This window comes from Clarias gariepinus, chromosome 6 (assembly GCF_024256425.1).
Source record: "Clarias gariepinus isolate MV-2021 ecotype Netherlands chromosome 6, CGAR_prim_01v2, whole genome shotgun sequence".
NCBI classification, from domain to species: Eukaryota; Metazoa; Chordata; class Actinopteri; order Siluriformes; family Clariidae; genus Clarias; species Clarias gariepinus.
In genome coordinates this window covers 20,303,204-20,535,609 of record NC_071105.1, presented here as the reverse complement: position 1 = coordinate 20,535,609, position 232,406 = coordinate 20,303,204, and the positions used below count along the sequence as shown (strand labels likewise).

Genomic DNA, 232,406 nt, shown 5'->3' with positions numbered 1-232,406 from the left:
GCGTGTACCATTTCTGAAAGAAAACATGGGTAAGAAGGAAAAACTAATATGACTCAAGTTCATATAGGCTATAACAGAATAGCACAATCATAAAAAAAATAAAGAAAATGATGAAAAAAATCCCTGTTCTAAATTCTTCTCTCTAGTCTTGCCTCTAGTTTTTGTAAATGCTATGGTTGTCTTGCATGACATGCAGATTTGAGATGTCCCCAAAGTGGCTAAAAGATATTGAGGTCAGGAGAATATTTCCATCACCCTTTTCTGCTGTAGCCATTGAAGAGTTAATGCTTTGGATCATTTGGATCAAGCAGATCCTTTATGGTCTACCTGACCGTTGCTTAGTATCAACAGAACTATTTATCAAACTTATCAGAGTTTAAGTACTGAGTGGCATTTTCAAGTGTTGAGATATCTTTTTATATCCTTTTCCAGCTTTATTAAGCCTTAGAACGCAGGTCCATTGGCAGTTCTTTTGTCTCCCCCATGGCGCTGGACCCAGCTAAGTCATGGCATCACCTCGTGAGCTGTGAAACTCGCTCAGTATTTTTGCAGAGACATTAAATACAATTATAATGAGTTACAGGTGTGGAAACTTCCCTGTAATAGCTTTTTAAATCAGTGTGTTTATAATGTGGGCAAACATTTAAGGATATGTAAACCTTTGATCAGGGTTGTTTCAGTTATCAGGAGGTTTTAGGAAGAAGGCAACCAGTTATGTGATAATTAATGACTTGACGTGACCACTATCCGTAAATAGGAAAAACTATTTTGCGTTTTTAGTCATGTTTCCGAATAAATGAGAATGTTTAACAATTTCTTTCAGGGTTTTTTTGAGAATAGTCTATGCTGGAGCTTTATCAGATTATGAATGGTTTTATTGTAATAATACCTTAGATAATCGATAACTATTCCCTATCATAAGTAAGCAAGTGAGCATCCTTAAATCAAACCCACAACTGATTTTAGATAAATAAATCTCTCCAGAGCAATACCTTGTGGTCTACTCTGGTACTGCTACATTTCCATACCAAACCTCCTAATCCTTCAATTTGCAGTGACTTAATGAGGCACTTCACTGGCACCCACACAAACCTCTGCTGATTTCATTTGGCACTCTGGAAATTAGCTTAATCTTCTGCTTAATTAAAGACATGTAAAGGCAAGCTGAATTAAGACCTTCACAGCACATCCCCTCTACTCTCAAAGCCAAATGCTTAAATTTGTCTTCGCTCTCACTCGAACAGCCACCTGGAGTCATGTAAAGAGGTGCATTTCATATCTTACAAAAAAAAAAAAAAAGATTAAAATAGAAATGGCTGAATGCTGGAGAGTAAGGAAAAAGCACAGCTTTCATCACAACTGTATGACAAATGATTTGGGAGAATTAAATTGATAAATGTGACGTTTGGAGATTTCAGGATGCTTAAAATGTGTAATTGCTCTGCACTTCCTGTGTCCCTTGAAGTTTCATGAAGGGCAGAGTTAGTATGCATAAATCTCCTCCTTGGTTCTACATGAAGGGTGAAGTATTTTGCTGGTTGATGAGGGTAATACAACCAAGCGAACTCAGTGTATGCATGCATTATTGATGACACAGCAGCGCGGTTTAGCGGCAGACTGAGGTAGGGGCTTTGATTCCATCACCAGAATATCCTGCACAGCATGTCACCATACGCCTGAAAAGAAAACCGTCAGGTGAAGTGTTTACTTTTTGTTCCGCTGTTTTAACCTGATTCAGTAGACATGCTGCTAACTTTTTTTAACTTACTGCTAAAGTTTTACTTTCCTAAATGAGCAGCTGGAATTTTGTTGACTGAATAAAAGTAGTGTCATTAACACTTTGCAGTATCACAATTTAGGAGAAGGTACGTGAAGGTTTAACATACATTTGCTACGGCAGATTAAGACTTTGTTGTTTAATATGCAACATTAAAACAAAAGTTCTTTATACATGCTTTACAGAATGTACAGGAACAATATTGGAAAGAAAAAAATATATTAAAGCAGCATTGAAAACATGTCAAAGCATTAATGCTGAACTTTGGTTTAAAAATTCAGAAAGACAGATTGGCAAGATGTGTGATTGCAACTTTTTCACTTACATTTATGCCTTTTCACGCAAACTTTCAGACCTCTCCTAACAAAAAGAAAAGTTTTTAATTGCCCAGTAAAACCGTACCATTAGACATCTTCTGTACAAGACAGTAAATTGCCTTTGTTTTAAGTTTCTGACAGAAGAGAGAGAAAAAAAAAAAAAAGAAGTGTGCGAGTAATTGCAGTAATATTCTCTACGGCAATTGAGCCTGATCTTAACAGCTTTTAATACCTCGAAACTTCACCATAAACCTCTGGCAGCACACACACGCTGCTACTGTTCACAGAACTGGATAACAGCTAAAGGATTTGCAGACTGGAATAAAGGATCATGTGCAAATCCTAAAACAGCTGGACATCAAGAGGCAAAAACAAAAGTAATACATTACGTACGTTCATGAAATTTGGACTTTATCCAAAAATGTTTGTAACCCTTTCAACTCACAAACAATTATCAAAAGAAAAAAAAAAAACTGAGCAACAGAATAATTACTTCAAATAAATATAACACATAACTGATACATAGTGTATCTGGTTGTAGTGAGGCAATGCTGCAGTGCATTTTACAATACACACGTTTTACAATTACACGTTAAAGTACCTCAGTTTCATCTCAGTCTCTCTTTCTTTTACTACTTCAGATTCAGTAACACACACACTCTCTTTGGAGTAAATGATCCTCCTATGGGATGTGCAGCATTTATAACATTGTACCAAGCGTGGGTGAAATCGGATAATCACAGGCAAAAAGAAAGATTGTGACATTTTCTGTAATGAACTTAAGTCTACGTACTATAGACAGAAAGTGCTAACGATCAGAACAAAATCTACTATTGTAGACAGGAATCGTTGCGTTTAGGTCCATACATACAGCCTAATGAGCCTCATGGTGGAATGACTCTCTAAGCATCCCCCACTACTTCAGAGATCATTTATAGATTTTGGACAGCAAAATCATAAACAATGTAGGGAATAAGAAGCCAAAAAAAAAAAAAAAAACTGAACGAGTTTAGTTAACTCAGCTTGAGTGAGAACTCACAAGCACCAGCGTTTTAGTCAAAAACACACAACCAGGAGATCTTCAGTATCTGTTGTGATCATGGCAAGAACGATAATACTGACGGCGTCACTGAGACAGATGTACCTGATGCGGTCACTAACTGACACGTTAGTGATGCTACAAAGTGGCCATTTTAAACAGTTTCACACTGTTAAAAACCCAAGACTATGTTACAGATATACGCAATCTAGCAACCGCTCAAGGCCAGTTGTACAAATGAAAGTTAGAAGGAGCACTAAACTGTGTCTGATACACACATTTAGTGGCCTAGAGGCATTAAAATGCAGGGGAGGACGGTCTAAATTCTCTGTACTGCATATACAGTACTCATACATATATTTAACAGCAGAGTGGCTCTTATTTGTGAGTCTTAGTGAAGGGAAATGACTGCAGGGGAGAACCATAGCAACAGTTAGAGGACTGCATAAGAATACAAGAAGAAGGGGAGAAAAGCAAAAACACAGGAATGCACTGAATTTGTATAAAAATAAAAGTAGCTTTACAATCCATGCACATGAAGGAAGCTGTGAGACTGCTGCGGCTCGATTGTCAACCTTGCAAATGATCTACATCTTCTGTCAGACAGATATAGTGCATTTAAGAAAATAAAAAAATTAAAGAGGGAATGTCTAGCTTTTGGAAAAGCATTAAAATGATCTAACAAAGACTAACTTCATTTTATACTATTAGACAGGAAGCAGGACAACCACATTCCACTCTAATAATAAAAAGAAAATTTTCCCCACATGCCACCATCACCTGCTCAACTTCACATACAGGAAGGAGAACTGAAGAATGGATATCTGTCTCCATGACAGCGTTCGACTGCCTGAGTGATGTCCTCCTTCTTATGCTCAACAATACAGGGATTGATTCGTACAAGGATTTATACAAAGACAAGGATCACCAATATTTCTGAGCCAGGGCAGCATAAAGGAGGGCTGGCTCAATGCTTTGGTATACACCAGGGAGTTTGTGTTCCCAACAGTGGGGGGGGCATTAAGACAAAAGGCAGCGTGAGCAAGACTCTTTACAAGAAACATTACATTCAGAGTCTCACCCTAAACCAGAGGATTCTTTTGTGTGGAGTCAGTGGGAAGATCATCAGCGCCATGTCCTAGAAAAAGCTGTACACAAGAAACAAAAACGTCCACACACAAGCAGGATCCAATGAGGGGAGCGTACAGAATGTAAACACAGAAAAGAGTTTGGGTTTGTGTGTTGTTTTTTTAGTTTTTGTATGTTTATGACAAAATGCGAGTTTTCTTGGAAGAGGTAGTGGGATTTCAGGGCACGCTGCGCGGGGCGTAAACGCCAGGTGGTGTCTGAGCTTTATGTATTCGGAGGGTCGTGATCCTGAGGGTTAGTCCTGTACGAAGCTTCCTTTAGCCCCCCTGTTCTTTCCTCCTGATCGATCCCGTATAAGGAACACGTTGGAGGTTTGTGTACAGTCACTGAGCCTGGGGGCAACTTGGAGGAATGAGGCTCTACTCCATTCCAAAACGATCTGCTTGGGACATCTGCAGAGACAGAGACAGACTATGAGACAGCAGAATGAGCAACACACGGCACTTGTGGACGTGCAAAACTGCAACGGGAGCAAGTAAAGGATTTAAAACTCAGGCTTCCTGTTGTTTATGCTGTCACAGGGTAGTGTAAAACACAGAGAAAATCTGCCCTCTTCTATATAGATGAGCTGACAAACACCTATGATTAGTTAGTGTTGCCGTGATTGACAGGTGAGTGAATATGCCATCCTTCCTAAACCTGACAGAATGGCACATTTTGATTCCCTGTTCTCAAGCCATGGATAGACAACACATTTTTTAGACATGATTTAACAATCAGGACCAACTCACAGAATGAAGACCTGATTAAGTCCTGTCACCTGTATCGGTGTTGGTGGAATAATTATCTGTCTTTACAGCAGACAGCACACTCAATGTTTTAACTCCATTTTTATTTCAACCAAAGTGAAAATACATGTTGAAACTGGCATAGTATCACTATTTAATAAATACCTCTACTACTTAAATAATGATGTTAAAGAATGTTTGACTAATATCAATAAAAAAAGAATGTAAACAACAACAAAAAAATGGACTTGTTTTAAATGAAAATTTAATACATCATCCTAAGCATTCAAATACTGATTTGTTTTTGCCCTGGGGTGACAATTGAAAAAAAAAAAAAAAAAAAATTCTAAACCACATCATGGAAACATAAATTGAACTGTTTATCCCCAGTTAGCACTCTACATACACTCATCTCTACAACAGTGTGCGTCTGCTCTGACCTTTGCTAGTATAGTGGTTTAAGGCATGGTGTTGGGCCTCCTGAGTGTCCCTAGTGATCAGGTCATGTAGCACTGCATCCTCATGGTGCCCCTCTCTGCATGCGTCTCTGGGCAGCTGGGCATCCAGAGCTTCTTCTTCACTTAGGTACGAGTAGTGGCAATAGTCCCGTGTCCGCGAGTAGATATTGGCGTTGTCGTAACAGTCCGAGCAGATGACCAATGGGGCACTGCCACCTGATAGATCCAGACAAGACATCAGTGTGTTAACATCAGTTCCATGCAATATTAAAAAGAACTGACTAGAGAACTGAACTGATTAAATGTGCAATTCAAACTTTAACAAAAAGTACAATGTGAAAAATCTAAAGAATTGCCATAGTGCGATATCTAGGAACCATGTTTAAAATATATCAAAGCGTATTACAGTACTAGATAAATGTTAGTAGATATAGTCGGACAGCTTAAATCCTTCTACTATGTATTTTTATATACCATGTATATTCTACTTTACTTATATTTCTTTTTTATCACTGACTCACTGTAAATTTACAATACACTCAAACTGTTGGTATGTGTATGGCAAATAAAATCTCTTAAATCGTGCATCAAGTGCTGCTTTTTCTGACCCAAAAGCTAAAAGGAAAAAAAAAAAAAAAATTGGACAAGTTTTGTTTAATGAACTAGATGTAAAAGTCAATCTAATCAGTAAACATGTTAACATATTTGTATAAATGCACATGGACACAGACCATTGGACATATGGGACAGACTTTCTCTTGGCTCGCCTGGATGGAAGCTGCTGCGTCCAGCAAACAGTGACCCAACACGATTACCAAGCATCCCGCTAGTCTCTGGGTCCAAGTCTCCTGCCACGTCACCATAACACACACCTATGGAAAAACAATTTAACTGAATGAAAATTTTCAGTATATGGTAAACCAAGACAGTGTGATCTTGTGTTTAATACGCCATTATGCTATAGTACTACGATGGCCAGATGTACCTAATTTGTGTCCGATTTATGTGCGCGCTTGTGGTGAACAAATTCTTTGTTAAAAAACAGAAAGTTGGTTGTATAGTGAAGTAATTTTTTTATTTACATCCGCATTCATGTTTAGTGAGTGAAGACATTTAGAGCTTTATCTGTTCAGCCTCATGGACAAGAGATAAGTTCTGTTGGTCAGAAAGAAGATATTAAGCCAAGTATAGAACGGCAAAATACTTTAAAGGGAAAAATGCCTATAAAAAAAAAAAAAAAATTATTCATCAACCTTAAAGCTGCAAGCACCATGATTTTATATAACAGTCATATAAAATCATCCAACTTGATGCCCACTGCAATGGATGGACTCTATCAGTGATTCCTGATACTATTATTAATTGCTGTACGAGTTAAAAAGCCCACCAAAGTGTCAAAATCATGATCTACAAATGTTACCTTCTTGTAAAAAATGCTTCCAACTTGTAAATCCAAAAGTTTTAAATTCTAAAGGTGTTTTGATTTATTGATCGATTTGAAAGGAAATTCACGCAAAAAATGTTTTTCTAAACAGTTCACAGGCTGGCAGCTAGCGCAGCTGTGTGTTTGAGAGGAGTGAATTATTTGGTAGGTTTGTAAAAAACTAAATAATAAGACCGCAAAATTGGGATATTTATAAAATCGTAATACTTTCAAATATAATAATCTCTAGAGTTTACTGGTAAAGTCACAAAGATTACATTTATCCGCATATTCTAATGTTTTATGTGAACATTAACTTATGCCCCTGACTTTTTATGTGCTTTTGCACTACACCACTGTCACATGATTGACAGATTAGACAAATGTGCAGGTGTACCTAATAAAGTGGACATTAACCTATACTGCATTCCTGTTTTAATATTTTATAGCGCAGGGAGTAAAGCAACTTCCCAACATGCTTTGTGTCAAAGTTCTGCCCTGTAAAGCTTACATGAACAATGTCACATTCGCTAATACGTCGGGACACAAAAAATCAAACAACCCATGTAGTTTTCTGCAAGCCTTACACCTCACCGTCAGTTCCTTTATGAGCATAGCCATTAGTCATGGAGGGCATGAGCTGCTGATGACTGCCTGCCTCAGAGTTGCTGTAGCCCTCCTGAGGCTCTGACAGCGTGCCCTGGGACGACAGGTAACTGGGGATGTCTGCTGGCAGGTTCATCTCATCTGAAACACATCAATTAACCAGTTATGTTCATGCCTGTGCACATTGAGAGAGACATATTTAGACAGCTGTCACAATGTGAAAGGGCAATCAAGCAGCAGATAAGACACCTAATGATCTCACTTTAGTTTGTTGGTGGTAAGTTATTTTGGATTTTGTGTCTTTGTGCACTCTGTAATAAGGAGTTCTTAAAAAAAAAAAAAAAAAAATCACCAAAGCATTTAAATTAAAATAATTGGACAAGGATTTCACGTACTTCAGTTGTTCAACGGATATTACGAAAAAATCTAACTTTATACCTTGGAAACCTTGGATTGGGAGAATAATTTGTTCCGAAGTGAATTTTCCTAAAAGAAATAATGGGAACTCGGATAATTCGTTCCACAACCCAAAAATATTCGTATAAAAAGAATTTATACAAAATATAAAGTAAAAATAAATAAAGTAATAATTCTTATATTTTTGTCTGTACGGTATACGTACACACACTGGAGACCTATCAGAATGTCTAAACATTTTTCAAAAGTGAAGTTTGTATAACAGGTCCCCTTCAAATTAGGCTACTACTTTTTTTTATGCCACTTGATACAAAAGCACAGGTTCAACTGCTCCTGGAGAAAGTATTTTTTAATACCCTTGACATTACTAACTAATATGCAACACTTTTTTCATTCTGTCAACTTTCCACTCGACATTCTCTGTAATTAAAATTTATATTTACAGGCCACCTGGATGCAATTTGGAATTCCTTCTGGAATTAGCACGCTTCCTCTTAAACTTAGTCATTCAAGTAGAAAAAGCATTGATCACCAGGAGACTGTAATATTTAACTTTATGTCTGTATTAGACTTTGTTTGGAGAGCTATGAATCACAGGGAAAGTCAATTTTCAATTCAGCTTAATAGCACAAATTCTCTCGCAGAGAGATTTCTCAAGCAGTTGTATTTGTTATAGGTTTTGTTGTCTTACAAAATTTTAATAAGCACTAAAATGTTCCACAACTTTGGCATCAATTTAATGTACATTTCCCTGTTAATCTTCTGTTTTACACTCCAGTAGGTTTACAGTATTGCACCAGCCAATACTATTATAATTTTATTCTTAGCAATTACTACTATAATTTTATTTATACTAATATAAACAGAAGAACAAGAAGGAAAAATGGGAGTATTTCATAAGTAGTTTGCAGAAGATTTTTTAAAGATGTTTTTAAGCCATTTGTCAATTGTAAATTGACAAATTTAAAAGTTTACATAACTAAAAGGATTTAATCACACATCTCTTTTAGATTGTGTTCATTAAAACCTGACAAAATGTGCTCACTATAGTGAGTTGTGATATTAGGTAACATCAAATAAACAGAGACTGAAAAGATATCTGAGCGCTACCACATTTCGTTTAAACTAATTTCATAAGAATACTCTAATGACTGATTTGGACCAAGACTCAACTTTCTGTATAACTCAGGAAATTCTCATTTCAACTTCATAAACCTGCAGCTCCTTCTGGCTGCTGTGTTTAGAATGAACTATGCTACACTCACAGCTCAGGATGCCTATACACATGAATTTTTCTGTATGCCTTGCACACATGCAGCGGTGTAATTCATAATATTCTCATTAATGAATATCTTCCCAAACGTGCTTGGGTTCCCTTTAAAACAGCATGATGGTGTAATATTCAGAGGCTCATATGAGAAAAAACATTATCAAGTTAAAGTATTTGAGTTGATTTTAACTTTGCCACTAAATTAACTTCAGGGATTATTATACGCTGATGTTTTCTGTAATCACTTTGAGGTTTTTAATAACTTTCCGAGCTTTGAAGGCTGGTCTTTTGCCTGAGATAATCTTCCCATTTTGAGTTTGCTCTAAAACCCAATCCAACATTATTACTACTCTGTGAATTACCACAGACCAGCTGCTACATCCGGAAAGGATTCATGGCCTTATCCTTTAACACTTACTGCTTAGGCTTTATGCATAGTTTCAATTATGGCTGTCACAGTTTTAATTCATTTAAATTAGAGTAAATTCGAGAATTAACTTTTCTAAAGGGCATAAAAAAAATTAAAAAAAAATTTTAACAGTGTTGTTTGAGGTAACTGTCTGTATGGCTGGAAATTAAACTTGGCTTTGTCTTTAAGTGTGCTGCTGCAATAAAACCTTATATTACCAAATTAAGTTTTCCAATTTTACAGCCACGGTGGCAGCAAAAGTATCAGAAAAGGAAAAAACTGCTGATCTGCTGTTCAAAACACCACCACACCTGGGCACAAAAAGCCACCAACCTGTATTAGTGATGCTGTAGTCCTCGCTCTTGCGCCTCATGTGGTAGATGACTATCACCCACACCAGTGACGTGCCCACCACACAACACACAACCACCATCACCACAATGCCCACTGTGGTCCAGCCGTCCGGGTCGTAAACACCGCCACCCGGCTCGCAGTTAGAAGAGGATGAGACACTGAGGTAGATGTGTCCTCGCTCCGTGCCCAGCGTATTGGACATAATGCAGGTGTACTTTCCTGCATCAGCAGACCGGGCATCCACGATAATAAGCAGCTGATTGGCTGCTGCGAAAAAGTGCCGCTCTGTCAGCAGCAATGGGCCGTCGTCTTTGGTCCAGTTCAGACGGGGAGTGGGGCTACCACGTGCTATGCACTGAAGAACGGCGGTCTCGCCACGTGCTACTGTACGATCCTCTAGAGGGCGCTGAAAGGATGGGGTTTCTGTTTGGTGGAGGAAAGGAAACAGATAAACACATTTGTTAAAAAGCACAATGCAAAAACACTCCAGTTCAGCCTGCTGTTATGTCATTAATCACGCTGGTCAAGAGAGCAGAGCTTACCCAGCACAGTGAGTGTGGCATTAGCTGACAGACTGCCCGCCTCGTTTTTAGCAGTGCAGCTGTACACGCCCATGTCCTCCGCCTTCACATTGGCAATGAAAAATGTGTCGTCTTCGGGCATGACATGCATTCTCCTTTCACGGGCAGCAGGGAAGTTGATGCCCCCGTCTTTCTGCCAGGCAATCTGTGGGGGAGGGTGTCCCTCCGCCGCACACTCCAACCGTGCAACGGTGCCAGTCCGGATTGTCAGATCCATGGGTGTCTTCAGGAAGGAGGGCAGTTCTGGTAATATTTCGAAATTAAAGTCAGGGATTTTGTCATATGCAAAAACGTAAGGAGAAATTTGAGCTACTAATTAAAATCAGGTCACTGACTAATGCAGACTACTATCCACAAGATTAAATATTTGAATCTGACTACTTCATGACACACAACTTCAGATTCCTATTCATACGTATGGCCTTTTTTGTCCCTCATTTTTTCAGTGGGATGATCTTATTTGGGTCCGAAACTTTTATTTATGAGTGCTATTTGTGCATAAAGGCCCTTCGCAATTCTGAATTATGGAATGACAGAATAATCACATCACCCAGACTGGCTTCCCAGAGGGCTACATAATCTTTGCTCTGCTAAAATTGGAAATTAAATTAGAAGAGTCCAGAAAAACAACTAAAGAGATAAAAGATCTCAAGAATCGAGGCAGAAAGAAAACTTATTTCAGACAAATTACACACTTACACACACACTTACACACACACACTTACACACACACACTTACACACACACACTTACACACACACACAAAAAGTCTGCCAGTATCAAACCAACACCAAAGCCCAGAGGAAATGCAGCAAAATATTCCACAACAATTGACACAGGGAGAAAATAAAACCTTGTACACGCTATTCATAGAAATTCTTGATGTGTAAATATCACTGCATGTCATTTATGACACAAGAGCTTTCCCAAATCTTGACATTAACTAAGGCATAAAGCCATCACTGCAGTTAACTACACAATTTATTTGTAAAAGCTCTGCGAATCTGATGTAGCACAACATGAGCGAACATACCGTTAACAGTCACTTTGGCCTCAGTGGAGTAGTTGGCACTGAAGTTGCTGGAGATTACACATTGATAGAGCCCTTCATCAGTGAAGTTAACATTAAGAAGATGTAGCACGCTGGTGTAAATTAGCTGCTGGTCCTGGTAGCGGGCATAGTTTTGCACCTGTACATCAGACAGGACCTCTTTGTCTTTTCTCCATGTGGCGTTCATGGGAGAGTCGTTAGTGCTGAAGGCAGAGCAGTTGAGTGTGACGTTGGTGCTGCGCAGGGCCACAACCGTCTTGGGATTCCCGCTAATCTGTGGCCGAGGAAAGCCATCTGAATAAAAGAGAAGTTAGATGGGATTGAAACACTAAATTGATTTTTTTTTTTACCCCCACAAGATTAAGTTAAAAACGTACTTGCTGATTCTAATATTCTTTAGTCTCTTGTAGATATTATAACCTCTAGTTTCTTTTGAAATAGAAATCTGGTCTCAATAAAAAAAATAAATGAGCAGGTCACTCAAAATGTGATTTTTTCTATTCTTAATTACTAGATGGAAAAACTCTGAATGGAGCAGCTTGAAAGTATTTCAGCAGATCAAACTGAGTACAAAGTGACATTCAAGGTAAACTGAAAGACTCTCATGAATGAAGAAATAAAACTAAAACATTTAAAGAAGACTCCATCTGCAGTAAAATGTTTGAATAATTTAATTGTTTGAAAGAAGGCTGTGCATCTGTGAATGACTATCCAGGCTGAGATGGTTCAGAGCCCACCACAGGTGCTCTGGTGAACATTTAGCAAGTAGAACACCTGATCCTTGAGAAATGGACAGATAACATTTGTTTGTGGCAAGTCTACACACAATGATTCATAAACACCACTTGTTTATTACAGGAACTTGGCCAGGAGTTATTGCCAAATCCCCTGTACGGTCCTGACCTTACTCCAAACTTTTTTAACATGTTCCGACCATTAAAGTTGTTCCTGGGAAAACAGTGTCAGAGAAAATAAGCAGGCAGTCCAATCATGAATCTGGCATACTGAGAAAATGTTATAACTTGATAGTATTCAAGCACTAGAGAAATGTTAAGATCAGTGCAAAAAAAAAAGGTAGATTCTACTCTCATAATGGTGCTCTGTTATACAGCACAATGAAAAGTCCCAGTTTGACTTAAACACAGCTTATAAAAAGATAAAAGTATATAAAAGTAGGGGAAAAAAACTGGCTGTATTTCAGTAATAAGTTTTTTTTTAGAAATTAGCATAATTTAACAAATCAGCATCTGACAAGACTAGATCCTATAGCAGTTTGTTACTTCTGATCACAAGAATGCATTTAATATTTATCCGATCTGAACACAGCATGTCTGTTTAAGTTTTTAAAAAACACAGTGAAAGCAGAATGGATAACAGTGACGGGAAAAAAATGCTTTTATTCCTTGCTTCTTAGAATTTGATGTAGCTGGACCTCCACGAATGTAACAGAACTCCCCTGCTGCACTAGACCATGAAAGCCACTAGCAGTATTAGAGTTACAGCAGTAATCATCTCACTCACCACACACAAAGTCTTCCAGAGAGACACTAAAGACACTCCTGCTTGTCAAGGGTGCAGGATATGCGCACACAGCAGTGCATGACTGCTGTAAGAGGCTCTCGGCGAGCCACTGGCTGAGCCACTTCAGATTGCAGTCGCAGATGAGACCGGTGGTGTGCAAATCACTAAGGGATAAAAGACAGTACAAGCGTATTAAGGGCATCATTTCTTGTAGTGTGCCTTCTGCATCAGCGCTATTCCATTTTAGTGCTGTTCATTTCACTGAACATAAAAATTAAACAGGCAGTAACAACAAAAAAACAGACCTACTGGTATAGGCTTAAGAATGCAATGTCACACCAAGGATATAAACAGCTAGAAGGTATTAAATAGGAATATAAAAAAGCCAGTTTTATCAAAAGGCTAACGAGCCACAAACAATCTATCTAATATTTTGGATTATCAATTATATTATATAAAAGATAATAGAAAAACACAGCCTTGCCAAAAAAGGCACACACTTTGAATCCAGAACAGAATGTGGTGCAATTCATATGTGAATGATAATTCATGCTCCCAAAACTCTTTCACAGTTTAAGTCCTTGGAATATCCCTGTGCATATATCAGCTGACTTCATTTTATCGCAACATAACATTGCTGCCCTAGACCTGAGCATCTGAAGCAACCTCAGATCATAATACTGCCTCCAGAGGCTTATACAGTGAAGACAAAGCATGATGGGTTCATCACTTATGTGCTTCCTTCCTTAAGCACTGGACTAGGGTCAATCTGAATTCATAAGTCCAGGATCTTTCTCCACTTTTCCAAAGTCCAATCTGAATTCTCACTTGCGAATTTGAAACTTTATCTGATTAGTCTCATTATTAAATAATTTTTTATGGCCAGACAACTGTTTAGTCCCAATCCTGTGAGTTCTCATCACACACGCATGATGTGTATATGAAAATGCTCCTTCACTATTAAACATAACTATGCTTTAAACTGTTGATATTTTACCATGCAACTTCGAGTTTTTAAGTCTCTAGTCTGCAGTCATACATTTTCCCCTGAACACCTTGATTCACAAGTTGAAGGTTCAGCACTGGTCCTTTAAAACATATAATAATGTACTGAAGGCTTCTTAATCCAGTGCCTGTAATTTAAAACCTTAGTTGTTGCCTTTACTTGATGCAAACCAATAATTTGCCCTTTTTTGAAATAGGGGGGCAAGAACTGTATTATTTATGGCTCAAGATATAAAAAGTGGGAAACACTGAGTTCCTTGAGAAGAAACTAAGAAATTAAATGAGTTTCAGCAACAAAAACTTTACTTTCTGAGTGTGTGGGGCGGGGCTGATACCAAATGACAAATAGCATTAGATAAATCAAGTCTGTGCTCCTTTCTCACATGCTCTTAACCTATAAAATAAGATAGTGCTTATAAATAAACAGTCCACTTATGAACTTACTGATCTAGTTCCCTATTGTGATATCATTTGTTTAGATCACTTAGATGTTATAAAGTTATGCTTTTGACCACTACCCAACTATTCAAGTACTATGTCCGTATATCACACACAGCCTAGTCAGAAAAAAGTTGTTGCAGTTTCAGAAGGTCCCGCATGAAGCACAAGTAAAGAAAGCATCTAATGAGATTACTGAATTACTTAAACAGGAAGAATAGTGCTTACCATTAACTTCACCAAAAAAAAAGAGGAGGGAATCAGATACAAATCATGAATGAGCGATCATAGATCACTTAAACACTTGACGCTGTGTTTATTATTGAAAGTATGAGCATTTCCAAAAACACATATGACAAAAAATTTAAAAAAAAAAAATCACAGGATGCCACATGACCATAGGGTTATGGATAATCAGAAAAAGCATTTGAAGACAAAGCATGATGGGTGCATCGCTTATGTGCTTCCTTCCTTAAGCACTGGACTAGGGTCAATCTGAACTCATTAGACCAGGACCTTTCTCCACTCTTCCAAAGTCCAATCTGAATTCTCACTTGCAAATTTAAAACTTTATCTGATTAGTCTCATTATTAAATAATTTTCTTATGGGCTATATTTTTGTTCTGATTTACCCTATAACTACCACTCAACCCATCACAATCAACAGGTGATTAGTACTGTATGTGGAAACTGGAAAAAGCCTACTAATTTACTGAATAACCTCCCATGGTGATATGTGTGTGTTGCTAATGCAGTTTAGTGCAGAGCAATAGCCACATCAAATGCAAGAAAAAAAGAATAAAATGTCCAAACTTACAGAGATTTAAGTTTCAAATGAGAGAAGGCCTCAGGGTGAATAGAGATGATCTGGTTCTTACTCAAATCTCTGCATAAGAGAAAATAAAAATATCATCTCACTGCTAAAGACATTGATTAAAATGTTTAATACACTAAACAAAGGGTAAACATTTAAGGTAAATAGAAAGTAACATACAGATGTTCTAGTTCCTTCAGACTTTCAAATGCCTTCCCTGTGATGGTTCTGATGTTGTTCTTCTGAAGTACCCTGAGAAGTAACACACGCACACAGGTTTCTACTTTTGAATCTGTGAAAGCAAAGGTTTGTCCATGGGTTTTTTTAACTTCGTATCTTAAAAGAGCCTAGCTCAATATGTTACATTTCCATTTCTGAGTTATTTACAAGCACAACATACCCAGTATGAATAGAGAGAACAACAAATCAAATGTTACTTATTTCCAGGATGTAAATGCTATTAGGTGTAAAAGTTCCAGATTTTTTTCTCTTCCCAATAACTTAAAGACATGACAAAGACAGATCAAAGACAAGCATGTCTTGCACATACAGGCACTGAAACACACTTTTTAACAATCCTAATATATTAGGTAGCTTTCATGAAATGAAACACTATATGTTGTGTTCGATTCGACATAAAAATGTTCTTAGATTTTAGTAGAATTTTTAATATTTAAAAAGCTTAATGATTAATTAAATGTAGCCCATTCCTTATAACAACAATCGTCCCACTTAAAAAAAAACAAGCGCAGCATTGAAACAATACAAACTAATATCAAGAATAAGAATTAAACATTTAACTGAGCAGCACGTTTTTCTGTCATTCACCATAATTATTATTACTAAACAAACTGGGTGAATAATTCACTCCTACTACACGGCAACATTTTACCGTCTCAAATACCTCAAATGTCTCAAAACTCAACTTGACAGTGAGCGCGCGGATGGAGCATCTGCAAACTAGGCGCACGCAATTTTTCGACTGTTTTTTTTACATTTACACATGCGCTACTTGTGTAATGAGTGCATGTGTAATGAGTGGGTTTGTGACTAATTCACTCATGGAGTTTGGAGTAAAAGGCTTTTAACAAGAGCGTTTTTCGATGATGTAACACCATAGAAAATGCGCTTTATTGTCACTTCTGCACTTGATACAGAAGTTCATATCTGAGGCCGATCGGCCAATCACCAGTCATGAACAATCAAACTGAAAACCAACCAATCTGGTCACTGGACAACTGACCAGTTCATTCATATATATATATATATATATATATATATATATATATTTATTTATTTATTTATTTATTATTATTATTTTTTTTAAGTCAGTTTTGGAGTAAGTGTGGCGATACGTGAATAGATAGGTGTCCAAACTTTTGACTGGGAATACCTAATTTCACGGTCTTTTCTGATTTTTACATCTTTTTACATTGTAAAACAATGATGAGGGCATTTAAAATATGCTCTAATCTGAGGTGCTGTAAATTGGTAATTTCTAGGGATAGTAACTTTATGAACGTCTAAATGAATGTCTCAGAAACTTACTTCTGCAGCAGAAGTAAGTTTTTGGTGTCCTGGTGTCCAAACTTTCGACAAGTTTGTGTATGCATGTATGTATGTATGTATGAATGTATGTATGCATGCATGCATGCATTTCAACTTACAATGTATTGAGCTTTTTCATGCCTGCAAACAAACTGACTGTGTCCTCAATAACAAGAGATATGTCATTGTTGCGGATATCTCTAAAGGAAAAAAAAAAAAAAAAAAAGAACAGTATTAAAACACAACTTCCAGTGTACATTTAATTTAAACCTTAACTGAGAACAGTGAGTAATCTGCTTTGCATCTAGTGAGGATGGTTTGGGATGATGAAGAGTGTTGTGATGCTATATTTAGGTACTCTTAATGTAACGCAAATTCAGACACACAAGCAATATGAAAAAAAATAGATGGCATGATTATCCTGGCACTTTGTTTCCTTGGTGTGTAATAAAATGCCCCTCTCTGTGTGAGAATGCTGCAGCAACACTAAACCAAAAAAAAAAAAAAAAAATCAAGATAAAAGAGAGCCGAAACCCCAGGACGGCAATACAGACAAGTGAAATCTTTTGAGTTTAGTCAGTGACCCATGATCAAGTATGATTACTAGTTATACATTGTCCTTGTCTGTCTATTTGAGTGGTTCAGATTTGGAGGTTATATCCTCTCTATTAGTTAAAAAGAGTATTACTTAGGATTAGTATTACTAGGGAAATATTATCACCCAGAGACCAACAGTTTCGCCCAACTCTGTAAGTCTCTATATGAGCATGTGGAAATAAACATGAAGTTTGCTAGATTCAAAGCCTATTTCACGAGCACTTGCTTTAAATACTGTGCATGTGTGTGTGATGAGTTCTCTCACAGCGTGCGGACATTTCCCAGGCTGTTGAAAACTCCCTCGCCCAGGTGCGTGATGCGATTCTCGCCGAGATTTAGACTCTGCAACAGCCCGAGGGTAGAGAAAGCCCAATCCTCCAGACGACTCAAGTGATTATAGGACAGATCTCTAAGACACAAAGAGACAGATCCACACACACAAAAAATGATTAACAGGCATCATTAAGTTTTTTACAGAAGTAATCCTGAACATAATTAATCTCATCTCATTATAGCACAGCTGAACCATCTCTTTGATCCGAAGAACAGTAACTCCAACTCGTTTCCCTGTAGAGAACCCCAAACCATTCATGCAAAACGTTCTAGCACTATAACAATATGTGGACACAAAGATTCTGGACAGAACAAGTAAAGCAAAACTCCACGTCTGCCTCACACTTTACTTTTACACTACGACAAGTGTACCTTCACTACTTATTTGACTACTTTAAATGTTTATTGGTGTCGATAACTAGTGCCGAACAATAATCAGGCTAATGCTACAAGTGCAAAAGATTTTTTAAGTTTTATATATAGATTACTTATCATCACAGTATAAGCTTTGACAACTCCAGTACTGTGCATCCACTCTGTTGCATAATTTAATGCTTTAAGATGCTTGATTAAAATCATTAGATCTGTAGCTGCTATACATGTCTGACTCACAGCTCTTCCAGGCGGCGGCAGAACTCCCAGGCATCGGCTCGGACGAGGCCGATGTTGTTGTGGCTGAGTCGGAGTACACGGAGCATGTGCAGCCCGTACAGCCACCCCTTGTTTAACTCAGTTAGGTTATTGTGTTCCAGCTCCCTGTAGAGAGAAACATCAAAACAAAACATCAAAACACACGCTCAACAAAGCTAGTCCTTGAGCGCTGAAAAAGAGCACAATTTGGTGGGTTTTTTGTGTGTGTCCTATTCACAAAACCTGATTCACGTCTCTTTGATTCAACTTATTACCAATGTTAGCAGACTAAAAAAAAAGTAATTAAAGTCAGCAGACTACTGAAAGAAATGGAATTGATGAGCTGAAATCTGACTTGTTTCGTGTAGAATCCACTCACAATTCTTCCATATCAGCAAGTCCAAAAAGAGCTCCGTCCATCAGCTTTGTGATTCCGTTCCTCTGCATCTTCAGGGACTTCAGAGCCTTCAGTTCTTTAAAGATCAAACTGTCTACCACTCTGATCTTATTGCGTTTCAACTCCCTAATGCAAACGAGAGAGATTTCATACCATCGTCAGTGTATATTTATATGCCAGCGCTCTAAAATTGACCAACAGCAGTACTAATAATTAAGCCGAGCATCATTAAAAAACCTGGTGTGAGGTGCGACTTGATGATTTTGAGGCAAAATGTTTAAGCGAGTAGCCACTGTATATTATTTACTGCTAAAACAGCAATAAAACTCATTCTACTTACAGAATCTGAAGCTGAGCCAGAGTGAAGACTTTAGCAGGCAGTAGTGATAGTCGGTTCCGATTCATCTTCAGCACCAGCAGAGAGCTGATGTTATTAAAGCAATCCGCTTCTAGAGAGCTGATTTTGTTGTTGCTTAGATTCCTGAATGCACAGAACAGAAAAAATTTTGATAATATGACCTAGATGTAATTTTTCTTCAATAATACAATACTGATCACTAAAATGTTTTCATAAAATCAAGTAAAATTTCATCATCATAAAACATACTATAATATACACTTGAGCTGTTGAAAGAATTATATTTTAATATTATAATAACAGCTTTAATGTGATCCAGGCAATTAAATAATTTTGGGGAAATCAATAATTTTCATGAATTTTTTTTTTATCACAATGGCCCTAACTGATGTCTTTTTAAGGCATCGCAAAAGGCAAATGTAGTACGCAGGAATATAATCACTATGTGGTCGATCATGGCTAGTATCGTAAGGTCTGGTAAAAAAAAAAAAAAATCTGGTAATTTTTAGAGACTGGTTATTAAATTAATAACATGTGAGAAAAGGACGTACAGGTATTTGAGCTGCATAGGAGGAAATGATCCAGCTTTCAGCTCGGAGATGGAGTTGGAACTCAGATCCAGGCTTTCCAGGACTGAATAAGGCAAAAGCTGTTCAGCCACCACCTCAGAGATCCGGTTAGAAACCCTAAACACACACACACACACACACACAAAACATTAAAACAAATCTGGGACATTACACACAAGTCTGTGATCATGTAAGCATTGAATCTGGTCTATCTGACAAAGCCATCAGAACAGATTAGGCCTGATCACTGAGGAAAACAAATGATTAATTCAGTAAAATGCCTCTGCCCCACAGATAATGGGATGTTGCTGTTTTGTTTTAACCCCTATTTGAACCCAATAGCAAGCACTCCCCTTTTACACAACGGCTACCACGAAGGGAGACTGAGAGCTATCAAAAACCTTCTAGTTGGTCAGAGCATCATTTCAAACTGCTTCTTGTGCTACACCACAAGGCAGTGCAACACACTCAAAGCAAACTGCTATCTGCCCTCTTCTGCACCAAAAAAGCATAATTGCATCCATCCCACACAGACACTAAAGCCATTTTGTTTTTCTCCTAGACATCAGATCTATGAATAGCAACAGTATCACTGGGATTCAACCCTATAATATTTGAACAAGAGGGTAAAATAAATAATGATGCTTAAAAAAAGCATAATTTGCATTTTAAAGCATATTGTACCAATCTGTTGAAAGGACTTACAGAGACAAAACAGTGATGTTTGCGGAAGCATCTCCAAGAAAAGGCACACCTGATAGCTCATTATGATTCAGAGACCTAAAGGAAAAAAAGAAGAAGAAAACAAACAACAACAAAGAACAGGTTTAATTTATGAGTAAAAGTAAAATAAATATGGACTGAAAAAACATTATGTCACTGATAAACATGTTCAGCCTCAAAACTCAACTTGACAGTGAGCATGCGGGTTGAAAGGCTGCGAGCAACTAACATAGCTTACGGGGCTTCTAATGCATGCGGTTTTTGATTAATTTGCATTCGTGATTTTTTTGAGACTTGTGTAAGCATGTGTAATGAGTGGCTTTGAGATTTATTTGTACACAGAGTTTGGAGAAAAAGGCAGATAAGCATCTGACGGATAAGCAGCCAATTCTGGTCATTTGCCGATAGACCCGAATCAATTCTCTGACAATCACACACTCTCTGAAATTGCATGATTTGATGTAAATTTAAAGTCTGTTTTCTACTTAACCAGGGACCATATGTCCAAGTTGTTTTTCATCTGATTCAAAACGCTGATCCCTACATTATAATAACAGATAAATCAACTTCAGTCAGGTTGGACTCTGCAATCCTTAATCTGTATAATTAAACCATACAACACACTCCGAGTTATTATGTCCTCGTTTACATGAATGTAACGGCAGTAAAATAGTTAAAACTAAGGACTGAAATAAAAAAAAAAGAAGAAGAATGTACTGTACACGTTCCTTTTTTTTTTTTTACCAGATATCGAAATGTAACGTTTCTGTTTCACGGTATACCGTCATACCGGTTTATCGCCACACGCTTACACTGCAATCAGAAGTGGATACACACCAGTGTTAGACTTTTTGTGTCATTAGTCAGATTTTTTTTTTTTTTTTTGCACGCTTTGACGTTAGTTTATGCTGGCGACTGCAGCGTCACTATAAACACCATAAAGAAAGTCATTATCTTTTTGAGGTAAATGAACCCTGGCTTGTACTTTAGAGAGTTAGCGTTAGCACCGAGTAACTCCCCATCAGACCATGTAAACAAGCAGCGCCTTCAGCTCGGCCCGGGACTTACACATGAGAGACCCATGCTGGGATTTCCACAGGAGGGTCAGACAGTGCTTTCCGACTGCAGTCCAGAAGTTTAGTCCCGTCCGGAGTTTCTGGACAGACACAGGCGGACGGACACGGGTCCAGGCCCACAGCAGCACTCAGTAAGATCATGACCAGGGCCTGGGGGATGGGCCACGCCGCCGCCATTTTGTCTCTCTCACTCACTAAACAGTTTTTATTTACGGCATTAATAGGAAAAGTGGGATTAAAACAACTTCTATAACGCCTCCAAATTTGCATACGGCTTCCAATTGAATCGACTGCGAAAACAAATCCGCTCTGAAATCCTTGTGGAGCATCTCAGGTCCATGGCTGCGCTTCTTCCCCCCGTCCTTTCCTCCGGAATTCCCTTCTCCTCCTTCCGCCTTCAGTCTGCAGCAGCAGCAGCAGCTCCTCTAACTGTCTCCTCAGCGACGCGTCAAGCGGTCCACAAAGTGTTCAAGTCCCTGGCAAGTAGCGTGAAATAAATCCGTCATCTATACACTTGTCTGAGAGCAGCATATTACTGTGCAGGAAAGACCCCTGATTTAAAACAAGCTTCCGCGACTTTTCTGCAAAGGAAAACAAAAGCGGTTTTCCCAAGACGACATGCGAGCTCCTGTGCGCTATAGCGCCCTCTCTTTCGCGCATGCGCACTGCAGACTAGAGCCACGCACCAGTTTGTCTGCAGATGGCGATGGAGCAACAAATTCAAATTTTATTTGTCACACACACAGTATGATATGTAGTGAAATGCTTATACGACTGCTGATAAGCAAAAAATTCAAAAAGAAAAGTTTCAGTATGAAATAAGAGAATTTCACAAATTAGAAGTATAGAGAAATATGAAAATAAACTTTAGCTGTAAAAAGACTTTTTAATTTACATGATGTACAAATAAAAAAATAATGGGAATACAATAGTAGAATAAAAATAGAAATATAGAAATATAGGAACGTAGAATCATGTCCAGTTATGGGGAATATAATGTGCAGGATAGTGTGCAAGGTCGCAGTTCAAAGGTCACAGTTTTGTGGTGAGCAAAATGTATAAGTGTGCTATATGAGCAATGTGGTGGGTAGTGAGATTATTTTAAACGTCTACATCTGGTGTTCCATTTCTATGACAGCACCATTAAACCGACATAAAAAAATAATTCTAGACATGCTGAAGTCTTGGTTTAGAGGTTAAGCACTGTCGTCTTGCACCTCTAGGGTCGAGGGTTTGATTTTCGTCACATGTCTGTGTGTGTGTATGTGGAATTTGCATGTTCTCCTTGTACCGCCCTGTACTCTGGTTTCCTCCCACAGTCGCAAGACACACTAACTGGTCTTCCCAAATCGCCTGTAGTGTGTGTGTGTGTGTGTGTGTGTGTGTACGTGTGGGTGTGTGTATATATGTGTGTGCCCTGCGATAGATTAGCACACCATCCAGGATGTGGGGCATTTTCTTTTCTACAGAGAAAATTTTGGGATTCTTGTAATGAAGTCTTAAGGGGTGTTAAACACTAGTTGTAAATATTAATAAACTGATTTTTTTAAAAATAGATCCATTCTTTAACGTGGGGGAACTAGTGTGAACATAAATGTTAATGAATAATGAAATATGCAGCCTGAGAAAAACTCATGCACCTCATACAACCATAATGATTACATTTTATAGGCCTACTAGTTTTCATTCTGGACTCTAATTTAAAGTGACAGTGGTATACTAATTCATATGCTGATTTATCAAACCCTGTACCAATAACTTTAAAAAACAACACTATTTTCCTCATTGTTCACGGTTTTCCATTGCTCAAGGTTCTGTAAGTATCTTTGTCTGAGCAGTAGTGCAACCAGACTTATGAACAGTAGATGGAAGTAAAACACCAACACACATTAACGCTCCGTGCCTAAGCACAAACAGTTGTGCTTAAAAAATGATGTTGATAATCCTGAATTACAAAAAATACTTCAATAAGCCACTAATGAAAAAAAAAAATTAGTTCAAGGACACAAATCTGTAACGAGTGTAATCAATAAAGAAAGCATGCAGAGCATTCTATGCAATAAGCAGTAATTTCTTTATCGATTACTAGTCCAGTTTTTCGTAAATTATTTGAGTAAGTCAGAGAACTGAGTGCAGAACTAAGTTGTGGCTTTCACGACAAATCAATGGGACAAGTAACCAAGCCAAAATGTTAAGTGAAGAATTCTTCAAAAGCATTCCTCAAGTACACAAAAAGACAACACATAACGACTTAAGTTTTGTTAATGAGTTATACTGTAAAATGTTTAAATGAAGAACTAAATGTTGCTCTCCAGGTGCATCAGTTAACAGCATTTAATATTTTTACTAATATTTAAATAAAGAAATGTGACATGAATGTGACAATTTTAAGCACTCTTGCCTCACACCTCCAGGGTTAAGGGGTCGAATCTCACTTCTGGTCTTGCATAATTATGTGTGCATATTCTCTCCATGCTTTGTGGGTTTCCTACAGGTAGTCCAGTTTCTCCCCACAGTCCAAAAAGGCATCCTGTAAAGTGACTGGTGTTTCCAAATTGCCTGTAGTGCAATTGGGTGTGTGAGTGTGTGTTTGTTCCCTGGAATAAACACTGGGCCCCTGTAACCCTACTCTGCCAGTTCTATAATCAGGAAGCTAAGGTATTCTTCCTCTTGTTTCTCCATTACCTTTAGAGACCTTACCTTTAGGGTAATTCTGACTATGGCACTAGCACAACAAAGCCAGACAGGCCCCAGACCTGTCCCCCAGTGGGGAGGGTTATGTCAAGAATGGCATTTGATGAAAAAAAAAAGTCTGTCCCTAATTAAATATTCAGATTAAATAATCCACTGGTGTGACCCCAAGAGAAGCAGCTAAAAGAAAACTTAATAATGGAAATATCTCCTGTTTACATATTGAAATACATTTCATACATTTGAAAATAATTTTTAATCATATTAAATAATTTACTGTCTGAAGCTTTTACATTTTAGTTTTAGTTTGTACTAATGGTTTTAATACAAAATTGAAATTCAAACAATGGATCAAAAAATAAAAAGTCAATAAATAAACAGGAACTCTGGAATTAGAATGTAGGACACTGGTGTTTGGTGTAAAAGCACATAAATAGTACATACATATAAAAATATGTTAACACCATACAAAGAAACATAAGATAAAATTGACAGAGCTCATAAGAAGAGACAAGAAAAAGTTAAGACTATGGCAAGGTCTGCTAGACTGTGTGTCCACTACAGGACCAGGAGGGATGGCAGTATTCACCGGCAACATGTCCAGAGCTGCAACAGACTTTGGAATCTGCATGCCTGTGAGTCTGCAAAGGTAACTGGTGGGTCAAGAAGTTCTTAGACCAGAAGATTCAAAGAGTAGCCACAGACTATTCTGCAAAAGGCTTTAAAATAGAAAGAGAGATATTCTTATGCAGAAGCACAAGAGCAGTGGTATCCTAAATCAAAGGAGAGGCTTTTTCTCCTGTCCTCCAAGAACAAATGTCTTTAACTGAAATGTATTAAAAGATTCAATTTGTTTTTTTTTTCCATCATTAAATTAAGTTGTACCTATGTTTGTACTGGTAGGTCCACAGTGGATCTGAACTTCTTATTGAAACACAGAGCATGAGCTGTGAATTTAGCCTGGGTGGAATCTCAGTCCATTACAGGCCAGTATGCATAATGCACTATACACATTTTCATACACTCATTCTCAACTTTGGAAAATTTATCTTGGCTAACCCAAGTTATGCTTTTGAAAAGTGAGTGAAGACTGGTGAAACTGGAGGAAACCTGTACTGTACATACATTCTGGACACCCACGGAGTAATTAATTTTCTAGCATCAAACTGTTTGAGAAGACATCATATTATTACCAGAGGACAATGTACAAAATTATGATGTTGCGATGATGATGTGGTTGCAACAGTGACAGAAAGACGAAATGGCACTTGCACAGGAGCATAAAGTGTTTCTCAGTAAACAACAACTAATATCACATTGTCAAATCATTTTTTATTGTTAATTTTTACAAAGTGGGCTGTTGCCTTACACCAGCCTCATGGTGTAGAAAAAAAGAAGAAATAAATAACATTTATTAAATACCAGAAAGTAGAACTTTTGGAGGTTTTTTTTTTGGCCAGAGAGTACCTCCCACAGGCTGCATACACCGTCTGAATAGCAGGGCTTGTTTTTACTTGGATTGACTTGATTTGAACAATGTCTATGCCTTAGGCAAAAAAATTAATGAGGTTTAAGTGCCTTGCCACACTAGGTTATTTCTTTTAATATACCTTTCATCTGGTTTTACAAGGACGTACATGAGACAGTTTTAGGGCTTCAGAGGACAACATAGTCAAATGAAGGTGGCAGAGAATTGTGCTGCAATTATAAACCGCTAACTGACACCGATGTGAATGGTAGTTTTAATCATGGATTATGTGTAGATTCTAGAATGTCAGTCAGACCAAAAAAATCAACAGGTACTGTACAGTATAGGAGGAAGGCATTTCCATGCGCAACTAATGTTTTTCTTTTTGCTAGCTTATTATTTCATATTATAACACTTAAGGGTGTCGAGTGACTCGAGGGCATCAAATGTTCCAACATGTTAATTATGTACGTTTCCAGAACTACTTAGAATTGCATGATCCTTCTGCAGTAATACAGAAATTTATTCTCACAGCGATTTTTTCCCATGACCATAAATGCAAAATGTTCGAAAATGCAATGGTCTAAGGAAGGGTACTGAAAATGCCTTCCCATAATGACAGTAGAGCAGTAGAGTTCCAGAAATTACAACTTGGATGTCAACTTTTTATTTGATTCAGAGAGGATGAAACCCTGACCTACTGCATGTCATTAAGATCGGAAAAAAATAGGACATTAACCTAAAATGTCATGTTATTAATAGCATATTCCACTTTTAACTGAAATGTACCCTGCCAGTCAAAAATTAGACACAACTTCTAATTCCATAGTCTTTCCTGATTCTTATTTGTTTCTACCTTGTAAGTCAACCCAAGTGAAAAAAGTATGCTAAGTATATTAAATCCTTGCATGTCAAAGCATACTTACTGTAAGTGTACTTGCAGCCAGTCTAATGACTAGTATACTGTACTTAGAGTTTACTATTTTAAAACAACTAATTTTGTATTAAGTTGTAATTAAATTGTACAAAAGCACAATTTTAAGTGTATTAAATATACTTTTTGGAACTTTCCTGGGTCTTCATGAGGGTCAGTTTCATCATGGTGCTTGATGGGTTTTGCAAATGCACTTGACAATTCTGTTCTCGCAAGAACTATTTAGAGGAGCTTATCTTCGTTTCTTAATATAACAGTGTTGTTACTTAATGACCTAATTCCATATGTGTTCTTTCACAGTTTTTTTTTTTAAAAAAACAACAACAACTCAGTATTGTTCAAGAATGTAAGAAATAAATCCAAACTTGCGTCAAAACTTTTGACTTGTACAGTGTATGTAAATTCCAACTCAGCTCAGAGGTTAAACATTATACTGAGCATGCTCTGGAGGGGCAGGTGAACACACGCCCAAGCTTTTATAGTCACTCTACACAGACTCAGGTTACACACAACAGCAGGATACCTGAGAGTGAAGAAGAGCGCACAGGTACGTGGCACCATGGATCAGCAGAAAAAAAACCCTACAACTGTGTTTCTGCCAAAGAGAGACCTTCCTAACATTGCGACTAATATGTCCCAGAGAAGCTATCGCCTACAACTCAACAGCATATTAAGGGTTGTTTATGTTGTTGGGACCAAGCTAAAGATTAACCTGGACAGGTATTTTTTTTTTTTATTCATTTATTCATTCATTAATTTGTGTGTGGGTGTGTGTGTGTTGTGTATATGTGTGATCTCGGGGGGAATAGGATAGGATTTTCTGAGAGAAAAAAAAAACAGGTTCAAGTCTTTTTGGTTGCTGAGGTTAGGTTAAGGGTTAAGGTTGAATATAGCATAACAGTTTCGATTAAGTCCATGTAATGTCACCACAAGGTTATCATAAAGACAGTAAGATGTGTGTGTGTTACAAGTTAACTATTTTGCTTTCTGTGTGTTTGCAGCTAGAAGCAACATGACTCAAAAGACATTTAAGTCTTTATTGTCAGCTCAAAAGTTAACATTTAGTGATCTTAAATCTAAAATAAAAAAGTAATTTGGTCAAGGGTATATAAAGAGTTAAACAGGTCTGGTAAGAAACAAAACCATCTAGTCAACATGCTGTGTCTCAAACATAATAGAATCAATGGATTTGTCCCAAACATATGTGTACTACTGTTTAGGTTCACACACACCCATGCACACAAAAAAGAACACAATACACTGTACCACTGTGTGGTGTTTAGGCCTGCATCTTGTGTACCTTTTGTACCTTTAAAATGTTTCCTGGAACATAAATTGACTATATTTATATTTTGGGATTAAGGGAAACACCCATAATCCCAAAATATAAATATGGTCAATTTATGTTCCAGGAAACATTTTAAAGCTAAACTAATAACACACTTCCAGGTAAAATGCACATACAGTTGAAGGTGCCTTTTTTTTGTGAAAAAAATTTTTTAGCTGTAGTAAATGTCAATTTAAACATACAATGTCTTGCCAAAGTATTCATACTCCTTAAACTTTTTTTTCAAGTTTGGTCAAGTTACAACCACAAATGTAAATATGTTTTATTAGGATTTTATGTGATAGACCAACATCACAATTATGAAGTGGAAGGAAAATTATAAGGTTTTCTCTTATATAATATAAAAAAATAAAAAAAATAAAAAATCTGAAAAGTGTGGCTTACTTTGTCAATACTTTGTAGAATCAGGCAACGAACATCTTATGGCTTTTTTTCAACAATGGCTTTCTTCTTGCCACTCCTCCATAAAAGCCAGATTTGTGGCGTAAACGACTAATAGTTGTCCTGTGGACAGATTCTCCCACCTGAGCTGTGGCCTGTCAGTTTAGGTAAATGGCCATGTCTTGGTAGGTTTGAAGTTGTGCCATACTCTTTCTATTTTCGAATGATGGATTGAACAGTGCTCTGCGAGATATTCAAAGCTTGAAATATTTTTTATAACCTAACCCTGCTTGAAACTTCTCCACAACTTTATCCCTGACCTGTCTGGTGTGTTCCTTGGGCTTTGTTCACCACTGTTCTTCAACAAAGCTCTGAGGGCGTCAAAGGACATTTGTATTTATACCGAGATTAAATTACACAAAGCGGGACACTATTTACTAATTAGGTAACTTCTGAAAGCAATTGGTTCCACTGGATTTTAATTAGGGGTAATAGAATAAAGGAGGCTAGATACAAATGCATGCCACACTTTTCAGATTTTTATGTGTAACAAAAAAAATGTAAAACCATTTAGCATTTGCCTTTCACTTCACATTTATGTGCCACTGCGTGTTGGTCCATCACATAAAATCTCAACAAAATACATTTACTTTTTTGGTTGTAACATGACAAAATATGGAAAAGTTCAAGGGGTATGAATACTTTTGCATGACACTGCTGTCGTAAGTCTCTCGCTTGAGAGGTCGCCTTAGCTGACCATCTGCACAACAACTGTAGTATGTTTAAATATAATATGATAATTGAAAGTTCAGGAATAAACCTCTTTATGGCTCCAATAAACATCCAGAATATTATTGTACATATTGAATAATCAACAGTTGAAGGGTCTCTGGCTGCAACAGGTTTGAGGACTGATGGTAGTAAAGTTATTCTACAAAAATGATGGAAGTGCTGTCACTTAGTTTTTAATGATGCCAAAATCATTTAAATTAAAATAACACATTACTTGTATATGTTACACTACAGTACACAATACTACAATACACTACAGTATAACTGTCAAAAGTTAGACATAAAATTATGATTTTTCTCTAAATTGGCATGGGTGTCACCAGGAAGAGAAGTAACACCAGTTATTAAATGTATTAAAAAAATTATATAAAAACAATTAATTAAGCTCTACTTTTTGTGGATTCATAAAGTTTTTAAAGTAAGTTATTGCCTTTTCAAGTTCTAGGTGTGAAAGGAGAAATACATTTCAGGAGATTTGAGTAACACCTTTTTTGTAGCCTGTAGCCTGAGGTGAAATAAACAGCTTTAAGGAAAAACAGACGTTTGAAAACAAGGTTTGCCGTTTAACTACACGGCCAATTAAAATGGAGAATGTATTGGATAAATTATTTTTAATAATATTGTATTTATTGTTTGCTTTATTACTTGTAATAGTATTTAGTTTGTTATATGCCGATATGTATTAACCTAGGCGTGGAAGCTAATCGTGTTTTGTGTGACAATTTTTCCAGAAGGCTGTGTGTGATTAAGTGAGTGCTGTGACAGACTTGAACACAAGTCTAGTGCCCTTTCTGACTTAAAGCTGCTGGAAGTACAGGACCACTTTACTTTAGGAGGAGGTTGAATTGAGACACAGCCTTTGTTTCCGCGGAACCGTAACACATCGAGGCAGCAGCTGTGTGGGAAGTTACCTCGAGCCGGGCAGAGACACGCCGTGTTTGTTAGTGTGTGTGTGTGTGAGAGAGAGAGCTACAGAGAGTGAGAAGTGTAGCGAGGGCTAAACCCTGCACCATGAACTCACCCCGAACTCTGCGCCTCGAGATTGGCAGGAGTGTGAGGACGCTGTATGTTTTGGGAAGAAAACTGAACGTGAATTTAACAAGGTAAAGCGCGTGTAATGCTGTCCTATGGATATTCTCCCAGGACTCACTCAGATCGGTTTCATTTTCAGTCTGCTTTCTTCCTCGGGGTTTTTTCCCCCCACTGTCCGACTTGTGGTTTGCTCATTAAGGATCTAAACAGCTGCATGGTAGAACAGTCTCGGTCTGCTATAAACTGTATGCAGATTTGCACCGCATCCTCCCTTCTGTCTCCCGCGTGCACCGAGATCACCGCGCGCTCAACTCGTTAAGCGTTTATTTTAGCTCAAAGTATCGCACTGAATGTTTAATCATTTTAATGGCTGCATATTTAAAATCATTGTATTCAGGTAAAACAACTTGAAAGAGCATGACTAATACCCCCCATCCTGGAAGTGTTTTTAATATCCAAGGATTTTCCACGAACCTTTCCGAAAGGCGTAATTAATTAGTCACGTGATTAGGGGTCGTTGTATTGCCATGTTACTGTACTTATTCTGCAAGTAATTTGTTATGCCAAACTGTGTTTTTTTATTATCAAAGTAAAGTAGATATAGGACAGCTGTATGAAATATACAGTCACAAAACAAAAATGATATGACATTGCATGCTATACAAAAAAAATCACCTCAATAAGATGACATTAAATGGATAGTTTGGATTTTTTTGTTCAATTCTAACTTAAATTGAGGTGTATATTAGTACATCTATAGGACTAAGGTCATAGGTTGTAAATATTTCTGCTCTGCACACTGGACATAAAGTTTGCTACCCGGAAGTCTACAGCTCTTTTTCTGTGCAAAAATGCATTCCAAAGTCCATAGCCATATGCCTCGTCCCGGTTAGCCATAGGGCTGTTCCTGATGGCAACTTGATTTAGCTCAGTGGAACTGCAGAAGCTTGATATGAGTCTCAGCTGAACTTTTTTGCCTGGAATGAAGGTTTTGGACTTGATTACTGATTCTTACTGTTTACTTCTATTATACGCATGTTCACGGTCAGTGTGCAGAGCAGGAAAATGTAATGATCAAGACCCTAAGAGCAAAAAGGAACTTTCTAAAAAAAAAAAAACTTAACTCTCCATTTACTATATAAACAGTATATATACCAGCGCTTTATGTTTACTCCCTTGAACTAAATTGGTTTAATCCAAACTTCAATATTAAAAAAAAGCCTAATAAAACTATAGTATGTTTAAATATAATATAATGATGAAAAAAATAAACCCTTTAATGGCTCTAATAAATATTCAGAATATAATTGTACATATCGAATATTTAACAGTTGAAGGTCCTTGGCTCCAGCAGGTTTGAGAACTAAATTAATAACTAAATAACTTATTCTACAACATTGGTTGAAGTGCTATCACTTAGTTGTGGTGATGCCAAAATCATTTAAATTAGCATAACAGTAACATTACTTGTGTATGATCAGAAAATATAGTATGTACTTTCAAGCATAAAATACTTTTTTTTTTATTGATTTCTCCCTATATTTCCAATTTTATGGACATAAAATTATGATTTTTTTTTGAAATTGTCATTGGTGCTATCAGGACAAGAAGTAACAGCAATTAAAAAATTATCAAAAAAATTATCAAAATTCAGTAAACTCTATTTTTTGTGGATTCATAAAGTTTAAAAGTAGGTTATTGCTCTTAAAGAAGTTCAATAGGTAAAATAGGTAGCTTTAAGAAAAAACAGACTAGTTTAATGTTTAACTACACAGCCAATGTTTTAATAATATTATATTTATTGTGCTTAATATTGTTTTTATGTTTACTCCCTTAAATTAAATTTGTTTAATACAAACTTTATATAATTAAAAAAAAAGCCTAATTCGTAATTGGACATACAGTAACATTTTCTATATGGCTTTAATAAATACAAAAAAAATTACTGTACAAAATTAAATAATGTTCATGAAATAAAACTTTGGAGGAAGAGCTTTATTTCCTTCAAAGGAAATTGTTTTATTGGGGTTGTATTGTTGGGGTTTGTGGAATTCAGTTTACCACTGGTTTAAAAAAAAAGAAATTTATATCTAGTCTTAAAATGTAATTCTCTTCAGTATTGACTAAATCATAGACCTATCTCAATACCATAATTTTAAGGTGTTTAACAATTCATTATTTCGATCAACAATAGTGTCTATTTTATACTTTCGTAAGCATGAGAATCTTTGAATTGTGAATAAGCCTTTTGTTTCTTGCTTTAGCGCAGAAAGCCTCCATCTCTCTTGCAGACTGAAAGCGTTGTTTGTATTCAGACAGCATTCTAGTCAGTAGTGGGGTGATGCAGCTGTCTGGGCAACAGGAGTTTGTTGAAACATTGCTTTATTGGTGCTGTAGGTCACATTTCTAAAAGTCATTCACTTTTCAAGTTAAAGATATTACAAAATATTGCTTACTAATAAAGCAGTTATGTAGAGGATCCAAAGTGGTTTATTCTTTATTAGTGTCAAACACTTTATTTTCCCATATAAAATATGAATAAAATTTTATTGTCTGTGACAGTCTTGAATTTGACTTTGATGTGGTTTCAGTACACGTAATAAAGTCTAGCTTGGCCCTGTGTGACCCTTAGGTGCCCAGACACTTCTAACTTATATATTGCTATTTGAGCCAGACATGCTCTGTTTGAAATAGGAGAAGTGCATTGCATGACATTTTCCTGCTCATGCGGAGTCAGCTTTTTACAATAACAACAAAATAATCTTGCAAAGAAATGTATTTTGAAATCTGTTAATCTTGTTGGGGCCATTCTCAAGGATTTGTGTTTCTAGTGAGACATGGGTCTGATCCAGGGTCTGTGATCAACTTGACCGGATCAAGTAGTCATTTCATGTGATGTTTGTGTTTTCTGTCGCCAGACTGCTGAGTTTATTTTTAAGTCAGTTCCACAAACAATATGAGTGCAATTTCCTGAAAGCTTTAATTATACATTCACAGTGAAAGAGATGGGTATTTCGTTAGCTTTACTTGATGTGAACCGAGGTAAACCACCATCACAATATAATACAAGATCTTACACTTGATTCTTACTTTAAAAAGTGATGCAAGGTATAGAGTATCATGACCTAACGCATGCGGGTGTGTGTTTTTTTTTGTTTGTTTGTTTCATTTACAGTTGTGCACCGTTGGAGAGCAAGTTATACTCAGTAAAATGCACCCCCAACGTGCAGTGCAAGGTTTTGTCTCAGGTCCAGGCTGGAACCTCACTCTTCTCTCCACAGCCACTTGGCAGAAACACTGTGCTTCTCGGAAGAGGCCAGCTTGCAGCCCAATGACAGCAAGGTAACCCTGTCTTGTAACCACTCATTCCTTAGGCTCCATTAAGCCATGGAGGCATTGGGGTGGAGATTTCCAGTGTATCAGCTGCAAGCAACTGTTTAACACATGGCTGACAGGAGCAGCTTGTGCTTACTGTTGTTACTGGCAAAATATGACTGTATTTATTATAGCTAAATCATATATTCCAGTATAGTATTCAGTCATTCGTCTTGAGGCTTATCAATCTATTATAATTTTTCAGCAAAAACTGTAAAACTTTATCAGCTACAAGGAAGAATATAACACCTTTCTGACATAACCAACTTATGTTCTGTAAGTCATAAGGTCCAGGTCCAGTTTTATTTTGAGGCATATCGATCATTAATATCTATTATGAGTTACTTAGTAAAGACTAATAGGATACTTAACTTTTTGTCAATGAAGGATTTAAATCTGGTACTGCTGACAGATGTTCAGCTTAACTAGATACTAGGCAAGGGACGCCACGGTGCCATGTGGGTATCTTAGTTTGTGACTAATAATCACATTTCATGACTGTATGTTTTTAATTTTTTCGAATGCATTTTCACATTACATTATTTAAAAGGAAAATTGAGGCATGACTTACAAATACTTTTAATGATGAAATGTATTCTTCCTAACATAAAATATGTATGTTTTTAGCTATCCGTAAGGTTCTATGGAGAAAAGTCAGACCTTCTTGGAAATGCTGTGCTTCATCTCACAGCTGTCGGTATGCCCAGATTCATCTTGTATACAATGCACACAGACACGACATCGGCTTAAATAGGGAATCAAAGAGGGTTAGAAGTCAGAACTTTCTAATCTGTACCCAGAGCTTTAATCATTATTTATATAAGTTATCAGTAGCTATTCATGGGACTTCCTACAAAGTTCTTTTCGTGAGAAAAACAAACTTTCAAATATTTGAAGTCTTCCATTTTATAATAAATGACATTCAGGTAATGAATAAAATACAGAATGCTAAATTGATATGTCTGTTATTTATAGAAGACTAGTGATATACTGTAAGGAACTACAGCCTACAAGTCTCGAGCCATCCTCATTTTTTCATATTTTACTTCCGTAAAGCTAGACTTCTTTGTATATTCAATGCAGTCTTGAGAAATAGTCCTCCAGACTTCCTGAATGACTTTTTGGCTCTCATTTTTGGCAGGTTTTTGGTTCTTTTTTTTATTCCAGTTTCAGAGGAATGTATTGTCTGTTCATGCAGTGTCCTATGAATCATTTGAGATATATAAAAAAAAAACAAAAAAACCATCTAACTTGCAACATAAACCAGTGAGAAACAGGTGTAGATGATTACAGATGATCAGGCCGGTGATTAGTATACTGGTGATGATGACTGCTGGGTGGTTGGAACAAATAAGAGGGGAAATGAGTTTGCTGCTTAGGTTGTTACATACATAAACAACCATTATTTAAATTTTATCTTTAGGCACTTTGCGGCATGTTGCAGAAATGAGGGTAGATATAAGGTCAGTACTATATATACAGTCACTGTTAGGCCTTGTTCACATGGGCGTTAAAATCGAGCGTTTTTTCCCCGTTCGTAGCGTCCGGTGAGCGCGGATCAAGCGCAGAGTGTTTTCTACACATAGAAGTCAATGAGAGTGTTCACACGGGCTTTGGTGACGTGCGTTTGTCCGGCTGCGCGTTTATACGGCATTAAAAAAACGTTGCATGCAGCTTTTTCTTGCCGTTCAAAACCCAACAAACACAAGGAAACCTCTTCTAGTTTGTTTTCTGCGCGTTCATTTTACGCTTCGGAGGACCGGATATATCTCATGATCCTACATGCTATACATGCGGAAAAGGGCAAAATAAAATAAAATAATTGTTAAAAAACTTACGCGGAAATTTTTGCATGTTTTTTAAACCACAAAAAACCTTCCTTTAATCCGACGTTGTGCAGTCAGACAGTGAACCCGGTAGCGGCGGGCTTTTATATCCAGTTCCCGACACACTGCCCCCACAGGTTAACACACAAACAGTTTGGGCTGCAGGCTGACGTTAGACAGAGACAAACGAACGCCGGTGTAGAAGTCAATCAAGCGCCACTACAAAACGCAACGTAAACGTCTAGGACGTTCAGAGCACGTTCGTTTATCCAAAAACTTAACGCCCGTGTGAACAAGGCCTTAAAGAGAGCACAAGTATTCATTACCTTGACTTCTTTTTCCCTTACAGAGATCTCCTTAGATGTGGATGCAGACCGAGATGGTGTGGTGGAGAAGAACAATCCAAACAAGGTGTATACTGTATTTCATTTTTTGGCTGTGGTGCTTCAGCCTTCTTAACCAAAAACCTGACCAGAATAACATTATGCTCTTAAAATATCTGTCTTTAAAATGTCAGAACCGGCATACATAATTGCATATTTCAGAGGTACTGCAAGTTTGTTTACTGTATGGTTGGGCTTCTTCTTTATAAACATTTACATTTTTCTTTTTTTCACTTTTTAAGGCTTCATGGAAGTGGGGTCCTAAAGGACACGGTGCCATTCTCCTGGTCAACTGTGACACTGAGTCTTTAATTTACAAGAAAGTGGACCATGAGAATGAGGAGTTAACCAAGGTCTCAGGTAAGCGAACTTACTGTAGGTCATCCAAGCCATGATCGGATTGCCTGCTTCACATCTAAAACACTGGCCTCCCAGGGACACCTTTAATAGCGAGGTTTGGACTGTATAGGGAATGTCGTAATAACTTTCAGCTAAGTTCCTGAAATGTGCAAATGGTGTTCGTGAATGATCGCGTGTGCAGTTTCGACAGTCGAATGCGTCTCTTTCACAAATTGATGTCAAGTTATCCTTCAATGAAAGGCTCAGGTGTTCCAAATGCACAAAATGTTTGCAAACTTTTAAATCTTTTACCGCGTCTGGGTCTCATCATGGCACTGTGCTTGAAGTTTTTTCTAAATGCCAATGGTTTTTATGCCACTCATGAGAAATTTAATTACCAGCCCGGAAAATGTTCCTCGTATGAAAACAATAAAGCATATATAGTAAAAGAATAATATTCTTATTCATTTCTATTCTCACTACAGATTTTTCTTACAAATTCCAGATTTAAAGGACATGTCCAAGATGATCTTGCGCACCAGTGGCCCACCTGTGCTTCCAGATGGCTATAAGCTGTGCTTGCACATTTCTCAGACTGATGCTGAGAGTGTGAGGATCTTCAGGGCCACGTCCTCCAAGCAGGCAGAGTCCTCTCTGAGTGAGTTTCAACAGAAACACATTCTTGTTTTAGTCTTACATAGCGAACGTGAGTATTTTAATGTCATGTGATCATGGAGTCAATAATCTTATCTATATGCATCCAGTTATACACATAAGAACTTACTCACTCATTCATCGTCTATACCACTTTATCCTGCAGTCAGGGTCGCGGGGACCTGGAGGTTTAGGGGACGAGGCAGGGTACACCCTGAACAGGGTACAAATCCATCGCAGGGCACACACTAAGGGCAGTTAGGGATAGCCTAACCTGCATATCTTTGGACTGCGGGAGGAAACCGGAGTACCCGGAGGAAATCCACCAAGCACGGGGAGAACATGCAAACTCCATGCACACAGAGATGGGAATCGAGCCTGGCTGGGAATCGAACCCGGACCCTGAAGGTGCAAGGCGACAGTGCTAACCACTACACCACCATGCCGCCTTACAAAAAAAACTAAGTAAGGAGCCCAAACCTGACAAATCGAGCTCCATGAAGACATTCTTTGCCATGGTTAAACTGGAAGCATTGAGTGGCCTGAATTAAGCTCTGACTTCAACCCCTCTGAACACCTTTGAGATGAACTGGAATGATGATGTTGCCCCAGGCCTGCTCAACTAATAACAGTGCCTGATCTCACTAATGCTCTTGAGGCTAAACGAGCAAGTTCCAACAGCAACATTCCAAATATTTTACGAAAAGCCTTCCCAGTATAGTGCAAATTATTATAACAGAAAATGGGAGTAAGGTTAAAATAGAATGTTCAGTAAGCATGTATGGGGTAGTGGTCAGGTGTTCACAAACATTTAGCTCTATAATGCAAATACATCCTCACTCTGTATGCAAGTACAGGGCAAACTAGATATGACTATTTGCCACTGCTGGTTCATGCAGTTATAAAATCGTCCCATCCAAGTGGCAGTAGTGCAATCCACAACATTTTCTGCATGCATTAAAGTGATTTGGTTTACAGCATGTGTTCAAAAGAGATCTCCCTGACTTTGACTGTGGATTGGTTGTTGGTACCAGATCAGAGTTAAAAAAAGAATTGACAGAGAATGGACAGAATGGTTCAAACTGACAGGAAGTCTACAGTAACACTAGTGAAGTCAATTCAGTTTTTATTGTCTGTCATCTATTATATAACTTATATACTTTGGAAGGGAATGTAAAATGTTTTTTTTCTCCAGGTCCATGGTGCAACGCAGAACAGTGTTAAGACTGCATAAAGTAACACAACAGCAAATATGAATGCAGGACAATAAATACTCAGGACACTAAATACACAGACCTGTGGGCTATAAACTATCGAGTAGTCTAGCAGCAAAAAGAGTTTTAATGAATAAAGTATGTGATGCAGGTTTGTAATGTGTCCAGTGCTATTGAGTCATACTTTTGAGTTAGGATTTGAATAGTTCACGTGAGTAATGGCAGGAAAACTTTAGTACCTTTTGCCAGATTATTAATGTGTAAGGCAATGATGGTTTGTAGTGATACCCTGGTTATCTACTTAACTGTTGTTTAAATCCAGTTGTGGTCAGAAACTGTGCGGTTCCTGTACTACAAGGTGAGGCAGCTAGTCAGGATGCTCTAAGTTCTACCTCTGTAGTAAATGGTGAGGATTGGTGTGGTTATGTTGACTTGCTTCAGCCTCTACAGAAAGTGGTGTGCAAAAAAACATTTCAGAAAACGGCACATCAAACCTTTAAAGTGGATTAGCTTCAACAGCGGAAGACCACACTGGGTTTCACTCTCACCACCTAGAGTACAAACAGGAATATTAGGTTTCAAAATGTTGGTTTTGAATGTTACTAAAGTCACATTTTTTATTCTGCTGGTGCTTTTTGTAAACATTAATTGAAGGTCTAGACCTCTTCCTACAGTATATGATTTCACGGACTGTAGCGCTATCCTGTGAACGGTTGCTTTGCATCAATGAACAGTTCCTATTAAAATGGCCAGCTGGAGTATAAGCAGGAGCAACGTGAAAAAAAACCCTGCAGCAATTAAAATCAATTAATATAATTTTTTTTTGCTTTATTCCAGAACATATATTCCTTGGCTTGTTCCAGAAGCAATATCCTTTAGTGCTGAACAAACGCCAACTGGCGAATGAAGTTCCCTACCCAGGTGGCAAGTCTGAGCTGATGTTCTATGTAGAGGGCATCCGCTTTCCGGATAAAGATTTCGATGGGCTACTTACCATCAACATTAGTCTTTTGGAGCCTGTTGCTGAGGTCAGTGCAAGTACTTAAAAGAAATCTGTGTCTTTTCTTTAAGATACAAAGGGATGCTGCACACCTAGTTTGGGTGTACCTACAGTATCTGTTAGAATGGATGTCGCCTTGCACCTCCAGGGTTTGATTCCTGTCCAGACTCGATTCCCGTCTCTGTGTGCATGGAGTTTGCATGTTCTCCCTGTGCTTGGTGGGTTTCCTCCGGGTACTTCGGTTTCCTCCCACAGTCCAAAGATATGCAGGTTAGGCTAATTGGGGAATTCCCAAATTGCCTATAGTGTTTGTGTGAGTGTGTGTATGTGAGTGTGCCCTGCGATGGATTGGCACCCTGTCCAGGGTGTACACTGCATTGTGCCCTAAGCCCCCTGGGATAGGCTCCAGGTTCCCGCGACCCTGAATACAGAATAAAGCGATATAGAAGATGATGGAGAGTGAGTGATAAGACAGGCCCTGTTTTTGGTTTCCTAGGGGTTTCCAGAGACTCCAGTTTTCACTGACAAGGTCATGTTCCGTGTTGCTCCTTGGATTATGACACCCAACACCCTCAAGCCTTTGGAAGTCTACGCCTGCAGGTAAGCAAACCAAGTCAAGAATAAACATTAATCATTAAACATTATTTAAACTATACACACTGTTCATTACTTGTTATCTTTAGATAAGCTACTGTAGATGTACATGTCGAGACTCACATGGGACCTAACAAAGCTGCATGAACAAATGTTTTTTTTTTCTTTTATTCAAGGGTAGCACTCAGAAGTAAAGTTATGAGACAGAAAAAAGGCTACATGTATTTACATTAGAGATTGCTGGGTTTTAGAGCAGCTCCTTTGGATGGATTTACAGTACACATTCATTCATTCTTATTAAATGCCTCATCTTCATTCATATTTTGGGAAACGAGTCCAGCCAAGTTCTATAGTAAATATTGCTACAAACTAAATCAAAATGCAGGAGTGCGTGTGGTTGGTCAGAAGTGATTGACAGTGTGCAAAATTGTCTTAATTAACAGTTACTGCTGGAGTGCATTGGATTAGTCAAAGAAATCAGTGGGATTGGTGGAGATTATTTGTGGGAGTGTGTGGGGTCAGCTGGCTGAATCCTTTCTTTTTAATGTACCAACAGCACAAAGGATAACCACGAGTTTCTGAAGGGCATGAATCAAGTGGTGCAGAAGAGTGGACTGAAACTGAAAATATGCTACGAGTACATGAACCGAGGAGATCGCTGGATGCAGGTTTGCGCTAATCAGCTGTTCTTGTCAATGATCTCTTCACATTTAAAACTTTTAAGTGTAAATTCTTGTTTAAAAGGTTAAGATATTGACTTTGCTATACTTGTTAGTATACTTGTATGCAGATTGAATAATCCCCAGTGCTTTTACTCTGCAGGATGAGCTCGAGTTCGGCTATATTGATTCTCCTCACCAAAGTTTTCCTGTGGTCCTGGACTCTCCACGAAATGGAGACCTTAGGGATTTCCCCTATAATGTCTTATTGGTATGACTGACAACATTTTGTGCAGTTTTACTGATGTTCATTAAGTCAGCTGTTAGAAAGACTTTTTTGTTTACAATACATCAGGTTAATTGTCTACAGTATTTGGCTCAGTAATGTCACTGACTGTTGCTGTTTGTATAGCATTGTTTAGACCAAATTACAGTACCTTAAGATTTCAGCCTTTAGAAATTCTGGTTTAAATATTGAAGAGTTTCCTGCACTCCAAATGAAAGATGATTTTTTTTACATGACAAGAATGTTGAACATACTGAAACTTCTTTCTCAGGGTCCAGACTTTGGCTATGTGACCCGCCTCGCATCAAGAGAAGAGGTGAACAGCTTGGACTCATTCGGTAACCTGGAGGTAAGCCCCCCTGTCACCGTGAACGGGAAGAACTACCCACTGGGCCGGATCATCATTGGCGTGGCCTTTCCTACGTGAGTAACTCAAAAGCTTTATATATTGCTGAATAGATGTTAGACCTCATTTATCAAGCTGGCTACAAACAGATTTATCTGAAACTGAAAAAATCACATAAATGGCATGATGTCCTGTGGCCTTTCTTTACAGATTATACTGTAGTTTTTAACTTAAAAACTTTTGAAACATTTTGTTTTCATTTTAAAATGTTAAATTATGTTCCATAATTGCATATTTATGGCTTGAAATAACACACACATACTTTTGTGCATACTCATGTGCCAACCTAACCAGGATAATCATTTACACACATCTATGCTACATCTTTGTTCATGCAAGTGTTCATATTAAAGTTCATTATTCAAGGGCACTGGTGGCTCAATGGTAGATGTTTCACCTGCCATGCGGAAGGCCCAGGTTCGATTTGCAGCCAATGCCCAAAACCCCAGCCACTGGATGCAGTGCTGGTTCCAAGCCCGGATAAAATGTGAGGGTTGCATCAGCAAGGGCATCCGGCGTAAAACCTGTGCCAAGCTTTAGTTTCAAGGATACAGGATGTGCGAACCGGATGATCCGCTGTGGTCTTGCCAGGAGCAGCCGAAAGACCAACATTAAAGTTAATTATTTAAGCGTTTTCTTTATATAGTTTGCAGAGTACTGATTCAGACATGTGAAATCAATAACATTTTAAATATTTATTTTTAGATAAAGAGATTACAAGGAAAGCTATCTGCATTAGTTCACTGATACTAAGCTTGGTCATGCTCTGAGTCTTTGCTTGTATGTTTGAGTCCTAACATCACATCCGTAACACTGGAATCTGCCACTTAATGATTGAGAAACAAGGCTCAGCATTTGTGCAATTATACCAGTTAAGTATAGACAAAGATATCTACCAGCTTTTATCCCATACTGTCTCAACAGCACCGAGTATGGTCGCAATATGACCAAAGTGGTACAGGACTTCCTGTGGGCTCAGAAGGTTCAGGAGCCCATTGCTCTCTACTCGGATTGGCTCGTGGTGGGTCATGTGGATGAGTTCATGACTTTTGTTCCAGCTCCTGACAGAAAGGTACATATTAAAACCCATTATTTGTTTAGTTAGACATCAGATCCGGTTGTTCTGTGTGTTGAGTTTCATTATGCATCATTAAGTGCTTGTTCACCCTGCTCCTTCTCCTAACTCTAATTTAAATACTTTCATTATTGTTTAGGGATTCAGGTTGCTGCTGGCCAGCCCTGACGCAGCTTATAAAGTCTTCAGGAAATTGCAGAAAAAGGGTCATGGAAATGCTAAGATGTTTCCAGGTGAATGGTTGGAAGTGCTCTTTTGGATATTCCATATGTCAGTCGTCTCTATCAACATTATCGGTCAACAATCTGTCTTTTTTTTCAACAGGGACACAAGATGAGGTCAGTGTTGATAAGATCTTGAAAGACGTGGGGCTCCAAGCGCAAAACAATTATGTTCAGGTCAGTGATCTAATTTAAATCAACCTCTAAATATAAAAGCTCACAGGTGGTACAGTAAAGTTTTGTATTTGAATATATACATGTGATTCCAGACTAAATTAAAGTCATGAAAACTTAAATCCCCTGTCTGCCTTTCTAAATTTCTCTTTTTTCCCTCTCAGGGCTGTATTGACTGGAACAGAGATGTTCTAAAGAAAGAGCTTGCACTAGATGATGAAGACATCATCGATGTCCCAGTCCTTTTTACAGTAATGCATAAAGAGAAGAGAGCTGTGGCCTTTTACCCTGACATGGTATAGTTTGATCCTTTAGTAAACTGGTAATGTAGCATGTGTGTGGTGACCTGGGAAATTCATTTACATGGTCTTCATAAAAAACCTACAGCACACTTTCCTAGAATATGTTTATCTTGACTTTGCTTGTATTTCAAAAACAATTAAACTGTTTAGCACTGTCGCCTTGCACCTCCAGGGTCTGTGTGCATAGAGTTTGCATGTTTACCCCGTGCTTGGTGGGTTTTCTCCGTATACACCGGTTTCCTCCAACAGTCCGAAGACTAGATTAGGTTAATTGGTGCTCCCAAATTGCTGTAGTGTGTGTATGTGGGTACGTACTATATATAAATATATATATATGTCTGATCTGCGATGGATTGGATTAGAAGGTAGCTGGGGTGAAATATATATTTTCTTAAATTTCAATTATTACATTTCATATTTTCTTAAAAGTAAAATATTTTTGGCCTTTTTTTCCCCCAGAACTGTCTCCTCATATTCTGACAGCTTTTCTCAGATCACCACACTTTCTTTAAATACCCTTTTGTCTTTGATTTAAACAAAGAAACTTATAACCATTTAATATTCTATTTCTAGTTTCTATTTCTAATACTAATCTTTTTCAGTTCTGATATTTACATTTAGTGACTTTTTTTCTCCTTTACTAATATTTAACATGGTTTTACCATACTTATTTAAATGTATTTAATCCTGACATATTTTAAAGAGTCTGATCTTTTATCATTACTGCCTGCTAATGTAAACATTGCCTATCGTTCTTGCAGGTGAACATGATAGTACTCGGGAAAAACCTTGGCATTCCAAAACCTTTTGGGCCGAAGGTGGATGGTAAATGTGCCCTAGAGACTGAGATGTGCTCTCTCCTCGAGCCGCTCGGCCTGAACTGCAGCTTCATTGATGACTTTGCATCCTACCACAAGCTTCTGGGTGAAGTTCATTGCGGCTCCAATGTGCGCAGAGAACCTTTCGCCTTTAAATGGTGGAACCTCGAGCTGTGAGAAAATACAGCACAACAGTAGGGTTGCTAACGTGAGTAGAGTACCAAGAACTTTTTATTTCATGAATACAATGTATTTCCTAAACAAAGTAACATTATTCCTCATTATGTTCATTATTATTCATTGATGGCTTAGAGCACTAAACTGAATCAATATCAGTCGTTTGTCACTATGAGATCAGAGCATGGGTTACTATGGGTTACCTGTTACTATTTGAATGAAATAACCTTTTCGTCAAGGAAACCGTGTAAAATTTAAATAATTGTATGATTTCTTCTATGATTTTAGTGTGTTAATAAGGACTAATTTAAAAAATGTATAATTTGGTTTGATAAATAGGAGAAATAAACAGTTCTTGGAGGGAAACCTGAATGTTTTGACATTACTGTATACATATTGCCTAAAGAAACCTTATGCCATTTCCAGAACAATCTAATGTAGCAGTTTAACAGGTCCTTCACTCTACTTTAAATTGTGCAATGCAATTGAAACTAAATTTACCAACTGTACACGAAGTAACACTTTGTTCCTGGGAAATTGTTGTTTTGTACTTATTTCCTTAGTACTACCATTAGTGCCTTATTAACGAGACAATTTTTCTGAAACCTTTGTGTTGTTTTACTTAATGTAAACTACAGTGTAACCCAGGACCTTTTTACACTGTACAAAATAAAACCATTTTAAACATTGTCATGATTTATTTTACTTACAAAAAAAAGGGTTGTGTGATTCACAGTAAAATATCACACTAAGCTTTTGCAATCCAAAGAAACACATACAATGATTTTTATTATGTATCAATCTGTCGGAAACAAATTTCTGCTAAAGAGTAACTTGTGATATGTGCAAGTGTACACGATAAACAAGAGCTTGAAAGGCAGTTTAACGACGGTGATGTACTAACATGGCTTTAGCACTGGAGGGCACACTTTTCACTTGAAAAAACTTTGCAAAATGCAGAGGAAATTTCAACTGTTTTTCCTCACCGAACTAACACAAGCGGTTTCACTTCAAAACACAGTAAGTGCTTTTAGTAGTAGACACAAATCTGAAACTAAAGCTTACACAAACCTTGAATTTCACCAGGTAGTACTGATAATGAGGGTCTATAATTATAATGTACAATAACCATAGCTTTTTCCCTGTATGGGGGGAAAAAATACCATAGGAAAAAAATGTATAATGTACAATTAGTACATTTTTTTTTTGTGCATTTAAAAAGATGATTTTCTTGTAGTTTTTATTTTATATAATGTACATGTATGTTTAAATGGTTACTGACTGAATTTCAGGTAAACATGTTTAATGTTCTTTCCTCAGTACAGCAGAATGCATTTGATTGTAGATAGAGATTGGGTTGAAACATTGAAACTATGATTGTTTTTAGTATTTTTGCTTTAATCAAATATCGTACAATTGCCCAACCCCACCGTTATTTACATTTTAAAGCAGTCTGACGCCCTCTAGACGCCCACAGTAGGGTTTCACACAGAGCAGATAAAGCTATAGAAGGCAACTTGAAAACGTCTCACAGTGGACAGCACAGTGAATAATTTCAACCTCATATGCTCTGCGGAATGAAAAATTAACGCGTTGCATGTGTGTGTGTAACTGCACAATAATTTCATCAAAATCGAAAAAAAAAATTTTTTCGAACTTGTTCCTGATGCAAATACTGCGGAAACTAAAGTTGTGAAAAGTGTAATGTGCATAAAAACACCCATAAATCCTTGTTTAAAATAAAATAAATAGTTTAAGTTATTATAAATACAATTACCTGTCTGACAAGATAGTAAGTGGTTTGTATAATTCAGAACAAGTTCATTTAACAACAAATAACATTTAGTGATATTTACAGAATCACAAAACCAATGAAAAATAATACAAAATGTACTGCTGTTAAAAATAAGACAGAAGCTTAAACATAATTCTGTTGCACTGCTGTAAGTGTTCACTCATTGCTGTTTTGCAGCAAAAAAATTATATCCTGTTCTGTGTTGTACTTATTTAAGATTTTAAATTATTCTTTTCAGAATGTCTTTTTTTCCCAGGCTGCTTTGTAGCTGTGAGTGATAAGATGACATCTGTCTGTTGTTATGATTATGAATAAACAAACACACAAACAGAAGTAGAAAAGAGATAGAAAAGAACTAGAGTCACCAGTAATATCTATTGTGCTTGAAGGCATGTGGAAGTGAAAGTTAAACAAGAAGTGACAGATGGATAAAAAGAGAAAAGAATAGAGATGGGCAAAGTGTGAAATTTCTGTTTAAAGCATAAAATCCTTTGCTGGTATTGCAGACAGATAAAGAAAAGAAATGCACTCCCTAATAAGCCCGAGGCATTAGGACCTGTGTAACAGACAGCTTTCATAACCTGCTAAAGCCAAAACATGCTGGGAAGCACATACATTTACATGATGCAAAGAAAGAAAGAAAGAAACAAAAAAAAAAACAGTTCAAGTCTTTAAAACGAGGATGGGATTCTTGGCCACAGGCCCTGTGACTGACAGCTCTCCTTCTGCACTGGGTCTCCAGAGGAGCTGGCTTTAGTCTCTTTAGGAGCACTGTAAATGAAACAGAACAAAACAGAGCTGTTTGTTATCCCTTAATGTGTGTTTTTTTTTTAAAAGAACAGTATGACTAGGGAATAAAAGTAGATGCGTCTAAGACATAATTGCCAATACTGTAAAGTCCTTTCTTTAAACCAAAATTAGTCAAACCTGCTGATGGACATTCATAGAGTTGTCTGGGAGAAAGCTTAGCAGTTCTGCACAGTACACACAAACACAAACAAATTAATATCCAATCCAATATCACAAGCAACAAACAGTTTAACGAATTAGTGACTGTTAAACGTCTCACCGAAGAAGATTGTTGTCTTTCTGTCCTGGGCCGAATGGGGTCAGACAGCTGTCGAGAGACGACTGTGAAATCAAACAAGAAGGCATTTTAGCAGAAGGCTTTTTCATGACAACAATTTTTTTAACAGTCACCCTCACAGACTGATACCATCTTGATATTTGGGAGAAGCAGTTAGTGGGTTGGAACTGAAAATAACAAAATTGGAAGCAAAAATACTACCTCAAACCTTATTAATACGATACCAGACCTTCCCAGGTTTTTCATGGTAGAAATTAATAACAGATAGATTGAAAGATTACTGACCTGGTCGGCTGCTTTGGCTAGCACTGCTTATATTTTCATCAAACCAGCTACTGCTGTATATGAGCGAATCCCGCTTGTGAGGGGTACCGGCAGAAGACAGGCTTTCCTGAAGCACATGCGTAAATAAAAACAACAAAGTTTTAGTTTGCTTGTCGTTTACTTTCAAAGCTTTCACAATATATTTTTACACTGTACTCCACTGATGGAGAGCCACTGATAACGCACATAAAAACATATATTACGCTGATTTCTATCACAGTTTAATGTTCATGTAAGAATTGAAACTCTTCTTATGAGTATTACTTAAGTGCGCATACTGGCTGCATCATGCTGTTATGTGGTAGACTGATAAGGAAGTAGTTACCAGTCCTGTGTCATAGTCTTCAGTAGCTTCGTGTTCCTGGTCATTCTCTTCCACCACGCTTGTGAAACTGCTAGCATTGGACGAGGACCGAGACAGATCGTGAGACTCCGGAATGGAGGGGGCTCTGCAGCATAGGGCCATGCTATGGAAAAAAAAAAAACACAACCACACACTTAATGATAATTAATGCCCGTGATACATGTGATTTAATCTACATGTACAGTCAGGTCCACTAATATTTGGCTTTTTTTGCTGCTGTACACCACCACAGTTGATTTGGAATCAAGATGTAAACAAAGTGTTAAAATTTCAGCTTCAATTCAAAGGATTCAACAAAACTTAAGGAGATATAAGATCTAAATTTTCTTGGTAAAGAAAAACCTATTCACAATATCTAGCCAAGAACAGTCTGGAGGAGGCTGCTGTATCTTTATCAATGTCTACAATCAAGACATACCTTCATGACTCTATATACAAATGGTTTATTTACCTCAAGATGCAAACCACTGATAATACTGAAAGGCCAGATTAGACAATGACTGCAAACATGAAACAGATAAAACCAAGATTAACTTGTACAGGAATGATCGGAAAAGGATAGTATGGAGAAGGATCCGAAGTACATCGAATTATCTTTCAAACATGTGGAGGCACTGTTAAGGCATGTGCAGGAATGGCTGCCAGTGGAACTGAGTCACTGGTGTCTATTGATGATGGGACTATTGATACAAGTAGCATGATGAAAGCGTGTGGAGGTATTATTTCTGTTCAGATTCAGTCAAATACTACAAAACTAATAAAAAGCTCTTCATAGTACAGATGGATAAAGGCACAAACCCCCAAAACAATACAAGAGATTAAGGCAAAAAAAATAAATAAATTAAGGACTCTGGCCTGAAATGATCATGCTTTCAACTTAGTAAAGACAAAACTAAAGACAGAAACGCCCACAAACACAGCAGTAAAGGTCTGATAAAGAAGCTTAAGAGAAGAAAGTCAGCATTTTGTAATGCATTTTTGTAAACGACTTTGGGTCGTCATTTTACTGAATTTTTTTTTTCGTTCCAAGTATTTTGTTAATTTGTCCTGTTATTTTTGAGCCGGTAAACATGGAGCGAATTAGTGAAAAAAGTCTATAGGGTTAATGCATTATTTTTTTGTTAAACCTGGTGAATTAAAGCTGAAAATCTCTGCTTCTCATTCACATCCTGAATGTTTAATTTTATCCCCAATTGCCCCCCCTCACCCCCATTCTGTGTGGTACGGAGGCAAAAATACATTACAGTTGTGTCCTTGTACAAATAATTTTAGACGTAACTATATTTCTAAGCATTGTTGGCATACTGGATCTCCGAAATGAATAATAATACATATTGTCAATATGCAATACCAACAGCAACAGTGGGTGCAGAAAATAATGCTGCAGCAGCACTCTGTGGCAGCCACCGTAAACATAACAAGACATTATGAAACTAACAGCTTGTTAACAATTACCCACATTGCATGACATCGTCTTACCACAGTGACAAAGATACTTGCAAGAATAGCTTGTTTGAAATAATGAATGTTTCAACATGAATGTCGTGACTACAGCCTGCTCCCTAGTGGACAGAGAATGTAATCTTCCAGAATCACAAAGGCACACAAATACAATTGACAGTGCGTACACATAGGTGTGGTCATCCACACAGCGAAGTATAATGTTTCTGTAAGACAAACCAATATTTAACAATGAATTTCTAGAATTAGACAATATATTTATTTAGATTTATATTTATTTTATAATATATAATTGTGCCTTGATCCTAGGGTGACTTACCCAGTCCTGGTGGTAGGCATCTCAGGCGAACTGTGATTGGAAGAGTTGTCAGTATTGAGCTCATGCAAGGCATGGCCACTATCAGGTATCTTTTGTGTGCTTGGAGACACCTCCCTACTGCTGCAATATAAATAACGAACATTTCTGCACTGTTAACATACACAAAATAACGGCTTTGGTTTCTCTGCTGTTCTTACCTTTTCTCCTGGACTTCCTGAATATTCTCAATGCCGATCGCACTGCTTCTCCTGGAACTAAATGGACCCGATTTCTTTCGCGTCGGGCTTTTTCCCGGGATGATCAGAGACTACGGATGTGAAAATCAAGAACCTGTCACATATAACTAGTTTTGGCAATTAGACACATCACATACTGAAATACTACTTTTTTTTGCATAGAAAGTTTTTATGTCTCTGTTATATAAGCATATTAAGAGTGCAAATATTGCAGCTAATATTCTTTTCAAAGGACTGTAGCTGGAAATTCAAATACTTAAATAGCTTTTGCCAGCTTGATGAAAGTTATCTATTTTGTTGCCAAGGTGTTTACTGCAGTGCATTGATGTGTAAAGCTCCATCTGTTACACTGTCCAACATCCTGCATGAGGATGCATGAATGCTGTGGAATTCTGGTATTACATTGAGCTTAATATTCCACTGATTAGAGGTGGGACTCTCTAGGTAAATTTCTATTTTACTCACTTGATGGTACCTGAACAGTTTTTTTGCTGATGATTGTAAATGAAGAATTTATGCATAATCATATTGTATGTAAGAATAGAAAAATTTTCCCTCTATGACTAAAACTGCTCAGTTCAGAGTCAAGGTCACAGCCAAACCTGCAGGTCACAGAGGGTAAAGAGCCTGGCACTTATTCTAACTCGCATTACACTAGGAAATCAACACCATTATCTTTCAAGACTTTTCCAGAGCAGCTACTCACACTGCATGCCAGTTTTTTTTTAAATAATGTAACAATGAATACTCACAATGCCAGGTGTTTTGGTAATATCTGGGGGATTATGGGTAAAGCTGCCACTGTGACTGGTGGAGAAAGTGTGGGGCTTTTTGTTGCTCAGCCCCATAGCATCCATAGACTGACTCCTACTGCGAATTACTCTCTACACACAAACATATCATAAGACAATTCATTATAAAAGTCTGCACTTACTGTAGGATGCACTGTGTGAAATTGGTGAACGAGAGAGCAAGAGAGACGAAGAGTGAGAGTAAGAGTGGGGAGGAGCAAGGTGTGTAGAAAATGATTGGTAAAAACACTTCCTGGGTCATTTCCTTTTGTCACAATAAAATGCTTTAAAATTTAAACACTGTTATACACATACCTTAAAGGACTCAAAGAAACCACCACCTCCACCTCCTCCTCCATTCTCCAGTTTCTCATCTTCTCCTCCCAGTCCCATCATGCACTGGCTGTTCACATGCAACTCCTCATACAACGTCTCCAGAAGTGCTGAGCGTGTTCTCTCCTGCACATAAACACACACAGTATAGTAGGATACTTGCATAAATATAATTAACTTATTTCACTCACAGAGCTGGGTTAAAGACATAGACTTTCTGAATGTGGTGGAAGATATCTGCTTAAGTATTATGTCTGAAGCTTTTTCTATTCTAGTCCAGCAGAGGGAGCTTTTTTAGGGCAAAATAAATTCTCTCTCTCTTTTCCCTGTAACACACACAATTGTTCACTCACCTCCAGCTTAGCAAACTTCTCAGCCTTATAGCAGGAATATTCAGCGTTGATAAGTTTTGTAAGGAGAAACTCATGGAACTCTGGACTCTAATGAGGAAACAGAATGTAAAGCACAATATTGTGTACACTGGATTTTACTAGTAACAAGAATATTCTTATTTAAATACTAATGCAAACCCGAGTGGGTCGATGTCTCTTACTTTTTTGAAAATTGCTGGGTCTGGGAGAGCAGGCCCAAAAAAAGGCACATCATCTCTTGAAGTCACTGATACCTGTAACCAGAGGCAAATACCAGATAAAAAAAATAGATTACAAAATAATCTGGATAAGTTGTTACAAGAATTTAATATCAAAAATAATGTTGTTTCTTGTACTAATTTTTAAATACATTTATTAACAAGCAGACAAATGTGACACCTTGTAAAGGACATTGTCCGTGCAGGCATTTTCCACTTGCACCACCACATAAGCATGCAGAAAATTGGACGCAATCATATCTGGTACAAACGGTGTGTTTTCCTCTTGAAACACGATCGCCACAATGTCATTTCCTATATGCCGCTTCCTCTGCAGCTGGAAGGAGAATACAAGACATTTATCTATTTATTTACTTGTGGTGCAGAACTGAAAAATTAATTGCCGCATTACACTGTGAACCATAAAATGAAGTAATTTCTCTGATTCATTATTTGACCACCTGAATACTAGTATGAGAAACTTCAACAGACACAGACAATTAATCAGCGCTCTAGTCTGCACTCTAGTGTCACACGTATACCAGTTCATTGAACCTTATAAACACGTCTACTAAACCCTGTAAATTTTTTTAAAGTATTTCAAGTTATGTTATATGTTAAATATCTGCTCAGAAAGTCTGTTTGCTGAATGTCTACATTGGCTCAATATTACCTGTGTCAAAATACTAGGTGATGTTTACTCTGTGATTAATCAGACAGAAGGCACAGAGACAGATGGCTTGCAATGGCCTGTTGTTCAGCACTGTGTGATGAGGTGTCCTAATTAAGCAAGCATATGGGGATATGTGACCATAGAACAACGCCTACAGCTCCACAGGCAAGTTAAAGTAATACTGAGATTGCCATCAGGGAGCAATGTGAAGTAGTTTTGATCTTATTAAACAAATTTATCTTGTTTAATACATGACATTAAAGTGCTGACAATAGTATTTTATCTAATGCTGTAAGACAGAGAATTTTCTATGAAACAATGTAAAGCAGATGGTCCGGTAACACATTCCTTACCTGCTGTGAGTCTCCTTCAGTGTAGGGTAGTTTGGTGGACACATGAAACATGATCTCCTTGTTGTGGAAATTGTGGTACACTGACTCAGTTCCAGTCTGGCCATGTGCGACATCAAGACCCCCACGAAACCTGGTATAAAGACATACTAAGGATTGGTATACATACTAAGGAGTGACGTCAATATTTGCGGAGGGAGGGTTTCACATTTTTAGAGTTGTTTTTCTTCATATACTTGAAACATACAATACAACAACTACACTAGTTGATTTTCTCAGCTCCATTCAGATTGTTCAAAAATCATATGATTATTATTTCTTTTGTAAGAAAATAAAAAGGTTATAGTAGTAGTAGCATAATGCTAAAGTATATAGTACACTACTACTGCATGACCAGCCTTAATAATAATAATTATTATACAGGAGTCAAAAATGATCTGCACTCTGCCTGTAGAATTTATTTAAATTAACTTTTAGAAAGGGCAAATACAGTATATCAAATTTTCACGTAATCTCCTTGCTTTTCAGTACACTTTGTCCATCTCTTAACAAGCTTTCATATTCCCTCATTTAAAAAAAAGGTTTAGGCTGTTTAGGTTTTTGCATGGTGTCCACAGTGTGGGTAGAAGTGTACGGCTGTGCATTGTCATGCAAGATCACAATGTCCTAGGATAGTGGACCTCTGCATTTAATCCAAAGTTTAGGCTTCAGGTCTTCACTGAGCATCTCACTGTAACGAACACTGTTAAGTGTTGATCCTTTTTTCCTGATAATGTTCCAATACTGACCCTTGAGAATCCCAGAAAACTTTAAGTATCAATTTTTCCAGCTGATGGAGCTTTTTGGTCGGCAATTGATGATTTTTCCATTCCATACTCTGCTGTTTACTCTCAGGCTCATAGTAATGAATCCATGTCTTGTCTTGTCTAATTCTCTTTAGGAAACTTTAACCTTCCTTAGAGTATTGGTCCAAATTTTGTTTGTAGACATTTAAATGTCTCTTCTGCGAGTTGTTTTGGCTTTTATTTTGTGCAAATCTCAAGAGAGGTATCCATTTTTGCTCGCACTGCAGTTACAAATAAATGATATAACACATTCACACCTGCACAGCAGTGACTAAGACAGTACACCTGACAGACAGTAGCCTTTAACAGAAAACACTGATAAGAGATAAGTTTTAATATACCTGGAGTGTGGATAATTTTTGAAATCCTCATATTTCTCACTGCAAATTCTGTTGTTATGGCTATACTGTATATTAATTTATTTTTTATAAAATAATAATTGCTTTAAACAAGATAGACAATTAAGCTACATGTACCTTCTGACACTTGTATTAAAAGACAGTTACCCTTTAAAATCATGTAGCTCAATCTTCTCTCCTAAAAACTCCAGGAACTCAATAAAGGCTGGACTCTCCACGTTGTTCCCAAAGAGCTCCTCTTCTGATGTCTGTAGAAGACACCAGCTGATCAGACATTGTTTAAACAAAGCGACTTTATATTCACATAAACCCAGGAAAGAAACAGCTCGTGTTTGTTACCTGGCCAAACTTTTGGTAGATGACTCCGAACTTGAAGTTGTTGTTTATGACATGTTCATCAAAGGTTACGATGAGTCTGGAAGCCTGTGGGAGCAAACAGCATAGCTGAAAATCAGAAACGTGTCTCATACACAAGCAGCGATGTGAAATGTGAAAGTAGTAGACTGACCTTTGGGTAGAGTACTGGATAAAATCTGTCCACATTTACTTCTTCACACACAAGCTAAAAGGGAAGATTAATGTAAAAATTCGGATTTCATTTCATCAAATACATTTTAATAAACATTTCAGATGGTGCCAATTGTGTTTCTTCTACCTTTGCCATTTGCACCACGTTGGGGAACTCGGTCAGGCAAGAAATAGGGATCACATCATGGTAAGTTTTGAACTTCGACCTAGAAAAGATGAAACAATTCTGTTATTCATATTTCTTTCTTTAATGCATTGTTGAGGTATTACATTTGAGCCATAATTACAAATTCTTATTGAACTACCCTAACCCTGCTGAAAAAACACTTCTATGGATGATTTTATGGATGAATGACAAACAAAAAAAATCAATGATTAAAGTTGGGTGAGAGAAAGAGAAAGACTAAGATAAATGGCTGGAGAAATACCCAAAGTGATATTTCCAAATAAATAACTGCACTATGAATGCAGACAAAGAACTCTTTTACAATGTAAAATGTCCTCTTCTGTTTGTTGCATTCCCTCTTAATGTTCCCTTAGTCAGCCTACATTCATCACTGGACATTTGTATGTGTTTAATAATGCAATTTCTTAATTTATTTAATTATACTAAAAACAAGCATGTAAGACAAATGAATTAGAGAAGCTGTTAGTACGGTGCATGAGTCACAGAGGAACTGAGAGACAAACAGCTCTCTGTAGCACAGATACAGTGAGAATTAAAGAATAATGAGTGAATACAGTTGTGCTGGCAAGAGAGGAGTTTATATGTGTGTGTGTGTGTGTGTGTGTTTATGTGCGAACATTACCTAAGCTGTAAGCGAAGGTGCTCTTGGTCCCCGATCACATCATACTTCACTGAGAAGACAAGGTGGCCCAGCGCCGTGTCCACAGAGTAATAATTAAAGTGCTCCTGTAGGGAGTTGTAGGTGAACACTTATAGCAACATCATCATTATAATAAAGTCTATATTCTGCTATACTGCTATTGTTTGCTGTTTTCTCCACTTTCTGCACAGTAGCAGGTCGTTTCAGATATATCACTAGATGTCAATCTGTTTTCATGACACAATATTTTACCAAGTTATTTATTATACCAACAACAAAAAAACCTTAAAGTCCATAAATAACAAATGTGTATTTTTCCTTTTATTTTTCTGCACACTAATCAAACACAAACGTTTCTATCTGTCACCTTGCCCAGGAAATGTTTCCTGTAGATTTTGGCCGAGCTGTTACTCTCCAGTTTAATCTGGGAGGCTGGACATGAGGAAGACAGAGCAGGGAAGGTACTGAGATCGTGATTGGTCCCCTCGATCCAGTAACCACCAAACTGCGGCAGCAGAATCAGTGGAAACGGGGCTTTACGTCCCAGCACCTGTCAACCAAAATGGAATAAAGTATATTGATTAACTCTAAATTATGCAGTGTAAGTATCACACAATTTTGAATGCTATTTACCTCATGAACACTTGGATAAGGAATATAATCTTCTTCAGTCTGTTAAATAAATAAGAGAAACAAATACATTTATTTACCCAATGTTTCAAAAATAAGATATAATATACATACATATACAGTATATATGTATTATTAGTATTAAACATCTGAAAATCATTAATGGGCCTTAATACTGAGTTGTTCCCCCTTTGCTGTTATAATAGAGATGTGGCTGTGGGCTTTTCCCTTTTTAGCCACTGGAGCTTAATGTCAGGCACTGATGTCAGGAGAGGAGGCGCCAGACACCAACATCATTACAGTCATCCCAAAGGTGTTGAGATTAGGGATCTGTGCGAGCCATACAAGTTCTTCCACTCCAAGCTTTACCTCACCATGAGGTTGCTTTGTGCACAGGGGCACGGTCATGGTCAAACATTTTTGGTTTAGTGAAGAAAATTTATGATGCTACAATGTACAAGCATCAATTTATTGAATATTACAATTCCAGTATTGCTGGATTAGTACCGTCGCCCTGCACCTCCAGAGTTGGGAGTTGGAATCTTGCCTCTGCTTTCTGTGTGTAGAGTTCTCCCAGGGTCTGGTGGGTTTCCTCTGGGTACTCCGGTTTTCCTCCCACTGTCCAAAGACATGCCTTGTAGGCAGATTTGTGTTTCTAAATTATGTGTAGTGTCTGATTAGATGTGATTATGTGTGAACTTTGTTCCCTAAGTTCCCAGGGAAAGGCTCCAGGACCCCTGCAACCCTACACAGGATAAGTGGTATAGATAATGGATGAATATTGCAGGAGTCATTTATAAAGGTTTTGCACGATGCTTGGAATGGGCTCATGCACAAGCTTGTGCTTGCTCTTCTTATTTACTGCTCCTGCAGGTCTGTTTTTTTCACTACATTCGCAATAACATTATTGTTTCTTCAAGAGCTCCCAAGGGAAAACATCAGTGACCTTCATTCGATATGTAAGATAATCTACACTGTCTGTTCCAGCAAGCTGAAGAAAGACTTTAAACTATATACTTTATCATACATACACAAAAGTACTGTATGTATAACTCACAAACAAAGTTTGAGTTTAGCTGTTTTCCTGTCTACCTTTAAGAGCACAAAACGTATTTTAAAATAGGACTGGAGGTAATGGTTCAAAATATTAAGAAACATGAAATGTGATGTTTACCAAGCACATATAGGTGTCATGGTTAGGTGTCCACAAACTTTTAGGTATCTGTACACAAACACACTCACTTTAAGAGGCGGTGGAAGTGTGCTTTTCTGCTCCTCCATTATTCTGTTCTTTAGAGCAAAAAAATAGCTGCAGTTATAATGAGTCAGAACACTTTTTATACACTTAACAAAACTGAGCCATCAGATATAAAGTCACTATTTCATCTTCTTTTCGTAGAATATATGAATAATATATGTATAATACAGGCAAAAGCATTAGCAAAGAGAGTGCACAGTGAGCAGACTGAAAAGTAATACATTTTGAAATTGGGAAAGGTGTAAGAGGAGGGACAGAATGTGTCTGAAGAAGGAAGAGTGTCAGCAGCAAGGCCCCAGCAACAAAATCAGGTGTGAGGAGAGAGAAAATAACATGTTCACTCTCTTCCTCTGGGGATTTGGAGCAATCTCTGGTTACCTTTATCCGCTCGAGCATTGCAAATAAATCAGAATTCTAGAGACCGAGGGGGAGAGAGAGAGAAAGAGAGATGGTAAGAAATGTTTTCATTTCCAGAAATCTAAACTATAAGAAAATCTGTTTGAAAAATTCCTCTTGTAGAAAAGTATTATACCTATGGGGTGAGTCGTATAAAATAACAGCATGGATATATCTTTTCCCAAAGTTTAATAAAACAAAAGCTATGTTCGACATTTTCTATGATGTTTGTCTCAAGAATTTTTAAATCATGGATTGCCTGTATTTTCACTGAAGGTGAAAAAAATTACACTAGCTAAAATCAATAAGCATAATAATGATAAGAGCTACTAATTGAATCGTGATAGGCTTTAATCAGTAATTACTGTAATTATACTGTAAGGGCAACTTTTAATTTTACTGTTTACGCTGAAAAGCATTAATAGGATGAGGGAGCAGACCTGCCCACTTACTGTATTTACAGCTCACTGAAACAATGTTAATAGGTTTAAATCCTTAATACCTGATACAGGTTCAAAGTCATAATTAACATCTAAAATCATTGCCTTATGCTAGCGCAGTCTTCAGAACGAATACCAACATGTTAAATATGGAATTGTGACAGACTACCAGTATTTATTGATTTGTATGATGGCTGCTTTTAATAAACTGAAAGGCAGGAAGATCTGTTAGTTTACAGTTTGGCAGTGCATTATGTCAACAAAATATATAAGATATTTAGTCAACAAAATATATAACCATTAATCTTATGAATTTATTAGCAAAAATCTAAAGATTTAAATCCCATAGTATGTAAGATGTATTATAGTACTGTATGTAAGATGGATTGCAGGTAAAATGTGCTTTTAAATCTTTGGTTCTCATGAGAACCTTACATCATCAAAGTCTGTTAGAGGTGTGTATGCATGTTAACATGGAGGGCAGGAAGATTTCAGTATAACATTTGTTCTTATTCTGTTTCCTCTTGCCTCACTGACACAGACTTACGGAATCAGGTTTGCTTATTTAGGTTTCTAAACATGGAATTTTCTTTGCACTGAACATTAAGTTATGACTGAAGTTATTTTGGAGAGTTGAGCACAATGTTCCTTGTTAGTGAAAGCATGAACTATCTAACAATAAATTAATTAAATGAATGTAGAATTAATAATAATAATAATAATATTAATAAAAATGTCTTCACTTGCATAAAAAAATAAACTTGAACATAAAATACTCTTTAGTATTTTAACATACACAAAGTTTCAGTAATGAATGAGTGGAAATGATCTTAACAGGGCACATCTGTCATGTATAAAAATGTGCGCAGTATGCATATACATAAGTGAATATATATTTATTTATTAAATACTTAGTAATGTAAAATAACTAACAGCGAACAATCTCAGCTCCGTGAGAAAAAAACTGTAAAACTGTTAATTCATCAAGCTTCTCCTTGTAATCTGCTGATTCGGCTAAAACCGTGATATCCACACGGCCATTGTAAACTTGTGTACTAATTCACAGCATTTGCAAAAGAGTTTTTTTAAGAATCATTTATGAGGTTTCACAACATAGAGGACACAAATTGCTTAACTTTACTATATCTCCACAGTCTTGTTGCACAATGTACTCACAAGTGTGAGTAAATCATACTTGTAGTTCTAAATGCTGTTAATATGCTAGCGCATGGAACTGTTAAAGTTTGTTGAAAGTAGTTGAAGCTCAATCACTGAAAGTGAAATCACTGAAATTGTTTCTTAACAATCAGTTAAAACCTATTTAAGCTTCTGATTACAGCTTTAAGAAAGGTATTCATGTGCATACAAACATTATACATTATACTAAATTAACAAAAGTGTACTCACATCACTGTGTCGCCTACGCTGTTGTGCTGCCTTAATAGCTGGATTGATGTACATGAAGGATCTTCTGGCCATGATGAAGACAGCCTAAGGAATGCTATAGCATGTGTGCTCTCTTGCTCGGTTGCCTTTAGTGTGTTGTACTATAAAAACCAATAGCTACAGAGTGACAGCAATTACTTCCTGAAACAGCACATACTTCCTTAAAACTCACAAAACCTACACTGGTCAGAAATACAAACCAAACCTAAAACTCACGGTATTAAAATAATGTGTATCAGTGTATCTGATCGATTCAGGTGTACAAGAGTTGCAAAACCAAGGAGTTTATTACATATTTATTCAATTAACTGTGATTTGATTGTTTTTCCTTAACCCTCTAATTCACAGGCTTCAACAGTTTAATACATTGCATTCTAACGTAAGAGTGTGTCATTTATCTGTGGCGTTCTGGAAGATTCTCAACATAAAAATATACTTTAAGTTTCTTTAGTTTAACAAAAAAAAAAAAAAACAACAACAACAAAAAGAGAGCTTCACTCGCAGTTTTGGTGGGTAAAGTGAGGTTTCTGAAAAATGAAAAAACAACCTTTCTTGGGAAAAAATACAAAGTAAATAACAAGCAGGAGATCTCCAGACTTACAAGAATTTGATGTTTTCCCTAGAAAGTCACACATTTCTTGTGTTCTCTATACTTCTTTATTATTTGATTAAAAATTTAAAGAATGGTTGTACATGGATCTTGTGAATTTATAAGAAATAATTAGCATATATATGAATAATAAAAAATGTAGGATATATAAAAAGGATAAATAAGGGATATAAAATGTAATGAACAGTTAAATAGAACTATGAAGGTCTTAAGATTATGTCACACGCTGTAAAACTGCTGGCGAGTACTTCCAAAACAAACAGACTGTTCTGTGACCACTTTAATAAATTGAAACTGTGAATTTAAAAAAAAAAAAGAAATTGCAATCTTTATTTTCCTAAAGAGTGCTACAGAATACTAAGCTTTTCCTTAGTTCATGAAAAAACTAAGTAAAAACAGCTTCACCAAAAACTCATCTCTTTAATTTGAAGTAGCACAAAGACTTACAAGAGCTCTTTGACAGCCCTAAATGTGTCCTTGCATTTCCCCAGTGTCCCCAGCAGGGGACTCTGAGCCATTGTAGATGCCTCTACAATATGGGGAGTCGATGGTGGGGGGGGGGGGTGGGGTAAAGGAGCTAAAGTGAGTTAATGGAGAGATGACTGGCTCTTAGTAGAGTGTGGGAACAAAGGAACTATCAGAAGCTGAAATCTCAAATCTTATTCAACATCACATTAATAGGCTTAAAAAAATAAAAAGGCCTTTTTTTAAAAGATTAATAAGAACAAAAGGTTACATAATACTTGATAAATATCCATCCATCCTCTGCACTACTTATCCTGTGTAAGGACCTGGAGCTTATCCCAGAAAACTCAGGCCAACCTGAACACGGTGCCAACACACTGCAGGGCACAACACACACCCAGCCACACGCTAAAGGCAATTTGGACATGCCAGTCAAACCAATCAAGGACAGAGAGAACATGCAAACTCCATACACATTCTGTGAAAATTTTACTCCATAACCCTGGAGGTGTGATGTGACAATGCTCAAATGCTCAGCACTGAGCTACTGTGCTGCCTGGAGAAAATGTAATGAACGGTTAGATAGACACGCTGTAAAACTGCTGGCGAGTACTTCCAAAACAGACTGTTCTGTGACAACGTTAATAAATTGAAACTGTGCATTTTAAAAACAAGATTTTGGTTAACTAATCAACCTATCAACTAATCAACTAGTCAACACATGCCTATAAAGTGACACTCTTCTTTCAGCAGAAAAATAGAGGAAATGAAGAAATTAAATAATTTTTAAAGCACATAAAAATTATAAGGTAAGAATTAAACAGACTAAACTACTGACTGACATAAAAAATGGAAAATCATTGGTCAGTGTGATGGCACAGTCAGAGTACAAACCATGTGAACTACACCCGTAGTGCTGAGGTAAAAAGAGACGTGAGTGAAAGCAGGAATGAAACAATGGTTTTTACCTTTAGAAGTGCAGAATGAGGGGAGAGGTATAATGAGTGGGTCCAGTGAATAGACTCTAATGCGTTAGATGTTTGTGAGATTCTGCCATCATTTTTCCTGTGGAGAGAAAAACACATCTCACATCACATCTCTCGATTTACAGTAACACTGGTTACATGAACTGCATTCCCCCTAATGTCATGTATGTCTTTGAGGTGGCTTCGTATGATCACTGTGACTGTTACAAATCTTAATTTTATCGTTCATGATTTAACTATATGTGATAACTAGATGTGCCCGCAACTTCATTCGTGTGGAATTTAATCGCACACTCGTAAGTGGTTTTTTTTATGTACAGCGCCATCTGTTGAATTTTGGAATAAACTAAAATTTTTACGTGTTACGGAAAAGTGAGCGAAATGAAGGTGTGACAAAGAGTTTATTAAGCAGATTTTAATTGCACACAAAAAATGTACTGTGCCATCTGTTGAATTTTTAGATGAACTGATGATTTTTTTCAAGGTTGATTTTTAATGATAAGCGCGTTTTCCATTGAAATTTCAAATTAGCATATCTTCTCTTCCTGTGAGCCGATTGCAATGAAAATTACAAAAAACATCTTAATGTGTTCTATTAATCATCTGACACGCTTTTTTCTTAAATATCTTCAATGTACAGACATGCCAACTACAGGTTTGCACTGACACCTTGCTCCTCGAGGGTCCCGCGTTTGATTCCCGGCCAGGCTTTATTCCTGTCTCTGTGTGCATCAAATTTGCATGTTTTCCCCGTGCTTGGTGGGTTTCATCCGGGTACTCTGGTTTCCTCCCACAGTCCAGTAAAATAAGTATTTGGTCACCTACAAACAAGCAAGATTTCTGGCTCTCAAAGACCTGTAACAACTTCTTTAAGATGCTCCTCTGTCCTCCACTCGTTACCTGTATTAATGGCATCTGTTTGAACTCGTATCAGTATAAAAGACACCTGTCCACAACCTCAGTCACACTCCAAACTCCATTATGGCCAAGAACAAAGAGCTGTCAAAGGACACCAGAAACAGAACTGTAGACCTGCACCAGGCTGGGAAGACACTGAATCTGTAATAGATAAGCAGCTTGGTGTGAAGAAATCAACTGTGGGAGCAATTATTAGAAAATGTAAGACATACAAGACCACTGATAATCTCCCTCGATCTGGGGCTCCACGCAAGATCTCACCCTTGGGGTCAAAATGATGACAAGAACTGTGAGCAAAAATCCCAGAACCACACGGGGGGACCTAGTAAATGACCTGCAGAGAGCTGGAACCAAAGTAACAAAGGCTACCATCAGTAACACACTGCGCCACCAGGGACTCAAATCCTGCAGTGCCAGACGTGTCCCCTTGTTTAAGCCAGTACATGTCCAGGCCCGTCTTAAGTTTGCTAAAGAGCATTTGAAAGATCCAGAAGAGGATTGGGAGAATGTCATATGGTCTGATGAAACCAGAATAGAACTTTGTGTTTGGAGGAGAAAAAATGCTGAGTTGCATCCAAAGAACACCATACCTACTGTGGAAACATCATACTTTGGGTCTGTTTTCTGCAAAGGGACCAGGACGACTGATCCGTGTAAAGAAAAGAATGAATAGGGCCATATATTGTGAGATTTTGAGTGAATACCTCCTTCCATCAGCGAGGGCATTGAAGATGAAACGTGGCTGGGTCTTTCAGCGTGACAATGATCCCAAACACACCGCCCGGACAACAAGGGAGTGGCTTCGTAAGAAGCATTTCAAGGTCCTGGAGTGGCCTAGCCAGTCTCCCGATCTCAACCCCATAGAAAATCTTTGGAGGGAGTTGAAAGTCCGTGTTGCCGAGTGATAGCCCCAAAACATCACTGCTCTAAAGGAGATCCGCATGGAGGAATGGACCAAAATACTAGCAAGAGTGTGTGAAAACCTTGTGAAGACTTAAAGGAAACGAGTGACCTTTGTCATTGCCAACAAAGGTTATAGAACAAAGTATTGAGATGAAACTTTGTTATTGACCAAATACTTATTTTCCAAATAATTTGCAAATAAATTCTTTAAAAATCCTACAATGTGATTTTCTGGATTTTTTTTCTTATTCTGTCTCTCATAGTTAAGGTATACCTATGATGAAAATTACAGGCCTCTCTTATCTTTTTAAGTGAGAGAACTTGAACAATTGGTGGCTGACTAAATAAACTTTTTCCCCACTGTATATTGCCAAAAGTACTTGCTCGCCTGCCTTCACATGCATATGAACTTGAGTAACATCCAATTACTAATCCTTAAGGTTTAATACGATGTTGGCTTTGCCCCCTTTGCAGCTATGATAATAGTTTTATCTTTTCTGGGAAGGCTTTGCACAAGGTTAAGAAGTGTGTTTATGGGAATTTTTTACCATTCTTCCAGAAGCGCATTTGTGAGGTCAGATACTGATGTTGAGAAGGTAAGAAGGTTTGGATCACAGTTTTATCCCAAAAGTGCTTTACTGGGTTGAGGGTTGAGGAAAAAACAAACTCGTTTATCCATGTCTTTAGGGACTTTACTTTGTGTACTGGTGCGAAGTCATGTTGGAACTGGAAGCGGACATCCCCAAACTGTTCCCACAAAGTTGGAAGCGTCAAATTTTGCAAAATGTTTTTGTAGGCTGAAGCATTAAAGGGCTCAACTCCTGACAAACAACCCCTGAATTAAATGATTTGGATGGGTGGGTAAATACTTTTGAGAACCCTGTGTAAATATATATATATATGTTCTGATGATAGTTCACCACTATCCTTTCTGGTTTTAATAATGCGTTGTACAGGTATTTACCCAACTTAGCAGTTTCAGCAATCTACCTAATTGTCATAACTCGAAGGTTTCATACCTTCACCAATCGCACAACTGAATGAAACATAAGTCATTAAATGTAGCCCATTCCTTATTTTTTTCACACTTATAAACCAAGGGCAGCGTGCAGCTTCTAACATGACCATGCGCTTCTAACGCGTGTATTTCAAGACTAATTAGCGCTTGGTGTTTTGATACTGGTAAGAGTGTGTAATGCGTGGGATTGAGACTAATTCTCTTGAAGAGTTTAAACAAAAAGGCAGTTCGGAGGTTTTTATGGCGTAATGCAATAAAAATGCATTTTGTGACAGAATCGGTTATGTCCAACATGATTGATCAAGCTAAGAAACAGCCAATTTCCGGTTACTGACCAGTGTATCGGTGTTATAAACGTAATACAGTAAACCATTACAAATCCAAAAGGATTGCGATTTAAAACTGAATCGATTTTTCACTAAATAAATTTGCATGTGACTAATCTTTTTGAAGTAAGACAGTAGGCGGGATGGTGGTGTAGTGGTTAGCACTGTTGCCTTGCACCTCTGTGGTTTAGGTTCAATTCCTGACCAGTTTCGATTCCCGTTTCTGTGTGCATTGAGTTCTCCCCGTGCTTGCTGGGTTTCATCCCACAGTCCAAAGACATGCAGATTAGGCTAATTGGCGTTTCCAAACTGCCTGTAGTGTGTGAATGAGTGTTTAATTAAAATAAAATTTTATTATTTTAGATATTATATCCTTCTTGCCATCTTGAATCAGTCTCTCTAAATAATCTCTCAGATTAACACAGTGTTTCAGCCTGGAGACACTTTGTACAGGGGATGTTTTTTTTTTTATGTTTTGCAGGGGACGGTGTAAATTATAGAAACTGCTGTGTGTGAAAATCCCAGGATATCATCAGTTTATAAAAAACTGATGATACCTTTTATATATTATATATTAGTCATATATTATAGACCCGTGTTCAAGTCAGAGAAAACTTGTCAAGTCCACTTGGTGTCGTTTCCCCAAAAATAAAAAAAAATAACAGTTTGAATGACAGCATAGGCGGAGTATATGGGCGTACAAGTGTGTGTGTGTGTGTTGCAACTGTATTCTAGCCAAAATTCCATCATGTCTTTTGGTGCTTTGCATTCCAATTTAGTTCAGAGACATATTAATCAAACATACTGCAACCAGCACATTCATGTCCATGTCGATTCTTAGTTTGTTCAACCTGGACAGTGTTTTATTGTCAGTCCAGCCAACATATAAAGTGGAAAAATGATTTGCAAATACACAGAGTATTCGAGTACATTAGAAAATGCAAAGCAGTGCTTCTCTAAGGACTTCTGTTAGCAGAACCTGCTCAGAGAAATAATTGTAACTGTGCTTGAATAAATTAGCAATGAGATGTGCATGACATCAGTGTGTGTACCTGAGCAGTGTGTGAGCATGTGTCATGTAAAATCACTGCACCATTTGCTACAATACTCTCCAGAGAGAGAGAGAGAGAGAGATAGAGAGAGAGAGAGAGAAGCATAGAGATCATGTTTGTGTTTCTGATCTGCACACATCTCTATTAATCGTTTAAACTCCACGGGTGGGTACAAACTAACTGTCATACCTACATACTGTACCTTTTCAAGTCTCACTGTACTTGTTACAGAATAATGTGAATATTAATAACTACACATACACAGAGTAACAAATAAGTAACAAATGTAATGCTATTGAAAAGACATAACAGTGTAACATCTCACTAAGGAGAGAAAGAGAGAGAGTGAATACTTGCACTGTAGCTGAGAGAACAAAAATGATTATACGGAGTAATCAGATCAGCATACAACTAAAGTACAGATAAGAGGTAGAATTCTCTCTCTTCTCTTCATAAACTGCCTCACCACTCTGACTACTTCTCAGTCCTCTAATGTATCCTCTAATCTATTTTAACTGTAGACTGTAGAGCGTAGACGTTTCCCACATGCTTCAAACCACCTCAGGAAGTCCAGGATCCTAGAACGAACGTCCCAGACAAACACCCTAAAACACTCAGGTTTCTCATCTCCTATTAGTCACATACTTTAAAATTTGACATGGCACGACTTGAGTTCAAAAGAAATCTCAACATATTTTCCATTTGTCATGTAACTGCCTTTCTCTGATAGACAATTTCACCATTTTTGCTTTTGCTGCTTTTACCCCGATACCGATAGAGAGCTCTAACTAAAAGTTGGTTTTAATGCATGAACGAAATCACAATTTCATCAACCACACATGAACAGCTATATAAAAATATCTGTCACTGTACGCAATGTGAAACTCCACTGCATCTTCACTGGAAGAGTCTTACACACATTGTCAGTCCTCAGTCTGTATACTGCAAATGCTCCATCTGTCTGGTCTTACCTCAGGCTGTTTCTGTTGAATAGGGTCACTTGTGGCAGGCCAAACCTCTTGGTAATCATGCTTCTTCTCCTGGATCCCAACATTGTCCAGATTTGACACAGAAAACCAGGATACACTTCTTTACATAAACACACCTTTAAATGAGATTTCTCTGTCTGCATTTCAGTTCGAGAAATTCCAGGGACTGATCGCTGAGTTTATTGTGTGTCAGCTTGTTCGCTCAGATGAAAGCGAGAGAGAGGCCAAACCTGTTTCTGAGTATAGTTGCTTACTGGTCATAACGTTACTTGAGGCAGGTGGGTCTGGAGGTGGTGTCAGGTGGACAAACACTACCCTACCCTGAGGGCTAAAGTAAGTGACAAAGGAGACAGGAGAGAAAAAGACAATGCTGCCAACATGGCTTACAAGATAATCCTACTAGGCAGAGAAAAAGAAGAATGATCACAAACACCTTGAATACTGGTAAACTTACGAGTCATAATAATATTTACTGTAACTGCAAACTAAAGAAACATTTACAAAAAATTAAGCAGATACGTGTAGAATTTCATTGTAGCTCATTCAATATCATATATTACACTCTACATCTGTCTACTACTGAATATTGAACAAACCAATATTTTTTTTCTATTTAAATTAAAAAAACTGAGATTAATTAAATATGAAAAATTATTAATGAAAGAATAACAGGTCAAACCCAGCAGCCTTGCAAGTCCATGCAATACGTCCAAGTTCAGTAGTTTACATTAAAAAAAAAACGGATCTCATACGTCTTGTACACAAAGTTTGCGCGTCTTTACAATGATGCAGAATCTTTGATTATATATTCTTTTGAAAAAAATTCTTGGCTTTAACATACATTTATAATTAAGTTATTTCACTCACTGCTGCTGCTGCTTTGCACAATTAAGCAAAATGCAGTCTGTTTGTTTGTTTATGTCATACCCGCATTCCACTCAGCCAAATTTGCTACCAAATCAACAACGGAGATGGAGAACTCGCTAGAGGTTAGTAACAGCTCCTTACAGCCTCTTTTGGGCTCGCTGTGAATTCTGTTGTGTTCGTTAGCGTCGTTAGTGTCGGACGAAAAATTGGAGGATGTTCAAAGATTTAGGCTGCCACCTAATGACTACATTGGTATTGATCTTGAATAGCTGTTATCGAGTCATTATCAATTCTTAAGCATGGGTACTCCTAAGCTGTTCGACAGCATTAAGCAGCCAAACATTCTCGTATTAAATGAAGATGGAAGTAATGACAAAATTGACAAAGTAATATTTTAAGGAAAATAATGATGAAACACGACTGAAAGATATATTGTGTTAAAGTCTGATGAACAGTAGAGAAGTTTTAATCTAAAATGTTATTTTTCATAATAAAATCTAATGACAAATTTACCTAATAATTTTTTTTTCTAAAATATGTGGTTTGATCATTTTATTTCATTCATAACTTTGGAAAACATGAATAAAATTTCTTTCATACATTTTAATATCCTTATTATACTTATACATCAATGTATTCATAAAATTCTATTTACAATAAAAGCACATTGTACAAGGTCGTTATAAAGGTCGTTATAATATTATTAACACCTCTATGATAGTTCGTAATAGTCTGTATCATCGCTGTAATTTTGCTTTATGTTGGTAGAAATGGTGTGGTTTCATTATCAATTTTTTCGCACCCAGTATAACATTGTTAAATTCCTTGCTAAACTGCTCGCTATTGAAACGTTATCATGTGGCTAACACTTTGTTGTTGCCTTGTCCCCAATTCACTGTAGAATCGTTTTCATGTCCTTACAAATTATTTTAAATTGTAAGCGGCTCCATGTAGGGCCACTATGCTTTAAAAATGAACCAAAATTTATACCAACCGCAATGACTTCAGAGTCAATTTCAAATCAGGAGACATCGGTAGCCAATTAAGTGGAGTGGGGGTATAAGGGTCGTATCCTGCAGCAAATACTATTTTATCAAGATAAGAATCAAGATTTTTTTTTTCTGGTTCAAAGCAGTTACTGTCTTTTATCTTATTAATGCATAGAACACTTTCGTATATGAATCATTTAGTGTTCTGTAATATAGTTAAAGTACACAAACCCGGGCCTTATTTCCCATAGACGGTTTATTTTTTAACTATATTTTAACATTAAGTTTAATGCCAAGTTGTAGTGTGGACTGGGTATTCCGCTGTGGCTGCCGGGAGCAGCCGAAAGACCAACAACAACAATTTTAACATAAAGTCTAATAAGCCAGAAACAGCACTCATGCCAGTAATAAGACACAGGTAATAAAACACTCTCATTGAACTTAGCTTTCATGTATTACACTGTATGTGTTAGCTACACCATGAGAACAGACATGTGGAGTGGATATAATGATTCGGTCATAGGTCCCACTAATGAAGAGCAGTCTGGTTTCTTTCTTTCTTTTTTTTTTCTACCATTAAGATCTCTCTCTCTCTCTCTGTCTGTCTCTCCTCCAGCGTCTGCCTCTTTCCAATCTTTTAGCAGCAATTGAACAAGTTAATGATGCATTAACTCCACTTGAGCACAGTGAAGGAGGCACTGCCCTAAATGCTTCATTACTTTTAAAATTAGGACTGTTTATTTATTCTTGTGTGTTTAACATTGTTTGGGTTTGTTGTCTTTATGAAACTGTACACTCATTTTACCAAGGTGTTTAAAAACTGTAAGGTGCTTATTTGAGTGATCTTATTTAAATATAAAATGCTCAATCTTTTAAAAACTCAACTCCAGTAAACATTTTATGTTTGTATTTTACAATATTTACTATCATTTACCCACCCAGAATTGGTGGAAAGATTATAATTAAATCCGTTTTTATTGCTGTTAGAATAAAGGGTGTGCTTCTTTGAAGTGGCCTCTGCGCACTAAAAATGTGCCAGTCTGTTTGTAACTGAAGTTAAAAGGAAAATCACAGGAAAACCACTAACTGCAATATAATAAGTAAGAAAATTGTATTTATTATAATTTTATTACATCATTATTATGTAAGTGCTCAAATACAAAAAAGTGCACTGTTCAAATGACTGTGTGAAATCCTAAAACCTGTGAATTATTGATTTATTTATTTTGGGCTGTACAAGTTTACAGTACATCCTGTACTATACAAAGGAGCATTACATTAGACAATAATTCCACAAACAAGCTACAGTGTACTTGTATCATTTGTGTGCATGTACTTGTACTTGTATTAATTATAAAAAAAAAATTGTACTAGTCAAATTGAGACCTGGGACTTTCTTATAAATGAAGGCGTAAAATTGGTCTTGACCTTGGTCCAAATCATTTCCACATGTTTGGGCCATTAAAGGAGTTCCTGGGAGGCCAGCATATTAGATGTAAACGAGGTAGTCCAATCATGGCTGAGAAAATATTCTACCATAATGACCTCCAAGCACTAGTGAAATGCTGGGGTAAGTGCTTTAGTGTAGCAGGAGATTACATAGAGGAAAAAAGGAGGTTTTTACCCTCACTACTGTGTTCTGTTATGCGGCACAATCAAAAGTCCAAGTTTGACTTCTCTTGTAATCGTCCAATACATATGTCTGTTACGCAAAAAAAAAAAAAAAATGTTTTCTTATTTATTTGTTTGTAATTTATGAATGCTTTCAACACTTTATAATCTTGGTTAATGTTGTAAAGCATTTATGAGACAGTAGTCATATACAGTTTATACAGTAGTTTCTGTTATTACTTACATTATAGCAATAATGTTTGTCTTGCAGTTTATGTTTCTGAGAAACATTAAAGAAGCAAAGTCATCTCTCCTGCAGACTGTCTGTGATGGAACCTTATTGACTGTTACGGAGTGCTGTTACCTGACACTCCGTCTGTAAATGTTAAATGTCATCTTATAGAAAGTCATGTTAAAAAAAAAAACTACCAGTAATTTAAAAATCTGTTTACTTTTAGCCTTTGACTTTGTGGAGCATCTGCCTTACAAGAAGCTGTGAATCCCTATGAGTGAGCTGTTAGTACAGATAACACTGCACTTAGATGGGATGTTCACCCAGGTTTTTAACTTTGATACAGAATTGACACAAATCATTTCTTGGTCAATAGTTGAAAATTTTGGCTTCATGAAAGCAACATACGTCAAACAAACTAAATGTAATTATTTCAATTAATTGGTTAAATTCAATTAAAGTGAGTTGTCACAATGGAAAGGATTATAAAACTCCATCAAAAAGGAAATCCATCACAGACTGTGGTGAAGACAGATCTTTAGTAACTGTATTTAATGTGTGGCGTAGATTTAAACAAAATGGGGGGTTTATAGAAGGAAAAATTCTGGAAGACCATAGACATCAGGGTGGAAAACTCAAAGCAGTACGCCTTTAAAATGAAACAAAACAAATGAAAAACGTATGAGGAGACGCAGGACTCAAGGTCCGTGAAAGAACTGTAAGAAATTGGCAAAATGACATGGGATTTACATTTACTGTAGACAGGCCAATGTCCATGATAAAGCTCCATGACAAAAGTTCATCCTGCAGAGCTGATCTGTCAACTGCTGTCCGAAAAAGTTGGAACCAGCTTGATGGAGAATATTGCTTTTCATTACTTAAGTCGATGCTTCAAAAAGAAATAAACTAGTACCTTTGATTTTTTTTTTGTTGTCGATTACATATTATTTCCTTCTACTTACCTTCTAAAGCTATTTATTAAAATTGGGATCACTTGCAAATTTCTTTGTTTTTGTTTAGTGATTTATTTTCTATATCACTTGCAAAATTCTTTGTTTTTGTTTGGTGATTTATTTTCTACATTCTACAACAATACTGGAGATTTTAAAACTACAAAATAACACATATGGAATTAGGTAATTACGTAACAACAACAAAAACATCAGTTAGTTGTTATTTTAAGACTGTTTGTAATAGTTCTTGCAAGAACAGTATTGTCAAGTGCATTTGCAAAATCCGTCAAGCACCATAATGAAACTGGCTCTCATGAAGGCCATCCCAGGAGGTCGAGACCAAAACCTACCTCTGCTGCAGACGAGAAGTTCATTTAGAGTTATCAGCCTAAAAAATGACCAATTAACAGCACCTCAGATTAGAGGCGTTATGAAGTCTAAAGAGGCGTTAAAGAGCATCAGTAGCAGACGCATCTCACCATTAACTGTTCAAAGGAGATTAATGCATTTTTTGGACGCCTTCAGCATTCCTTTACAATGTAAAAAGAGATAAAAATCTGGAACGATCATGGAGTTAGATTGTGACCACAAACTTTTGAACAGTTGTGTACAGTATGTGCATGTTTTGCCCAAGCTTGGTGGGTTTCCTTCACGTACTCTGGTTTCCTTACATAGTCCTCTCCTGTAGTGTGATCATGTGTGTGAGGTTTATCACTCCATCCAGAGTTTACACTGACTTGTGCCCTAAGTTCTCTGGGATAGGCTGCATGACTCTACACACAATAAGCAGTCATTTGTTAATTCTTCATGTATTGAACGAAAATAATTTATTTTGTCATTTTACAACCACAAATGTAAATGTATTTTATTGGGATTTTATGTGATAGACCAACACAAGTGGCACATAATTTAAAAAAAAGGAAAATGATGAATTAATTATTAACTAAATGATAATTATAATTACTAACTATAAATTATACAAAATAATATCACTTCCTTAGGTCACTTCCTTTATTCTGATACTCCTAACTTAAATCTAGGGAAACCAATTGCCTTTAGAAGTGACCTAATTATTTAATAGTGTCCAGCTGTGTAAAATTTAATCTCAGTCTAAATACAGCGGTTTTGTGACACGCTCAGAAGTTTGTTAGAGAACATTTGTAAACAAGCAGCATTCTGAAGCCCAAGAAACACACCAGACAGATCCGTCGATAAAGTAGTGGAGAAGTTTAAAGCAGGGTTAACATCTCATGGAGCACTGTTCACTGCATCATTTGAAGATGGTAAGAATATGGCACAACTGCAAACCCAACAAAGACATCTAAACTGACAGGATCATGACAAGAGGTACATATTAACTCTAGAGGAGCTGCATAAATCCACAGCTCAGGTGAGAAAATAAGTCCACAGGACAGCTATTAGTGGTGCACTCCACAAATCTGGCCTTTCTAGAAGAATGGCAAGAAAAAAGCCATTGTTGAGGGCAACCATAGGATCTCCCATTTGTAGTTTGCAACAGGCCATGTGGGGGATACAGCAAACATGTGAAAGAAAAGGTCTGAGACCAAAACTTTACTTTCTCCTTTTCTTAAGCAGGGACAGGGAAGCTGGTCAGAGTTGATGGGGAGATGGATGGAGCCAAATACTGGGCAACCTTAGAAGACTCAGATTTACTTTCCAGCAGGACAACAACACTAAACATACAGCCAGTACTATGTTATGTGTAATGTATTAGACACAGTTATGTGTTAGAATTGCCCAGTCAAGTCCAGACCAAAATCCAATTGAGAATCAGGAACGATTCTCTTTAAAAAAAATCATTTTTTTCTCCTAAAAATTAAAAATTGCTGTTCACAGAAGATCTCCATCCAATCTGACAACTCACTTGACAACTCACTTCATTCATGTGAAACCGATGCAAACATTTAAGCTAGTGAATTCAGTGAACTTTCTTGTAGTGTAGAGACGTGAGATGTGATTTTAAGAGGTACTTCCTGCAGAGATCTCTAAATAGACAAATACAATATTAATCCAGCTGCCAGCTGCCCCGAACACACACACACACACACACAGGTATAGAGATGACGGTTTGATGAATAATGGGAAGTGGAGAATATAATGAACATGAAAACCCACAGATGTTGTTGCAAGGTCTGTCATAATCAGCATGAATATGGTAATCATTTAACTACGCCACGAATGTCCAATTCCAGTGGCCAGTTCACAAACCATAATCAAACCTCAGTGTCATTTGAATAATTACAGATGAGGTGAACAATTGTTCATTGTCAATTCTTCAAACACACTCAACCACTCATGCCACTAAATAAAAAAAAAATATATATTTTTTTTTATTAAAAAAAAAAATCTAGTTAAATTGCACTCTAGTGCATTTTTTTGTAGTGAAATCCTCCTATTTTGGATTATAGACAGTCATATAATCATTTCATTTCATATCATACTGTCTATAGTTGTGTGTGTCAAATAAAATGTGACAAATTCAAATGTAATTCTGAATTAATACTGTCTTACATTTGCACACACTGTATGTATAACATAACATAATAACCTAATGAAAGAAAGATTCAATGACATTCACATTATTAAAAATAAAATCCTGGCCTAAAGTTCCTTCACAAAACCCGTTAACAAGGTCAGGTCATATTTGCAGTTTTCATATCTGGAACAGTAACATTTGGCATGTGTGTAGTATCCATTCCAGGCACAGATTAGGTGGATTTGGTGTAAAATCACATGAGAGTTATAAAACACATCCTTGAGATCGTATGAGGTCACTGTATCATTGTCCTATTTTGCCCTTTAATGGCGCATCTGTCGAATTTTAAGATGAACTACTGTAGGTTGATTTTTATTTTTTTTGTATTTCCCCTTTTTTTTCCCAAATTTAAGTGCGTCAGTTCCTCCCTTAGAGCCGTAATTAATGTGGGAGCACTAAGTGCCTCCCATCCCATTACAGTTTTATTATATGTATAGATTAATTGCACACTGTTAATATTTACTCAGATACACAACTCTGCTTAGACAATTTTTTAATGCGCAGTTATGCATTTGACAATGATGAATAATCGACCTAATGTTAACTAATGTTTGTGGGTTTGTGTCTTCTAAAACAATACTAATCATAACACTTTAACTTGTTTGTTTTTATTGATGGAAAGTTTAAAAAACGTAATTTTTTAATATTATGATGCCTGTCAGTTTGTTGATGTGAAACTTTGAGGGAAAAAAATTAGTTAGTTTTCCTCCACACAGTTTCAGATTTCATAGTAACACATTTTATGACATTAGGACTGGAAACTGATGTCTTAACAAATCGTTGATTTTGGGAAAACTTTAATGACTGACTGACAAATGACTCAAGATCACTTTTATCTGAATACGTAAGTAACATAAAATTCCACCAAGCCGGAGAGGGCAGTTAATAGATTAAATAAAACACACAGAAATACATCACCATAACGACTCTGTGAGTACCTTTCACTGACAATTATAATGCAGATAATAAATAATACTTTGTCTAAACCTACCCCCAACCTTAACCTCAGTAACAAAAAAAAATGGTTGGTTTGTGGCTATTTTAATGGCGCCGTTCATGCGAATATTGAATCAACCACTCATGTGGAATCAGCTTGATGCATAAAATCACGCAGATGCAGGTCAAGAGCTTCATTTAATGTTCACAACATCAGAGTGGGGAAAAATTTTAATAATTTTTGTTTTTTGTTTTAGCCTTGTTTGAAAATTAGAGAAACTAAATAATAGCTTCTATATTTGCCACAAAAGGGTGCAAATAAATGAAAACCATACACTGAGCAGTAGATCTGCAACTGGAAGCTCCTTATTAATGAGAGAAAGAGAGAGACCGAGAGAGAGAGAAAGAGAGAGAGAGGAGAATGACCAGTGTGGTTTGAGCTGACAGAAACTCTATGAAAACTCAAACCCTCTTTTTAAATTATGCGGAGTGAAAAAAAAGCATCCCAGGATCTCACACATAAAACCTTGAGGTAGATGGACTATGACAGCACAAGACCACATTTCACTTCTGTTAGCCAAGATCAGGAATCTGGGGCTACAGCAGGGACAGGTTACCTGCAGCTGGGCAACTGAAGGCTAAAAAAAAACCTTGCCTGATCACCAGGTGCCAACGAGTCATGGTCAAACTCAGGGAGATTAAATTTTTCACTGGTCTGTTTGATATAAACTTAGAATAAAAAGTTTAATGAGCCTGGGATAGTCAGTCACACAGAGGAAAACACAAACAGGTTTAAAAAAAACAAGGAACTGTCATTACTGTATATTTTAAACTAATGCTAATTTTAGCACATAGTTAAGAAACACTTTCTGTGTCAACCAGTGAGAATTGGGAGGAGGGGGTGCATGCACACAAGTGGCGATTTCTTTAAGACTGCAAGGGAAGCTCAGCTTCCCCTATAATGTCACAAAATTAATGGTTAAATTATGTACTATTGTATTAACATTTTATTGACTTAAAATGCGTTAGAAAACGTTCATCTCAAAGACGAGTTCGTTCAGAATTAGTTAGATATAGCAGGTCGGCTGACTTGATTTTCTTCTCATACATTCCCTAGCGTCACAGTGTATTTCCCATTAATGCCCCGCGTCCATTGACTTCAATGCAGCTGCTTTAAACGTTTTTTTTTTCAGTGCTTTGAAACTAGACGGTCATTGGATAAACGCTGCGATTATGTCCCGCCCACGAACGCTCAGCGTCTCTGGGGGTGAATAAGGAGCAAATGAGGAGTGGGCTGGCCTGGACTCCGAGCTTCTGCGTGATGATTAGAGGGTCTGTCGAAAGATTGCATCTTCTTTTGACTGACAGCGATTTTGTAATATAAGGAATCGCTGAAGCTATTTGCGCTCAGTCCCATCGCGGATTTCTCAAGTTCAGTCAAAATAAAAACTGCTGCAACCTATTTCTTTATATTTGCTTGGTGAAATTGCTTGATTTTCATCATACATTTCACACAATTATACACCACATTCCTTGTTTTACTTTTACAGAGTTTAATATTTTTTTTTTAGATCGTTCATTCATTCATTCATATAGTAGGCTAGGCTTGCGTCGTGGGTGAAACTGCACACGATGGCAGACAGTGCTAATATCGTCGACCTGATTTTGGCGAAGCCATTTGAAAGTGTTCCTTACGAGGAAAAACTTCGAATTAAACAGCAGGGCAGATCAACACCTAAGATTGATTTAGTGCAAAAGATAGGGAAAAATAACAGGTCTTTTCAGCTCTTCTGGTATGACAAAGTTAGCTGGCTGACTGGAAGTGCTGTGACAAATAAAATGTACTGCTGGCCATGCCTCTTGATGAAACCATCTCACGGATGTGTTGTTTGGTCAAAGGTGGGGTTTGGAGATCTGTCTAACTTTGACAGGGCATATAAAAGACATGAAAAGAGCAATGAACATGTGAGTGCATGTGCAAGATTAAGTTGCATGGGAAGGGTCAGTTTTGAGTATGCAATAAATGAAGGTGCTCGCATTCAAGTGGCTTAACATAATGAAACAGTCAAACAAAACTTTAAAAGCCTTATTGATGTGACATTCTTGCTAGGCCGGCAGGAGCTGTCATTTAGGGGACATGATGAATGTAGTGAATCATCCAACAAGGGGAATTACAGAGAGTTCACAGAAACATTAGCTAAATATGACTCTGTCCTGTCCACACAATTCGAGTCCTCAACTGTGTTTTCTGGTATGTCCCATACTATTCAAAATTACTTGATCTCTGCTCTTGCAGCCACCATTTCTGATCAGATCAGAGATGAAATTCAGGATGTTCCCTTTTTTGGATGGCAGGTGGATGAAACAACTGATATATCCTGCCGTGCCCAACTCTCTGTCATTGTTCGCTATGTGGATAGTGCAGGTAAAATTCAGGAGCGCTTTATTGGATTTGTGATCATATGTTTCTGGGGGACGAGATGCCAAGTCCGTTTTTGAAATATCAAATAAGAACATGCAGGGCTACAATTTTAAGGATAAGCTTGTGGCACAGACCTATGATGGGGCTGCTGTCATGGCTTCAGATCTCAATGGGACTGCAGGCCTAAGTGAAAGCAATAGCCCCCAGTGCAATGTTTGTGCATTGCTATGCACACAGACTGAATCTGGTGCTGTCACAGGGGGCTAAATGCTTGCCTGAGTGCAGAATCTTTTTTGCATCACTCTCTGGATTTGCCACATTTTTTTCAAAATCCACAAAGAGGACATCTTTTCTGGAGTCTGCAGGCTGTTCAAGGTTGCCCAGAAACGCTCCTACTCGATGGAATTTCACATCACGGATAGTGAGCACTGTGGCAAACAATTATGATGGCCTCCTGCAGACATTTGAGAACATCATTGCAGATACAACAATGGATGATGATACACTGGATTGTGCCAAAGGCTTTGTGAGGAAACTGGAGGATTTTGAGTTTGTGTTCATGTTGTACACATATGAACAGATCTTCTCTGAGAGTGATGTGGTCTTTGATATTGCCAGGGGTAGCTCAGTGGTTAAGGCATTGGACTACGGTTCGGAAGATCCCAGGTTCAAACCCCACAACCACCAAGTTGCCACTGTTGGGCCCTTGAGCAAGGCCCTTAACCCTCAACTGCTCAGATGTATAATGAGATAAAAAAAAAAAAAAGTAAGTCGCTCTGGATAAGAGCATCTGCCAAATACCTAAATGTAAATGTAAATATTGTCCAGCAGAGGGCGATGGATGTTTTTTACTGCAAGAAAAGAATTGAATCTCTTCTTGCATTTGTTAAAGAGAAGAGGTCAGATGGGGCTTTTATGCCGTTTATGCCAAAACAGCAGATCTCACATCAGACCTACGAGATGAGCCCATGAGAAAGCGCCGTCTGACCCAATTACAGGATCCCCAAGAGCGATACAGAAATCTGTACATGGCCATCCTTGATAACATCTTGGAGCAGATTCCTCGACGTTTTTCAAATTTGGAAAGCATGCTCTTCTTAGAATTAGCCAATCCAGAGAAATTTGATGACATGAGACAAGTATTTCCAGAGGAGGCCTTCCAAAGTGTCCTGAAAAGTTATGGCCATCACTTTGACTCAGGGAAACTGAGGTCAGAACTTCAAGTCCTGTATTCAGATCAGGACTTGCAGGGTAACCGGGGAAAGCTGTGTGATTACTTGGTGTTTCTTAAAGACATGGAGTTGGACAATACAAAGCCTCAGCTTTACAAACTGTTCTCATTAGTGGCAACAATTGGAGCTACATCTGCAGGTGTAGAAAGAAGCTTCTCCTGTTTAAAGCGGCTCAAGTCCTACACCCGAAACACAATGGGCCAAAGTCGTTTAAGCAACCTAGCTCTGCTGGCCATTGAGAGGACACCTGATCAAGTCACTGGAAAAGACGCCTAGTTGGTACGACAGGGTCACAGACCATTTTCTTGAAAAGGAACGTAAAGCAGAATTTACTTTTAAATAAATAGACAATTTTATGATGTAGGCCGAAAATGAGCTTCCCCTATTTGACAGACCAGTAGCCGCCACTGCTGCACACTAAACCTAGTCCAATAAAGTGCCTCTGCAAAATATTACTTTTTGGCATTCTGAAGGCAAATCTATATATAAGCTTTCATCCTAATATAAAAGTAGAAAATCCTAAAAGATAAAACCAGGCATCCCAGAGAGAACAGCTAGATTATCCGAATATAGTGGATTCACATGTACATAAGTGTAAATGATGGCAGATGTTTCTACACAAACCTAATAAAGATTTTTTACATAACTATATGTAGTAAAAAAAAAGTTTTTTAAATAAAAAAATATAGTTTTTAAATTTAAAAACATTGTGTAGAAGCTGTCTTACCATAGACCTCTAGCCTTGGAGAAAGTCTTGTCCACTCTGCAAGGAAAATAAATAAACTGCTTTACTTACAATGATAGGCATATATTTTACAGAACACAAATGATTATCAATAAAACTTTCTGCAACAGTTTAGTCTTTAATCTAACACCAACAGAGTCGCTCCCCCAGGCATCCAATAGTTAAACCTGTGATGAAGGAAAACTCCTAAAGTCAACTCAGTGTTATAACAAGAACCATAGAAGGTTGTCCTTTATATATATATATATATATATATATATATAAAGAATTAAGTAAAAATTTTCATTTTATTTACCTTAATAAATATGTATTTATTTCCAGGCACAAAGTCATGCTTAAAAAGGTTAATATTTATTCCTGTTAATGGCCTCACTACAGCACTTTGTTCTACTCAAATGTACCATGAAATGCTAAGCAGTTAATCCAGGGTTAAAGATCACTAATGGGAATGAACAAATTATAAGTAAAACTATAAGAAAAGTGTTGCTGCAAAGCAAGATATCGCTTCTTGTTTTTAAAGAAGCAACAGATACAGTATCAAAATGTGACAATGTTTTGTGCATGTTTTTTGTCCAAAGAGTCTTAAAAGTGCAAATGGCAAAATATTAATGTAAAAAAATATTTTGTATGATTTTGCAAAAAAACTATAATTCCACCTTCCACACTTTTGTCCCAATGGATACATTAGCCTGCAGTTTGTTTGTCTCAATTTAAGTATGCAATGAAGTATCAATAATTCTTTGGTTTATTGAAATAAAGTTCATTTTACAGACTCCGCTTCTATTAGTTTCCTTTCAGGAGTTGAGAAGATTACCAAGCATCATAGGAGTTCATGAATTGATGCTTGGGAAACTACAAAAGTCGTGGCCAAAAGTTTTGAGAATTACATAAATATTGGAAATTGGAAAAGTTGCTGCTTAAGTTTTTATAATAGCAATTTGCATATACGCCAGAATATTATGAAGAGTGAACAGATGAATTGCATAGTCCTTCTTTGCCATGAAAATTAACTTAATCCCCAAAAAACATTTCCACTGCTGAGATCATTTCAGTAATCGTCTTGTTAACTCAGGTGAGAACGTTGACGAGCACAAGGCTGGAGATCATTATGTCAGGCTGATTGGGTTAGAATGGCAGACTTGACATGTTAAAAGGAGGGTGATGCTTAAAATCATTGTTCTTCCATTGTTAACAATGGTGACCTGCAAAGAAACGCGTGCAGCCATCATTGCGTTGCATAAAAATGGCTTCACAGGCAAGGATATTGTGGCTACTAAGATTGCACCTAAGCAAGCGCCAGGATCGTCTACTAAAGAGTGTGAGGCAGGTGTGAGCGCATTTGCACAGTGAGGCGAAGACTTTTGGAAGATGGCCTGGTGTCAAGAAGGGCAGCAAACAAGCCACTTCTCTCCAAAAAAAAAAACATCAGGGACAGATTGATCTTCTGCAGAAAGTATGGTGAATGGACTGCTGAGGACTGGGGCAATGTTATATTCTCAGATGAAGTCTCTTTCCGATTGTTTGGGGCATCTGGAAAAAGGCTTGTCCGGAGAAGAAAAGGTGAGCGCTACCATCAGTCCTGTGTCATGCCAACAGTAAAGCATCCTGGGACCATTCATGTGTGGGGTTGCTTCTCATCCAAGGGAGTGGGCTCACTCACAATTTTGCCCAAAAACACAGCCATGAATAAAGAATGGTACCAAAACACCCTCCAACGGCAACTTCTTCCAACAATCCAACAACAGTTTGGTGAAGCACAATGCATTTTCCAGCACGATGGAGCACCGTGCCATAAGGCAAAAGTGATAACTAAGTGGCTCGGGAACCAAAACATTAAAATTTTGGGTCCATGGCCTGAAAAGGCGGGTGGACAAACAAAAGCCCACTAATTCTGACAAACTCCAAAAAGTGATTATGAAAGAATAGGTTGCTATCAGTCAGGATTTGGCCCAGAAGTTGATTGAGAGCATGCCCAGTCGAATTGCAGAGGTCCTGAAAAAGAAGGGCCAACACTGCAAATACTGACTCTTTGCATAAATGTCACGTAATTGTCGATAAAAACCTTTAAAACGTTTGAAGTGCTTGTAATTATATTTCAGTACATCACAGAAACAACTGAAACAATGATCTAAAAGCAGTTTAGCAGCAAACTTAAAAAACTAACATTTGTGTCATTCTCAAAACCTTTGGCCACGACTGTAGTCGTAAAGTGTAATTGTCCTTATTCTAGGCATCAACATTCTCCAAAAATCCATGGAATGCATTTATTTCAATCACAGCAGCTGCTATTTTACTCAGCACTTAGTTTTGCTGGGTAGCTGCTGGCAGATTTTTTGGAAGCAACTGGTCACAGAGAGAACATGTGTAACATCTGCCCAAATAGTTAACAGAGAGACTAGGATCCCTGGACTGGGATCACTCGAGCACTGAGCAATACCCCACTACTGCACCCCACTGTGTGTTATTAACACATAACAGTACGGTGAAACCCTTAAGTGTTCTGCAAAACGAGCAAAGATTTGTAATAAATTTTTACTTGGAAAACTAACAAGTCTTGGTTTACAAGTATCGAGCTTCTCGTTTTGATGCCGAGCGTCACGTGATCACAACTGAGCCAATGTTTTTTTTTCTCTTTTGCGTTGCGGAATTGTGGGTAATCGTCTTCCCTGCTGGGTCTTACTGGTATAGTCAACATCCGTGCACACAAGTACTGTTGACTATAACACTGTGACCATGTGTGTGCATAAAACATCTTTTATTTTATGTTTGTAAGTACGTGTACAGCGCACGTGTACTGTTTTTCATAACACGTGTGTGCGCGTGTAAAGCTAAAGGAAGTCTCATTAGAGAGGTTAAAGATCCATTTTCTCCCTCTTTGTTTCAGCCTGTCGTTATGTGAGTGTGCGCGTAATTTAACACCGTGCTCCTTCACACACATTCTCACCTTTACACCCCCCACCCCAGGTTTCACTGTACCATTGCGCACACTTTGTAACTTTTTATTTAAAAGTCTCTGACACTTATTGCTATTTATTATAAGACATTAGAGACAAGATAAAATAGAGTGAATTAAAATAAAGTGGTTAAATAAAAAAAAATCTACTTTTTCTTCATTTATAAATGGATTGTTTAAAAATATTTAATAATTATCGATAGCGAATGATATGAAACATTATATACTTGATTTTCCTTCATTGAATCTAAGGGGCCTAAGCCCTGACATAATAATTTTACAAGGGTGGTCCATGAAGATAGGATTTCTCAAAGTTGAAATACTCTTCAATAGGAACCTTTTATAAATGCACACCTTTGGGACAAACTGGATGACTACCCCCAGCTCAGACCACCTCACCCAACACCAGTACCTGACCTCACTAATGATCTTGTGACTAAGCAAATCCCCAATGCCACAAATTAAAATCTTCTGAAAAGCCTCCACAGAAGAGTGAAGGTCATTTAAACAGTATTAAATCAGCTATGGGATGTTCAACAAGCCATAACTGGTTGGTGCAACTGAAACCTCCTGCTCCATGGGCAAACTAAACAGATGCTGTACTGTACACTGTAGCTTTTTAATTCCTACTACACACTTGCTCTGTGGTCGGGAGTGATACCGGAGCCTAAAGAGGTGGTCTCGTGAACAATGCAGTATACTCCGGCAAAAATCTAATCTGATATGGAAGCAATCATACATGGGAATGGAAGTAGATGCTGTTAAAATGCTGATAAATTCGCTACTGTATATCAACTTGATATGAGCCATTTATACCTGAGCTTAACTCATTGACCACAGATCAGTTGACAGGCAATGTTTCTTATCCTGCTAACCCTCAGTGTGTGTAGTCCAAATGAGAAGTATCAATCAAAACACTGAGTGTTCACATAGTTCACATTGCTGACATGGCAGAAAAGAGCCACTGTTGTGTCAACAGTGTAGATAAAACAACTCACCTCTCCACAGACACACAGGTTTAAAAGATTGTTGCTTAATTTTTCAAAACTAGTTTTGAAAATTTCAAATATTACAGACATAAAGATATAACAGCAAGATACAGTCGTGAGAGGGTGGTGAGAGGGTGGCTCTTAAAAAAAGATTAAACACTCATGTATGTCGAGTCACTTTAAATGTCACCCTGCTGCAATGACAAAACAGCCAAGCCCTCATTTACTATATGTAAACAATAAGGACACATGACCTGTGAAGATGGTCCGTAGTGTATAGACTGAGTCAATGTGTTTAGCATGACTATCACATGATTTCATAATTTCAGAATGAAAAGCAATTCACAACTAAGTGATCAAGTACAAGAAAAACAGGTTGATGCATGAGAACAAATAAAATACTAAAACAGAGCCATTACATCATAAGTATTTATACTTTTTAATTAGTCACTGGAGCAATGTGCAGTCAAATAGACAAAAATACAGCTTTTATAAACACCTATTAAAGAGACAGCTTATTGGTTTCTGCCAGTTTTCTTTTTCCATTGGTCTTTACTGAAAGTCAAGCTAAGTAGAAAATAGTTAAAAACTACTGTACGTACAACTGAATAAGTGAGTGAGAGTGAAAAAAAAATCTGCAAGTACAAAGTAAAGTCCCCAGTGTTAATTTAACACTTTAAAAGTTAATGTGAGTCCGGTGTAATTCGACACTCTGGGCACTGAAAAAGACCAATTATGAACCTGATTATTATAGCTGAGGAGGAAGAGTCAGAATTCACAGTCAATTCATCTCCAGCTCCAGCATTTCTACATCTGAGTGTTTCTTTTTCAAGGTTACTTAGGGGTTGGGTTTAAACATACAAACTCCATGCACACACACCTGATGTGGGAATCGAACCTGGAGGTGTGAGGATACAGTGCATTTTTCAGTATTGACTTAATGCCCAGAGTGTCGAATTACACCGGACTCACATTAACTTTTAAAGTGTTAAATTAACACTGGGGACTTTACTTTGTACTTGCAGATTTTTTTTTTTTACTCTCACTTATTCAGTTGTACGTACAGTAGTTTGTAACTATTTTCTACTTAGCTTGACTTCAGCCACCATGCTGCTAATATATGAATTAGGCTACACATACTACGTGATTAAGATATGATAAATGAATTACTTTACTATGCATTGTTTTAAATACCTTCCTAAACAGCATAAAGTTTAAATATAATTACAAAAAATTGTGGAGAGTAAAACCTATAGAGTATGTCTGAAAAAGTAAACAAATAGTGCCCAGTGTAGTGTATGTGAGATTCTCAGATGTGACTTTTAGTTTGTAACTAATGGCCTGTATCGACCCTGCTGCTGACTGGCTGTGTTTGTAATCTGATGGTGAAGCATGTGACAAAATCCTAACCTGCGGGTGAGGTGTATATGGGCGAGTCACTGTACAGGTTACAGAGTTCAAAAACGTGAATAATGCAGCAAACGACTGAGTTCTAAAAACTAAACTTGAAGTTAACTTGTAGAACTTTTCCTAGGGGTGATGATCTGATTTTTTGAAACGGCTGTCACAGTGTTCTGCTCATCGGCTACAGCACAATTTTATGTTCTCCTCATTGAGCACATATTAGTGCTCGGTTGAGGAGGGCCTGGTCTGTAGACATTGAGAGGACGTGCTGTCTTGTTTGACCTCAGTAACAGACTGTGGCATCGGTAATTTAGTTTAAAATGGTTTTGAATTGAAAAAGAGGCACAGCTTTAGTGCAGCGTACTGACAATATTTGTAAGTCTTACTGAAAACATGCTATTACATAATGCTCCAAAAAAACAAACACATTTCTCACTCTTACCCTCCGTACGCCCCAAAGGTGAAGCTCCTCTTCCTATAAGACATAGTCTGAAACAGACAAGGATCTTCACACCAGCACAGCTACGAGCACTTCGGTTATTTCCCTTTCTCCTCCACTTTTTCTTTCTCTCTGAACGACTGTCCGTGTCCTGGACATGTCTCTGTGTCCGTCCTTTATTGCCCTCCCTCCCTCCCTCCCTCCCTTTCTCCCTCCAGGTCTTTCCCCTCACCAGAGGGCTGAGAGAGAGGGGTGTGTTTAGTTATACTGGTGTCCGTGGTTACAAGCAGGTGCATGAAGGACAGCTTGATACCTTCCATGCAGGAAGAAGTGGATTTCCTGAGTCGTTCCTTTGAATTTCGTTCTCAGCCATGCGGAAAATGGAGCACTGCATCCAAATAATGGAAATTCAAACTTGCGGCACCACGCATGACAAGAATACTGAACATGAAACCAGAGATGGAAAGAACCTCAAAGGAAGATATTGCTGCAACAATTTTCTAAAGTGGTGGACCTCGACATTCTAACAGAACCAATTTCAACACGGGTCCAATAGCCAGCACCATGAGGGCATAGGGGTTTTAGCAGAATGTAGCTGAGCAGTTACATGAACAACATCTCAACAGAAAAGTCTAACCATTCCCCTCTCTAGTTCCAGTGTCTTCACTGTACACCAGGTAACAACATGTCCAAAAAGATGTTGATTCCATCAGAGCTGAATCTTGCTTACTCAGATTGTCACAAATCAGATCACTCTGACCTCCATACCTTGAAGGTCACCGCACATACAGTATTCTCTGTCTTTTTCGACCATAAAGTCGATAAACAACCAACAGTGCCTGCATCCCACTCTAATCGGTCTGAAAGCCTAAAGGCTATTTAGAGGGAAATGTAGCAGAAAAAAAATACACTATGTGCACTAATATAAATTAAACTCCTAGACACACATTTATAATGCTAAATTTGCAAATATTAAAACATGAATTGTCAGAAATATTTTTTTATAGAGATGCTAAAAGAAAATATAACAGAAGAAGGAAAAAGACAGGAGTTAGACTCGGCCCCTTACTGCCAGCCTACCCGACAGATGCCACGACCTCAACCTGACAGAATAAGAATTAGTGTGGAGACTGTGAGCCAGGCCTTCAACATCAGTGTCTGACCTCGCAAATGCACTTCTGGAAGAATGACAAAAAATTCCCATAAACACACTCCTAAATCTTTAGGAAGCCTTTAAGAAGGAAGCAGGACCAACATCATATTAAAGCTTATGATTTAAAAATTGGAATTTCCTTAGGTTCATATGCATGTGAAGGCAGGAGAACAAATACTTTTGGCAAATCAGTTTATATGTATTTGAACGCTGTCTTATGTCTAATGGAGCATGTTGCCAAGGTTGTGCTTTCCCACCAGGTCACACACTGACACACGTCACGGCTACATCTGAACAATGTTATGATATTTATTACTGCATGAACAGTTGTGATCATCTGCATATACAGTATATGCAATCATGCAGTGGTGTGTGGGACAATATGACATTCCTAAACGCGCTTAGTTAATATTCAGCTGAACATTCAGAGTTAAATTATAACCAGAGTATAGCGACTCTCTAGGACACATGAAGTCAGCTGCATAGCACATGAATTCCCAAAGTGCAAAATTAACTCTTTCCATCTGTGATATCCGTCGTTTCATTATCAGTGTCCAGGCTATGGCGTTCTCATTTAAATGTCACCGCATTAGTAGATGAATTTTATCACACAGAGGTACACCACCTCCATCGTGACGATCACAATTACAGATGGGAATCACATGGGACCCCCCCAGTACGATATTATCGTGATACCTAGGTGCTGATTAGATCTATATTATCTGTATTATAAGTATGACATTTTTTAAAATATTCTGATTCAATATTTTTTTGAGGATTTGTTACAGCAAAATAAAAATTAACCGCAAATAATTTGATCCACACAGGAGCCCACACTACCACTGTGCTGTCTGTCAATGTGTAAATAATTTAGAGCGCCACCTGTATCATTATAGAGGAATGGCAACAATCAATACATAATTTAAGAAATTCGATTTTGGAGTTAGTGTGGCGATACATAAACTGCCAACAAAAGAATCATGATACATACCTGAATCAGATTTTATCTCTAATTATAATACATATTTAGCTCATGTAAATGGTCATTTATGCACTGTGCAAATCAAATTTTGCTTTAGTATACCTCATTGCTCTTCCCAGTCACTTAAACTGTAGAACACCTTCAGGACACGGTAGAACAGGAGATTCACAACATGACACATGCACCAAAATCTCAACTTACTGGATAAAGGCTTTTATTGCTCTTTTGTTGATCAACTCAATTAATCGAAATGACCGTCGGTTTTTGATTCAGAATTGTTTTACACATAAAATCATTCAGGTAAATTTGAACTGATGTCAGAATTCTATACCACACCTTTTACAGAAATCAAACAACCAGTGCATTTCCACAAAGTACTTTCTAGAATATACTCATTTTGCAGTATTTCTGTAGTTGACGTGAAGCAGAAGATTGGCAGTTAATTAAAGACGTTTGCTTTGTATGAGACATAACACTTAAACAAATCAACAACACAAGTTACAAGGTAATGTTTATTAAATACATTTAACAGTTTATAATCTCACAAAATGTTTTCAGAAATATAGCTGCTAGAGCTGCACATCGGTGCTACATAATCGAATTAAAATAATTCCATCGCTTAATATTCAAATTAAATTAAAAGTGATCATATACATGTGAGCCACAGCTCTGCTATAATGAATACATTGAATGTGGTGGTTTGCTGGTGGAAGCCATTGGCAAACTGTGTTTGAATTGTCCACAGTGAATAATGATGCAACAGCACAGACCTGCCAAAAACAACCAGCTACTTGTGCAGTAGCCATCTTATAAGCTGACTACAGTTTCTGCAGATTTCACCCAATATAACTGCTCAATTACTACTTAAGAATAATTCTGTTTTAATTAGTGTTGACATTTTGTCACCAGCTCCACATACTATATATACAGTATAGGTGAATCCCAATTCTACCCCTTACCCCTACACTTAGCCCTACCCCTCCGTTTGGCGCGTTCACGTGAAGGGGTAGGGGTGTCTCATTTCTCTTTTGGTTGGAGGGGTAGGGGTAAGGGGAAGGGGTAGAAAATAGAATTGGGATTGGGCTTATATATACTCAGCAAAAAAAAACGTCCTCTGACTTTCAACTGTTTTTACTTTCAGTAAACTTAATGTGTAAATATTTGTATGAACACTAAAAGAGTCAACACCATAAGACATAAACTAAAAATGTTTCACAATGTGTCCCTGAATGAAGGGAGACTCAAAATCAAAAGTACCAGTCAGTATCTGGTGTGGCCACCAGCTGCTTGAAGTACTGCAGTGCATCTCCTCCTCATGGACTGCCTATTGCGGACAGTCTGAGCGCTGATGGAGGGATTGTGTGTTCCTGGTGTGACTCGGGCAGTTGTTGTGGCCATCCTGTACCTGTCACGCAGGTGTGATATTCGGATGTACCGATTCTGTGCAGGTGTTGTTCCACGTGGTCTTCCACTGCGAGGATGATCAGCTGTCCTTTCTGTCTTAGGCGTCTCACAGTGCGGACATGGCAATGCCATGCCTCCCTGCATCATGCCTAATGCACGTTCACGCAGATAAGCAGGGACCCTGGGCATCTTTCTTTGGGTGTTTTTCACAGTCGGTAGACAAGTCTCTTTAGTGTCCTGTGTTTTTAGAACTGTGACCTTAAATGCCTACTTTCTGTAAGCTGTTAAGGTCTTAACGACCATTCCACAGGTGCATGTTAATTAATTGATTATGGTTATTTGAACATGCATGGAAAACATTGTTTAAACAATTTAAACAATGTTTGATTTTTACAACATTATTGGTGAAATCCACAGTCCTGAAAAAGGGACGTTTCTTTTTTTGTCTGAGTATATATATACATATATTTGAACAGTGAATGGAACCAGAGTAGTAATGATGTGCTTCTCAAACTTGAGACTGGAAATGAGGGAAAGCTTAAAGGCAAAAAGAAAGGGAAAAAAAAGTGCAAGAATTTAGAGACTGAAAGTGATTTAAACTGGACAGGGGCAGTTACCCAGCAACACATCAACACATTACCCAGCATTGTCAGTCACACTGCTCTCTACTGGACACACACAAACAGTACACAGCGTGACTGGTGTGTCGGTGACCTTCAGCACCCTGGACAGTGTAAAAAGAGCAGATCTCTCATCCACACCCCCTCACTGTGTCTGTGAAGCATGAGTCGACCACAAGGTCCACGGGCCAAATCCGGCCTGCGGGTCTGTTTTGAAAAAATAATCCTGAATCAGTTCATAGTACACTACCACTAAACATGATCACATTATCCAGAGTCTAAGGGTTATAAGCCATGTAGTGTAAATACTCGTACTCAGGTTTCTTGATTGTGGTCTAAAATGCAGATCAAAATCAAGTCCTACAGTATGTGTGCCATGCTTCATTTAAATTTCACTCACTCAAATGTGAAGCGATTCAGGGGAACATGGTTTGGTTTACTGAGTTCGGTGTGACCTGAAACAGTGGGATGAGGAAACATGCAAAACAAAATCATGATTTTTACCTCACACAATTTAAGTGCAGCAGTAAACGTTCCATTAAACAGTTCATAGTCAGGTTCAAATAAAAAAAATTACCTTTTGTAAATACAAATTTAAATATAAATGTGGCCATGTCACTGCATTGAACTTCTAAGAAAAACAATAGTAGATATTTATAAATGATCATTAATTTTCCAGGAGTACGTGCAGTGCCCTAATGAGATGAGTGCTGAAGTCACCGAGCTTCTCCTGATTTTACATGTAAATGTGTTAAAGAGGTGCTGAGCCTTTGTGTCATTTGTGTGTAAGCTCTGTGGTATCTCTGCAGTCCACACACTCTGCTTTATTTTGCCTCTCCAATGCCTGTTTAAAGCCTGTTGCATGCTCGGCTGTTCAAGCTGACCAATTTCTCCTCCTGCTGTGTGTGAGTGTGTGCCCACGCATGTGTGTGTCACACAGCCTGCCCAGTCCCTCCTCCTACTGTGTTTGACCTCAAAATGAGAGAACTCAGTTGGTAGTCCACAGCTACTAGACATTAGAGCAGATCTGTGTGTGTGTGTGTGTGTGTGTGTGTGTGTGTGTGTGTGTGTGAAAGAGAGAGAGAGAGAGAGAGAGAGAGAGAGAGAGAGAGAGAGAGAGAGAGAGAGAGAGAATAGGATGTGGAGATAAGGAAGTAAGTACATGCTTTCCTTTCTGTGTGATCTGTTCCTATTTGGGGAGTTGCAGGAGGAAAGTCACGGTAAAAGGTGAGGGAAAAACTGTTTAAAGGTAAACCATGGGGGTAAAACTGGGTAAGAGAGCAATTACTTGTGTTTTTTTTTTTTATAAACTAAAACAGATGCTTTCAATTTGCATTTGAAGTGACATAACAGTTTTTCCCAGTTATGATCACAGAGCACATACAGTATGAAAGACAGGACATGGATGCTGGCACACAAACAATATTAAATCTGTGAAAAGAGCAAGAAGAGCTACCAATAAACCGTATTTAACTCCTACAACACTTCATTTATTTTAATTAAATAAACAATTACTTTATCTCACAATGAAATCTTAAAACTATACATTCACTGACCACTCTATGTATTTATTTTACACCATGATAAGGGTTATAGGTTGTTCATCTGATTTATTTGCCTAATACTAAGACCCGCTATGATCAGATTATTTTTGTTATGTTTTGCAAGGCCTAAAATCATGTAGGTCGTGTAGCAGCTTCAGGACGTGTTCACATCAACTCAGTGATTCTTAGTGATTTTGATATTGGCATGATTGTTGCTTCCAGTCAGGCGAGTTTGAGTATTTGTGTAAGTGTTGACGGTCCGAGAAGTTTAATCACAATGGTACAATCAAGGAAAAACTGGTTCGATCCGACAGAAATTCTATACTAACTCCACTCTAAACAACTGAGGTGAGTAGAAAAACATTAAGTAGAAGACCACGTCAGTGTCTTCAGATTGAGGCTGAAGTGAGCACAGGATCACCCAAACTAGACAGTTAAAACCGGAAAAAATAGGCCTGGTCTGATGAGTTCTGCTGAGGAGCAGAGACAGTGGACTAGTAGAGGTGGTGTAATGGTTTTCTTTTGGATCAGTGGATACCAATCAGCCACTGCTTGAACACTGCAATCTATTTAAGTATTTTTACTGGCCATGTGCATCCCTGCATTAAGACAGTTTACCCACTTTCCATTGGGCTACGTCCAGCAGGATGATGCACCATGTCAAGAAGCGGTGGGTTCAGTATACTTCATTGCTCTTCCCAGTCACTTGATCTGTAGAACACCTTCGGGACATGGTAAAACAGGAGATTCACAACATGACAGTGCTGGACCACACATGGACCAGAATCTCAAACAATGCTTCCAACATCTGGTCGAGTCCATGCCATGAATAGCTAATGATGTTTTGAGAACAAATGGAGGATCTATAAAGTATTCCTGTAGTGTTCCTAATAAAGTCTAATGTTTTTATCTTTTTATTCAACACAGCAGAGCATATTAATACCAGTTGCTACCTCCACCATCTTTGGGTCATTACCATGGCAACGTAGTGATGCTGTAACTTTACCTATAAAGGTTATCCACACTTCGACTTGATATGCTCTTTTAATGGAACAACACTGTGCTGAGATGTTGGAAATGGATTTAGAAATGTGATGCAGATTGCTGGACATCTGTCTCCATTAGGCTGTAAGAGATTCCCACAAAAAAGCAGCCAAAAAGAGCATTTTTTTTAAATAAATGAGCTAAAAACCTATTTACAAGTTGCAGCACTGAATAAGTTATGCCATAAAGCACTGCCTTGGCACAACAGATATTTGGAATCTGTGAAACAGTGCTTAATGTAGATGATGCAAATGGTGTTTCAGGTTTTAGAGATCTATAAGCCACAGAGAAGTTTGACAAGTGAAAAACGATCAGGAAAAAAAAAATTACAATCATGGCCGTAATTTTATATAAAACACAGCAACATCTGAACTACACCTGTGCGTCAGTTATCAGTGTGGAACTGCGTTAGTATTTACTGTATGAACACAAAACAAGCCTTTTTGTTGGTCTTTATTGCGTTGCTGAAAGTTATCATTTTACAAGATGATCTGGAGCATCGTAAAAAAAGGTCTGGTTGTCATAGGAACAAAGCAATATAAAGAAATAAAAGACTGTAAAGAAAGTGAATGGTATTTAATTTGCAAACGCATGGTACATAAACATAAGCATTTGAAATAATTATTGGCTGACTGAGAGTTTACAAGGCATCTGCTACTCTGGAAGACTGTGTGTGCGCATATGTGTGTGTGTGTGTGTGTGTGTGTGTGTGTGTGTGTGTGTGTGTTACAACAAACCAATAAAACACCAGCATAAAAAAAATCAGGCATCCACATCCACTCCCCCCCCGACAGCTCTTCTGTCTAATAAAACCTTTCCCTTTAATGACAAACACAGAGATATTGGAAAAAGTCTTTTACATTGCGTGCGGTGGACCTGTAAGTTCAGGCCATTAGGCAACAGGGGCACACCCAAATGACGATCAAGATATTTTTCTTTCCGTAGCGTATGAGTCATAATTAAGGAATATGAGATGAGTGGGAGCGCTATTGTACTGAATGACGCGGCCCTAGGAGACACTCCTCGCGGCACTCGCGGCCCTAGGTGTCACAGCAGCATGACCTCGAATGTGAAGTTGCAAAAACACTATTTATTATCAAAAGATTATTATTTATTTCTTTGTTTAAACAGTTCCTTTGCTCCACCATAACACTGTCTTGTGATAGGAAGAGAAGCCTGATAAGAGGACACTGGCCATGATGTGAAAAAAAAAAAACATTTCAGCATAAAACCTTTTATTTATTTATTTATTTATTTTTTACACACTTTTATTTAGTTATAACTTGCAATGTGTTCATAAGGTGGATGGAAACTATTAATAGGAAAGTGTCAAATGTCCACACAAACATCTGGTGTTCACAAAAATTGTGTTTCACAGCTTTTTATCAAAATATTTCCTTCTGGTTACTGAGGTTAAGGCTCCAATTTCCTGTTTCTATTCACATGCTGGATAGTTAGTTATCACCTAGAATGCAGCTGGAACATCAGGAACGTATGATTAATGCCTCAGGTTAACAAAGCCGGGTCCAGAGGCAGCAGTGCGTAGAGGTTGTACAGCTGTACAGTCTTTTTTACCCTGATCACAACCATTGACATGATAAATGAGACTAAACAGAATAACTGCTTTCTCCCTGATCAGTAAGATGAAAACTGTTTTCATCTGAACTGAAATCGGTCATCTGAGCTTCATCAAATTCAAATGATTGCAAATAAAAACTGTAAAAGTGAACGTGACACTGGCATTGTTACTCTGGAAGTCTCTGTGCACACATACAGAATACTAATGCGTTAAAACTGACAGTCCTTGAATTGTCAAGGACGACTCTGACTCGTGCTGCAAGTGTGCCGTAGCAAACGATCATCATGAGGTAGTGAAGAAAAAAAAATAAAGGATGAACATTTTGATTATGATGGAAAATGAGGGCACTGTTAATGCTATAAGCGTTAAATCTCATAATTTACCAATCAAATGAATTTAATTAAATTATGATTTTTTAACTAGAAAATAATTTAAAGCCATAACCATAATATGTATGATCAGTTACAATTATTAATTGTATAAGTGAATATACACTAATTAACTAAATAGATGGATATTTCAATATTATCTCGGGTTAAATTATTTCAATGAATCCCTAGAAAAGTTTGAACCCTCGAGGGCACTACAGCAGAATGCCTCACTTTCAGAAAGAGCTCCAAGTAAACTTTAAAATGTTTTTTAAACAAAAGTAAAACGTTTTCAGGCATCATAATGCAGTCAACCGCATTGTCCCACATACTGTACAGTAATGTCCAGACTGACATCTCGTTTTATGTAGAGAAGATTTATGTAACTGTAACTGCTGTACATTTCTACCAAAGTGATAATATATTATTAGCTTAAATGCCAATGTGCCATTTTCATTAATGCTTATTGTGTGTCCTCTAAATTATTCCTACTAAAATGTTATATGGACTTCTTAAAGGACAAATTTTGAAAATAATTTAAGTTCTTTACAGAATGTTTTTCAGAAATGGTTCAGTGATGGGTTAGAATGGACTTATGCTGGATGCACTTCCTGGTGCCCCCACCCCATGTATTCGAGCTTGAAACCAGCACTAAGAGTGCACAGGCTTGCGTCACCTGCAGTAGCTGAGATTACTGTAGTTTTCTGATCAGGAATCGAACCTGAGCTACACTGGTGCTTGCCTCTAATCCACCAGGGGACCTAGTGCTGCCTCTCCCAATACAAAAAATTTAATTAGGATAAACGTTTGCTAGTTACTTTGTCTCCACAATCTTCACTTTATTCATCTCAGAATATTTCATTAAACAAATCTCTTCTGGACCACTGTCAACAAAACAGGGATTGTAAACAACACAGCTTGAAAGGAATACAGTACATTGGAAAGAAAGAACTCACTTGGACATAGAAACGGCTGCAGGCTGCCAATTAATCTAAACACATCGGTGGGCAGATCTCATGAGAAACCAATGGAGAATAAAAAGAATCTATAATCAGAGCAAAGATTATTAAATTACTATCAACGACAAGAAGAGCTCTTGTGAAACTTGTGGATATTTTAAAAAAAGAATTAAAAACAACTGAAGGGTTTCTTTTTCTTCTTAAAAATGCAGTCTCCTAAAAACAAAATAAACATTTAACAGAATGCGAATGTATCTACAGTTCTATGAAACTATGTCACAGTTCTGTACGGCATTAATACATCCTACTGCGGGTCTACAGAGTTCTACTGAACTAAGTAAAAAAAATTTTGGATTAAACTTCTCAAAGCGCATGTGCTGGAAAGTTCTATTGAAATTCTAAAAAGTTCTACAAAAATTCTAGACATTTTTGCAAAGATTATTTGATAAATAGCAAACATAATATTTAGGTTCTTCATTTTATTCTCAAGGATGAGACAAAAGTAATTTCTGTAGTCGATCCGCACACTTTTCTAGTTAAGACTTTGTTTCTAAAGTTTAACCTGTTTATCTGCTAGATGCTGTTTGTATACTGTATCACTAACCTTTTTAATGACTCAAATCACAGACTAGCAAAATAAATAAATATATCAAACTAATATCAGGACAACAATTAAACAGGCATGAGTTTATCTTTAAGTGAAGTGAAACAGCTCAGAGTTTTGACATGAAAAACAATATCAGCAGCATTGTTTTCAACTTTTTATTATGTAACTAAATCATTTAAACTGTTTGTACATCTCTGTCCATTGAAGTCAAAATAGCAAACAATTAACAGCGGAGTACTAAAGAGTATTATGTAGATTGTTAAGTAGATTTGTAGATTAATATGAGGATTGAGCGACATTAGCTCACACTGCACTTTTGTTAGACGGGAATATTACAGCACAATATAGAGGAGAACTGCACAAAAAAACACAATCTCAATTCATTTTTCTATCTTTTCATTTCTGAATGACGGTGATTCACTAGCATGTATTTCCCTGCATTCAGATCATTTGCATTCAACGCATTTGTGTGTTTAATTATTTACTTGACAACAATCCCAGATGCTCTATTAGTCACATTCGTTGCTCACACTCACATGGTGCAACACAAAACACCATTAATTCACAAATCAGGCCAGAGATTAGCAAACGGTTCAGTCACACAAAACACTTCTCTCATCTCTCTTCCTCATTTACACCGTTCCACTGTCACATGTCACAAGACAGCAGACCTTAATAAGCTAATTAGTTTACATGGTGGAGTTGAGCATATGGAGCGTTACTTTCCTGGCAAAAATCTGAATGTAAACCTTTGTGTTTTGTGTCTGCTTTTAATATTGCTCACTCAAACACTTACTTGTCACATATTTTTACTTTCTTTCCTGTGCTTGCTTAATTCCAAGCAATTAAAGGCTGTGGGGTGGTGGAGGTGGGGGTGGGGTAACGTCTAACTGACCTGTATCTGATTGGCTCATTATCATGCTCTCTGTGTCCCTCAGTGTGAATCTGCAAACCGTAACATTTTCTTCTTCTGTTGTGTTTAGCAGCTAGTAAATAGTTTATCAACACCTTAGTTAATCTTTAGTTTATCATTAATCATTATTTTTATCAGGATAAAGCAAATGTCTCTCTATCTCTCTCTCCCATATACACACACATATACTGTACATACACACACACACACACACACACACACACACACACACACACACACACACACACACACACACACACGCACAAACACTAAAATCAAAAGTACATTCTGTTGCCAAACATGTTGTGTGACATTTACCTTATGCTGATGTGGTAGTGATAATAATAATAATAATGATAAACACATGCAATGAAGTACTGAGTGTCCAAAAAGCACAGGTGCCATTTATTAATACATTAATACAATTAATTTATTATGGTTAACATCTTATGTTAAACAATGAATTATGTTAAACTTATGTTAAACAATTAATTTACTTTAACGGTTCTAAAATAGGAAAAAGTGACTTTCTAATACAAGAAAAATGAACGTGCTGTGTAGTCAGATAAATTTTTTATTATTTATTTATTTATTTTTAATTGAGTGCAATAAAAAACAGCTTCTCCTTGTAAGCTAAAGAGTGCCCAGAAAACAGCTAAAGAACAGAAACTTGTGATAAAAGCTTAATAATAAGACGCATCTGTGCAATAGGTAGCATATCAGCCTCATGTTACACCAGACACAGCTGTTAGCCAGAGACAGTTCTGAACAGCTCGTTATCATGCTGTGGACGTGTTGGCTCTTCCCTCGAGCGCCTGGGAATTAAATGGGTTTACTCAAAACAGACTCGTCTCTTTATTTGTTAGTACTAAAAAAGTAAAAGGCCACAGCAGACAAATGAAATGGTGCTGATAAGTGTGATTTGACAGTTTTGACAGATAAGTGTGATTTTTTTCCCTTATCTTTAAGTCACAAATAATCATACTCTAATTAAAACATTCTACAATAAGTATGCCAAGTAAATAAAAAAAGAAAGACTTTTCACACTTTTCGGATGTTGTAGAACGAGAAATTCATAGCATTAAAATACACCTAAAAAATCTACAGGACTTGTGTGATGCAATCACATATACATGGAGCAGAATCTCCACAGTGACCGTCCTAGTCACTAAATCTGGATCCATTAGGACACCTTCGGGACATACTAAAAACAGGAGACTCACAGCTGACAAATCTGCCAGAATCTTAAACCAATGTTTTTTTTTATTTATTTATTTTTACATTTTCTGAGATCCATAGAATGAGAATATGAGGGTTTTTTAATAGTAAAAGTATATACACTACCAGTCAAACGTTTGGACAATCCATAATCCTGATTTTTATTTATATTTACACTGTAAAATAATGCTGAAGGCATCCAAAATACGTAATAATCTTCTTTGGACAGTTGATTTTTGAGATGTTTCTGCTGCTACTTATGCTCTGTAAAGCTTTTATATTGTCTCTAATCTGAGGTGCTGTTGTTAATTGGTTATTTCTGAGGCTGGTGACTCTAAATAAACTTCTCCCCTGTTGGCAAGTTTTGGTGTTGCTTTCCTGCGATGGTCTTCATGAGAGTCAGTTTCATCATGGTGCTTGATGGGTTTTGTAAATGCACTTGACAGAACTGTTACAGAACAGCTGACCTTCATGTCTTAAAGTAGCAACCGACTGTTGTTGGTAGGTTATCATCTAATGCCATGTGTGTTATTTATAGTTTATTTAAAAAATCCAGTATTGTACTAAAATGTAGAACATAAATCCAATTTTGTGTCCAAACTTTTAACTGGTACTGTATCTGTCTTTCTGTCTGTATACTCAAACACAGACACCCACACGCATTTGTGAGAACATTATTATTAATAACTAATTAATGTTATGCACCAACATCTCAGTAATGGATTTTTATTGTTTTTGGGCAATTTAAGTAAGGTTTTCTTTCTGATTGTGACTAGTTCAATTAAGTCCCCGCAAGGTAACCACACACACATACATGAGATAGTAAAGGCCAGGCTTGGTCTGTCCCAAAGGGATTAATTAGAATCATGTCAGGGCTTGTGTGAGGTGCTGAGCAGCTCTGTAGTCTGGCAAGAAGGCAATAATATCTCCTGGTAATGTAGCTGTATGCTGTACAAACAGACCTCATTAATGTCAATTATGTATTAAGGGTAAATAAGGATAATTAAAAGCCACTAGAATATGGCACAAGAATATATAATACAACTACATTACTGATTGGAAAATGCATATGAACTCAACAAAATCCTACTGTTTATATACAATAGGTGTGTGTGTGTGTGTGTGGTGTTCCCCTGCCCCCAGTATGTTTGTATACAGGATCCTAATGTATGAATTCCCCAGGTTGTTTTCTTTATCCATCCCGTCTGTAATAGACATGTGGCATTTACAGTGAAGGATGAAGTTAATAGAAAATGTACTAGGATTGTTTTTGTGTACGTGTGCGTGTTTAAAAATGATGTGGAAAAAGAAAAAATGAAAGAAAGAAAGAAAGAAAGAACATGAGACATATCCCAAAATCATGCTTTCACATGATGATATTGCCATTATTTTTTTTTTATACATTTCTACTGTAAGGACAAGCTGAAGCACTGCTATACTAATACAATTTATTAAAGTAAAGTAGATCAGGATTTATAATAATGAATAATAAACCATAAATATCAACATGATGCTTTAATCTATTTCTATTCTATAAAATGATTTCATGACAACGATATTGATACGGAGATAATGTTCAATGGAAGACTGTACCTTAAATGACTAAATAACAAATTTCACAAAAGAAAACACACCCTCAGAGTCACTACATTGCACATTTCCTGTTTTTGTTTACACTCATTTGTTTTGGCTCACTTGTGTGTTCAAACTCTCACTCTCTCTCTCTCTCGTGCGCGTGCGCTCAACATCATCACAATGCTACACTTACTCCGATTGCGGCAACTTTATACTGTAATCTCAGCCAACCAGAGACAGGTCAATAGAGTCGGGTCAATACCAGCCAATAAAAACTGGAGACGGGCACATTCTCACACCCTGTTTCTGGTTGGCTTCTCAGTCCTGGTTTGTAGCGGCTGGAAGCTGCATCAAAGCGTGCGTTAGTTCATATAGTATAAGTAAATTTCATGTTTTTTGTTAGGTAGTTTGAAATTAGGTTCATAGTTTAAACTATAGAATGTATTGACTAATGTGTTGCTAAATCTTATGTACTTCACTTCTGGTATAATGTTCCGTAGCGTTCGGCCTGTTTTCAGAGTCTCTGTGTAACAGCCAGAATCAACACCCCAGGTTTGAATTAATATAGTATAGTCCAATAATAATGTACGTCTCTATTCAGTATGTTGTTTTGTATGTGTTGGTGAGACAACCTAAAGTTTTCTTGAAGACAAATAAATTATAGTAGTTTTTTTTACGTATGCAACCTATGGAAATTAAATCTGTTGAACTGCTTCATCATTACTGAAGTGTTTCAAAACATGTTATAGTATAGTAAATGCATTTAGCATTTGTAAAATTTCCTTTAAAACCCTTAAGTGTGTTGGTAACACATTTGAGTTTACTGTGTGTACTACATGATATAACCAAGTACATTTTTATTACGCAGAGACAAAGGGAGGTTGTAACTTTGGGCAATTGAGGATTCGGGTTTGAGCCCTGACACCGGTGGTGGCCACGCCCAACACTACCCAGCCACTGCCTGCAGGAACATCCAGAGGAAAGAGGCCATAGATATATCAAGGAATAAATACAGCAGTGTAGCTGATTAGATAATTACTCTTTATCAGTCCACAGACTCCATGGAATGGACAACAGTTTTACTTTATCTCCTTGACATTTCACTTAATTTGCAAAGCTAATTGTGTGTGTGTGTGTGTGTGTGTGTGTGTGTGTGTGTGTGTGTGTGTGTTGATGGCTAAATCTGAAAACTGATTACACTAGTAAGTGTAAGTAAGTAGGCTGGCACAGTGCCCCAAAGGTTTCCATACACAGGGGAAATTATCACTTTTTTGGCAAAACTTTTTTTACAAAACATCTTCTATATAAATGCCATTTGCGATTGTCTCTCTCCCACTCATGATGAACCTGTGAACTATTATGCAAAATTCACTTGTAAGTCATTTTTGACATTTAGCTTGGTCTCTAGAGTGTGTAACAAAAAAATATATAATTTCCTGCTTTTTTTTGTCCTTTTTTCCATTTTTAAACTGGCTGGGTTTTAAAGTAGCCAATCAGACCTGCCCAATGTGGCATCATATAAGATATGACCGAGCGGATGTTTGTTATATTAATAGCCTCTGCTGTGTTTGTAAGACCTGGCGCAAACGGTGATCACACGCTCCAAAGTGAGTGTGAGGGGAAAAAAAAGGAAAAAAAAAAAACCCAACTTATTATAGCATGCACAAACAATACACAAACAATACACAAACAAACAAGACCACTTTAAAGTGATTGGGACAATATGGGGGCAGAGTAGGGGGGTGCTTATATATATATATATATATAATATATATATATATATATAAAAAATTTTTTATAAATATTTATATTAAATGTTTATTTTGTGCACAAAATGATGGCCAAACAAACTGATACAGCTTTAATTTTTTATCATAAGGGGTGCTAACTTCTCACAGGTGTTTTTCAGCTAAAGCATTAACAGACACACTTTGGGAGACCTTTGAGATCTCTAAGAAATGGTAAAATATGAGACCTTCGAGACATCTGTTGTTATGTATGCCACTGCATTTTAAATGTGTTCCTTTAAAACATGTTTGCTCTAACCTAAAAGTGACATGATGCAACAAGTACTCAACAATTCACTCGTCTGAATAAATGAAGGGAAATACATGTGTGGGTGCTGAAGACTTGAGCATTACACAGAAACCAAAACCAGTGAAATGCGAGGTGACGTTCAGGAAAAATTATATTGTTTGTGGAACTTATATTGTTTGTGTGCTGTCATTGTTAAATAAAAAAAAAAAAAACGCTTTTATTCGGAAAAACATATTTATTTAGAATTTTATGTAGAGTTCGGTAACCAAACTAAATTTTAATAAACGCATAGCTGTCATGGTAGTGTCAATGATTTCCACTGTGCTCTAGTGCACGACATAAGAACTAAAAAGTATGGGATTACTTTAACTCACACTGAATTTTACCCTTACTTTAAATAGTATAATGCCTTGAGACAGACAACAGATAGAAAGTACAGTATTACTATAATATTAACTTCTCCATCTACTAAAAAAATACAATATAAAATGTAATAATTGTGTGTGTGTGTGTACTGTATGTGTGTTTGTGTGTGTCAGGGTGAACAAATAAAATATTAAACATAAAGTTGAGCACAAAGCCTTATTATAAGCCTCCTCTTGCTATATGTAACTTAGGCAGACACAGATACTGTACAAGACCTGTTCCTAAGTCTGGTCTTTTGGCCAAATTTGCAGGTAAGACAGAACAGGTGCATATGCATAGCGCCAGTTAACTATGAAAACAAATCAGTCTCATAAATAATTCACACAAAAGACAAGATGCATACATGCGTATCCCAATTCACATGCGTAAAACACAATTCATGTGCACGGAAAAAAAAATATTTACAAAAAAAACCCTCACGTGCACAAAAAATATATATATTCAAAATATTCATTTCAGAAATGCAAAACACATTTCACAGATGTACAACTGTGTAAAATATTTTTTAAATGTTTCAAATTTACGAGTGCATCATGGACTGTACATGTGAAAATCGACTTACGTGTGTGAATATACAGTGGTGTGAAAAACTATTTGCCCCCTTCCTGATTTCTTATTCTTTTGCATGTTTGTCACACAAAATGTTTCTGATCAAACACATTTAACTATTAGTCAAAGATAACTCAAGTAAACACAAAATGCAGTTTTTAAATGATGGTTTTTATTATTTAGGGAGAAAAAAAAAATCCAAACCTACATGGCCCTGTGTGAAAAAGTAATTGCCCCCTGAACCTAATAACTGGTTGGGCCACCCTTAGCAGCAATAACTGCAATCAAGCGTTTGCAATAACTTGCAACAAGTCTTTTACAGCGCTCTGGAGGAATTTTGGCCCACTCATCTTTGCAGAATTGTTGTAATTCAGTTTTATTTGAGGGTTTTCTAGCATGAACCGCCTTTTTAAGGTCATGCCACAACATCTCAATAGGATTCAGGTCAGGACTTTGACTAGGCCACTCCAAAGTCTTCATTTCGTTTTTCTTCAGCCATTCAGAGGTGGATTTGCTGGTGTGTTTTGGGTCATTGTCCTGGTGTAGCACCCAAGATCGCATCAGCTTGAGTTGACGAACAGATGGCCGGACATTCTCCTTCGGGATTTTTTGGTAGACAGTAGAATTCATGGTTCACATCTATCACTTTCAGGTCCTGAAGCAGCAAAACAACCCCAGACCATCACACTACCACCACCATATTTTACTGTTGGTATGATGTTCTTTTTCTGAAATGCTGTTACATTTACGCCAGATGTAAAGGGACACGCACCTTCCAAAAAGTTCAACTTTTGTCTCGTCGGTCCACAAGGTATTTTCCCAAAAGTCTTGGCAATCATTGAGATGTTTTTTAGCAAAATTGAGACAAGCCTTAATGTTCTTTTTGCTTAAAAGTGGTTTGCACCTTGGAAAGGCCATTTTTGCCCAGTCTCTTTCTTATTGTGGAGTCATGAACACTGACCTTAAGTGAGGCCTGTAGTTCTTTAGATGTTGTCTCTGCGCTCTTGGGGTAATTTTGGTCGGCCGGCCACTCCTGGGAAGGTTCACCACTGTTCCACGTTTTTGCCATTTGTGGATAATGGCTCTCACTGTGGTTCGCTGGAGTCCCAAAGCTTTAGAAATGGCTTTATAACCTTTACCAGACTGATAGATCTCAATGACTTTTGTTCTCATTTGTTCCTGAATTTCTTTGGATCTTGGCATGATGTCTAGCTTTTGAGGTGCTTTTGGTCTACTTCTCTGTGTCAGGTAACTCCTATTTAAGTGATTTCTTGATTGAAACAGGTGTGGCAGTAATCAGGCCTGGGGGTGACTACAGAAATTAAACTTAGGTGTGATAAACCACAGTTAAGTTATTTTTTAACAAGGGGGGCAATCACTTTTTCACACAGGGCCATGTTGATTTGGAGTTTTTTTTCTCACTTAATAACATAAACCTTTATTTAAAAACTGCATTTTGTGTTCAATTATGTTATCTTTGACTAATAGTTAACGGTTTTTGATGAGCAGAAACATTTAAGTGTGACAAACATGCAAAAGAATAAGAAATCAGGAAGGGGGCAAATAGTTTTTCACACCACTGTACCTGGATTTGTGTGTGGGTATTTTTGAGACTTGCTTGCACCAAAATACGTCATTTGTGCTCTTTAGCCAATCAGATGTGACCTCACCATTCAACCAATCACAGCCCTCCCTCCAGGAGCGTTCAAGTAGCTCAGCTTGTCACACCTTCTGCGCAATCTGCGCTTTGCCAGCTGCTATGTAATGCTGGTGTTATTTTTATTTTATCAATTATCTTCTGTCACCTGTTAGAACAGTCTTTTATAATTATTGATAATTCACTCTAAGCTGCATGAATGGATAAGTTGGAAGACCATGATTTTCCATTCTTTACAATAAACATAATTCTCCCATAAGACTCAAGGCTTTACTTATTGCATTACTGAATAAATCAACATTTTCATCTAATCTCTTGAATGAATGAATGAATGAATGAATGAAGTACATTTTTAGCAGCCAATTTTCACCACCTCCTGATATTATTGATACAACCTTTATTTGAAGCTAAAGTTTTTTTTTTAATGTTTTAAATAAAAAAAAAATCTATTTTGGTTTGTACATTAGTGTTTATATCAGAAATACAAACTTTTATCCCAGTACCTCTAATAAGTTTAATTATTGTCAGGAAATCATATCGTAAGAAATAATAGTGACTGAAGAGACTGTTTGTAAAGCTGTTTAATAATACCTATAAATGACAACCGCTCTCTGGCACTGGCTCAGTGACGGCACCAAAGCAAATTTGAAATCGTGCAGCTTTAATCCATTTTGTTATATATTATGTATACATTATTTGAGCTGTTAATGAAATAAAAGCAAATCTGGTGGCATTCAGATATATCAGAATACCCTGTGACCCATAGAAACATATATTCTCCAAATTAAAAACTATGACTGTCTTGATTGACAAACATGTAATGAGGGTGAAGTGTTTATAAAGATTATAAAGTGTTTAGCTGTGTTATTTTCGGCGAAGTTCATTAATGAAACATTACGAAAAAAGTAATAACTTAGACGTGCATCCTGTTCTTGGTTTGAGTAGGTAAAACTTTATTTTTGTTGTAATTAACGCAAATTATGCAAAAGGTGTGACGAGCTGAGCTACTTGAACGCTCCTGGAGGGAGGGCTGTGATTTGTTGAATGCTGAGGTCGCATCTGATTGACTAAAGGGCACGAATAATATATTTTGGTGCAAGCAAGTCTCAAAAATACACACGCACACAAAACCAGGTATAACACACGTAAGTCAATTTTCACATGTACAGTCCATGGTGCACTCGTAAAATTTTGAACATTTAAAAAAACTTTACACAGTTGTAAAGTTGTGGCCAAAGGTTTTGAGAATGACACAAATATTAGTTTTTACAAAGTTTGCTGCTAAACTGCTTTTAGATCATTGTTTCAGTTGTTTCTGTGATGTACTGAAATATAATTATAAGCACTTCATACGTTTTAAAGGCTTTTATTGACAATTACATGACATTTATGCAAAGAGTCAGTATTTGCAGTGTTGGCCCTTCTTTTTCAGGACCTCTGCAATTCGACTGGGCATGCTCTCAATCAACTTCTGGGCCAAATCCTGACTGATAGCAACCCATTCTTTCATAATCACTTCTTGGAGTTTGTCAGAATTAGTGGGCTTTTGTTTGTCCACCCGCCTTTCCAGGCCATGGACCCAAACTTTTAACGTTTTGGTCCTCGAGCCACTTAGTTATCACTTTTGCCTTATGGCACGGTGCTCCATCGTGCTGGAAAATGCATTGTTCTTCACCAAACTGTTGTTGGATTGTTGGAAGAAGTTGCCGTTGGAGGGTGTTTTGGTACCATTCTTTATTCATGGCTGTGTTTTTGGGCAAGATGTGAGTGTGCCCACTCCCTTGGATGAGAAGCAACCCCACACATGAATGGTCCCAGGATGCTTTACTGTTGGCATGACACAGGACTGATGGTAGCGCTCACTCTTTCTTCTCCGGACAAGCCATTTCCAGATGCCCCAAACAATCGGAAAGAGGCTTCATCTGAGAATATAACATTGCCCCAGTCCTCAGCAGTACATTCACCATACTTTCTGCAGAAGATCAATCTGTCCCTGATGTTTTTGACACCAGGCCATCTTCCAAAAGTCTTTGCCTCACTGTGCTTGCAGATGCGCTCACACCTGCCTGCTGCCATTCCTGAGCAAGCTCTGCACTAATGGCACTCCGATCCCGCAGCTGAATCCTCTTTAGGAGACGATCCTGGCGCTTGCTGGACTTTCTTGGACACCCTGGAGCCTTCTTAATAAAAATTTAACCTCTTTCCTTAAAGTTCTTGATGATCCTATAAATGGTTGATTTAGGTGCAATCTTAGTAGCCACAATATCCTTGCCTGTGAAGCCATTTTCATGCAATGCAATGATGGCTACACGCGTTTCTTTGCAGGTCACCATGGTTAACAATGGAAGAACAATGATTTTAAGCATCACCCTCCTTTTAACATGTCAAGTCTGCCATTCTAACCCAATCAGCCTGACTGATGAATGATCTCCAGCCCTGTGATCGTTAACTTTCTTACCTGAGTTAACAAGACGATTACTGAATTGATCTCAGCAGGTCCTTTAATTACAGCAATAAAATGCAGTTCAAAAGGTTTTTTTGGGATTAAGTTAATTTTCATGGCAAAGAAGGACTATGCAATTCATCGGATCACTCTTCATAACATTCTGAAGTATATGCAAATTGCTATTATAAAAACTTAAGCAGCAACTTTTATTGTACAATATTTATGTAATTCACAAAACTTTTGGCCACGACTATACATCTGTCAATTGTTTTGCATTTGTGAAATCATCTGTGTTTTGCATTTGTGAAATGTATATTATGAATACCGCTCAAAAGTTTGGGATCACTTGCAAATTTCTTTGTTTTTGTTTAGTGATTTATTTTACTAGTATTATATTTACTAGTAGCATTGGACTACGGTTCGGAAGATCCCAGGTTCAAACCCCACAACCACCAAGTTGCCACTGTTGGGCCCTCGAGCAAGGCCCTTAACCCTCAACTGCTCAGATGTGTAATGAGATAAAAATGTAAGTCGCTCTGGATAAGAGCGTCTGCCAAATGCCTAAATGTAAATGTAAATTTTCTATGTTCTACAACAATATTGGGGATTTCAAAACTATAAAATAACACATATGGAATTAAGTAATTACATTACAACAACAAAAACAACAGTTTGCTGTTATTTTAAGACACAGAGGTCAGTATTGTCAAGTGCATTTGCAAAATCCGTTAAGCACCATAATGAAACTGGCTCTGATGAAAACCATCCCAGGAGGGCGAGACCAAAACCTACCTCTGCCGCAGGCGAGAAGTTCATTTAGAGTTATCAGCCTGAAAAATGACCAATTAACAGCTCCTTAGATTAGAGGTGTTATGAAGTCTTTACAGAGCATAAGTAGCAGACACATCTCACCATTAACTGTTCAAAGGAGATTAATGCATATTTTTGGACTTTAGCATTCCTTTACAATATAGAAAGAAATAAAAATCAGGAACAATCATGGAATTAGAAAGTGATCCCAAACTTTTGAATGTTTTTTTCGTGCACGTGAGTTGTTGTTTTTTTGTGAATATATATTTTTCGTGCACGTGAATTGGATTTTACACAAATGAATCGTGTTTTTGTGTGAATTATTTATGAGACTGATTTGCTTCCATAGTTAACCAAACGTTTGTCCTAGTATACGGTACTTATTTAATGTTTTTATCCATCCATGCAAAGCACTTAAAAACCAACATTAAAATATCATAAATATAATGATACTGTACATTATAATAATAATAACAATAATAATAATAATAATAATAATAACAACAACCTACCCGATAAACCATGGTGTTTCATCTGATTCCAATTACTTATTTATTTTCACTTTATTTTCAATCGTTTTTCATTTGCTGCATCAGATGCACTCCAGCACTTTAGCATAAGACTGATGCTTTGACGCCATGGTCACAAAGGTAATGAAAATATGTAAGCCAAACACAAGGCAGGTTAAACACTGAAGACATTGTTAAGGACACCATCCGTGTGTTTGTCATTATGAACAAGTGTATTTTTTCTCAAAATGTTAATATAATAGGCTTTATGGCAGGCTGTTCATACACAGAAATTCTTAACCAGGGAACGGCCTGTAACGTTTTTACATGAGAACACCAAAGTCTCACAACAGAAACGTTCGGCAATGACTTAACGGAGGGTCTAAACCTAAAATGTTCCACAATCATATACATTTTATAGGGTGGCAGCCTAGAGCTTTTATTAGAACTATCTCTAGGTCCACCTCGAAGGTATGTCTCCCTTCATGTATTGAAGTTATTGAATTTGTCTGTCTAACAGCCCTTAAAGTAAAGTGAAATAGTTTGCATCTCATAGACATCCAAAGTGATTTTACGTTCCCTCATAGCAAGTGGAAAGACAATCCAATTTCTTTACTCACTTGCCTCTCTCATTCTTCTCAATCATTCTGTAAGAAAACTGTTAACAGCTTTAATTCACACTTACAAGAAAAGACTCAGGGCCTGGGCGGAAATGAAAAGTGAAATAAACCCAGTTGGAATCCCAGTCTCCTCCACTCTCTCTCTCCCTACATTATTCTTTATATCATGGTTCATTAAAGAATAAGGCTAAAATAAGAAGAGATCTGTTTAAATACAAAAATATAAAATACAGCACAACACAACTGTATTTTTTCAGTTCTGTGGTGATGTGTAAATTAGGAACTACAACTGTAGTATAGCAGACATGGTGCGAGTGATGCCCGAGTTAGTGATGGACGTGTTAAGGTGAAGATGAAAGTCTTTCAAAAACATGTATCATGAACCCTAAGGCATGTGTGCAAGTGTGTCATCTGAATTTATGTGCTTTGCCCTTGTGAATCACCTCAGCATACACAGAGAGAGAGAAGGAGAGAGAGAGAGAGAGAGAGACGCTCTTGTCTGATTTATGTAACAGTCACATTTAGATCTGAATCATACTTCAAGAGACACAAAATTAGACTGTTTGGCCTGTAGCGTTCCTTCTCCATCAGACTGAGTAGCACTGCTGACAAAAGAAGTTCTGTGAATATGGATGGATCTGGGGCTGAAAATAAACACTAAGAGAACCGTTTACCTCAATGTGTAGGAGCTCGTCCTTCAACACTGCAAGCCTATATTAAAATATTTAAAAATATCACTGTGTAACAGCAAATGTTGGATCAGTATTAATGTCAGATATCTAAGACACATGCATTGGTCTGATTCTGTCCACTTTAGGCTGCTTGTTAACAAATACATCTACGATAATCTTCTTATTGTTCTGATTCAACTGATTCACCAAACAGCCCTAAGAACATGTGTGATGTTAATGACACGACAGTTTGGTCATTGTGTAAAAAGAGAACCATCACATACATTGAATTTTATCGGTCTAAATTGACACCTGTTATATTTTCCCATTTGGTTAAGTTTGTTTAAATCGGTGAGATTCATAAGAATCAAATTTGGGCGCAGAGCAAAAACGGACAGAGATGGTCTATGACGTTTCCAAGAGAAACCTTTCTTTGGGAATGCAAAAGATAATTCAAATGCAAAAAATAATCCAGCTATAAAATGTGACTCATACATGTTGTGTAATATGGGGAGAGATGAAGACTACAAAATTGATGTGCAAAACTGGAACAAAGCTGAAGCGCTGCAAGGAAAGTAATCAATTAATAAATAGATTTTTTAATTATTAATAGATTTATAAATTATTAATAATTGATAATATTACAGGAGTGTAAATAGTGTAAGTAGGAGGTGTAGTGGTTAGCATTGTTGCCTTGCACCTCTAGGGTCCGGGTTCGATTCCCGCCTCTATGTGCATGGAGTTTGCATGTTCTCCCTGTGCTTGGTACAGTAGGTTTTCTCCGGGTACTCCAGTTTCCTCCCACAGTCCAAAGACCTGCAGATTAGGTGAATTGGTGTTCCCCAAAGTGCCCATAGTGAGTGAATGTTTGCCTGTGTGTGTGTGTGTGTGTGTGTGTGTGTGTTTGCACTGCGATGGATTGGCCTGTACTCTGCTTCGTGCCCTAAGTCACCTGAAATAGGTTTCAGGCCCCCGCGACACTGAATACAGATTAAAGCGGTATCGACCTTAAGATTAAGGTGTTATTGAGACTCTGAGTTTTCTATTAAATTCAGGTGCAGACTCAGCAAACAAAAAAAGGTCTTTAAAACCCACCGTGTCATCATGCCAGTTATATGACAAGTCAGAAATTTCAAGCATGCAGAGCTGTCTCAGTTACTAAGATGTCAGAGCCAGATCAGTATTGACCAGCACTCATAGACTTAATGTCAAAAATGCAGTAAATCCTTCTCTTTTTGGAACCACAGGGGAGAATAAACATCTGCCTGGCCACCAGAGCCACAATGATTATGTCTTCCACAGGAAGCTGCTACTTATCCATAGTTTCATGGGTGATAAGTAGGTTCAATATGCAGGTAAACAGTAGGTTTTCACTCTGTTCTCCAACCAGAAAGAGCTGCGTTTTTTTTTTTTTCGTTTGCATGTAACATACTGTAGTTATAGAAATATTTTAAAGCTTTCAAATGTTAATTGAGAATGCATACTGGTCATCAGTAGTAGGAAACATTGATACTAGAGCTGGGAATTATAGGTAGACTGTAATTTCGATTTAATTTTTGGGTAGTGCAATTTTCAATTCCATTCGATTAAACAGCACTGATGTTTATTGTCTAATAAAATAAATTTTTCACAAGTACTAAAAAAAAAAGTCATTGTAGTTAAGTAACACTTAAATGTTGATTATTATGCATCATGCCTTATCCATAGCCATCTGGTCCACACTCCAATCCAGTAGATGGCAGTATTGCCGTAGTTATTCTCTCACAAAATTAGAGTATTTTCCTGGTAATTACTTGCTCAGCTCTAATTTATTCAGTCCCTGTGTAAATGTACAGTTATACATGTAACTATAGACTAATTGCCAACAGGTGCAGTAAGTCAAGCGCATGTAATGTGCACAGACAAATGTTCCCAGTAGAAGGGTCATACTGACGAGCTCATTGACTGTAACACTGCAGTCATAGGATGTCACCTCATGACCTTTCTGCACTGTTAGATCTGCCCCAGTCAACTTTAAAGTGCTATTATTATAAAATGGAAGTGTCTAAGGGCAACAAGAGTTCAGACAAGAAGTGGCAGTCCATGCCAACTCTCAGATATTCCAAACAAGGCCAGGGGACTCTACTTACCAATACACACACTGCCAAGCATAAAGGTTAATGAGTATAGGGTTGTTTATTCTGCGTTTGGGCCTTCACTTCCAGTAAAGGGCAACGTTAATGCTACAGTATACAAAGACATCTGAGACTAGGTTTTATAATTCTATTTGTGGCAGCAGTTCGAGTTGCTGTTGCAGCCTGCGACTGTGCGACTGCACAAAGAAACGTCCAGAGTTTGATGAATTTGATGTGGAGGAACTCCAGTGCCACGCACAGACCCCTGACCTCAAACCAAATCAGCACATCTGCTCACATGATTGGTCCCATCACTTCACTCATCAGCCCCAGCAAGTCAGATTTCTGTTTCTGATCACACTCACCTGTGTCTCGTCTCACCCTGACTAGCACCGTTATTTATGTTTTTCATTTTTAGCTCCTGCTGTGTATGCCATTACACTCAAGTTACTCTGTGCAGCCCACAGACTTTATGTTCCCTGCCTTGTAACAATGACCGATGTTGTTGATTGCTTGTTTTTATGGTGTTTGTCAGTACTTACAGTGAGGTCAATAAGTATTTGATCACTCTGTGATTTTGCGAATTCTCTTACTTAGAAATCATGGAGGGTCTACAATTTTCAGCATATGTGCATTTCCACTGTAAGAGACAGAATCTTAAAAGAAAAATCAGGAAATCACATTGTATGATTTTTTACAACTTATTTGTGAATTACTGTGTCAAATAAGTATTTGATCACACTTGGCTATAAGCCAGATTTCTGACCCTCAAAGACCTGTTATTTTGCTTTTAAATAGTCCAACTACACTCTGCTCATGATTCTAAATTAGTAGCACCTGTTTGAGGTCGTTAGCTGTCATAAAGACACCCGTGCACCCCACAATCAGCCAAAGTCTAAGTAGATACATGGGCAAAACCAAAGAGTTGTCAAAAGACACAAGAGACAAAATTGTAGACCTTGACAAAGCTGTAAATGGCTACGGGGCAATTGCCAAGCAGCTTGGTGAAAAAAGAACAACTGTTGGAGCAATTGTCAGAAAATGGAAGAGGCTATTGATGACTGTCAATGTCCCTCAGACATTGGAAGATCCCTCAGGCCCAACGGAAGATCTTTCCTCGTGGGGTATCAATGATGCTAAGAATGGTAAAGAATCAGCCCAGAACTACACGGGAGGAGCTGGTCAATGCCGTGATGAGAGCTGAGACCATCGTTCCAAGGCTACTATCAGTAATACACTAAGATCATGGTTTAAAATTTTGCATCGCACGGAAGGTTCCCCTGCTTAAGTCAGCCTATGTCCAGGCCTGTCTGAAGTTTGACAGGGACCATTTGGATGATCCGAAAGAGTTCTTTGGTCAGATAAGACCATCTGATGTGCTTAGATGAGAACACCAAGTGTGTGTGTGTGTGTGTGTGAAGCCCCTCCTTTCCCTACAGACAAATAACGCGTGTGCACACACATAAGAGATGCTGAGGGAGAAAATGGATTTTTAACCTTCTAATGAAACTTTTTTACACAGTAAACTTTTCTCCTCTCTTATTTGAATTTTACGTTAACGGAAAGACTGTTTTGTCGGAAAAAATTAGCAAGGAACATCGCTAATGATACTCGTGTGAGCGCATACTAACGGAATCACTGCTCAATCTTTGTCTTTCGGCTGTTCCCTTTCAGGGGTCACCACAGCGAATCATCTGCCTCCATCTAACCCTATCCTCTGCATCCTCTTCTCTCATCCCATCTAACTTTATGTCCTCTCTCACTGCACCCATAAATATCATCTTTGGTCTTCCTCTAGACCTCCTGCCTGGCAGTTCCAAACTTAGCATCCTTTTACCAATATTCTCACCATCTCTCCTCTGAACATGTCCAAACCACCTCAATCTGGCCTCTCTGACTTTATCTCCAAAACATCTAACATGTGTTGTCCCTCTGATGAACTCATTCTTGATCCTATCCATCCTTGTCACTCCCAAAGAGAACCTTAACACTGCTCAGGGTGCTTAATCATTGCTTAGGGTCAACGTTGCTCTGGACCGTTGACCCTAAGTACTTAAAATCCTGCACCTTCTTTACCTCTGCTTCCTGTAGCCTCACCATTCCTCTTGGGTCTCTCTCATTTACACACATATATTCCGTCTTGCTGCGGCTAACCTTCATTCCTCTGCTTTTCAGAGCGTACCTCCACCTGTTCCCTGCTCTCGCTACAAAGCACAATGTCATCAAGAAACATCATAGTTACCACTGTCTCAACGCTCTCCTGAGACATGTCCTGCACCACTCTAACATACTTCTCTGCCACTCTAGACTTCCTCATACAATACCACAGCTCCTCTCTCAGCACCCTGTCGTACGTTACTTTAAATCTACAAAGACACAATGCAACTCTATCACCTTCGGTGTACTTCTCCACCAGCATCCTCAAAGCAAATACTGCATCTGATGTACTCTTTTCAGGCATAAAACCATATTGCTGCTCACAAATGCTCACCTCTGCCCTTAACCTGGCTTCCACTACATTTACCTACAGCTTCATTGTCTGGCAATGTTATATTAGCTTTATACCTCTATAATTGCCACAGCTCTGCTTCTCCCTTGTTCTTAAAAATATGCACCAATACATTTCTTCTCCATTCCTCTGGAATCCTCTCACCCTCCAAGATCTTAAACAAACTAGTCAGAAACTCTACTGCCACCTCTCCAAAGCACTTCCATACCTCCACAGGTATGTCATCAGGACCAACAGCCTTTCCACTCTTCATCCTCTTTAACACCCTTCTCACCTCACTTTTACAGTACTAATATTTGCTATTTCCTGTTCCACAACAGTCACCTCTTCTACTCTTTGCTTTCTTTCGTTTTCCTCATTTATCAACTCCTCAAAGTTCTCCTTCCATCTTCCCATCACCCTCCTGGCATCTGTCAGTACATTTCCATCTCCATCTTTAATCACTCTAACCTGCTGCACATCCTTCCCATCTCTATCTCTCTGCCTTGCCAACTTGTACAGATCCCCCTCTCCCTCCTTACTGTCTAGCCTAGCATACAAGTCCTCATATGCTCTTTGTTTGGCCTTTGCCACCTCTACCTTCACCTTACTCTGCATCTCCCTGTACTCCTGTCTACTCTCTTCAGTCCTCTCAGTGTCCCACTTCTTCTTAGCTAGCCTCTTTCCCTGTATACACTCCTGGACTTCCTCATTCCACCACCAAGTCTCCTTGTCCACTTTTCCCTTACCTGATGACACCAAGTAACCTCCTACCTGTCTCCCTGATCACATTGGCTGTAGTTGTCCAGTCAACTGAAAGCACCTCCTGACCAACCATAGCCTGTCTCAACTCCTCCCTAAAACCTACACAACATTCTTCCTTTCTCAGCTTCCACCACTTTATCCTCTGCTCTGCCTTTGTCCTCTTCACCTGCTTCACACACCCCCGGCATGGTGTCAAATTACACGGGCGCACACACATAAAAGAGGCTGAGGGAGAAAATGGATTTTTAACCTTCTAATGAGACTTTCTTTTGCTTTACACGCGCGCACATAGGTGTGTTATAAGAAACAGTACACGCACGCTTGCAAATAAAATATCTTTTACACACACACGTGGTCACAGTGTTATAGAAAACAGTACACACGTGCACAGATGTTGATTATACCAGTGAGAGACGCGCACTAAGACCAAGTCGGGGAGGGGATTTAACCACAATTCTGTAGCACAAGAGAGAGAAAACTGGCTCAGTTGTGATTCATGATACTCGGTTCTCGTAAACCAAGACTTGCTCGTTTTTCAAGTCAAAATGTATTAAAAATCCTTGATCGTCTTGCGGAACACTCGCAAACCGCGTTGCTTACAATCCGAGGTTTCCCTGTATATTATATTGTAAAAAAAATCAGCTCATTTGCCAGAGAGAGCTAATCCTGATTAATTTGCATACATTTGTTTTGGCGCTGGACCATTGGACAGCAAAATACCAACACACTCTCTCTTCAATCTGTTTGAACACCCACACACTGACCAAAACCAGAAAGAAAGAAAGAGTGGCTCAACCTTGACCTTGTTATTAAAGAAAGACAGCACAGGCAAAAATTACCAAGGTGTTCTTATTTACCATGAAGTCATCTTGTTCAACTTTAACTTTTCCTCTCTTATCTGCCCTTCATTTGTATGTGCATTTTAAAGAAGCCAACATATGCCTTCGAGTGTGTTTATATGATAAGAGTATCATATTATCAAAAGTTCTTCACATCCATCACTTCCACAACATGAACACAAACTGTACTTTAGGTTAGCAGCTCACAAGCATGAAGGTTTCCTTCCTGTGACAATGCTAAATGCACAAGCTTTTATTTAATGCATCTGGCAACAGCAGAACCTTTCATCCAAACACAAGCTGTACGAAAAGTGTGTGTGTGTGTGTGTGTGTGTGTGTGCGCGCGTGTGTGTGTGGGTGGGTGTGTGGGTGGGGTTTGGGGTATCAAATCAGTGGTACAAATCAGAGCAAAGTGAAGCTGAATTATTAATCTTTTAGCAAATCATTTTTACTGAATTCGTTTCAGGCAATATCCTGGAAATTTGAGGATACTTAAAGTTAAACGCAATTCTAGATGCAGATAAGACCATTTTAATCTCAAGTGAAAAATCTGTCCATGGGTGGCTACTACAATCAAGCAGGGAGACAAAGACACAGTCCTTAAAATCAAAGAAATGCAACTAAAAGAATAAAGCTATGAAAGAGAGTGTGTATGAGAGATATAAATGGACGGCTAGAGAGGGTAATGGCTCTCCTCTGTGTGACTGCTCGTATTTCTTACTGCCGTTGCTGGGCTTCTAATATGTGTCACAATTTAAAGCATCACACTGATAAATTCTTACAGTGTTAGAGCCCTGACCCCATACATCACACCAACACTTTTACAAAAATTCTGTATACACAAGAGCTACGGTAAGAGCAGGCAACCAGCAAAGCCAACAATATACAAATTTTGTGTCACACGATTGTAGTATGTGGTTTAAACAAAACCAAGCTAAACAAAAATGAAGAGCCAAAACGTGTAGTTCCTTGAATGTCCACCGGGTCTTTAAAGATCCTCACAGAGCTCCATGTTAAAATGCAGAAATTAACAACAGAAATAAACATGGTACAAAAAACACCTACCAGTCAAAAGTTTGGACACATCTTTACATGGTGTTTTCTGATTTTTATTTCTTTCTAAACTGTAAAAATGATGCTGAAGGCATCCAAAATATGTAATAATCTTCTTTGAACAGTTGATATTGAGATGTGTTTGCCGCTTACGCTCTGTAAAGCCTTTATAAAGGCTTTAATCTAAATTGCTGGTTAATTGGTGATTTCTGAGGTTGGTGACTCTAAATAAACTTTTCCTCTGCAGCAACCAGAGCTCCCAGAATAGAGCTTTAAAACTGCTCTTCCGAAAAAATCTATGGGTGACGCTACAGTTCTTTTTAAAAGAACAAAATGTCGCATAGTAAAGCTTTTATGAACTGCTCTGGAAATTATATATAAAAAAATAATAACATGCTGATAAAAAAAAAAAAAAAATCATGGGTCAGCTTTTACCCCTTTTTTTTTCAAAGTGTCTACAACAGCAGATTTACATTTACATTTACATTTAGGCATTTGGCAGACGCTCTTATCCAGAGCGACTTACATTTTTATCTCATTACACATCTGAGCAGTTGAGGGTTAAGGGCCTTGCTCAAGGGCCCAACAGTGGCAACGTGGTTGTGTTTTTTTTTTTTTTAACCTGGGATCTTCCGAACCGTAGTCCAATGCCTTAACCACTGAGCTACCCCTGGCGGATGATAGTGATGATAGTATCAGGTGCCAATGTTGCCACGAAAGAAAGGCAAGAAACATTTCCAGTAAGCACAGAGGCATTAAAACAGAACTGTTAATGTGTGGGGGAAAAATCTAGTTTCCTTTTGCATCATGCTACATTCTATCTCAGGGGAAAGCGTGGATGGTACAACACATCTCATTAAAAGTCAAGCTGATTTATTTATTCTTATGATTGATCGATATCTGGACGGTTGCTACAGATGTGATGATCCACATCGCGAGACCCACATCATTCAGAGGAAGACCAAGGAACTTTTAAAATGCATTTGTGTGAAGCCTGATAGTGTTCATTTAAAATCCGAATTAGATTACGGGAGATGTGTTTAACAGTTATCTTGGATACTGCATTACCATATATATATATATATATATATATATATATATATATATATATATATTATTTCATAGTGTTAAACGTCTTAAGTGCTATTTTAAAGTACTGAAAAATAAGAAACAAAGAAGAAACATCTACAAATGCTGATGAAAATAGGTTGTTTGCACATGATGTCACTTCCGCTGCTTTGTGAGACTGGAGGTAACACAGGATGCAGTATTACTCCCTCTCAAAATGCCTAAGGTTATGTGTGCTTACGATTGCTCATAAAACAGATAATCCTCAAGGAGATTTTATCAAGCACCACAGGTCATAGCAAGGCAGATTTATTTATGAATTTATTTAATCCTTAGCAAGAACCTTTGTGTGCGATTGTGGAGTAAGATCCTGCAGAGACCACTTAATTAAATGTAACGCATATTATATGTTAAAGTAGTTAAATGTTTCTTTATATTCTAAGTCTCAAAGATATTTTTTGTTTTTTCTTTGCAACAAAGAAAACTGTACCCCAGTATGCCTGTATGCAGTAACAGCAAAGTTACATACATAGTAAAGAGAACTCAGCACTAAGTACAAATGTGTTTTTTTTTTCCTAATAATTCACGCGTATGTGTGTTATAGATTCAAAACAACAGATATAAATAATACCACCAACACTTAAATCGGGGTTATACAAAACACAGGCGAATGTAAAAATGGCAATGTGTTTCACTCAATCCAGTGTGAGAACAAGGCAGTTACTTACTGTATACAATATCTACAGCCTTGGCAACAGGCACATCTGTCAATTCTTTTCTTTTTAATGTAAGGGCCACATCTAAAATATTTTGTGATCTTTTGTTTATGTCATTTTCTGAATCAGGGGTAGTGCAGTGGTTAAGGTAGCGGACAATTGATCAGAAGGTCACAGGTTCAAACCTCTGCACCACCAAGATGCCACTGAGCAAGCACTTTAACCCTCTTACCTGCTCAGATGTTTAGTGAGATAACGTACTGTAAGTCGCTCTGGATACAGGTGTAAATGGTGTAAATTTTCTGTGAATATCATCTCAACTACTAATGTGGACATTCCCATCTCATCCATTCTGTTCCTGACATCCTCCCCTTAAGAGGGATATTGTGCATCATAATAGTCACATGGTTGTAAACAGCCTATTGGATTAGTAAAGGAAAGTTTTGTGTTTTGAATGACAAATGAAGAAACATGGTGATTAATAATAACCAACTCTTAGTGTTTATACACTAGGGTACTGTATGTGCAGTGATGTATGCAGGGTTTCTTATTGCTCTGGAGAGCGTGCGGTCTGCAAAGTGCACTTGGATTAAACCTGATGTTAAGAGTGCCGCCTTAAATTAGAGTTCTAATCCACATCACATACTTACTGAGTCTATATGGATGGCTCTAACCATATAAGCAGTTTTACTTATCACAGGTAAGGGTCAGTGTGGAACTTATACTGTTTGACAATTAAGTTCTATAAATTACATCCTGGTTTTTCATATTCCTCTGGAATGCAAGCTGCAGCTCTTATGTCAGCGATTGCTTATTGCTCTTGCATAGTCTCTGAACGTCAACTCAATCGAGCATCTTGTGGATGAGACGAAAAGTGTCGCATACGACGACTATGTAGAGCTATGAAACTGACGGGGAAATAATCTCCACTTTGTCCGACATTCCTTTTCAAGACATCCAGCATTCTGTACAATCCATACATCTATGCGACTGATTTTAAAGGTAAATTCATGAACGCAAATCGGAGGGCCTTAGGAGCAGTCAACCTCTGTGTGCAAACATGCTGCAATTTCAATGCGTACAAATCACATGCATGCATTGATAAATGTCATTCATCTTTAAGGTGTGAAGTGTACGAATGCTACAGCTGCAGTGCATTTAATGATGCACATTACAACGTCGAGCTCACATGGAACTGTTTATCAGAGGCAGAAATGGAAATTATTTGTAATTATTATTTTCCAGTTTGAAAAGATGCGGTTGACTGGTGTCACGTGGTTCGGAGGAAACACCTGAATATCTTCGGCCCTCCCGACTGAGTGGTAGTAGTAGCCTTAATGGGAGCCCCCTAGTGATTAGGGAGAAAATCGGGGGAAAATCCAAAAAAAAAAAAAAAACAGAATCTACAGCTACAGACAATTTATGGAAAAGGTGAACAAGGTGTATATTTAATGAGGTGGAAAAGAAAAATAAGTTTGACATGAAAATGGAGAAATGTTTTTTTTTATCCCAGATGCTTCATGAACATTAAATGTCTTGTGTAAATGCAGCTTTAAAGCTTTTACAAATATACTTTCATATATCTAGCTTCATAAATATGCTACATGGCATTACAGTATGCTATTCTCTAAACCCCACTGAAGTAGAGAATGAACAGACCCCTGACATCTGTGTTGATGTGAAATGAACAAAGGCAGACATCCAGTTGTTGTGAGAGGAAAATATTTCTCATGTTCTAAAAGGCTTGGCCTTGATTCCCTGACGGGTAATTGCAGCACAACATCCATAATGTATACGAGGCACAGAACAAGCCCTTTCTCTTTAAAACGGTGCTTTTGGTCTATCAAATCTTTCACTGGAGTGTTAAGCCTTAGGGATCTGGAAATGCTATTTTTGTTGTTGCTTGTTCAGTTTAGTTTTTTTTTTCTTAAAGGTTCAACTAATTTATTACACAGCTTAGATGTCTGATTCTTTAATTCTTTAAAGTAAAATGATAAAAGAATTTGTTTTAGCATTTATAAAATTATGCACCATTGTAATAAGGTTTATTGATGGTGTTGATATGCTCTCTGAAAGCCTTGGGGTAAAAAAAAAAATAATAATAATTTTTAAAAAGACATAAAATACTACAATCTCACTTTTACACATTTTGATGATCAGGTATTGTAACATGCTTTTGAGAGTCTATGAATGTTTGCATTCAGATCATGTTTCTCTAATGATAATCCAAACCATTGCACATCTGAACAGTATCTTACCACAGCCTGTAGCATGTAATTTCTTTGTCCATTACAGCAAGCACAAAGGAAAAGGTCCGGCGAGATCAAATCAATCTATTTCCTGTCCTTTTCTAAGCGTGATAAGTCTGTCAGTCAGAGCGGATGCTTCAAGTTCTATCTGCAGAGGACAGGGGACCTCTAAATTGGCCTGTCGTAAGTAACTCTATTTCACTAATGTAGAAAGAGGCAATGGCACTACAAAAGCTCAAAGGGAGATTGATTTTCACTAGAATGCCCTGAGATGTGGTAAAGCTCATTCGGGGGTTATATCAGGTTGACACAAAAATTTGTAGCTTGGAGAGCAGATTTTTTTGTGCTCCAAAGCAGATCCTTTTGTTCTCTCCCATCCCCCTACAGAGAGGGTAAAGTCTGCAATTTTTGTCCTTGATTGCCTTGCTGAAAAAAAAAACCCAGAGACTAAAGCAGGGTCATCGTATTAAGACCTTGAAGCATGCCCTTTGTCGCCAAATACTAGGGTCTCCTTTTCCAAGCATATTTAAAGCCATATTGGACAGAGCTGGCCAAACAGAACAGCTAGAAGTGTTTGGGGAAACACGCATGTGTAAGAAAACATTCTCATCTGTGTGCATCCGGAGGTAGAATAGTGCTACACTCTCATTCAAGAGATCAATAAAATTATTTCATACAACAGTGAAATCTGACATCTAAAATCATGACAAAGCGTAGTTTATCAGTATTAAACACCAAACTTGATGATCCTGAAAGCTTGAAATCTTATTTGAACTGGATATGACCTGAATGTGAGCATTACAATAAGTAATATGTTGCAAAATGTATGTAATTCAAGAGAAAAACCAAACCCTGAAGCACATTACATATGCTTCATGTTTGAGATGTTTAGTGGGATAATTAGGTAATGTCATTACAGATTCTGGTAGTGTTAGTGAGTCTAATTGGTTGGTTGATAACGTGTTATCACTGTTAGCAGCTTTCTGCTGCTCTGATGTTACGGGGGCCATTGGGGTCAATGTGAAAGGAGAAAAACATCAAGTGTACATGATCACCACTTGCATACCAGGTACATCATCTTTAATAAATGAAATGTCAAAGCATGTCTTATCCGCCAATCCTAAAATCCTGCTTCCCCATCAAAGTAAGTGCTAGAGCCGTCCTTCGTGTGACTGACTATACTTTGTAAGAAAGCAAAAAGAAAAATCCAAGAAAATGTTGTTTGGTGAGATGTGGACAGTGTATATGAAAAGAAACCTTACTGTTTACATACTGCGCTCTGCCAGACATCATGTTGTATTTGTGTTTATTTTTGTTGTAATCATTTGGATATGACATGCCAAATAAATAGTTATAGAAGCAATGTTATCGTGCTTACATTTTGTCCTCACACTCCCAAATAAGCAAAGGTAAGAGAGGTAAGATCTGCTGCGTATGACAACAAGTTAACTTGATTTAATTTCATGTTCTCATTGGTTGTTTCTTAGTGTTTTACTTGCCTCTGGTGGCAGAGGACTTCGCAGTCTGTGATTCATCATTAAAAAAATAAAACATGCATGAAGGAGTCAGAGGCGCAGCAATCACACACAGACTCAGAAAAATGGTGTCGCTGTACAGTGCATGCTACACGACTGGCATGCAATGGGTAGCTGGTGGGCCAAAATACAGCAGCAAAATGCGTTACGAATAACATTTTTTAATGTGCAAAATGCAATTTATATTTTTTTTAATCTGATTGTACACGGTGGATTGTTAAAAGCATCTTCTTCGTTCAGTTTCATTACTGTTTTGCTTTAGCAGGGGAAAAAAAATGTTCTACAATCTAATGGTACATCCTTCTTAATGGTCCACTCTTCAGTCCATTAACTCATCCATGCTCTATTATTCTGTGGTTCTCTGTGGACACCCTAGCAATTACACTTCTTGACTAGTGGCTAAACTGAGCAGTCGACAGTGTTTCCCTTTGCAGCTGGGGGAAAAAAATGCTCAACTGCCAATTACGCAGAGAGAGCAAACAATCAGCACTAAGCCTAATAGCTCCAGCCCTCAGGGTCAATCAACATTTCTTTCCAAAGAGCATCTAAAGAGTTAACGCCAGTTGTAAACAGCACATGAAATTAGAAACAAACACAGTCAGAAACAGACAAAGATCTGACAGCACGAGACATGGTGTAGGAGAAGCAGAAAGACTGTTGAAGTGCAGAAAAAAAACATGAAAAGTAGCAAGCTATTTGCTTATCTCGCCTAATTTATCACCCTTCCTGGCTTCCTTCTGTATTGAAGCTGTCCTGTGTAAACACAATCTGGGCTGCTCTCGCCATGTGCGGTAAGAAATTCAGACACCTCCAGCTACAGACACATTACACAAGCAATTAAGCTGACACTTGAGCCCTGTTAGTGCACTTTCTGTCAAGATATACACAGAGAATTTTAGGGGCGCTTTAGCTTAAGATTCTTCAGCAGATGCTGTGCAGGTACTGACAAAGGGAGAAAGGAGGTAAACAACAGCTGTGGGTGTGTGCGTTAATAGAGGATGTGGCTGTAGAAAATACATTTAACTTATTATGATAGCAGGTGGAACCATTTGACTTTGACTGCAGGCTTCTTAATGCACACTGTCGACCAGCATTTAACGGCTTAGACATTAAATATCTACACAAGAATATCTATTTCATATGTGCAAATGGAAAAAAAAAAAACATATATCAAGCTGCACAATTAAGGACGATTTTTCATAGCATCTGAGATTTATTGTTCAAGAAACACTTGAGGAAATTTTAAATTCAACTATCTTTCATTGACACTTTGTTCTATTTTCTCTTTTATTAACAGTTTTCTGCATTACCCACAATGCCATTCCGCTATCCACTGACACCACTGAATGTAGGATTTATGCTGCATTTGCACAGAGGTCACTCTTGATTCCACACATATGCCTGGTATTTGGTTTACATCAATCAGATATACTTATGTTGTTAAATTTATAACACTGACTAAACAGTCATCAATCAGTGACATCGATCAGTCATCACAATTAGTTCTGTAGCTTATTATTGACAAAAGACAAATCATGGAGCTGTTCTTCTGACTTATCTCTTGCATCATCTCTAAATCCTGAATCTGAGTCAGTCTAAGTCTGTTCATCTCTCTCACCTCTCAGGTATGTACTCAAGTCTCTGCTCAAACAGATCAGCTTACAAAGTTTCATCTTTCATGCTAATACTAATAACGCCATCAGACTTGTCAGCTCATTAACTTATTATCTCATTACTATAACATTGAATGTGGCTGGAAAACAAAAAGAAACAAAATAATCTATTTTAGGGGACTGTAAAATATGAGCCTTAAGTACTGTGTCTCAAATTATTACATACAAATTCCTCCTACTGAAAGTCATTGTATTTGCGAAGCAATACTCACCATGTGACACCAGTTTTGTGGGAAGTTACTTTTTAAAGTAACTAATTACATCACAAAATTACTGTCAATAAAAAGTAATCGGTTACGTTACAGCGTTACTTCCTGATAAAAGTAACCTGAAGTTAGAGTACTTTTACATTGCAGAAAATTAAAACTTCTTTGTGATTCCTTATGCATGTTGTTTTAGTCAAGACCTTAATAATTATTCTACCATCATCACTCAGCGAAGTTTGGCCAATAATCTGTTAACTACTAATACCCCTATCTCACCCACGCGGTTTTGCATGGTGGCCGTAAGTACGGTTCATAATGACTCACCGCAAGGTTTGGCGCTGTGATTAGGTTTCCGTCTTTCCGGTCGTTCCTTTCATGGTCAAACTGCATAGGTGAGATACGGGTATAACAGCAGGAATGCAAACACACACGCACAATAACAGATTGGGAATGACTGCTGTCTGGCTCACAGATTACATAAATTGTTGGAATAACGGATAACATTTTTGAAAAAGTAACTAAATAACTGAGTACTTAAATGGCGGACCTAAAGCTTTATATTACTCGTTACATCAAAAAAGTATTCCAAGTACTCTAACGAGTTACTTTGTAACGCATTACACCCAACAGTGGACATCACTACAGCTCATAATGTCTCACAGTAAAAAAAATATGATTTTATGTTGGGCAACATGACCGTTTGTTAAATGATTGTTGAAATGAGTGTTTTATTTATTTACTAGATGTGCCTGCGACTTAATTCGCATGGAATTTAATTGCACACTCAAAAGGGTACAACACTAACTCTTAATTTTTGGATTAAACTACCATGAAGCACTGGTGCGCAATCATGTTGAAACAGGAAGGGACCATCCCCCAAGTTGTGAGCATAAAATTGTCCAAAAACGTCTTGGGACAAATAAAAGCGGAGACTGCGAGCCTGACCTTCTCGTCCAACATTGGTGCCTGACCTTACAAATGCGCTTCTGTAAGAATGGTCAAAAATTCCCATAAACACACTCCTAAACCTTGTTGAAAGCCTTCCCAGAAGAGGTGAAGCTGTTCTAAGCTGCAAAGGGGGCAGAGCCAACATCATATTAAACCTTATAGATTAGAAATTGGATGTTACTCAAGTTCATGTGCATGTGAAGGCAGGCGAGGATTTTTAGATCATAAATCTACAGATGTCTTTTTACTCCCTGTATGTGTCTACTGTATGTACAACAAAATATGGTATAGGACCATGCAACAAAATAATATGAGGGGGAAAAATATTTTTAAACCAACTCTGGAGAAAATGGATGGATGTCTCTGTCAGACTTAAGTCGAAATTACACTCTTCTGAATAAACAAAGCGGAGCACACTTTCATTCATGGCTGCGGAATGATTAATATTACTGAATGATTGGATTCTTTATTTAGATGTTTTTGATCTGACCATCAGAAAAAAAGACTTATTTTGGAGAAAAAAAAAGCTCATGCGAAATCTTGCCCAAGCTAAATCGTAGTAGAAAAAAAAAAATCACAGCACAGGATGGCTTTGGGCATGGTGACGTGGGGGTTGCATGTTCTCCCCGTGCTTGGGGGTTTTCTCCTGGTACGTCGGTTTCCATGCACCCGCAGTCCAAAGACATGCAGATTAGGCTAACTGTTGTTCCTTAATTGTCCGTATTGTGTGCGTGTGAATGTATGTGTGTCCTGCTATGGATTGGTACCCTGTTCTGAATACAAGATAAAGCGGTATAAGATGATGATGATGATGATGAAGAAGACGACTTGGCTGAAAAAGAAAAAATCCATGACACCAATTCCAGACTAAGCTCTCCAGGTAAGTTCACTGATTGTGTGCTAGTTGTTTTGACAATAAAGGAGCCTTCACCAGGCTTACACTTCCGTTATTTTAAATAGCCACAGGACTGCACGCTCACACAACAAGCCTGGACAGTTACATTAACCCGAGTGTGTGTGAATATAGTGAGAGGTGACGGTTACAGATTAGTAACGTTACTCTGTATTACCAGGGTGAATATGTTCTTCAGTACAGGTAGGTGTAGGAATAAAAAGAAAAGTACTTTCTTACCTCAGTGTGTCTGTGTGAAAGCGCTTAGCAGGGTTTGCTCTGGGAGAGAGAAAGTCGGACAGGTGCTCCTCCAGACCTCCTTCTGACGGTTAGCAAACGTTTTCGAGAAAATAATCTAAAAAAAAAAAAAAGTCTTATGTAACCAACGAGCCGGTAGGTTTTATGCGAGTATCGCTCACTAACCGTGCCGAAGCGTGACTGTGCTCACCGGCAGCGTTGGGTTTGTTGTACAGTGAGAGCGGCTCAGCCTCCTCTCTCGGCTCCGATAGGCGCAGACTTGTCACGCGCTTCCCGCGCACGGCGCCAGTTCACGCTCGCGCGCGCACCACAAGCTGCTAGCGATTACTCAGTCAGAGGCACCGGGAGCAGCACACGCTACAGGAACCTCCGCCCGGTTTCACCGTCGTTAGGAGAAGTGTGACTGTATACTGTAGATACATCTTTTAGGGTGTGATTACGGATAATTACCCTGCGCTATTTTCTGCACGTCATTGTGTCTGCGTGTCCATGGCATACATTATAAAGCTTTTCTGTATACAATTTAAAGCCTTTCAGCTTAAAGATACTTACATGAGATGCTTCACGTTTGTGGATTTCATTTTAGTCCAAATTGTGTGCAGAAGATACATGCAATATTATTTCATACATTTTTTATTACATGCTTTATCCTGGCCAGGCAGGTGCAGAGCCTATCCCAGAAGCACTGCCCACATGACTTAAACACAGACTACACTGTAATTTGCACATTTACTCACACACACACACTGAATATAATGCTTTATCCTGTATACTGGGTGGCTCCGGGCTATCCCTGGGGATTTTAGGGTGTGAGATGGGTACACCTGGACGGGTGCCAATCAATCGCAGTATAGGTAATTTGGGAAAGGGCACACTACGGGCAATTAGTCTAATCTGCATGTCTTTGGAGGAAACTCGAGCACCTGGAGGAAACCCACCAAGCACCGGGTGAGCATGCAAACTCCATGCACACAGACCCAAGGCAAGAATCGAACCCGACCCTGTAGGTGCATGGCGACAGTGCTAACCAGTAAGCCACCATGCTACCCACATTTAATTTAGAATAGCTATTTTGTTTGCTCAATCCAACTACCATGTTTTTGGAATGTGCATAGGGAGAGACTAGGAAACCTAGAGGAAACCCACACAGACATCACAGAGACTCCAATCCCTGTGTAACAAATCACAGATTTTAAGCCTTCTCAAAATTGTTTTATTAGTTTAATCCTTAATAAGTGCATGTGATTAATGTGAACGTAATATTGAGTTAGCCAAAAAAAGGCATAATTTTTGCAATATGGTTTCATTCCTAGAAAGAGTACATCAGATGCAGTATTTGCTTTGAGAATGCTGGTGGAGAAGTACAGAGAAGTTAATAAAGACTTGCACTGTGTCTTCGTAGATTTACGCTTTTTTAGAGAAAGCGTAGACAATAGATTTACTCTTTTGTCACCCCTACAGCACAGCTCACCACTGTCTTACAGCTCTCTCTCTCAGTGAGTGCTGTGCTGTAGGTCTCACCGAGATCTCGCCGAGAGAGGAGTTGTGGTGCAGTATGAGGAAGTCTGGAGTGGCAGAGAACTATGTTAGAGTGGTGCAGGACATGTATGGGAACTGTAAGACAGTGGTGAGATGTGCTGTAGGGGTGACAAAAGAGTTTAAGTTGGAGGTGGGTCTGCATCAAGGATTGACTCTAAGCCCCTTTTTGTTTGCTCTGGTGATGGACAGGATGATAGATGAGGTTAGACAGGAGTCCCCATGGACTATGATGTTTACAGATGACATTGTGCTTTGTAGCAAGAGCAGGGAACAGGTGGAGAAAAATTTGGAGAGATGGAGGTTTGCTCTAGAAAGCAGAGGAATGAAGGTTAGTTGCAAGACGGAATACATGTGTTTAAATGGTTTGGACATGTTCAGAGGAGAGATTGTGAATATATCGGTAGAAGGATGCTGAGGTTTGAACTGCCAGGCAGGAGGTCTAGAGGAAGACCAAAGATGATATTTATGGATGCAGTGAGAGAGGACATGAAGTTAGTTGGTGTGAGAGAAGAGGATGCAGAGGATAGGGTTAGATGGAGGCAGAGGATTCGCTATGGCGACCCCTGAACAGGAACACCCGAAAGACGAAAAGATTTTAGAAGGGTCAAATTATTGGGCTGCATCAAGCAAAGAAAACAAGTAAAGAGATTTGAAATTGCTGGAAGTGGGATAAGAATCCTTCAACACATTATCTAAACCCAGAAGGATAGTGCTGAACGATCAACTCCATGGAAGAAATGTGGTTGGAAACAAATCATGAATGGAGATTAAGTCTCACGGTAAAATCAACAGTAAAAAAACATACCTGTATTTAATCATATGAGTAAGAGCATTTAGAAACACACAAAAAAAGCTTTAATTTGCTAGGGAGCATAAAGATTGGTTTTTGGAGCAATGAAAAAAGGTCATGTCATCTGATGATTTCATATTGACCCTGTTTAAGAGAGATCACAAGCCTCTGGAGGCAGTGTTGTGATCTAGAGTTGCTTCAGTTGCTCAGGTCTAGTCTCATTATGTGGCAATAAAATAAAGTCAGCTAATGACCTGAAAGTACTGAAGGACCAGGTTAACGCATGAGTGGATTTCTTTCTTTCTTGTTGGCACAGGCATATTTCAGAACTTCAGAAACTGTGGACGAGTGGTTCTGTAAAAGATTGTGGGAATCATTTTCACACATCAACTGGCTACCACAGTGTGTGCTGTATTCAAAATTAAAGGTGATTGAAAAAAAAAACTTTTTTTTTTTGGACAGCGAGATCTTAGACACTTCAGTGATCAGTGATTAAGTGTTTTAAAGTTTTGCAAAAATCTTTTTCTTGACAAGTCATTAGTAGATATGTTATCTAATTAAATTCGCCATTATAGAGCAAGGTGAATCTTCATAAATGGTACATTCCATAAATTGCCCTGATTTAATTTGTTGCTATAACGCTGAATTAGTCTGCATTCAGTGTTATTAATCTAAACTTTGAGAATTTGAGAATTCCCTAATTTTAAACATAAAAGACTCCATATAAAGACAGTGAAAATGCCTTTATGTTATTCATTTAAATCATTTTTTGAATACCAAAACTGGGGTATCATAATATAAACAAATATCACTTACAGAAGATTCATTAAAAAGTTTTTTTTTTTTTTTTATAAACAACCTACATGGAGATATCATTGCTGATTTTAATCTTACATGTGTTCTTTCTGGCTTGAACAAAACAGAAATAAGATGCTACACCGTAGATTTCTTTGAACTTTCGATATTTTCTATAATACAGCACGGCCTACAAACATGATTGCAATAGACCTCAACTCCCATAGCCCAAGTTTAACAGAATACTGATTCCATACCCCTGATCTCTGTCTCACATACACTCTCAACCATAATATAAAGGATTCATGGCACATTTAAACTGTGAAGTATACACTCTGTGTTTGTCTTAGCCAGTTTGTTATTAAGCACTTGTCCAAGAAAGGTTTGTATGATTGTACAATATAATCCCTGTAGTTGTGAGAATAGCTGTGTTTCTCTCATGGACTCTGCTTTTTCCCAGAAATACACAGTATGTGAACAGTTTATTTGAGATCAACTGTCACACAAAGATCAATATTATGTGATGGATGAATTTGCTTGTTAGTAAGTAGGTATCTTTCCACTTTGCAGATAAGCAGCGATCGATTGGTTTGATGGTGGCTTGTTATTTTGAAACTCCCAAACCATCTCTTCTGCTTTGTGCATAATAATGTGTTTACATTTGTTGCAAATAGTTCTTCTTCTTCCAAGTCTTCACCAAAACCATGTACATCAAAGTCCATCTTATTAATGGATTTTTTTTGTTAGGTAGTGAATAGATAATAATAGATCATTTTCTGACAAGGCATGACTGGTGAAAATTTATATGTGTGCTGTAGTACTGCCTCTTTACTCCAAAGTGTCAAAACTGTAACGCTTTACATGTGACCTTAATATGAAAGATTGCATGCAATTCTACTAGTCAAATACCTGCGATTATTTTGATTTATCAAAGAAAAGAGAAGTAGGAAAACATGTAAATGTCTGAAATTGTGATTTTTAGAGAGATGTCAGGTTTGAACAGCTTGTTTGATTGATTTAAAAAGAGATTTTAAAAAGAGTTATTCTTGATATTTGCTTGTACTGTTTGTACTGAAAAGCTATAAAATATGACACTGACTAGAATAATCTTGCCATTGTTTTGGACTTCTGCTTTCTTTAACTGTCACAGAACAGTGGTCCCAACATTTTAATGCACATTTTCATGTTTTTCTTTGCTCTACTGCACTTGTATCTGTTTAGAAAATGCTGTTAATTTTTCCAATTTGTTAAATCAGGTGTGTTGGGAGCTGAGAATTCACTACTACATGCAAAGCAGGGGGTCCTCCAGGACCAGGGTTGCGAACCACTGTCACAGAGCGCAGTCAGTTCTGCTGTCACAATGCTGTTTTAGGATTATGTTTAACACAAACTCATTAATTCACTAAATTAACAGTGAGACCATTACTTTTAATATTCAGCAATGTGCTGTTAGTTATAAGTGGAAATGAAATGAAATACTGCCTTTTTATTTTTGTTAAGATATCAGCTAGCAAAACAGCAATATTCACTATTGTGCTGATAGGCTACTGACTACTTTTAAGGTAAACTGTGACTTTACGTGTTAATTAGTGCATGAGTTGATGCTTTGATAAACACACATTAATTTAAATATAACAGTTACATTCGTTTTTCTTTGTTCTCTTGCATAAGATACATTTGGACACTTCCGGATTATGTAAATATTCTTCAAAAAGTGGCGGAGCATGGTTCTGGCGTGCTTCAGAAGCAATATACCTATAGCCTTACTCAATACATTGCCACAAAGCAACTGTGTAGAGTCCTTGTATGCTGTAGCATTACAATTTCCTATCAGTGAAGCTAAGGGGTTCAACCTTTGTGTTTCAACATAAAGCAAGTCATAAAACAAAAATCCATGAAGACATGTTTTGCCAAGGTTAGAGTCAAGGATCTCGAGTAACCCCAATGAACACCTCTAAGCTGAACTGCAACAATAACTCACCCAACATCAGTGCCAGACCGTTGGTTAAAAAATAGGATGAAAGATGAATATACCTTATAGCGTTGGGTTCACAGATTTTTTTTCTCTAACATATTTATGACCACAGAAAAAGGTTCATCAAAATCCTGTGTGTGTGTGTGAGACAGAGAGAGAGATTATGCATAGAACATTTATCAGCATTAAAAAAGCAAGAATTTTAATTGGATTTACAGTAGTTTCCTTAGTCTTTAATCGTTACTACTTTAGTCTTTATTTGTTAATTTTAATAAAGATTTCATTCTACAGATGCAAATTAAAACTTTAAAGGCTTGAAGTCATACAGACAAAAAATGAAACATAATACAATAGCTTACATCTAAGAAAGCAAACTACAGTGGAACAGCTTTTTTTTTTTTTTTGCAAATAACTTTTATATTCAATGTTCTGCCTGGTTTTATTTAAAAATTTTTAAATGGATATCTGTTGAAAGTTCAGATCACTGATGCGGTATGCATAGCAACCAGTAATAAGAACCAGAATGCACCACAAGAGCATACTGTAAGAGCCACTCAGGTTTTTATAATGAGTAATTTGAGCCAATGAAAAGGCTCTGGAAGAGTAAATGGCCGACTAAACAATAGCCCAGGTACAAGAGTGTGGTGCTACAGAACTCATCATGGTCTGATTTTTCACAAGCCCTTACTGTAAGACAACAGAGAAAAAAAGGGAGAAACTGATATAGGGAGAAAAGTAAAGAAGGAGTGCACACCAACAAAATGATGATGCTAAAATGAGTCACAGATCTTTTCTGAGCTGAAGCCACTCATGGAACATTGTGTCCTATAAACAGGAATGTACATTTATAGAAGCAGTGACACATTGGAAATTATGCAAAAGGAAAAAGGTTGTCCAGATACAAAAAAAGTCTACAGATACAGTATGTACTTCTTTAAGAAATATCCTAAGACACAGTGGCTTCTGGAAGTATTTAGACCCCTTTACATTTGTTCTCAGTTTATAATTTATTGATTAATTTATTTTAACATAGTTTAAATGGACCATTATGGCCATAAATCTATAAATAAAAATGCATAATAACAATATGTGTTTTGTGTTGCTGGGATGGATACGACTCAATTTCCATACCAAACCCCAAGGCATGCCGTTCAATGAGCTGTGTATAGATCTTTAATCAAATTATACTGAGACATAGATCTCTGCCACATTCTAAAACTATTTTTAAAGCATTAAAATGTTCAAAGGAGCACAGTGAGCTAGACTCTAAGGAGATGTAGGAGTCTGGTGGAAAGACAACATCTCAGAAATGTTTCAGTAATCAGACCTTTAGGTTAAAGTGGATAGACAGAAACCACTCCAGAGTTACAGGCATATGGCCATTAAAGGTTTCGTAGAGTATAGAGAAGCAGAGGTAATGCTCATCCACTGGCTAATCCCATCCCTTTAATGAAGCATGGTAATACATGGATGATTCTAACTGAAGGCACCAGGAGATTGGTCACTATTGCTGGATGGATTAATGCAGCTAAGGATAGGACGGCGGTTTATAGACTGGAAATAAAGAATTGAAGAAACTGCTCAAATCCAGGTGTACAAAGTTTGTTAAAATGGTGTAATAGCTGTCAAAGTTGTTTCTACAACATATTGAATGAAGAGTCTGAGAAGTTATGAAAGACAGAAATTTCTTCTTTTTTTTTGAAGAATTAATTAACGCGTAAAACATTTTCACTTTGTCATTTAGAGTCATTGTATATAAATTGATTTCAAAGACGTCTGTTTAATTTCAATCAAATTAATAAAAAAAAAATTCTATCAGACTATAATAGAAAACCTGAGGAGAACTAAATACTTTCTCAACCTGCTGTATATGAAGTTTTGGGTACCATCCATGATTCTACTAATCAATGGTATCCTAAAGGTAGATAAGATTTGCATACATATTTCTAATTACATAATGATGATAATCTTTATCTTGGTTAGCTTCTGTGAGGTTTGTGAGTGTTAAATACTTATCAGAAAAAAAAAACATGTATGGCAAAACATACAGTATAATAGAAAACATCAGCCACTAAATGTTGAATCATATGGACATTTGACATCCTGTCACAGTTTTCCTATTTAGGCTGAGCGCTGCATGCCACAGCTCTCATCCTCAGCATGCAACTACAGTTTGCAGCACTATGGAACTTATGGAACAGTATTTCTATATAGTTGAGGGTTTGTTTATGTTGCCACATGTGTTTTGTTTTGATTACCGTCTTATCCTCTTTTTGCTCTTATCACTGGTTATCTCCATAGTGCACGGCCTATGCTCAGAACTGTTTTCAGTTTAACCCTCTTATTAGTATATGTATTTAAGTTTCTTTATTTTCAGTTTGTTTGCACTTCATTTATGTTTTTAGTTCATGCGCTCGGCTCGTGTTCTGTGGGGTTTGCTTCAAATCTAGTGGCTGTGGGTTCAATTTGTTTAGCATGTTGTATTCTAACAATAATAATAAAAAAAACCTGCACTTGTTACAGTGCCAGTCCTCCCGAGAAGACTCAACAGACCCAAAGCTTAAGGTATAGGGGGTGCCCTCTAGAGTGGGTGCTGTCTTGTTGACCCAGCACAATGATGGCGGTAAATCCAAGCACACCCTAGCCTGGAAAAACACAATGCCGCTACTCATCTCATGCAACAGATGTTCCCAGTACTCAGGTATGAACCTTACGACTGAAATGTTTCTGTGCAGCAGCCGGTATGTTGACCAAACTAATTCAGTTGCCTCACCCCCATTTCCAAGTAACATGAAATTTCATGTAATTATCTCAGGAGTGGCACATTCTTCTTTTAAACCATAGAAGGAAGGAATTGCCAGATTAAGATCTGTTTTCGATCTATATGAATTAACTCATACTTAATTTCTATTTTTTTTGTCTCATTTTTGATTACATCCTCTTTCTTTTTCTCACACTCTCTCCATCTCTCTCTCTCTCTCTCTTTCTCTCTCTCTCTATGTGTGTGTGTGTATACGCATTAACAGATGGACAGATGAATCAGAGAAACAGACAAAAACAATGTAATCACACCTAAGTTGTCATAGCAATGCCTGTATACTGACATGGCACAGGATTATTACATTACTGCTCATATTTCAGAACTTCAGAAAACTGTTCATTCATTTATCTCCAGTAACTGTAGGATCATATTAAAATCTCCCTAGGAATACTGGTCACACCCTCTGGATGCGATGTAAGTCCATGTTTCCTATGTGAAACACATTTCAACTAAAAATCAAGTTTGATTCACTCACACTTAACTGAACACTTTATCCTGATGCCACGATGGATCCAGAGCCTACCTCAATAATACAAGGCCCAAGGCAGGAATACTCCCTGCACAGGAATGTTACATCTCTGGAAGGCACCATGCAAAACGGCATTCACACCTAGAGGTAATTAAACGTAGCCAAGCCATCTACTGGAATGTTTTTGAGGCAGGAGGAAATCAAAAATTGTAAAGTGTAAAGTCATTTATAAATGCTGAGAAACCTCAAACATTTCATGCAGACGTTAACATTCAGAGCTCAGAAGCTGAGGCAGTGACACTACCTGCTGCAACCATCATACTACTAATACAACCTAACTTTTTTTCTTATAGTGCATACAGCAAAATGAGATTTAATCCAGAAGAAACGTTATGCTTATAATGACTGTATAGTGTGACAGCAGGCTTACAGCCAGTGCTTAAAAAGTAAACCAACTGGCTCAGACCCGTCACACACACAACACAACCTACAGCAAAGGGGTAAGATTTTCTCACTTGGGCTGGAGCACAACTCCAGACTCACTGTTCCCTTGGTGCTGGCAGCCTATAAAAAGGCCACACAACACTTGAGTGGTAAGTAGATCTTTTCTAAACAAAGAACTTACGTGTATTAGATGCTGTGCCCACAGACTCCACAAACACCGATATGTCTACGCCAAGAAGGAAGCTGTCTGCCTTACTTTATCATGTGCACTCCGCTGGCTCTGCCTGCCACGTGCCTCCCGCTCTGTGCTGTAACCTCACCTGGACAGCTAACCCCGCCCTGACCAAGAGGACCCTACCTACTCACTTTTAAATAGACTGCAGGAAGGCTGGCCTCAATGTGAATGGAGTGGCATTCTTATCCCGCTGCTCACAGGTTGCCATTGCCATGCAATCCACTGCCAGTCACCTGTGTAGTGATCGGCAAGAGGTTCCGGTGGCTCAAATTGTGGGTAAAGACCACAAGGGTAAATACAAACTGAAACCTGGTATCATTCCTGAATCACTTTTGGGTCATGACAGGCCTGGCTTTCTACTGTCAAACACGGGACGACCACGGAGAAAGCAGAGAAATGCACTTTAATCAGGGGGCCGTATCTGGGACCAGCCCTAACTTTACCCCATTTGATCCACTGTTCGGGTGAGGGCCCTGGGGTCTGCAAGGTGTGGCGACAAAAGCCTGTGAGGAGTAGCCTTCACCCTTTTGGTCAGTGATTAAATATGTTAAAGATTACAACATAATATTATTAAAGTTCTCCCTTTTGTTTACAGCACATGCAAGCGCAAAGGGAACAAAAACATGCATATGACTGGCCGGCACAACCCCAAGAGTCCCAAGTTGGCAATCCCATGCTGCTGCTCCTCCCCAGAACCACCTGTAAATTGGTACGGAGGAACAGAAATGTGCATTTATTTAGGAAATAGAAATGCACATATGTTCAGGGAACAGAAATGCGCATATGACTGGTCGGCCCAACTCAATTCCGAGTCGGCAATCTCAGACCGCTGCTCCTCCTCAGCACCACCGTAATTTCCTGGCCCACTTTAAAACATAAATAAATAATTATGGCTAGCTATAGACTTTATGTGCATTCATGTGTAACTCTTTGCACTGAGCTGCATTCACTTCAAGGTGTACATTCTTGCCAAAATATCTACAGTATGAAACATACAGTATGATGTTTTCTCCCGACTACATCTTTATAAATAAAAGAAAGGTTTTGTCTGTACACTGTCACAACAGAACTTGCTCTTTCAATGATACCCTTACGTTTCATACATTGGAGGACCAATCTCAGAAAAAAATTCTGTCTGTCTGTATGTAGACTGGCTAGACAGAATTTATTGAAACCTTTGCAGCACTTGGATATCTGCCTAAAGTTAACCTGTGAAATCAAAATGTTGAATAAAAGCCATGTAAGAACAGTTATTGTATGTGCCGGATTTAATAATCTAGTTTAAAATAAGCTTTTAATGTACTACTTGCTCAATGTAAGCAAACTCCTGCTTCAATAGATATTAATTAGAAAATCCAAACTGATTTTTTTATCTGTGATTAGTTAATATTTTAACAGCTGAAATAACAGCGCTAAAATTGTATAAGTTTGTATAAAGACAAAATCTTTATCCAAACTACATTTTTATAGATTTCTTATCTATGATTCACACTCTGATTAACAAACAGGGACTGTATTTGGTTGACAATGGAGGAAGTGCAACTAAGTGCAAACATGAGGTAAGATACTTTTCATTTTTAATTTTATTTCTTTGTATTAATAAGTTAGGAAACGTGTTCTGCCTTACAGAAAGACAGGCAGACATGTACATAACCTTCAACCTGAAATAATAATATTACTGATTATATTAAAGCTGATTAGCTTATATTTAATCATAACTTAAAAAAAAATTTACACTACTTGTCTATACACTTGTACACTTATTATATGAGGACAGTTGGGTATTCTTCTTTAGCCAAACTGTCTTCTGTCCAAACACATTGATTATGTTCATAGTTATCAGGTGCAAACAAATAGAAACTGTGAGGAGAACTTTGAGACGTCGAGTCTGGGTCCAGAAATATAAATAGCTAGTACCTTCATTTTCTCCACTGAGTTTTTCCCTATTGGTTGATATGTGTTCAAGGTGGTGTAGCCTGAAGAGAGGCCAGGAAAGAAAACACGCGCATCATTATTGAACTCCATTCTACCTCAAGGACCAATTATGGATATCTTTAGTTCCATTTCTGTTCTTTTCAGTTCTCTTATTTCAGGCACATTCTTATCCTTCTCATTTTCATCCTCCTATTATTTTACTTTTCATGCTGGTGCTGCTCGATCCCTGGAGCTATCATTAATTTCTCATCCTTTTTCCCTATTATCCAGTGATCCATGTATGCTCTCTCCACCATGCATGTTTCCTGAGCGCTTGGCACAATGTGTCTTCCAGGAAATCTACTGGATAATTAGCAAAGCAGGAAGCTCACAATCCATATTTTTTTCTACCCAAAATCAGTTGCAAAATTGACAACAGTGAGACAAACCATGGTGCTGCAAACTCTATATCGAGCCACTGGCTTTTCAGCCTGGCAGTCTGTTAACGACTTGCATTTGTCAATATGACTGCTGGAATCAAAGGTCCTGAAAATTGCCAGCGGTTCTTTTTCCCCTAAATAGTAGAATTATACAAATCTACCTAGACACTTTTTGAGAAAAAAACTTTTAAAACATTCGTTCATTCATCTATACTACTTACTGTATACTGTAGAGGGTCAAAACAGACCAAGAGCCAATCCGAGGAGACTTTGGGCATGAGGTGCGGTGCACAATGGATAGGGTGCTGATCCATCACAGGGCATGTGCAAACACAAACACTACGGGCAATTTTGGGAACACTAATTAGTCTACTTTGCAAGTCTTTGGATTGTAGGAAATCAGAGTACCTGGAGGATACCACCAAGCAACTCCACACAAACACACAGACCCGAGTTTTCAATTCCTCGACCCAGGAAGTGCAAGGCCACAGGGCTAATCACTACACCACCAAGCTGACTCACTTTCCAAACAATTCTGGTTAACTAAAGCTCATAATCAAGTGAGTTTTGGTATGTAAATTACACAGCTAATTAACAACTGTCCAACATCTGTCCAACCGAAAAAAAGTTGTTTGTTCCTCTATGACTTACATGGTAATGACTGTTTGATTTGATGTAGGGGAAAGTCCAGTACATGACACAGGGCACCAGGCCAAATGATTAAATATGCTCTCTTTCCTGGTAATATACAAAGAACTTCAGACATATCAAGCATGTGCTTTTGTTCTTGACACCATTCCACACTGTTATGTATCACAAAACAGAGAAATGCGTACTGCATACAGTATGTGACTCCACTGTATTTCAAGGTGAAGTGAGCTGTATTTACGTTAGATATGTTCCATAGTCAAGCTATCATCTGTAGTGTGAGCAGTTGAATTAATTGCCACAAGTGGTGCACATGATGATAGTACAAGTGGCAATTTCTTTTACAAGAAATATTTTGCAGGGAGTCATTTAGGTTGTACAACAGCACCACTACACAGCTGGTTGTCACAGATCCAGATCCTGAATTACATCCTGAGTTTGGGTTGGTGTTTTTTTGAGGTTTTTCCAAGTTTTCTGGTTCTTAATCCCACCACCTGAATACATACCGATAGGTGACCTGACCACTCTAAATTGCCTCTAACTGTGAGCTGTAAGTGAGTGCAAAAATGAGTGAGTGAGTGTATGCATTGATGTAGTCCTTACACCCTCATATGGGTGTCACTATAGCTTTAGTCATTTACTCTGCCTCAAATACTTATTTTAGACTGTTCTACTGCTATGTATCTTTAAAGCCAACTGATAGCCCTCAACCACCCCACCTCTCTCTCTCTCTCTCTCTCTCACACACACACACACACACACACAATCAAATACTGACAATCACATACTGAGGGAAAAAATACTGCTTTCATTTCCATGTATTATAGGCTCTTTCTAAATTGTGCTTTACTGAAGCGTGATCGGGTAGCCCAGTGCAGCCTCACAGCTCCAGGGTCGCCGGTTCAATTCAGTGCTTGGTTTATGGTGTGTATGAAATTGCTATAGAGGTTCTCTGGTTTGCTCAAACCTACCACAGGCATGCCACTAGGTGGACTGGCTAAGATAAACCACCCCTGTGGATGAATGTGTGTGCATGAGGTCCATCTAGGCTGCAGTGCATTATCATACCCTTTACCAGTAAATCTGATGAAAAAACCCAAAAAAACGAGAGATAAGCACCTGGTTTCCATAAATGCTAGTTTGTTATTATTGTTTGTTGTTATCATGCTGTCGAGCACATCATGTGACTGATATTATTCTACATCCACAATTGCCTAAATGACAATAGCTTGCAGACAACTTACTAAAAATGTAATAAAAAATGTTCTTGTAGTGGTTGTGAATAAATATTTAGAACATCAGTTTCTGTTCCCCACGAGCACACAGAACATTTCTACCAAAATAGATCAGCTTCTGCTTTATTCTCTATTGCATTTCCAAGGTTCAGGAATCATTATTTCAATTCTCTCCATTATATCCGGAAAGAGAGATAGAGAGTGGGAGGGCTTAGACATTCCTGATGCTTTCCAGGCAGCATTAGAACTGACAGGGCACTTTATTCCCCAATCAGTCTCTCTAATAGAGAAGGCGCTGACTGGGTGTGATAGTGAGCCTCTTTCAGTAATTACACTAAACACACCTCAGTACGATCAGCTCCTGCACATGCCTGTGATGGAAGAAACAGAAGATTACCTTCATGTACCTTGTACTGAATGTTTTTTTTTGTGTGTAATTTTTTTTGTTTTGTTTTATCTTGTTCTCTTATCTATTTTGTTATGCTACTTGGCAGCCTTCCCTTTAAAAGAAGATCACCACACGATTAATAATATGAATTATCTACATGAGGAAAATGAAAGCTGTTAATTCAGGTCCACTTTGTGTTGTAAATGTGACTAATCTCTCTCGGACTTGTACATGGTGCTGATCTGGGCTCTACCCGTAAACTCAAGATCAGTCATTCAGATTACTGTCAGGGACAGAAAGACACTCGGGGTTGTTTGTTACGTTTCAAATATGCATTCCTAAATTCCTAAAGTCTGCTTTTAGGGGTACCTTTAATGCTATTGTAACAAATCTTTATATATGCAACTCTTAGTGAAAAGAACTGTACATCCAGTGCTAAGATTTTATTATGTTGCCGAATGGTACAACAGCTTATAGAGTTTCTTTAAGAGCTTATGGAGCGGCGATGGTGGCAGAACAATAGTAAATAATAACAGCTGTACAGCGAAATGCAATAGTTCCAACATGCTAATTAAGAGAGTCATGAATTTAACAACAGAATGGTCTTTTGTACAACTGCTGACAAGAGCTGTTTCAGACTAATATAGACTGATACTGTGTGCTTATCATTGCTGGTGAGTGTGTGCGTGTGTGTGGTGCAAATTGTGCAAAAGTGTGCGGAATGTGCCTGAGGGAAATTTCCAGTTCAGAGGGGGGAGGGGATTAGTGGAAGTTGAATTCAGCAGAGTGATAAATGTTCATGCCTGCAGGATGGCAGGAGTGCACACAGATGATGGCTGGAGTGAGCGAGCTCTCAGCAAACATGAGTGCAAGTAGTATGTCTCTTTAAATGATGGACGCTTGAGCTGAGTGCTTTCCTCAGTTTTGTTTGACCCACTACTAAGATCTGAAACGACATGCTTGCAGCTTCATATTCAATGTATGTTTAAAGCTAATAGTGTATTAATACTTTAATAGAATAATTATTAGATTTTAGAAAGACTTTAGATGATTAGAAAAGTAGCAAATCATCTTGAGACACATAGTCTGAATAGATTTACTTGAACTGGTTAATATATTGAAATATATTGAAGCACTGTCGCCTTGTACCTCCAGGGTCCGGGTTCGATTCCCAGCCAGGCTCGATTCCCGTCTCTGTTTGCATGGAGTTTGCATGTTCTCCCCGTGCTTGGTGGGTTTCCTCCAGGTACTCCGGTTTCCTCCCACAGTCCAAAGATATGCAGGTTAGGTTAATTGACGTTCCCAAATTACCCATAGTGTGTGAATGGGTGTGTGAGTGTTTCTATGTGTGTGTGCCCTGCGATGGATTGGCACCCTGTCCAGGGTGTACCTTGCCTGGTGCCCTAAGCCTCCTGGGATAGGCTTCAGGTCCCCGTGACTCTGAATACAAGATAAAGCAGCACAGAAGATGAGTGAGTGAGTGAGAGTGAGAGCTTTACTAAAAGACTATGGATCACACTAATGTTAATACCTTTATTCCTTCGGAGAACAAGCTGCACTGAGTTGTCAGATTATTAGGTATCTACCGCTATCTAGGTCTGTATGACACGTCAGGATTTGGATTAATTTTTTATTCTTTTTTTTCTTCACATCACTTTGTATGTATACACTTACTAAACCTTTTATTCTGGCCAAACTTCTCAGCCCTAATTCGCTCCATCCATCAATAGGAAGAAATCACTCACCTTTTTAAATTGGCGGACCCAGTGACATTTACTGTACATGGCTGGATGTGTGAAGCTAGTGTGGATATATTAGGTTTTTTAATATATTACACTAGTCATCACGATGCAAATTTCACAATAAATATTAACGCACTTGCTCATGACTGGTCATGGTTTCTATATTCTACTTCAGTTCTGTTTTATTTATTATTTTATTATTTGTACATAATGTAAATTAACCTTTTTTTACAGCTAAAAGTTTTTCTATATTTTCCATATTTCTAATTTGTAATTTTTTTTTTCGTACTTTATATTCTTATAAACTTTAATTTTAGATTGTTAGGGCATCAGTGTCATATAAGCATTTCTCATTATATCATACTGTGTATGACTGTGTATGTGACAAAAACAATCGGGGTTTATTAATAGTTTTCATTTGTTTCACAGTGGTCACAAGGCTGGAAAATCACCACAGATGAACTACTTAGATGAACGGCCTAGAGCAGTGGCTCTCATCCCTGGTGCATGGGGGACCTGGAGGACCACCTGCTCTGCGCATTTTAGTGTTTTCTTAGCTCCCAGTATACCTGATCAAACTAATCATCTAATTGAGAGCCATTTCTGATTGCAGGATAACACTAAAATTTAAAACTCCACCTGACAAATAACATCTGCTCAGCTGTGGTTCTGTGGAGGATCTTTTCCCATTAATGAGGTAGGAATTGACATGTATTTATTTCTTTATATTTATATACTGTATGTCCAATAAGTCTTGGTACAAAGGATAGTGCTACTGTATAACTATGTGAAACTGAACATTAGTACATATGATGATCATACAAAGGCTAAAACCTGCCTGAAAAATGATTTGGGTAAAAACTGCCCCCAAGTGGACAGAGCCAAGAACTGCAATTAATGCTTTTCAACCTGAGCGTTCAGCTCTTTCAACTATTAACAGATTCATTACAATTTAATATTAAGGATAGTGGGAGTTTGGTTTGGGGATCTGAGGATCCGGGTTCGAGCCCTGCTGTTGGTGAGTTGCCACACCCTCATACTACCCAGCCACTGCACTGCATCCCAAGTCCAGATAAAATGGTAGGGGTTGCATCAGGAAGGGCATCTGGCGTAAAACCCATGCGAAGATGTTGACCCCTATAGGGGAGCAGCCAGAAGACCAACAACGGCAACATTAAAATTTAATATTAGCTTAGAAATGAGTCGCTACGCAGACTAAACATCGACAACAATTTACAAAAGGAAGTGAGGGAGGTTAAAAACTGCAGGACTCTTTTAAGGATTTCTTTTAATATTTTATTGAAATAAAACAAGATAGGTTCAACTAAATAAATTAAACAAACTAATAAATATTTTACAGTAAAACTATACAACATTGTATCTATTTTTACAGTAATACAGCATTATAGTCTAATTAAAAAAAGTGAGTCTTAATATTGTGGACAAAAAACTTGTAAAAAAAAAAGAAAAAAAACAATAAAAGGACATCAAAACCATAAAGCTTGAGAAAACCAAAACATTAAACCATTCTATTTATGAATATTGTCGTGGGCACTTATTGCTTTAAGGCAAAGAAAAGCTGACCTTGTGTCCATTATGATTTACACTGATCCTTTCAGGTACAAAGAGGTCACAAGACATTGCAAGAGACAAAGAACATCTGGGAAGCCAAAGCTTGATACTCTTTGACATGATACAGTGCTTTACAAGTGCAACATGACACTCACACACTTTCTGGAATGCTCACACCATGCCATGTGTTGTTAAAACTGGTCATTCAGGATCTAAATTCAGAATGCAATGGTCGTTTTGTTTTTTTCTTTCATGACTAATGTCTTCTGCATGAAGTAGTGAGCATTACAAGGTTTGGGAAGTGTGCAAAATGTCAATATTTCAGTCGTTCTACATTTGAATGCTTTTATCTGTCTAAGTAACAAAACACACTGTGTTAGGTTTAAAAGGACCAGATGAGGTATGAAAGATAAAAAGACCTTTAGAAAAGGATAAAATCTTTATCTTAAAAAAAACACACCATAAAATAGGAAGTATAAAGCTCTCAACTTGCTGGTTTCTTTTTAAAAGATCTTTATGGTGATGTATATGTCATGGGATGGGAACTGAAGTATATGCCTTTGTTTACATGTGTGTACTACTCAAACATTTTATAAGACCATATAACAACTGTGTAAGAAAATCTTTATAAATGTTTCTCTGCAGTGTGACGTCCCACAAGCAGAGTGACACAGTTTGTGCTACAGTATCATGGTTTATCTGTGCATTCTCTTGTCCTGCTGTAAAGTATTAACAATATCCTGAGATGCGGGCAAACATGATGAGGATAGCTTAGTATATTTAAAAAATGTTTCTAAATGTCAGTGCAACTCATTTTTTGTTTAGGAAATTTAAAGAACATGTAAATACATTCTTAATTATAACAAACATATAGGACTAAAAGTTTATTGTGCATAACCACTGAGACGAGTAAGGGGTGTCTGGTGGATCCGCATGTGAAAGTACTGTGTATAACACACACAGACACACACAGATCTACCTAGGGGCAAAGTGTTTTTAGGGGTGGGAGGGAACTGTATAACTAGACACAGTAAACAGAGCTAAGCATCATACTCTGGACCATGGAGCGCTGCTTGTTTAAAATCATGGTTAAAGACAAGATAAAATGGTTTGCAAAATAAATATAACCCATTTTGATAGTACTGAAATGAAAGGGGGGGGGGGCAAGAGCACAGAATTCAAGGAAAATACATTTACATGGAATTCAGTACAGTATGTGAACTTTAAGCAATTAAGGTCACTTTTCAGTTCTCGAGAAAAGTATGCTGGTGGACAACAGGAATGATCATTATAAAAATATGTTTTGTTTAGACACGGTAACAGATACAAAGGTTAAAAAAAAAGTTAAATATTTTCTGATGTACATATAAAACAATGTTGGAAATCTTTAAAAATTCATTCTCTCCTCCTGCCATTTATGTACAAGCAAGATAATGGAAGAACAGCGGCCTCAAACTGTTTGGTATTCAGCAGAAAGAGAGAGAGAGAGAAATTTGATTTCCATCATGTTCCTCTCTCTCAGTAGTTGTGTCAAGGAGGGTGAGGGAATGAAGAAGCTGTGGCTCAGAGCTCAGAATCAGCGCCCAAGCTGTTCAGCTCTTCAGGTGACGCTTTCTCCCCACGAGTAACAGGTTGCTGGGAGAAACCGGCAGCAATCTCCTCAAATGTCCGGCCTCTTGTCTCTGGGACTTTGAAGTACGTGAAAATGAAGAAGAACAGCAACAGGATAGTAAAAATTATAAAGACATATGGACCACAGAGGTTCTGTAAAAGAGAGAGAGAGAGATGTTAAAATTACCACACACAACACATTGTGAAATGGTGAAGCATCGTTGAATAAACGATTAAATAATAATCACAATGCTGGTGTCTTACCGCCACATACTGAAAGCACATTCCCACTATGAAGTTGGCCGTCCAGTTGCAGAAACCAGCCACGGCAATAGCAGATGGTCGAGGGCCTTGACTGAACAGCTCAGCTACGATGAACCAAGGGATGGGGCCTGGTCCGACTTCGAAGAATGCCACAAAGGCAAAAATAGCAAATATGCTCATGTATGACATCCACGGGATCTGAACCTGTGACATTGACACATAAACATGAGAACAGCATAAAAAACATCTGTCTGTATCGAGCTCTTCATTTAAAAAGAACATCAAAGAGCAAGGATGGTGTGCAGTTGATAAAAATTCATCGGTTGTTACGATCAGTCACAAAATGTTTTTAAGAAATAGGTGTTTGTGCATGATCATACCTGCAGTGCTTGAGCAATGGTCATTAGGACAGCAGACACAGCCATACCCAGAAGTCCTACCAGGTGTAGGGACCTGCGTCCAGCTCTCTCCACTAAAAACAGCTATGCGGAGAAAGGACAAGATAAATGCATGATACACTTACAATACATCACCACACTGAAAACCTTATGTTAACTCTTATGATATAGTCTGTGTTTGCCATGTGTGGCACGTACACAGTGTGAGATGTGTTTGCAGATAACTTACCGACACCACAGTGAACGCCGTGTTTACGACTCCTGCACCGATAGTGGCGTACACAGGCTGCGCCACACCGGCTGACTCAAAGATGCTTGTGGAAAAGTAGAAGACCTGCACAAATAAATACCATCGTCAGCCAATGTGTACAAACATCATCATAGTCATCATACTGTATATAACCTGATTTGTTTACAGATCACCTGCGCATCTGACAATCAGCGTAAACAAACAATACACCAATATAGAGTCAGTCAAAATGTATACACACTTCAGGAAAATAAAAACTTCTACAAATATTTTAATACTACATGTATTGCGATATCATATATCATATTGCTATATATATGAATGATAATGATGATATTGATATTATTAATATTAAATTAATATAATATACATCATACTATTTTTCTTTTCCTGAAGTGTGTAAAAATTTTTTATGAAGGATTATTGAGTAATGTCCTTTTCCTTAGCTCAGATTTAGCATGTTTGTGTCACAAATCCAAAATGTAACGAAGTAAGGCTATATTGCTTGTTTACTAGCATCATTGGCCAGTGGTTCTGAGATTAACTCTGCATCCATTGAAACCATCCCCAGGATAAAGCACTTACTACAGATAAATAAATGAATGAATAAGCCGTGACTGCTTCAACCCCAGGAGACTTTGTGTTTGTGATACTTTACATAGTGTCTGTGTGTGTTTGTGTGTCAGTGCTTACAGCGTTGATGCCAGACAGTTGCTGTGACAGCTGCAGTACGATGGCAATAATTAAAGGCTGCCGGTAGATTGGGGAGCGGAACAGCTCTAGGATGGTCACTTTCTTCTCCCTCATCATTTGCCTGCTTTCCTCCTTCATCTCCTGCATGTCTGCACTCACATCCGTTGTTCCACGCAGTTTTTTCAACACTGCATGCACAAATGAAAAAAGGTTGTATAATTATTGATACATTACAAAACAACAAGAAAATTATTTTTGGATCAAAACCCATCACACATTTCAATTCAATTGCCATTTAGAGTCAGTGTTAGTGTTTCGGAAAAGAACCATAACCTTTAGCATGGCTTGTGTATGCGTGTGTGTGTGTGTGTGTGTGTGTGTGTGTACACTGACCTGATTTGGCTTTGTTCTCTTCATTGCAATTGATGAGGAGATAGCGAGGACTCTCAGGGCAGAGGGGTAAGAGGAAACACTGCAAAAGTGCTGGAACGAAGGTAAAGGCCAATAGGAAAGGCCACATATTTGCATTTCCCATAATCGCCTCCAGACCAAACACCTGCACCACACACCAAACACATATACTTGTATTTTTGTCAACAATTTAAATGAACTTAAAAAATGAAGTTAAATGTTTTGTGTTTCCGCACGCTGTATATTCCATTAGGAATGCAAACCAATTTAATTTAGTTTACTAATAACATTTTTATGTTAACAACATATTCATGCTTATAAAATAGTGACCTTTTTTGATTCTGCCATTGAGTGGTTAAAGTGTAGTAATTGCTTACCTGTGCTATAAGGATGCCGATAACAATGCCGAGCTGATGCAGAGTTCCCAAGGCTCCTCGGAGGGACGTCGGCGATACTTCACCCACATACATGGGTACAAACCCAGTGGAAAGTCCAGAGTAAAGCCCCACTATGAAACGGCCAATGATTAAGGTTTCCCATGAGGCTGCAATTTTAGAGAAGCCCATCAGTGCTGCTGAGATGAAGGCTAGCACGTTAACCATGAGCATCGAGTTCCTCCTGCAAAAATGCGGAATATAGAAGAAAATAATATGAACGTTTTGTTACTGACGTCTGCTACAAAAATGTATTGTATTAGAAAAGATATACATATAAAATACTTAAAGGACTTTTGTTTGAATTTACCTTCCGAAGCGATTGACAAAGAGACCAACGGAGAAGGAGCCAACGATCCCCCCCACAGAGAAGATGGCCACAGAGATTGACCACAGTGTTGTGAGAGATGCCTCAGGTATGGGTTCATTATATCTGTCGAACCACGTTTCATTGTAGAAGCTCTCGATGATCTACAACACAAGTAAAAAACATGCACATAAACCTCAAGAAATAAGACGACAAAGAAAAAAAAATCTTATTCATTTGCATCTATACTTTTAAAATAGTTTTAATGCAAACTTTGTCCTGCAGGGGGCGTTAGCAGTGTGTTTAGCATTATGGTACAGGATGTGTTTGTTGTCTTCGTTGCCGTGTGACTGGATGAGGAAAATGTCACACGAGAACTCGGGTTATGTTTCTGTCTTTTTAAAAGGAACGCTTGTGCTTTCAAACACTGAGGCCACGACAAAGGACAAGAAGCATATCTTAGAAAAACAACACTCTTATTCTTTATTCTACTTTTTTCGATGTTACTTTCTTCAAAGGGTAAAGTATTTACTTAAATGGGAGGAGGAACATGTATTTGCATGTCTTGTATTGGAAGACAAAGCCAGTTCTTAGAGAAACTGTTCTATGTTGCGCTCTTTAGAAACTTGGCAGGGCAGCTAGTCAAGGAGATCAGGTTCCTGTATTTTAGTCCAAGTTCTCAATCTTGTCTCCGTGAGCATAAGATGACATTGTCTACGTCATCAAGAAAACATACTGTATATCTAGCGTCTTGTGCCTCTGTTATGAACAGAGTTCATGTAAACATGATGCGTTTTCCTATTAGTGAGCAGCGTGGCATTCAATAAACTGAAGATGGTGTAATTATGGTAAATAATAGAAAGTTCACTTAACCAGTGCATTTAACCAGCATTAAATGCAGTACATTTAACTAGTATTCAGAGAGAGAGAGAGAGAGAGAGAGAGAATTAATTAAACATTGGATTGCATGCAGCTGTTAATGATTAGTGATTACTATTTGCCTTTTTGCAAGAGTATGTCGACTAGAACAAAGACCTGTTGAAAATTTAACAATCGTATCAGAAGCACTGCACCTTATCGCTCCCTTTTTTGACTAGCTCACTCTTACTACATTTTTCACCTCTGGAAAAGAAAAAAAACCCTCAACAACACCTGACTGTAGTGTGAGGATGCATTATGAAATGAGAACTTGGTCACACACTAATTTCCACTTCCCTCAGTATGTTCATGGGAATTTCAATGCAGAGCCAATGCTTCAGGCTCAGAACCTGGTAAATATGAATATATGTGTGTGTGTGTGTGTGTGTGTGTGTGAGGTACTTGACACTAGTTCCAGTATATTACTGCCAGCATGGCCTCATACACACTTCAACAAGCGTCTTGTGTCCTTGTTAAGACTGCCCACCTTCCCTCTGTGCTTTATCCAGCATGCCTAACACACTTTAATATAGTTAGCAGCTGGATTTACTCCGTGTTATAGAGTTTAACCCAGGTTTCTCATAATGAGGAAAAGTTTAACACAGACGCTTTTCTAAACAAAGTGCACTAAAATGTATTACAGGTTTTTTTTCTTACTGGAAATGGAAGGGTTGCTGCGTAACATCTGGAAGACATAATTCATCCTGTTCTATCAGATTCTGTGGACCTACCCTGGGCCCCTGGCTGTAGTGTGTGAACACAACTTTCCTCTATCTTTCAAGTTGATTCTTTTTCCCACTAAGAGTCAATTATCATGCAAGTTTAAAATTAATTTAAAACTAACTTACTACGTAAAATAAAGGAGTAAATAAAGCAGTGGAAAATAGTATTATCTGTGTACAATTCTTTTAAAACTAATGGCTAAACATTTAATTGGTTTGCTAATTTTTATAATTATTTTTAAATTTTATATCACAAATGTTTTGGATCCAAGTCCTTTGACATGCTTCATTACTGATTTTATTTTTTTATTAAAAGAAAATATGTCTTTGTAATAACAAATCCAGATTAGGCAAGCAAAGCAAAAAGCTGAATTCAACTGGAGAGTCAACATATAAAACTTTCACTGAGTGTATGAAAAGACACACCCACAGTTAACACAACAGTGCAGGTACACACTGACGGACAAGAGGGTAAAATCAAACACCACGATTTACTTACTGAGCCGTATGCTAACCTAGTGTCTCAAAAAATAATCTTTATTATGATTATTTACTCAGGGTGTTTGGAGTTGGACTAACAGAAGGTTGACAGGCACATAATAAATTTTCTGTGACATCTGGAACATACAGTGCTTACAGCCTGCAGCTGGCACTCGTGTTAGCTCTGAGATTTATATAAATGTTACATGAATGTCCTAATGCTAAATGCTAAAATTGGCTATCTCCCTTTGGGGTGAGAGGGGAGTCAAGAGAGTTGTGGTGTTGTTTTTTTTCTGTACATTTCTGGGTCTGTGTTAGAAACATGGCGCTCCAGGATTTTTGTTTAAATTGCAAATCTGTGTTAATGTGTGCGTAGAAGTAAAGCTCACCTTCTGAGGTGCGTTGATGACACCTGTGTTATAACCGAACTGAAGAGAGCCGATCACAGCTGTTCCCACAGCCAGCAACAGCTGGAGGGTCACTTTCTGTAGGAAGTAACAAAAGACAACAGATTAATAACTGGAAAAGGAAAACATGACAATTTACCCGCAAAAAAATAACTCAAATCATATTTGGGATACAATCATTAAACCTTTATGAGTAGCCTTTCGGGCATGCAATGGAATGCTAGGAAGCTGACACATGCATCATCTCTCTCTCTCTCTTTCACTCTCTCTTTATCTTTCTATCTCTCACACGCACATACACAAAAGAGTCTCTAATTCTTCTTGGGTAAGAGCTAATCCTATACCTGTCTAAAAGGAATGTCCCCTGCAGTATTATGCTTTTGCACCACTACAAGAAACTTTAACGTTTGCAAGAAACATGTCAAGAAAATTTAAATATCTCCAAACAAAAAACCACACAAACGTGCAATAACCAGAAGTTCTTAACTGAAGCTCCCACAATGTGTATTCTAGAAAATTCTTGAGTCTTCTGATCAATGTCTAAATACAAATGCTAAAAATAAGCTCACTGGCCTAGCCTCATTCTGCGGTTGAAAAAAATACCATATCAGGTCAGTACAGAGCGGAATGGAATGGCTAGTGTTTAAAAAAATCAGGCTATGATGAAAATAGTATATACAAAATGACAATGACTCTTTTTATTATGGTGGAAATATAATTAAAGTCGCCTCTTATTGTAAAACTTTCTCTCTCTCTGTCAATGGTTCATTTGTTATGCATTTTTAGCATGATGGCATTTTTTTCTTTTTATTACAAAACTCCTTTACATGATTTGGTAATACTTGTATTTGTTGTTTTGTTAATTAATTACTGATGATTTTAAGTCTCTCATTACATTCATGAAGGTCTTCATGCCCTACCCAGTGCTCTATTTTTAATAATTTTGCACTTTAATTCTAGTGGATTGAGACAAATGTTAACTTACTATCGTCATCTATAAAAAAATGAAGCCTATACGTCTTTCAGTTATAGACGTAAACAGGCCTGGCTTACAAAAACATTTACACTGAATAGACCATTGTCAGTGCATAAAAGAAAGAAAGAAAGAAAGAAACAAGCAGGAGAGAGAGGAGGGTTCTTGTGAAAATCAAAAACTAGGATTTTCATTACTACAACATATCGAGTGTCACGATTACTTTAATGACCTTAATCGAATTGATTTACATTTGTAGAATCAATAAACTTCTAAATGTTTAGTGAGAAGCATTTAATTAAGTTTCTGTGACGTCTAGAACAGCCTGGGGCCGACATGTCAGCTCTGAGACTTACAGTCCTGATACAGAGTTCTACCTGTTTACAGTTTAGAGGGAGGTTTATTGAAGACTAAACAAAAACTAAAAAAGCTTTAAGAAAAAAAAAATCTATGTTTTTAGACGTACAAAAAAAATCACCAAACAGACATTCAAATTTACATGTTTAAAATAAATGAAAACTGGATATTTGAAACAATTTGCATTTACATACAGCATGCGTAAGTGATCTGATAATAGGACAACTTCAGTTTTACCTGGGCCGTCAAGTATCAAATTTCTTTGTAAACACATGACATACAGTATTTACCTTTAAAGAAGGACATGTCATTGGTGCCGATTAAACCATGAATGCAATAGTGTCCTTCATGAGCTGTCATGGTTTTAATCCAAACTTTAAGACAAGTTTTTTAGACCAAATTTTGCCTTTTTAGACCAAGTATTTACCTTAAATTCGTGATTCTTTGCTGGAATTTCTGAAATATGATAATGGTTCCACTTTAAGATACTGTCCTGCACCGACATATTGTACATGTAACTACGCTTAGTGTAATTATATATCCGCCTTCTATTGTTTTCATTCTGACTGCAGTCATATTAACATTCATGGCAGTCATCAACCTTTTCTCCACCTTGATAAGTTCAGGCGCAGACGCCATATTTTACAACACATCATCCAAATTTTCTGTGTTTTACTAAGGGCTACAAATAAACTAAACCTAATAAAAAATATATTTTTAAATCCTTAAATGGTTTGTAAAGGTCATCTCTTAAAGTATCATTTTCACCTACACTTACTGAGAAAAAAAAATAGTAAGTAAGGAATGTTTCTGAGGAAGTGCTTTAAAAGGCATTTGCCTTCAGCTCATGTGTTTTGTTAGTGTTATCAGTGTGACTGTAAACAGAACACGGATCAGGACATATTCCTCGCCATTTACGTTTTGGAAAAAGTCAACACGTGTTTGAAGGAGTCGTGCGTCTCATTTTACACGAGGCAAGGCACACACACACTAAGACAACCTTAAGAACTTGGCCTGAGTGGCTATGAAACTGGTGCAGGAACACCCCCTTCGCTGGCTTTCTTCCAGTAAGACTGTATGTCTGAAAAGCTGCTGGAGGTCAGGGAGGCTATGAAGGCACTGTTTAACCCTTTCAAGTACAGGATGTAACATTGTGCGCGCACACACACACACACACAGTCCCGAGAAAGGCAGTGTGGAAGAATTCTCTTAAAGGAGCCTTGCAGCTGTTAAACCTGATTGCAAAAAATATAATTCTGTAGGGCTGTGTCTATTGATTATTTTGATGATTGTTTGACTGTTTCCTTCAATTCATACCAGAGTAGTTGATATTAATTAACTCCTTAAAACTGTTAACACTTTGGTTATCTTTTTAGTTAAATAATGATTTAGTAATGATTAGTTTTATAAGTGATTCAGTTTTATAGTGAATTAGCTACTAAGTTTTACCAAGCATCCTGCAAAACCACCCACAGTTCTTCAGAGGACTTTTAGTGTTATACTTGCTTCTTTTTTTAAAATCCAGCATCTTCCATTTTAGTTGTCACTTATATAATGTGCTGCTTTCTTTTCTGTCAAATATTTTTCTTTAACTTTTAATTTTGTGATAAAATACTTATGCTTGAAAATCAGAAATGTACTAAATTAAGTCTTTATTAAAAATGTTGCCATTCATATATAATATTACAGGTAGTGTCAGCTAAACTATTCACACATTGTCATCACATTGGGTTGGGTTTACTTGTTTTAGTCAGAGGTGGCAAGTACAAGCACCACTACTAAGGAAAAAAACGTATCCAATTATCCAGAAATCTACAAATATTGAATAGTCGAATCTACTAGTAGCTGTTACTTATTACACCAGAAGTGTCACATAAAACAGACCAAAATTTATAAATGTAGGTGGTCTGGCTGTAAACTTGTGTATTAAGAAATATTTTATCAATCAGACGTAACCCTTTAGAGTGAAGGTTTCTCCTGCTTGCTTTGACATGCCTAAAGCATGCAAAGTTATTATCGAGCACTCAGTCAGATTTGAACCACATACCTTATGATTAAATAAAACTTTTCTTCATGGAATTTTTTTTTTAGAACTTAGCATTTATGGTGGCATCGGTTCTCATAAAATCTTTTTGATTTCAACAAATTATAACACCAAACAATGTCCTATAACCAAAGGCTGTAACAAATGGCCCAACTTTTAAACATTAACTATGTCCTCTTCCTGTTCTGACAACAATGCTGGAAGCAGAGAACGTTTTGCTGGGTGTGTCGCTTTAAGAAAGATTCAGCTTTGGAGAATACTAAATATGGAGTTCGGTGCTTGTATTGCAAAATGTGGCAGTGCTTGCACATGAATTACTTCACGGTCACGCTGACATCTTAATTGTATGTTACCAGAGAAGGAACTTTATTAGAAGAAAAAAACAAAAAAAACATTCATGCAGACACATGCACGCAACAAGGAAAGCCATTTACATGTCAGAGATTAGCACAGTTAATTTTCCACGTCTATGCACTTCTGTCAGGTCCACATATTTCTATAAATTTACCTGCTTAAGTATCTAATAATGTTGACAAATTACACGAACTTTATGAACAATAAAGTTAATTTTTATTTACTATATCTGGTTTTCCAACAAGGTACGAACCAAGTCAAAAAGTGTTAAATAAAATAGGCAGCATGTGACAAAGGAGTCTAATTTCCCTCATCTGGGTATAATCCTAGGATATGATCTGCTAGTGTGCAGTGCTTCAGACCCTGGATGGATCCTGTCAACAACCAATGCAAATTGAGAACACATAAAAGTAAACACAGGAAGTAAATAGAGAACAGGCAGCAGCAGTGCTCCTCAATGAAATCTCCCTCAATGACTCAGAAGGCCAGGATCATAAATGTCTACAAAATATGACTCCCTAGCTGAAAAAGGATTATTGTTTGTTTTAATTTGGACCGTATAAATAATGATCAATGATTGTAAAGCCTGTTTTCACCCAAAACTTTTGCTGTTCCTAAATTTCCTCAGATGCACAGTTGTAGAAAAACAAACACAGAAACAACAAATTTTAATTTCAAACAGTAATTTAAGCAAACACAGAAGAACAAATTAAATTTCAAATTCAAAATAACCTGATTACAATCTTTAAATCCTAAAATGTTTGTATGACCAGCTGGGTAATGTGACAAGCGGCAAAACCAGATAATCTGATTATTAGTGTGCATGTAAACACTCCTAGTTTGAAATTAGACTATAAAAGGATTGTTCCTCATTCTCTGTGTAGTAGTAAACACTCACACCCATCAGCTGTGGTGAATTAATTGAATGAATTTGCATTGTGCTTTATAGTAGACTGTTTACATTCCAGGGAAACATACCAGGAAGCTGACATTTCTCGTCATTGGATTAGGGGTTTCCACAGAAACAGTGTGTCTTGTGACAAGGGTTATACATACTGTATTAGGAAAACTATTCATAGTTCTATAGTGAAGAATATCTTTATTTTTTTCTTTTAAGCTGAGGACAAGAGATCTAATGTGGTTGATACTACTGGACAGGCTTGAGGCAGTAAAATTAAACCAGCATGCAAATACGTTCATCGTCCTTGCGTGTTTTCGCTGAGTCATAGTGATGCCACACTTTCGGCTTAGATAAAAAAAATCGTACACAACCTAATCCAAATAAGTAGTTTTTGAAAAAAAAAAAATCCAACTAGAGTCCAAATGTGTGTATGTGTGCGTGTGTGTATATATATGTGTTCAGGTACTCAAGCATTCTATTCTATGTGTGTGTATGCGTGCGTGTGTGTGTGTGTGTTCAGGTACTTAAGCATTCTATCTTGTGTGTGTGTGTGTGTGTTTAGGTACTTAAGCATTCTGTCTTTTGTGTGTGTGTGTGTGTGTGTGTGTGTGTGTGTTTAGGTACTTAAGCATTCTATCTTTTGTGTGTGTGTGTGTGTGTGTGTGTGTGTGTGTGTTCAATCACTTTAGCGTTCTATTCTGATAACAAGCCAACTCATGATCCACTTAAGCTTTCGGTCCTCATAACAAAGCGATGTGGCATGCTAGCCGCCTGCCACATTAGTGGCAATAAAAGTCTTCAGGTTAAACAGGCCGTGCACATCGTTGAGTAAATATGAGGTGCATTATGATGAGACTGTCTTTGTGACTCCTATTACACCTTAGCTCTAAATTTAGTTAGACTTACACCGCATCATGTGATGTAGGCGTCTGAGGATTCTAACACAAAAGGATGGAATAAACATTCATGATGGAGGAAGCTGAACAGGTTTTTAAAGATGAATGAGAATTCAAAGAAATTACAGCTCTAGCTACAGTGGCACTGAGGGAGAAAACGAAATTTGCGATTTTTAAATAGGATCGTAGTTATAACTAATGTACGCAAATTATCTAAAACCGCATGAGGCCATTCGAGTGGGAAAAAATAAAAAAAATAAAGATCTGTGACCTAAAAAAGTAGAATGAGCAGAAAGAGGAACCAGCCCTGGTGGCACCGTTGTGAGCCACACTGATAGGTGAAGTGGCGTAGTGCTGAGTATCATGTTCGCCCTTTTCTTACTCGCTCTGCTTAGAGTGACACCACAGTCGGCACGTCCGCCATCTCTAACCTCGCCTCCCTCCCTTCACAGGAAAAACTGGCATCCATTTTCCACCAACGCGCTGCGAGTGCTGGTTGTAAAGTTTCAGCTTTGGTAACTGTTCAGCGTAAAGGCTTTGGCAAAATAATCCCAGTCTCTGTGTAATGACTACATGCGCCCTGAAACAGACCTCATCATTTATAATAACACTTAACAATTCAAGCATTTCCAAAGAAATGTATGACTACAACGACGGCTTTTTTGTTCATTAGGCTTACTGTGAAATCCTCATCTGAGTCATGGAATGATAATGTGAAAAAAAAAGCAAGAGGACTACAGTTTGATACATAAGAAATATCACCCTGTTATGATATTGCTGAGACTCCATTGCAGGAAGAAATTAAAAAAAATATATATTTTTTTAACTTGTCAAAGAGCACCGGACATGATCACACAAATACAAAGCTTACACATCTGCACTGTACCCTGCAGTGAGGACTAAAAGCTTTAAAACAAACAACGAGTTCTGTGTAGATTTGTGGTGTGTGTATGTGTGTGCGTGTGTGTGTGTGTGTGTGCGTGTAAGAGGGAGAGAAAGAGAGAGAGAGAGAGAAACAGTAAGTGCTGTCTCGAAGAAATATGAGTTATCTACAGTCAACATTAACTCATGTATAGTCATGCAACACTGTGCAATAAAAGTTATAACACTCCATCTCTGAAAGTTAGTCTCATACACTATAAGCCCTTCCCCCCTTCCTTCACATGAGCTTCTGTGGGATCAGAGAACACACCTCCATAGGAAAAGCCCAAGCAAAATGGTCTTACTAGCACATGTGCAAATTTGGGATATTTAAGGCTCTAACTGATCTGTGTATGGAGAAGCAAAAGAGAGCAGCTCTGTGACCCAAGCACTGTGGATGAGCTGTGTTCTCCTTTCTCAACCTCACAGCTGCATTCATGCACTTCTGTTCTCCCTAAGGAGACCTCAGTCGTTTCCCAGCACGTCCACAAATAAGCCTTTTGTCAGAATCCTAATTAAATATATTTCAAATTTCAACTGAAATGGAAAGACTGTTCTGATTGTTAAAATGTCTCAAATTAATCATCCATAACATGGCTTAAAGTAAATGTGAAAGCAAATGTTTGTAAAATGTTTTAATTTTCCCAAATTTCCATTCTATATTTTTTTAGGTAATTGTACTTTCTAACTTTGTCACAATAAAACTAAATACATAGTTTTTTTTTTCATCCCACGTGATTACCAGAAAGGGATTTACCCTGGTTCCTGTCTGGTTAACATGGTTCCTAACATTTGTAAGAGGGCCGCCACATCAAACCATCTGCTAGTCACGTAGTCAGCTTGTCAATTTATGGTAATCGATCATTCGCTCTAGCTCTTCATTCTTTTGAGAGGAGGGTCCTATTTACTCATCCTGATACTTACTTGGAAATACACACACACACACACACACACACAAAGGTTTAAGCAGATGGTCGAGCTAAAGAATTAAAAGTGGTGTGTGATGTTAAGACATATCCTGATGCGAGTGGCGAGTTGTAACACTCTTACAACAGCATTATAAAGTAATATATTTAGTAAATGCCAACAGCATAGATGGGTCAAAAGCACCTATAAAAAAAACTCCAAACAAGTGTCAAACTCCAAACTCACCTCAGGCTGTTTCTTAATACCTGGATGTCTGCACATTATATTTTTATGTTATCTAGAGTTATAAAATTGTATTTAATTATTAAAGAGTTTGATGTGAAATATGATCTTGATGCATCAGGACAGAACACTGACGCGCAATATCTTTTAATAAAAACTTTTTTCATCCTTAAAGAAATTGTAGAAGCATAATTTTCAATAATATCATATTTAACAACAAAATTGTGAGTGATGAAAAACCACCATTCGTACGAATGACGTCACCCCCCACCCCCCTACGCATGGACGAATAGCACGCGTGAATAGGGGGTCTGATGAATAGAGGGCATGTGAGTACGTGCTAAAGCACACACACCTCCATCCTATACGACGCCGCATGCCTTTCCTATCTATGGTAACCATGGCAACCATATGTTCCTAAACGAACAAGGGCGCTTTAATTAATTAAGTCCAATTCCTTAATTACTCAAATTCTTATTATTCCCGTGCTATAAGGATGTTATTATTGTCTCACGAGTGCATGAGGCACATGTTATATACACATATATACATACATATAGTTATATATCTATAAATCCATCCATCAGACTCACATCACCAACGCGTTAGTGGAAAAATCCCAAGCTAGTAACAGAGCTATCCTAGCCATTTAGCTATGAGTCGCATCACGGCTCTTTGTGTCAAAGGTTTTTTGTTTTTAAACTTTTAAACTTTGTAATGTAACATATACTAAACATAAACAACGATCTTAGAAATTATACATCAACTATATAATCATTACTAAAACATATAATTTCTTTAACTTTTCCTGCCAAACCAACTTCCACAATAACTTGTTAATAAAGAGTTAGCAAAGTTAGCCTTACCTTTTCTTTTTCCATGGAGTCGTTTAGAGCTCGAAGAGATATCTGAAGGAGAGCGAATTCTCTTCTTTTGTACACGAGTTAATTTTTTAAAAATGTCGTATTCAGTGAAAATAAATACAATCAAATAAATTGTAAAATGTGCAGGCTAATATTTTTTTTCCACCTGACTACAGCTAAAATATCTTTAAGCAATATCTGCAGAATGTTTGATGTCCCGGTCTTCTGGTTTATCCTCTTTCCTATTAAGCTGTCTCTTACTGTCTCGCCGCCGAAGTATTAGCATGGCTCGGGTTTGCCGGCTACAAGTAGCTGCGGATGTATGACGCAACACGACGCCGCACCCCCGCTAGCCCATTGGCTCCTTATACAGTGACGTAAAACGGCATCCTTGGTCAATGGAAGGCTTCCGCTGAAACATGTTGTTATCAAATTGGATGAAAGATGGCGCTGTGGAGATCGAAACTTTGAAATCTATGAAACTACTCAACTTCTTTGCATCCAGAGGCCCCAGATAGTGTCTCACACTTTTGTGTTATTTCCCTATGGGGGGAAAAAATCATGCGTAAATATATTTGAATTATGTGCACGCAAGTTAAGCATGGAAGTAAAGCAAATATATCTAAAGCAACATAGTTAAACAAAATGGAAATGGTATGTTAGGGTAAAAAGAATTCATTAGAATTATGTGTTTTTGTGTGTACAGAGAGTTCTGTAACAAGTGTGTCACAGGCGTGTCTCAGACGTTCCCCGCCACATGTAACAGTAGGCTGCCTCATCAATTTTATGTCATACTGTTATGCGAACCGTTACATTCAGCACGGCTGGTGTGACGAGCAGCTGATAGCAAGTACCCCTAACGAGTTGACCGCGCGCTCCATTCGCATGTGGGCAACAGGATCTGCATGCGGGTGAAGCCGCAGATACACACTAGTATAAATGTTGTTGTTAATTTTTCAGCTGCTCTCGTTCAGGGGTTACCACAGTGGACCATTTGATCCGCACAACAAGTTGGCACTGGTTTTATTCGCACTAGGAACTGGCACTGCATCCAGTGGCTGAGGCTTGGAATCAAACCCGGCCCTCTGCATGGCGGACGAGAGCCCAACCACTGTCACCAATACCCCAGTTTAACATGCAGAAGACCCCATGTATGTATATTCCAAAGTATAATCCAAATAGAAGATACATTAATCATTAATCAAAGAGTCCAAGCGCTGTGTTATAGACTTTGTAATGAGGAGGACAGCAGCTAAGTTCCTATCTAATTAGGAATAACATTTGGCAAGTGCATCAGTCAGGTTTTAGGCCTTATCATAGCACAGAGACGGCTGGTTTACTAAATGATCTCATGCAACAATATCTGAAAAAACTGCTGGTGTTCTACATCAATCAAAGGATGCAGGCTGCTTTTCAGTACCTCGTATTATAAAACCTACGGCAGGGGCAGAACTTTTTTGCAGGCAGGTTGCTTTACTTCCTAGGGAGTCCTTTACTTCCTGTGTTTCCTTCTGGTTCTCCCTTTTAATTATGTTATCATAGTTAATTCTGCCAGAGTCTTCTGGGTGGAGATCTTTTTCCATGGAGGCTTGTATCGGCTGCTTGGAATGCGTGGCCCGGCTGATGCAAACAGCTGTTCTCTTGTGACTTGTGACTTTAGTTGCTCAATAATTTCTATAAACAGTTTTGTACTGCAAATCAATCCTTGCTATCTGTTATCACCCTAGAGTTCCCTGTTGAGTCTGGTTCCTCTCAAGGTTTCTTCCTATTGCCATCTTAAGAAGTTTTTCCTTGCCACCATCGTTTGCCTGCACGGCCTGCTCATCAGGGACAATCTGATCATTTAGATTTATACATATTTCCTCACACGGTTCAAACTAATTTCCCCTATTTTCTTTTGATTCTGTAAAGGCTTTTCGACAATGAACATTGTTAAAAGCGCTATATTAATAAAACTAAATTGAATTAATTTGAACTGAAGTCAATGTTTTACCCTTTTAATAAAAAAATATATAATGCTGACATTGTGGCTAAAATCTCGTCCACATTTCTGTTGAAGGTAGTGCTATTAGTATTCAACAAATATAAAAGTTGTAAATGAGAGTATGAACGTGTGCCTGAAATGGAGTAGTATCCTATCTGGGGTGTATTCCCACCTCAAACCCAATGTTCCTGGGATGCCCCAATATGCTGACTAATTAAATTGTGTGAGAAAGGATTATATTTCCGGTTATTTTTATTTAGTTCAGAAAAATGATAAGGCACAACTATATATTGTGTAAATCTTTGTTGGCATAGTCCTTGTAACCCTATGAAATTAAGACCTTGGATAAAACAAATCAATATACCAAATTTGGTATCAGTACACAAAAGCATGTATGAGATATTGCCTCATTTCCTTTAGCAACACCCAGTGATGATTAAAAGCTACTTTTGCTTTTTATTCTGGACACAATAAGAATGGTAAAAAAAAAATAAAAAATGGCACAGGCAAAGTAAAACAAAATAAACAGCTCAGACCAACAGGAAAAGGCAGTGCATTTTGATATCAAAAAGATGTCAAGTCTGGGAAGGCCTACACAAAACTTCATTTTTCATCATGATGAAAAATCTATAAAACAAACAAAAACAGACTTTTGTGAAACAAGGTGGGTGTATCAAACAAAAATTTGTACTTCCCATTGCCACAATGTTGTCCTTTGTCTTCTAAGATAATACTAAAAAAAAAAACATAATACAATGACTTTTTAGCTGATTTGTTTAAGTCTTGTGTGCTACAGCAGGATCAGACCAAATATTCTCTCTTATAAAATATTATGAAATCATATTATATGAAATTATTTTACTCTTTAAAGGAAAAAAAAAACATATTAATAATATACAGTACTTGTAATGTTATAAGTGGCTTTGGGCTACAGTGGGCTTAATTTCCGCACAGCCCCCTTACTGTAGCTCATATCCTGGGCTTTTGGTGCTTTAATGCTAAGCTCGACCATCATTACAGACAGCACGGTAAGCTTCTCTTCTGTCCTGCTTCATGTAAAATGGACTAGAAATTATATTGCTTTTGTTTGTTTACCTCTGTTCCCTAAAACGTTCCCTAAAATGTAATTAATTTTTTAAAGCTGCATTTGATTAACTGCACATTTCTTACAATGATTATAAATTGTACAAAATTATCTAATAATGTTTAGTAAAAAAAATACAAAGTATATACATAAAATAAAAATGTCTTATAAAATACAATTACCAAAACACAATTGTATGCATTGTTATATAGACAAAATCACATCACACCTTTAGTTGTTTATACTTGTAGTTGCATTTAATATTGTGGAACATCCGTGAAACAAGTAGTCTGTGTTATCAATTAAGTGAGAGGCACCGAATAACTTTTCTCATCATTTTAAAGTTACAAAGACAAAATAGATATTTCAAGTTCTGACACTGAGGATAAGGTTAAATAAACATCTCCACACAGAAACCCTTTACCATATCAATCATTACTGTACACATGTGAGCTTATGCCTGCTTCATCCCTGCCTAAGATGTGAATTTAGAAACATTACTATTTTTCATGTACTTTAAAATGAACCTTGCAGACGGAACTAGTTGGCACACAAAAAAAATCAACCTTTTAACCAGTCAATAAAAGTAAATAAATGAATAAATTAAAAATCTCTATTATAGTCTCTCACTCACTTATTCTTTACACCACTTATCCTGTACAGGGTCTGGAGCCTATCCCAGGGGACATGGGCATTTGGCAGGGGTAAACCCTAGACAGGGTGTCAGTCCATTGCAGGGCACACAACCAGACACACTCAAACACTCTGGACAATTTTAAAATGCCAGTTAATCTAATCTCTTCGGACTGTGGGAGGAAACCGGAGTTCCCAGATGAAACCCATCAATCATGAAAAGAACATGCAAACGTCATGCACACAGACCCAATCAAATCCCCACATTGTTAACCACTACGCCACCGCGCCACCTCCATTACAGTGTTAAACCGCAAAATTACTCTGGATGTTTAGTCTGTGTGTTAACAGCCTATGCCACTGTATATATTTGTCAGCATAATCTTTCAGTTTTCATATTTTTTTTACTTCACTAACAGCATATTATGAAATATTTAAAAAGCATCTTTCTGTTTTCTGATTTCAGAGAAACCCAGAATTAAATCTCAGAAGTAATCAGCCTTTTTTAGGCAACAAAAATAAACTAACTTTGACACTGAAAGCTGTGACAATAGTATTACTCTTTTGCCATGAGTTTGCTTTCATACTGTATCCACTGGTGGTCTTTCTCCTGCTGCTCTAGCATACACATAGGTCTTCCAAACAAACTCTGTATTTATAAGGAATTGCATCAAATTTGTAGATTAATTTTTTTTGTGTAGTTTAGTTATTTAGTTAAATTCAGAAAAAAATACATAACCTAACATAAAAAATTTTTTTTTCATTTAAGCAAAAGTAACAGTATATTTTTGTTTGGTCTTATGGGTTTAGCCATGTTTAAAGTTATTATAAAATCCATATTATATTTACACATGACTGCAACACAATCATTAAATTCAGGATGAATGTGTCAGGTTTTAAACCAATAAAAATTTGCACCTGCTTTGTTGTGTCCATAGAATATGCTCATCTTAGTCCATTATGCTGCTTATCAAAGAAAGCTTAAATATATTGAATATTAAATTGTATTGTATTTTTTCCAACATTTTATACAACCTAATAAACATTCATTCTTTCATGCATTATCACTGTATGTTACAAAAATAAACCAAAAAGTATTTGCTTTATTAAAAATTATATTAAATAAATAATCAAATAGTTAAATAAAGTAATATCATAAACATCATCTTATATGAATAATTGTTACATGCACCATTATACAGAAGCAATGCAGATCAATAAAATCAATTTTGTGTTGATTCAATGTTTCTATGGGCACTTCTCTATCTGTTGGATGCTCATTTTCCTGAGTCATCCATTTTGGTAATTCATCGTAAGTCCCTCTTAATCACAAACTCCTCTCTCTAAATGTAATACAAGAATTTACAAGTTTCATGGGAACTCCTATTTAAATTACATGCACTCTTTTCTCCTTTCTATAAACACACCCCAATTTGTGTGCTTCATAAAATGTATTTTCTCAGCCTACATGCGTCTTTTTTTTACAAGCTGATTTGTTTGTTGCTGTCGTTTCCTGTTTTTGGTCTTTGGTCTAAACCTAATTTTTTAAATTTGGTCTAACCCCCTTTTTTTTTTATCTGCCTGTCTTTTTAGCATGGCATTTGCATAATCATTTTGGAATGTGAACACGTTTCAACGTGTCAACATTGTTAATATTCCAGTAAATAACATGCGCACATCTCCACAAATTTGTCAAAGTCTGACATTCTCCATCTTTCCTCCTGAGCAGTGTTTTTATTTTATTTTATAACATACATTTCCAGACCTATTGCTGACAGTCTACCTTGATACATGATTCAGACCTAACCTTTCCCTTGCATTTGAAATCAGTTTACTTGCCCACTACTCAGTTTATTATAGAGATATAATTCAGAAACATTACACGGATAACCATTACTATACAAATACTCTGTGATTTTCTTAATGCTTTATATTCACCATCCTCATGATGATGTGCTGTGAGGATGCATTGGAATGTATGTTCTATTCACTGCACTTTCAGTATTATGGGATTCTGTGTCAGGTTTACAAAAATACAATTGCAGATTCCTAAAAAGCAGGTCAGGGGCAACAGTGGCAGGAAAAAACTCCATGAGAACGCCGAGAAATAATCTGACTCAAAAGGGAACTGATCCTCCTCTGTGTGACTCAATATAGAGGGTTTTTAAATCATTACTGTCTACAGCTATACAAGGCAGAAGTACTACTTGTGTTCAAAGAATGTTTGGCATGAACAGAAGAAGAGTGTAAGAATCCCAGGCTAAGCACAGGAGTACCCATATCTGCCTGGATAACTTTAGTAACAGCTTTATCCAGGTCAAGCTTTGAGGTCCTGGGAACAGTGGGTAAGAATAATGGATTCATCCTGGATAGACCATCAGTCCATTACAGGGTATGATGCACTGAACCATTGGCACATTTGCACATACAGTACAGGAGTCTGACCATTTTTAAAACGTCACTTTGTAATATTGTGGTATGCCTCTGGGGCAAGGCAAGACATATGACTTATAACTTCTGACACACTTTAGGATTAAAAAATAGGTCAGTTACTACACTGGGTTTACAAAAAGACCTAAACTGATTTACTGTAAATAATTGTAAAACATATAAACAACCAAAGAGGTATAATATCCTACATAGTATAAAATAAAACACCTAATATGAAGGGTCTTGTTTACGAACCAATCAAGGTAGTGTTGTAGTCCTACTGTCCTACTGACCTTCTTAGCTGTAACCGAAACTTCGGTAACAACTGAATCACCATGCATTATTTAACTAGGCTGATGCAGTGCACTCCTTTAGTGGAGGTAGTAATGGTAATAGTAATTAAGTGTGGAAGTATCTGAATCAATGAAAGAGAGAATAAAAGTTTGCCAGGTGTTTGTGGTAGCTTAGTGGTTAGGGCTTTAAGTCACAGATCAGAATGTTGTGTGTTAAAATCCTAGCACTTCAAATACGTCCTGTTTGAGCATTACTCTTAATCTTCAGCTCAGTTGTACAAAGAAAATTGCATGTTATTTTATTTATTGACTGCTATAGGAAAACCTTACATCTTGTACGGGAATAAATTAGTGCTAAGCTGTTTTTCATCCTTTAATATTATACTTGAATTCACAATATATCCATCCTGGTCAAATACATTCCACATGTGGTGTATGGGAGTAAACTTCAGTGCATAAATACAGTATGTGCTTAAGGTTGTTATGCAAATAAAAGTGATGAAACAGGAAAAGGTGAGTCAACGCAGTCTGGATGCTGCTGACCAATGATCTAACTTTACCTAGAGCATATAATTGCTTAGTTAATTCATAATAATGAATTGTGATGAATGAATAATAATTTATGCAAAACAAAACAAAAAAATAATAATTTCCATTATAGACTGTGGACTGGGTCTGTTTGCATGGAGTTTGCATGTTCTCTATGTGCTTTGTGCATTTCCACCAGGTTTTCCGGTTTCCTCTCACAGTTCAAAGAAATGTAGATTAGGCTACTTGTTATTCCCAAATGGCGTTTGGAGTGTGTGTGTTTGTCTGTGTGTGTGTGTGTGTGCGCCCCACAATGGATTGGCATCCTGTCTGGGTGTACCCTCACTCGTGCCCAAAGTCTGCTTGGATAGGTGTCCCCTGACCCTGCATACAGAATAAGCGGTATAGAAGATGAATTTATTAATATATTTTAATTTTTAAAAATTCTAAAGCAGATGTCAACTAAAATTGACCCATGGAAAGAACAAAATTTATTTATTCGATTATACCAACTAGATCAACTTTATTGTCATTGTGCAACATACATTTACAAAGCCAATAAAATGCAGCACTAAATGTAAGACATAATGCTGAGATGTTTGTCTCACACTAGTAATACCACTCTTTGTGAATAAATAATTAGGATTTTGTACTATCATTAAACATCTTCTGCAATTCAGTTGGTTTTTGGCAGATGTCTTTTCTAAAACAAAGAAGCCTCTCTTCATTTTTTTTTCTGCGACATGAGTACGTCATAGTTGTACTTTATGTGCTTTTAAGGGGGAATCCAGCACTTACATCACTGTTTATATTACTGCATCTCCTGGAGTGAAGCACATCCCGTCTATCCTGGCTCATACAAATTGTCCCTTAATTAAAAACACAGTAGGTTAAGTAAGACAGTAATAACTGAGGGCACTCCAAACTATATGTGAAAAGGTGTGGGTCATTTGTCACTGTGGTTCAAGCACATTCATTCTAAGTGGCCAAGGACATACACAGAAAACATCTATTGTTGTAGAAAATCCCAATGCTGACAATTCAGTTGATAGCGTCCCAAAAGTATGCTCCCAAAACCATACTGCCCTTTCAAAACACAGAATACTACTATGCTATTTTGCCAAGTAATGTTCGGTCATCACCATGACAGATAATTACCACAACAGTGTAGGTCACACCTGCAATGTTGGAAGGGTGGAACATAAATGAGATATTTGAAATAAAAGCCCATTACAATGCAAGGTGTGAAGCTCAATTTGTTCTGTGCCAGCTCAGCCCTGCCCCGCAGTTGCAGAGTCATGGTCACCTGTTTAAACCAATGAAAAGCAAAAGTATGTCTCACACCTACACAATACTGTAATCTCACCATTATACTCTAACTCTCATTTCTACATTAATCCTAACAGATACTGAACTTTTACTTAACATGAACAAATGAATAAAATTACATGGGTATTAATGAAGCAGTAAAACATTCAGCATTTTGTACCTAAGAAGTGGTGCAGGTCCAAAAAAAATAGATTACATGTCAGTAACTCATTTTTGCCATTTTGGTGAAAATCCATCACAAATTCCATTATATTTTAAATTTCAAAAATTATGCCTGCTTGTTACTGCACCAAATCAACAGCAAATCGGTATAGCTGATTGTACAGCATGTTAGCAGATTAGTGTCATGCTGTATAGAATCTTAGAGAATCTTAGATCAGTTTGTACATCACTTTTGGCCCAGTTCAGTTCATTCCATCCAAGTCATTAAAAGGCAGGATCACAGAATGTCTTAAAGGCCATTTAAAGTTCTATGACTGAAATCAATAATTCTCTTCCTAGACTGGACTAATATTTTCTTCTTCTTAATATAAGAAACATGTTTTTATGATTCTGCAATCCGTACTCTAAATGAACACTTACTGTATTTCTCCTGATTGTTATTGTCGCTTTTGTAATATTCCCATAAGGAGTTACAGGATTGTGTAAACCGTGCCTTGCTCTCTCCTCAGTCTGTACATCTCTCAAGTTGTCTGACCTTAGAGGTCTTTGGACAAAAAAAAAAAAAAATAAATAATAATAATAATAATAATAATAATAATAAGTATTATTATTATTATTATTATTGTTGTTGTTGTTGTTGTTGTTGTTGTTGTTGTTATTATTATTATTATTATATAAAATAATCATCATCAATCATCATTATCGTTATTAACTAATGAATTAGTTTAATCTAAGCATAGGTTCAGGATTGCCACTTAATATGTTTCCCTGTTTTGAATCGAGGTCATTTATTGTTTAGAAACAAACAAGCAAATTATAACAAGTTTTATATGAAAATATGATTTGGCTGTAGGGCAGCTTAGCTCCAGAAGCTTTTTCTGTTGGGGTTACTTTAGGTCAAGTTTAAGTCCTTAATCCTGCTGCATTTATTTACGCTTATTGTTTCTGGTTGAATGAGTGATTTAGAATCAGGCTGTTAGTAGGAATGTGATAAGTGCTGTGTTATATAAACAGATTAGCCCGACTGAATTCAAAGCCCCTACAGATCCTGCCTTTTAACAGAGCAGTAATTGTGTAGCTGTTTGACAGTTTTGCTGATTTGGAGTTGCAGGTGCACCTGAGATATTTGAGGGAGCTCAGGGACAGTTTACCATGAATGGGAAGAATGGAAAGGAACACAAGAAGCCATTCATTGGTCTGCAGAAGAAGAAAATATATTTGTGTTACATTTTCGCTGGGAAGATAGTGTGTGATATTACTGTCTTACTGGCATTCGGTGTAATACATTTAGAATGATAAAATATTATTTGACAAGCATTTTGTAGTGGATTGTTTAGATTATGACCATCCAGATAAATACTCAATAATTAAAATGCAATGAAGTGCATTAATTGATGCCTAAAGAACTTTTTTCATTTGGTCTAGTTAAACCACTCATGCTTACTGTGTGTGCAAATGTACCAAGGGTCAGGAAAAATTGCAAAAGAGATTTCTTTTTTGGCACTTGAAAAGAAACAGAAAGCAACTTTGCATAACACGATTTCATGTACACAAGAGCAGCCCACAGAGTGCATGAGGCTACAGTGTTTTAATGACATGAAAAATGTCACTGTTCTTAATAATCAGATACATAATAATTTAAGGAGTATTTTATATTTTTTGCTTAGAACCTCATCAAAAAAGATTTTTTTTTTTACCTAAATATCAAATGCATATTACACACTTACTGTAGTATTCATACATACTTTCTCTCTTTAATTAGCGATTAATTCAAAAGCATGCATCATGCCAAAAGAATTTAGTTACTGTTCACATCAAGCATCAAAATTAGGGAATGCGATCTCTGTGATGTTGACTGTTGTGTGGTTGTTGGTGCCAGACAGGCTTGGTTGCATATTTCAGAAGCCATTGATCTCGTCAGATTTTCATACACAATCTCACACCAGTTATTTTAGGAAACAAAAGAACATCCAATAAGTAACAATTCCTTGGGAGTAAATGTGTAGTTGGTAAGTTTATAAGAGAATGGCCAGACTGTTTTTCAGCTGACAGAACTTCTGTATTAGAAGGTTAAATAACCATGCAAAAAACTGCCTCAGAACACACAAGACACTGATGGGGCAGATGGGCTACAATGGGCTACAGTGCTGAACATAGGTTTATTGTCACTGGAAGACTCTTCAACTGTTTAAAGTTTCTCATCCAACATTTTTTTTTTACCTCATAGGAAATGGACCATCAGATATTCTAACTAATTTTCTGGTATTACAGCATGCAATCTGTTGCCTCTTGATATGCATCCTCTGTATGCCAGAAAACAAGTCTTTATACACCTTTGTGAAACAGTAAGTCTTATTATAAGATGATGAATAAATCCGACTGGCCACTTCCTGTAAAGCAGAGTTCTTTGAGAGTTGTGCTGCTATTGAGGAAGTTCACACACCTGTGAACACAGCTGTGCTTATGGTGCATGGCAAGACAATAAGAAAAACACAAATTACTGGAATATGGCTATTTTTAATGAAAGTTTTAAAATAAAAGTGTGGTTTCAATCGAGTCACAGTAAAACGTTCACGTGTCGTGACTGGCTAAGTGTCCCAATATATTATTACATGTTTAAATTAAAAGCGGGCCCCAGTGCATATGTTATGTTGATATGATGGCGTTTATGCCAAAGTATAAATCTCATGTATCCGAACATGTCCTCATGTCATTAAGAGTGTACTGAATGTTGTTGTTCATTATTTTATATCATTATAAATAACTTTTTGATCACTGTAGGCATGGATGATCATAAGATACTTGCAATTCACTCAGGTACATGGCGCAAGACCAATTAGTCCTTTGTAGGTCAACAGTAATACTTCAAAATCAATGCAAATTTTGATTGAGAGACAATGCAGTGTGAACAAGATCTTTTGTATCTAATAATACCTTTTGTAGAACATCCAGACAGTAAGGCATTACAGTAGTCTAACCTAGGTAACAAAAACATGATCTTTCTGCGTCATTTAGTGACAATATATTTAATACCATGAAAATATATAATTTTTTGAATCAATAACTGAAAGAAGACTATACTAGTAATGATACATACAGGAATCAATAATACCGCCAAGGTCATTTACTGTGGCACATGATGAACCAGAAAGGCCATCTAGAGTTAGTATGTGATCAGAAAGGTTATCTCTAGCTGCATGTGGTACTTGTACCAGTGCTTCTGTCTTGGCAGAATGAATAGACAAAAATTAATGACCATCCAGTGTCTAATGTTCTTTACACAGTTCTCAACTTTAATAAGCTGGTGTCCCTCATCTGACATTGCTGAAACATACACTGTATGTCATCAGCATAACAGTGGAAACTAATGGCATGCTTATGTTACCCAAAGGAAACGTTGTTGTTTGTCACGTACTGTACTGTATTTTCTATCTATATGCATCAGGAAGGGCATCCGCTGTAAAACCCGTGCCAAGTTGTGGTGTCCATTGGGTGGTCTTTATGATGCATACACAGTAGATAGATCCAAAAACGGAAACTTGCAGAATAGCAAACTTTACTTCAGTAGGTGTAGAGCATCATCATTTACATCTACCAACTGATCATGATGAGTAAAATAGGGCCTGAGCCAGGAGAGGGATATTCCCCTAACTCCTACAACATTTTCTAATCTATCAGGGAAAATAGTATGATAGTGGTGTCAAACGCTGTACGTAGGTCAAGAAACACAATCAAGGAGACACAACCCTGATCAGATTCCACTAGCAGGTCATTGACCACTTTAGGATCACTGCAAGGAGTACTAACTCCACCTCAGAAAATTCCCTCATTTGGATTACCCCTCGAAAAGTCATACACAGGAAGGAATCAAGACTGTGACTCATGATGGTTTAAAGACATTACACAGTTGTGTGGGTAGTCACATATACCGCATGTATTCTTTAATCCATTTAACATTTTATTTGATGTATTCATGTATGCATGTACATACTTGTCCACCATTATGTTTTTGGTCTCTTTTGTACATATGACGCAAAAGGTAAACAATCAGCAATGTACATTATATAGCTGGAGGCTAGATTATTATATGTCACTTTTTGGCACCAGTCTGTGATCTGGTCAAAGAGTGGCATGAGAGTCCTTCAGGAGGGACATGCCTATTGTTTATACATTTATGATGTTTTACAACCACATCAATCAGAGATAAGGAATTCATTGAGCAAGATAACATTTAGTCAGTCTAACTAGACATCTCACCAATCGAAGATCAGCTGATATTCTGTTCACCCAACTGCAAAAATATATATATATATATTACTTAAATCCAGATTGAACTGATGTAAAAGACAGACGAAATGATTTTCCACTTAGGTTTAAAAACAGTGCGGTGGGTGTTTGTGAACTGTAGATGATGTGAATATGTTTATCAAACAGTAAATAGCTGCAGTATCTCTAAAGGAAAAAGGTACATAACATAGCAATATGCATTGGTTGTGAATATTTATACCAAGAAGAAGATTGCTAAGGTTGCTAAAGGGTGTTGCTTTTGTATAAGCCCAGAAGTTTCAGCTAAAAAAAAAAAAAACAATAAGTCAATGTTTGTCGCTGTTTCTGTTGTAACGGCTCATACTCAGAGACTTAAACATGCTACCTATGACTAAGTATTGTTTAAAAAAAGCATTACATTTTTAACTGTTTTTACTAACATTTATAGAAGTCTTGATTGGAAGCGGTTTGAAAGAGTCAAAGTACTTTGCAAAGTTTCCTAGGTCTTCAGAACAGAGGAGCTTATGAGCAACTAAGTGAGTGAGCGAGAGAGAGAGAAAGAGAGAGAGACTGCAGAAAGGAATAACTGTTTATTGTGAAGAACTAACTTGTCTCTCAGACATTATGCAATGTTAAATCAATTATAAACACTTAAAATGTGTTGTACTTTTGGTATATTAAACATTGTAAGACGTGGTATAGGCAAAACACCACACTCCATACTGTGCTTGAAAATGAAAATAATGCACTTAAGTGGTGATTAAGTACAGTACTTAACTTCCTTTTTTATTTTACATAAAAATTGTTTTTTGTTTTTTTGTTATTTGTTTTTTTTTTTAAATATAGATCATGCTTTGCAGTGAGCATGTACATTACTGTAAGGATGAATTGGTTGGTCAATAAAAATTCTGGGAAATGAGTATGAATCCACTTCCTTAACCCTACTTCAAGAGTGGAAAAATTAAATAACCTCACATACTGATGTATTTCTGCTTTTCCAGAGAAAAAAAAAAAAAAAATCTTTGATTAGTCCCTCTTTTACACTAAGCCGTATATAGAATGAATAGATGGAGGCATATACTTTGTTACCTGCAGTATTAGTAATTTTTCCTGTAATTGTTTAGCCTTCCAGGGAAAACCAGTAATTCCATTGACTGTCTCTGAGGGCTTAATAGCCTTGTTTTCATTAAAAGGAAATTGAAAGCCTGAGAGATTTAAAGAGTTTTATTGTAATTGGTTAATGTACCACTGTCCTTTCCCATGCTCCGTGGTCCCGGATCCATGGTGTGTTTTTTTTTATTTCCCAACAAATGTCACGAGACATTTTTCTTGCCTTCTCAGAACATAAAGGGTTTAATATATAAATACCTTTTACAGAACACTTATTTCTGACTTATGTTACTTTTTTAGTACCTACTTCGTAGATTGTACAATCTTCAGGGTTTCCGTGGTTCTGTGGAGTATAAAGAAGAAAATACTTTTTGGACACACCTATTGTAAGTCAGTAAGGAATCTCTTGGACTGTGAAAGTAGGAATGGTCTGCCTATTAAAACTGTAGTCAGGGTTACAGTTTGTGGGCTTACAGGACACTGGAACACAACTGCTGTGGCATTAACTATCTAGAGCATAAGAAAGATTAATGATCACAAACCTATGTGGTAAACATCTACAGTAGGTCTGTTCACAGAGAGAAATGTCCTACAGTTACTAAGATAAACTATTACCTGGTAAAAAAAATTGACCTTTAAACTAGTAACCTAATGAATGCAATAATGCAATGACATGAGTCCAATTCTCAAAACCGCAGCAAAAAGTAATTTCAAGAACTAACAACTGGACATCCTTACACTATGGGTTAGTTGTCTTACTCCCACCATTTATTTTGCACAATTGTACAAAATTGTGCAAAATAAGTTGCTCGAGTACAAAATCCGCTTATTATAATACACAGTATATTCACTTTTTTCATTGAAATTATTTCTTAGGGAATTCCAAGTAACAAATAATAAAATAATTAATGTCGGAGTAAGACAGAAAAAAAATAATTGCTAAGATAAACACAAACACATATAAAAATACAGATATATTGAAAAAAAATTTCATTTACAAATACAAAAGTACAAAAGTCTGTGATTGAAGTGCAACATGCAGGTAAAGCTAGAAAGATTGAGAAACTATAGAAATATAATGCTATGATGCTGTGACAGTTCAAAAATGAGGAAAGTTTAATTGTTATGAATGTACACTTAAATCCAAATTTGGCACTGTAATTTAAAAGATTTTTGACTTAAAACAGCTTGTATTCAAAGCTTTTAATGCATTAATGCCAAAGTTATTAGTACACCAGAGTTATTACGGACAGTTATTATGTCATATTACCTTCAAAATTCATATTAGGCCAACAAATAATTTTAATTCACACAAATAAATAGATTGTATTTCTAAGGAGAAAAATATGTCTACATGAGAAAAAATGGTTAAATGAAAATATAAGCACTAATCATACTTATATTTTCAGTACATGCATATACTTTTAAAAGCTATATAGCAGAAAAGCAAACTCTAACCACATAGACTAGAGCAAGATTCTAACTTCTCACCCTTAAACTGCAAGGCAAGAGTACTAACCACTAACCCCTCCATACCATCCACGTGCTAACCACGTTTTTTTTTAAATTTCATTTTGATAGCATGAGATCTTTACTTTAGCATAGAACTCAGTTACATTATACACTGCCAGTCCAACTTTGATTACAGCACACAATGTTGTGGCCAGTTCATGTGTAAAAATCATTCCTCGTGCTCTGAAAACCACTCTTTCACAATTTGAGTTCTGCAATCAGGAAAAAAAAACTCCATTGATGTGAAAACCTGCTCATTCAGTACATTCAGCTGGCTTTATTTTATTGCCACATAACTTTGTTGAGTCTAGACCTGAAGCAACCCCAGGTCATAATACTGTCTCCAGATGATTGTACCATGGGCATCACTTCATGCACTTTTCTTCTTACCCTGACACACCCAGTGCACTGGAATAGGGTCAATGTGGACTCATCAGACCTCATAACTTTTTCCATTGCTGCAGGTCCTATTAAACATGTTGATTTGTTACCATGCAACTTCAAGTGTTTGTGATTTCCATTCATGCTTCATTTTCGATCACAGTCGGAATGCCATACACTTATATTATACATACAGTATAATATATTGTAATAGTTGACTATATATATATTTATTAGTACAAATATTACAGGAGTTATTGGCACTTTTAAAAAACTTTTTCTAGTCAACTATATATAACTATTCTAGTCAACTACTATATATATATATATATATATATAATATATATATATATATATATATATAGTTGACTAAAAAAGGTTTTTTAAAAGTGCCAATAACTCCTGTAATATTTGTACTAATAAATGTTATGTTAATGTATTAGTTTTGAGTGCATGCTGTTAACAAAAAAAAAGGAAAAAAGAGTTTAGTGAGCAAATTTGGATTTACAGTGTACTGTAGTTTAAGAACTGGTAAAATATTCATGCAATCTTTTACTCTTGTTCTATTCTACATCCGGTTGTAACCATATCTGGTCAACTGCATGCACCTCAGGACTTAAAAAGGGCAGTTTATACTCCTTTCAACAGTTTTAAGTTCCTCAGAGCTAAGAAACATTTCAAAGAGCAGCAATCCACAAATAGAGAGATGGTCTCTGTACAGTGGTTTAAAAACCTGGAGCACATAGGGCATTCTTTTAATTTGGCACTATTGAGGCCAGGAGAGTTCTCTGCGGACGTGCACTGCCTCACATAGGCACTGAATCATCATTTGCATTACCGGGAAGCTGGTTCTTCAGGGGAAGTGACACCTTCTGTGTGATTTTGGTACGCGTCACTTTTGGAGGCGGGGTTTCTACATTAGACTCTTTTAAGCATGTAGCAGAGATGATTCATTACTGTGCAAAAGCACCCCACCCCCTCCACACACACACACACACACACACAACACACACAAAAACTTTTTATAGCATGAGGAAATATTAAAACAGATATATTACCAGTGGCACTGTTTGAAACATCGAGATCTACGCTCATCTAGCTTAAAAAGGGGAAATAAATAGAGGGGAAATAAAAAAAGCCGAAGAGGCAGCTTATGGTTTCCCCTTCACACTGGGCTGAGTTTCTAAACAAACAGAGCGTGCGTGCCACTGCTCACATCTCTCTCTCTCTCTCTATTTCTTCCCCTCACACATGCACTCTCTTTCTGTCTCTCATCCATTATTTACTCTCTTCAATTTTGTGCTCTTCTCTCAGCCCTGTGTTTGTGACTCCATTAAGTACGTGCAGACTACCTCCTCTCTCAAAGATCATATAGACACAGCCACTTTTTTTTTTATTCTGACGCACACAAACACCTTTTCCTGTCAAGTACGCTGTCAATTCAGTAAGTTACCCCTCACATGCTGAAGTTCTGTAACCACAGGCGTGTGTGGTTTTTTGTGGGTACGTGCGGTGCGTATGTGTGTGTGTGTGTGTGTGTGCATGCGTGCATGCTTTGACCTAAAATGACACAGAGCTTCACTTTTTTACACATGCCCACATAGACATTCTACAACTTAAGCTTTTTTTTTTTTTTTTTTTTAAATAATATGCTCAATTTATATACAAAAGATATAAAAGTGTGTCTTCTGGGTATAAAATACTTTAGCAGGCCGCAGCTTTTATACACATGCCAAAAGCAATATGCCACTAGTTGTTGCATCATTCCACACTTTTACCTCAAATGAACTCAAGTGTCTGCAATGTTCTAATAAACTAATTACCAGGAATGGAACTTTTAATCTTTTATTCATTTTAAATGTCTATCTTATAAAAAGGTATTTACACCAGAAGTATAATTGAAAATATCATGGGCAGGTAAAAATATTAGTTTGGAATGGATACATGGACAGACAGGCACATGTTTAACTAGGCCGTGACAGTATATAACTGAACAGTCTTGGAAAAAGCTGTGTATTACGGAAAAATGAGATGGTGGCTAAGATTCTGCAATGTCTATATCTTGCAAGAAAATAAGATATCAATTTCAGCAAAAAAATATTGTTTCAGCAAAAATATTGTTTAGATGTTCAGATATCAGACTAATCATGCTAAGCTCTACTGATTAAGTCAGACTAAAAATACAGCACAGAGCAATCTAGTCAAACTGGGACTTGAGAAAAAATTTCTCATAAATAAAGGCAAAAAATGATTGACATTTACAGAAGACTTCAAGCACAATACGGTGACGAGACTCTTAGCCGCAATATCTGAACGTTGCAAACGTTTTAAAGATGAGTGCAGTACATAATCCTTTTTTATTAACAGATAATTCATTGCCAACTTGCAGAAGTGATGCAACTCTCTGTGGGAACTGTACACGCAATCATTCACAATCACCACTTTCACACTACAGGAACTCAGCTGGGAGTTATTGCCACATCCCCTTGGGCCATTAAAGGAGTTCCTGGAAGACCAGCGTCTGGGACATGAAGCAGGCATCGTGCCTCAGTCATGCCTCCGCAGTACTGAGGAAAGTTTGTCCATTGATGGTGTCCAAGCACTAGTGAGATTATATACAGAACTAAAGATAGTGTTTCCTCTCATAAATGTTTTGTCATTCTGCAAAATCAAACGTCTCCGTTTGACTTGAGCGCCTCTTATATAAAACTTTGTGGAGAGGTCTGTGGTACAGTTTTACATGATGCCAACTCTGCTACAGTACATTGTCTTCAGTCATAAGGAAGGCTCTTTATATATTTATTTAATAAAAATGCTTCATCTCGGGAGGAAACATTCAGATATGATAAAAAAGAATACACAAAAGCCACTTATCTTTGTTAGAACCAGATTTCTTTGTTTGCTTTGTTCGTAAAAGCTGGTTTACCACAGAGGACCTTGGCAAAGTCATGCTTTCACTCTCCTGTGATTTTGGGAGACTAGACTGGAGATGAATCTGAGCACAAACAGTCTTTGTGCCTGTAAAATCTGATACAGGGTTAAATTGTCTGCTGCTTGGCAACTTAATGAATAGAGTGAATTCTCCAGACTTTTCACTCTCACACTAATGCAAACACATTTTGTTTACAACGATCTGATGGTCCTTGTAATGAAATGGAAAGTAGTGCTACTTAACAGCCTTTATACAAGCTATTCAAGCTTGAGAGCATCAGTGGGGAATCACTGCTGAATGAGTGAGACTCTTTTCCATGGCAACTAACAATGAAGTTTAAAAAAAAAAGGGGTACAATTGATTGTATTAATTTTGACAGTTAATTCAATAAAATTATGGTAAGATAATTTGTGTCGTTTGCTCAGGATGTATGAAAAGTATAAGATAGAAATGCTTGAAGGAAATATCCAGCAAACTTAATGGAAAATGTGCAAGGCAAACAACCAAAATTAACTTGCAATGAGACTGAGCAAAAAAGTAAAAAATAAAGTAAAACTAGGGTGTCCAAGATAAACGTAGATGTTCTTTAATGTTTCTCTCACCAGAAAAATCACGTATTGAGTGCTAGGGCGCCCTCTTTAGCAAGATTCCAGCAGATCTGAGAATGTTAGTAACCAAGGACATCTTAAAATGGTGTCACACCAGAAGCAGTGGATAAAAAGTTCTGAGCGTATTCACTACAGGGAAGAAACCTACACCAGTCCCACCAGTTGTTTGTTGGCAAAGCCTGTAGTGAAACCAGTTCTTGGTTCAACGCGATGTTAGGCAACCAGCCACAGTGAACTAAGAGCACCTCTTATATGATATGGTGGAATAGTGCCTCTGCTGAAATGTACGTAGGAGGACCTGCCAGTAGAATAAAGTTCAACATTTTTATGATGTGCTCGATCATCACCAATATACAGTAGTTGTGTCACTATATGAGATTGGCATTTGAGTGACAAAGTATCAGGAGAGGTAAGTCTTCTGTGAACTGGGTGTGGTTTCACAGTGGCATGTGACTGGTGAAGAAGCTTTGTCTGGGCAAAAATTCAAAAAGATTATGCTTATTGTTGTAGAATATCGTGACAAGGTGGCCGGCGGTACTTTTAACGAGCACCTGTTGAGTCGTCAGGGTGTTCTGTGGTCCAGGTGGCGCACTTTTAACTTGTACTATTTGTACTTCTTATTTTTTCTACTTGGTTTGTCAGAAGTTGCAGATTGACCTTCAGCAGTCTCCTGAGTCTCTTCAAGAATTGGAGCAATCATGCCTCTTATGTGACCATGGAAATTTTGAGTACATTAGGAGGATCTCTCTCCCTTCTAAGTCAGATGGGCCACTTTTTTCACTTGTTACTTTTTAACTTCACAATATAAAATTACAATGTTATATAAGCTGATGCTTTTTTCTGTATCACCCCAAAAATAGATTCACATTACATGCTTTGAAGTGTTTTTTGACATACAAGAGAGGTGTGTCACATGCTTTCATTTTAATGAGCATTTCAGTCTATACAGTAGCAACTGCGTCAGAGGTGTGCTGAAAGTGTTTACAGAGGTCTGCTTACATGTCATGGCAGTACATTATCCTATATAGCAAATAGGTGAGGTGTAAAACCAGGTTTAGGTTCATAAAACATGTTTGTATAGGAGTTATACTTATGAATATATTGGGGAAAACCACTGTCCCATTGTCTTACATCATATTTTACTTGAATGAATCAATTACTTCCTTTGCATAACTTTATTGACTTTATACTGGCATTTGTACTCAGACTTGTCAGTATCGAGCATTGGTATAATTGAATATGGTATTATAGTATGTAATAATCATGTTTTTTTAATCCACAAACTTAGAAAATAGTTTTTTTTTCCTATAAAATAAAGCCTAATTATTATTGCTATGCATTAATGATCCCAACTAATTAAAGTTAAGGCTTGGCCTTGAAAAGGATTGAGGGTTTAAATCTGGTTTCAATATTGCTTTTATTTATAGTCTAGCCTGATAATGCTCGAGAATTGATCTTGGGTATGCATATAGCCTTGTTTTTTGCAACTCAGTCACTCATTATATATATTGCTTATCTTGTCCTGGTCCAGGGAGGAGCCTATCCCATGGGACTCAGGGCACAAGGTGGGGACGGGGCGCCATTCTGTCATAAGGCACAGACTACAGGGAAATAGAAAGTGCCTATTAGCCTAACCTGTGTGTCTTTGGACTATGGAAGGAAACCTAAGTATCCAGAAGAAACCCACCAAGCACAGGGTAAACATGCAAAACCCATGGACAGAGACTTGAGGTGGGCATCAAACTTTCAACCATGGTGGTACGAGCCTACAGTGCTAACCACTACAACACATTGGCACCTTATTTGGCAAAACAGTAATGATATTGTCTCTACAAAAGAGACGATTTGTATAAAGAATCTTGCTTTATAAAGCATTCAGAAAACACTCTGGGTTCCGCATTACATCCCTCAGTGCTGTCCAGTCTATCCATATCCACACCCGTGGGAATGACTCTGTTACAATACAGTACAGTACACAGCTTACATTCATATATGAAAGCTTATTTGATGCCCATTCATACATCAAGAAAAAGTTCCAGCCATGTTAGACCAAATATCCTGACTGAGCAGCTACATCCTCAGTCATGCATTTAACTAAATAAACCTGCAACAATGCAGAGGAGCCCAAAGCATTCCTACCCAAATAAACAATCTCAATCCCAGCCACCGTGCATTCCGTGTTCATTCACTCAACGTGCAAAGTCAACAAAGAATTGTGGTTTTTAGTTGATAGCTTAGCTGTCGCTGTTTATTTCGCTTCTTTTCTTTCCAGAAACAAATCTAAGACTTTGCACAGTCCTAATATATTTAGCACGGCTCTGTCAGAAATCACAACTGAGGTTGCATATAGATGCTATTATTCATGGCAGTTATGAGTTAGTAATAAAGGCAACAGTTAAAACAAAGGAATAAAGTGCGAAAGTAAAATTCGTAATCTTTTATTACTATAATTAAATATATAGGATTTTTTTGATTGTTTTCAAAAGATTAAGCTATGAAGTGATGTAAAAATAAAATGTAGTATCAAACATGTAACAAGGTTTGTTTATTATTAACAATTGATTTTTTTATGACTGAGAATAAGATAATGTTTATTGAGTATTAAAAAAAATCCACTTTGTTGTACAGTCACAGTAGATGTCACCTCTTTTTCTTGTCTTACTATCATGGTGAGGACCTAAAATTTACTATTCTTATTTATTAATTGATTTTTATTGCTTTGAATTTTTTTTTTTTTACGAAAAAAAAAATAGGGGAAATATCTTGAGGAACTTTTAATTGATCTACGGTTACTTACGTTGTACTTTTTAAGTAAGCTAACAAGGGATAAAATGCTTTTAATCTAGTTTTCTTGGTTATAAAAAAACACAATGCAAAACATATTCTGTGACTCTCCAGATGTCCAGTGTTCCATATTTGGTCACACGTTTTTTCTTACCAAAAATCATGTGGGAGCATTTGCATCAAATAAGGTTTTTCTAGTACACTTCCTGGTGAGTATAACTTAATCTTACTTGTATGTCTCATGTCGAGTATATTCAGGAACTACTTAAAATAGTTTTTCCAGATGTTGATAAAAACATTCTGTGGTAGTCTCGCTATAGGTTATATAAGATTTTTAAGCATTGAAACCGCATTTGACTGCACAAACACTCCCAAAAGGAAAGTGAAAGCTGTTAGTCTTGTTTTGAATCCTGCACTACTGTGGTGTTTAAACATTTCTTTTCAATTTTTTAATATTCATTACAGTTCCCTGGAGCACTGCAGGTTTTCCTTTCCAGGGTTTCCCTAACCCTTAGATTTAGTTGCTAACAAACATTTTGATTTGTTTTCTCAAAAAATCAGTGTGCAAAACACATAGAGAATTAAAGTCCAATTATATGAGCTTTTTTAAAAATATTATACTGTAAAGGTGAATACAAAATGACTGGGCAAGCATTGTGTGAATGTTTTGCCTTTTTATGCTTTACATTTAGTTATGGGATCGGATTTCATTTGGCCAATTCCAAAATAGTATTGGATGTCAATTTTGACAAACAGATGCCATCTTGCATCTGTGACATTCCCATACAAACACACACTCATATTATGTCATATGTCATCTTTCTCAGTTTATCCAGAGTTAACCTCACACCTTTCTGAGAATGGCATTTGACACGTAGCTCACTACCAGGACTCAGTGGAATTCATGGACAGGATCAGACACGCTTCGGTCAGACAGCGCCACACACAACCAGCCAAACTAGAAAGATCAGGATAGTGCAGGTCTCAGACATACAGTCATACAGCATGGTACATTATATACCTTTTGTTTTGTCAAAGTAGATTTATATGACTTGCAATTCATAACATATGGAGAAAATCATGAAAACTTTAAAGCCTAATTAAAAGTTAAGATAAAGATAAAAGTTTCATGAGGCTTGATAAATCTGATGTAAATGATATTACATTGATATGGAACAAAATGAGGTATAGAAGAAACTTTCATCGAAAATCAGAAAATAAAAGGTGAGGAAAAACATGAATCAAAAACTCTTGCTTTTTATATGTCTGGTTTAAACATGAAGTGTGTAAACATCTGAAACTAACCAGTCTCAAAAATTCTTCTGGAGGAACATGGCTTTAATAAAAAAAAAAATTATTATTATTGGTCTTACTGGCAAGATACAAAATAGTTTAAAAGTATAAATTCGAATAATTAAAATCCCCAGTGTTAATTTAACATTATCAGAATGATGATGAGGCTAAGGTAGGACTTTCTAAAGCTGTAATTAGACAATATTTAAAATGCAGTTATGCTTGAGAAAGAAAGTTTTATTAAATCTGTCTCAAGTCTTCCTAACCCTTCTTAATAACTTTCAAGATTGTAGGTAAAACATAACAGGAGTACCTGAACATCAAGATAAGACTGCGCTGGCAAAATCGCAATATCAATGTGTTAAAATATATATTTGATATAAAATAAATTCAACAAGCAGCAAAAAACAAACAAACATGTAATAATTTATAAAGTAGATAATGCTTCAATTTTGTCCATTTTAGTGTAGTATACAAGAATAAATGTTCAGATTCTGAGGTCCTATTCAAATTCTTTAAAATGTTTTCTACTTTTAGGTTCACCTAAATGTCAAAAGCGCTATATAAAGATTGGGCTGGATTGATGAAAAAGAAACAGGGAAAACAAATGTCTGTTTATGTCTGCTTAGACTAGACTCTCTGTGTGGGCCTGTGATTGGGCCTATGATTGACAGCAACAATGAACAAATACGGACTGTATTACGAGCCATTATAGAAAGCTAACTCAAGCCTAAAGGTCAGCAAAGTTCAGTTATGTGTGTCACAAGGTTGGATTTACATATGTGGTGTTAGAGTGTAAGTTTTCTGCAGGTCACACAAGGTACTATGAATGGCATACATGCTCTTTTGGTCCCTGTGCATACTGCAGCTGAATATACACTCATACTCACCAGGCATTGCATTTCGTCACAGGGTCAATAAATAGAGATTTCAGTGACTGTAAGTGTATGCAACACAACAACACCAGCAACAACAACAAAAATATTGTAATGTCAAAAAAGGGTGTGACAGCTGCAGCAAACATTCTAGTTTTTTCACCTTGGTCAATGCTGGTGGATGCCAAGCCTTTCTCATGAAGTTGAGATGAGATTACAACCTGGATGGGATTTTAGTCCATCACAAGACACAATACACAAACACACACATGTTCACTTTAGAGTAGCCAGTCATCCTACCATTATGTTTTTTTTTTTTTTTTTTTGGGGGGGGGGGGGGGGTAAGCATGTGTTCCCTGTCATATTCTTTTTTTTTGTTTTAACTATAATTCATCCCCTACAGAATAAGCTGGAAAAAAATCTTCACATTACAGTCACAGACGAAACAAACAGATTACCAGTAAATCGCTGCTCTGGTCCTTAGTAAGTTCTGCTTAAACATGAACCCAGACACAGCTAGAGGCCTTACATTTTTGTCCTCAAGCAATACACACACACACCTTTTTTATAGTGTGTGTGTATGTGTAATAATTGTATTTCATAACGCCTCCAGGGGCAAATACACGTATACCTGGAATTAAGTCATGGGTCACGAGGCTGGGATCTTCCTGACTATTAAACTGCTCAAGATATGCCTCAGTGAGACACTTTTGACTCAGCCTCACCACTACAGTGTAAATGGGTTTTAAGTCAGCCTGGGTTTCATTAATTTCATGGCTCTTTGACGCCCCCTGTGGTGGAGTAGTGGTGGTGGCTCCCTGTGAAAGATTGCATCAGCTTTCAACCTGACACTAAATTTCATCTCACTGCAGTGTATGACTGATCATAAGTTAAATATAAAAGAACATATACTTTTATAAGAATATAGATACACAGCTTTCAGGTAATACTGTTTATTATATAATAATAAGCAAAACGTGTTCTATGTTTGAGTTCAGCACTCTGAAATGAAAGTCACCTTATTGTAATAGCTTGTACTTTTAATTTGTTTGTTTAAAATTTCGCTTGTAAAGTGTATACAGTCCAGCCCGAAATTATTTATACCCCTCGCAAAGTCTGACTTAAAGTTACTTTTATTCAACAAGCAAGTTTTTTCTTGATTACAAATGACACTGGCGTCTCCCAGAAGATAATAAGACGATGTACAAAAGACATCATTGTGCAAAAAATTGTTACCCATCTTTTATTTACATTTGAACAAAAAGTGGCATGTTCAAAATAATTCATACCCTTCTCAATAACCAATAGAAAAGCCTTTATTGGCTATTACAGCAATCAAATGCTTCCTATAATTGTTGACCAGCTTTTTGTATGTCTCCAAACAACAGAGAAACATTAAAAACATGTCAAAAAACTTTTAGCTGGCCCTGTTGTGGCTGCCAAGGCATATTTGATTTTAACAAAGGTGTGTCTGTCTACAGGTTTTAACAGGATATAACCTTCCTGTCACACCATCCTGTTTTATCTTGAGGCTTGAGTGCAATGACTTCAAACCTATGGCTGGTGTAAACATATGAAAGGAGGAGATTGTACTAAAAACTTTAATGTTTGAATGTTTAAACATAATTTACCATCAGTTTACTTGTCTGTTGGTATATATATATATATATATATATATATATATAACCTTCCCCAGAAGTTCTTTACTCCTGTCTGAAAATAAAAATAAACTTTAATTCATATCTTGTACAATGTGATAAAATGGTGATCATGAAAATCATTAAGTTTTGATTTTGTGTGGTGCAAAATTTAGAGTTTCCACAAATATCCAATGATATTATCTTAAACACTGGTATAATATCATTAATATTTCCAAACTACAATGTATTATCAGGATGTTATGGGGACCATTTCTTAAAACATTCAGCTTGACCTCAAAGCATAATAAATCAGAATCTGTATATTTGTACATAAGAAATGCTGCTGTGAGTATAAAGACTATCACTTGCTCATTCACAATCTGCTCTTATTAACTCATTTCAACTCACAACGTAATGTCTGTCTTTCCTCCTCTACATCTGTAAATACGGAACTGAAGTGATTATCGTTGCACAATAGTCACCCAGAAGAGGACAGGTTCTTTCAAGATTTCCTCACCATGTTGTCTCAGAGTTTTCCCCTGCTGCTGTTACCTGTAACTTGTTGATAAGAAATATAAACCTAACCTTGTATTTCTGCTTTCTGACGATTTTCTTTGGTAAAAGAGCCCTTAAAATCAATGAACAAGACCAGCACAACAGCTCTCTACCTTAAATGGTCAACAAATTGATCAACTAATCCAGCACTAGCATAAAAATATAACTGGCTATTATGTATCACTTAAATCCCAAAGGTATGGGTCCATATGACAAAAGTTCTGTTCTTTTATGTTATGTCTGTGTCAGATTTTCATTTAAAGTCAGATTTTCTGCAGTAACTGATAAAATAATAGACAGTCTGTAACCCTAGTAAACCATTTATTCAGAATATATCAATATGTAATAAGCAATATGGTAAATTAGGTATAAAGTATTGTGGAAATTAAATTAAAAAACAGTTGTGAAAACACTTCTTTGTATCCAAGAACAGCATCTCTCTGATATCTCCCGCTCCGGTCATTATTTAAACTACTTAGATCACTATAGAGCTTCTTCTGTTCTGAAAAGTGCAGATAAACTTATAAGAAAGAGACACTTGAGACATTTGAACGAAAAACAATAGTAATTGTTTGATCATTGCAAAATGTATTTAAATTAAGTTTGTTTATTTATTATTCAGAATTTTTACTTTTATAAAATCAATAAAACAAACAATAATAAATTATGTTATGTAAATGTTTATTATACAGTAACAAGTAATTTTATATCATTTTTATAAATGTATTTTAATATTATAAACACAATTCTTTTAATTATTTATTTAGCCTACATATTGAATATATACCAGTTTTATATATTAGTTATTTGATATTTACATTTACATTTAGGCATTTGGCAGAAGCTCTTATCCAGAGCGACTTACAAAAAGTGCTTTAATGTTTACAACATTGGATACATACTTACACTGGGTTAACTAGGTTAATAACTAAGTACCATTAGTCCAACACATCTGAGAAGAGTTTTTTTTTTTTTTTTTTCCCCCTTGGGGGGGGGGTATTAGTCCAAGTACTGGAGAAACAGATGCGTCTTGAGTCGTCGTTTAAAGATAGTCAAAGTCTCTGATGTACGGACATCTAGAGGAAGTTCATTCCACCACCTAGGTGCCAGAACAGAAAAGAGCCTGGATGAATGCCGCCCTCGATCCCTGAGAGATGGTGGGATGAGGCGAGCAGTGCTGGAGGATCGGAGGGAACGTGGTGCAGTGCGTGGTGTAATTAGCGCAGAGAGGTAAGTGGGTGCTGGGCCATTTTTAGCTTTGTAGGCAAGCATCAGTGTTTTGAATTTGATGCGGGCAGCTACAGGAAGCCAGTGCAGGGAGCGGAGGAGTGGGGTGGTCTGGGAGAACTTGGGAAGGTTAAAAACGAGTCGTGCTGCTGCATTCTGGATCAGTTGCAGAGGACGAATCGTGGACAAAGGCAGGCCTGCTAGGAGTGAGTTGCAGTAGTCCAGTCTTGAAATAACAAGGGACTGAACAAGCACCTGAGTAGCCTGTGAAGAAAGAAATGGGCGAATTCTTCTGATATTGTAAAGAAGAAATCTACAAGAGTGAGTAAGGTTAGCGATGTGTGGGGAAAATGACAGATGATTGTCCACGGTTACCCCAAGATTGCGGGCAGTGGTTGAGGGAGTGATTTGGTTGTTGTCCATGGATATCACAAGGTTTTGACCTGGAGATGAGTCACAAGGGATAAACAACAGTTCGGTTTTACTGAGATTGAGCTTCAGCTGATGAGCAGCCATCCAAAATTAGATGTCTGCCAGACATGCTGAGATCCGGGTGGAAACCTGAGTGTCAGAGGGAGGAAAGGAGAGAACAAGTTGGGTTTCGTCTGCATAACATCTTACCAAGAGACCGGGTATAAAGGGAGAACAGAAGAGGACCAAGTACTGAGCCCTGCGGGACACCAGTAGAGAGTCTACGTGGGGCAGATGTAGATCCCCTCCATGTTACCTCATATGACCCATCTTTTAGGTAAGAAGCAAACCATTGCCACGCTGTTCCACAAATTCCAAGGCTTGTAAGAATAGATAATAGAATCTTGTGATTCACGGTGTCAAATGCAGCTGTATGGAATGATATTAATTTATACATCCTATATATCCTAGATATTAATTTACATACATTAATTTAGATACATCCTATATATCCTAGATATTAATTTATACATCCTAAAACCACAATAAAACACTTTTTATATAAAGCCTATACATTTAACAAAAAAAAAGTAATGTAATATACATTTTATAAATATTTATTGCTTTCACAAATTTATACCTTTTTAGAACATTTTCTTAAATATTTAGCTTTTACTGATTTTTTTTTTTACGTTAGTGTCAGGGATGACCCCTAGAGGGCGCCTTGCGCCCAGAAACTACATTAGACTGTAACTCCAATTCCCAGAGTTCACTTCACATTCACCAAGCCAGTGGTGATGATTACACTTCCTGTGAACTGAGTTTGTTGATTATTTTACTCATAAATAGTAATTTTCTTGAGTTCTTGGCTTTGTCATACTGTTGTCAACTGTTCTAGTTATTCTATGCTGTTTTTGTAATTTTGTTTTTGCCTTAGCTTCATGTTTAATTTGTTAATGTTGCAGTTTAGTTTAGGACCTACTTATATTGTCTGAGTGTCCAGTTGATGGACAGAGAAACAAGAGATGGAGAGGATGAGCTAAATAACAAATGTGATTGTACTAAACATCAGTGTGACATCTTGCTTCAGCGTTTGTGTTACTCTTATCTTATCCTATCTTATCTTATCTTATCACACTTCACAGTTTTATGTAGACAATAAAATACTAAGATGGGACTTAAACAATTCTATTATTTTCCTTTATTAATCATATTTTCCTTTTATTTGGACTTATAAATTATTATAAATAATTATTTCAGGTTAAAAAAAGATTAATGCTGGAGAAAAGAGGTGAAATACTGGAGCCTAGGGTTGACCACTTGATTATATAAATCATTAAAACAAAAATATCTAATGTGAAAGCTTAATCCAAGGTTAGTAATAGCTAGTGGTTATGAAAATGGTGAAAGTTAAAAAATAGAAAAAGAAAAAAATCCAGCCAAATCCAGAATGGTAATTGAAACACTGCTGATGACACAAATGTCACCAGACACACCAACCTGACTGTCCTGCTGTAGTAAGATCTCAGGTAACAGGTCACTGTGTAAAAATGAGTCTGAATAAAAACCTCTTATGCTCTGTACAACAATAATTCCTCATTGTAAACAGTACATTTTTGTATTTTTGTAACAATACAATTTTGTATGGTGTTTACTATAGATATATTACAGTAATTTATCTATAATACTGCATACATTAGTGCTGTGTGATATGGAAAAACCATATATCACGATATGGATTATTTTATATCACGATAACGATATATATCACGACAGCTCGTTCACAGGTCAGTTGTCAAGGCATAATGGACCACACTGCGAACATCCTTCTCTACTTGGGCCCAGCATGCGTTATATAAGCGAGGCAACTTGACTTTACTGAAGTGCTTACGACTGGGCATAACGTACCTTGGGTCAAGGACTTTGACGAGGTCTCAGAAGCTACCCTTCTCAACTGCATACACGGGGGTCATGCCTTAACAAATGTAATGCAAGATGGCACATGTGATTTCTTTTTGGCGCTGGGACGATTTTCATACGGTGTGCTTTTTATGAAAGACTCTTTAATTTTAGGCTGGCTATATTTTTTCTCGTCACTTGCCCGGGCTGTTTCACAACTTTCTTAACGTCTCATTTTTTCGATTCTCCCGTATTCTTTTTCGTGGACCTTCTTCAAGTGGTAAAAGAGGTTTGTTGTGTTAGCATCGGGCGCGGAAACAGTCTTTTGGCAGAGTTTCCACATGACTGTCTTCTGCTCCGTGTCAGAGCTCTTGAAGCCAAAATGCAACCAAATCACTGACGTACCCCCACGTTTCGGTAAAAGTACTTCTTGGGCTGCTGCCTGCATAGCAGTTTCAGTTTGTTGCGACTCCGGGCATTCATCTTCAACCTCTTGCGTCTCCATCTTTAAGCACTCACGAGTTAACTAGCGTAAAGCATGTCGTAAAGCATGTAGCAACAACGTAAAGCGTCATGTCACAAAACCACAAGACGGAGTTTCTTTGCGAAAAGGTTCATTTTTATTCTTGATTATCACTTATATAAAGGGTAGAGTATGCATTGCATAGCGACAAGACATTATCATACATTTGTCATAGCCTATTTAATGCAATATTTTCTTTAGTAATTGATAAAATTAGGTTAGAAACCATAGAAACGATAGAAGAGAAATAGGGCGATAGACACTTTTCTATCGTCCCCACGATATATATCGTCATATCGCCCAGCACTAGCATACATCCTCAAGAGTTTCATTCCAGCTGAATTTACTTGGGTTAATTCCTTACTCCTGTGGCTTTCAACACTTTTGTGTCCAGTTCTGCCTTCCCAAAAATCCTGTAACCCACTCTAGCAGGACTCACCCTAAATCACACTAGCCTAACTTTATAGGCTAACACAATGCCTATCAGCATCATGACGTCTTAAAATGTTTAAATATTTTTTTTTTTTTAGCATGTGGGATTTGAAAGTGATATTTTAAGGTTTGGTTAAAATACTGTGAACATTTTAAACCAAATACCAATAATAATAATAATAATAATCAGTTATTGAGCAGCACTGGCTATGTGTTAATTAGCTAGTTGAACACACAGCAGTGTGCTGATGCTGACAGCTAGGCATCCTTTCTAAAGTTCCTCTGCAGTGTTTCTATCAGACTTTAATAAACTATCTAGCATTTCATTTTCCTTCCTGTTGCTGAATAAATCAATCATCAGCTTTAAGCACATTTTAACTGGGCGCGCATGCGCAAATCATCGCAAAACCTCTGTAGGTTATGTACAGGAAACAGAATTGAGCGATTCTTTCTCAGTGATATGGAGTGATATGACCACGTTTGCTTTTTCACTTTCTCTGCGTCGCGCGTCAAGCCGGCCAAAATTCAAACGCAATCGCTAATCCATTTGCAATTGCATTTCCAACATGTTACACAGAAACCTGTCAATCAGCATCAGGGGCAGGTAATTTGTCACATGCCTAGGGTTAATTATATTTGTAATAATATATTTGATGATGATGATAATAATAATAATAATATGAATTTTTGATTATGATGTCCTAATATATTTGATAGAGATTTTGTGGGGGGTGCAATCCGTGACAGGGGGCATTTTAGCGCATAACACAACTTTACTGCTGTTCACCTCCATTGCTCAAATTTCCCCCTCTTGGTTGGCGACTGCGAGTGACGTCACTCCACACACAATCCCGCCCAACAGTATAGACCCGCCCCTGACGCTGCTTGACACAGACGCGCGACGCAGAGAAAGTGAAAAAGCAAACGTGGTCATTGATTTTGCTATTTAAATATGGCAGGCTCATGACTTGTAAGATATGGGAAATGCAAATGGACTTTTCTTTTTCATTTGAAATTTGGCAGTCAGTGTGCATTCACGAAGGCAAAACAGGAAACGGTAATGCAAAGTTTGCAATTGCATTTGAATTATGGCAGACTTTGTGCGTCCACATATGGAAAATATTCAATTCCTTTAGAATATTGTCCGGGATATCGCTCCATACAGTGACTCTTCTACTCCGAATTGTTCGTTCTTTTGTCACGTGACTCCCATAGACGCTATGCGATGCAATAGATTGAAAATAACGAACGACTCAGACTGGAAGATTTGAGAGGTGAGCTACAAATTCTGATTATTATTATATGTCCTTAGCTGCATTGTAATATTTTCATTACTGGAATTATAGCCAAACGTTGTGGATGTAGATGTATTATGGGTCTGTTTATTGAAAATGTAACATTCTATTTTATTTTTGATCAAAAGAACGAAATGAACTAAATGACTCAAAAAAAAGATTCGTTTATTTTGATGAACGAGATTCAAAGAACCGAGTCACTAAAATGATGTAAACCTCCCATCACTATAACAGAAGACGCACAGTCAGACTCAACATTATTGACTCTCCTCATGTACGTAAAAGCTTTATCTAAAAACTAATGGTGCAACGCGGTCTTTTTTTTCGGAATTTCATGTCGGTATATTGAAAACATCCCTGCTTTCTTTTAGCTGCTATTCTGATATCGCGTTTACGGCCCTTGCGCTGAACTAAAAAAGAAAACGCTCGGTAACTCACCGTGTGTGTGTGTGTGTGTGTGTGCGCGCAGTCGGCTGTCTCCGCCTAAAGCTCATTTCTGGAAGTTTCTCAGGGGCAACGGTGATGAAAACTCGGCGGTGGAGAAAAGCTGATGCGACGCTGGAGTGAAATGGATGAAGGAGTGAACTTATCAAATACAGTGGTTTGCAAATGTATTCGCCCCCCTTGAACTTTTCCACATTTTGTCACTACAGCCACAAACATGAATCAATTTTATTGGAATTACACGTGAAAGACCAATACAAAGTGGTGTACACGTGAGAAGTGGAACGAAAATCATACATGACTTCAAACATTTTTTACAAATAAATAACTGAAACATAACGGCCCACTAAGGCGTCCAGTACGGCCCGCGGGAATATTTGAACAATAATATTAAATATTAAATCTTTTTTATTATCATTATTATTAGTAGTAGTATTAAATAAAGTCTATGTCCGGGTATTCGCTGCAATATTGTGTTTGGTTTTATTCATTTTTTAAAAATGTATCATTGATAATTTTAACTGCTCTTCTATTGCGCTTCTGCCGAAACCTCTAACACGCATGCGCATTCTAAATTGGCGCCTAAATCAAATTTCTTCGGCTATTTGAAGATGTGTGGCAAGCACTCGCGATTTAAAAGAAAAATGTCCAAAAAAAGAAAAATCGATCTGGAAGGGCGGATGTTTCAGAAAAAATGGAAGAGAAGTCAGGTGTCAGGAAGCAGGAGTTAAAAGCATTATGCGTACGTATGTATACTTGCGTATGTCAAACCTCATCTAGATTTTTATTTGTTAAAAGAAAGTTCTCAGTTGTAGTGTATAGTTAATGTTCATATCCAAAGTGAATGATATTTTTTTTCATTTGCATTAACCATAAAGAATTTATTTTTGTATATGATTTTTCTAAACTATTGAGTTGTTAAAGGCAGTTTTTTAAAATTGTGAAGTGTTTTTCTAGTTTGTAAATTATATTGTAGCATATAGCTTCATATTTAATGTATCTGTTTGTACACAGAGTCTGCAGCATTTTTTATTTCTTATTTTATCATTACTAAAAAGTATCTGACAAGTAATATTCATGTTCAAAGGAAAGGATTTTGCTTGCCATTACTTGGCATTGTGTTTTCCCCAAAAAGGAATAAGAGTGTTAATGAACAGTTTCTGAGGACTTGTTAAATGCAGTTTTACAGAATATAGTGTATTTGTTGTAATTTGATGCACTATGAGTAAAAAAACAAATTCGGCCCGCACATGGTCACATTTCTTCTCATCCGGCTCTCAGCCTAAAATGAGTTTGACACCCCTGTTGTAGAACCACCTTTTGCTGCAATTTTAGGGTATGTCTCTACCAGCTTTGCACATCTAGAGACTGAAATCCTTGCCCATTCTTCTTTGCAAAACACCTCCAGCTCAGCCAAATTAGATGGACAGCGTTTGTGAACAGCAGTTTTCAGATCTTGCCACAGATTCTCGATTGGATTTAGATCTGGACTTTGACTGGGCCATTCTAACACATGGATATGTTTTGTTTTAAACCATTCCATTGTTGCACTGGCTTTATGTTTGTTATGTTTGTATGTTGTCCTGCTGGAAGGTGAACCTCCGCCCCAGTCTCAAGTCTTTTGCAGACTCTAAGAGGTTTTCTTTCAAGATTGCCCTGTATTTGGCTCCATCCATCTTCACCTCAACTCTGACCAGCTCCCCTGTCCCTGCTAAAGAGAAGCACCCCCAGAGCATGATGCTGCCACTACCATATTTGACAGTGAGGATGGTGTGTTCAGAGTGATGTGCAGTTTTAGTTTTCCGCCACACATAGCATTTTGCATTTTGGCCAAAAAGTTCCATTTTAGTCTCATCTGACCAGAGCACCTTCTTCCACATGTTTGCTGTGTCTCCCACATAGCTTGTGGCAAACTGCAAACGGGGTTTCTTATGGTTTTCTGTTAACAATAGCTTTCTTCTTGCCACTCCATAAAGGCCAACTTTGTGCAGTGCACGACTAATAGTTGTCCTATGGACAGATTCCCCCACCTGAGCTGTAGATCTCTGCAGCTCATCCAGAGTCACCATGGCTCTGCATTTCTAATCAGCGCTTTCGTTGTTCGGCCTGTGAGTTTAGGTGGATGGCCTTGTCTTGGTAGGTTTACAGTTGTGCCATACTCCTTCCATTTCGGAATGATCGCTTGAACAGTGCTCCATGGGATGTTCAAGGCTTTGGAAATCTTTTTTGTAGCCTAAGCCTGCTTTAAATTTCTCAATAACTTTATCCCTAACTTGTCTGGTGTGTTCTTTGGACTTCATGGTGTTGTTGCTCCCAATATTCTCTTAAACAACCTCTGAGGCCGTCACAGAGCAGCTGTATTTGTACTGACATTAGATTACACACAGGTGCACTCTATTTAGTCATTAGCACTCATCAGGTAATGTCTATGGGCAACTGACTGCACTCAGACCAAAGGGGGCTGAATAATTACGCACACCCCACTTTGCAGTTATTTATTTGTAAAAAATGTTTGGAATCATGTATGATTTTCATTCCATTTCTCATGTGTACACCACTTTGTATTGGTCTTTCATGTAGAATTCCAATGAAATTAATTCATGTTTGTGGCTGTAATGGGACAAAATGTGGAAAAGTTCAAGGGGGCCGAATACTTTTGCAAGCCACTGTATATTATTAATATTATAATTAACCCTAGGTAGTGACAAATTAATACAAAATGAATTAATAGAAAATTAAGACATGTAATACAAATTTTCATATAATGTTTATTTTGTGGCACATTTATTTAGCAGGGGTTTGTCATGTAATACAAAATGTTTACACTTAATAAATATTTTTTATTATGAAAAATTATACAAAAAACGATTTTTATTAAACATTAAGCAATATAAAAATATACTTTTTATATTAAAATATATATATAATTTGTAGGCATTTTAGCGCATAACAGTACCTTAGTTTTTTTGATACATAAAGTCATTTGAAATACCTTTTTTTAGCTTTTGCATCTGAGAAATGGCTTTAAAATAGGAATGTATGGCACTGTAATGCACTTAATTTATCTCAGTCAACTTTAAGCTATTTCTTGTATTGTGAATGATAATGCTGTATGCATTTAAAAATAAAAGTTGATTTTTTAAAAAAGAAAACCAATTAAACTTTGTTTCTCTTATATATACTTAGCAAAAAAAAGAAACGTCCTCTGACTTTCACCTGTTTCAGTAAACTTAATGTGTAAATATTTGTATGAACACTAAAAGAGTCAACACCATAAGACATAAACTAAAAATGTTTCACAATGTGTCCCTGAATGGAGGGAGGCTGAAAATCAAAAGTACCAGTCAGTATCTGGTGTGGTCACCAGCTGCTTAAAGTACTGCAGTGCATCTCCTCCTCATGGACTGCCTATTGCGGACAGTCTGAGCACTGATGGAGGGATTGTGTGTTCCTGGTGTGACTTTGTTGTAGTTGTTGGGCAGTTGTTGTTGCCATCCTGTACCTGTCACGCAGGTGTGATTTTCGGATGTACCGTCCCTGTAGCGCTGTCTTAGGCGTCTCACAGTGCGGACATGGCAATTTATTGCCCCAGCCACATCAGCAGTCCTCATGCCTCCCTGCAGCATGCCTAATGCACGTTCACGCAGATGAGCAGGGACCCTGGGCATCTTTCTTAGGGTGTTTTTTACAGTAAGTTGACAAGTCTCTTTAGTGTCCTGCATTTTTAGAACTGTGACCTTAAATGCCTACTTTCTGTAAGCTGTTAAGGTCTTAACGACCATTCCACAGGTACCATGGCTACCTGGGCAGAAGAAACGCCGGAAAAGGGAAAAAAGAGCCGGGATCCTGGTCAGGCTGAGGAATAGGCAACACCGTGCCCCGCTTCCCAGCATTCTTCTAGCGAACGTCCAGTCTTTGGAAAACAAGCTTGATGAACTAAGAGCCAGGATAACCTTTCATAGGGACATTAAGAACTGCAACATCTTTGCTTTTACGGAGACATGGCTGGACCCTTTCGTCCCTGACATTGTCCTTGAGGAACTCTCCATTCACCGCTGGGATAGAACAATAGACTCGGGTAAATGCAGGGGAGGTGGCGTGTGTATAATGACCAACAAATTGTGGTGTACTGATGTACAGGAAGTTTCATCGGGGTGCTCTCCTGATCTTGAACATGATCAGATGCAGACCTTTTTATCTGCCCAGAGAGTTTTTGGCGATATTCTGTACCGCTGTTTATATTCCCTCCCACGCCAACATCACGCGCGCACTGGATGAAATGTTTGATGTTATCGACCGACAGGAAACGTTACACCCGGAGGCTGCTTTCATCGTGGCTGGCGATTTTAATAAAGCCAACATGAAGAAAGTTCTGCCGAAGTTTTACCAGCACATAAACTTTCCAATGCGAGGTGAGAACATCTTGGACCATGTTTACACGCCGTACGCACATGCTTACAAAGCCCGCCCCCGCAAATCAGATCACTCCTCAGTCCTGCTGCTGCCAGCTTATGGGCAGAAGCTGAAACGCGAGCAGCCTATGACGCATTTGGTTCAGCGCTGGACCGACCAATCAGACAACACCTTGCGTCACTGCTTTAACATCACAGACTGGGAAGTTTTCCGGACTGCCACTGACAACAACATCAACAATTATGCTGAATACGTAACGGACGTCCTTCACAAATGCAATCACATTGGTGTGATCACTAAAGTGGCAAGACAGCGGCTCTTCTTCCTGCGGTGCCTGAGGAGGATCGGCATGGACCCCAGAACACTCACAAACTTCTATTGATGCACCATCGAGAGTATTCTGTCTGGCTGTATCACCACCTGGTATGGCAGCTGTAATGCTTTAGATCGCAAAGCTCCGCAGAGGGTGGTGAGATCAGCACAGCGCATCACCAGGACTCAATTGCCAGCCATGCAGGACCTCTACAGACAGCGCTGTCGGAGAAAGACGCAGCAGATTCTCTCTGACCCCAGCCACCCCAGCCACAGATTTTTCACGCTCCTGCCGTCGGGCAGGCGGTACAGGAGCATCAAGACCTGTACCAGCAGATACAGAGATAGTTTCTATACACAAGCCATCAGGGTTCTGAACTGCTGACATTCTGCACACACCAATATACACTCACCACAGCCACTGGACTCTTAACAATGTCACTTTAAACCAGTGGTTCTCAAACATTTTCTGTCATTCCCCACTTAAGGCGGTGGGCGAATTTTCAAGCCCCACTTGTCAACATATAACGAAAACGGACAAGTTTACTATTTATTGAACTATCAATTTCCAAACCAATAGGATCAAATAACACCAAGTTCAAAACAGATAAAATACACGTGCAATTGTTATAACAGGCTTACTTCGTCACTAATCTAGAGCTTTCTTTCAAAGAAGTCGAGTGGCTTATTAACTTGACTGGGGTGTGTTGTCTCTAAGTGTCTTCCTACTCTGTTGGGTCTCATGTTGTCTGCTGCCAGCGGTTTAAGACACAAAACACACATGGGTCTTCCCTCTGCCCCCACCATCCCCACCAATCCAAGTGCAACATAGGCTTTATGATGTTTTCCTTTCGGCTGGCTTTTTGGTTGATTAGGCTGATAGTGCTGAATCACCTGCTTTTTTGAGGTCCATGTAACAAATGTATCCATTGACGTTATTATGCTCACTACATAATGTACGCTACTGACCCGATGTTATGCTCTAAAATGCCCGCTTGCCACAGATTGCCCCCCCCCACATAAACTTTTTCAAATAATATGTTAGAACATTAATTCATAGGTTAATGGTTTACAAATTACAAATTATAACAAACGAATTTAATTATAAAATAAGCAATATAAAAAAATGTTGTATAGGGGAAAAAGTATATAAATTATATATATTTTTTCATATACAACATGTATATTTTTATATTGCTTATTTTGTAATAAAAATAATTTCCTGTAATTTTTCACCACAAACAATATTTATTTAGTGTTGTTTGTGATAAATAATTTGTTATTTGTACATTGACAAACTCCTGCAAAATAAATGTGCCATAAAATAATCATTTTTAAGGATTTGTATTAATCGTCTCGATGGCTGTCACGTGCCTAGGGTTAATTATAATAGTAATAATATATTTGATAATAATAAACCTTTGAATGTATGTCCTAATATAATATTTGATAGAGATTATGTAGGGGGGCAATCCCTGGCAGGGGGGCATTTTAGCGCATAACACCTGTTTGTGTCCGTGGTAAAGTTAGTTTTATATTCGCATCTCCGAATTCAATAGCTGTGTAAATAAACCATTTTGCGAAGATCATCGCAAAATGCCGCACAGCAATAAAAAGCGTAGAACGATATTGATCCTCCCTTCTGTTCAGCGCCTGAAGGATCAAAAAGCTACTTTGTTGCCACACTGGAAACTAGAAATGCAGGACTAGTACTGCCTGATAAAATATAAATTTTTAACAAAAATACAGAAACATCAGCATACACATTGAAATAAATGAAATTACATATATAATACCGAATGTTTCCTTATATATTGTTCCTCTGCAATTAACATGCCGACGTTAAACCGTAATTGTTGCACTATGGTTCCACTTTTTCTCTGATGTTATTTTAATTTACTTGTATTAATGATCTATTTCTTTGTGTTATTATTTAGTTTTGAGTGTCCGATAAAGAAAATAAAGATTAAATAAATCAATAAAGAAAAGCATGAATTAGAATAGGTACTTTCCTATTATTTTCCACGAATTCCCTCCCGTTCATTGCGCCCCACCTGTCATACCTGTATTCCCCACTAGGGGGGCGCGCCCCACACTTTGAGAACCACAGCTTTAAACAATGCCACTTTAAATATATATTCAAAATACTTCATTGCATCTTGCACTGTTATATGTAAATACTAAATTATCTTAGCTTACTTGCACATACACATACCTTTGAAATAATGTTTTTTCCCCCTCTTTTATATTTTTATATTTATATGTTTATGTAAAGTTGGGGACCACGGGTCTAAGAATTTCATTACGGTAATGATGCTTCATTGTTATCTGTATATGACAATGAAACTTGAAACTTAAATTATATGCCAGAGCTAATTCTATTCTATTTTACTTATATTTATTGTTATTTTTTCTTTAATTTTTACATTTCTATTTTTTTTATTTAATTTTTCGGTCTAATATATATATATATTTTTCCTAATCTAACTTTCCTTGCTTCCCGGTAAATTAAACTGAGCAACTGTAAAACCAAGAGCAATTTCCCTCTGGGATTAATTTCCCAAAAAAAGTTCTTTGAATCTTTATGTGCCTTGCGCTGATTTGCCGATAGGTGTGGTACTTGGTTCATAAGGAGCAGGTCTCTCCATCCACCTCGTCATTTAGCCAGTGATATCAGTTCAGATGCTCACGTATGCTCCACTCCACATCAAATCAGTTACGCCTTTTTAAATGTATCTATATACCTCAATGTATCTGTATGTATACCTCAATTTATTATTACTTATTTAGGGCGCAAGCACTATAGGGTGCGCAGGACCCCCTTGTTTCCCTAAGATTTTTTTCTCTTTAGATTTTGATATATTATTCCTAGGGAATTTATACGATTGCCACCAAACCAGGTCAATGTGATCTATAGACATTAAGGATCCAAAATTGCGGAGGGATTTTTGATATCTCAAACGGGTCAGCACGGTTAACACAGACTTATACACCACACACACAAACACATTTACTCGTCACTGACACATCCACACGTCACACACACACAAACACACACCTCTCTCTTGTACTCTCACACACTAACCCTCACACTAACACACACTAATGCACTCAACAAATATTTAGCGCCTAAACTGTCATTATCCGTGTATAGTGTGTAATGTGTGCAACTTGTGCAGTGCAACCGGCCAGCGATGGCTTTTTCAGGGTCTTAACACTCTTAAAAAACACGGTTGTATGGTACCTCCGGGGTGGCAATGGCACAGGGTGCTTGGCAGGCACTGCTTGAGCACCCGCCCCTTTCCTCCAGGATGCCTCACGTGCCTTTTCCTTGTTTTTTTTTATTTTATTTTATTATATATATATTTTTTTGTATGTGCGTATGGAGCCCTGTCTTTGCCCCTCAACTATAAAATGTAAATATTAATCTCAGTTTTGCTAAATAAAAGGATCTGGCTTGCATCAGTCACATGACTGCCATTAACCAATGCTCGCCCTTGAGTGCAGAGCGTGCTTGTTACGAGCTGGGTACGAGCTCACACATTTTCTACAGGCTGGGTGGTGCGGAGCTGGAGGAGAAGCAGGCAAATTAATTGAAAGGTGCAGGCTGCAACAAAACAGTAAATAGGGTGTACAGCGCACACTATAGTCTATAACAACAAATGAATTGAAATAAATGAGCGTGCTGTTTGAGCAACAGCGGGACAAACATTACCTGTCCTTTTATGAACTGCACAAGTAGTGGTGATCATTAACAGCTAGCTAACTGGGTAAGGGTGTTACAGGGGGTCTGTAGCTCTGTCCACCGTTTTAGGGAACATGTTTTGTTTTAAAGTAAGTTACAGGACTTTTCCCTTCTTTTCTGGAGGGCTTTTATTTCACTAAAACGATCTAATATGGATATCCACATAATTATGGATTATTATATTTATGATATTCAAAAAACACTATTTTTAAAGAAAAGATACATAAAGTAACAGATGATATAAGGTTATATTTCCAGTTAGATAAAAGGCTGATTGTACAGCAGTAAGATTATTGTATCTTTATAGTTTAAACATTTAATAAGCACTGCATCCCCACCTGATGACAGTCATACAGTATTCCATATTAGATTCGTCATGAATGTGAGTTGTTGTTATTCAGCCTGTTCTATCTTTTTTTAACTTTGAACACCCGCCCCTTTAAGCGTCTCTGCACGGCCCTGGTGCTCGGGCTCGTCATTGTTGCTTGCAACTGTATTTCATATCTTAATATTATATTATTATATGTTTTTTTTATAATATTTAATGTGTTTCCTTCACTGGTCTGAATCCATTTTATTTATACAGCCAATTAAACTGTACTTTGCATTAACCATGATGTGTGTGGTTATCTGGTTGTTTCCTGATGAGAGATAATGAATGCTTCTCAGCTACAACAGTCCATTCATACTTTGGGTTTTTTCCCCCTCACCCAACTTAGCTTCAGCGTAGCATCTTTCCTCAGGTTTGTTTCTTATCTAAGTTGGCCAAGGCTAAACTTTTCTTCATGCAGTGTAAGTGTGTGTGATCTTATGTGCAAAAGCATCTCACTTTCCTCAGGCCCTCTATGTGTCACAGTTCATCCCATGATATTTTATTTTTAGCTGCAAACCTTGGTTCTTCAAGGTTATATTTAGTACTTAGTGTGAATATATTTGTTATATACGTATATATGAATAGCGTGATTAAATATTGTCATCTATGTGATTAAATATGTTTTGTCTAATGTTAATCTATATATGTTTTTGTCACTGTACTGCTACTACATGATTATCTGATTAAATAACCAAATGCGTGTGCATGCAGTTGTGTATGCAGTTGTGTTTAAATAAATTAAACATTGAGTGTAGTCCTTTAGAGATAAAATAAAGCACAGTAAGGCATTTGGTATAATAAAAGGTATGATCTGTAAATGCTGTTAGATTTCTTCCTTTAGGAAATGTGATTATATTAATCTTGAAATCTGAACTATGATTGAGTGTGTCAGTTGAAAGCAAGAGTAAAGAGCACTTTCTTCATGCAATAATGTGATTTAAGCCGAGATTAAGGAGGACCCTCTCTATGAATGGCCTTGTGATAACATCAGTGGAAATGTTATATGTATAATCATAAGAAAGTTACCCCTTTCCACTTGAACCTTAAAAAAGAAGAAGAATAATTTTGTTACACACACCTGACTCAACAACCTCTAAACATTAGCACAAATTCTTTTATCTGAGAGACATCTATTCTTAATTCCTTTGTTCTCTGGCAACAGCATGAGCTCTTCATCTGCTTGTAAGATATGAAAGGGGAAATGAAAAATATCTAGTAGAAGATCATTTCAGATTGTGCACAGCAAAAAGAAAGATGATTAAAACGTTCTGTCATGCATAAAATATATGTTTTTAAAGGTATGATGAACAGATGGAACTTATGAAGAAAACTAATTTCCCCAAAACACTGATGTGAATGTCTGTAAAAAGATTTTAATAAGCCATCCTATTTGACATCTATGCTACTACTGTATAATGTGTAATATACATATACTATTATAATATAATAATAGACCCTGATTGTATTAAGCTAATAAAACTGATCATTTGTGTGTGTGTGGAAGGGATCATCCCCAAACTATTCCCCCAAAGTTCGGAGCATGAAATTGTCCAAAATGTCTTGGTATAATGAAGCATTAACAGTTCCAAGCCCAATGACAGAGCTGAGCCCAATGACTGAAAAACAACCTCGACACCAGTTCGAAAAATAATTGGGCACCAGCGCACAAAGCAAGGTCCATAAAGACATGGATGAGTGAGTTTGGTGTAGAAGAACTTGACTGACCTCAACCCAATAGAACACCTTTGGGAAGAGTTAAAGAGAAGACTGCGAGCCAGGCCTTCTTGTCCAACATCAGTGTCTGACCTCACAAATGTGCTTCTGGAAAAATGGTCAAAAAATTCCCATAAACACACTTATAAAGTTTGTGGAAAGCCTTTCCAGAAGAGTTGAAGTTGTTATGCAATAGGCCAACATCATTAAACTTTATGGATTAAGAAGGTAAGTGAGCGAATACTTGTGGCAAAATAGTATATATACAGTGGAACCTCGGATTGCAAGTAATGCGGTTTGCAAGTGTTCTGCAAGACGAGAAAAGAATTTAAATAAAATTTGACTTGAAAAACTAACAAGTCTTGGTTTACGAGTACAGAGTATCGCATGCGCTTCTTGTTTTGAGGCCGAGCATCAAGTGATCACAACTGAGCCAATGTTTTTTTATTTCTCTTGCGCTGCGGAATTGTGTGTAATTGTCTCCCCTGCTGGGTCTTAGTGCGCATCTCTCACTGGTAACATCCGTGCACGCGTGTACTGTTTACTATAACACACATATATATATATATATATATATATATATATATCAAAATGATCTCCAGGAAGTTAGGATACAAACCAGGGTACTCCCTGTAGTTCCTCCCAGAGTACCAGGAGGAAACATACTAAACACAGGGAGAACATGCAAAGGTGCGAGGCAACTGTGCTAACCGCTGAGACACTGAGCCACCAGATGGTTTGAAAAACTTCTAACTTTGTGTAAAACAAAATAAAATGCACTGCTATTACTGACCATGAGATGGCAGTCTGTGTACATAGGATATAGCTGCTGACCTAGTTTTGATTCTCGCACTCACACTCCCATTCAGATCCAAAAGAAACTGTATGTAATACCTGGCTTTATCATGAATTTGATTTATATGAATGAGTAATGCTCTGAATTGACCAGACTTACATAATCCAGCCTTTGTGCTGATGTCTTTTTCGTAAGGTGATAGACTGTGCATGTACTGTACATACCCCCCTCCCCCTTTCATTTTAGTTATTATAAGCATTTGCTGCACTTGTTAAAATGATAATATGATATTCAAAGAGTGTCACTTTATCTAAGACTATTAGGCATGAAAAGACCCTCAGCATTGCAGAAGACATTTCTCAGGAGCATGACTGTACCAGTGGGATGAGCACAGTGCACGGAGACCCCTCACCCCTATAAATATTTCATCTGGTTTTCTATGAATTATGCATACTCTATTACATCCCCACATAATATGATGCTCACGTCAATTTGGAGGCCCATTGCTCCTCCAGTTGACGACTATCAAATCAACCATGCAGGTGACATGCGATCCTGTGGCGAATGCCCCCAGCCTCCCACCACAGGGCTTATGGGAATTACTCCCTTACTGGAAAGGAGGTTAAGGCAGCGGATCACTGTGTCCGGAAACCCAGTATCTGGGGAGCTGTTGGGGACTATATAATTAAGTACTGGTCAAACAGAATATTACAGATGAATTATTCAACATTACCATAGTAATGACTGTAGTCATTTATTTATGGTTTGTATATTTGACTCAGGATATGAAGAGAAAATGTACTTTTATTCAGCTGGAGAGTTCTACTGCTGCAGTGTAAATTGGATTGTGAGAAAAAACGCATGCATATTTACAATGTTGGGATGACCCCATTGTTTGTATTTTTGTTATTAAAGCTACTGTATATCTTTATGCAAGTATATATAGACCAAGGTCAGAATTTTGGCCTTGGTCTATATATATCAGGTATAAATATCAAGTTTATGGGAGGTGTTAACACAGCTAATTAAATGTTTTTTTTTTTTAAACTTATTTCTGCTGTAGGAGTTTGGCAGGGTAACGTTTGCTTGTGTGTCTTTGCACAATTTTAGTTCCAATTATTTGAGGAAATAATGTGGAAATTTTGGCCTGTTTCTTGAATCCCTGATTTTTTTCAGCTTTTGGATGGGTCACAAAAATGCTTAAGAAAGTAATGTGGATAGCAAAACCTCATTTAACACACACACACACACATGCACGCATGCACAGACAGACATTAGGTCATAGTGTAGATTTTGCTTAATGTCTCACACCTCCCCCTCATACACATAAACACAGACACACAAGGCCATCACCCTTAGGACCAATCGAAAAAGATCAAATTAGCCCATCGACCAATCAGCTTAACCCTCAGATCCCAAAGCCTGCATTTTAGTGGGATCTTTAAAACCCATTATTTGAATACATTTGCATACATTGAAATCCACAGTCGTACAAGCAGCCCCACCCCCCAAACACAATTTTCCAACCCAACCACACTCCCTTATATCACATGACAAAGTGTGTAACATGGCAGAATAAACGATAAATGGATTAATTGTAAATTAATTGTGGAAATTGTATTAATATTATCTTCATCATCATTTGTCATCTTTTTATTTAGTCCTTGTTAAACAAGTTCTCTTGCCTTAAAGATTTTGTTAAACAAATGACTTTGGTAAGCCTGACACAGAAAGGAAAATGATTTCACAATATTTTGTAAAAATATATATCATTTAAAGTGTGCTGGAAGAGTGCAAACACACTGCACTATAATTATAAATGTCAAATAGATTATTTAGCATGTACAAAACAGCAACCCTGGAAACAAATGTAGAAATCAAACAGTCAGTACACAAAAAAGAAAATATAAGAAAAGTGTATTGTGAAATTAATCTTCTGTATAACAGTCATATTATGCACAATTTGTTGTTAATTATTAAGCATTTAAGATGTGCAGCAATGTGCATGGAATGACAACATTTCTTATGTGCTCTTTCGGATCTTGTTGGAGCCTAATCCTTATTCGTCCAGGAGTCTTCTTTCACAACAGGCATACATGTATGTTTTTCACGGCTAACTCAAATTTCTTTCTTTTTTTTTTTTTAATTGAGGAATGTAAAATTTGCTCATAGAAACAATCACTTTACAAGTAAAATATTTTGATGATAATGAAGATGGTTATTTATTTATTTATTTGTTACATTGTGCAACACAGTGCAGAACTGTTTATTTTGCATGGGCTAAATGCATTTGCATGGCCCATCAAAGCTTGCTCTTTTCAAGCCAGGCGCCATAAAAACACCATGCAAGGATTAAATCTCTTTGTGTTGCTATGGCGACTTCCACAGACTAGCAGTGCTGCTGGACTGACAGGCACAGAGGACAGGAGGAAGAAGGAGGGGTTTTGGAGAAATGGGTGGACCATCCGACATTATGCCCACTGATTGGCTGAAATGGGGTCCCATGTGACCTTAGGAATGCTAATGCGTGATTCCCCTCACCAACCCCCTCCTGCTGCTGTCTCTGGTTTGTGGTGAGTGTACAGCAAGAGCACAACCCAGAAATGGTGTAGGAGAGCAGGAGAGGAGGAAGAAATCAAACCCAGGGAGGGATAGACAAGGCCTAAGGCTTAAGTTAAAGGTAGGTCAGTCTTGGTTTATGTATAAGACTTTCCATAAACCTGGCTCTAGGCTACTCATGCAGTGTGTGTGTGTGTGTGTGTACATGTATGTGTGTGTAAGTACGTCTGTTTGTTTTCTCGACGAGTACCAGCATGCTTCCAGGCTCTTTTGAAAGGAGCGAGCTCACCATATCTGACAGTTTGATGGATGGCGTTGGAGCTGTGATGCAAGTGACCCACTTCTGGGAAGTCACTATCTCGGAGTAGATATGCCTCTGTCAGTTCCAAAACTGAGATCAGACCATAGTATTTGCTCCTGCTTGTTTATGCATGGAGAACAGATCAGAATGTCCTGAGGTTTTTGCGATCAGTCTGTACACAGAGAAGCTGAGATGGAATGCGACAGTAACAACGTTTCCAGATTATGATGTTGATGCTGAGTTATCTGGACGTTGGAATCCTTCAAGCCTAATGTGTGAGACAGCCACATGGCTAGCATCAGGGGTCAGGGCCAGGTCCCAATATTGCCTATGGTAATGTAAAAGAGCAGTACACCAGGTTGAAACCATTGCACCAAAAAGATCTTGATGCACTAGTCCTACTGAAAGTGCTAAAGTGTGTTTGAAGCCAAATTATAGCTCAGCCTGCAAAGAATTAGAAATATGCTGTAACCATGCCAGTCCACCAAGAAAACAACTGCACTTTATTAAAGCAGGTATTCCTTATAACCGAAAAAAGGCTACTGTTTGGTTGAGTCTTAGACCTTGTTCTTTATATTACTCATGCAATAAAAAATAAAACACAGGTGTCACTGATCGCTATAATTTCAATCGCTGATCAATACTGGATGTATCCAAGATTCCATTCTTTTTCACTGCAGTTCTCCACTGAAAGAGATTTCATCTAATAATCTCACTGAGCTCATGGTGTCATGGCTGAGAAGTTCAGTGAGAGAGACTGAAGGTTAATTGCAGAGGGACTCAGGCTTTGTGCACTAACAGTAGACTACATGAAGGAATTAGGAGTTCAAATGTCTATCTTTTAACCTGGGGTCAAAGATTAAATCAATGCAAGGGAGAGAGTAAGAGACAGAGACACACAGAGATGAAGAGAGAGAGAGAAGGAAATTGTAAAAGTAAGATCTCTCTAAATGCATGGCAACAGGGCCTCAGAAGAGGTGTGCAAATGTCACACATTCCCAGCGGTAGACCAATCAGTTATGTCCACACCTTGTGTCCCCAGTTTGCTCCTGAGCTGACAGGATCTTCCTGGTCCAGTGTTTACATTCTCTTATTGGGCTACAGCAGTGCGCTGCTCTCTATGCATCCCAGTCCTCTGACATTAACAACGGAGACTTCACATTCAAGGAACATTGGCTGACATTTTCCAGGGTATTGCAGCCAGCACAAGTGCTTGTGTCAGCCAGCGTTTATAAAATGTGTGCTGCTGTCCTGAGAAACGGGTACTCGTGAAGGCTAGTAAGGCAGAACACCTCGACTGACTGTGAGAGCTGCTAAACATCTACTACAGCAGAAATGTCACTAATATTTTTAGTAAGGTTACATAAAATATATAAGAATAACAATTCCTTACTGGTTGATAGAAACTAATAATACTATGCTAATCATTTTCTTGAATATCTAAACATTAAAACAGTATACACACGTAGAACTGCTATATAGAACTGTTTCTCCCGTTACTCACAAGATGTATTTTTAAATGTTATACACATGGATGGGAAGGAGTACAGTTTACAGTGGACTTGCCATCATTTAAAGCAATTCTGTCCAAAAACTGTGCACTCTAGCAGTCCTTCCATCAGGTTTTAAGGTCTGTTGGATCTTGTTAGTACCCAATATAATCTAGTCAGCATAAATAAAAATGAGGAGGCCTCTGGTAACCCATTTCAGGGCATACTTTATTCATGGCTTTCTCATCCAGACTCCATCAAGCTCCCCTGCATTGATCTCCGACTCCCATGAGAACCACGAAGTCCCTTGAGAATACATTTCTCTGACTGTATAAGCTCTAATTCCTACTGAGTGAGGAAGCAGAGGGATAGCAATTAACTGCGCCTCAAGGGGCCCTGAGGCAATGTGAGGCACGAGGACTCTACCCATAGATCCATATATACATATACTGTTGCACAATTAAAAGTCAAGAAACAGTGACTGTGCAATCAAGGGTCTGTGCAATATTTGTTGGCTGTAATATCATAATATACATTATAAATGTTATATTATATACACTATAAACCTTTACGTGTCCATTATGCCAATTTATTCCACAGGATATACCACTGCATAAAATGATTTATTTCCTGCTATCTCTGACAACAGCGCTGGCTGTAATTCAAATTCAGATAGGCTTTCATTACTGTTGTGACATTATGTCATATTTAAACAGATGTTAAAAAGGGAAGAAAGGAAAGACTTCTCGAGTGGCCACCTTGTGCCCAGAATTACATTAACTGATGGCAGAGATCACTGTAAACAGTATTTCTTCACATCCATGCTTATGACATCCATGTTTATGGAAGTGGTGTCACATGGAAACAACTCTATTGAGCAGGTCTTTGTGTGCATATTTTCCTAATATTCATATTCTGGGAATCGATTATTCTTTTCTTCCAACCTTGGATAAAGCCTTAGTCTCTAGTCTGTGTTGTACATTATGAAATTTAAGGAACCTTAGAAAGAAATCTGCTGTCCCCATTATGATGCATGTTTTGAGCACTGTTTAGAAGTTCTCATGGTCAATATAGGTGTTCTGCCACTGGGCTTCCACATTTTATAAAGGCTGCCTGATATAAGACATGGTCATTTCTTTAGTTGTAATTAAACATTAGAAGTCTGGGGTGTCAGTGCTTGGTGAAAGTCCGAGAGATTTCCTTCATGAGAGCGTCACAAGGACATGGCACTTTGCACTGGTGTCTCAGTAACATGATAAACTGTTTTTTCCCCTCCTTTATTCACTTCGTAAAAGAGAAAGAAAAAACAAGTCTGTGGAGAAAATGATTGTTTATAGCTGCTATAAAGTAAGTGATAGCCGCTAGTAACTTTCGACATTAAAAATGACTATAAATAATTTAAAAAGCGTGCTATGTCATTCATTACTAAAAAAAAAACTGTAATAGTTAAATCCTCACAAAGATATAAGAGAAATAATGCACTTGGCTGCATCATGTCACACTCCCATGGATTATTTTCCTGTAACCGCATACCACAATGTTTTTGTTTCGTGGTTATGTACAATTTCAAACAAAGTCAGTAAGCAATGAATCAATCCACTATAGAAATCATCAGACTTGTCCATGTCAAGGCCTATCCATGACCTGCGCTTGATAAACAAGCTTTTCATATGTGATGAGAGCCACGGCTCAGTCGAAGTGACAAATAAATGAAAGCAGGCATGTTGCAGCGATGTGAGTAAGAAGCTCAGCACCAGTGATCATCATTAGGGCGAATTAGTACCACTTCAAGCCGCATCATAATCAGTTTGTACATCAGCAGCAACAAACACAGCACAAATCAGGGCAAACCCTAATGAGGGGATTTAAGGCTTTAATTGTACCTTCAGTACAATTGAAATAACTTACTACATGCACTGTGTTTGGAAAGTCTACATCCAGAAACACCAAAATTGCCTATTTCTCCATGTCTCTGTGTTTTGTCTACTATGCTGTCCTCCCTTCCCCCCACACACTCGCGCTGACTGGCTGAGTGGGTAACTAATGTGGATCAAACCCAGAGCAGACAGACAGCACTCCCCCCATCCCATCTCATCCCGCAGCCTCATCTCTCTCTCTCGATGCCTTTTCTCATCATCTCTTCATCCCTTTACCTACCTTACTTTCCCTCTCTCACTCTTCTTAAATTGCATTTTGGTCTTAATCTTTTTTCTCATTCCTTTCCACTCCTCTCTCTCTCTCTCTCTCTCTCTCTCTCTCTCTCTCTCTCTCTGTTCATTTTAGATTTATTGCCCCTCCATTTCTCTCAGCTTCCATACCAGGTTTATAATTTTTCCTCTATCCTTTGATGCGCAAATTCATTTGCCTTTGGTTCATCATATTATACTTTAGTTATTGTTCCTCTTTCCGTTCTCCATTTTGTCGATCCTTCCCTTTTCTCTGTTCCTCTAGGTTTCTGTCTCTCTTCTTGATTGTGCCCATATACCAATTCTCTCTCTCTCCCTGTCTCTCCTGCACCGTCCTTTCCACACTCCTACACTCCTCTGTCCTAATTTATCTCCCTCTGCCAGTAGCTAATCTATATGCTAATAAGCAGACTGCAATCAATGACTTGTCTGCATGACTGCAATCAATATGATATTTCACTCACATTTGACGGAAATTTACCAGTGACACTAGCAGATGTAATTCACGAGGAAGAAGTGGATTAATTTGCCAGGCCTGATAACGAGATCCACTTTCCTGAGTTGAAGCAGTAGTATCCTGTAAATATTTTTTTCAATTTGAGACACGTCCTCAAAATGACCATTAGTTACCATTGGGTTTTGAGGTGCACCACTGGTTGATGTCCATCCCCACGCCTAGCCACCCACCTGAATCAAATAAATAAATAAGAATATAAACCCCAACACTGACCTGACAGTTCACTACACTCTCTCCAGATCGTCTTTCGTGGCATAGCACGTCTATAATTGCATTACAGGTGCCATAAACCTATTGCGGTGCTGATTAGCAAGGGGAGACCTCATTAAGCAGAAAATTGATTTATGTGTAACCATGTGGATTTCCCAGTCCTTCTAAAAATAGTTTAATCTGCCATTCTTAATTTAGCCACAACTCCTTCTCCTTTTACATATTAAAGTCCAACAAATGAATGACTAAAACACTGGGGACATTCAGACTCAAACCTGAACACCAGACATCAAATAGTAAGAACTCTCTCCTGAAATTGGCCTAATCCCTAAATTTTGGCAGCACTACCCTCCTCTGCTTGAGTTCTGTTAAGGGGGTTGGTGATGCTTATGGAAAAGGATAAAAAATCATTATCCTCATCTTCATTAGAAGAGATCCGTTCGGCCAATCAGCACGTAGCTCCGCGTCCGGAATTCCGAAAGGCACCCCCCGTTGGCTGTCGCTAGGAAACCACATAATCAGGGTGGAAAGAGGCAGAGGGCTTGCATGCATGCTTGTGTGTCAGAGGGAGAGTGTGAGTTGGCTGGGACGTCGGATGCTCGTTTTGAGGAGGCAGGACTGGGATACTCACACATGCACGCACGCACACACACGCGTCAGACAAAGAAGCGACAGGCTCCCGGGGGATGGGGCTCACCACAGGAGCGCGTGCTGGCCCACAGAGGAGGTAGGAACTGAGCTTTGTCTGCGAGACTGTAAGCCTCGTCTCTCTTCACCTGGATGTCTTTTTATGGTTATTTTTGTTGCTGCTGCATCATTCGTCTCTCCTCATACATCCTTCACAACTTTGCACACGCCTCACTTTTTTCATCTTGTTTGCATTTCGTAGTCATCCAGCATCCAACGAAATGGGAAGTAGCTCAAGCTGACAACACTCCTGAGTTAATCGTTGTGTTGAGATTGACTTGGGGATGTTTGCATCACATTTGTATGTATCCGTGTCCTGAATTCACCTCAGCACATCAGCTGTTAGGAGGATGGGAGCACAGATTGTAGAGATGGGTTTGCTGCGGCAATGCCGTGATGGGCTTGAGTTGCACACGACGAGCTACGAGCAGCTGGGTGGGCTGTCTGGTTTTACACCTGAAGGAAGAGGAGCTTAACTGAGTGTGACAGCTCGCTTCTCACCAGCAGATCTGCACAAACACAGAACATAAACCCAACAGATGCTCCATATTCTGTGTGAAGATATTTATCGATTTGGGTGCTCTAGTTTTCATTGTGGATGACAGAAGAGGATTTGACACCTCTTCTGGCACTTCAGTGTTTGTGATTTTATTTATTTATTTATCTGCCTGTGCCTACAGGTTAGAGACGCCTTCTTGGAAGGCATTGACAAAAAAATTTAGAAATTTTGAATGACTTCAGACAAACTATCTTGACAGTGATCATGACGATGAATATGTGTGATGAAAAACGAATGACAAAATGCTACAAAGATGTAGACAGAAATCTGATTACTACACTTGCTATCGCTGGTGTCTCTCTCGAAACCTTCCTTATGAACAGGTTTTCACTCCCTATCTTGCAGCGACACTATTCAGATCACCCTGTGAGTCTTATTTCCCCTGCGTATTTCCAGCCATGTGCAATAATGAGTTTCTGTTCTTATATTTAGAATATCTAATTACCATGACTATAATTCATTAACTTCTTATAGGGCAGGAAATTGTCTGCAGGGATATGGGCACGTAGAAACTATTTCTCATGTGACATTCCAATTAAACAGTAGCGAGGGCTTGATAATTTCTTTTGCGATGAAAAAGAGAATGATTGACAGATTGAGAAAGTGGAGGAAAGGGGTTTTGTATGATGTGTTGGAGCTGGGGAGGAAAATATGGTAAGCAGTGTGTAGGCTTTGCCCATGTGCATCTGTTTGTGTGTGTGTGTGTGAGATGAGCAAATGAGGCGTAGATAACTGAAGTCATTTATTTTTGTTCCACACAACCTAATATATCTCCTCCCTCCCCCGTTTCCTTATTCTGACCTCTGGGCTTCGCTAAGGAAAGGTGGGGGCATGCAGAGTTCTATTAATAGAAATAAAAGTTAACCTTTCTGCGTGTTGTGTGTGTGTGTGTGAGAGAGAGAGAGAGAGAGAGAGAGAGTGCATGGAGAGAGAAAGAGACTTTGGGAAAGATAGATGGTGCTTCAGTCCAAGTGGCCACTTCCCATCCATTATCCCTGATTAGCTATGATTATATAGCTATTGTTGGTCTACTGAGAGTGACTTTGAAATATCTCTCCATCAAGACAGCCATCTCTGGCTGATCATGTGATAGCTTAGTTCATCGTGCTTCTAAGAAACACACACACAGCTAATTACCTAAGAGGATAATCGCCAAATTCTAATAAAATTGCAGTTTTTACAAAAAGGAGAAAAAAAGGAAGGAAAAAAAAACGACTTTTAGGACCCAGTGTTCTGCCATTGGTGTTGAACTGCTGTAAGGTTTGCACCTTGACCCTGGCTAGTGAGGCAATTACCTGAACTAAAAGCAGAAAAGCAGAGTATTTTTTTCGGGCTAGTGAGGTTTGCTGCTGTAACATGAGACTTCTGATGGAAAATATTTTTGGAACACAGTTCAAAGAATCAGCTTTTTCTAAAAAGAGTAAAAAAAAAAGATTCTGTCTTCATAAACATATCTGCTCGAGTTGACCGAAAGGACTATAGCACATATCTCAAATATATCCCTTTTCCGCTTTTATAACGTTTTTTTAGTCTATCAGGACTTTATTATTGATCAAAAACTAATAATTAATCCACTCAGTTTTTAGGTTTCTGTGATCTTCATGTTGAAACAACCCACCAATGCTTCCATGTGCTTCAATCTGTTTCCTTTTCCTGTGTTGCCATACAGTCTATTGAAACTTAATTCAGGATTTATTGTTAAATATGAGGTGGCAAACAATAATGATGAGAAAACGTACAGTACATTAATAATTTTTTTTTTTGTCAAACAGCCATACGGTACTTATTTATTCTTGAAATTTCTGATTACTGTCTGCCACATAATACTTGGACGTAATTATTGAAACCCCGATTTGATTTAAAACAAAAGTGTTTTTCTTTATGTTTTCAACATAACTATATTTTAAGATGGATATTTTCATTATTTTGTGCTTCAACCCTGAGTTCAGGTTATTATCTGTGTGGAGTTTTGGCATGTTCTCCCTGCACATGTGCACATAGGTTTGTTTCACATTATCCAGTTTTCTCTTTCCTATCAAAACTATTTCAGTATGTGATTTGCTGTGAATGAGTGCGCAAAAGTGTGTGTGATGACTTGCAGCCCACCTAGGGTGTACTCCAACCTCATGGCCAATGAACTCATTTTGAATTCATAGCACTTAATGTTCTATACCTAGTATATAATAGACAAGAATGTAATATTTAACTGATATGTGAAAAAGATGGATGTGGAAATGAGTTTGTATTTAAGAAGGAAATTTGTGGGATATTACAGATAAATATGTTGTAATTACTTGTATTGATAGTTATTTATAAAATAGCCATGGTGACTTTGGAGCGATTGCCTCTGCACCACTCCAGTGCTAGTCAATCAAATCTTGCCTCCAGTCTGTGTACATGGGGTTTTCTCATATTCTCCCTGGCAGTAATTACTAGAGATGGAGAAAATCGATTTAGTGATGTATCGTGGGTGTTTTGTGTGGTTATTCATTTATTGCCACACTGACTCCAAAAATCGATTTTTAAAAATAATACATTTTGATTTTTTGCATTTAAAGCGGTAAAATAGTGTCATTCCTCTTTAACCCTACAGGTGGTGTGCTTTAAACTAGTCTCACATTGGCTGGCAGCACAAAATCCTATGTGTTAGGAGCAAAGTATTTGTGAAATTTGTTTAGAATTGTAAAGATAATTGAGAAAAAAAACTGTAATACTAATAGAATCCCAATAGAAATTTAATCTGGACCTACTGTCGTGATAGTATCGTATCAGGGGATTCCCATCACTAGTAATTATCTAAAATAATAGATAATGGTCAATGATGCAGAACACTTAACGGTCAAAACTGTTAATACCTAGTTAATGCAACATAACACCAGTTAAATAATAACCTCAAAAATGCTACAAAAATATCGTGTAAAAAGTACTTTTATTTAATTAATTTAATACATTCCAGTTATTTCCTCCTATTGTATATGTATTAATAAGTTCTCTGTAACAGTCTATAATAGGATTCTAAAATGACATGCATTTGTGCATGGATAGTTATTAATAGGTACCGTATGTATTAAAATGTCTGTACTCATAACATTTTAATACAGATGAAACGAGACTTAATTAAACAGTTACTACTGTGTTGTTTGCACAGTTATTGCCACAAGGCATCACATATATCACACTAATATAGAAACCTGCTCATTTTTTACATAAATTACTATATCCAATAAAGATTTATTAGGTGTTTAGCTACTGCATACTTTGGTTGTAATTACTGCACACTTCCCCATTACACACCAGTTATCGTCTACAAATGTTTTATTATTTAACCACAGCAATAGAAATAGTTTTCTGGGGTGAACTTATATTCACCCCACTGTAAATGTTCGAATTTTATGTAACCAATGATTAAAGGAATTTTTGGCGAAACACTACTCGACTTATTCCAGTATGGTAACCAATATGGTTTTAGTAGTTTCTCTGTGCTCCTGGTATTTGTTAAAACAATACAATTTAAAATGTGAGCGGTTTCTGGAATGGATCATACTGAGTTGATTATAACAGAAATGTCCTACCATTGGTAATTAATTAACACTATGTCTTACAAAACTAAACATAAGGAGCTTTCCGAAAAACTCTTAAATGCTGTCGGTCAGTTTAACAATGAATATCAAATACCATTACATCCACTATCAGTTATCCGTATACTGTATATTTAAAATCTTTACCTGGCAAAATTGAACACATATTTTGGAATTTTAATTCATAAATGACTAGGTAATATGTAAGTAATGGGCAAAGTTGTAAATGTAATCGTATGGAGATAATAAATCTTCACTTACGTGGTGACATAATGACTTGTTCGCTATCTTAACATGTATTTCTCCGTATTTCTGTACTTAGCTTGCATAGACTGTGTCAGCGGGGCAGTCGTGGGTCAAAGCTGAGGCGTCAAGGTGGCACCATGGAGGGCGAGCAGGGTCCTCCTGCTTCTAGTGCCAGCATGGCAAGCACCTCCAGCTCCTCCACTAACACTACTACTTCTACTACAAGCACCAGCAGCACGCCTAATACCACCAACTCCACCACCATCTCCACTGTCCCCAGCAGCAGCAACAGTTCCAGCTCAAGCAGCAGCACTAGCAGCAGCAGGCAAACGGTTTCCCAGATATCAGTGTATAGTGGGATACCTGACCGGCAAACTGTACAGGTGACCCCACACACGCACACAGATACAGTTTGTTTTTCCATCCAGCCATTCGTCTGACTGGTACAGACTCTCCATAATATTATGCTTCTCATTTGGCTAATAAATTAAAACATCTGAACACACTGAGAAATGTAACACATAAACACTGGCATCCATTCAAACCCTTACACACCTAATCACATTTGCAGCCTTAGCTTCACAAGTTCTCATTCACACCTTTTTGAGTCATGTCAACAGGCCCGTGAGCTCCTCTTATCAACTTGACTATGCTGCCTTCTACTGGACATCTCTGAGAACTGAATGTGTTGTATTCAAAATGCCAAAATGTACAGTATTTTGTGTGAAAAGCTTAGCTGGGCTACTCGGTTATAATCACATTAAACCCTTCGGAGACCTTTGCTAATGACTTTATCTAATTACAATGCCCTCCTTTTTTAATCTGGGTCAACCTTGACCTTTGACCTCTCAGACAACTCTTAGTTGAAGGAAGAAATAGATTTTTCCTTCCATAATATACCTTGATTCTGCATTATTCGACTTTATTATAGGCTGTAATGATGTCATTAATGGCACAAACTAAGGAAATGCATTTTTCCATTAGTTTAATATAATTATACTTGATTTAACCTGAGCATTAACAAATTGCTTTAAAAAGTTGCTGCATTCTTAGTACATTCTAAACTCAGTAGCATGCAGTGTGTACATGAGCCATTCACAGTACTATGTGTAGTGTTCCGGTTACGCTCCACCATGCTCCTGCCCAGTGCAGGGGTCAGAACCTCCTCTTGCTGTTGCTTAGCAACCACATGGGGGGAGGAGCTAATATGAGCCAGTCAGTGGCCTAAAGGAGAAAGTGAAATGTGTTTTGTAGGACTCAGACACTGTCGCTTGTTCTTTAACACTGGTTGATTTTTTATTATTTTTTCCATGCTCACTTTTTGGAAAACAATATCTAAAGTAAGATACAGAGTAACAACACAGTTTTGAATTACTACACACAGTTTTCATTTTCAAAACTGGACACATTTTTATTACAACAAACATTATAACATATCAGATTTTAAAGTATCCATATTTTAAAAGACTTTCTACTCACTACTTTTTCGAACTTGACATTACTATACAGTAGGCTACCTCTATAATCAAATCTGATCTCAATTCTTAACAGATGTTACCTTAAACTTTAACAGGAACATGAAGGATAACACCTAATATTCATCAGGGTAATACATTTGCTGCTAATGGCTTTTGTAAAGTTTCTGTTGCGACAGCTAGATATTAGCATTCAGCTAGCTTGTTTGATTATTATTTTGCTTGCTGATATTTGATTTAGGGTTCAAGTTTGGTCCTAGAGAGTTCAGTTCAGTTCCAAACCTAATCAAACACATCTTGATCCAGGTGAGACAGTTTTTTTTAGGGTTCGAGCTAAAATCTGCAGCACTGAGGCTCTCTAGGACCGAACTTGTCTATCGCTGGTTTAGAGGCTTGTTTAAGGGCCCAACAGTTACAGCTTAGTGATGCTGGGCTTTAAACCTGGCATATTCCAATCAATGATTTTCCGCCTTAACCACTGAGCTAGTTAGCCTTACCAAATAATTTGTTCTCTTAGTTTAAAAGTAGGATTTCAATTACTGTATTTTTGTAATTTTGTAATCACTTGTAAATTCAAATACTTTTCTTCTTTGAATTTGAAAATTTACTTGCATGAGCATGGAAACTTGCATGAGCTCTTAAGACTCAAATGTCACATATAAGGATCTCCCAACTACATATGAGGATTGTTAGGTGTAATTGTTTCGTCAAACTTCTTTCTGTTTAAAGACACTGATTAAGTTAATAGCTATGTGCTAATACAAAGAAAGCTGTCAGGAGGTTTAAAAAAAAGATTTAAAAAAAAAGGTCTTAAAAACTAATTTTACTACTATATATTAATTCTATGTAAATTAAATGTCTTGTCCCAAAATGTCTTATCTGGAAGAGTACATGACTGCATAACACATAAAAAAATGCTTTTTGTGCCGAATGTGTATTAAGGTAGATCTCGATTACATACACATTGACCAAGTTTTAAATCAGGAATATACTAGATTATCTCAATCCAATTACTGGAGTACCACCATCTTTCTTTTGTTGCAACTTACTAACTGAACTTATCATCTCATCAACATGATTAAACCAAACTGATTCGGACGGAGATCAAGTAAAAGAAAGGTAACTGTCAAGGATAGTAGCATTTCCAGAACAAGGACTGGGTAACACTGCACATCATATATATCGAGAAAAATTCAGTACTGTGCAAAAGTCTTAGGCCTTATCTTATATTTTGCTTCCAAAGTTTCAGACTGTCTTGTATTTTTTTAATGCAGGCCTGAGGAATAGTTCTCCAGGCGTCCTGTACATCTTCTTTGGCTCTCATTGTCAGTCTAGTCCCTGTACCTGACACGATTCAGATAAATGCATTTTGTTTAACAAGCCACACAGTGATCTATGAATCATTTAATCATAACAAAAAACATCTAACCTAAGGCCTGAACCAGTGAGAAAATGACAAGTGCAGATGATGATGATGGACGATCATCCCGGTGATTAGTACACTGCTGGTGCTGGATTGGAACAGACCAGAGGAGAAATGAGGTTGCTGCAGAGGTTGTTACATAAACAACCCATTTTTACATTGTATCTTTAGTCACTTTTTAGTCTGTCACTGTAAAACCTTTCTTCCAATTTTTTTCATTTAATAAACATAATTAAATTTAAGATGATAAAATGAGGTGGTGGCTCAAGACTTTTTCCACACTACTGTATGTAAGGCACCCAGGGAGGCATTAAATTTTGAGTTTTTCTATTTCTGGCCAATAGATGGAGACAAACACAAAGATGGATTTTAGTGGTGGTCGGTTTTATTGGGTAAATTCAAATGGTCTTTGTGGGCTTGAACACCATTTATCCTGTGTTTTTAATGCAATTAGTGATGCAGCAGCTCTCGCCGTCCCTTCTTACTCTGTGTGTTTATGTGTTTCCGCCATTTAGGTGATTCAGCAGGCCTTGCACAGGCAGCCGAGCACAGCAGCACAGTACCTGCAACAGATGTATGCAGCTCAGCAGCAGCATCTAATGCTTCAGACAGCAGCGCTGCAGCAGCAGCACCTCAGCACAGCTCAACTCCAGAGTCTGGCAGCAGTGCAGCAGGTGGGTTGGCATTCTGAAAGATGTTTTTCACAAAGATTAAACAGTCTGGCAATCATCCGTCAACATCTCACACCCCCCTTTCTCTCTCACTGCATCTCTCTTTTTTCTCTCTCATAGGCCAGTATAGCTGCTGGTAGACAGAGCTCTACCCAGAATGGCACCTCATCCACCCAGAGTGGCTCATCACAAACTACAGTGAGTCTGCATCGAGCAACACACATCACCTGCCTGTGTAAAACTGACCACTGTACCATAAGTGCCATCCAAATGATTGTGTATAATCTGCATTGTGTCTGACAAAATACTTTCTCTCTTTTTTTTCTTTCAGATTAATTTAACAACATCCCCAGCGACGGCTCAGTTAATAAGCCGTGCCCAGAGTGTAAACTCCTCCACTTCCGCTATCTCTCAGCAGGCAGTGCTGCTAGGCAATGCCTCAAGCCCCACCCTCACAGCCACCCAGGCGCAAATGTACCTGCGTGCCCAGATGGTAAGTAACAACACATGCATGCAGTACAAAACATAAGAAATGCTAACAAATAATTACTTGCTCATAAGTCAAAATATACAATTGATATCCACCATTAGAATATAAACATTTTGCAGCAGTGATATTTCCTTGTTTCAAAAGTTTCAATATAAACAATATTTAATGTTTTATTAAACATTTCACTATATTGCATTCAACGTTAATGAAAATACGATGATGTAAAAACCAATCAACATTTAAATTAGTGTTCTGACTCTTCAGTATATTAATCTGGGGGATTATTATATAATTATTTCCAGGTCAAATGCAATTATGATATCACATATACAAATTAAAATTCTGATTTGTTAACACACTAGTACCATCTTTTGTACCTTTTGTCTACTTTTTAATAGTTAATATTTAAAATAATTGATTGTTAAGCCAATACTTTACAAATAATATAGTCTTGGTAATGCTTCACATTACTGAAATTATTTAATGCAGAGATTTGTGTGTGTGTGTGTATATGTGTGTGTGTTTTCCCAGGCTCAACAAAGTAACCTGGTGCATGTAGCTAGGAGTCTCGGCCGAGCTGTTCCTCTCTCCTCCCAGCTTATCCTTACTCCCACAGCTACTGTGACTGCTCTCCAATCTGACACCAGTGCAACCGGCAACCCTCAGTCTGCATCTGCACAGGTATACACACACACACACACACACACACACACACACACACACACACTTCTGTTTTATTTTCCCGAAAAAAAAATACTCGTTTTAATGTACTTTCATTGTATTTCAGTATAAAACAAGACAAGGCAATCTGTTCAATTCAATTCCATTTCAATTAATTTTATTTGTATAGACAAATTTTAACAATTTAACAATTGTTATTGCCGCAAAGCAGCTTTACACAATTAAAAGAATTATTTAAGTTTGTATGGAATGTGAATGTGTATAAATTAAAATGGTCAGATAGACCCTGATCAGCAAACCAAGGGTGACGGCGACATTGGCAAGGAAAAACTCCCTAAGATGGTAATAGGAAGAAACCTTGAGAGGAACTGGACTCACCAGGGAACCCATCCTCATTTGGGTGAAACAAAGAGCAGGAATTGATCTGCATTTATACTGTGTGTTAGGTGGCAGGCAGTTCAGCATAACAGTTGATTTTAATTGATGTTAATATGGAGTCCAGGTAGTCATTGGAGACTCATGTAGACTTGTAGGAAACTCCAGTCTTGAACTATTGAGCAACTGCAGCCAAGTCAAGTCCTCAAAGAAACAGCTGTCAACATCAGTCGAGGCCAGAACTGTCTTCAGGGTAGAGTGAAACCGTCCCCAGACACCAGACGCATCCCAAGGAGACACACGGGGCATCCATGTGACGAGATCTTCACCCAGAAGCGGGGCACCAGGATGGGTCAGACAGGTCCGGAGGGCAGAGGGAGTCTGGATCACTGGCAGCTCGGGAACGACATGTGTAGCTCGACAGAGAGAGGGGGAGAGATAGAGAGAGAGAGAACAGGAGAGGGGAGAGCAGAAGAGGAGAGATAGGTATGGTCACAGTCACATAATGTATAAAGTGAATGTATATTATGTATATAATGAACACCAAGCTGGTAAGATGCAGCCCTATGCATGTTGTTACAGTACTTTGGAAATATTAATAGAACTAACACTTTGCTATAAACTTTGCAGCCCGAAATCCTATGAGAGCTACTGATACAGAAACTAAATCAACACTTGCTATTGATTCGGATCTGATCATTTAAGCGTTGCAGTATAATTTTGTATGTTGTAAAAAAAAGAAAAAAGACTGTTCAACAGAGTTGGCAATAAAATACTGTAATATTTACAGTAAACCACTAGCATCACAGATTTGTCTCATACTGAAAGAGTGGATTAAATCAGTGCAAGCTAGTTGATCTACTGGTTCAGCATTACATATCAGAAGGTCATGTTTTGGACATTTTTAATCCTAGCACCAACAAACTGCCATAGTTTGGTCCTTAACTTTCAGCTCACTGGTTTGCTTTTTTAACAAGTGTTAGCCAAATGGGCAGACGTGGTGGATATTATAATTACAAAACAAAAAACATGGCCAAAATAGTTTGCACCCCTGAAATTTTCTCAGAAAATCAAGTAGCAACTCATGGCTGTAGCTAATCTCCCTGGGCCTCGGACAGAAGAGGGAAATTAATGAACGACGCAGGATAGTACGGATGGTGGATAAGCAGCCCCTAACAAGTTCCAAAGAAATTCAAGCTGTCCTGCAGGCTCAGGGAGCATCAGTGTCAGTGCAGACTATCCGTCAACATTTAAATGAAATGAAACGCTATGGCAGAAGACCCAGGAGGACTCCACTGCTGACACAGAGACATAAAAAAGTTTGCCAAACTGTACTTGAGTAAGCCAAAAACGACTACAGTTTGCCAAAATGTACTTGGGTAAGCCCAAATCCTTCTGGGAAAATGTCTTTTGGACATATGAGAAAAAGATTACTTTTTGGTAAAGCACATCATTATACTGTTTACCGAAAACGGAAAGGCCTACAAAGAAAAGAACACAGTACCTACAGTCAAATATGGTGGAGGTTCAAAGACGTTTTGGGGTTGTTTTGGTGACTCTGGCACTGGGTGCCTTGACTGTGTGCAAGGCATCATGAAATCTGAGGATTACCAAAGGATTTTGGGTCGCACTGTAGGGCCCAGTGTCAGAATGCTGGGTTTGTGTTCGAGATCTTGGGTCTTCCAGCAGGACAATAACCTCAAACATACTTCAAAAAGCACCCAGAAATGGATGGCAACAAAGCGCTGGAGAGTTCTGAAGTGGCCAGCAATAAGTCCAAATCTAAATCTCATTGAACACCTGTGGAGAGATCTTAAAATTGCTGTTGGGAAAAGGCGCCCTTCCAATATGAGCGACCTGGAGCAGTTTGCAAAGGAAGAGTGGTCCAAAATGGTCCGGGTGAGAGGTGTAAGAAGCTTATTGATGGTTATAGGAAGCGACTGATTTCAGTTTTTTTTTTCAAAGGGTGTGCAACCAAATATTAAGTTAAGGGTGCCAATAATTTTGTCCAGTTTTGTGTGACATCATGTCAGATTTGCTTTATTTTCCTCCCGTTTTTTGTTTTGCTCCAGTACACACAAAGAGAATAAACATGTGTATAGCTAAACATGTGTTAATGCAGTAACTTTCTGTGAGAAATGCTTGATTTTCTGGAAAAAATTCAGGGCTGACAACAATTTTGGCCATGACTGTATGTAGCAATTTGGTTATCAGTGTCCAACTCTAGTCTTAAAATAAGTCATTCTTTAATTGTGCATTCCAGGTCCAAAATCTTGCCCTTCGCAGTCATCAGGGGGCGACATCCTCCTCTCAGTCCACTGGCCTGCAAGCGCTGAGCCTTAAGCAGACTCCTGTCTCCATCCAGCCTACTCCACTTATCAAGACCCCTAGCCAAAGTGCCTCCAACTCAGGCAGCATCACAGGGAAGGGCGGTCTCTCTGTGGTCACCACAGATGGAGGGAAGAAACCAGAGAGTGGAGAGGCCAAGGCAGTAAATATGAGCCGCAGCGTGACATCTTCTCAGCCTCTTATTGCACCAAGTAAGCAAACTTAATTTATATGAGCTAATTAGAATAACCAAGTAAAAATGGTAACTTTTTTTTTTATACTAATATTTTAACTTTTTATTTTTTTCTAAAACAAAACATGGAAACACAACTCAGTTTGGTTCTCCATAGTTGTTCTCAGGCCTGTTGCAAAACCCAGTCGAGTGTACTGTACGTGTTCATATGCCCACTCTGTTCGCTTTTCTTCTTATATAGATTTCTGCACAAACCTGCCTAACACTTACAAAGACTAACAAACTTAATCACACTCACTTGACAGCTCTTCTAAAGTACTAGCTGATGTCTGTGATAAAACAGCCAAGAATTCTGACCGCTCTGTATTGCCGTGTTTGGTGTTGACGACTTGTTAAGACTTACTTTCTTCCATTAAATGGGAGGCAGACCCAGTCTGGCTTTAAACGCACTCCCAAAAAACGTTTAGCAATATAACATTTTACACTTCAGTTTTTCACTGCATTAATTAGTAAATCTCCAGGTGTTTTTTTTTTGGCTGTGTACAATCCCAATTAGGACCTTTCCGAACATTTAAAAATATTTTTCTCACAAAAATAATTATAAACAGAGATAGAAACGTAATAAGAACAAGTCTACTACGCTTTCCAAGTTAATTGTGATGTATGAGGCTGTAAATTACATGTGCCAGCTTCACTTATTGGTGGGGATGTGGTCAATTAGGTCTGCAACATCGCTTCTCTAATATTGCTCATCACATTCAGAAGCACCTCATCTAAGGACTGCTTTGCACTGTGTTCTCCCAGAACTGTTTGCCTTATTTGTATTCCATGGTATTACACAGACAACACTGTAAGTTGATAAAAGATTTAATTAAATCAATATTAAAATTCCCTCAAGACTGGACTTGACTCCACGCCCTACATGGTGGTGGATCTTGGGAGCCCTGTGTACAAGGCAGTCTGGATGGGAGGCCAGCCTATTGTGGGGCACCATGCACACACATTCACACATTCAGGCAATTTGGAATAGACAAAACGCTTTCCGGCATGTTTTTGGGAAGATTCCAGGAGACCAGAGAAGCTGAAGGAAAGTCACATGGATAGAGCGAGAATATACATAGCTCAGTATTGAACTGACAACCCTGTGAGACTTTTAACTTAAAGTCCATGAAATGTTTACTAGAAACTCAGATAATGGCATAGTTGATTGCATTTGCTTTCTATGGTAGGATAGGACAGCCATATCGTTTGTGCTGTCTCGGTAGAGACGCGGTATCAGACACACCCTGAATGTTGGTTACAGGTGTAGTTGCTATGGCAGAAATGTCTACAGAGGAAATCTGCATCTGGGGAATGTTTTGGTTTCGTGCACCATTCTACCGTTCTAAGCTTACACACTACTACTATTTTTAAAGTAATTGAAAACCTTACTGCTTCACTTTGAGGTGTCAAGATTTTAATGCAGTAAAGGTACAAAGACGAATACAGTAAGTTATTGCTCATTAGAATCGGGTTGCTCATGACATACTGTAAATATATATATATTTGTCGTGGCATTGGTAAGAAATCGTGCCTGGAAAGTCGGGGGTTTTCCATAGCCGGCTTCAGCAAGCTAAGAGGATTAACTCATCACCCCGGTTTCTGTATGAGAAGGAGAAAAAGGAGAAAGAGTGTGAGGAGAAAAACAAAAGAGGGTGAGTGGGAGAAGGCGGGAGGGAGAGAATGATGTGGAAGGGGATGGTCATCTGGATTGAGTCATTTGAATTCTCGATCCCACGTCATCCAGAGGAGAGAAAAAACACATTCCTTTTAACGTTTTCATTCTGCTTGTTATTAATGGGGTTCAATGTTTACCCAGGATTCATTAGTAAATTAAGAGCACTTCAGCCCCAGCTATACACACACACACACACACACACCCTCATACAGCCTGTAAGTGCTACAGTCTCATAATGATTTCTTACAGTTTAGTGTGTGCTGATGTTGAGCACATTGACCGCATAGTTAAACACAATTTCCAGCAAGCTGAGCAGCACACAACTATTAAAAGCATCGACAGTTCTAATTTGCATTTCATTTTTCCTGGATACAGTACACTTTAAAGCAGAAGCAGATGGACTGCTTTCAATAAAACATAATAACATTTCGTATAAGACTAAACGCTCTTTAATTTGCATTATTAGCTTAAAAAAGTAATATATCGGTGTAAAATATGAGATGATTTAATTCATATACATTTTCATGAGTGGACAGACAATACATTTAAAAGCGCGTTTACTGTGCAAATGAAAACACGAGTGTGCTTGGCCAGTGGAATGTTTCGTTGCCTAGGAACCTTGACTCATCTAATAAGGTTTGGTGAAATATAGTGGTTATGAAGTGCATTAATATGGTCACCAATATGTATATGCCATATTGTATATTTTTTGTTTGTATGTTTTATGATTGCATGATGAAACTGAGATTCAATTTCATTCATAGCTGATACAAATGAAATACATATGCATGTGTATGATCTCTCTAGCATACGCCCAGATTCAACCCCAAGCCCTGATCAAGCAGCAACCACAACAGTTTGTCATTCAACCCCAAGCTCCATCCATCCACCCCCCACGAATGCAGGCCCAATTACTGCAGACTGCCTCAATCCAACCCCACCCACAGACTGCCTCACTTGGTCTCCAGAGCTCCTCAACAGGAGGACCTGTCCCTGTCCTCCCTAAACCACCAGCCCTCAGCCAGGGTTCGGCTCCGAGCCAGCAAACCACCATCTTCCACTCCACAGTGAGCCAACACTCAGGTCTGAGTCAGTCTAAAGCTCAACCTGTTCAGCTTACAGCCATTAACCTGCAGATTCAGCCTGCACATAGCCAGGTATGGTACTACACCATTCTACACCATTCTGTCGCTTTGCACAAAATGAGGTCATAACCACTACACTTCATATTAAAGCATTAGGATCACTTTAGGAATGAACGGATTAACCATTAAGTTTTGCGGTTGTTGAAATAATTGTGCTACAAATCAGTCGCATAAATTGTGGGTCCATTAGAGAAACATCCAAAACTACACAGCCACACAGTGCATTGTGGGTATTATGTATCCTTAGTTAAATTCCTGAGTGCACTTTGGATTCCTGGCTGTGCTTTCAGACATGACTACAAAAGCTAAATATACTGAATGTGATTTTGGTTACAGCCTGAGCTTCAGACTAATGAGGTAAAAGGCTTCTTCTGATCTGTGCCTCTAACCCATATATCCTCTAATCTTATCTTGTCTCAGGCCTCCAGACTATCTCAGGACAATAAGGATAAGCCTACGTCTCTGGTAATAAGGGAGATTTGCCATCCTCTTGCTGCCCAGGTACCAACATCTGCCCCATCACAGGACACCAATCCTCCAGAGCCACCCAAAGCTGACATTGGGACCGCCACAGGTCAAACTCAAGGTATCACTATCTGAAACATCTACTCTGTACAATGATCATATAAATCTTAATGCTAGTCATGGAGTATCAGGACCTAGCCGAGAATGTGAATTAGATGCAAAGGGAAAAGGGCAAAAATAAAAATGTGCAGACGTTTTTAAGTTTTTAAGTAAGAATGTTACATTCTCCTGATATCAGTAACACTTTAATCCAGCAGTGTTATATTGTATCTTTGCGACTAAGTGACTTAGTGACTTACTAAGACAGTGTACCTGTAAGACAGTAGCCTTAACACATATTGTGATAAATTCTGAAACTGAAACTGGAAAGAATGTTAGAACAAAGGATGGTGTTTTGATGATGGTGATCGGAATCACCTCAACACATTAAACCAAACTCAATCTGAGTGTTTTACACAACAGATGAGACCCCTACCACTGAGCCACCAGTGCCCTGAATGTCACAGTTCATGATTTACTTAGTTTTCATCAAAGTATTCAGATAAACTGTATACTAAATACTGTATATACTGTAGACCAACATTCTCCATAAACAGTTTCCCATTTGCAACACGTTTTCTTTTTATAAAACCCTTTTACACACAGTCCAATAAACTCTACATTCAGCTCTTACTGTCCTTTATTACCCTTATTCAGCTTGTAAAGTCAGAACGGAACAAGCAGTTCAACACTGCTATAAGCAGAATTACCTATGTAAAACATTTTAATATGGATTATAGATTAACTTCAAAATCAGGGAAGGAGACATTCTGTTCTGAATGTGTTGTGAACATCACAGTATGTACGCAACGCAAACCATATGATTATTTCCTTAGAAAATGACTTAGTGATTCAAAGAATGTTGCAGCCACAGCTGCAGGAAAATATATTATTCATGTCTTTTCCTCCCACACAAAAAAGGACTTCTTGCAGTGCGTTTGCATGTATGTGTGTGCGTGTGCGTGTGTGTGTGTGAGAGAGAGAGACAACTCCTTTGGGGGAGTTAAAGGGGCGGTGAGCTAGAGCAGGAGGGTGAGTTTCCCATGAAACAGGAGGCAGGGTGTAGTTCTGTTCAGTGAGGCAGGGAACCGAGTGGAGAGGCTGCAAGATTAGTGTGCAATTCTTCCTCATAGACTTATGAGATGAGAGCACTCACACAATTTCACACGGACCTGGACAGTGCTGCTGAAGCTAAGCAGATTTTAGTCTACCTTGGTGAGCAATTTGCCTCATTCCATACGGGTTTATAATGTTTCTTTCTAGGACAGTGTGACAGTACTGTGCTTACATTGTTTGTAACTGTAGGATCTCACTTAAACTGTACCTGCCTACTCATTCAATAAATCAGTAATTATTCAGGGTAGTTCTCATTTTCGAATTGTAGCTAATTTCCATTAGGGTCTAGGTTCGATTGAATGTTAGATCTGCTACGGAGCTGAAAACACTCTGGTATTTTCTTGCAGGTGCAGCAGAGACCCCGAGCACAGTCGCCATGACCCCCAGAGGAGAAAGTGAGCCGGCTAACGGTGAAAACAAACCACCTCAGGCCATCGTGAAGCCCCACGTGCTAACGCATGTGATTGAAGGCTTCGTCATCCAGGAAGGAGCTGAACCATTTCCAGTGAGTACAATTTACGATTATACTAATATCTGGAAAATACCAGATACAAACAAAAATAAGCAGATCTGAAACAAATTTCATGAAAATGTCCCTTAAAAAAGGGAGCAGCATAACCTGTAGGAACGACTGGTGACAGCATCAATTAAGGCCAGATCAGATCAGAGCTGTTTGGTCACAGGACAACAGAGCTGCTTTTGTGGGATATCCCTAAAAAGAAAACAAATATGAAAAAGCCGGGGTCTGGCCAACGCTTACCGCTTTCATCTGGCCCACACACCGCAGTGGAATGGCAACAATCAACTAATTTAAATCTGGAAAGCAGAACACAGCCAGTTTTAACCTTGATGAGACCATATGTCTGGCATGATATAGAGGGCCAAAGACCACAGGTCCACATAAACAAGGGGTACATTCATATACTTATTTCCACACTGAAATGTCATTTACATCCATTAGGAACTCATCATTTTGAAAACATGCTACAGAGCTAGAGAAGTCTGAGATGCTTAAAAGCATCCTAGTGATTTTAGGTGATAGAGCTCTCTAGTACGAGTCATTAATTTGTTCTCAGACCAGGTTACTGGACAAGTGGTGCAATGCTGAAGATGCTTCACTCAGGGGCTTTATCACTACTTATCTCCTTCCACAACTTTTAGTGTGGATGAGGAAATCAGCACAACCAAATTAAGACATTATTTAATTTGAGTGGACTTGGCTGTTTTTTTTCAATGCTCTTTTTTTTTTTTAACTGTACAGTAATTCCTGTATGCAAGACTACTGTTATACAACAGTCGTCTGCATGCTCCATGCAGAATACAGAGTCTCTTTTTACTAGTTCATTTACTACATAAACTGCATGAATGTTTAAATCTTTCTAAACCACTCTCACTTTTCTTCTATACCGCTTTATCCTGTATTCAGGGTCGCAGGGAGCCTGGAGCCTATCCCAGGAGACTTAGGGCACATGGCAGGGTACAACCTGGCCAGGATGCCAATCCATCACAGGGCACACACACATACACACACTCATTCACATGCTACAGGCAATTTGAGAACGCCAATTGGCCTAATCTACATGTCTCTGGACTGTGGGAGGAAGCCGGAGTACCTGAGGGAAACCCACCAAGCACGGAGAGAACATGCAAACTCCATGCACACAAACACGGGAATCGTGCCTGGCCGGGAATCGAATCCGGACCCTGGAGGTGCAAGGCGACAGTGCTAATCACTACACCACCGTGCTCCCCGTTCTAAACCAGCTTTTTGTATATCGCAATTAAAAACCCCAGTTAATCAAAGATTAATTTAATAAGAATTTGAAAGGTGAGAGGGCAGCTTAGTGATTAACACTGTCGCTTTGCACCTCCAAGGTCCAGGTTTGATTCCCACCTCTCCCTGTGATTGTTGGGTTTCCTCCCACAGTTCAAAGACATGCACGTAAGGCTAACTGGTGGTCCCAAATTGTCCGTAGTGTGCCAAGAAGTGTGTGTATGTGTGTGTTCCCTGTGATAAATTGCCATCACATTTAGGATGTACCCCACCTCGTGCCCTAAGACTCCTGGGATAGGCTCTCTGCATACAGGATAAAGCGATATAGCCGGAGTGAGTGAGTGCGTGCGTGAGAGAGCAGTGTGTCATGCTGCCCTCATGTGGTCTATTATGGTAAAATAAAAAACTACACAAGTATCTTTATACAGGTACGTTTACTGAACAAAAAAACATTTTTTGCACACAGAAGGATGACTCATTGGATGTGTTGTGTGTTTCGCATCCTTGTGTGCAAATTGTATGAAAATCTCAGTATATCAGCAGTTTTAAGTAGTCAATGCAGCTAGTATGGCCCCAACAACCATGATAGGGTCAAAGTCACTTTTTACTCACAAATTAGTAATATTTTACAAATTTTCACCCATTTTCCCGTTATTTAATGTAAACATTAAGTATGAAGTTCTTTACCTGTTTGCAGGTGGAGAGGCCGCCAGTTCAGACAGACAGCCTTAAGAAAGCAGAGAAACCAGTGCCTTCAGACTCACAGAAAACCACACTGAACAATGCTCCCGCCACCACTGACTCTGAGCCTGAGGAACCCTCACAACAAGGTGGGAAGTCAACCCTAGTTTAAAAATGCAATCTAATATTATTTCACATGCAGCAAAATAAAGACCTCTTAAGAGAGATAGTTCTTACACATTAATTTGGATGTCGGTCAACTTACAGTAGATCGCTTCTTAATTTGGAAAAATTTTAAGGTACTCAAATTCAAGTCTGCTTATTGGGTGTGTGTTTTGTCACAGATCCTGCAACGAGAGATGAGGAGGAGCCAGAAGAACCCAAGCTGACATGCGAGTTGTGCGGCTGGGTCGACTTTGCCTACAAGTTTAAAGGCTCCAAGCGCTTCTGCTCTGTTGTGTGTGCGAAAAGGTACTACCAAGTGACTACTATTGTTTATTTGGCATCACACACTTGAGCTATGGCACAAGAGCTTTTCATGTTTGTTTAATAACCATAGTCTTTGTTGCTTCTGACCAGGTACAACGTTGGATGCACAAAACGCATCGGGCTCTTCCACCCTGACCGTTCCAAAACTGCCAATCGTTGGAGACGAAGGTCACACAGCCGAGGTTGCAGAAGTACAGAGGCAAAGAAGCAGGTGACTGCGCAAAACAACACAAACTTAATGTTAGTTCCCTTCAATGAAGAGAATGCTTTATCTTTTATTTTCATTAAATAAGATGCAGAATATAGGGATGAACATATTCTGTTGAAGCATCTGTTTCATTGCATGTATGACCATGCTGATCAATCTCAGGTTCTCCAGATTAACAGTGTTTACGTGTGTTGATGACTCAAATGTTCTGTCAATTATTTTGAAATAACACAGCAGAATATATAATTTTCACATCATCAGCAACTCAAAATATCCTTGATTATAGGGGAATATAAATTGCACTCGCGATAATTGGAATTATATTTGTAATGTTTTATTTAGTCCATACCATGTGCACTATATGACCCATCACATCTTAAGTGCTTGTTGAAGATCGCACTCCAGATTTTGTCTTACGTTGCTCCCTCTTCTTTCTGGAAGGCTCTGGAAGGCTTTCTGCTTGATTGTAGAACCTGACTGTAGCCAATACCTTATTCAGCCAGAGGCGCATTAATGAGTTCACTTGAAGGGAGCTATGTATATATTTTATGCTACAGCATACAAAAACATTTTATACCTTTGCATATGATACACGGTATTAGGGAAGACACACATATGGATATCCACTAACATTTGGATAAATGATGTAGTTCATTATTCATTTTTAAGACTAAACCCATCTTAACCCATCATCCTTCTGTATGTGTTTTTTCAGAGGCTCACTCTATGCCAGCAGTCTCAGGGCGAGTCCGTGTCCTCTCCGCTCCCATCTCAACCTAGTCAAGGAGAGTCAAGTCCCTGCTCAGACATCTCCAGTTATGAAGAACCACCATCTCCTCTATCTGCTGCAAGCTCCAGTCCTGTGGCGCCACCCCGAGGGCCCTCGACCTCAGATCCAGAAGACGTCCCTACGCTTAACGACCACTTCCTGCCATGTGATCCTACCAAGTGGAACGTACAGGAGGTGTTTGAGTTCATCCGCTCTCTTCCAGGTGAATAATTTAGGTCACTTTACATAGTTATGAAAATAAATACTTGCTATGATTTGTGTGGTGACATTGAGTTTTGTTCTTTGGACAACGCAGGCTGCCAGGAGATTGCGGACGAATTCCGTTCTCAAGAGATTGACGGACAGGCCATGCTGCTACTGAAAGAGGACCACTTAATGAGCGCGATGAACATCAAACTAGGTCCAGCGCTCAAGATCTTTGCTCGCATTAACATGCTCAAAGATTCCTAGCCTCAGAAGGCAAAGTAAGAGAGTGTGTGTGGGTGTGCAAGAGATTTATGTGTTTCTCAATGGTCATCTAAAGGTGACCTTACAAATACAAATGCACTATAATGCTTAAAAAAACTGTACCACCTAAGGGTCAATAAATGGAAGGAAACAAAGACAAAATATCTATGAAGAATGGCACAAATTCTAATGTGAGCTCGAAAAGTACACAGTACTTTTGAGAATGCTGAAGAGCAGTACATCGGCACATGATGTTTAAAGACACGCTCGATACAGGGCTAACGGATGGCACAAGGTCTAAACTTCGGCGTTCAAAATACGTCCATATGTGAACAGAGCAGCCTGGATTTTACTCCCATTACAACAGAATTTTAGCATTTTATACCTTGTCTTATTTACAACTGTATAATATTGTTGATTTCAGAAGTTATTTTATCTTTTTGTACATGCCTGATTCTTTTATATAATTATGTTCAAGTAAATTATTCATACAGTATGTGTGTATGTGTGTGAAAGTGTGTCTAAGATAAGCCACAAAAAATTGGTGCTAAACAGTATGTGAATAACCCAATCACTAATTAGTCACTACATTGTGCTGTTTAGATTTTTAATCCAGATGAATGAAAATCAGTATAACAATGTTTACAATGGGAAAGGCATAATGGGTATTCATTGACGGAACTGCCTTTTTATCGAGTCATACCTTTATTAGGAATCTTTTTTCATCAGCCCCAAGGACAGCTCAAGCTCTGTTCGATAAAATGTTCTTTAACATGTTGCCGGATTTCGGTGTGTGTTGCTAGACAGAATTGTAATAATGTCTTGTGTCTTTGTTGGGCATGCGTTGTGAAATGCCTGTATTTATCAAATGGATTTAAATTGGTAATATAATTTTCATTTTTAAATGAAAAAAGTTGTTTTGCATAACATTTTTTTGCACAGTGTTTCTTGTCCCCTCGTCATCCTTCTTTCTAGAATATTTGACTGGTTGCTGATTAGCTTTGCATTAAATGTGCTTTTAAAGTTGCACTAAGCAAATTTGTTGAGAGCCAGCTAACCTCTAAAATTAAACAGGTAAGATTACATGCACACAAGATTTCAGACCTCACTGAAAACAAGCTGTTTTTAAAAATTTGCAACGAGTGGGAAGATGTACTAGGATACTTGTTTATCGTAAAAAAAAAAAAAAATGCAGCAATGACTATACTGTATAAGGTCAAACTGATGCTATGTAAATTTGCTGGTGGGTGAATGATTGTTTACAGCTGCTTTAACATAAGAAAAACAGGAACTAAATTGTTTATATACATTCCATAACATTAAATATAACTATAAATGGATAAAAAGAAAAGGGTGTTATATTAGTAATAAATTAAATGAATTCAAGTAATTTTAGTAATGAGCAAATTTTATATTTGCCCCGTTGAATTAAAACGCTTCAGGTTGCACTGTTAATTGGAAAATAATCAATGTTTGTTGGCATTATTACACAGCATTTTTCTTGATTATTTTCTTATAACAGTGCAACCTGAAGAGTTTTATTCCATGTGTTTTGTTCCATTCATTGCCCTTTTATGTACATCACATAAAAAAACTCTGGTGGCCGAGCTCATTTCAGAATACTTGTTCTCTGTTTTAGTGATGTCTTGCTACAGTAAGTGCTAGGAATAAAGTATGTACAGTATATTAAATGTTTAATTAAACTCTTAATTTATTAATAATGAAATGAGAAATTTAATAGTCTTTTAATGTTAACACCATTAATGACCCATTGATGGCGCACAAGATATTCATTACCTTCTAGGCAACTTAGCCAATACCTGAAAAACCTGATGAGAAAACCCCAGAAATCATGAACCTCCACAATCCTGTTTCCTTTTTAAGAGTAATTTACTAACAGCTAAAGGTACCATGAACATCAATACAATAGCAATTTTTTTTTTTATCTTTGGACCATACACTCCATTTGGGAAATCGTCACCAGTTAATTACTAGCAATTAATGGTTTGAATGAATGAACTTGGTTACAAAAGGTTCAATTAATCACAAAGACAGCAAAACAAAGCATGTCCAGCCACCATTAACGGAGTCCTACATCATCATAGGCTAAAAGGGCAGGGAAAAATGCCTAAGCTAATACCAGCATAAAAAAGAAGAAGTTTGCAGATCCCAGCCTTTTTTAACATAATGTTAAAGTAGTGAGATTAAACAAAATTTGGAGAAAAGGGGTGAGGCTTTTAATCCAAAGAACACTATCTGAATTCTGAAAAATAGGTCAGCCAGAA

At 37.7% G+C, this 232,406-nt stretch overlaps 5 protein-coding genes across 12 annotated transcripts; 2 read left to right on the top strand and 3 right to left on the bottom strand.

Moving 5' to 3' along the window:
- Positions 1–1,914: 1,914 nt before the first annotated feature.
- On the bottom strand, positions 1,915–22,225 carry lrig2 (leucine-rich repeats and immunoglobulin-like domains 2). Its single transcript, XM_053498963.1, has 18 exons — positions 21,581–22,225; positions 20,495–20,569; positions 19,772–19,906; positions 19,203–19,343; positions 18,845–18,988; positions 18,448–18,591; positions 17,768–17,911; positions 17,025–17,105; positions 15,538–15,609; positions 15,361–15,429; positions 13,101–13,264; positions 11,562–11,873; positions 10,490–10,771; positions 9,927–10,370; positions 7,486–7,638; positions 6,200–6,340; positions 5,451–5,684; positions 1,915–4,674 (listed from the first exon to the last, which is right to left on the bottom strand). The coding sequence occupies exons 1-18, from the start codon at positions 21,856–21,858 to the stop codon at positions 4,487–4,489; spliced, it is 3,201 nt and encodes a 1,066-aa protein (XP_053354938.1). The 5' UTR covers positions 21,859–22,225; the 3' UTR covers positions 1,915–4,486.
- A 4,966-nt stretch (positions 22,226–27,191) lies between these two features.
- Positions 27,192–44,433, top strand: padi2 (peptidyl arginine deiminase, type II). The gene is given in 17 exon segments (XM_053499640.1): positions 27,192–27,401; positions 33,410–33,541; positions 33,543–33,576; positions 34,237–34,306; positions 35,785–35,846; positions 36,061–36,178; positions 36,663–36,815; positions 38,863–39,053; positions 39,522–39,625; positions 40,176–40,287; positions 40,442–40,549; positions 40,836–40,987; positions 41,895–42,042; positions 42,185–42,278; positions 42,370–42,443; positions 42,605–42,736; positions 43,504–44,433. Coding segments are annotated over 17 exon segments (2,079 nt in total). The 5' UTR covers positions 27,192–27,240; the 3' UTR covers positions 43,738–44,433.
- Positions 44,434–44,947: 514 nt separating this feature from the next.
- On the bottom strand, positions 44,948–125,133 carry rap1gapb (RAP1 GTPase activating protein b). Of its 6 annotated transcripts, XM_053499215.1 has the most exons (27): positions 125,070–125,133; positions 124,862–124,976; positions 60,832–60,928; positions 58,750–58,905; positions 56,885–56,920; positions 56,491–56,538; positions 55,252–55,290; positions 54,986–55,168; positions 54,601–54,704; positions 53,919–53,997; positions 53,772–53,825; positions 53,603–53,686; positions 53,411–53,511; positions 52,063–52,192; positions 51,218–51,373; positions 51,001–51,072; positions 50,801–50,887; positions 50,430–50,573; positions 50,076–50,207; positions 49,285–49,394; positions 49,088–49,207; positions 48,936–48,974; positions 47,269–47,410; positions 46,905–47,010; positions 46,602–46,663; positions 46,460–46,506; positions 44,948–46,303 (listed from the first exon to the last, which is right to left on the bottom strand). In XM_053499215.1, the coding sequence occupies exons 4-26, from the start codon at positions 58,819–58,821 to the stop codon at positions 46,498–46,500; spliced, it is 2,109 nt and encodes a 702-aa protein (XP_053355190.1). In that variant the 5' UTR covers positions 58,822–58,905; positions 60,832–60,928; positions 124,862–124,976; positions 125,070–125,133; the 3' UTR covers positions 44,948–46,303; positions 46,460–46,497. The 6 variants fall into 6 exon arrangements, with proteins under 6 accessions (XP_053355190.1, XP_053355192.1, XP_053355191.1 ...); XM_053499217.1 differs by lacking the exon at positions 48,936–48,974; XM_053499216.1 differs by lacking the exons at positions 124,862–124,976; positions 125,070–125,133 and adding an exon at positions 61,519–61,591.
- A 16,463-nt stretch (positions 125,134–141,596) lies between these two features.
- Positions 141,597–157,517, bottom strand: slc2a1b (solute carrier family 2 member 1b). Its single transcript, XM_053499222.1, has 10 exons — positions 157,243–157,517; positions 148,764–148,859; positions 146,258–146,418; positions 145,891–146,131; positions 145,496–145,658; positions 145,103–145,290; positions 144,389–144,493; positions 144,142–144,243; positions 143,762–143,965; positions 141,597–143,650 (listed from the first exon to the last, which is right to left on the bottom strand). The coding sequence occupies exons 1-10, from the start codon at positions 157,255–157,257 to the stop codon at positions 143,450–143,452; spliced, it is 1,476 nt and encodes a 491-aa protein (XP_053355197.1). The 5' UTR covers positions 157,258–157,517; the 3' UTR covers positions 141,597–143,449.
- A 46,278-nt stretch (positions 157,518–203,795) lies between these two features.
- phc2b (polyhomeotic homolog 2b (Drosophila)) lies at positions 203,796–231,050 on the top strand. 3 transcript variants are annotated; one of them, XM_053499592.1, is made up of 15 exons: positions 203,796–203,901; positions 213,631–213,937; positions 216,968–217,126; positions 217,244–217,321; positions 217,455–217,616; positions 218,145–218,294; positions 220,933–221,209; positions 223,715–224,064; positions 224,473–224,638; positions 226,080–226,237; positions 228,186–228,336; positions 228,532–228,658; positions 228,767–228,887; positions 229,600–229,876; positions 229,970–231,050. In XM_053499592.1, exons 2-15 carry the CDS (start codon positions 213,692–213,694, stop codon positions 230,122–230,124), a joined length of 2,577 nt encoding a protein of 858 aa, XP_053355567.1. In that variant the 5' UTR covers positions 203,796–203,901; positions 213,631–213,691; the 3' UTR covers positions 230,125–231,050. The 3 variants fall into 3 exon arrangements, with proteins under 3 accessions (XP_053355567.1, XP_053355566.1, XP_053355565.1); XM_053499591.1 differs by lacking the exon at positions 203,796–203,901 and adding an exon at positions 209,081–209,211; XM_053499590.1 differs by lacking the exon at positions 203,796–203,901 and adding an exon at positions 209,156–209,211 and having other exon boundaries at positions 228,204–228,336.
- Positions 231,051–232,406: the final 1,356 nt, after the last annotated feature.

Excerpts from the sequence above, each read along its gene's own strand:
- lrig2 (XM_053498963.1), bottom strand. The coding sequence starts at position 21,858 with ATGCAAATTTGGAGGCGTTATAGAAGTTGTTTTAATCCCACTTTTCCT. Across the intron at positions 10,772-11,561 it reads GGCCAAAGTGACTGTTAACG|AACTGCCCTCCTTCCTGAAG; the intron begins GTATGTTCGCTC and ends AAATATTACCAG. Across the intron at positions 7,639-9,926 it reads CTACAGCATCACTAATACAG|ATGAGATGAACCTGCCAGCA; the intron begins GTTGGTGGCTTT and ends GATGTGTTTCAG.
- rap1gapb (XM_053499215.1), bottom strand. The coding sequence starts at position 58,821 with ATGGCCAGAAGATCCTTCATGTACATCAATCCAGCTATTAAGGCAGCA. Across the intron at positions 56,539-56,884 it reads CAATGCTCGAGCGGATAAAG|AACAGAATAATGGAGGAGCA; the intron begins GTAACCAGAGAT and ends TTTGCTCTAAAG. Across the intron at positions 53,687-53,771 it reads ATCCAGTACTCTACCCAAAG|GCTTCCAGACTCATCGTAAC; the intron begins GTCAGTCTACTA and ends TTGCTCCCACAG.
- slc2a1b (XM_053499222.1), bottom strand. Across the intron at positions 146,419-148,763 it reads TCATCAACGCACCTCAGAAG|ATCATCGAGAGCTTCTACAA; the intron begins GTGAGCTTTACT and ends CTTGTGTTGTAG. Across the intron at positions 145,659-145,890 it reads TCGGCATCCTTATAGCACAG|GTGTTTGGTCTGGAGGCGAT; the intron begins GTAAGCAATTAC and ends TGTGTGGTGCAG.
- phc2b (XM_053499591.1), top strand. The coding sequence starts at position 209,171 with ATGGGGCTCACCACAGGAGCGCGTGCTGGCCCACAGAGGAG. Across the intron at positions 213,938-216,967 it reads CTGACCGGCAAACTGTACAG|GTGATTCAGCAGGCCTTGCA; the intron begins GTGACCCCACAC and ends TCCGCCATTTAG. Across the intron at positions 228,337-228,531 it reads TGAGGAACCCTCACAACAAG|ATCCTGCAACGAGAGATGAG; the intron begins GTGGGAAGTCAA and ends GTTTTGTCACAG.